Raw genomic sequence first — 263,056 nt, forward strand, 5'->3', positions numbered from 1 at the left:
CTGTGGTGTAGGTTGCAGACTCGACTCGGATCCCGCGTTGCTGTGGCTCTGATGTAGGCTGGCGGCTGCAGCTCAGATTAGACCCCTAGGCTGGGAACCTCCATATGCCATGGGAGCGGCCCTAGAAAAGGCAAAAAAAAAAAAAAAGAATATCTCAGCGTTCCCATCGTGGCTCAGTGGAAACGAATCTGACTAGCATCTATGAGGACGCAAGTTCCGTCCCTGGCCTTGCTCAGTGGGTTAAGGATCTGGCGTTGCTGTGAGCTGTGGTGTAGGCTGGCGGCTACAGCTCTGATTCAACTCCTGGCCTGGGAACCTCTATATGCCTTGGGTGCGGCCTTAAAAAAACAACAACAAAAAAAAAATTTCTCTAAGATTCTGAGATGTAGTAACAGCTCTATAATACAAGAATTAAAAAAAGCACTAGGTTGGACTTTTTTTTTTTTTTTTTTTTTGCCACACCCACAGCATGGGGAAGTTCGCAGGCCAGGAATTGAACCTGTACCACAGCAGCAACCAGAGCTGCAGCAGTGACAATGCTAGATCCTTAAGCTGCTGCGTCACAGAACTCATGGCTTTTTTTTTTTTTAGTCTAAAGTTAAATGCCTGGTTCTAGAACTAATTTCTGCATGACCTTGAGCAAATGACTCAATCTCTTTGAGCCTCAATTCCCTGAAAGGATTAAGCCATCTGATGCAGGTAAAGCACTTAGCCCAGTAGCTGGTGTAAAGAAATAATGCAATAAATTATTGCTATTACTGTCTTTCAGAGTTATTGTTTTAAATAAAATATTAAAGCACCAAGGATAGTGCCTTAATGGAGATTCAGTAAATTTTAATTTCTTCTCTTCCATATTAGAAATGTAAACTAAATGCCCTGCATAAAAAATTTAAACTAAATGCTCTCTGTAAACAGGGCACGAAGAGTTCTCATTGCGGTGCAGAGGAAATGAATCCTACTAGTATCCATGAGGACTTGGGTTCAATCCCTGGCCTTGCTCAGTGGGTCAGGGATCCGGCATTGCTATGAGCTGTGGTGTAGGTCACAGACGGGGCTCAGATCCCGAGCTGCTGTGGCTGTGGTGTAGATTGGCAGCTGGAGCTCTGATTCTACCCCTAGCCTGGGAACTTCTGTATGCCATTGGTGCGGCCTTAAAAAGGCAAATTAAAATAAAATAAAATAATAAAATAACAGAGCATGAGCCACACTGAAAGCTGGGGAGCTCTTAAGACTCTGTTACTGCCCTCACCATCCAGGTGAGAAGACTCACGTAGTAGTCAGGGTTCTCCAGAGAAACAGTCAGCAGCACTGTGTGTGTATGTGTGTGTCTGTGTCTATGTCTGTTTCTGTGTGTCTGTGTGTTATAGGAATAGGCTCACTCGATTGCGGAAACCAAGAAGTCTCATGATCTGCCATCTTCAAGCTGGAGCACGAGGGACGTCCAAATCCAAAGGCCTGAGAACTGATGTCCACGGACGGGAGAAGACTGATCTCCCAACTGAAACAGAGTAAATTCTCCCTTCCAGCTTTTCATTCCCTCCAGACCCTTGGTGGATTGGATGAGCCCACCTGCGCTGGCAGAGGCAATCTTCTTTATCTAATCCACCCATTCAAATGCTAATCTCTTCTGGACACACCCTCACATACTTAGAAAAAGTATTTTCCAGTATCTAGGCAGCCCTCAGCCTAATCAAGTTGACACATAAAATTCACCATCACAGAGTTCCCGCTGCAGCACAATGGGATCAGTGGCTTCTTGGGAGTGCTAGGACACAGGTTCAAACCCCATCCCGACAAAGTGGGTTAAGGATCCAGCATTGTCAGAGCAGCAGCTTAGGTCAGGACTGTGGCTCAGATCTGATCCCTGGCCCAGGAACTCCATATGCTATGGGGCAGCCAACAATCAAACAAAATTCACCATCACAACTCAGGACTTCGAGAGGTCACAGAGGACCCACGTGTTATGATCTAAGTGGTCAACACATAACATGTCCCTTTTCCCCACCTGCCTCTTTTCTTCACCCAAGTTCTGAATCAGCAGAGACAGAAATGAGGCAGATGGCCACACTCCCCCTTATAACTGATCAAGACCAGGCTGGAAGGGACGGCTTAGGTGTGCAGCCACCATGGGCTTCCTAACAGGGAGGCTCAGGATTAGACTGACTGACCACAGCCTCATAATTGTCAATAGAATACCACTGGCCTCGCACTCGTGGGAGTGCGCCTCTGTATAATGTATGAAGGGAGGGGGTCCAGGTTGGGTGATCTCTGCACCTGGGGAGGGGGAGTGAAAGGCCAGAGGAGAGAGGCCTGAAGGGTTAGTAATAGGGCTTCTGCCCTAAGAAAGAAAACTTCCAGAGTTCCCGTCATGGCTCAGTGGTTAACGAATTCGACTAGGAACCATAAGGTTGAAGGTTCAATCCCTGGCCTTGTTCAGTGGGCTAAGGATCCAGCATTGCCATGAGCTGTGGTGTAGGTCAAAGACGCGGCTTGGATCCTGCATTGCTGGGGCTTTGGCGTAGGCTGGCAGCTACAGCTCTGATTAGACCCCTAGCCTGGGAACCTCCATATGCCGAAAGAGCGGCCCTAGAAAAGGCAAAAAGACAAAGAAAAAAGAAAACTTCAGGAATGTGGAGCAATCGTTCTTCCAATACCATGTTCTATTTATTTTTCTTTTTTTGGGGGGGCGGGGACGGGGGAGAAGCTGCACCTGCCAGAACAATGCGGGATCCAAGCCGCATCTGCTTCCAGACACCACTATCCAGGTCATCATATGATGGTCCAGCCTCTCCAGAAACAAATGAAAGGTAGTTTGGAAGTTCCCTGGAGGCTCAGTGGATTGTCACTGCTGTGGCATGGGTTCAGTCCCAGGCCCAGGAACTTGCACACACTGTGGGCATAGCCCAAAAAAAAAAAAAAAAAAAACAAAAAAAAAACAAAAAAAAAAATTCTTTTCTTAAAAAGAAGGATCATTTTACCTGGATATCTTTGGCAGCTGGTTCAGAGAATGATGAGTTGCTTGGCCATTTCCTACAAGTTAGCAACATAACCGGGGAACGTGAAAGAAAATGCCAGGTCCATAGCTCCACCAGAGACTCTTCAGTACCCTGTCTGCAGTGAGTTAGGAGTAACCAATCAGACCACAGCCCCAAGTGAAGCATCAAACAGAGAATGAGAAAAGAGAAAGGAAGATAAGACATTAAGAATTCCAGCCTGGACTTCCCATGGTGCAGTGGATTAAGGATCTGGTGCTGCCATGAGCTGTGGTGTAGGTCACAGGCACGGCTCAGATCTGGCATAGCTGTGGCTGCGGTATAGGCCGGCAGCTGCAGCTGCAATTGCACCCCTAGACTGGGGATCTCCATATTCGGTGGATACAACCCTTAAAAAGCAAAAAAAAAAGAAGTCCAGTCTGGTTGGGGAGATACGACAAGTATGCCTGAAACAAGGAGCCATAAAAGACACGGGCAAGATCTCTAATGGATACAGGGTTTCTTTGAGAAAGGATGAAAATATATTCAAAGTAGATTGTGATAATGTTTGAACCATCCCATGAATTTACCAAAGAACATTGAACTGTATACTTGAAATGGGTAAATGTAGGTATGTGAAGTATACCTCAACAAAGTTGTTTAATTAAAAGTAGAAGACGCTCGGAGTTCCCATCGTGACACGGTGGAAATGAATCCGACGAGGAACCACGAGGTTTCAGGTTGAATCCCTGGCCTCGCCAGCAGGTTAAGGATCCAGCATTCTCGTGAGCATGGTGTAGGTCACAGACACAGCTCGGATCCTGTGTTGCTGTGGCTGTGGTGTAGGCCAGCACCTGTAGCTCCAATTAGACCCCTAGCCTGGGAACCTCTATATGCCGTGGGTGTGGCCCTAAAAAGCAAAAAAAAAAAAAAAAAGAAGAAGAAGACATGGGAGTTCTCTTGAGGCACAGCGGGTTAAGGATCCAGCATTATCACTGCACAGCTTCGACCCCTGGTTCAGGGAGCTTCCACATGCCATAAGTGCAGCAAAAAAAGGAAAGAAGACACAGACAACGTCATAAACTAGGAGAGGAGAGACCAGAATCTCACTCCTTTTTTTATGGTGCCAATAACTCTGTGACCTCGGGCACTTTCTTTTTCATGCCTCAGTTTCCTCACCTATGAGATGAAAGACTTGCCCTGGATGACCTGTAAGGTTCCTGTATTCATTTCCTGAAGCTGCTGTAACAAATTACCACACACTTGGTGGCTTAAAACAACAGAAATCTATTTTCTCTGTTCCAGAGGTCAGAAGGCTGAAATCAAGGTGTTGTCAATACCAGGCTCCCTCCAGAGGCACAAGGGGAGAATCTATTCCGTGTCTTTTCCAGGTTTGTCCCTAGGCTTGTGGCTGCTTCTCTCTTGGCTCCGTCTTCACATCTTCTCTTCCGTGTGTCTGTCTCTCTCAACTCCCTCTTCCTTGCCCTTATAAGGATACAGGTGAGTGTATGTGGACCTGGGATGAGCTCCTCCTCTCAAGATCCTTAATTTAATCCCATCTTTTGCCATCCAAGGTAACATGCACATGTTCCTGGGACTCAACATAGATATCTTGTGGGGAGAGGGGTAATTCATACACAGATCTTTGCAAGTTTTAGCAGAGTTGGGGAGAACCCATTTGAGAATATTTGAACTGCCTTCTATTGTCTAGACACCCCCTCCCCCACTTCTCTTCCCTCCTGGATCGTATTTAAAATAACTTCCATGTGTATGGAATTTTATGGTTGGAGATGTTATGCATTTCTCAGCTCATTCGATCCCATTAAAATCTATCTATTTGGTATTATCACTATAATTTCATTTCTGATGAGCAAATGAAGGCTTAAAGCCATTAAGTGACCTCACCAAGGTCACACACGCTGGAAATTACCAGTGCTGGATTCCAGCCTTCATCCTTGCCCTCCAAATCCTTCAGCACCCACTCTGTCATCACTTGCCTAAATCTTGGTAGAGCATCAAGAGATTCCAGATCAGGATGGAGTAGAACGCCCTGGAGTAAATGCAAGCTCTCTATTCCTCCTGCTAAGAACAGCTGAAAATCCTGGACACTTCATATAAAACCAATATAAGAAAATTCTGAAAGGTGGGAAGAAGAAGGCAAACTGACTAGGGTTCTAAGAACCCAAAGTTCAATTTAATAGTGAGTTTCCTGGGTTTCCTTTTTGTCTCCATATCCTGGACTGGGTGCTAGAGAACCAACCTGGAAGTGCCAATGGGCACAGAAAAAATGAAGTCCCAGGAAAAGCCTGCTTGCTTTCTCTAGCCAAAGGACTAGGAAAAACGCAATCCAGCAAGACTGAAAACCTTTCAGCAATGACTGACTTAGTCCAGCTAAACACCACAGAAAAAATCTTGGCCCCACCTCCAACCTTATAGGGAGGTGGAGATCTAGGCTTTCCACCCTTGTCCAGGTAATGAGCTACTCTTCCCCATTTCCCACCCCTCGCCAGAGTAGTATCAGAGAGGATAGCGCAGGAGCTGGGCTTTCACATCTGCTCAGAGGCAGTGATTTTTCCACCCAGAGGGAACAAGAAGCCCTCCCCACCCCCAGAGTGTCCGAGGAGGCCCCCGGGGAATCTGAAATCCCTTATTCACCTGCAGTGAGGAGTTACCTCCACCCTCTACCCTGGCTGCACAAAGGAGGCAGAGTGGAGAACCTGGACCTTCTCTCCTGCCGGGCATTAGTGAGGTGATGCCCCTTACCCACAACTGGCATGACATCAGAAGCATTCTGCTAAAGCAGGAGATTTAAATAAGATCCAGAGTCTCATTACACCCCAAATGTCCAGCAGCCAGTCAAGATCATAAATCATGTCAAGAACCAAAATAATCTCGTCTTAAATTTTAAAAGATAGGAGTTCCCTGGTGGCCTAGCTGTTAAACATCTGGTTGCTGCTGTGACACAGGTTTGATCCCTGGCCCATGGGAACTTCCACATGCCATGGACGTGGCTAAAAAAGTGAATAAATAAAAAGAGGAAGACAATCAGCAGATGCCAATATCTAGATGATACAGATATTGGAACTATCTGACAAGGACTTCATAAAAAAATCATAAAAATGTCTCAACAATTATGAATAGACTTGAAACAAACTAAAAAATAGAAAATCTCGGTGAAATAACTGAAGATATAAAGAAGAACCACATGGAAATTTTAGAACTGAAAAATACAATTACCAAAAGTAAAAACTCAATGGAGGATTTCCCCGGCAGCTCAGCTGGTTAAGGATCCAGCATTGTCACTGCTGTGGTGCAGGTTCAATCTCTGGCCTGGGAACTTCCACATACTGCAGGCACTGGCCAAAAAAATTTGAAAAAATAAAACTTAATGGATAATGAATAAACTCAATAACAGAATGGAAGGGACAAGAATCAATGAACTTGAATACCAAACAATATAAATGACCTAAGCTGAAAAAGAGTAATTTGGGTAAATACAATAGATACTCCTTCTCTTTTTGTGTTTGACAATTAAAGCAAAAAGAGTAATGTTGACTAAATGCTCATTTCAATGTTTAGAGAAGAAATATTTAATAATATTATAAATAGAGGAAGAAGGTAAAGGGACTTAAAGGGAAGTGAGTTTTCTTTTCTTTTTTTTTTTTTTTTTTTTTTTTTTGTCTTTTTGCCCTTTCTAGGGCCACACCTGCAGGATATGGAAGTTACCAGGCTAGGGGTCTAATCAGAGCTGTAGCTGCCAACCTACACCACAGCCACAGCAACGCAGGATCCAATCTGAGCTGCGTCTGTGACCTACACACAGCTCATGGCAATGCCAGATCCTTAACCCACTGAGAGAAGCCAGGGATCAAACTCGCAACCTCGTATCGTTCCTAGTCAAATTCATTAATTGCTGAGCCACGACGGCGGGAACTCCTGAGAAGTGAGTTTTCTGCAAATCTCCAACTGACAGAATCTGAACACCAATAGATCTCTGTGGTGATGGAATCATTCTGTATCTCGATTTCAGCATAGTTACCAGAATCTATTGCTATGATTCAGCTGTATAACTGCATGCACACATTTGTTTCAATGCCCATTTACTGGTCTGAATTTTGTACTATATTTACACAAGATGACACTGGGTAAAGGGTACATGAAACCTCTCTGTATTATCTTTATAACTTTCTATGTATATCTAGAATAACTTTAATTAAAAAAAAAAATAGGAGTTCCCATCATAGCTCAGCGGTTAACAAATCTGACTAGGAACCATGAGATGGTGGGTTCGATCCCTGGCCTTGCTCAGTGGATTAAGGATCTGGCATTGCTGTGAGCCGTGGTGTAGGTCACAGGCGTGGCTCAGACCCCACATTGCTCTAGCTGTGGCTCTGGCGTAGGCTGGCAGCTACAGCTCTGATCAGACCCCTGGCCTGGGAATCTGCATATGCCGTGAATGTGTGTGGCCATAGAAAAAGACCAAAAAAATAAAATAAGTAAATAAAATAGAATTGAAGGGGCAACTTCACAGACAGTTGGGGAACTCCCTTTTCAATCTGGAGGCCAGACACAAAAGAGGTGATACCCAGAGAGCCAAGTTTTCTGGACTGGAAACTTGCCTTATCCTCAAGTGACATCACAAAGCTTCAGAAGCCCCGCCCACCACTCAGAAGTTTGGCCAATTGAACTATCATCTCAGGATTGTGTTTGCATTGGAAGCAGCTGTTCAACTTTGCTGAGCAAACTACTCTGCCTGCTCAGTTACATCGGAAGGAAAATGGCCCCATACGAACCACAGGATCAATAGCTGCGTGGCCGCAGCAACACCCTCATCCCTAGGCTATAACAAAGAGCAAGCCCAGTGCTCTTGGTGTTTTCTTGGCAGTGTGAGCTATCTGCCTCTACCCCACAACTCACTTCTCTTTGAGAAACCTATGTCTTCCCCACAGCTTCCAGCATTCTTTTGGGACAAGGGGACACTCACCACTGCCATATCTGATTCTGCTTACCTAGTAAAAGTTCTCTTCTTCTTTGCACTCCTGGTAACTCTGGTCACTCTACTCATCTTGGTCTGGAAAGTAACCAAAGACAAAGGCACCAAGAACAGAGAACTGGATGAAAGAAAGGAGGCAACACCACAGGCATGAAGATCTGGGGCTCTTGAAGGAGATGCCATTGAGGTGGAGACCTGGGGGTACAGGAGGCAGGACCATCTTGGCGCTGTCTCAGAGCCAGAGCCTGGGAAGGAAGAGCTGCTTTAGCACCCAACCCCCCAGCCCCCAACGCCAGATGCTCCCCCTCAGACTCATTTCCCTCCTCTACTGCCGCCAAATTCACACTCATCCTGTTGCTCTTTGGCTCATCCAGGCTTCTGCGTTTGAATGTCTTCTCTCTGTGGCTCTTCTAGACTGAAATAATCAGTGGCTCTTGATTTCTGCACTAACAGAGGAAAGAAACCATCCCATGGAGAATTAAACATTGATTCCAAAGCCTAAATTTTTTAAATTGGGTATGTGTTGACTCTGGGATATATGAAATGAATGGGAGCTCACAGCATCTCAAACTCTACAATGAAACTACACTGGAAGCTCAGTTCCAGAAGATCCTTAAAATGGAACAACTCATCCACTCTGAATTCTAGGTAAAATTCTCCCTCCTCCTCCACTAATTCTTGGAATAAAGAGTATTTCTTCTCAAAAAAAAAAAAAATTTGAAGCACCAAGTACTTTTCTCTCTTCTTCTTCATCCTCCAACTTGGTGGGTTGACAAATTTTAAAAATATCATATTCTAAAAGCATAACTTTAAGTTTTTAAATCTTTTCTGATCTTGGAACAAATTAGCTGCTTTTTCAAGGGAAATCGAAATTAAAGAGACAGGACTTCCTATTATGGCTCAGAGGGTTAGGAACACAAATAGTATCCATGAAGATGCAGGTTCGATCCCTGGCCTCACTCAGTGGGTTGAGGATCTGACATTGCCGTAAGATGTGATGTAAGTCGCAGATTGGCTTGGATCCCATGTAGCTGTGGCTGTGCTGTAGGCAGGCAGCTGCACCTCTGATTCAACTCCTAGCCTCGGAACTTCCATATGCCACAGGTGCAGCCTTAAAAAAAAAAAAAAAAAAAAAAAGCAGAAATAAAATAAACAAATTAACAAGACAGTGTTTTGAAAATCCAAACTCTCATCTCATTACCCTAAAGAGCATTTGACATTTGCCTGGAAGGAATGGGTATATTTCTAGGAGAAAAACCTCTATATCCTACCTTACTGTTAACCCTTCCTCCTGGAAACATCCTATCAGGGGGCCCCTTGTCTCCCCCCTCACGTGCACTTGACTCTGGAGCCTTGAGCCAAGAGCCCCTCCCTCAAAAGCTTTTCTCATTGCTTAGAACCATGGGGCTGTGTCCATCTTTCTCTAAAAATAAGTGCCCCCTGGTATCTGGGCCTGTGTATTCTAGATCTCAACCCATGGGTTGTTCATTCCCTTCCTCTCTGACCCACAGAAATTAAGGAGCTTGGTCACTTGGTGCTGAGAAGAGGTGGGTATCGCTACCAAACCCAAGAGGAGCCCCCACCTCCTCTTCCTTGTGCTTGCTCCCTCTAGTGCTTAGTGCTGCTAGTGGTGTTTGTTCTTGTGGTCAACCAGCTTCATCAGAGACTGATCTCAGGTGGCTTGCAAGAAGACCCAAAGCCTCCTGGCCAAGGGAGCCGGGCCCCTATTAGAGAGGACCCCTTTATAAGAGGCTAGCTAGCCTTCCCTGACAGCAGCTGTCACACCCCTTCTCAGTCCAGCACCCCTGCTTGAGGAGCGGGGTCAGGGTGGGGTGGATCACCACAAAAGGTCTATCATGACAGAAAGGGCCTCCCACGCTCAAGGCGCTCCTGAGCTTTCTCTCCTATCCCCAAATGTTGCTCTTCATGCACCAGAGGTCTATGGAAATCTCTCTGTGTATCAGGCTCCAACCTGGGTGCTAGGGAACATGGGAAAAGGACCCCACCTTCACCCCTAGAGATGTTAATGAACTAATCACATGGACTAATGCTTCATTATCAACTGATGATTGCTCTGAAAAGAAGTGGGCTTGGGAGTTCTCATGGCAGCTCAGTAATAAGATACCCGACCAGTATCCATGAGGATCTGGGTTCCATCCCCGGCCTCACTCAGTGGGTTAAGGATCTCGTGTTGCCGTGAGCTGTGGTGTAGTACCCAGCTCAAATCAGCATCGCTGTGGCTCTAGTGTAGGAAGTAGCTCAGCTCCAATTCAACCCCTAGCCTGGGAACTTCCATATGCCACAGATGCAGCCCTAAAAAGACGCCCCCCCCCAAAAAAAAAGAACTGGGCTTCATGAGAGCATATGTCAAAGGAAGTTGACTGGAGAAGACTCACCTGAGGAAGTCCTGCCTGGGCTGAGAGCTAAGGATGAGGGGGCGTTAGACACGGTCAGGGTGGGGACAGGGGTCATGGCCTTCTAGACAGAGATCCACCTGTGCAAAGGCTTGTGATTGTGACGGCAGAGATCTGTTATATTCATGGGCTGGAAAGATGGTGGTTCTAGAGCACAGACAGTGAGCACAAGAATGGAACCCTAAGAAGCTGACAACATCTGTGGGACTGTGGGATCTCACAAAACCTCAGTGAGCAATGCTAATCCTGGACGGCCGTGGGGGACAGGGTGGGCAGTTCTCAAAGATTCGTTAACAATGCAGTGCATGATTACAAGTCTCCTGGGCCAGGAGTTTCCTGGTGGCCTGGTGGTTAAGGAAAAGGTGGCATTGTCACTGCTGTAGAGCAGGATCGATCCTTGGCCTGGGAATTTCCACATGCCTCGAGTGTAGCCAAAAAAAGGACTCCTGGGCCAAGTTGCTCCATGCTTCCCAGGGACTCTTAAGTCATCCTCCTTCCATTGTCTTTTCTTATACCCTGCAGTATCTCCTTGCTCCTCAAACATCTCACGCATCCAAATCTCGATTTTATCCTTATTTGGACTTACTGACCAATCAGCCGGACTGCATTGCTAGTTTATGGCCACCAGATGGCAGCAAAGGGTTAGGAAACCTGGTCACTGTGGCAACCACTTCGCAGAGGGAGCCTCTCTTTCACACTGAGAGCTGGGAAGTTATCCCTAAAAGACTGTAATCTGGTTATCCACGATAATGGGAATAATTTATCCAGAAGATCTCTTAAAATGTAAATTTCATCGTTTTTGACTATCAATTTTATGCTGGCTCTTAAGAGTATCTCTATTTTGCTTCACTACCCTACAAAAGGACCTTATGCCTGCAGGTGTGAAGTGGAGGCTCAGAGACTCAAACAGAGAGGCTGATTTTCCACCCAAAGTCTCACAGCAAAGCCAGATCATCTCTCCTCTCCCCCACTGGCTCTTGTATTCATTGAGGAATAAGATGTCTCCCACTTTGAGGCAATTCTTTCCCTCTCAGAGGTTTCTTTGTTCTACAGTCTTTTTTTTTTTTTTTTTTTTTTTTTCCTGTACTTTTAGGGCCGTGCCATGGCATATGGAAGTTCTCAGGCTAAGGGTAGAATTGGAGCTCTAGCCATCAACCTACACCACAGCCACAACAACGTGGAATCTGAGCCACGTCTGCGACCTACACTACAGCTTATGGCAACACCAGATCCTTAACCCACTGAATGAGGCCAGGGATCGAACGCACGTCCTCATGTATCCTAGTCAGGTGAGCCACGATGGGAGTTCCTCTCTTTACTCTACAATGCCACCAGCATGAGTTAGTATTGTGCCCTGCATTTTCCTCTGTTGTCTCCTCCTCTTGTTTCTCCCTGGCACCTTCAGAGAGATCTGTCTGCAGCCCGGCACCTGTAGGACTGAAGCCAAGAAGTACCAACCACCATTACGCAAACGGTGGGTAAGAGGGACTAGAGGAAAAAGGCAGTGAAAAAGGATAAGATGCTGCTCCCTTTTTCAGGGAGCTTCTGGGCTACATGTGGCTGAGGGCTGCCCGATCACAGTGCCAGGGGTTCCTGAGGAAGGCCAAGGATGGGGTACTGATGGAATGCATTGGGCATTCTGAAGCCTGAAGAGCCCCTATAGACTAGACCAATCAGGGAGGGTCTCCTAAAGCGGGGGCAATGTTAGGAGAATGGACAGCCTGGATTTAGAAGTGGAAGGGAGCTCGTGCAGACATGAGGGACCGTGAGCAAGCCGGGAATCAATGGGAAATCAGGTCAAGAAAAGCGTACCAGCCAGTGGGAAAGAACCCTGAATGCCAGACTGGGTGTTCGATTTCATCTAAGAGGAACCCAGGGAAGGTTTTTGACAAGGGGAGCAACAAATGAAATAAAACATTCAAGATTAGTCTGGCACAGTCAGTGTGTAAGACAAATGGGAGAAGGGAGAGACTGAGTCAAGAAGACCAGCTAGGAGTTCCTTTTGTTGTGCCACGGAAACGAATCCAAGGAATCATGAGGTTGCAGGTTCAATCCCTGGCCTTGCTCAGTGGGTTAAGGATCTGGCATTGCCATGAGCTGTGGTGTAGGCTGCAGATGGGGCTCGGATCCTGCGTTGCTGTGGCTGTAGTGTAGGCCAGCAGCTGTAGCTCTGATTGGACCCCTAGCCTGGGAACCTCCATATGCCATGGGTACAGCCCAAAAAAACAAAAAAAAGAAGAAGACCAGCCAAATGCCAGTTGAGGAGTTCCCATGTGGCTCAGTGGGTTTAGGATCTAGCATTGTCACAGCAGCTCCTGTGGCAAGTGTTCAATCCCTGGCCCGGGAATTTCCCCATGCAGCGGGTGTAGCCCAAAAAAAAAAAAAAAACCAGTTGAATAACAAAAACTTTCTGAAATTCCTGGTACTTTCCCATTTCTGTGACTTCATCCATTCTATTCCTGCCACTTGAAATACCCTTTTTCTGCTCAATTGTTTTGTTTGGTTTTGGTTTTTCCTTTTTAGAGTGGAATTCAGAGGGGGCATCCTCAGAACTTAGCTTAAAAGCAGAGAGCAGGGACCTCCACCCATCCCCATTCTCTGGTCTCTCAGGGCTGAGTGGCTGTGCCAGGGGTTGAAATAAGTGATGCCCCAAGTTGGGGTGGGGTGAGAGATCTATTTCCTTGGAAAGGTTTAGACTCACAGAGCTGACTTCTTAAGAGGATGTGAGGATGGGAAGAGACCCCAGACATTCTTCCTTGGTTCTTTTAGGTGCTCTAACTGTTCCAGCCCACTGAAGCTCAAACACTATTGGTTCCCAAGTGGGCAGCAGTCTGGGATGCAGAGCTGCCATCGTCCAGACAGAATCACAAAATGTCAGTCCCAGAATGGGCTTAGGCCATCCAGAGTCCCACTCTCATTTTACAAAGAAGGCCCCTGATGCCCAGAGGGGAAGGGAGAGAAGTGGCGTGGAATCAGGGCCAGAGGATGTACCATGAGGTCAGACAAGCCTGGTGTGAAATCCTAGCTCCACCACTTCACCCTTAGCTGTGCATCCACAGCCAGTTAGTTAAGCCAGTGCTTCCTGAAGCATTGTCCTGGGATCCCTAGGAGTCCTCCAGGACTCTTTCAGGTATCTGAGAGATTGAAATTATTTTCATAAAACAGTACGTTTTTGGAGTTCCCATTGAGGTGCAGTGGGAAGGAATCCAACTACGAACTATGAGGTTGCAGGTTTGATCCTTGGGCTCACTCAATGGATTAAGGATCCGGCTTTGCCGTGAGCTGTGGTGTAGGTCACAGATGTGGCTTGGATCTGGCATTGCTGTGGCTGTGGCATCGGCCAGCAGCTGCAGCACCTGTTAGACCCCTAGACTGGGAATTTCCATATGCTGCAGGTGCACCCTAAAAAGCAAAAAGTACGTTTTTTGGTGGGGTAGGGCGGTGGGCTGCACCCACAGCATGTGGAAGATTCGGGGCCTGGAATCGAACTTGCACCAGAACAGTGACCCAAATTGCTGCCGTGACAACACTGGATCCTTAGCCCACTGTGCCACAAAGGAACTCCATAAAACAGTAAGTTCTTATTTTCCTCTTTCACCTCAATCCCTTATGACTTTTTGAAAAGTTATGTGATATGTCTTCTAATAAGTCAAGTGTAGAGATTTGCAAAAATATGAAACTATGCTATTCTGCCTTCCCTCTAAATGTGTTATCTATGTTAGCATATGTTTATTATTGTTATTTTTATATGAATTAACAGGTTCTTTTTAAAGTTCAGTATTATTTTCTAATATGGTAAACATAAATTAATATAATCCACATAAACAAAAGCTCCTTGGAGTCCTCCATACTTAAAGAGTGTAACAGGATAATGAAATTAAAAAGGTTGAGAGCCAGTGATTTATTTATTTTTTCTTTTTAAGGCTGCACCTGCAGGATATAGAGATTCCCAGGCTAGGGGTTGAACCGGAGCTGCCGCTGTCAGCCTACGCTTGCAGCAATGCCAGATCCTTAACCCACTGAGTAAGGCCAGGGATCAAACCCACATCCTCAGGGAGACAATGTTGGGTTCTTAACTGGCTAAGCCACAATGGGAACTCCAAGAACCAGTGATTAAAACTCTCTGCCTCAATCTCCTTATCTGCAAAATGGGCATATTACTTATCTATTGCACAGAATAGTTTGCGACTAAAAAATAGAAAAAAGTTACTTTAGATAAAAATCAAATTGCCTACTCAGGGTTTCATGGTATTGTGTTTCTTGAACAATGGCCCTGTCCTGTGTCACTTCAGAACTGTTCCTGACTTTCTTGGGCTCAAAGAGCCAAGCATCTGGAGCCCAGGGAATGAAGCATTGTAGAGTATGAAGATGATTTGCTGCTGGAAGCCACTGTCAACATAAACAAAGTCCCCATCTGTGCGAGAGGCAGATCCCCACATCAAGGTCCCCAAACAATGTGTGACAATTCTACTAGATTGCCTTGTGCCACCATAAGAGCCGGCAAACTTTTGTGCACCTGTAGTTCATGGCTCTCACCACCTGAGGGCAGCATGCCTCCACAAGTAAAACAGCAGGACCGGCTCAGGCCCCAAAATAAGCTTGGTGCTTGCAGACCAGAAAGTCACTTCAGAGAGTGTCTCCCTGAAGCCTGTGTGACATGCCCCAGCACTGAGCGAGCTGATCTGGCAACAAAGGATGTTAAACCAAGAGTATGGGAAACAACCCTAAAGAGTCCCAGCTAACAGTTATCCTTCAAGTAAGGATTTCAAAGTTCTATTACCTCCCCAGACCCTTTTGAATCACGGCTGTCTCCAACCCCTCAGTGAATCTGTCTTAATTCCAAGGGATGCAACTGCTGGAAGGAGTCATAAGACCGGTTCCTTGGGAGTTTCGCTGTGGCTCAGCATATTAAGGATCCGGCATTGTCACTGCTGTGGTTTGGGTCACTGCTGTGCCATATGTTCAGTTCCTGACCTGGGAACTTCCATATGCCATGGGTGTGACCAGGAAAAAAAAAAGAAGGGTAGATAGATTCCTGAACCCACTTGGCCACTAATTCCCTATATAAGTGAGGCCCGGTTTCCTCATCAATAAAGTAAAAATTCAGGAGTTCCCTGAGTGGCGCAGCGGAAACGAATCCAACTAGGAACCATGAGGTTGTGGGTTCGATCCCTGGCCTTGCTCAGTGGGTTAAGGATCCAGTGTTGCCATGAGCTGTGGTGTAGGTCACAGATGTGGCTCGGATCCCACGTTGCTGTGGCTCTGGTGCAGGCCAGTGGCAATAGCTCCGATTAGACCCCTAGCCTGGGAATCTCCATATGCCATGAGTGTGGCCCTAAAAAGACAAAAGCCAAAAAAAATAAAAAATAAAAATAAAGTAAAAATTTATAGGTACCCATCTCATAGGATTGTGAAGCTGCCTCTAAGGAGAGAGATATCAAGGATCTTTGTGAGGTCTGAGGTGCTATAAGCCCTTTAATAATTTCATATCTTAGACAGGAAACACCAAATAAGGAAATCGTGTGTTATAGGTGTGTGTATATATATGTGTGTGTGTGTAAATCTTTTTTTAATGTGTGCCCAAAAATATACATGCCTGACTGGGTTCAGAAAGGCCCCTGTGACTCAACAAGATCAAGTTCCTTAGAGTTTTATGAGTCTTCTGACTTTAATTAAAGCCCAGTCCAAATAAGATGGCTCTAGAAGACACCCCTACAAAATGTGACCTGGGAAGACGCGTACTTTCCTGTTAATAATAATTAACACCCATATCACACTTCAGGCTTACAAAGCAGATTTGCCCACATCCCCCACCCCCCAAACCTACCCCTGACTCCTCCTGAGAAGCGAGAGGAAGGTGCTCTCATTAGTCTTCTTTCACAGTTGAAAAAAAAAAAGGGTTCAAAGAAGTGAAGTAACTTGTTCAAGGTCTCAAAGCAAATCAAGGATGGAGCCAGATCCTCCGGGTCCCAGGTGGGCTTCTTCCTGCTGTGTGGCCCCAGAGGACTGAGGCAGTGGAGGAACCCCTCCATCTCACATCTCAGGGACTAAGGTGTTACTACTGTGGCTCAGTGGTAACAAACCCGACTAGTATCCATGAGGATGTGGGTTCAATCCCTGGTCTTGCTCTGTGGGTTAAGGATCCAGCGTTGGTGTGAGCTGTGGTGTAGGTGGCAGAAGATGTGGCTCGGATCTGGCGTTGCTGTGACTGTGGCGTAGGCCAGCAACTGTAGCTCTGATTTGACCCTTAGCCTGGGAATTTCCATCTGGCCCTAAAAAGGCAAAATAATAATAATAAATTAAATCCCAGAGACTGCATTTGGGCAGTTCCATGGCCAAAGGCTTTCACAGCCCATGTTATCAGCCTGAGGGCTGCTGGACCCACTTTCTCACCCCCATTGAATGCCAGCACTTTTTTCCTTGTCCCACCTGATTGGCCAACTGGCGTTTCTCCTCAGCTTGAAAGAGCTGCCACCATTGCCCTGAGCCCAGCTCCCTCCTGCCACCCAGCCCAGTCCTCCCACCTGGAGCCACATCAGCCACACCAGCCACATGGCAGCTGAGGGCCCAGTGCAGTGTGGAGGAGAGAGGGGAGCCGGGCCCCACAGAGAGTGGTGTGTTCACCTCAACAGCAGAGGGCAGAGGAAATAGGGGCCTAGTGTGGTAGAGACCACCTAGGATCTGAGTCGGGGGCACTCAAGGGTTGGAGAGCTTCCACACTTCATTCTCACTCCTTAGGGCTCTCAGGCTGGTCCCTAAGCCACCCGCCCTCGGTCTCCCCATTCATAGAAACATCTTGTATATTCCAGAAAGTCCTTCTGGGCAGACCCAAGCTAGCGGAAGGCGCAAGTACTGTCAAATTTCTGTGTCTAAAGAAATGACTTATTTGATCTCCCCAATTGTCTACCTCTGAATTGTACTTTTTTTTTTTTTTTTTTTGTCTTTTTGTTGTTGTTATTTCTTGGGCCGCTCCCGCGGCATATGGAGGTTCCCAGGCTAGGGGTCTAGTCGGAGCTGTAGCCACTGGCCTACGCCAGAGCCACAGCAACACGGGATCCGAGCCGCGTCTGCAACCTACACCACAGCTCACGGCAACGCCGGATCGTTAACCCACTGAGCAAGGGCAGGGACCGAACCCGCAACCTCATGGTTCCTAGTCGGATTCGTTAACCACTGCGCCACGACGGGAACTCCCCTGAATTGTACTTTTTAATTCACACTAACTTGTATCTCAGTCAATTGCTTCTACTCCTTTTTTTTTTTTTTTTTTTTAGGGCTGTACCCTTGGCATATGGAAGTTCCCAAGCTAGGGGTCTAATCAGAGCTACAGCTGCCAGCTTACATAACAGCCACAGCAATGCCAGATTGAAGCCACCTCTGCGTGTGCAACCTCCACCACAGCTCATGGCAAATTGGAGCTACAGCTGCCAGCCTACACACCACAGCCATAACAACTCGGGATATGAGCCGTGTCTGGAATTTACGCCACAATTCATGGCAATGCTGGATTCCCGACCACTGAGTGAGGCCAGGGGTTGAACCAGCATCCTCATGGATACTAGTCGGATTTGTTTCCACTGCGCCACAATGGGGACTCCTCTAAGTGATTTTAGTATTCCTCTACTGCCAGCCCCAGTAGGATTAGCCATGCCTGTGCTTCTGGCACTAATAGAAATCAAGATGCTTCCATATTCTAGCAGCTGCTGCAGATGTCTTGAAATATCATTTACACTCATCACAACTTGGAAATTATGGTAGTTATTAGATCTGCTGCTAGATCTGGTTATCGAATGCACTGTTAAAGAAGGTGGTAGATTACTCTGTCACGAAAGTGGTTTTTTGACTCTTTCAAAAACAGTATTTCAGTACAATTGGCTTGCTTTGTAATCCTCTGTAATTCAAGGTATGCCTTTGGGGACATTGTGAGAAGGAGCCCACAGGTTTCCCTGGATCGCCAGAAGGGTTCTGCGCACAGGAAGCATCGGGACCCCTCACCCAAAATGTTCCTCTGAGTTCTCAAGGCATCTGTGTCCATCCAGGCTCCTAGCACTAAGCTCCCTGCATGCTGCATGCTGAGGGATACAGAAGAGAGGGCAGGAGGGCGAGGTACCTCATTTCTCCAACCCCTGCAAATCTTGTTTGTTTAACTCTCAAAATGATTCAGAAAAAAATGACCCTATTATGCATAGTAAAAGTTTTTGGGGGCTGGGCCCCCAGCATGTGGAAGTTCCTGCGCCAGGGATTGAACCAAACTGCTACAGTGACAATGCCAGAATTTTAACCCACTGTACCAGCAGAGAACTCCATTGAAGAAGAAACAAAAGCTCATGCAAGAAATGAACAGCAGCCCACTCCCTGCTCCTCTGCCTTCAATGGCTAGAGCTCCATGGAGCCTCACCCCCATATTAGCGAAGAGCTGCCTTCAGGTCAAGCACCACCAGCTGTGTGACTGAGAGCAGGTTACTTGCCTTCTCTGGTCTCCAAGTCCCCATCTCCACAGTGGGGATAAAAACACCCATTACCCAGGATTTCTTTGTGGGGCTCGATGAAACAACATGTGTAGAGAGCTTAGCATGCTGCCTGGACCTGCCGGCTGTACAGTGGCTCCCACTGCTGTCACAGAGAAGGGACTCAGCCATTTCATCGGGGTTGCCTAACAGTCCAGTTTAGAAATTACACGCAACTCTAAGGCCTTTCTCCCACCTGCAACTCCTCTCGTCAGAAATGGCCAAGAATTTTTTGTCTTTCCTCTTTTTTTTTTTTTTTTTTTTTTTTGCCTTTTCTAGGGCCGCACCCACGGCATACGGAGGTTCCCAGGCCAGGGGTCTAATTGGAACTGTTGCTGCCAAGCCTACACCAGAGCCACGGCAACGCAGGATCCGAGCCGCATCTGCAACCTACACCACAGCTCACGGCAAAGCCGGACCCTTAACCCACTGAGCAAGGCCAGGGATAGAACCCACAACCTCATGGTTCTTAGTCGGATTGGTTAACCACTGAGCCACGACGGGAACTCCAGTGGCCATGAATTTTTTCCTTTTCTTTCTTTCTCAGCATCTCTGACTTCATAGAGGCCAAATGGACCTCCCCCTCTTACCAATGAGGAACTCGGGCTGAAGAGATGAAAGCGTACATGTCAGGGCCAGGAGGAGGGAGGGTGGGTGTCCGGCGGCTGCCATGCAGGCATCAAGCAGTCCTGGGCTCGCCGGGGTAGAGCTTTGCTCCCAGAGCTGAGCCTGCTGGGGCCGGAGGGCAAGATCGTGCCATCCGTGTCTCCGTGTGCATGTGTGCAATTTATTTTCTTGCATGGTTGGGGGGAGGTGGCTGAGGCTTCACAAGCTGTACCTGACAGATAATTACGCAAAGACAAATTGTGCCCTGCCTTACCCTTCTCCCAGTCTGGCAACCTCCGGACTCTGCGGGTGGTGAGGGGAGGGGGTGCAGGGGCGGGGGGCCTGGGACGGCAGGAGGGGGGGAGGTGCTGGGCCCGGCTGACCCATTACTCATCCACAGCTGGGCAGACAGTGGAACCAGGAGGGACTAGGGCGGGCTCTGGCTGAAGCGCCAAGGCTTTTCTGGCCATGTAGCGGCTCTCTTAGATGATGACAGATGCAGGAAGATCCGGCGCCTTCCCGGTGCCTGGTCCAAAGCTAGCCGCTGCGGGAGGCCGGAGCCTCCAGAAGCCAGAGCCTCCCTGGGATTGTGCCCACCAGGCACAGGGGGCTCGGCTGCGCCCCCTGGAGGAGAAGCCGACCAGAGCCTGGAGGGGTTCCAACGGCTGCCCCTGGTTCTGCTCTGAAAGCGGATGGGAATACCAGTTTCTCACGGGGTGGGGGTGGCGGTTGCCTCCCTATCTCCCAGATTCCTGCTTGCCCTCTCCCCACTTCCACCATCTTCCCCTTTTTCCTTCCCTTTCCGATTAAAACCTTTTCTATTGCAGGACAGGATTTTTTTTTTAATGTTCCCAGGAGAAAACATAGAAGATGGTGTAATATAGCCTAGGAACCTCCTACATTTTCTAAAAAAATTAAAATGGTAGTGATTTTCATTGTAATCTTGAATTTATAATTATTTTATGTTGACCAGCATGGAAGCTAATAAAAATAAATCAAACCTATGAACATATTAAGCTTTTTTTTTTTTTTTTAAGAAAGAGAAAAACAGACTGCTCAAGCCCAGGGAAGCTACGAGTCTAGTTTTAAATTCTCCCAAGGCTGAGGGAGAGCCTCGACTCCCTCGTCAATAAAATTGAAAAAATATTGTCTTCCTCAGATGAGTCTTGCTTGGCGCCAGGCAGGCTACTTTGTTCAGTTATTCATTCGTGGAGCATCTGCTGAGCACCAGTGAATGGTCTGGCACTGGGTGTGACATAGTTTGGTCTGTAGCACCCAAGAGCAGAGCAGGATCTGTAAGGGTCCTCTGGGAAGCCCACCAAGGCAGGGTGATTGATGTTCTCCACTGAGGGTCAGGGAAAAGCTTCCGTGAGGAGGCTTCTGTGATCTATAGTTTTCAGAGGTCCCACTGTGGCTCAGCGGGTTAAAAACCCGACTGGTATCCATGAGGATGAAGGTTCGAGCCCCAGCCTTGCTCAGCGAGTTAAAGGATCATCATTGAGCATGAGCTTCGGTGCAGGTCACAGACATGGCTTGGATCCCGAGTTGCTGCACCTGTGGTGTAGGCCGGCAGCTGCTGCTCCGATTCAGCCTCCAGCCTGGGAACTTCCATATGCTGCAACTTTCATATGCTGCAAGTGTAGCCCTAAAAAAGCAAGAAAAAAAAAAGTTTTCTCTTGGGCCACGTTCTTTAACCAGAGCTCAGCCTCCTTGGCCCTGCAGAACAGATCACTATCTGCCACAATCCTCCTCCCGCTGTATCTGTATAGTGTATCTCAGTCTCTTGTTCATTCTTCCCTGCAGCCTTCTCTGAAACCCCAGGGGAGATCAGCAGCCCCTTCATCACCCCATCTCACAGTGAAATTACCTGTCATTGCATCTGCTCCCCCACCCAAGGCCGAGACTGGCTCTTCCTTCCCCAGCCACCGGCCCCACAATGCCCAGAGCAGGCACACGACTATTACTGAGCTGAGCTGGCCTCTCCTTCCGGGATCCACCTCCGTCTGACCCTGATATTCCCCTACCTCTTCCTCCTTCTCCTCCTCCATTTGGCTTCTGCTCGCCCTCCTCTCTCCCTCCCTGCATGGCGCCTCCTCCCCACTCCTTTGTTCTCTTTCCTAAGATCTGTAACTGAGGAAAGGTTCCTCCTCCTTGTCAGGCCCATTCATTCTCCTCCTGCCAGGCTGCCTGGGCCGGCTGGATTTGTTATCACTCCTCTCCCCGGTTCTCTGCCTTCTCTTGGCTCCTCCCTCTTTCTCCAGAGCACTGGCAGGTGCTCCCAACTCCCATGCAGCCCCGGCACCAATCCCATTTGTGCACAGCCTCCCCCCCATATAGACACACCTCAGTCCACAAGCACCTCCCCATCCCCTACACAGACCTTGCACACACCTGCCCCCCCCCCGGCCCCCAAACACTCACGCCCAGGGGGTCGTCTCACATTTCTTTCTTTCCTTTTTTTTTTTTTTTTGGCCTTTTTAGGGCCTCACCCATGGCATATGGCAGTTCCCAGGCTAGGGGTGGAATCAGAGCTACAGCTGCCAGCCTATACCACAGCCACAGCAACATGAGATCTGAGCAGATCCCCTATCTGCGATCTACACCATAGCCCATGGCAACACTGGATCCTTAACCCACTGAATGAGGCCAGGGATTGAACACGAGTCCTTATGGATACTAGTCAGATTCATTACCGCTGAGCCATGACAGGGACTCCTGGTTGCTTTTTTAGGGCTGTGTCCAGCCTAGGCGTTGAATTGGGGCTGCAGCTGCCAGCCTACACCACAGCCACAGCGACTCGGGATCCTTAACCCACTGAGCAAGGCCAGGGATCGAACCTGCGTACTCATGCATCCTGGTCAGGTTCATTACCACTGCTGAGCCACCTTTCAATAAGAAGCCACCTATCCTTTCCTGAGAAGGAGGAGGCCATGTCTTGAGCATAAACCCACCAGTTCTTTGGAGGAGGTGCTCCTGCCCTGTTAGAAAGTCTGGCAAACCTCAGGGGACAGCATCCTCAGATGACAACAGACTTGGAGGAGATTCAGCAAGGAAGGTCCGGGTCCCCCGCACCTTCTGAATCTCTCAGCCACAGATCCATGAGGCTACTGGACCACTGTCCCTGTTCAATTCCTGTCCTGGGCACCTCTCTTGTTCTCGTCCTCCCAGCCTACTGGGGACCTCCTGGCCCCTCCTGCCACTCCCTCCAAGCTCCCGGATTGCCTTTTGACTCCCTCCACACTAAGGGCATCCCCTGAGGTGTCTTGAAGCTCCGGACTCCAACTCTTCCTGCCTTTACTTCCTAATCATCCCCCTCCCCACACTCTCTTCCTGTAGCTGCACTTGCATCCCAGCCCAGCCCCCCTTCCCCTGCTTCTTTCAGACACACATCTGGCCCAAGTTACTCCTGCTCTTCCCTCCCTGCCCTAGCCTACCCTGCTACTCCCTTCCACTCAAGCAGATCAGTCATGGGCTCCCCCTTCTATGGGGAACCCTCCTGAATCCATAAGCACAGGGGCATTCCCCGGCCTGGAATATCCTGGGATAGTCTCTATCCCCAATATAGAGCCACGGATTAGCTGTTTGTAGCTCTCCAAGTGCATCCATTGCAACCTCCATTTTACAGATGAGACAACTGGACTCAGAAGGGAGGGCAGTCACCATGGGCATGCAGCTTGTTCACCTGAATGTGAAGCACACGCACTCACTGTTGGCTCAGCGCTCCCACCCTGCTATGCACACGTCTGCATGGACACAAGTTCCACTGTCGGTGGTGGTGTTGCTGATGGTGAGGTTAGGGGCGTGAAGGCATGAGGGCTGGGAGTAATTCTGCATGAGGGCATGGGGACCCCTGGGACAGACAGCTTCTAGCGTCTTCCTGACCCTGAGACCCTGAGGGAGACTCTTAGAGCTGAGGAGATGGTCAGCTGGCTGATGTAGTCCCCCTTAAAAGGAGGACATCACTCTGGAAGATGGCAGCCTGGAGAGCGCACGCACATGCGCTCTCTCTCTCTCTCTCTCTCCCCACCAAGCATTTGGGAGAGGAAAACACGCCTCTGGTGAATGAGGAGGAAAGGGAAAGCCCTCAGGAGAAAAGAGGGCTCATTCTTGAGATCGGTCTTGAATTTTCTCTCTTTCACTTTTTTATTTTGTTTATTTATTTATATTTTTAGGACCGCACCCACAGCAAATTGAAGTTCCCTGGGGACTAGGGGTGGACTCGGAGCTGCAGCTGCCAGCCTACACCACAGCCACAGCCACAGCCACATAGGATCCAAGCCATGTCTGCAACTGACACCACTGCTTGCAGCAATGCCAGATTCTTAACCCATTTAGAGAGGCCAGGGATTGAACCCCCCTCCTGCTGGATACCAGTCGGTTTGTTACTGCTGAGCCACCACGGGAACACCCAGTGTTGAATTTTCACCACCTTGGACTTGCTGGGCAGGGTGCTGGGGGTGTCTTCCTGTGGGCAAAGAGGCAGAGGTTAGGATCAGCTGAGAAACTGGTGAGGAGTATGCCAAAGAGGAAAAGAGAGAGCGAGATGGCCTAGAATTAGAAGAGGGTGAGCCAAGTTTCCCAGCAAGGCCCCGAGGAGAGATGCGTTTTAATCACCCCGCATCCCTCTTGCCCCTCCCCTCCCCTCCCTTCCCCTCACCCCGTTCCTGTACAATGAAGAGGCCGATGGGGAGGAAACGAGGGAAAGGGAAGGAAACAGGCCCAAAAAACACGAAGCAGGAAGACAGAGGGGAAATGGGAGAAACAAAGAAAATGGCTTAAGAAGCAAAAGGGGCAGCAGAAAGAATGATAGGGAAAAGGAGGCATCGGCCTCCTCCGCGCCAGCCTCGGTTACCGGCGGGCGCTGGGGGGCGCCGGGCGCATCAAGCTCCCCGCTCCCCGGCCGCCCGCCCCGGCCCGCGGCCCCAGGCTCCCCGCTAGCGCCTCGGCCCCGCCACACTCCAGCAGAAGCCATTACAGAGAACAAACTACCTTCTTGTCTCCAAGATGGGTCCCCGGGGCGGAAGGCAAATTGCCTGCCTCGTGCATAATAAACCAGGCGTGGAGAGCCGCGCGGAGGAGGCCCCGGCTGACAGCGCGCAGAGGCAGCCCCAACGAGGCCGCCAGGGCCACCGCGCGGTCCGCTCCCGCCGCCCAGGCTCCTGGAGCCCCTGCTGAGGCGTGGGTGGCTGTACCCACTGCCCCAGGGGTCAAGGTCTCAGGGCGGGGAATAGCTCTGGGACAAGCTCCAGAAGCTTTAAACACTGGGTTGATCCCAGTACGCCCATCCTGGAACCCAGTGCACACACAGGTTTGTGGCTGTTGGCTTATCCCAGGAAAGCCACACCAAGCACTCCGTGTCTTTGTTGGGCCAGCTGCCATCACCAGGGATGCCTTTCTTCCTGTGAGAAAGTGGGTTGCCCGCTCATCCTTGAAATCCCTGCCCAGATGTTACATTCTTCTCACTTTGAACCCTCAACAGCTGGAAGCAATGGCTTTCTCTTTCTGCTAAGGTGGCACTGTGTTCAGGGTCTTCCTATTTAGAGGTTATGTCACCTATTACTTTTATTTGCACACGGGTAGGTCTCTGCTATTGGACTGCATATTTCTGAAGGACAGAGACCATTATTTACTCATCTCCAGACCCCAGAGACTTAGCACAATGTCCAGTACTGAGTGACTGATTGGAAGAATGAATGAGTTTAAAAGATGAAACAAAACAAACCAAAAAAAAAGTGAAACTGGGAGTTGCCTCATGGCTCAGCAGGTTAGGGATCTGGCGTGATCACTGCTGTGGCTCTGGTTACAGATGTGGTGTGGGTTCCATCCCTGGCAGGGGAATTTCTGCATGCCTCAGACACAGCCAAAAAATAAAAATAAAAGAGAGAGAGAGAGAGAGATGGAACTAGAGGCCCAGATCAATTCATCACAGGTTCTTCTCCACTTACTGGCTTCCTTCAATTCATCTTCTTGCCTATCTGAGATGCTATCTAGGGATGAGGGGCTATATACAGGTGCTATGTATTCAGGGGACAGGGGAGATGAGCCACTCTCAGGAATTGTGAATAGTGTAGGAAGAATACAATTTGGGTGGGAAAGGGGTGTGTATGGAGCCCAGTGCCTGCCTGCAGGGAGCTCCCAGTCTCATGAGGAAGCCATGCAAATACACAGTGACAACCCAGTGTGTCAAGTGCATAGAAAGAGAAAAGCAAGGGAGCCACGTTTGTGCCTGAGATAAGCCAACATTCACAAACTTGTCTGTGACCCTGGGTCCAGGGCTAGGGGCACAGACTCCTAAGATAGGAGCCTGTAATCCAGACAGGAGGCAAAGCCCAGTATAGGTTGTGTAGGATGACCAGGAGTTAACTAGGAAAAGGTAAACGGGGGTGGAAAAATGTTTCAAGAAGAAAACCATCCATTCCAAGGAGGCAGGAAAAGGCACAGCCCACATCATGGAGACATCTGTGCAGACTCACAGATGGGCATCCTAAAACCCAAAAGAGGGACGCGACAAGAGGTGAGGCTGCACAGAGGGGGTCAGTTCGTGGAAGCCCTCAACAGACTTGTTAATGAGCTTAATTTTGTCCTGACCTCAACAGGCAGCCATGGAATGACTTCAGGGATGAGAGTATCACATCAGATTTGCATTTTAGAAGGATTATTTCAGCAGCAGTCAAATATGGATTAGATGGGGTCAGGCTGGAGACAGAAAGATCAGATAGGAAGCTCTCATATTAATCCAGACAAGAAGCGAAGGAAGCCTGAACCGAGGCAGGCATAATGGAAATGGAGAGGAGCAGCAAGGCTGGAGCACGAGCGAGGAGGCAAGAAAGCAGAATCAGGAGGTTTTGGTGACCGATTGGATATGAGGGGTGAGGCAGGGGACAAAGATAAGCCTGGTTCCTAAGGCTTTAGGCTAAGCAGCTGGATAAAAGATGACCGCGCAAGGAAGACAAGGTGGGTTTTGTAGGTAGAGCATGTTATATTGGAGGGGCTGGGAGGATATTTTTTTAAATGTAGGTGGCACAGTGGTTAACAAACTCAACTTGTATCCATGAGGACTCATGTTCAATCCCTGGCCTCGCTCAGTGGTGTTGCCATGAGCCATGGTGTAAGTCACCCTTGTGGCTTGGATCTGGCATTGCTGTGACTGTGGTGTAGGTCGGGAGGTGTAGCTCCAATTGGACCACTAGCCTGGGAACTTCCATATGCCACACATGTGGCCCTGAAAAGAAAAAAAAGAAAAAGGAAAAAAAAAAAGTAGGTCTAGAGTTGCTGCTGTGGTGCAATGGGATCAGCAGTGTCTCTGGAGCGCTGGCTGGAACAAAGATCCCCTATCTGGCACAGTGGGTTAAGGATCAGGCATTGCTGCAGGCGAGGCAGTGGATGCAACTGTGGCCCCGATCTGCTCTGTGGCCCAGGAACTCCATATGCTACAGGTGCCCAAAAAGAAAAAAGGAAGGAAGGAAGGAAGAAACAAAGAAAGAAACAAAGAAACATGTAGGTCTGCAACTCTGAAGGAAGCTATGTTGGAGCTTCTCCTTTATGCTGGTGATAGAGGTTTGAGAGGCATCAGTGTAATGTTGGTGATTTCAAGACAAAATAATAGATGAGATCACCCTCAAAAGTGTGGGTAGAGGGACGACTTGCATTTAAGGGACAGATAGAGGACAAAGAGCCCACTTCTGTTGAGAAGGAGTAGTCAGAGAGGTGAGGGGAAGTTTGAGGTGACACCACAGAGCCAAAGGGAGAGTTTTAGGAATGGTCATTAGCGTAAAATGCTGCAGACAGGTCAAGGAAGTGTCAGGAAAGACTTTAAAAGGGACAAAAAAGGTTATTAGGTGTCCCGTGTAACTTCTCCATCAACATTATCACTGCCTTTCATTGTCTATCTGCTATTGTACAACCCTTAATGTTGTAGAAAACTGATAATGCAAATGATGCTTGTCCATAGAAATGCAAATCAGTTGTGTATGGTAGAGTGCAAGTGATTTGTGCCCTGTGGACAGAAAATTCATTTCAGAATTCCTGGTTGACCTATATGTGGTATTTTGAATTTTCCTTTGAATTAGTTGAAATATCTTACTGGATGTCTCATTAAATAGTGAATTAAATACAGTGTTTGTCACACATTCATTTTATATTTATATGAAAATCGTGATTCCACCTTTGTTTTTTTAAAAAAATAATCCTGTGACATAGAGTTCCCGTCGTGGCTCAGTGGTTAACAAATCCGACTAGGAACCGTGAGGTTGCGGGTTTGATCCCTGCCCTTGCTCAGTGGGTTAACGATCTGGCATTGCTGTGAGCTGTGGTATAGGTTGCAGACACAGCTTGGATCCTGCGTTGCTGTGGCGTAGGCTGGCAGCTACAGCTCCGATTAGACCCCTAGCCTGGGAATCTCCATATGCCGCGGGAACGGCCCAAGAAATAGCAAAAAGACAAAAATAATAATAATAATAATCCTGTAATAGAAGAAAATAACTCAAAGCGACCATTGGCTTTGGTGACTAGAGCAAGATCTGTTTGGGAGGTTTGGCAGGATCAGAATATAGACTGTAGTGTGTTCAGGTGGGGAAGTGATAAAAGTGAGGAAGTGTAGATGGTGGATTTCCAGAAAGTTGGCTGGGAATGGATGGAGAGAGATTGGGTATTAGCTAGAGGGCACCATATTGTGGAAAGAAAGGGCTATATCTTTTACAGCTGGCACCCCAATTCCTCTTTAAAGTGTCAGCACCTTGGTAAGCTGTGGTGGGTATGAAAACAATGATAGTAGTTCTGGTTGTGGCTCAGTGGTAACGAAGTAGACTAGTATCCATGAGCTTGCCAGTTCAATCTCTGGCCTCGCTCAGTGGGTTAAGGATCTGGCATTGCCGTGAGCTGTGGTGTAGGTCACAGACGTGGCTCAGGCCCTGCATTGCTGTGGCTGTGGTATAGGCTGACAGCTGCAGCTCCAATTGGATCCCTAGCCTGGGAACATCCATGTGCCACAGGTACGGCCCCCCCAAAAAAAAGTGACAGAAGCGAAAATGGAGGAGTCTAGAAGCAGATGCTATGGGAAGACAAACAAGGGTCACCCTCTGGGAGTAGAGGTCTTCCCTGAAGAGGTAAGTCGTGGTTTGAGTCTTTGAATAGGAGTGAGTTGAGTCTTTTTCTTTTTCTTTGCTGTGATGATGGAGGCCTGATGGAAACTCTGAGGGAGTCAGCCATGTTGCACTGAGTCCATACCAAATGTGAAGGAAATAAGTTGGGGTTGGAAAGCCTTAGGGTCAAATTTCCTTGATCCTTGCTCTTGCCACAGGTTTGCCATAAACATGATTCAGAAGCCAAGCGTCCTCAATAGAAAATTGGCGGCGAGCATTTAGACGTGTCCTGTCTTGAAGATCTGGATTGGTTCCTTGCCACCCGTTTGGCATCCCTGAAAGACATCAGAATCATGGACCCCTAGGTGTTAGTGCTTAGAAGGAACACAGAGATAGGTGGTCCATTCCCCTGCCTTGTAAAAATATCAGTCTAGTTATATAAGTTCCCTGATATATATATATATATATATATATATATATATATATATATTTTTTTTTTTTTTTTTTGCTTTTTAATGCTGCACTTGTGGCATATGGAGGTTCCCAGGCTAGGGGTCCAATTGGAGCTGCAGCTGCCAGCCACAGCCACAGCCACAGCAATGCAGGATCCGAGCCATGTCTGCAACCTACGCCACAGCTCATGGCACACCAGATCCTTAACCCACTGACAGAGGCCAGGGATCAAACCTGCAACTTCATGGCTCCTAGTCAGATTAGTTTCGCTGTGCCATGACGGGAGTTCCAGTTCCCTGATTTTTGACAGATGAAAAATGTGAAGGCGTTCGCCTGCCCTCATGGCGTTCAGCATCACTGATCGATCCCTTGTTCCCCGACTCGGATCCCAACAACCAGCCCACAGGCCTGAACTCAAATATCAGGATTTTGCCTTCCATCTACCAGAATCCCAAGGTTTCCACATTTGTCTTGAGGTTCTTCTACCCCCTGGAGTTTCTAAGTCCAGGAGGAACCTGTGCCCAGTGCCAGAGGGCTGTGTCCTCCTACAAGAGAGGGGCCATTCTTGATCCATGATGTCTGCTTCTCTTTTCCTAACCTGGTGAGGGGCTGCTCTTTCAAAGGCAGATCTGGGATTCCAGCTCCTTTCTGTGGCTTGTAGCTGGGACCAAGGGGACAGACATCCAAAAAAATTGTTTTAATAAGTGAAGAGATTGTTAATAGCCTTTTAGGTTATAGAAGGAAAAAAGCTGAAGCCCCAGGGGTTCCGAGGCCAGAAGCTTCTAATGTTTATTTGCTGAGATTTCTTCTGAGCTGGCTCACTGGGTGTTGGGATGGAGGATAGAAGTCCCTTTAAGGTCCAGCTTCAGAGGCCCATTCTTTTGAACCTTGCATAGAATCATATTTATGAAAGTGCCTGACATATTTAGTTTTTTTTGTTTTATTCTTTTTAGGGCCACACCCGTGGCATATGGAAGGTCCAGGCTAAGGGTTGAATCGGAGCTGCAGCTGCCAGTCTACACCACAGCCTCAGCACCATGGGATGTGAGCTGCGTCTACGACCTACACCACAGTTTACAGATCCTTAACACGCTGAGCGAGGCCAGGAGTCAAACCTGTACCCTCATGGATATGAGTCGGTTCATTTCAGCTGAACCACAATGGGAACTCCTGATGTTTACTTAATAAATGTTAACTTCTCCCCTTCCTCTCTTCTAAGCATTCCCCAAATTTTATGTAGTTTCACTGAAGGTGGCGGTCCAGAGAGCAAGAGGGCAAGGTCAGTGGAACCAGAGTGGTAAGCGACAAAGTCAGGGTGGAGGTCTGAGGATGCACCTGGGCAGGTGTCAGCTAAGGTAGGGCCTGTAGGAAATGAGTGCGGATTTTATTCTAAGTGGAATAGGAAGCCCTATAGATCTGGAGCAAAGGAGTGATAGGATGTGACCTACATTTTATTATCTATTTGTTTATTTATTTCCTTACTATGGCCACACCCACAGCACATGGAAGTTAGTGGGCCAGGGATTGAATCCAAGCCAGAACTGTGATCTATGGTGCAGTTGCAATAACACCAGGTCCTTTAACCCATTGCTGCAGGCTGGGGATTGAACCCAGACTCCGAAGAGACCAGTGCTGTTGTTTTTTTGTTTTTGTTTTTTTTTTATTACTCAAATGAATTTATCATATCTGTAGTTGTATAGTGATCATAACAATCTGATTTCACAGGATTTCCATCCCACAGCACAGACACATCCCCCCACCCCCCAAACTGTCTCCTCCGGAGACCATAAGTTTTTCAATGTCTGTGAGTCAGCATCTGTTCTGCAAAGTTCAGTCTGTCCTTTTTTCAGATTCCACATGTCAATGAAAGCATTTGATGTTGGTGTCTCATTGTATGGCTGACTTCACTTAGCATGATAGTTTCTAGGTCCATCCATGTTGCAAAAAATTCTGGTATTTCGTTCTTTTTAATGGCTGAGTAATATTCCATTGTGTATATGTACCACATCTTCATGATCCACTCCTCTGTTGATGGACATTTAGGTTGTTTCCATGTCTTGGCTATTGTAAATAGTGCTGCAATGAACATTGGAGTACATGTGTCTTTTCGAGTCGTGGTTTTCTCTGGGTAGATGCCCAGGAGTGGGATTGCTGGATCAAATGGTAGTTCTATGTTTAGTTTTCTGAGGAATCTCCATACTGCTTTCCAGAGACCAATGCTGTTGCAGTCGGATTCTTAACCCACTGAACCGTAGTGGGAGCTCCAATTTACTTATTGTTTGTTTGTTTTCTTTTTTTCTTTTTTTTTTTTTTTTTTGTCTTTTTGCCATTTCTTGGGTTGCTCCCGTGGTATATGGAGGTTCCCAGGCTAGGGGTCAAATCGGAGCTGTAGCCACTAGCCTATGCCAGAGCCACAGCAACTCGGGATCCGAGCCGCATCTGCAACCTACACCACAGCTCACGGCAACGCCGGATCGTTAACCCGCTGAGCAAGGGCAGGGACCGAACCCGCAACCTCATGGTTCCTAGTCGGATTTGTTAACCACTGCGCCATGACGGGAACTCCCTGTTTGCTTTTTTATGTTGGCCACTCCTGAGGCATGCAAAAATTCCTAAGCCAGGGATTGAACCCATGCTGAGCAAGTGACCTGAGCCACAGCAGTGATGCCAGATCTTTAACCCACTAGGCTACCAAGGAACTCCTGTGATTTACACTTTAAAAGGATTACTCTGGTTGTGTTATTTTAGTTAATGCCTAATTTTCTGCATTGATATTGAACCTAAGAACAGATAATTTTTTTCCCAGGTAGGTTAATAGTTCCTTAGGGAATCACCAGCAGTGCCTGCCTGTGGAGAAAAGACTCTAGAGGAACAAGGAATGGAAGCAGAGAGACCACTTAGCCACTGCTGGAGTCTGGGCAGTGCTGAAGGACCACTGGACTAGGGGATAGCTGTGGAGGCAATGCAGAGTGTGGGGTTTGGGATACATGCTCATTTAATAACCATTTGTGCTAGTTCTTCCCTAGGCTAATGAAGTAAAATCACTATCCCTACTTTATGGATAAGAAAACGGAGTTCCTACTGTGGGTCAATGGGTTAAGAACCCAACACAGTGTCTGTGAGGATGTGAGTTTGATCCCTGACCTCACTCAGTGTGTTAAGGATCTCGCATTGCCACAAGCTGCAGCTCAGGTCACAGATGCAGCTTGAATCTGGCATTGCTGTGGCTGTGCAGTAGGCCAGCAGCTGCAACTGCTATTCCACCCCTAGCCTGGGAACTTCCATAAGCCACAGGTGTGATTCTAAAAAGAAAAAAGAAAACTGAGACTCAGAATGTTTCACTAACTTTTCCAAGGTCACATAGTTAATAAATGAAGAGTGGGAGTTCCCATCGTGGTTCAGTGGTTAACGAATCCAACTAGGAACCATGAGGTTGCAGGTTCAATCCTTGACCTTTCTCAGTGGGTTAAGGATTCGGCATTGCCATGAGCTGTGGTGTGGGTCGAAGATGTGGCTCAGACCTCACATTGCTGTGGCTGTGGCTCTGGCATAGGCCGGCAGCTACAGCTCTGATTAGACCCCTAGCTAGCCTGGGAATCTCCATATGCTGCAGGTGTGGCCCTAGAAAAGACAAAAAGAAAAAAAGAAAAAAGAAATGAAGCGTGGACTAGAACCCATATCTCTTGATTCTCAAAAGGAGAGACTTATTGGATCTAGAAGATCTTGGAAGGCAAGCCTGGGACATGGTGATGCCAGCCATGCTATTAAAAAATTCCAAGTAGGGCCAGCACTCTGAGAGCTCCAAGTCTTGGGACAGCCCGAAGATCCCAGGTCGTGGTGCCAAGCATGCTGTGGCTGAGCCGCTGCACCTGAGGACCCCTTTTATTCCATCTTGTGGGATTTTGCCTGAGAATCTGGCTCTCCCTCCCACTGCAGTGGAGGGGATGTTCTCAGGTCCGTTGAAAGGTTAAAGGGCCACCGCTTCCTCTTGGGGAACAGGCAGAAGACAGTGTCCGTACTTATTGAAGATTCGGAGGTAAAGGAATACAGAGAACATTTGTGAGTTGAGGGGGGACCCCTCCCTCAGGCTAATGGGGTGCAGTGGGAAAATTGTTTCCTACCAGTTGTTTAAACCTCACTCAAGGAGTTCCCATCATGGTGCAGCGGCAACAAATCTGACTAGGAACCATGAGGTTGTGGGTTCGATCCCTGGCCTCGCTCAGTGGGTTAAGGATCCGGCATTGCCGTGAGCTGTGGTGTAGGTTGCAGATGCAGCTTGAATCCTGTGTTGCTGTGGCTGTGGCGCAGGCCTGCAACTACAGCTCTGATTGGACCCCTAGCCTGGGAACCTCCATATGCCGTGGGTGTTGCCCTAAAAAGACAAAAGGCAAAAAAACCCAACTCACTCAGAAGGCAAGATGAGGAAGAGTCAGGAAACCCTAAAAGAAATGATTTGAAGCATCAGAAATATTTAACTCTGGGAGTTCCTGTCATGGCACAGCAGGAACGAATCCAACTAGTATCCATGAAGATGCAGGTTCGATCCCTGGCCTCGCTCAGTGAGTCCGGGGACTCGGCATTGCTGTGAGCTTGGTGTAGATCACAGCTCGGATCCTGCATTGCTGTGGCTGGGGTGTAGGCCAGCAGCTGTAGCTCTGATTTGACCCCTAGCCTGGGCACCTCCATATGACCCAGGTGTGGCCCTAAAAAGCAAAAAAAAAAAAAAAAAAAAAAAAAAAAAAATTAACTGGGAAGAGACAAGATGACAAATACTTTTCAATATCAAAATGGTTGTTTGGGAAAGAGGGGGCTGCCGACCGCAGACAGACAGCATTGCCCTGAAGGCAGAATTATAGCCGTTGGGAGAAAATTGCAAGAAGGCAGATTCATGCTCAATAGAAGGGAGAAATGTCTTCCAATTAATCCTGCCAAAATAATAGAAAAGCCTCGGTTTTTTTTTAAATAGCAATAATAAATTAACAATACTGCATGTTTACATCTATTAGGTTGAACCATGTAAAACTGCTGATGTTCAACCATTTTTGACCTACAAAAAACAGCAGTTTCCTATGGCTCGACTTACTACATTTTCCATCTCAGAATAATTTCCAAAGTCCTTTTAATGGCTTACAAGTCCTCACAGGATCTGTCAGACCCTGTCTTTCTCCCTTCCTTCCTTCTTTTTTAAAATGGGAGTTCCTGTTGTGGTTCGGCAGGTTACATACCTGACTAGCATCCATGAGGATGTGGGTTCGATCCCTGGCCTTGCTCAGTGGGTTAAGGATCTGGTGTTGCGATGAGCTGTGGTATAGGTTGCAGACATGGCTTGGATCCTGTGTTGCTGTGGCTGTGGCTGTGTCTGTGGCGTAGGTTGGCAGCTGCAGCTCCGATTTGACCCCTAGCCTGAGAACTTCCATATGCCACAAGTGCAGCCCTAAAAAAAGCAAAAAAAAAAGAATAAATGTGGAGCACTTCACAAATTTGCAGATCACCCTTTTTTACAGGGGCCATGCTAATCTCTAGATTGTTCCAATTTTAGTATATCTGCTACCAAAGCAAGCACCTATCCTTTCTTTTTTGGCTGCAGGTGCAGCATGTGGAAGTTCCCCAGCCAGGGATCGAACCCACTCCACAGCAGCAACCCAAGTCACCGCAGTGACAATGCAGATCCTTAACTGCACCACAAGAGGACTCCCCTATCTTTCTTTCCAAGAGGATTTCCTACCACCGCTCTTTAACTCTCCCTGGACAAACACTTCGCTGGGCCTTGAACCCGCCTGCATGATCAGGACACTCAACATGGCGGTCAAGATGGCGGTTTGCTTGCTCTCTCTCCATCCCCTGATTGACCAGGGCCTGCCTCACCTACACCCCACTCAAATGATCAACCTTCCCCCTTAATCACAGACCCTAATCAGTAAATTCCTACATGCTTGCCCACATCCCAGCTAGTGCTTGTCTTAATCTTTAGATCAGAATGGCTTCCTTCAATTGTCTAACAAAGGGAAGAGCTCAAACTTGACCCATAAAGGCACTTGGCCTGAGGGGCTAGGAGGGCTGTGCCCCTTTGCTGGTGTCCCTGATAATCAATGAGCCATCCTAATACCCCTGTTAAGTGACAATCTCCCCCCCACCCCGACCCCCGCTCCTCGAGAGAAACTGCTTCTATACCTGGGTGTCACTCCAGGACCCTTTTGCTCCAGACCTCCCATGTATTAAACCATTGATGTCTCTGTCGTGGACTCCAGGCTCTTTCTTCCTTCTTGAGTCTAGGCAAGAACAGGGCTTGCAGACCTGAGTTGCAGCCCAACACCTCTAATCTCATTTCTTGCCTCAGGGTCTTTGCAGCTGCTGTTCCCTCTTCCTAGAATATTCCAAGTTTACCTGTCCCCTTGTCTTAGAGGCTTTTTCTCACCACCCACCATAAAGTCCATCAGACTCCTCTTCCTGCCGTCCCTCGGTGTCCCTCATCCCCTGCTGTGTTGTCAGAGCCTGTACCCTTTCTGTCATACACCTATTCCTCTATTAGCCATTTCCCACCATTATAATATAAGTGCCATGGGAACAGAGACTTCACCTTGTCCCCTGCCTTATCCCCAGGGTTTGGAATATTGCAAGACACATGGTTAGTATTCAATAAATATTTTTTACATGAATGAAGGAATGATTTTTATCAATGAGGAAACCGAGGCCCAAAGAGGTCAAACGATTTTCCCAAAGGTACAGAGCTGGTGCCTGGAAAAGCTGGAGGGAAGGCCAGACAATCAGATCCCAAAGTCCAGACTCCATAAAAAGCCACCTGCTTTCATGTTCCCTGATGGTCCTGACACAGAGCGCACTTATCTCTGAGGCTCCTCCTTTGGGTCAGCTGTTGGACCAGACGGCCGCGGAGATTTTCAATTTTTTGAGATTCTGTTCTCCACAGGTAGGCATCTATTTTAGTGAGGGCTCTGAGAAGAGCAAGGTTTTGGTCATCCCTCAGGCTGCAGCATCACTGAGGAGCCAGGCTAGCCCTGCTGACACAATAACTGTTTGCAAAGTCCCAACCAGTGTCTCTTTGGGGGAGAGAGAACATTCATCTGAACTTCAAAATATGAAATATTCCCCAGTTTGCAAATGAATGCAGGATGTGTTTGCCTAGCGACCACCAAGAGAGCAGTATTATGTGGAGAGGAACAAAAAGACAAAGCTCCCCCGTTCAATTCTGGGAGCTGATGGCTCTGCTCTCCCCGGGAGGTCGCCTCTGTGTAGCTAATTACAATGAGTAAAGGAAATGGGAAAGTGAGTGCCGAGGAAGTGATCTTTCTCCTCCCCCAGGTTCCTGCTTTGCAAAGAGCTGGTCTTCTGCTTTTAGAACCCTGGGGGCCTTGAAGATGGGCTGTATGGTCCCAGCCAGGGTGGGCATAATCTCCCAATATCGGGTCACTGTTAGGTCTGCCAGGATGTGGTGTGCCAGTGTAGGGCTGGGGCGGGGTGCTTGCAGGAACAAGGTGTGTGGCGTGGGATGCTGCACGGAGTGGGGATGGGGTGGGGGTGGGATGCTACAGAGCGTTAATAGACCCAGGTAATCAACTCACATTTGAATTGCGTTTAGCAATTTACAAAGGGCTTTTGTGTACCCCCTCTCTTTGAGTGTTCGGAACATTTTACAGATAAAGCAAAGGCAGCTCAGAAAGACAGGCTAACCTGCCCTGAATCAAAGGAGACACAAATTCTTATCCTAGATTCCATGCTCTTTTCGTACCCCCCACCTGGTGGGGGGGAGGGGCAGCTGTTGACATCTTTTGTGCTGTCTTTATGGAGAGGTGCAAAAGGGAAGGGGGCACATGCTCACTGCACCCCTCTCTCCTGGCTGCCACAAGCTAACATTTACTGTTGCTGCATACTCACGGGGTAGGAGCTCTGCTAAGTGCTTCCTATGGGATAGGAACTATTAGTCCGTTTCACAGGGAGAAAAAGTGAGATGCAGAAAGGTTGAGTAACTGACTGTAGGAGAGCAGAATTTGCCACACTAAAATTTCTTTCCTTCTTTCTGGCATGCTGGTAGAATGCAGAAGTTCCTGGGACAGGGATCGAGCCATGCCACAGCAGCGACCTGAGACCCTGCAGTGACAACACCAGATCCTTAACTTGCTGTGCTACAAGGGAACTCCTAAAATATGTTTTTAGCCTTTTTTTTTCTTTTCTTTTTATGGCCTATTCACATGAAGGTTTGGCAGATGAAGTTCCCAGGCCAGGGATCAGATCCGAGCTGCAGTTGCAACCTACACCACAGCAACACCAAATCCTTAACCCACTGTGCCTGGCTAGGGATCGAACATGCATCCCAGTGCTCCAGAGGCACTGCCAGTCCAGTTGCGCCACAGTGGGAACTCCCACATGTCGTTTTAATTGGGTTATGTGCTGTGAAACAGTAGACATGGGCAGAGCTCTGAAAATCTGGTGGGAGTTGCCCCTTTGTAAGAAACATTTAAATTTGTAAAAGAAATCTCCATTTGATGAAGATGATATTTAAGGGAAGGGCTTTGGCCATTTTGGTGAGTTATTCAGTTTTCCGCAGTCTACAGGCTACTAAACTTTTGTTTGATTTTCTCCCATTACTCTGCCTCATGTCAGTTTCATTCTTAGACCAGACAGAAAAACCTGGGAGGGCAGAAGAAAATTTCTGCCTCCCCAACATTATCCAAGGTTGAGCAGGAGCCAACAGCAAAGCTGTGTGTTAATCGCGACAGGACACACTCTGTTGTAGCAACAAACAACTCCAAAATGTCAATATCTTTACAAAACACTGATTCCCTTCTCCCTCAAACTACATGTTCATCAGGAGTGGGCCAAGGCGCTCTGCTGCACAGCATCACTCAGGGACCCAGGCCAAGAGGGACTCCACTGTTACGAAGCTGCGCCATCTGGAATAAATGAGCTCCTGTCGCTATGGCAGGCGAAGAAAGAGCTGGAGGGTCTCAGACTAGCAATTAAATGCTTGGGTCTGGAAGTGACATGTCACTTCTGTTTCTAGAACACTGGCCAAATCTAGTCAGGCTGGCCTCGCCCAATAGCCAGGGGACTGGAAGAGAGAACTCAATATTAGTGAGTACTGGTCACGTCCATCAGCCTGGCAGTTTGACTTGAGAGCCCGAGTTTTAGTCCCCATGCTGTCCCACTTCATCAAGGATGGACTCCGATAGCTTAGAGTCCCATCGTGCGTAACATTTATGGGTTTGGTTCCCTCCCCTCCATCCCTGCATTCCTTTAGCACATATTGAGCATCTAAATGCCAGGGGCTCTGTTGGGTGATGAGCATACTAAAAAAAAAAAAAAAAAAAAAAAAAAAAAAAAAAAAAAAAAAAAAACCTACAGGATCTCTGCCTTCAAATGCCCTATTTTAAGTGGAAAGTACTTATGAGTTATACACGAAACCCTGTGATCGAAGCAAACAGGTACAAATGAGATCAGTGAGCCGCAGTTCACCTGAGGCTTCCCAGGAAGGAAGGTGAGTACAGAATGAATCAGGCAAGGCTTCCTGGAAGAGGTGGCCTTTGAGCTGGGCCCTAAAGATAAGTGAAATTTGCAAACAGAAAGGCAAAGGGACATGGGCATTCTGGGTGGAGGGAAAAGCTTTGGACAAAAGCACAGAGGCAGCCCAGTGCAGAGGTACTGTAACCTGGAGTTCCTGTCATGGCTCAGTGGAAATGAATCTGACCAGCATCCATGAGGATGCAGGTTCAATCCCTGCCTCACTGGGCTAAGGATCCAGTGTTGCCGTGAGCTGCCGTGTAGTTTGCTGATGAGGCTTGGATTCTGCATTGATGTGGCTGTGGCTGTGGCTGTGGCTGTGGCCTAGGCTGGCAGCAGCAGCTCCAATTTGACCCCTAGCCTGGGAACTTCCATATGCCACACATATGGTCCTAAAAAGCAAAAAAAGCAAAAAAAAAAAAAAAAAAAAAAAGAGGGGGTTCACCCTAAAACAATCCCCTTGCTGAGTTTATGAATAATCTCTCCATCTGAAGCTTTGTTCTCTTTCTTGCCCCGTCTCTGTTTTGCTCAGAATTGAGGAATACCAAAGAAAAGAGGGAATTGAAACTGAAGAGCAGGACCCTGCAGGACCCTCCTGGGTACATAAGCCTTCACCTGTCCCATTTCTTGTTGTTGTTTGTTGCACCTCGGCATGTGGAATTTCCCGGGCCAGGGACCGAACCCTGGCCTCAGCAGTGACCCAAGCTGCTGCAGTCACAATGCCAGATCCTTAACCTGCTGCACTATAAGAGAACATCCCCCAGTTTCTTATTTGTAGAAAAAAGCTTTCATTGTCTAGGCCTTCTCTGAGTTCCAAAGAACAGACTCAAGAAGTTACTAATTAGGGATGTGAGGGAATCTAGAAGCAAGGAAAAGTAGTCAAGAAAAAAGAGCTCAGTGATAAAACAGAGTCCTAGTTCCTCCTCGAGAGATATACTGACAATGTGATGCCTACCTTTCAGCTGTTCTGCAGGAACTAAGACCCCCATCCAGGTGGAGGATGGTGACTACATGTTTGACTACAAGCAAGTAGACCCAGATTGTTTGGGACCAGAGGCTGATGATTAAGATTCCTGAAGCATCACCCTCTTACCTCACCACCAACCAATCAGAAGAAAGTCATGCCTCCTGAACCCCTCAGCCCAAATGTTGCCTTTAAAAAACCTTATACCTCGGAGTTCTCTTTGTAGCTCAGCTCCATAATGAACCCGACTAGCATCTATGAGGATGCTGGCTTGATCCCTGGCCTCACTCAGGGGGTTAAGGATCTGGCGTTGCAGTGAGCTGTGGTATAGGTCACAGATGCAGTTTGGATCCCACACTGCTATGGCTGTGGGATAGGCCAGCAGCAGCAGCTCTGATTCAACCCCTAGCCGGGGAACTTCCATATGGCGAGAGTGTGGCCCTAAAAACAAACAAACAGGAGTTCCCGTTGAGGCTCAGTGGTTAACGAATCCAACTAGGAACCATGAGGTTGCGGGTTCGATCCCTGGCCTCGCTCAGTGGGTTAAAGATCCGGCGTTGCCATGAGCTGTGGTGTAGGTTGCAGACGTGGCTCAGACCCTGCATTGCTGTGGCTGTGGTCTAGGCCGGTGGCTACAGCTCCAATTAGACCCCTAGTCTGGGAACCTCCATATGCTGCGGGTGTGGCCCTAGAAAAGGCAAAAAGACAAAACAAAAACAAACAAACAAACAAAAACACCTTATACCTCAGCCAGTCAGGAAGATGGATTTGAGACAAAACTATGTCTCCCATCTTCTTGGTTGGCACCCTCTTGATCAAAAAACCTTTCTCTGCTCCAACCCCAGTGTTTTGGTTCGTTGGCTTCCCTGCACTTTGGGCACACAAACTTGGGTTCAACAAGTGTCATATGGTGCCCTATACAGGTCACACACTTGTCCCAAATGTCTGCTGACACTGGGCTGGGCTCTGGGGAGGCCGAGAGGGATAAAATGCATCCAAGCAGATTCCCAGCCCAGGAGACACGCCAGTTAACATGGCTAGGCCTAATAGAATTCACCTGGGCCTTCATGTTTTCACAAACTTGCTTCTTATTTATTTACGTATTTATTTATTTTGCTTTTCCAGGGCCACACGTGTGGCATATGGAAGTTCCCAGGCTAGTGATCAAATCAGAGCTGTAGCTGCTGGCCTACGCCACAGCCATAGCAATGCCAGATCTGAGCCATGTCTGTAACCTATACCGCTGCTCTTGGCAACTCCGGATCCTTAACCCAGTGAGCAAGGCCAGGGATGGATCCGCAGCCTCATGGGTACTAGTCAGATTTGTTACCACTGAATCGCAATGGGGGCTCCTCCTTTATTTTATTTTATGTATATATGTATGTACGTATTTTTTCTGTGTGTGTCTTTTTATGGCCATACCTGTGGCATATGGTGGTTCCCAGGCTAGGGGTTGAACTTGAGCTCTAGCTGCTGGCCTACACCTCAGCCACAGCAACAGCAGATCCAACTGTGTCTGTGACCCACACCACAGCTCATGGCAATGCTTGATCCCTAATCCACTGAGACAGGCCAGGAATCGAACCTGCATCCTGTTGGATACTAGTCAGATTAGTTTCTGCTGAGCCACGATGGCAACCCCCTTTATGTATGTATTTTAATGAGAGTTGCAATGTTTATTTCAGGTTGTCTCTCTTTCTTTTTTTTTTTTTTTTTGCCACACCCATAGAATGTGTAAGTTCCCGGGCCAGGGACTGAACTTGCCCCGCACCAGCTACCTAGGCCAGCAGAGAACTTCCTTATTTATTTATTTTAAAAAAAATTCTTGGAGTTCCTGTCGTGGCTCAGTGGTCAACAACTCTTGACTAGCATCCCTGAGGTTGCAGGTTCAATCCCTGGCCTCACTCAGTGGATTAAGGATCTGGCATTGCTGTGGTGTAGGTTGAGTTGCTGTGGCTGTAGTGCAGGCCAGCAGCTACAGCTCTGATTCAAGCCCTAACCTGGGAACCTCCATATGCCTCGGGTGAGGCCCTAAAAAGAAAAACAAACAAACAAACAAAAAACTCTTCAGTTTGCTTCTGGATCCCAGCTATCATGTCATGTTTTACCTGTACCCATTCAAATGTCCTGGCTGTATCCTCGAGGATCGAGGCTCACCTTCTCCGGGAGCTTCTCACTCCCATCCAGGTTGGATTCTCCTTGGGCTCCCTAAAGGATCTTGGTACAGGACATACTCCCAACTGCAGTCCCCTCTGTGTCCTGCCTCTCCCTCCGTGGTTGCTCTAGGCTGTGACCTCCAAACTTCTTGGAAATGGGTTGCATTATCTCTCAAGTATTTTTTTCAGCTCTCACATCCCTCTGTCAGTCTTTGTGTCCTGTGTCCCTTGTGTGCAAAAAGTCTACTGTGGACCGTTTTTAGTTTGTTAATTGACTGAGGGAAACAATAAACCCTTGTATTTCCCTAGTGATTGATAGCTTTTTAAAACATTATCTGAAAACATTTTTCCCCCTTAGTTATCCTCAAACACTCTTGTGAAAAGAGCAAAGTAAAATCCTTGCAAATTCTACCAAACTCGGAGAATTTAGAATTTCTCAGTAGGATGGCCTTTGTGAGTACGTATGGCTGTATATCTGTTTTCTCAACATATTTCACTATAAATTCAGAAGGTTGGCAACCTGGGAACTTTGCTTTGTATCTAAGCCACTGCATTTTATTTTAGGCCATGCTCATGGCATGCAGAAGTTCCCTGTACCAGGGATCCAACCCACGCCACAGCAGTGGCAATGACAAAGCTGGATCCTTAAGCTGATGAGCCACCAGGGAACTCCTAAACCACTGCATTTTAAATAAATGAAATCAGGAGTTCCCATGATGGCACAGCAGAAACGAATCCGACTAGGAACCATGAGGTTGCAGGTTCGATCCCTGGCCTCGTTCAGTGGGTTAAGGATCCGGTGCTGCCACGAACTGTGGTGTAGTCCACAGACGTGGCTCAGATCTGGCATTGCTGTGGCTGTGGTGTAGGCCAGCAGCTACAGGCTCTGATTTGACCCCTAGCCTGGGAATCTCCATATGCTGTGGGTGCGGCCCTCAAAGACAAAATTAAAATTAAAAAAATACATATATATATATATAAATAAATGAAATCAGCCCTGTTCGCCATCATCCTCCCCAACCTTTTGGGATCTGGATCCCAGATTCAGTCTCCCCCTTTCTTATCCCTATAATCAGATTTGGCACAGAACACTTGGATGCTGTGTTCCAAAAGCATGGAGCCTCTGGCTATTTGTCCCTGAACTGCCATGATTGGCCTCAGGCTCCTGCAACAGTCACAAACTGATGAATAAAATGTGTTTGCCCCATGGCCTGCAGGTGACACGCATATAGAGACTCTGCAATCTCAATCCAAAAATCTAGCTTTTCCTTCAGTCTAGATCATTTCACCCCAAAACAGGCAAGCTTGTAACTTGCACTGCTCACGCATTAAATAACACAAACCACGGTACTTTTTAAAACATTTATATTTATATATATAAAAAAATTAAATATATATAATATATAGTGTGTTTGAGACTAAAAATATAGTACATAATATTTAAAAAAAAGGAAAATGAAAAAAGGCAGAATAGGAAAAGGTGTGAGGGACACACAGATACACATTGCTAAAAATCTACGATGGTCTGTCCTAACAAAAATAATATTTTTTTTCTCTTCTCTTAATTATCATCCATGGATCCGTTTATTATTGGGATCTGGGTGGAGAAAAGTCAGCTGGAGCCAGAAATGAAGGTTGTAATCCCAAGAGCAGTGTGATAGCATAGGTGACCGTGGGATGCCCTGGGCTGCTTTCTGGGGTGACTGGAGGCAGCCATATCTTCCGGGTCACCATTGCTGGTTAAGACGGTGTCAGGAGTTTGACTGTATTGGCAACCTGGCCGCTCTCTCCCAAGTTAGGGGTACTCCCAGGGGGCAGCCTCTGAAGATCTCCAGAAGTGACTAGAAGAACCCATGCCTGCCAACAGTTGCAAAGGCCAGTGGTTCGGGCCATCCCAAAGCTCGGGTTAGGAGACACGAGGTTGGCAGGAATGAGTGATAGCTCTATGCAAGTGGAGTTATTATTATCATCATTATTATTATTTTCAAGGGCAGGCTTGTACCAGAACTGCCCAGTATGGCCTGTGACTTCTGCGCAGCAATGATCTCTCCAGGGACAGGGCCTGGAGCTCCCTCACAGTGATGTAAAAAGAATGGGATTCTGTCCCCCTCCCCCTCCCCCGCCTCCCGAATTCAGAAGCCTCCCAACCACATCTTTCCATCCTCTCCACCAGCCCAGAGATGGAACGTCAGGCCCCAGCTGATGGAAGTGAGGCCAATGCCTTTCAGAAAGAGGCTGGCCTCCAGGAAAGGAGGAAGTACCATGGGGGGTTAAGGGGAAGCAGGGAGAAGGGAAGGGGATATTTAAATGCTAATTTTATAGCTTCATCACAAAAATAGATGCCTTCCCAATTACATCCCTTGGTCTGTGCACTTCAGGGTTCCGTTACTGTTTTATCACCTCCTCGCTGGTCCCACCAGGGTTGGAAGCCTTTTGGATGCCTTTCAGGGGACTCCATCGACATGCTGAAGGGCCTGTGGAGGCACAGAGCAGCGAACCTGGCCCAGGACACACAGCCCTACACGGGTGGAGAAGCCAGGGTTTCCGAGGCAGTGGGGACAGAACTGCCCTCACAGCGAAGTGTAAGGCAGTGATGGAGCCACTCACTTCAGTCCAACGGGGGTTTTGGCTGTCACGTGGTTTTCTCCAAACCCAAGAGGCCCAATATTGTTATGAACATGGGTCAAGTACAGTGAGAGATCATCTGATTCCATTTGAAGGAGCCCAGGGCTTGTGGCTCCTGACAGCGCACTGCCCAGTTAATGAGAGGGCACCAGGGCAAGAGAGACTCCAGGGCAGTATGCTCCACCCTGGTAAAGCAGAAAAGGCCACCCTCGAAATTAGGAGGAAAGCACCTGCGGGGACAGGATGACAGCACAATGCCTGGAGACAGGGGGATCAAACTGACCTCTTTCATCCCCAGCAAGACATCTGTGAGCGTCTACTACTGCTCCCATCCCTGTCCGCTTTCCTTTCTGATCCACTGGAGTTTTGCTTCATGCAAACTCAGTGGTCAGACATGGACAGATCTGGGATTTATGATGCGGGCTGGGCCCTCCTAACGGAAGACTGTGGGTTACCCAGAATCACAAGAACCTCTTCAAGATCCTGCCCTTATATCAAAACCTGCTGGACCCTCTCTTCCCTCTTCCGACCTGCTCTGGAAGAGGAAGGTCAGCTGTGCACATGCCTTGCCCTCTGGCTCAAGACACCTCAGCCTGCAGCCTTGCTCAGTAAGTGCGGTCTGCTATCCTTGGTCACGGGAATGTTTCTGGGGGTTGGGGTGGAGGGTGGCTGCCTATTTCTCACCAGAGAAGATTGCCGGAACCCTGGGTGTACAGTGAAGGAAAGCATGCTTTGCCCTGGCCAGAGGCATCTTGCAACACCGTCAGGGTTCTGAGTGGTCACAATGACCAAAGGACAACGCTGCATCCATTTCAGTGAGGTTTAGGGCATGCTTTTTGTTGCTGTTTAGAAGCAAGGGATTTTCTAGTGGAAATTCATTCGTAACCCCTCTAACAAGCCCACAGTGAAATTTCAAGACAAAAACCTTTCGACTCCTTCACCTGCTCAGTCACTGTTCCCAAACTCTTGCCAGGAATGGCAGGCCCCTCCGCCTCATCAAATGAAAACAGCAAGAGCAATGTAGCTGGGGGTTTATGCAAGCCCTCCCCCTCATCTTAAAGACCAGAACATAGCGGGCAATCAATGTAAAGAGCTTAGGCCAAGGTCACTCAGTAAATGGCAGCTTCAGAGCTGGGTCCCTCGTCTCCTGGCCCCGTGCTCTTCCCACCAGGACTAGAATGTCCAAGGCGGTCAGGATCAAATTGACCACAGCAAGTGCTGAGGCACCATGCTGGAGGACTCCAGCCTTAGATCACAACCCTCCATGCTCACTTCCACTCTCCAGAAAAGCAATTCCATCCACTGGCTTCACAGGTTGGTCCCAATTCAGATTCTGATCAACCCAGACTGCGGTGTGTTGCCGAGGACACAGACGGCCTTGATTGCTAATGTCTCCTTGTAGGCTTGATACCCAGGACACCCCAGGTAATGTGTTAAGCAACAGAGAACAGGGAGGTAGCCCAGTATCAGGCTTCTGAAACCAGCCCTCCCTGCAGTATCGGCTGAGTTACCTCATGACCTCAGGGCCTCCTCCTCTCCAACATCTTGACAGCATGGACCCAGCACTAAAACCAAAAAGGAGGAAACAAGAGGATATGGCCAAACCCCAAGCAAAAATAAAGGTTTTTCTGGAATATTCCTGTTTAAAAAGCCAACATCTTTAGACTTTAATGGTTTAGATTACCCATGGCTTCTATGAAAATCAAAATATGCATGAATTTGCACAGGAACCTGCATCTCGCACAGACCTTGTCACTGAGCTCACAGAAAAGAACTCCGCAAGGAGTCAGCTTCCAGGGGTAGGGATGGATGAGGGCCAGGAGTCTGTATGATGCCTCCAGAAGGGGTAGTCCACGGCACCTGCCCCTGCTGAAATGCTCGAGGACGCAGACAGCCTGAGAGGCTGGAAACCGGAGCTACTTACTTCCTGGCTATTAGCTGGTCCTTATCAGAGTGGGGATGGAAGAAACGTCACCCCACAGACCCATCCGCAAAGGTGGTGATAACCCGTGGCTGATGAGCATGTAACTCATTAAAGCAAACATGACTAATGGATGGTGACCACGAGAAAGGGCAAAGAGCATTCTGGGAATTGCAACGGTGGCAGCGCCACGCTTGGGGAACGGCAAATCCTGCTTTTTGGGGCGGGGAGGCTGGGGCTGGGGAGTGACTTTTCTTTGGAGCGCCGGTTCTCTTTGGTCAGGTGGCTGCTGAGGATGTGGAATGCGCATGCGGGCGTGGGTGTGTGGGGCGGGGACGACGGTGGGCGTGGGGGCTGCGCCTGCTTGCAATGCCCTTCCACATTATCTTTCCCCATCACCTTTTCCTCTTACCAGGTTCCTTTCCTCTCCAAGCCCCCTCACCCTTCTGTCCCTTAAACTTTGCAAACTTGACAGTGATTTGGGGCTCACAGTACCGGCTCCCTGTACAGCCACCCACACAGGGCCGGTCGGCCAAAGCTGGACACTCAAGGCACTGAAAGTGGAAGAAGGAATCTGATTGGTCCATGAGAAAAAAAAAGAAAAAAAGACACTTAACAAACCAAAACCTGTCTAAGAGAACACCTCCCTTGCCCCTGGAAAGTGGCCTCTCGAACCAGCTGTTGGGCCCGAGGGTAGGAGAGGGGAGCTGGACAGCCAGGCCCCCTCCCTGTCCTATCAGAGCCCATTGGGTGACAGGTCTCACCACCTGAATGTTTAAAAATGGATTCAAAGTGCTTACAGATTGAAAGAGTCATGGAAGGTACTGGGAATCTGGTGAAGGGGTGCCCCCTTTCCTTTCCACTGGGACTTAGATTTGGGTAGGGGATGCCCTACAATTTCTTCCTCTTTTCCCCCCACAATGAGGTTTTTATTGTTTTCTGTTGTCTTTGAAAAATAGCCTATAGCACCTCCATCCTCACCACCCCCACTCCCCAGGTAGGCTCAAGAGTTAAAGCCAGGAAGTGGGGCAGACTGGGGAGGGGGGTGCCTGGGTGGGCTCCCTCTAGCCTGGGCTCTGGAAACTGCTATGTAGCACACAGCCGTGCTGCTGGTGAATCGGGACATGGTTCCTGATCTTTCTTTCTCCACCATGACCCCCTGACTCATCTGGCTGGCCCAGCACAGAGAAGGAAAGGGGACAGCACTATGGGAGGTACCTGGATCTTTCTGCAGGTGGACAGACAGGTGTCCACAGTGGGCCACCAGGATGACTGGCATTTAATCCCAGCTGAATGAGAGCCAGATCTGAACTCGGGGTCAGGGCCACAATCAGTCCAAGGCCCCTCCTGCAGTCCCGAGGAGGGAGAGATGCACCCCATGCAGAAGACAGGAGGACTGGCCAGGCTGCCCCGTTTCCATCTCTCTGTGCCAGAGCCACCCACCCTCCTTCATGTCCCCTGGGTCAAAGTCCGCTCATCCCCACATGACCCCACCCTGTCCACTCACAGGAGACCAGAGGGGTGGGATAGAAAGGGAATGCTGCAAGTGCCCCCTCTGCTCTAGGCACCCTCCACTCTCCCTGTCCCCATGCTGGGTCCAGGCGAGAGTGCAGGTCCGAAGAGACACATCCTCCCGAAGAAGAGGGAAGGGCAGGCCCGGGAGGCTGGGGCATGCACAGAGCACCATCCTCGGGGATGGGGTGTTTCCGGGAGACCTGCTCCCCGTCTGCCATGGTGGGAGGAGGAAGGCCGGTCCAGGACGGGGAGCAACAACAAGCGATGCCCCTGAATATCAGGGAACAGCTGTGAGAGCCTTCTCCTCTGCCCCGCAGAGACGCCCCGGCCAGGCTCTGGCCCTACACGTGAGTCTGCATGCGCTGCTGGAACCTCTGGCCGTAGTCCGAGTGCTGGGAGGTGTAGGAGAAGCGCGTGGCTGTGGCGTACTTGCCAATGGGGTCATAGGCCTCATACGGGGTCCGCTCCAGGCCGGAGGGCGGGGCCTGGGGGTAGCCCAGTCGGTAGGTGGGGTACCCTGCTGCCCCGGGGAAGGGGTGGGAATTGAACTTCTCATAGTTCTCGTAGGACAGCTGGCTGGTGGTGTCGGTGCCAGCTGGGGCAGCAGGACCAGGGGGTGTGGGCTCGGGGCCGTAGTCAGAGGCGGGGGCCCGGCTGTAGGTGTTGAGCTGGGCATAGCCGCTGGAGTGGGAGAGGCGGGAGGAGGGGCGGCCGTCGAAGCGGGCAGGGCCGGGGGCACGATAGTCGGCATAGAGCACTGCCCTGGAAGACGGGCGGTCTTCGTGGGCACGCACGTTGTAGTAGCCGTTGGTAGGGTCCTGAAGGACAACGAGAGAAGAGGATGGGGGTGGGGTGGCACGCTCAAGTCTTATCATGGTCCCCTGGGCCACCTTCTCTGGCTCTGCCCTGGATTCTCAGCCAATAGCATTCCACCTCCTCGGTTCCCTCAATATACCTGCTGACCCTTCCTCCTGGAACCTGCTGGCACCTCCGCCCTGCCAGCTCTCAGAGCCCCCATTCCCACGGGCTTCATGTGTCGGCCCCTCCCAGCTTTCTCACCTTCATCTCGTACTCCTCCCGGGTGTCGATGGTGTCACAGCGCAGGTCCTGCTTCAGGTCCACGTCATCCTTGAAGGACTGCGGAGCAGCAGGATGGAGCAGCAGGAATCAGACATCCTGCTCTCGCTCCCCCTTGTCCACCCCATCCCCATCCCCAGAGGCCACCTGCTAAGGGAAGGGTCTGGGGTCACGGGCCGACTTGAATTCTGTGTCCTTTCCTAGCAGAGGCTCTAGGGTGTGATGAGAAGAGGCTAGGGACCTGGGTTCTAGCACCAACCGTGTCACTAACAAAGACAGTGAGTGAGAGCCTGTGGGGTGGGGTGGGAGAGCAGGACCAAGATAGGTGGACTAAAAGAGCACAGAGTGACAGTGGTTATTGGAGAGCTGGGGTGGGACCAGACCCAAGAGTGTGAAGAGGCGGGTGGGCCAGGGAGGGAAGGACCCTCACCGAGTAGATGGCCTTCATGACTCGGGTTGCCGTGGAGACGCTGGCAGTATCGTCCTCCCGGTCAGAATGCATGGTGAGCGGCTCCCGGTTCACTGTCTCCACCTTGATGTCCAGCTTCCTCAAGGTCACATCCTTGCGACCTAGGACAGGGGGAGAGCCTGAATATTTCCTGCCAGCCTTTGCTTCTGGACCCACCTGGCCTGGGAAGCACAGTGCCCAACCCCCTCACCCCTCCCAGGCACTGCCTGTTGGACGCCGCTGGGCAGGGGATGGAGCGGGGGCTGTGGCCTGCGCTGGACCCATACTTACTGCCTTTGCGGCGCCGGTAAAGGAAGAAGACCAAGGCGATGAAGAAGAAGATGAGCAGGATGCCCGCGCCAATGGTGGCCCCGGCGATGATGCCCACAGGTAACACCTCTTCACATGAGGGAAGGAAAAGGGGAGGGGTGAGGATGGGGTCACTCAGGGCATCACTTCGGGGCAACCCCAGCCACACTCCAAGCATCCCTGGATTGTACAGGGTTAGACTTCAGCTGAGCTGTGTTCAATTTAAGTCAAGGTGGGATGTGAGAGGAAGTCTGCGTCGTGTTTGGGTTTAGACCTGAGCTTCACCTTCCTCAGAGTTGGAATCATCTTGACCGTGGCTTTGATGGTCCATCTGTCTCTCTCTTGCAGCCCACCTGCCTGTGAGGCTCGTCTCTCCTTTCTTTCCTGGGCTGGGCTCTCGTCTGAGGTTGGCTGTCCCCAAACTCTCCCATCTACCATCTGTGTTGCAACCTCTTTCACCACCTTCCCCACCCCTGTCATTGTGTCCACTCCACCTGCACTACCCTCCCAGGGCTCAACAGTTCTGGTTAGTTCCACGCCCCAGAGAGGAGAACGATCCAGGAATCCTGCCTCCAGCTTTCTTTCCCATTCCTGGCTGTCCTGGATGGACCAGATCCTTGTGTAAGGTTCTCCCCCTCCAGAAAGCCTTCCTGCAGAGCCTGCCTTACTCTTGTCTACTCTGTTCTCCCCCGTCACCCCCTTGCTCTTGCTGGTACCCTCAACTAAGACAGAGGGGGTCCCCCATCTTACATCAAATGGCTAGTTCTGAAAACACAACAAACCAAAAAAACCCAACAAGCTCTTTTATCCTCCTCATCAGACTTGGGAACTTCCAAAAAAAGTCAGAGGAATGCCTTGAAGAGCCCCCTTTTTTGGGAGGGGGGCACAACCATGGCATGCAGAAGTTCCTGGGCAAGTGCCACAACAGTAGCCAGAGCCACAGCAGTGACAATGCTGGATCTTTAACTGCTAGGCCACCAGGGAACTCCTTGAAGAGCCTTAAGGGAGGGCATGTGTGTCTCCTATCACACTAAGGGTTTGTGAAGAGGTGGGGGAACCAAAACTTACTGGGTACCTATTATATGCCAGGTGTGCAACGAATACCCTCTCGTTTAATCCTCACCCCGACCCACTGAGGTAGGGGAGTGTTCCTCCCCATTCAGAGATCACTTCTTTCTTCTCCATCTGAGGCGATCTGCTACCACTGTCATTCCTCCACTAGACTAAAATTCTTGGAGGGCAGGGACCATGTCTCATTCACCTCTTTCACTGCAGCCCCTAGCAGGGGACCTGGCACCAATTAGCAGATGCCGAAGAATTGTTTCAAAAAAAAAGCAAGTGGGTTTCCCAGCTGAGCACCAAGGCCAGGCGAGCTCTGGATGCGGGGAGGTGGGGGGTGACCCAAGATGGAGCTGTCCCTCCAGAGAGAAGAGGGAGCAGAGTCCCCAGGTTTCCCTGTGCCCTGGCTACAGGCCAGCACTGCTGTCACCTCGCTCTTCCAGCTGGATGATGGCCGTGCCCGGGCCGAAGCTGTTCCAGGCAGTGCAGTTGTAGTGGGTCTGGAAGTCGGCCTCCATGACGTTGTTGATGGTGAGTGTGGACAGGACCCCGCTGCCTGAGTTGGTCCTCTCCACCGTGTAGCGTTCCAGGGTCCCCACCTCCAGGAAGTTCTCCTTCCAGGCCCATGCCTGGGGTGGGGAGGGAGGAAGGGATGAGGAAGAGGCAGGTGGTGGAAACAGCAGACCCACCCTTAAGGCATCATTGCATCCTCACCCCGCCTGCCCTGGGTGCCCTTAAGCCCAGCCCCACACTCACCCTCAACAAGCCACACCCACTGCCTCAAACCCAGACATCAAACCCTCAGTTTAGGAAAAGCAGTAGCTTTTTCCACACATGCCTGAGACATGTGCCAGGACCATTCAGATATGCCTAGGGACACTCTTCACATGCAGATTCCTATGTCTTATCTCCTAAATATGACTCTGCAGGGCAGAGGCCCAGGAATCTCTATTCTTTGTTGTTGGGCTTGCTATTCCTTGGAATAGCGACTTTATTTGGAAAGCCAGCAGACTGGTAAGATGGTAGACTCGTGTCCCAAAGAACCATCTTTCCGCAGTTAGAATTCAAGCTTCCTTGGGAGTTCTTATCGTGGTGTAGTGGTAATGAACTCGACTAGTATACACGAGGATTTGGGTTCAATCCCTAGCCTCACTCAGTGGGCTAAGGATTCAGTGTTGCCATGAGCTATGGTATAGGTCACAGGCTTGACTCGGATTTGCTGTTGCTGTGGCTGTGGTGTAGGCCAGCAGCTACAGCTCCAATTCGACCCCTAGCCTGGGAACTTCCATATGCCACAGGTGTGGCCAGGAAAAAAAAAAAAAAAAAAAAAAAAGAATTCAGGCTTCCTTTATTGAGAATCCCAATTTTTGTAACAACCCCCTGATCCAAGGAACTAACATGTAGGAACCCCTGATTTTACAAATTAAGTCCTGGATGGAGAGCCAAGAACGCTGAGCTCTTGGCCTGGCTCTCCCCTCGGCTCTGTGTGGCCTCCCATCCCCTCTCTAGGCCGTGCCTGTGAAAGGAAAGGACCGGCTTGGAGTTAGATATCGCTCCAGCTTTTCTCCAGCTCTGACAGTCTGTGATTCTAACTAAACATAACTCAGAATTCAACCTAACCTTTCACCGCCCCATAGCCGGCCCCACACAAACCCACCCGCTGGCTCTGGAGACCCATCCAGACACTTATAATGAATGGGGGTTGACATGGGAGAGGTGTCTCGCCCAGGCTCTGCCATCCCCGCCCCCGCCCCCAGCTGGGGCATCTCCCCTTTTCTCTCCCCTCCCTCAGATTAGAGCCTGAGGGAGGGGGAGCCACTGAGAACTGGCTTCTTTCCAGGGATTGGTCCTCCCGGCTCTACAAGGAAAGCCCCCAGGGAGCCGAGCTGCCCGCTGCCCAGGCGGCCGTGGTAATGAAGTGTCCCTGGGCAGCCCTGGAGTTAGCCAAATGGTCATTAAATGTGATGAGGGGTTTGACGGTTAATGGTCACGGAAGGAATTAATGGCTCATGGTGTGGAGGAGGTGGGGGAGAGTGGGAGGGGTGGTGGTGGCTGGTAGGAGGAGGAAGGCGGGAGAAGGGAGAGGAGCAGAGCATGGGGTGGGATGAAACTGATGGTCAGGGGTGAGGGGCCGAAGGCCGAGGACAGAGGAGGGACCCAGGAAGAGGTGGGGAGGCTGAAGAAAGGGGAGGAGAAGAGAGAGCCAGAGTGAGAGCCCAGGGGACCTAATAGGTGTCCTGCGAGGGCTCCTCCACCTGGCCTTTCACACCTGTTGCCACTGTCACTTCTCACAGCAACCCTGTTCAGTAGGGATCCCACCCCCATTTTATAGATGAGGAAACTGAGGTTCCAAGCACTATGTAACGGGCTCAAGGTTACATAACAAGTAAGAGAGGAGGTGGTATTTGAGCAGGGAGAGGAACAGAGGGACAGAAAGTCAGAGGATGAAAAGGACAGGTCAGGCTTAGGGAGACGGAAGGAGCAAAGGCCGAGAAAGCAGGAGGAAGCTGAGCCGCAGCAGAGAAAGCAGGTGGCCGGCCCGAGGCCAGTGCCAGTACTCACAATGCGGTCTGGGGGTGGCGTGCTCCCGATGAAACACTCCACCTTGCCGCCATCCCCTCTGACAGCGTACTGCACGGCCTCGCTGGAGATAATGGGGGGCCCTGCACGCAAAGAGGCGAGGTCAGGGCCGCTGGAACCTCAGGCCGCCTGCCCTCCCCCCCAGGCTCCTGCCCCCCTCCGGCCTCTCACCATTCACGTAAAGCGGCACCTCCCGCTCGGCCACTCCGATCCGAGGCACGATGGCCCGGCAGGTGTAGGTGCCGGCATCTGCCTGGGTCACGGACTTCAGCAGCAGCTGGTTGCTGTTACTCAGGACCTGGGCAGAGAGAGCAGCCTCGGGTGGGGAGCCAGGAGGCCTGGGCCCCTAGGTCCATGTGGGCCCCCCGCACAGGAGGCGTTGGAAAGAAAGCAGGAAGGGCCACAAGTGAATTCCCAGAAGGGAGAGAGGGTCCCGAGTCGATCCGGCCCATCCCCTGACTCTAAACAGATTGGCATTTAGACCCATCGTCTCTGTAAGAATGGGCAGACGTGGGCGGGGCCACAAAAGGCGGGGAAGGCGGGAGGCTGCGTAGGACACAGCCTCTTCTGGTGATGGTTCTAACGCCTTTCTTGCCCAGTGAGGTAGGCAGTGTCACTCTGAAATCCCTTTCTGCAATTTTGACCCGAACTGTCCAATGTAGGTTTGTTGTGAGGCTGCAGCATCCAGCCTTCCCTTCTCTAGAGAATCATCTCAGCTGCGCCAGCCTCCTGGGCAGCATCATTTGCCAGACCTCTTGTGACCACGGCAGCTCCGCTCAGGCCCCCTTCCCTCCTCCCACCGCCCCTGTCTGCTCAGAACAGTGGGGTTGATGGCAAGCACCATCCTTCTCCAAATCCCAAGACCTTGGAAATATCCCAAGTTCAACTTGAAAAATAATGCCACGCCTCCTTTGCGCCCTCCCTCTGTCCCACATGGCTAGGCTCCTTCCTCCCTGGGTTCAGGAGAGGCAGCAAGCGCCTTACCATGTTTGAGTCCTTTTTGGTCCAGGTGAGGGTGAGGGGAGGATTCCCAACCCAGACACAGGTGAGGGTCACATCAGAGCCAATGTCCGTGGTTGTGGGTTTGGGGTCGACTACAATCCGGGGGGCAACTGAGGTAGAAAAGAACGGCCTGTTAGACTCTTAATCTCTTCAGGGGTCGGTTCCAACAGTTGTCCTCTTCTTTCTCTTGCCCGTCACCTCAGCATGTCCATTCCTGTCTCCTTGGCCTCCTGGAGCCTCCCCCGCCACTCCACCCCAGCCCTTTAAAGCCCCCGCCCTCTGTCCCCATCCCTGCTCCACAGCTACTCACAGTGGACATCGACTAAAGTGCTGACATTGGTGCTGCCCACTTTGTTGTGAACCTCACAGGACACAGGCTCCGTGAAGAAGGAATAATCGACATTTGTCTCGTAGCGACTCTCATGAGCATCTTCGATCACGAAGCCCCCCTTGGCCCACCTGGGAGAGCAGGCAACACAGAGCGGGCTCAGGCCTTGGAGCCCTTCCACCCACATCCAGTGGCCTGCCCTCCCCAGCACTGCCCCCAAATCCTGGCCTCAAGGGCCTCCCGGGATCTCCCCCCACCCCTCCCACCTGTAGCCCAGGATCTCGGGGTTGGCTGTGGCCTGACACGTAAAGACGACACGCTCGCCCTCCTGCACCGTCTGTGGCTCAATGGACAGGGTCACCGTAGGAGGGTCTGCAAAGCAGAGGACTGGAAGTCAGGGTCTTTTCTGTCCCTCAAATTTCCTTTTTTCTCCCTAGCACAAACACTCAGACCTCACCCGTGCAGTGGTCTGGGAATCTGAGTTTTCAGTGTACCAGCAACTTTAGTCCAGAAGCCTCTAGGGGGTCAGGTAGGGTGACACTCAAGGGTGACCGATTAGTCAATGAGTGTAATGATCAACTGTGACCACTAGGCGTCAGTGTGGGCTTGCTAGGCTCACTAAAAGAGATGGGGGTGGGGCACCTCTCCAGTGGCTGCCCACACTACCAACCTTCCCAGGGCAGTGGGAATTTATTGAGCACTTACCTAATAGCATACTCCATGCTAGATGCTCTAACACTATATCTCACTTAATGCTCATCACCCTGAGAAGCAGGTACAGGTCCCTTATCTGAATCCCTTGGAACTAGAAGTGTTTCAGGATTTGGGATTTTTCAAATATTAGAAAGGTACTAGTATACATAGGCTATGTAAGACTCCCAGCAGAGTCTGGGCAACACCCCACAGTCACACGCATTAATACATCTGCAGTGAAACACGGCTACTCCGATTAAGTGGGTTAAGTGAAAGACTATGAAGAGCCTCTGTTCAGGTTTTGCCACCAATTCACTTTTGGTTTGGAATTTCCGATAAGGGATTGTGGGCTTGCATTTTATTTTCTGCACGTATACAGAATTAGAAACTGAGGCTCAGAGAGATTACATCATCGCTTAAAGTCACATGCTGCTTTAAACCTGGGAACTGCCTGGCTTATAGCTAATGCCTCTTCTACCAGCCCTCAGTGGTTCCCGTTCAAACCAGGGAATCCAAAAGGGTGAAGAAATGGAGCATCTATCCTGGGGCCCCTGGGGAATTCTCCTGTGCTTCTCCAAGGTGCCCACGATCCCCGACTCCTCCCCAGGACCCTGCTTACGGTGCACGTCCAGCTCGATAGACGTCTCCTTGCCACTGGGGATGGCCTCGTTCACGCTGCGACAGGTGAAGACACGCCCAATGTCCAGGTCTGTGGGATTGATGAGCAGCTGGCTGATGGTTGTCTCCCTCTTCCCATCCTTCAGCAGTTCCTGGGTGGGAGGGGCACGGGGTGGGGCGAGGGGAGATACAGTCAAAGCCCCTCCCCTGCTCTTGGGGTGAAAAACTCAGAGCTGGGCTTGTTGGGAACCTGAAGCTAAGCCCCTACCTCTTCCCCAGGTTTGAGTTTTTTGGTTTGTTTTTGTCCTTGTAACCCCGGACCCCGGCATTCCCAAGCTAGGGGTCGAGTTGGAGCTGTAGCTGCCAGCCTACACCTCAGCCACAGCAACGCAGGATCCAAGCCTCGTCTGCGACCTACATACACCACAGCTCATGGCAATGCCCAATCCTTAACCCACTGAGTGAGGCCAGGGATCAAACTTGCGTCCTCATGGTTACTAGTCAGATTTGTTTCCACTGAGCCACGACAGGAACTCCAGTTTGGTTTGTTTTTTAATTAATAGACTTATTTTTTTAGAGAAGTTTTTAAGTTTCAGAAAATTGAATAGAAAATACAGAGTTCCCATATACCCTCCTCCCAGACCCCACGACCACCCCACTTTTTTCTCTTTGGCTGTTCCCCACAGCATGCAGAAATTCCCAGGCCTTGAATTGAACCTGACCAGAGCCACAGCAGTGATAACGCTGGATCCTTAGCCTGCTGTGCCACCAGGGAACCCCTCCCTTATTATTAACATGATGCGCTTGTGTGATATGTGTTACAACTGATGAACCAATATCGATCAATTACTACTAAAGGCCACAGTTTCTGTTAAAGTTCAGTCTGGGTGTTGTAGTTAGCATGGTTTTGAGCCTCATTCCTGGATTTCTCTGAGTCCAGCCCAAATCCCTCCTCTTCTGGAAAGTCTTCCTCTGCTGTCCCAGCCCTTAGGATGCTCTCAGCCTGAACTTGTGCCTCCTGCACACGGCTCTAGGCACATCTGGTCTTGCTGCTTAGATACCTGAGTGTGTTTTCAGCACTGGGTCTCTCCCATTAGACCATAAACTTGAGGGCAGGGAAGGGACCCAGAAGTTCAAAGTCTCCTTTTTTTTTTTTTTTTTTTTTTTTTTTTGGTCTTTTGGGGCCGCATCTGCGGCATATGGAAGTTCCCAGGCTAGGGCCTGAAGTGGAGCTGCAACTGCCAGCTTACACCAAGGCTCACGGCAATGCCGGATCCTTAACCCACTGAGCGAGGCCAGGGATTGGACCTGCATCCTCATGGATACTGGTTGGGTTCGTTACTGCTGAGCCACGATGGGAACGCCTCAAGGTCTCATACTGGCTCAGTGACAGCCAACTTGAGGTCCCTGGACATGATCGTAGGACCCCTTGGGTTGTTTTCTGCATTGCACACAGCCTGTGGGAGGCCCCAGAGCTCGACACCTACACATGCATCCTTAACCCACTGAGTGAGTCCAGGGATCAAACCCGCATAGACAACATTGGGTCCTGAACCCGCTGAGCCACAACAGGGACTCCTCCATCTCTGTGTGGGTTGGAAATAACACCTAATCTACAAATCTCCTGCGAGGACTAAGAGAGACTGTCCATAAAGAGTTCAGCATGCATAATGCTTCATCAATGTAGCTATCATCGCTATTATTCTGCTAACTACTGAATGGCCTGCCAACCTAGGCACCCACTTCTCTTCTCCAGACCTCAGTTTTCCCAACTACTTAATGGGAAGATTGAGCCAGATGGTCTCTAAGGCCTCTTTTTATATCAGTAGCCCCCTGAGTCTGTGGTCAGATCCATGTGGGACTGGAAAGGTGACCTGGGATGAACCCTATGAGTTGCTGGGGGAGCAGGCCATCTCACCGTGCTGGCGACAGCGCCCTCCTGCTGTGTCCCATCCCGGAACCAGATGATGGTGGCGGCGGGCTTGGCATTAAAGGCTCGGCACGTGAGGTTGTGGGGGGTGCCCGCCTGCAGCAGAATCACAGGACCGCCGTCAATCTTGGTGTCCTCTGGGGGGACTGCGGAGAAGAGCAGAGCACAGTGGGTCCAGGGTGTGGCCAACACTGCCCAGACACCCCTCTGTCTGTAGGTCCACCCCTTGCCCTCTCACTTGCGGTCACTGTCTCTGTTGCTCCTGTGGCCTTGAGGAGCCTGGCACAGAGAGATGGCTCCCTCCATGGACCTTCTCATATTCATGGCCTCCTGTCCGCTCCTCTACCCTGGGGCAGCTGGATGAGCGGGTCTATTACAGCAACCTCCCCAGTGGACTCCCTAGCTCCAATGCCTGCTGACCCCAACCTATCCATCACTGCTAGCAGGCTATTTTCTCTACAGCGCAGCTAAGACGGTGCCACTTCCCGGCTCAAACCACTTCCATGTCTACCAGCTGCACGGCATGGGTTGCAACCACCTCTGCCTTCTGTCCAGGGTTCCCCAGGCCAAGTCCTAAACTTTCCCACCTCTTTGTCTTTTTTTTGTGCCTGTGTGTCTTTTTAGGGCCGCACCTGTGGCATATGGAGATTCCTAGGCTAGGGGTCCAATCAGAGCTACAGCCACGAAACAGCCACAGCAATGCTGGATCCGAACCTTGTCTGCGACCCACACCACAGCTTACAGCAACATCGGATCCTTAACCAACTGAGGGAGGCCAGGGATGGAACCCACGTCCTCATGGATCTTAGTCCACTTCATTAAGCACTGAGCCATGATGGGAACTCTTCCCACTTCCTCATCTTGATTCTGCTCTTCTTCCCCTCAGAGTGCCTGTGGAATGGCTGTCCATCCTGTTCACATCCCAGCTGCTGTACGGGGCCTTCTGTGCCACGTCCCCCTCCATCCCCACCTCGGCGGCTCCCAGCCAGTCACTCCTAGGGCTACCTACCTTGTCTTTGGGTTACTCGCCATCATCATCCAAGTCCCCCACCCCACCAAAACTGCTGGAAAAGTAGGAACCCAATTCACTAATATGTATAGTCCTCAGTGCCTCGGACATGACCAAAGCTGGCACTTGCTAAATGCTGAATGAACTGAATCAACCAGATGTCTGATACTAGGAAATAAGTGGTCTTTCCCTGGTCTATCCCCATAGGTTTCTAAATGCTCAAGCGGGAGTTCCCATCGTGGCGAAGGGGAAACAAATCTTTTTTTTTTTTTTTTTTTTTGTCTTTTGTCTTTTTTTTTGTTGTTGTTGTTGTTGCTATTTCTTGGGCCGCTCCCGCGGCATATGGAGGTTCCCAGGCTAGGGGTTGAATCAGAGCTGTAGCCACCGGCCTACGCCAGAGCCACAGCAACGCGGGATCCGAGCCGCGTCTGCAACCTACACCACAGCTCACGGCAACGCCAGATCCTTAACCCACTGAGCAAGGCTGGGGATCGAACCCGCAACCTCATGGTTCCTAGTCGGATTCGTTAACCACTGCGCCACGACGGGAACTCCGGGAAACAAATCTGACTAGGAACCATGAGGTTGCCAGTTCAATCCCTGGCCTTGCTCAGTGGGTTAAGGATCCAGCATTACTATGAGCTGTGGTGTAGGTCACAGACAAGGCTCGGATCTTGTGTTGCGGTGGCTGTGGTATAGGACGGCAGCTGTAGTTCCAATTGGACCCCTAGCCTGGAAATCTCCATATGCCGTGGGTGTGGCCCTAAATTTTTTTGGTCTTTTTTGGAGCTGCAGCTACTGGCTTACACCACAGCCACAGCGATGCTGGATCTGAGCCGCATTAGAAACCTATGCGGCCGGCAACGTCGGATCCTTTAATCCACTGAGGGAGGACAGGGATTGAATCTGCATCGTCATGGATTCTACTCAGGTTCTTAACCTGCTGAGCCACCATAGGAACTCCAGGGGCTGCTTCTTATTTTCCCTTAAAGTCTAGGGCAGAGGTTGAGAGCATGTCCTGGGGGATATTAGCTTAATGAGTAAGTGATTGAGAAAATAAAGGCAGAAGGAGGTTGATTATAATTTTGATTTTTGGTCCACTTCGTGTTCAGCAGACCAGTAATGTGAAAGGGTTTGGAAAGGTTTTTGCTGGGAAAGATCAGGAGGACGTAGAGGTGCTCTCTGAGGGGACCCTTGAGAGGAGACCCTGGGAGGCCCACGAGTCCAGTAGAGGGCTGGACTGACTTAGAGTGTGTAAGATGATGGCCTTCCAGGGTGGGGTTTCCAGGAGAAAGGACCACTTGGAGTTTCTGTTGTGGCTCAGTGGTAATGAACCCGACTAGTATCCATGAAGATGCAGGTTAAATCCTTGGCTTCACTCAGTGGGTTAAGGATCTGGCATTGCTGTGAGCTGTGGTGTAGGTTGCAGACATGGCTCAGATCCCATGTTGCCGTGGCTATAGCTTAGGCTGGCAGCTGCAGCTCTCATTTGACCCCTAGCCTGGGAACTTCCATATGCCGCAGGTGTGGCCCTAAAAAGCAAAAAAAGAAAAAAAAAAAAGAAAGCAGCCCTGAGCAGCCCGTCCCAGCACTCTGCTTGACTTGTGCAAACAGCATGGAGAGTGGAAAAAAGTACGGGGTTTAGAATCAAGTTGCCCTGGTTTTAAATCCTGGCACCTTTATGTATGTCATGTGATCTTGGGTGAGGCCCTGAAGTCAGTTTCTTTCCTTCTTTCTTTCCTTCCTTCCTTCCTCTTTCTTTTTTCCACACATGTGGCACAGGCTAGGGGTTGAATTGGAACTGTAGCTGCCGGCCTACACCACAGCCACAGCAACGCCAGATCCGAGACACATCTGCGACCTACATCACAGCTCACCGGGACGCCAGATCCTTAACCCACTGAGCAAGGCCAGGGATCGAACCCACAACCTCATGGATCCTAGTTGGATTGGTTTCCGGTGAGCCACAATGGGAACTCCTATGAACACATTTTTAAGCTTTGTGATTTTAATCTGTATCAATATGTGCCTGCAGCCTCAGTTTCCTTGTCTGTAAAATTTCAGAAAGCACACTGACATCTGTTCCCCAGAGCTGTGATGGTGGGGGCGACACCAGATCAAGGCTGTGAAGCCAACTGTAAACTGTAAGGTGATCGACAGACACTATCTCCACCATTCGCTGAGTGCTCACCATGTGTCAGCTCTGGCGCCTCGTGTACGATTTCATTTAATCCTCACCACAAAGTATATTTCATTAATCCTTTCACGGTAAATACCATTAACCCCCATTTACAGATAAGATACCGAGGCTCGGGAAGGTTAGGCCAATGTGCTCAGGGCCAGGAGTGGGCTGAACCGCAGGGCTGGGAGGTGGACCAGGCCCGCTGGCCCCAAGCCACACTCATCACCACTGCACTCGGGTGGCTACTGCAGTGAATAATGAGGGAGCTGTAGGTCTCTAGATCTATGTTATGTCTGCATCTGCGTCTGCGAGGGAGTGGGAGACAGCTTCTCAGAGTCCTGTGGCAGGAAGAGTGAAAGGCTATTCTGTGGCCTGGGCTGCTCTGGGGTGGGGGTTCGACCACGGAGGGATGTGGCTCCAGGCGGGCCGTGTGCAGGGAGACTGATTCCAGGCACTGAACGAAGCCCACTCTCGACTGGGCCCTGCGAGGTCTCTGGGCCCCGGGCTGCCGTGAACAAAGGCTGGGCAAGCAGGTCAGCAGAGGAGGGTGCAGAAAGTGGGCTGCCTTCTCATTGCCTCCATGTGGCTACAGGATGCAGGGAGTTTGAGGCTTCCGGGGAGACAAGGAGGGGGGAAAGTAGCCAGATTAATCTTTCTTCTCTTTCACTCTTGGGGCCTCCTCCTGTCCCCCCTCATCCACCCAAATCACCCTGACAGGTTACAAGCCCACACCCTCAACACCAGCCGTGCCCTCCAAACAAGCCAGTCAGCTCCCCACCATGTGATCCTCCCTCACTCTTACGTGGAAGCTCTTTTTAAACAAATATCCCTCCATCGAGGGTTCCTATTGATATCCTCCTCTGCCAGGAAGACTTCCTTGATTTAATCAAGCCACTGGACACCATATTAAGTTCCTGTAGTATCTAGGGGTGTGGCTGGCCTTTTATTCATCTCTCTCTATTTCTCTGTGCTGGGGTAGGAGAGGGGAGGAAGAGTATCAAGACCCCCTCATTGCGATGGAAGTTCTCTAGTCTAGAAGAAGCACCTTCTAGGACCCAAGTCAAGGGAGTTAGGGAGGGAAAAAGAAGAGAGTTCTCCTAAGAATCTCATTCTGGAGTTCCCATCATGGCTCAGCGGAAACGAATCTGACTAGTATCCATGAGGATGCAGGTTCGATCCCTGGCCTTGTTCAGTGGGATAAGGATCCAGCGTTGCCATGAGCTGTGATATAGGTCACAGATGAGGCTTGGATCTGGCATTGCTGTGGCTGTGGGGTAGGTTGGCGGCTAGAGCTCTGATTTGACTTCTAGCCTGGGACCTTCCATATGCTGCAGGTGCAGCCCTAAAAAAGACAAAAAAAAAAAAAAAAAAAAAGGCATCTCAAATTCCCTTGGAATGCCTCATCCAGAGCGGGGCTCGGACACTCTTGAATGAGGGATGGAAGTGAAGTCTTGGCTTCCCACGCTGACCCCTGGCGGTCAACTAACTCCTGCTCCCTCCGCTCCCTCCGGCCCCTTGCTGATTCTTCCCATTTTCTTCTCACCAGAGAGGAAACCTGAGCCATCCACCAGCTTTCAGTCTTAGTCCTTTCAGGGCCTTTACATGCAGAGAAACTGGCTGTCGGGTCCCTCAAGTCCTCACTTATTCTGACACCTCACATCTGCCGAGATCCTCACAGTTTACAGCTCCCCGCTCAGGGAGCAGCAAAGCAGCCGTTGCTAAGAAAAGGCTGTCATCATTATGCCACATTACTGATGAGAAAACTGCTGTCCAGAGTCTCGTGACCTCTTCGGGGTCACAGTGGCCCAGGTCTCCCGCCTCCCAGTCCAGGCCTCTTCCCACTGTACTCAGAAGGCTGGTCATGGTCTCACCCTTCTCCCCCAAATAAAAACCTTCTGTGTGTCCAAACTCACTCATCTTGGCCCCCCTCCCCTTCCTCCCATTCCTCCTGGAGGTCTCCCCCACGTCAGTGATTTCAGGGTGAAGGGAGAAAAGAGAAGAAGCAGGACAGATCAAACGGAGGCAGGAAAAGAAAGGGACAGAGGTGATGACAAAAGGGAAGAAAGGGTCACAGGCAGACAGAGCTAAGCCGGGGACAGAAGCAGAGCAGAGGCCCAGCCAGGGGACCAGAGCTGGAGGGAGACAGAAAGACTGATGGAGCTGGAGGTACCGCCAGGGAGGCCCAGAGAGGGGGGTAGAGGGCATGTGGGACTGGCCTCATTCTGGCACCACCACTGCGTGCAGGAGAGAATCCCCTCATTATGCAAATGGCCCCGGGTGTTACCACAGAGGGACATCTGCTCTGTGCCTGGTGGGCGGTCGCCAGGAGCACGGCTTCTGAGACAAGCCCTTCTCCAGCGGCCCATACAGACTCATCCAGGACCCCCGCCCCAGTTCTCAGCCCTCAAGACCCATTCCTTCTAGTCCTGCTCCCCTGTTCCCCGAGGTGAAGCCAAGAGACGGGTGAGGGCTACAGGGGATGAGGTGGGGAGAGAGGAGGCAGCGAGGAGGAGGGCTGAGTGAGGAGGAGAAGGAGCAAAGGGGGCAGTGTCTGGGGCTCCCGGGCAGCAGAGGGAGAGGAAGAAGAAGCTTCCTCACCAACATGCCCAGCTGCCAGGAGAGGCCGGGCCTCTGATCCCCAGCATGCCTCCACTCTCATGGGGAGAGTCCTATGTCCAGAAGGTGGAGCCTGGTGGTCGCTCTTTCTGGACACAAGCTGGGGTGAGAGGATGCCAGAGCTCACACAGCCCATGTGCCCACCAGTGGGTGCCCACGTGCCCGTCTTGCTCTCTCCTCTCTGCACTTGGCTTTGGAAGAAGTTTAAAGGATCTGGGGGAGGGAAAGCTAGGGAGATAGTGGGGACAGATGTGAGACCAGGAGCACAGAGGGAAAAGCTGGGCTAGACAAGAGGAGATTGGAGAAGGGGAGAGACAGTCAGGATGCCAGGAGAAAGAGCCAGGAGGAGGCTGGAGGCCCTGAAAGATGCTTGGGGTTATTACTGAGCACGGTGAGTTTCGCTCGCCGGGAGCGCAGGGCGGCCTCGGTGGCCTGGCACTCGTAAGAGGCGTCGTCAGAGAGCTCGGCGTCCGTGATCTCCAGGTTGTACTGCCCGGCGTCCGCAGAGCCCACAACCCGGTACCGCGGCCAGGCTGCAGGAACAGAAAGGGTGAGCCCAGGTGAGCCCAGCCACAACCTGGGGACCGGCCTGGACTGCCCTGCCCCCACATCGGGTCCGCATTCCGTTCCAGGCCAGCACCTTCCCTCTGCCCTCTCCTGGGACCCCGTTGGCAGCTGTGGAGGATGAGGTCCCCATGCAGACACTGCGATGTCACAGCCTCCTACGGTGAGGCTGGGAGCCATAAAGCAGGAGGAGCGATGGGGGGAGCAGAAGGGGGAGCCGAGCAGGAGCAGATGAAATCTCTGAAGCTGTTTGCAGACAAATGTCTCTCATAATAATAGGAAGCGGGGGGGGGGGGGGGGGCGGAAAGGCAAACAGCAGGGAGGAAAGGAGAGGGACGGGGGAGGGTGTGTGGGCGCTAAGAAATATAGGCCATTGCAGAGCAGACATGAGCTCACTGGGGCCAGAGGGAAGCCCAAGGCAGGCGAAGATCTGACCCTCACTGGCCATGGTCAGGATGCACGAGGCAGGGTCCTGCCAGCTCCCTGAAGGATCCCCTACACCAGAGCATCCTGTCCCCCGCAGAAGCCTCAGCTGTGGCAGGTGCGCCTCCGAGCCTCTGGCCTCTCCTGTTCAGTGTCCCTCACCCTCCTCCCTCTAGGCTCTTGCCCACCCCCTCCCCGCCCTCCTCTCTCGGGGTCCCCCCTTAGCTCCCTCCCACTATCGCCCTCTGTCCAGAAGCCATTGATTCTTCTCATTCCATATCTATCGATCTCTCTCTCCCAGCTTCCTTCTCTTTCTGTCATCAGTAGATCCACCAGCCCCATCTCCTTCCTTCACACGGATTGCTTTACACAGATAGATTTCCCTTGCCTGTTCTAATACATGGAACCCACAGCAAATAATCTCAAGCCCTGGAGATTAAGAAAAAACATACACAACGCCTCCCATGCTTTTGTCATTACACTGCTTTACAGGGAACATCGTGTTTTCACAAAACATATTCCCTCATTTGGGGTCAAAACTCACAAACACATTTATAAGGCAGGGCAGAAGACCTGCGACCAGTATGTGTATTTTACCTGGTAGTAAATGAAGGCCTAGAGAGTGAAGTGGCTTTCCTAGGGTCACCCAGCTAGGAGGTGGCAGAGGCAGGACTAGCATCCAGGTGTCTTAAGTCCCCATCCATGCTGCCACTGCCTGGGCTGGGGCAGGACAGAGGCTGGAGAAGAACCATCTTGGCATGAAACACTTGTAGGACATGGAGGTGGCATGTGTTCCCCTTCCACCCCTTCTGGCTCTTTCAGGGGGCTCTTCTCTGGGGTCTCCTAGCACCTCCTGCTTTGCCTGTCTGCCTGCACCTCCTCTTGCACTGTCTGTCTCGTCTGTCTGAAGCTCTCTTACCTAAAAGTCTCCTGGTTTCCCTTGATCTCTCAGGCTTCCCATTGGCCTTTTGTGAGCCAGTCCACAGCCAGGAGGAAAGGCGGAGCTGGAGGTGGTTTGCAAAGCAGTGGAGACAGACCAGGCTCCGGAGGAGGAGGAGAGAGGGGAGGCTGGAGCCCAGAGAAGGAACGTGGTGAGGGCAGAAGGGATGTTGAGTTGGTGGGGGAGGGATGCAAAGCTGGTGCAGTCTGGATGCCGGACTGGCTGCACGGCCGCACTCACCTTTGAGGCCCTGGCCCATGCCCAGCGCCAGCCCATCCTTGGTCCATTGCACGATGCCCGAGTAGTTGAGCAGCACACAGGGGAGCACGGCCCGCTGTCCGGCCACCACAGTCTGGTCGGCTGGCTCCTGGCTGAAGCGGGTCTGGGTCCCTGGCAAAGCCAAAGCCAGTATTGGTTAAGAAGATGCGTAAGAAGAGGGCACCCCCAAGAGGTCACGCCTCCCAGGCTCCCGCTCTCACCCATCGATGGCTCAAGACAGCAGAGGCTGGGAAGGCAGACCCTCCAGTCCCTGCCCTACTTCAGCCTAACTCCTTCCCTCCAAGTTTTGACGCACTCCCCCTTATTCCTTCCTCCGTCTGTGGCCCGTGGGAATGGGTTTCAGGAGCTAAAGTGCTTGGCAATCTTTGAAAGTGGTGCAGTGTTAAGTAAAGTCCGCAGAGAGCAAGCTAGTCCAACCCTCTCATTTCATAGACAGGACACTGAGGCCCAGAGAGGAGAGTCACTTTCCCAAGGGCAAGCTGGTATTGGTTAAGAACATGAGTAAGAAGAGGACACCACCAAGAGGTCACAGAGCTGGGATGCAAAGCTGAGGCTTCTGGCCCCCGGCTCCTCCTCAGCCCCCTCTACCAGCGCTCCCCTGCCCCGATACCCATACCAACGAGTGACGCATCCATAACACGTGCTGCTGGTCCTGCCAAGGTCCCCTGTGGTCCCAGAGACATGAATATGCTACCACACCCTAACTCAGGTGAGGTGACACATGTGCAACTAGGTACAGAGCCCCGTGAACACACCCAGCAGGTGCACGAGGGCGAGTCTATGGGACAGGCACGTCCACATATGAATATAGCTTCCCGGGAGGTGGCGTATCCCGAACAAAGTAGCTCTGAATTCACTTCTTGCACACTTTTCCCGTTGCATGTGTTTACCCCTTTGCTCCAAAGCCCTGGGGCCATGAGCGCTTATATACCGACACACCTGCTCACACCCAGCCTCCCGCACTGTGGGAGCTGAGGGGCCACGTGACTTTGTTCCACTCTCCCTCAGGCTGCAGGAGCTACACATGGCTGCCCGACTGGCAGCTCGGCCGGGAGCATTTGATTAGAGAACTGCAGAGTAATTGCCTTTAATTGTGGAGTCTAAATGGAGCAGGGAATTGGACTGCGGGTTGCTTCGCATCCCCCCCACCCCCCCCCCCGCCCGCCACCGCTCCCACCCACCCACTCCAACCAGTGCTGGGTGGCCCAGGGGTGGGGGCCATCCTGGGCATGGTGCTGTGACCACTGGCTTCCTGTGCTGGGCCCCAGGAGATGGAGGGGCTGCAGGACAGCACAGGGAGAGGTCTGGGGCTTCCCACGCACGTCCCCAATCTGTCGCACACTCTAACCCAAATCAGTTTTCCCCTGGAACTCAGGGGATTCCTCCCCCTTCTGTCCCTCCTCAGCTTCCAAACCTCTGCGGAGACCGCAGTACCCAGATCCAACTCTTCCAAACCCAGCTTTCCAAAATCTGATTCCCTGTCACTCCACATATAAGCAAAGAGAATTGCCCTTCCCCAATCCAAGACTTCCTTCTAAGTCACCAGAAACAAGACCTTCTTTGTCTCATCCCTTCCTTTCTTCTTTTGCCTTCTCTGGCTCCATTTCTCCCCTCTTTTTCCAAACCTGCCTCTGCTTCCCCTCTCCCAGGAAGTCCTCCTAGACTGATTTTTGTAGCTTCTCAGGCAAACACAGCTTGGCCTATCTTTCAGCCCTGCTGCCACAGCTCTATCCAGAGGATTTCCTGTCCCTTGCTATCAAGAGCCTATGACCATAGTTCCTTTGTGGCTCAGGGGGTTGGGGATCCAAGATGGTCCCTGCAGTGGCTTGGGTTGCTGCTTCGGCACGGGTTCGATCTCTGGCCTGGGAACTTCCTCATGTGTGGCTACGCACACACACACACACACAAAATGCTTTTATTTGCGATGGGGTAGAGGGCAGCTGGTGGGTGGCAGTGTTTGTCCTGTCCTCTCCACCAGACTCCACCAGAGAGAAAACTTCTACTCAAGGCCAGGAGCTATGCTGTCTCCTCCCTCTGAGTCCCCCTGGGGATCTGACATCCACAGTGGTTGCTACACATGAAGAGGACCAAAGGAGAGGGGGCAGGGCTAGAGTAGACTGACAGCCAGCATATGATTTAGTACACGAGGCAGCCTCTTTTGGTTAAGTGTGCAAATCTGGCTCTTTGGGTCAGCAGGGGGTCAGGAAGTTAGAAACAGCACCCCCAACACTCTGTGAGCAGCTCCCCCACCCTGCTGACCTGACATCCCATCCATGTCTTCTAAAGAAGGAAAGGATAAGGCTTACCCATATTTCCTGGGCTTAGGGTAGCAGGTGCTGAGATTCTGGGGGAGGGTTCGGGTCAGGTGAGCAGCCAGCATTATTAATTCAGGCATCACCCTCATTATTATTCAAATTTATTCATATCATTGCGCATTTCTCTAGTGCAGCTACATGCTGCAAACTTCCACCCTCAACGATTCTCCTTCCCACGGCCCCTGGAGCCCAAGTCAAGGGCTTGGGAGTCAGGTGGCCTGTGAGCCCGGGCTCAGAGATATTCACACCTTTCCTGGGCAGGACCTGGACACCCCGGTCTTCTGTTGAAGTCTCCCGAGGACAGTGAGAGGTTGGCTCCCTGTCCAATGGGAGCACGGTGGCAGCTCACAGCAGGACAGAGGTGGGAAACCCTGGGAGTCAGAGACGGGCATCTCAACAGAGGGAGGAGTGGTGTGACCTTGGGCATGTCACTGCCCCATACCAGCCTCCTCCATGTGCTCGCCTGTACAATGACAAATTTGGACTAAGGACTGCAAAGGTCTTTTTTTCTTTTTTTTTTCTTTTTAGGGCTGTACCTGCGGTTCCCAGGAAGTTCCCAGGCTAGGAGTCCAATCGGAGCTGCAGCTGTCGGCCTACACCACAACCACAGCAATGCCAAATCCGAGCTGCATTACAACAAATATCACAGCTCATGGCAACACCGGATTCACGGAGCAAAGCCAGGTATCGAACCCTCGTCCTCATGGATACTAGTCAGGTTCGTTACCACTGAGCCACAATAGGACACTGATCCCTCCCTCCACTCTTGGGATTGGGATTCAAACAGTCACCTCCTCTGTGAAGTCCACCATGCTTGCCTCTCTCAGAGCCCTCTGCGTACTCACTTCCTACCTCTGCTATAGTAAGTTCATGCTGCACTGCCCACCCTGCCCTGGCCCAGGGAGAGCTTCTGGCAACTGGACTGGGTCACTCAGAGCACCAACGCCATCACCCAGGCCAGGGCCTGGCTGCCAGGCACACAGCAGGATTTCCAAATAAGTCTGTTGATTGATGGAGTGAGAGTGAGCAAAAGTCTGAGTAAGCAGCCCTGTGTGTACAACCCTGTGGAGGAAAAAAATGGCAGAACATCCCGTCCCCTGGGTCAGGTTCACAGACTCCGGCAAAGGCAGACAGGCGTCCCCTGCAGGCAGAGGAGGAACAGTGCCGGGGCAGTCCTAGGAGGCTCCCTGAAGGAAGGAGTGTAGAGGAAACAGACCTCTGATGGGGATGGGTGAAGACGAGATAGGGGGATTGCTGAGAAAAAAAAGCCTAGAAAGTGAGCCACGAGGTGCAGGAATCAGACAGGGCACAACAGGAAAGGCAGAAGTGGCGTTACAACCAAGAAGGAGGTACTGAAGAAGGCACCAAGGAGTTCCCATCGTGGCTCAGCGGAAATGGATCTGACTAGCATCCATGAGGATGCAGTTTCGATCCCCTGGCCTCCCTCAGTAGGTTAAGGATCCAGTGTAGCCGTGAGTTGTGGGATAGTTAACAGATGCAGCTGGGATCCCACATTGCTGTGGCTGTGGTGTAGATCTTCAGCTGTAGCTCTGATTCAACCCCCAGCCTGGGAACCTCCATATGCTGCGGGAGCGGCCCTAAAAAGACAAAAAAAGGAAAAAAAGGCACCAAGTCATGCTGCAGGTGTGGCCACCCCCCGAAAAAAAAACCCCAAAAGCCAGTACCAGCCTGCATCGGAACAGGGTGTGTGTGTATGTGTGTGTGTGTGTGTGTGTGTGTGTGTGTGTGTGTGTGTGTGTGTGTGTGTGTGTGTACGTACTTTCAACCCCATCCCTGTGCCCACACCCCACTTCCAGGAAATAAAACTAGGGCAAACTGAAATGCAGGGGAATGGCTTGCTGTAGGATGGGGAGCCAGGTGGGAAGGGACACAGGAAGGGCCTGACCACAGACAGAACAGTGACAAAAGACCAGCCTCTGGAGAAGCAGTGGCGTCAAGTAAGCAGCCTGCCTGGCACTCCAGTCTGGGTGAGCGCAAATCTGCACGTGTGTGTTTCTAAGTGAATTTCCACCTGCTTTCATCCAGCCACCTCCCATCTTCAGACCCCATCACAGGTGTGGTGAGCTCTCAAGCAGCCATCCATTGTGAAACAGGCAGGGAAGGAGTGTTGTGTGTACACAGGCACGGAGCTCACACACTCACAGACCAGCTCACACATTCCCAGACCGACGGGGATGCTGGTGGAGGTGCCGAGGACACTGGGAAGCCGAGACAAAGACAGACACCCACCAGGCAGAGACAGAGCGAAGAAGAGAAGGGAGGCTGGATGAGAGCAGGAAGGGAAGAGGAGATCTGGGTTAGAAAGAGGCCAGGGGAGGAAAGGACGCAGGCCCAGGGCAGAGACGCAGAGAGAAGCATGGGAAAGGCTTGGAGACACCAAGATGCCTGCGGGCCACAGAGATCCAGGCAGGGGCAGAAAAGCAGGCAGGCTGTAGGTCACCAGGAGATGGAGGGGAGGGCAGAGGGTGATGGTGAGTGCTATCAAGGGGGCCAGGGCCCCACCTCCAGCTGGGTACCATCTCTCAGGCACGTTGCATGAGGCTGAGAAGGGGGATCCCCAGGCTGCAGGTGCCCTCTCCCCAGTGTTGCCACCAGAACAGGAGATTCCTAGGAAGCTCAGGGAGGGACTGCAGACAGGCGAAGGGCTGAACAGGATGGGGAGGGCAAGGGGAGCACAGCCAGATGCTGGGAAGAAAAGGGGAGCATAGCAGGGATGCAGTGGGGCGGGACCTTTGGGCTCCTCCCTGATTTCCCACCAGCTTCCCCAGCCCTCCTGCCTTTCAGGTTAACCCCGGCCTCACCCCACCCCATAACTTAAAGCTCCTCTGGCCTCCACCTTGGCATGGTTCCCTCCCCCTTTCTTCCTCTGCATTGTTTGGGTTTCTGCTTATAGCACTTATCACAGCCTGCCTTGGATTAAAAGTTAACACTCATGTGCTTGTGTTTCTGTTTCTACCACTCCCCTGGGAGCCCCTGGAGAACAGAGATGCTTGGATGTCCCTTTCTTGTTCCTTCAATCAATCCCAGCAATGTTCCTTTTTTTTTTCCCTAGGGCCACACCTGCAGCATATGGAAGTTCCCAGGCAAGGGGTCCAATCAGAACTGCAGCTACACGTATACACCACAGCCACAGCAACGCCAGATCCAAGCTGCATTTGTGACCTACATCAAAGCTTGCAGCAGCGCCAGATCCTTAACCCACTGAGTGAGGCCAAGATCGAACCCGCATCCTCATGGATACCAGTTGGGTTCTTAACCCGCTGAGCCACAACGAGAGCTCCCCAGCAACGTTCCTTCGTAACGCTAACTCCCAACCAGAAGATGCTGACTATGTGCAGAACACTGTTCCTAGCACTGCAATCCAGTGCGCAGTGGCAGCTGTGATCTCCATGTTATATAAAGGGAAATAAGGCTGAGACAGGAAGCGACAGAGATCGGAATGAACTCTGGACTTTGAGGCTGCAAAGTTCCCACTCTTGGCACCAAGCTATGCTACAGGAATATCCAAGTATTTCCTGAATGGACTCATGGCCCCACCCCAGAAAACTTCTGGTGCCCCCAGCTCTGTTCCCATCTATACACCTGATCCCCACTCTACCCTCAGACTTGATTTTCTTTTTTTTTTGGCTTTTTTGGTCTTTTTGCCTTTCCTAGGGCCGCTCCCGCAGCATATGGAGGTTCCCAGGCTAGGGGTCTAATTGAAGCTGTAGCTGCTGGCCTACACCGCAGCCACAGCAACTCAGGATCCGAGCAGAGTCTGCAACCTACACCACAGCTCATGGCAATGCTGGATCCTTAACCCACTGAGCAAGGCCAGGGATCGAACCCACAACCTCATGGTTCCTAGTCGGGTTTATCACCGCTGAACGACAATGGGAACTCCTTTTTTTAGCTTTTTTAAGGGCCGCATCTGTGGCATATGGAAGTTCCCAGGCTAGGGGTCCAATTTGAGCTGCAGCTGCCAGCCTATGCCACAGCCACAGCAACATGGCATGTGAGCCATATCTGCGACCTACAGCACAGCTCACGGTAATGCCAGATCCTTAACCCACTGACTGAGGCCAAGGATCAAACCTGAAACTTCATAGTTACTAGTCGGATTCATTTCCACTGAACCACAACGGGAACTTCCCTAGTCAGATTCTTAACTGGCTGAGACACAGCAGGAACTCCCAGACTTGCATTTTAACCATGTTTAATCCACACCCCCTCAAAGCAGGGGCTGGTCTGTAGCCTATACCCAAGCAGGCCTCACCCCACATGCTACCACCAACACTTGGAGAAGGCTTAATGTAAATATTCCTACATGAGGGGGCAGTGGTTCCAAAGGCCAGAAGGCCCATCCACAGCACGTAGAGAGGCTTCAGTCAATTGCAAAACACCACCCTTTGAGCCACCAAGGCGCACCAGTTCGAGCAGTAATAATAATAAAGAGCCCCAGCTGATGAAGTGCCAGGCAGCGTACCAAGTACCTCACTTAGACTAGTCACTTTATGTTTACAACAACCCAGTGAGGAGGTACCCCTGTTACCCCAACAAGGATCTAAGACACACCCCATTTGCCCATCCCTCTGGGTCTTCCCAGGCTGGCCCTGTGGCTGTTGGGGGTGGGGGTGGGGGCGGAGTGTGGGTATCCCAGGGTGCTTGCCGTTTTGTGCTGCAACCCTCATAGCTGTCCCAACTGGTCTAGGGTGCCTGGGCATTGAGGGCGCTCTGAGGTGTGTCTGCTGGCTGTCCAGAACACTGCTCAGGGCATCTTCTGCTCAGGATGGGACTAATAAGCAAGATGGATTTTCTTTTGATTAAAGAGTCCGATGCCTGAAAGAAAAACCATTTCCTTGCTTGTGTAAGGAATTCGCTATATGCATATTTGAGAATAAAGCTTGCTTCAATGCTTTAAAAAAAAAAAAAAAAAAAAAAAAAGGATCTAAGGTTCAGAGAGATAAGCACCTTCCTCCCAGGCTCGCAGCTGGTAAGTGTCGGAGCCGGTATAGCCAAGCCAGGGGCCAGAACACCTGGCTCTCCTGAAACGCCGTCTCGCCAGCCTGGTTCCTGCTGCCTTCCACCCCTCCCCGTCCCTCAGGGCCTCCTGGCCGAGACTCTGGCCATTGTGCAAACTGGTCCTCTCTTGCCTTTCCATCTCCCCCGATACGTCCCCTCACTGGGACACCCTCTCCTTGTCTCTCAGGACGATTCCACCTCTCCTTCCCAGCCCTGACCCTCCTAGGGCAACATGGCCTTCCCGCTCTGCTTGCTCTCCAAGTCCCTCCTCCCTCCTCAGCACAGCGCAGAGAGGCCACCTGGCCCAGTCTCTGTGTGTGAACATACCTCCTGTTCCCGCTGGGCCTGTCCCCAGGGTTGGGGACCAGCCTCCCAAAAAGGTATGGTGAGGACAGAGAGGTCAGATCCCATTTGCGACTGAGAATCGGAAGATAACCTTGGAATCTTAGAGGCTGGAATGCTTACTGATGTGTACTTTGTGGACACACGTGTGCCATGGCACATAAACACACATGTCCACTGGTACACACACACACACCTCTCTTGCACCTTTGCATTCAAGTACAAGTTTCTTCACCCCATGAGCACTTTTTTTTTTTTTTTTTTTTTGCTCTTTAGGGTTGCACCTGTGGCATATGGAAGTTCCCAGGCTAGGGGTAGAATCAGAGCTGCAGCTGCCGGCTTACACCACAGCCACAGCCATGCCAGACCTGAGCCGCACCTGCAACCTACACCACAGCTCACGGCAATGCCAGATCCTTAACCCACTAAGTGAGGCCAGTCATCGAACCCGCGTCCTCATGGATACTAGTCAGGTTGGTTACCACTGAGCCACGACAGGAACTCCCATGAGCACCTTTCTGCACCTGTGTCTTGGCACATAGATCTGGGTGGTTATGTTCCCAGAGCTTTGCCTGCCAAGCCAGCCGGGAACCAGAGAGAGATTGGAGCCAAGCACAGGGGATGCCAAGGAAGCCAGGCTGCAGGAGAGGGGCTGGTGGAGGCCGAGCCCTGTCTCCCCGGATTTATCAAACGAGCAGTAATGAACCCCCTGGGCCGGAGCAGTCCCCACGCTCTCCACTCCGGATCGCTGCTGGTTCAAAGGGAAGCCTTTGATTCGCACCGACAGCTTTCAGATGGAACTAAATCTCTCACACTCCACTCTTCCTCCTGCCACCCTCCCTCCCTCCCTCCCCTCGCTCTCACATCTTGGCTCTCCCCCCCCCCCCCGCCCCCGCCCCCTGGACTTTTCTCCCCCACCCCAACCATCCCCTTCCTGCTCTGTGAAAAATACAACAGCCAGAGCAGACCCCTCCTGTTGGATTCTCTCACGGAGAAAAGAGGATTGCAATTCTCTGGGCTGGGCTAGCAGAGGGGAAAGGAAAGAAGAAAAGGAGATTTGCACTTTTGATAGAGGAGAAGAGGCAGGGGAGAAGGGTGGGGGGAGGAGGGAGGGAGAGAGAGCACAGCTCGCTTGAGCTGGCTAGGGCAGGCAGAATGAGGACAGATAGGAGACAAAGACAGAGACCTCGGCTGCCTGCAGAGGCAGAGAGAGAACCAGGTTTAAGATCCTTAGACCGGGAGTCCCCGTCATGGCTCAGTGGTTAGTGAATCTGACTAGGAACCATGAGGTTTCGGGTTCGATCCCTGGCCTCGCTCAGTGGGTCAGGGATCCGGCATTGCCCTGAGCTGTGGTATAGGTCACAGACGTGTCTCAGATCCCGTGCTGCTGTGGCTGTGGCGTAGGCTGGCAGCTTCAGCTCCGATTGGACCTCTAGCCTGGGAACCTCCATATGCCACGGGTGTGGCCCTGGAAAAAGACCAAAAAAAAAACAAGATCCTTAGACTGGAAACTGCCAAGAGGGAAGTGCTGCACCTGACCACTGGGTACGAGGGGTGTGGCTCTGCTGATTCCGCCTTATATCAGAGCCCAGCCCAGAATCCAAAGGGGTACAAAGGTGGGGCATTCCCACTGTGGTGCAATGAGTTGAGAACCTGAGTAGTATTCATGAGGTTGTAGGTTCAAGCCCTGGCCTCGATCAGTGGGTTAAGGATCTGGCGCACACGCGGCTTAGATCACAATTTGCTGTGGCTGTGATGTAGGCTGGCAGCTGCAGCTTCAACACCCCTAGCCTATGAACCTCCATATGCCATGGGTGCAGCCCTATAAAAGCAAAATAACAATAAAAAAGTATGCAAAGGTGATGTGACTTTAGAGACTGTAAGCCCTACTTTGACAGGTGAGGGGCCAGGGGTCAGGGGTCAGGATGCTGCCCTGACCCACTCCCAACAGGTAATCCCAGGCTTAGCTGTGAGAAGAGGTTGGGTGATACAGATATCAGATGAATACCCCAAAGACAAGCTGCTAAAGACTAGTATCACCCCACCTTGCTGCCCACCAGCACAGACACCATATCAAAGCACTTGGCCTTTATCTCACAGTTTGAAGTGAAAAAGACACAGTGAGCAGCAGGAGCTTCGGAAGCAGATGCCTCAAATCCACTGGTCCACCTGCCTTCCCCCTCTTCCCACTTTTGGTCCTTTCTCATCCCAGGAGGCCAAAGCCAGAGGCAGAAGAACCAGCCTCTCCTCCCTCTGCCCAACGTCCTTGGCCAAGCCATGCTGATGTCTGTCTCCAAGGCTGGAGGATGGTAGGGACAGCTGAAGGGGACTCTTTCCAGGGACCAGATGGGCTTTTACAAGTGGCCACAATCTGGCCTGGTTCCCTTGCACCAAACAGACCACAGAAGCGGGCTGCAGAGGCTGGCCACAGGGCTGGTATTCTTTTTTTTTTTTTTTTTTTTCCTGTCTTTTGTCTTTTTAGGGCCGCAACACAGCATATGGAGGTTCCCAGGCTAGGGCTGTAATCGGAGCTACAGCTGCCAGCCTACGCCAGAGTCACAGCAATGCCAGATCCAAGCCACGTGTGCGACCTCCACCACAGCTCACGGCAACACCGGATCCTTAACCCACTGAGTGAGGCCAGGGATCGAACCCGCAACCCCATGGTTCCTAGTTGGATTCGATTCTGCTGCACCAGGATGGGAACTCCAGGGCTGGTATTCTTAGTGACAGAGACACATGAGTTTATTGGTCTGGATATTCGTCACCAAAAGGGGCAGGAACAGAACCCTGAAAGAGGCCAGGGTTCTGCCTGCTAGGGAGGGACAGAAAATTCTGGGCCAGAAGTCGGGAGGCAGGGGCTTGTGTGGTTCTGGTTCTGCCCCATCTTGCTGCATGACTTTGGCGGGGGGTGGTCATCACTTCACTTCTGAGTCTCAGCTTCCTTCCACTGTAATGAGAGGGAGCTGAAGTACTTGGCTCTGATGTTCCTTTTTTTAAGACTTTTTTTTTTTTTTTTTTTGGTCTTTTAGAGCCGCACGCACAGCATATGGAGGCTTCCAGGCTAGGGGTTGAATCAGAGCTGCAGCAGCCAGCCTACGACACAGCCACAGCAACACCAGATCCAAGCTGCATCTGTGACCTACACCAAAGCTCATGGCAATGCCAGACCCTTAACCCACTGAGCGAGGCCAGGGGTCGAACATGCATCCTCATGGATCCTAATTAGATCTGTTTCCATTGAACCACGAGGGGAACTCCTTGGCTCTGATGTTCTAAGATTCTAGTCCACCTCCTGCTCTCCCAGAGCCTGGGCCAGACCTCACTGACACTCCCAAGGACTCAGCCCCGGGCTCCAGACCATGAAAGAGCTGGCCTCCCTGACACTCACTTCCTTCCAGCAGAAAATGAGGAGGGAGGCCCTCAGGTTTATGCCACTAAGACAGCGGCTGAGAGAACCCACATGGTGCCTCCAGCATAGGGAGAAGAAGGCCATTCTTTGCTCTCCCCTGTAAGGAGCTCCCCCATCAGAGGTCTTGCATCCCCTTCTGGTTCGAGGTGGGAAAAAAGAGGATAGAGGGCAGGTGATCCTCAGTCTCTGAGGGGACCTGCCAGTCCAGGCCCACTCACAAGGACACTGAGCTCCTGAACCAAAAAAGACTGGCAGGTGCAGCTGGAAGCACTCCCCGCCCCTGCCCCATTTGGCCCTCCAGCCCCCTCTGCCCTGCCAGTTGGAGGCACCTGGGCCAGACCTGATCTGACAACTTTATGCAAATGTGCCCTGGCAGGGGACCCTGAGAATGTTTTATGGGAAGGACAAAGGCATTGTGAGCCCAAGTCGGGTTGGCTGTAGCAGGTATGACAGGCGGGAGCAGAAAGGGGGGTGGCAGGGATGGTGGGTGGTTCTGCTGAGAAACTGAATTTCAATCTGGTGTCAGTGGGTACAGGAAGGGGGGGGAGAGAGGAGCGAGGAGGCAGGTGGCTGGCAAGGACTTAGCTCAGGTAAGAGGAAAAAGCAAAAGACAGAGCAAGAGGCAAGGAGAAGAGAGGGCAGAAGTGGACAGTCACGAAGCCAGAGAGGGCTGTAAGAGATACAGGCCCTGGGGGCTAGGATGGGGGTCACAGGAAAGGAAGGAGACCCTCTGTCTGCCTCCCACTCCAGGGCCTGCACCTGCCCTCCCCCCATGCGACAGGAGCAAATGGATGAGGTGCCAAAGTGCCTGGGTCTCCAGCAGTCCCCAAGCCTGAGATTCAGGATGCTGAAAGAGGTGACCCAGGAGGTCTCACCGTGGCGGAGCGGAAAAGAATCTGACGAGGAACCACGAAGTTTCGGGTTCAATCCCTGGCCTTGCTCAGTGGATTAAGGATCTAGTGTTGCCATGAGCTGTGGTGTAGGTCGCCGACATGGCTCGGATCTGATGTTGCTGTAGCTCTGGCGTAGACCCCTAGCCTGGGAACCTCAATATGCCCCGGGTGTGTCCCTAAGAAGCGGAGAAAAAAAAAAAAATGAAAGAGGTGACCCAATGCTCAAAGACAAGAGAAAAGGGTGGGAAGAGGGAGCCAGGGACAGAAATAGAGAGTAAAGCAGATGAAGGGGAAGCAGATGAAGAGAAAGCTGGCAACAGGAAGGGTGAGAAAGCAGCTATAAAAGATTGTTTTAAGGAAGGGAGGGAGGAAGGAAGGAAGGAAGGACGGAGAGACAGAAAAAAGAGGGGCTGAGGTGACACTGTGGTGTGAAAGAGATGGAGAAAAAGACAGAGACAGGGAAGGGGAAAAAGAACACTGAATTCGAGAGTCTGAAAGTTGGAGTTGGAAAGGGCCTTGAGCCCTTATTTTGAAGAAACTGGGTGTCAGCAAAGGAGAGAGATATTTGGGGTGGGCTTCTGAGCCAGCCTACCAATTACAGAGGGCACCTGTCTCCGGGGCAGGGCACGGCCCCAAATCTCCTCATCCTGGATGGATGGTGGGGGCAAAATGGGGGGGTGAAGAATCTGACCCTAGAAAACCTCCTTCCCTAAACGAGGGAGCGGGGAGCAGCAAGAGAGAGACTAGGAGAAAGTTGGGAAGATGGATAAAAGTGGGGAGTGAGAGTCAGGAAAAGACGTAATGGGACTGGGAGTTCCCACTGTGGCCCAGTGGAAACGAACCTGATTAGTATCCATGAGGACGCAGGTTCGCTCCCTGGCCTCGCTCAGTGGGTTAAGGATCCGGCGTGGCTGTGAGCTGCAGTGTAGGTCGCAGATGAGGCTCAGATCCCATGAGGCTGTGGCTGCGGTGTAGGCTGGCAGCTGTAGCTCCAATTTGATCCCTGGCCTGGGAACTTCCATATGCCACGGGTGCATATGGACCAAAAAAAAAAAAAAAAAGAAGTAATGGAAAAAAAAGAAGAAGTAATGGGACCACCTGGGAGAGAATGAAGATAAGGACAGGGAGCAGGAGGGAAGAAAATGGAGAAAGGGAGGGGGCAGCAGAGGCCTCTGGGGGCTGAGCAGTTGCCTGGGCGGGAGATCTGGAGCGGATTACTACCCTCTGGCCTCATCCAAAGGTCTTGGGCATTTAGGTCAAAGAAAAGGAGTGAAATCTTTGAGAAATGGAAGGGATTTTTGAAAGGATTAGCTAAGGCGAGGGAGGAGGAGAGTATGAAGCGGGGCTGTAGCCAGAAGTAATTTCTAAGGCAGCCTGGGGCAGGGCCCTGGTCTCTCCCCACAAAGGGCCGCCTCTCGCCTCCCTCCCAAGGGCGTTCCGAGGGGGGCTAGCTTATCCCTGCCCCAGGCAGCAGAGCGCCCCCCAGGAGGGAGACCAATGTGTCACCCCTAACCCCGACCCCAGCTCCTGCCACCCTGAAGTTCCCTGGGCTCCCAAAAAATGCATCCTGGGGGGGTCTGGCCCCATTCCCTTCCCCTGCAGTGAACCCCTCCCCCAGGGCTCCACCCTCAGGCAGAGGTGCAGGTGCCCCTACAAGCTCTGTTCTGGAAGCCTCCCTCGCTGGCTGTAACATTCTTAGTTACCATGTTAGGAATACGGCATCAGAGCACAATCTACAGGTAGCAAGAATGGCACCCCGGAGGTCCCGCAACAGGCTCAAAGCCCAGGAAGAAACGCAGGCTGGTCCCCAGACCTTCTCCATAGAAGACTCTTGGCACTTTTAAGAACCATCTCTAAAATAAGTAGCTGTAACTAAGAAATTCAGAAAGGTGAGGAGGGCATCCTCTCCTTTACCCTGAAACCAAAAGAGCCAGAAGGAAATCTGGGCCTTCTGAGACCAGAGAGGAGCTCTCAGGGACAATTCCCCATTTCTTTTTCTTTTTTCTTTTCTTTTCTTTCCTTTTTTAAGGGCCACACTGTGGAAGTTCCCAGGCTAGGGGTCGAATCAGAGCTACGGCTGCCGGCCTACACCACGGTCACAGCAATGCTGGATCTGAGACGCATCAGTGACCTACACTGCCAGCAATGCTGGATCCTCTTACCCACTGAGTGAGGCCAGGGATGGAACCCGCGTCCTCATGGGTATAGTTGGGTTCTTAACCCCCTAAGCCGAAATGAGAACTCCCCATGTCTCCATTTCTAAATTGAACAAGCTTTATTATATTTCTGTACCCCCTCATACCCAACTCCTCTCAAAATTAACAGAACAACAAAACAAAAGAGCAGATCCAGGGTAGACCTTTATCTCCCTCCAGAGTCAGGAACCCTTTATCACAGATGACTTCGCAGATTTCTCGAGCACTTCCAGATGGACTACCTGATTATCTGACTCTATGGGCCAGGTGAGCAGCTAATCCAGGAAGGCATGGGGCTCTGACGAGTGCTCTCCACCTCGGCTGGCACTAGTGCCTCTGAGAAAGGCTGCCTTAGGCATGCTCCACACTCATGTCCCAAGGACACCCCCAGGCCCCATCACCAAACCTTCATTATAAACTCCCAGACCAGATGTTAATGAGAGTGGCTCCCAGAGGAGTAGATTTTTTTAATTCATACAATAACTCTTTTTTGCTTTGTTTTTTGCTTTTTTTGCTTCTTAGGGCCGCACGAAAAAGGAGGTTCCCAGGCTAGAGGTCGAATCAGAGCCGCATCTGTGACCTATACCACAGCTCACGACAACGGCAGATCCTTAACCCACTGATTGAACCCACAACCTCCTGGGTCCTAGTAGGATTTGTTTCCACTGCACCACAACAGGAACTCCCCATATAAGAACTTTCTAACATCACCTGGCAGTAAGCTCCCTGTCGTTAGAAGAGCTCAAGCTAAGGGTGGATGACCACCAGATAGCAATGTTCCAGGGGGCCCTGGGGAATACTTAAGATCCCTTTCAATCCTGGCACTTTATCATTCTATTCACACACCTCACATATTTTCTTCTTACTTTGGACACACACCTATCAAATAATCAATTTGTAACAGTTCGATCAAGGGAACTGAAACAGTTTGCAGTACAGAAGTTTAAAGGAAGGAGTTCTGAACAGAGCCCTCTGCAGGGAAAAGAACAGTTCAAAAAACAGTCTAGGAAGGAAGTCAAGGATGTAAGACTTTGGTCCCATGGCAATTCATCATGAAACTTCAACATTTCATGTAGTTTTACACCTGCAGTTAAGTCCGTAGCTACAATGTATTTCGTTTTGGATCCTTTTTCACAGGAAGAGACTGTAAACTCCTTGAGGCGACAGATGTAATCTTATTTGTGCATCTCCCAAAGTGACCAGCATAGGCATGCTTTGCACACAGTAGGTGCTCAATAAATGGCTGTCTTTTGATTATCTGAACTAATGGATAATCACCTACACCCTGAGAAAGTCAACTCAGTACAATATTCATTCATTTACATAACCAAATTTTTTTTTTTGGTTTGAGTGTCTGCTACATACCAGGCACTGTCCTGGGCTCTGGGATGCAAAGAGAACAAGACAGACCTGGTCCTGCCACCACTCAGCTTCCAGTCTAGTGAACACACCAGGGTATCTGGGCAATAAGGCAGAACTTCGAGCCCTGATGGAGCAACTTCAAAGTGCATTATATCAATGAAGAGACCACACTGCTTCACAGGTAGTCTGACTTCCACACCATCTTCCCTTGGGCTGAGATCCCTATCTGTTTTTGCTGTTGTTGTCTTTTTTTTTTTTGGTCTATTTAGGGCTGCACCTGGGGCATATGGAGGTTTCCAGGCTAGGGTTGAATCAGAGCTATAGCTGCCGGCCTACACCACAGCCACAGCAACTTGGGATCTGAGCTGCGTCTGCGACCTACACCACAGCTCACAGCAACACCGGGTCCTTAATCCACTAAGTGAGGCCAGGGATCGAACCTTCATCCTCATGGATGCTAGTCAGATTCGTTTCTGCTGAGTCAAGACAGGAACTCCTGAGATCCCTATCTTGTTGGCTTTTGTCAACCATTAGTCCTTGCTTCATCATACAGGTTAAACATTGGAGACCTTGTGTGGCACACAGTAGGCATTCAATAAATACACATTAGCTGACTAGAACTGCATTAGGTTGTAAAGGCCAGGATTTCAGCAGCCAGAGAGCTGGGGGGAGGGCATTCCAGACAAAGGGAACAGCGTGAGCCAAGACGTGGAGACATAAAAGACCCATGAGCCGTTGGAAGTGGCTAGAATTCAGGCACATAAAGCGATGGGAACCAAGACCATATTTCTTTAAAAATTAACACTTTCTCCTTCTGGGCTTTCCATAATCTCTGCCCTCTAGAAACTTCTAGGCTGTTGAGAGAGACTGGACGTAGACATGGACAGAGATTCAGAGAGACAAAGTAGAAGTTGGGGCTCATCCGAGCTGCACAGAGCCACCACATGTCAACCTGGTAAGGTTCAGGGATGGACTTAGAAGAATAAGAAGGACTTCGGTGGCTGTTTGGTGGTGTGAGGGTATGTCTATGACTGTGTTGGGGGGGGGGGGCAGATTATGTCCTTGTTTGCATTCATGTGGCTGGTTAACTTCTGTGTGTTACAGCACGTCTACCTACAAGTGTGGGTAGGTAGCCACCAAGAAAAGGGAGAATGGGGCACTTTCTGCCTACAACTAGGACATTCCAGGCTTTTCCAATTAATCTCCATTAAAAAGATTTCCCGCAAATGCGCTTCTAGAGGCCCCAAGTTGGGGTCATCTGGATCAATCCTGCATAAAGTAAAAAGCAGCTCCAACCGGCTGCTCAATCGATCCGTCTAACTTGGTTCACTCTACACGTGCAAGGGGCATGGAATGTTAATTTGCTGCAGGGAGCTGAGGAAGCCTGGCAGTGGAGGCTCTGTAATTAACAGCTGGAGGAGCAGGGTCTCAATATATGGCGGCATTCAATTGGCAGCTGTGGGGAGAGTGGAGGGGGTGGCCAGAGGCGGGTCTTCGGGGTTGATGGACGCTGGTCTCTGCTCCTGATCTGGCCTGTTCTGCCTGACTCAGTTTGCTTGTCAGATGAAACCCAAGGGGCCTCAAGAACACAAGGAAGTCCAGGGAGACTTAGCTCATTCCTCGAACCACTGTTGGAAATTTATGGTACATTGATGGGGAGCATGGCGATGGTGACCCATTGAGAGTCCATGGCAACAAGCATCCATGGAGAGACCTTCCCTTCAAGGCCAAGCAGACTGATGATGGTTCCTAGGACCCCAAAGCATGGGAAAGCCCTATGGCCTTATGTCCATGAATACTGGTAGAAAGAGGAGAGTACCTTACATGTATACATGTCCACCGTTTCCTAGCAGGTCTGCACTTACATCCATCCAGTGTCTGTTACACATGCTCCAAATCCCCCTCCTCCCGGCAGTCCTCCCAGAGGGTTAATAAAGAATATATCGATTTTTCTCTCCCATCCCTTCCAAACCGGTCACTTTGGTCTGTGCCCTCACCAGCTTCTCCCATGTGCCCTTTTCAACTTTTCTACTCACCAAAAATTTCACTGACCTGGGGACACCCAACCCTGCTCACCTGTCTCCTTGTCCTGTGTCAGCCTCAGGACAGCCCAGATGCCAGAAGCTAGAGCAGGTCACCGATGAAGGTGACATCTGGGGATAGGAGGAGAAACCTTGGAGAAAGCAGTCTTCGTCTCTCTCCACATTCTCTCTCTGCATCTCTGAGTCTTTTCTTCCCTTTTTGATCTCCCTGTGTTGTCCCCCCAGGGAAACGGGGTGGGGTTCCCGCTCCTTCCTCCACCTCTGTTGTCCCCGGTCTCTGCAATAACCTAATGATTTCTCATTTAGCTGCCCAGCCCTCGATGGGGAGAGGCTCCCTTTGATTGCTTGTGACACCAATCTCACAACAAATTTAGCACCTCGTTTCCTGGACGAGCCAATATTCCTCCTCGATTATCTCCCTGTGAGGGGAACAGGGCGCCCTGCATGCCAACAAGCAGCTTTTGCCTCCCCTGGATATCAGAGTCAATCAGGCTCACAGGTCCTTGGAAGGAAGGATGCAAGGGTGGGGTGGGAGAAGGTTCTCGCGGGAGCACAGGGGGACTCCAAGAGCAAGAAAAAGACAGGAGGATGGTGGGGAACAGAGAGACCCCTTCAGAAACGCAGCCCTTAGAAGGTTTCTGTGCAGATTCTCTGAAATGGAAGGTGGGGATTGGGAGCAGGGTGACCTTTGCTCAGATAATTCTGGAATTCCTTCCCAAGCCACTCCTGAGATCCTGGCATTTCATCCAGACACCCCCTAAATCACGGCACGGGGCTGAGGGAGGGGGGAGGGGGTTGGCCCTGGAGTCCCGCTATGTCACCCTAGAAGGAAGAAAGGGACAAAGAGCCACTTTCCTTCCTACTCCCTGCCCCCACTCCAGTAGTCCTCAACCCTCTGCATCCCATGGAAGCAAGTTTTCCTAACGAAATCACCTGCGCCTGCCTGGTGGGGCTGCCAGAAGGGGCAGGTGTCCAGTGAGGGATCTGCCCCACATGACTGATGAGGGGAGATGAAAAGAAATTTCTCCAGCCCAAGAGGCAGTGCGTTAGAGGGACAGGGCGGGAGGTTCTCGGAAGGGAATTAACGGAGAAGGAAGGGCAGACAGAACTAAGAGCCGCAGGGGACTCCAGGCGGGACCCTGGAAAACCGATCAAAGGAGAAGGAGGGAGGGTGTCATGAGGAAATGATGCTTAGAGGCAAGGGGGGAACATTGGGGCGGGATGGGGGCAGAGAACAAGAACTCCGCTGGAGACAGAGAGGCCCAAATACGTGAGCATGGAAGGGTCAGGCCAGGTGGGCAGCGTGCAGGGAAGGAGGGTGGGGTGGGTGTGTATGGTCCCTCTGTGGTCTCCACGGGCAGGGAGATGGAGATGGAGAAGGAGGGGTGAGGGTCAGAGACTCCCAGGACAGAAGCCCTGAGAAAGGCCAGGAGGACCACCCCTCCCTGCTCCGGGAAGACCAAACCCAGGACACCTGCCAGGAAAGGCAGAAGGAGGAAAGGGGAGGGGGCTGATCATCAGGACGGGGAGCAGATGGTTGCTGTCATTAAACGGATTCCAGTAAGTCCAGGACGCCTTAGACAGCAGAGACAGGCTTGGGTAAGCAGTGGGAGGGGGGAGTGAAGGAGCAGAGCCTTGGAGGAAGGAATGTCCCCAGAAGCCTTGCGACGATCTGTAGGATTACACATCATCCAAGTCTTGGTCCTCCTTCAACACTATTCCCAAGCAGGAAGCCCTCACCCAGCCTCAGCCCCCACACTAACTCCAATCCACACCTGTCCTAACACTCATTCAAACCCTAAATCCGAACTAGAACGTGAGCTTTTTGAAAGCAACACACCTCAAATTCCCTCAGGGCCTGGTCAGTGGACGTGATCAATACATGCTTATTGAATCAATGAACACAGAACCAAACCTTAACCCCTGTGCTTAACAGTCACCCGTTTCCAGCTTGAGCCTTCCTGCCTACCCCTGTGCCCTTACTGAGCACTGGGTCAATCCCAAGTCCCAGCTCTCACTACATCCCACCCCAGTCCTGTTCCTTTTATTATATTTTTTTTGGACCCGCACCCACAGCATATGGAAGTTCCCAGGCAAGGGGTCCAATTGGAGCTGTAGCTGCCAGCCTATGCCACAGCCACAGCCACGCCAGATCCCAGCCGCATCTGCAACCTACCCCATGGCTCACAGCAACACCAGATCCTTAACCCACTAAGTGAGGCCAGAGATCAAACCTTTATCCTCTTGGATACTAGGCAGGTTTGTTACCCCTGAGCCACAATGGGAACTCTCAGTCCTGTTCTTAACTAGTTTCACTTCCTTAACTCTAATCTTTGTTTTTAATTTTCCTGCCTCCACACCTCTGGATACATGGTTCAATCAAAGAGACAAACAAAAGACATCAACTCAAGCTGGAGCCTGAACGCAGTGGGAACATAGCCCCTGAATTCTCAGGCTAATCATGGATGCTGATTCTCATCTCTGGCCCAGCTTCCTAGAGCTTTCTGCCCCAGGGGCTGGGTCCTAGAAAGTGGGATGCATGGGGCTGTGAGGGTGGGGACAAAAGGAATCTGAGGCTTGAAGCCCCAGGAAGAGTGAGTCACATCTGAGAAGGCAAGTGTGAACAGAGAGTAATGCAACAGAGAGTAAGTGAATGGGGTTCCCTGGTGGCTCAGCAGGTTAAGGATCTGGCGTTGTCACTGCTGTGGCTCTGGTTACTGCTGGGAAATGGGTTCGATCCCTGGCCCAGGAACTTCCACATGCCGTGGATGTGGCCAAAAAAAGGGGGGAGGGAGAGAATAAGAGAATAAGGGAATGGACTCCAGTTCAGGGCCAGAGACCCAACTTCTATTTTCTCACTTACAGCTCGGATCACTTGGCCAGGCACAGGGTGCAGGAACACTTCAGAAGCTGCCCTGGGAAGCCCAGCAGCAGGAGGGTGCTGTGAGGGCGCCGAGCTGTTCCGGAGACTCTGCCTATCTGGCAGCTGACTCTGGAACAGGGACCGCTCCCTCTGGGCCCTCCCTCCCTTGTCCAAGGAGCAAGCCTCTACCCATCTCTCAGGACCTGTCGCCACAGAGCTTGGGAGAGGAGCCGAGTATTCTGTTCTGTTCTTGCTGCAGCCAAATCTGATTATTGGGACGTGTGATGGATGAGCTGGGTTTGGACCCCCAGCTCAGGGAGTGGGATGATGGAGTTAGCCTGTCACTCTCTCCCCAGGGGATGAAGCCGTCCAGGGCCCCGATGTCATCCGGAATGTGCACACCTCTAAGACGTCTCCCCTAACCAAGATCCCTGGCAGACGACAAATCCCTCTCCAACCATTTCTTGATATAAAGACCTCTGAGCACTGACATGTCTGCACAAGCTCCCGAAAGCAGGATCGGGAACCCCGGTGTGAGACTCCCAGCCCTGGTGAGAACCAGCGCCTCCGGCCAGCGGTGACATCTGCGGGGGGCCACTTTGCGGGAGGGAACGGAAAAGCCTGCCTCTGCTGCTGGGGCCTCCAGGCATCTCTCAGCGACAGCCACGGGCCTTGGAAGCCTGGGGCAGGGCAGGGAAGGGGGAGGGAGAGCGACAGTGCAGAATAATAATGAAGGATTTTTAATAACTCGTCAGCTATGGTGTCAGCTGAACAGCAGCGGCTGCGCAACCCGTTGGGAAAACTTTGTGAGGAACTGTCTTCCTGGGAAGTGAGAGGAGTCAGAAGGGCTGGAAGCATCCTCCTCAACCCTGGCCCCACAAAGCTCTGAGTGAGCCTCCAGCCGGGGGGTGCAGGACAAAGTGCAAACAGAATCACAAAGCCCCAGGCCTGGCCCTCTGGGAGCATCCACTCCAGGCCCACGGACCAGAGCCAGGGCTGGGGACAGGCAGTCACTACAGAGCACAAGCAAGCTGCCCTCCAGGAAACACCCCCACCCTCCCAACTTGCTCTCTGAAGTCAATCAGCTGGAAGGCAATTACATACTTATCAAAAGGCTCCTTCTCTTTACCTAATAATTCACCAAGGAATTGTCTGCAGTAGGAATGTCATCAAAGACACAGAGAGAAAGCCCTGGTGACCACCTTTCCAGTGGCCTCGTTTTTCAGATGAGGACACAGAGGTCCAAAGACATTGCAAAGACAGTGGGTGGCAGAGCCTGACTCTGAGAAACCAGAGATCCCAGCCTTGGAAAAAATGAACATAGTTTATAAAAATAGAATTTCCATATGCTTGGCAGGCGCCGACTGCTACAAAGACCGGGATAACCCAGGTCTCCAGCGTGTTGAGGGCAGCTGTCTTTTGGGCAGAAGCCATGGGGGGACCGTCATAACCATTATATGCCTTCTCTTTTCCTCAGATCACTCTAGGAGGGCTTCCTGGAGGCAGTGGACTGGGAAATGGAGAAATTTCCCAAGCCCTTGGAGTAACTGGGGCCAGAGGACAGAGGGGAATATCCTGGGTCTATGAAATGCCTTGGAAAGGAATGAAAAGGGGAGGGTACTTATCAAAATCATGGGTTAAAGGCACAGGGGGGCTGTAGTGTGAAGACTCAGAAAGATTCCAGTTTTCAGGAGGTGAAAGACCCTAAACGCTTAGTGGCTCTGAGCAGACCACCAAGGACAAGGCAGGGTTTCCCCTCCAAGTCCACAGCGGTGAGTTGGTTGGGTTCCCCTGGAAGCCTTAGTGCCTGCAGAGAACATCCCATCTCCACCAGAAAGCAGAGGGGAGGCAGGGCGCCAATCCTTTAGTTACCTTCATTTTAGGCCACGTTGGGGTGGGGGGGGGCAGGCATGCGGGAGACTCGTACCCCTGGCTCATCCAACCCCAAGAGCCCCCATGGACAGTAACGTCTCTGCCTCCCCAGGCCTGGCACCCAAGAGTCACTTCACAGCGCTTGACAAATGAAAAAAGAAATGCAGGAGGAGATGATAAATGAAGAAGAAATGCAGGTCTGGAAGCGGGGTGGGGGGGTATGGCAAGGAGCGGCACCTCCATCCTCTGGCAGAAGGTGAGACCCAATGATTCCTGTTTCTGAAAGAGAAACTAAGGCAGCAAGCAGTAGGCACTTTGTGGCAGATGAGAAGTCCTGAAATGAAACTGGGCAGCCAACCCCCCAGCCCCAAGCCCGGGCTGCCAGCCCCCCTGCCCAGCCAGCCGTTCTGCAAGATGTAAAGTGCTATCTAAACGTGATGCATTATTAACACTTTAGAAATCATATTTCACAGCCGCCTGGCTGAAGCTGGGAAATGAATTCTTCCTCCTGCTCTCCGGCAGGGGAATGATTGTTGGAGCCAAACGTGACAGCAGTGACATGTGACCGGGGGCTAAGAGAGGGCAGTTGAGGGTGGAGGCCACGGGCACCCACCCTGGGCAGGTTCCTCCTCTGCCTGGGGCCCTGAATCCAACACTCTGGCCCCACCCAGGGGGTCAGCAAAGCTGACCCCCGCCTCTCCCACTTCGAGGTGATTAACCTTCAGGAGCCCCTGGCAAAAGGCAGATAGAGCCTGTGACCCAGCCCTTCACCCCAGGACGCTGCTGAGCATCTGAGGAGTTTAGAGGGTGCAGACTGCTCTAGTCGGAAGGGCAAGGCAAGTTCTCCGGTTGGGTACACAAGGGCAGATCTCAAAGACCCCATTGCAGAGGCTTTAGAGAAGAGGATGGCACAGAGCAGACTGGGGACGGGGTGCGATGAGCAGCTGGGGACACGCGTCCTGGGTGGGGTGCCTGGCCTCTAGCAGGTGGGAAAGAGAAAAAATAGGGAGAGGTTGTAGCCCAAGTTAAAGGAGTGGATGGGGGTGGGAGTAGGGGGCGTGTGTCCTCGCAGAAGGGAGGAAGCAGGCGGTGAGCTGCATCCTGTCCTCACTGGAGAACCACCAGCCATGAAATGGGGAGGGAGGAGGGAGTGAGGGTGAGTGCTGCCTGCAAAGACCAGTGCCTACTTGTCAGTAAGAAACCAGAGGACCTCGCATGGTGGATGCGAAAGAGGAGACGCTGCCAAAGCCATCTCCATCCCAGGACGCAGCCCGGTTTTCCTTGAGGGTGCCGGGCTCCTGTCTGGGGGCTCCGTTGGCAATGCAGGCAGCTTGTAATTAGGCAGAGGGAACAGACGAGCCAGTTTTTCAATTAAAACCTTATCTACAGGGTGCATAGATATAAAGGCGGGTGGGGTTTGATTTTTTTCTGAGCCAGCCTTCAATATTTGCAGTGCCTGGAAGGAGACTAAGGGAGGGCGCCCAGGCAGCCCTGGCGACATATAAATTCTGCTCATAATTACATGACTTTCAACACCAGGAGATGCCAATAAAGTACTTGCAGGGCACACAAATGAATGGCATGTTGGCATTCCCCAGACGGTGCTTGGACAGCCGGGGCACCGGGAGGGGCTGCAGCTTCTGCCTATGAGGTTGGAGGAGCTGCAGTTGCTGATACAGACGCCTCCTCACTCTTCATCAAAGACAGCTGCTCTTCAGGTCCCCCAGACCTGTCAGTTTCACTCTCTTGGACCCCAGGCTCTGTTAGGGTGGCAAAGTCAGGGACTTCAGTTGTGTTCCTTCCAGAAGGAAGCGGAAGAGGGCCTGAGGGGAGCAAGGCGATTGGGGCCGCAGGGCTGCCAGCAGCTGCTGGGGTTGACAGCACATGCCAGGCCCTCAGAGCTCAGGAGAGGCTCTCCTCCTTGCGTGGGGTCCCTTGCCTCACTCCCACCTCCTTCAGGTGGGTCAGCAGTAGGCGAGGCAGCCCCAAGCTCCCTCCTTATCCATCCAGAGGGGAAGGCGGGTGGCGTGCTAGCAAGGTTCCAGCTCTGCCTCTCAAAGCCCCAGTTTGACCAGTAGTAGTGGAACAGGGATAGTGGATGGCCCGGGAAAGAAGACAGCAAAAGACCCCAAAGAAATGGGTCTGGGAAGTTCCTGCTGTGGCTCGGCAGTAACAAGCCTGACTAGTTTCCGTGAGGATGTGGGTTCGATCCCTGGCCTCATTCAGCAGGTTAAGGATCCGGCGTTAAATAGCTCTAGTTAAATATAAGGCTCAGGAGGAGTTCCCTTTAGGGCTCAATGGAAACGAATCCAACTAGTATCCATTGAGGACTCAGGATCCCTGGTCTCCCTCCATGGATTAAGGATCTGGTGTTGCTGTGGTGTGGGTCGCAGCTGTTGTGCCGATGGCAGATGTAGCTCAGATCCTGCGTTGCTTGCTGTGGCTGTGGCTGGCAGCTAGGGCTCCGATCCGACCCTTAGCCTGGGACTTTCTGTATGCAGTGAGTGCAGCCCTAAAAATCAAAAAAGAGCCTGACCATGCATGCGCCACCGCCATTGCACCCCACCTCCACCTCCAGCTTAGGCAGTAAACTTGTCAGGATGAGTCACTTCATCTTCCCATCTCTCTCTCTTGTTTCAATATTCCCCGGCACAGGTTGCTCTGCAGGAGAAGACACTCAATAAAGTAAATATTTGTGGAATTGAACAGAATGGAGGAAGACAGACCATGAGGCCCTCTCACAGCTACTTGGTGGGGGCAGGTGCTAGGAGGGAGTAGTAAAAAGCACACCCACTGGAAATGGGAAGAACTGGCTTGAACACCAGCTCTGCCATTTGTGACCGGGGAGACCACGGTCGAGTCACCCCTCCTCTCCAGGCCCCCGATTCTTCATCCATAAAGGGCACAGGCTGGACACAAGATCTGTAAGAAGCCTTCCGGGAGGATGGGAAGTGGGCGCCAAGAACCACCATGAGAAAATGTCACGAGGAGTCCCTGGCACGGGCTTCCGTTGGCCATTGGTATGTTGTTCAGGCACTCGGCATGCCGTTCAGGATAAGCAAAAATTAAATAACAGTAATAACGAGGCTTCCATAAACATCCACAGGCAACTTGTTGGCGAGAATGCTTGTTTACAACTTCTGAGTTAGTTTCTGTCAAGCTGAAGCATACTGGCAGAAACTCTTCCACACCCCACCCTCACTCACTCTCAGCTCTCGACCCATTCCCCTCACTTGGATTCTCCGCTGCCTGAGGTGCCAGCAAAAACTGGAAGAACTCTGAAACCTAAGCAGCAGATCCAGTTCAATTCTATTTTAGTCAGCACAAGTATTGAGGACCTACTATGCACCAAAGTTTATGATAAGTACCATAGAGATAAGGAGTTTAAGAATGCATCGCCTTGCTCTTGAGGCATTTATAATAGCGCTAGTTAAATATAAGGCTCAGGAGTTCCCTTCGTGGCTCAGTGGAAACCAATCCAACTAGTATCCATGAGGACTCAGGTTCAATCCCTGGCATCCCTCCGTGGGTTAAGGATCTGGCGTTGCTGTGAGCTGTGGTGTAGGTCACAGATATGAATCAGATCCCACATAGCTGTGGCTGTGGCCTAGGCCAGCAGCTGCAGCTCTGATTTGACCCCCAGCCTGGGAACTTCCATATGCCTCCCTATATACATATAGGGCCAATCAGCAGCTTTGGCATTTAGGAGAGAAACATTCATTCCAACAGCAGGCGAGGAGGAGGGAGTGAATCTGAGAAGGGACTGTGCCCTGAGCCAGCAGGTATGGAAGTAAAGACATTCTGGGCACAAAGAACACTGAGGGCAAAGGCAGGGACTTGCGCGGTGTGTCTGGGGAATAGTCTGGCATGGCTGGAGCGCTGGGTATTTGTAGAAGGACAGGGTTGTGAGGATTAAAAGTGATAATCCCCTTAAATGCACTTGCAAACTCCATGTGCATGGCAGTTATAAAGGGCGAGGCTTTACTGTTTATGGAATAGAGAAAAGGACAGGTAGGCTAGGATCAGATTGTGGCAGTTCTTGAAATTTTTTGGGGGGGAGGGACTGCATCTATGGCATATGGAAATATCCAGGCTAGGGGTCGAATCATAGCTGCAGGTGCCAGCCTACACCACTGCCATAGAACGCCGGATCGGAGCCATGTCTGCAACCTACACCACAGCTCGAGCGAGCGGTCCTTAACCCACTGAGCGAGACCAGGGATCGAACCAGCATCCTCATGGATATTAGTCGGGTTTGTTACCACTGAAGCCAGGATGGGAACTCCCTGAATGTAATCCCCTCAATCTTTTTCCTGCTATACCTGTCAGGCACTGTGCTGGAGCATGGAGATAGAAAGCAGAATCCCACAGGAGTCAGACTTGAATGCAATGCAACACATGAATGCAACTTGGGATTTTAGGTGCAATGATGAAAGAATAGACGTATATAACAGATGCATAAAGAGTCAGTTTGAGAGTTCCCATCACGGTGCAGCTGAAACGAATACAACTAGGAACCATGAGGTTTCAGGTTCCATCCCCGGCCTCGCTCAGTGGGTTAAGGATCCAGCATTGCTGTGAGCTGTGGTGAAGGCCGGCAGCTGTAGCTCCAATTTGACCCCTAGCCTGGGATCCTCCATATGCCGTAGGTACAGCCCTACAAAGCAAAAGCAAACGCAAAAACAAAACAAAACAAAACAAAACAAACAAAAGAGTCAATTTGGCCTGGGCAAGGGGGATAGGGTTGGTGACCAGGAAGGCTCTATAGAGGTGGATATCACTTAGACTGATTTGAAAAATGGGAAGTGTTCACCAAGCAGATAAGGGGAGCTCTAGATAGGGGTGGAGGAATTCCTCCAGACAGAATGTAAGTGTGAGCAAGGGCTCAGACGCAAGGATTTCTGGTGGACTGGCTTATCTTCAAGTGGTTCAGATGAGAGAGAGAAGAAACAGAAATGGGGCAAAAGAAGTAGTCTGGGGTCAGAACATATAGAGTCATACATGAGGAACAAGGGTTTGGATCACATGGTAGTTCTACCTTTGGTTTTTTAAGGAACCTCCATACACTTCTCCATAGTGGTCGCACCAGCTTACATTCCCACCAACAGTGCAGGAGGGTTCCCTTTTCTCCACCCCCTCTCTAGCATTTATTGTCTGTCGACTTTTTGATGATGGCCATTTTCTTCATCACAAAACTACTGACAACAGTCGAGACACGGAAGCAACCCAAATGACCATCAACAGAGGAATGGATAAAGGAGACGTGGTACATGTATAGAATCAAATACTACTCAGCCATAAAAAAGAATGAAATAATGCCACTTGCAGCCTCATGGATGGATCTAGAAATTATTTTTATTTATTTATTTATTTATTTGCCTTTTGGCCTTTTTCTAGGGCTGCTCCCACGGCATATGGAGGTTCCCAGGTTAGCGGTTGAATCAGAGCTGTAGCTGCCGGCCTATGCCAGAGCCACAGCAACGCGGGATCCGAGCCACATCTGCAACCTACACCACAGCTCAAGGCAATGCCGGATCCTTAACCCACTGAGCAAGGCCAGGGACCAAACCCACAACCTCATGGTTCCTATTGGATTCGTTAACCACTGCGCCACGACGGGAACTCCTGGATCTAGAAATTATTATATTAAATGCAGTAAGTCTGACAGAGAAAGACAAATATCATATGAGATCACTAATACATGGAAGCTATGAAAAATGATACAAAAGAACTTCAGAAACAGATTCAAAGATTTTGAAAACAAATTTAGGATTACCAAGGGGAAATGTAAGGGGAGGGGAAGAATAAATTAGGGGGTTGAGACTGACACATGAACCCTACTATATATAGAAATGGATGGGTAACAAGGACCTACTGTATAGCACAGGGTAATCTACTCAGCACTGTGTAATAACCTATATGGGAAAAGAATATGAAAAGGAATGGCTCTATGTATACCTGATTTACCTTGCTGTATACCTGAAACTAACATGACTTTGCAGGTCAACTATACTCCAATAAAATATATATATGTATTTATATGAGTTTGAATTTTAACACAGTGGTTGAGAGGAGTAAATGAAGAATGAGATAAAAACCTCTGCCAGCAGCTGGGGAGGGTGGGCCCAGCAGGGAGCTGCTGCACTGCTCCTGGAGAGAAATTATAAGGACGTAAAACTAAGACAGTGGATAAAGAGAAATGGAATAGATAGGAAATAGAGAACGGAAGTGAAATCCACAGGATTTAATGGCTGGGAGAATGTGGAAGCTGAGGGGAAGGGCAATGATGTTCAAGTTGGGGAAACAGGCAATTGCGGGTGAAGGCAACTGTGGGAATCCTAGAGGAGGGTGTGGCCGGGGGAGTGATCCGGCATCCAAGGTCATTCTAAGGAGAATGGACTTTATCCTGCTGATGATGGGGAGCCACTGGAGGACAGATGTTGGAAAAATGACTCTTGCACCCATCCCAGGCAAAGAGTAAGCAAGAGGAGAATGAGCCAGGAGAAGGGAGGGAGAAGAGAGTGACCTCCCCTGAGCGTGTCCCTCCAAAGAGGGACTAGAAGTCAAGTGTAGTGACAATTACCCCAGGACTGGCATTGTTGTGGCTCTGATTTGGTTATTGGTAGTATCCAGTTGTGAGGATTAAATGAGGTATATACAGAGTTAAGTACTTTAATATTAGCCATTATTATTATTACTTCAAGAATCATTAGCATCAACCCTGTCATCCACAGGGATCTGTTGTGTGGCCATGAACCAATAATGATAGATGCTTATCACCTAGAAGTGCCGATGAGCAGAGCTGGAAAGAGGAGCTGGGAGTCAGTGTTCTCACACCCCTTGCTTCAGGAAAGGCCAGGGGAAGGAGAGGGAACAGTGTAAACCCAAGAACAGAGGCGGAAAGCGCTGCCTGTTAGTGTGAGTAAACTTTACCACCGCTGTGCTCCCTGCTGTCTGCTCACCAGGACCCTCCCCACATCCACCGTCAGAAAAGATGAGCACACCCTTTAGCCAACGATGAGAGCTCAGAGGAGGGGGTCTTTGTTCTGAGCAATGGTGAACAGATGTTCATTCTGCCCAATTAGGTTTATGCTGAAGCAGGAGAAACGGAGAGTAGACATGAAGAAGAACTTTTCTGCTCTCAAGTGTTCAAGCATCAAGAAAAGCTAAGAGGAGTTCCCGTCATGGTGCAGTGGAAATGAATCTGACAAGCATCCATGAGGACGCAGGTTCCATCCCTGGCCTTGCTCAGTGGGCTAAGGATCCAGCATTGCCAGGAACTCTGGTGTAGGTTGCAGACATGGCTTGGATTGCAGGTTGCTGTGGGCTGTGGCGTAGGCTGGCGGCTATAGCTCCCATTTGACCCCTAGCCTGGGAACTTTCATATGCCTCGAGCGAGGCCCTAAAAAGACCAAAAAAAAAAAAAAAAAAAGTTAAAATTCTGGAAAAGTATAGATGGTGAGACCAGGAAAGGATCAAATGGGCAGCAGTTGTCTGACTGCATTCTTCATAATCACAGAATCGGAGAGCTGGAAGAAACCCATATGAGATGACTTAATCCCATCCTCTTATTTCACAGATGAAAACCCAGAGGCCCAAAGAGGTGAAGTGAATTCTCCAGTCCCAGAGCTGGTCAGCGGCAAAGCCAAGTCATAACTCTGGTCTCTCTGGACGCCATCTCCCCCCCACCCCACTCCCACCCCCGTTCCCTGTCACCATAAAGATTCCTTGAACACTGAACACTCTGTACTACAGGTCTGAATGGCCTCTCAAGATTAAGTGACTCCCCCCCACACACACCAAAAAAAAAAAAAAAAAGATTAAGTGACTCCCTGCTTTTAATAAGCAGTATTCTCCCATATTTCTGTTAGCCACCAAGTCCTCTATCTGATATCTGTGACCTCTTGCAGAACCCTGGGGTGGAGGAAACTGGGACTGATCCTCTATTCTCACCAGGAGGCTATAGGTGCCCTGCGGGGCAGTGCTGCTGCTGAAGTGCAAAAAAAACATTGGAGGTGCAGGAGTCCTTGAAACTCGGGAATTCCTGGCCAAATGTTCTAGATACTCTCTTCAGCCACACACACATGCAATCCTCTACCTCTCCGCCCCCCAACACTCACCTCCAGACACTGCTGATTTTTGGTTTTTGACCTGAAAAGCTGCCAAGCCCTTGGTTTTCATCCAGGGATTTCTAGGAACCAGCACTTGAGACCAGCTCAGTCCACAAAAGCTGTGGACTCCGGCTCTGGTTCCCCAGAGCTTTGTGGCTGCTGTGATCTTGGCATCTTCAACCTCATCTCCTTAGGCCTTCTGCTCACAGGTCTGCTGTTTTTCCACCTTCATCTAAACCAGGCGCTCATTGCAGGCTTTTTCCTCTTCCTCACCTCATACCAGGTACCACTGAACATGCCTCCCACACAGCTCTCAGTGCTCTCCCTCTCTGCTGACTCCCTTGTTGACGTCTTCACCACTGCCCCCTGGACTATTATTATTATTATTATTGTTTTTGGCTTTTTGCCTTTTCTTGAGCCGCTCCCATGGCATATGGAGGTTTCCAGGCTAGGGGTCTAATCGGAGCTGTAGCCACTGGCCTATACCAGAGCCACAGCAACGTGGGATGCAAGCCGCGTCTTCGACCCACACCACGGCTCATGGCAACGCTGGATCTTAACCCACTGAGCAAGGCCAGGGATTGAACCCGCAACCTCATGGTTCCTACTCAGATTCGTTAACCACTGTGCCACAATGGGAACTCTCCCTGGACTATTATACAATAACCTCCTAATTGGTGCCCCTGCCTCCAGCTTGCTCCCCTTAAATCCATTCTCCACACAGTTGCTAGAATAATCTTTCCAAAACACAAATCTGATACCACTGCCCCATGTAAAACCCTTCAGGGGCTCCCCAGTGACTTCAGATGAAGTTCAAATTCTTAGGTCCTGCCCGACCTAGCTGCTGTTTACCTCTTTAGTCTCATCTTCTGCCCTCTCCAATTGCACCTCACATTCTAGAAATCCCAGATGTCAGAGGTTACTGCTCCCTCAGTGCACTTGCCTTAGTTTTCTCCATCCTTCAGGACACAATACTGGCCTAGGGCCAAGGAACCTTCCCTAATCCCCCAGCCTGGGCCAAAGCCCTGCCCCGAGCTCCCATGATACGCATGCATCCTATGACTCTGGCTGTGGTGTAGGCTGGCAGCTACAACTCCAATTGGACCCCTAGCCCAGGAACCTCCATATGTCACAGGTGCAGCCCTAAAAAGACAAAAAACAAAAACAAAAACAAAAAACCACCAAAAAACCTGCGTACAGGGGCTGCAGAGACGCCGCCAATCCCAAGGATGCTATGTTTTCAATTCACCGTTATTCCTATCAAGGGTGTCTGGCTTGGGAGTTCCCTTCTTGGCTCAGTGGTTAATGAACCCGACTAGGATCCTTGAGGATTCGGGTTCGATTTCTGGCCTTGCTCAGTGGGTTAAGAATCCAGCATTGCTGTGAGCGGTGGTGTAGGTCGCAAACATGGCTCGGATCCTGCGCGTTGCTGTGGCTGTGGCGTAGGCCAGCAGCTGCAGCTTGAATTGGACCCAGAGCCTGGGAACTTTCATATGCCACAGGTGTGGCCTTTAAAATGTCTGGCTCTTAGATGCTCAACTAATATTTGTTGAATTGAACTGAACTCCAAAGGTAACTTTCTCCTCCCTTTCCACCTCCCCTACCACCTTGTTCTACAAATATTTTATTCATTCTGCCTCCTCATTTGTTAACCCAAGTTTTTCTTCTGCTCAGAGGCAACCCAAAGACCCCTCCTCCAGGAAGCCCTTCCTGAGAGGCCCCCCCTGGCTGCTTTTCTTGCCATTTCCCAGCTCAGTTTGGGCTACATCCTTTAGCATCTCTGCCTTACCTTTCTCTTCTCTCTTAAAGGTAAGCTTTACTTGGAGTTCCTGTCATGGCTCAGTGGTTAAGGAATCGAATCCGACTAGGAACCATGAGGTTGTGGGTTCGATCCCTGGCCTTGCTCAGTGGGTTAAGGACCCGGTGTTGCCATGAGCTGTGGTGTAGGTTTCAGATGTGGCTCGGATCTCGAATTGCTGTGGCTGTGGTGTGGGCCGGTGGCTACAGCTCCAATTAGACCCCTAGCCTGGGAACATCCATATGCCGCAGGAGCGGCCCTAGAAAAGACAAAATAAATAAATAAATAAATAAAGGAGATCATACTTATTAAAAAAAAAAAAAAAGTAAGCTTTACTCCCACCCAAAGCTCATTCTTTCTCAAAACTTTCTTAAATGCTTTACACTCTCTCAGTCAATGTCATACTGTTTCCTACCCTTGCAATTCCCCTCGGGCTGAGGGTGGGAAGGGCTATGCCTCCCACCTGTGGCAGCACCCAGCACTTGGGTGTCCTACAACAGGTACTTGGTTGCGATTGTGAAAGGCCTGAGTTGAACTGCCGGCTTGTATGTTTTATGTTATTTTTGTACGTGGGCACAGTCGTGTGTTCTCTTTTCCTTCCTAGGTGTTTCTCTTCACCTCCCCGTGTCCCAGTTTGGACATCTCTGAGCTCCTTCCTGCTTTGATGTCCTGTGATGCTGGAGCTGTGAGTTCACTGAGGACAAGAACTGGATCTATTTCTTCCCCCATAGCTTCAGCACAACGAAGACTCGAAAAAAATCCTGTAGAATGAAAGCCTTCCTGAGTCTTTTTTTCCTCCTTTTTCCTCTTAAGGGAGGCAGTAGAGCATACTAGCTAAACATGGTGACTCAGTAACCAGCTCTGCTATTCAACCTGGGGCAGTGGGCTTTACTTCTCGGTGCCTCAGTTTCCCCATTTGTAAAATAGAGATAATATTGGAATTCCCGGGCCAGAGATCAGATCTGAGCTGCAGTTGCAACCTATGCGGCAGCCACAATAAAGCCAGATCCTTAACCCGCTGTGCTGGGCCAGGGATCGAACCTGTGTCCTGGAGTTCCCGTTGTGGCTCAGCGGTTAACAAACCCGAAAGCATCCACAAGGACTCGGGTTTGATCCCTGGCCTTGCTCAGTGGGTTAAGGATCTGGCGTTGCTGTGAGCTGTGGTGTGGGTCATGGCTCGGATTCCACATGGCTGTGGTGTGGGCCGGTGGCTACAACTCCGATGGGACCCTAGACTGGGAACCTCCATATGCCACGGGTGCAGCCCTAAAAAGACAAACAACAACAACAACAACAACAAACCCCTGAGTCCTGGTGCTGCAGAGACACTGCCAATCCCATGTGCCACAGCAGGAACTCCTATTATCATTATTATAATTATTCTTGCCCTATCCTGCTTCCTTCCATCCTTTTTACTTACAATTTTCGAATATCTCACCCTCTTTAATTGTTTGGACTCAATAAGTTTCATCAACATCAGAGGAAACCAAGGGCTTCTGGTCCAGGAAGTCAAAAGAATCCCGTTTGAAGACTCTTGGGGGAGCTCTGGCTGTGGTTCAGTGGGATCTGCGGCGTCTTGGAAGCACTGGGTTCAATCCCCAGCCTGGCACAGTGGGTTAAGGACCCCACGTTGCTGTAGCTGCGGCTTGGGTCATGACTACAGCTGGGACTGATCCCTGACCCAGGAACTCCATATACTTCAGGGAGGCCATAAATAAATAAATAAATAAATAAATAAATAAATGCAAGTCTCTTGGGTTCCAGAAATCTCCTGGAAGTAAGAGAATGATGAAGCAAGATCAAAGGGGAGGAGCAGGAGAAAAAGTCCTGGACAGAGGACAGGAAACTATGTGACCTGATCAGAGCGGATTTTTTTTTTTTTTGTCTTTTTAGGGCTTCACCCACGGCATATGAAGATTCCCAGGTTAGGGGTCGAATCAGAGCTACAGCTGAAGGTCTATACCACAGCCACAGCAATGCCAGATCCGAGCCGCATCTGCGACCTAAAGCACAGCTCACGGCAATGCCGGGTCCTTAACCCACTGAGCGAGGCCAGGGATTGAAGCTGCATGCTTTTGGATGCTAGTTAGATTCGTTTCCACTGAGCCACTACGGGAACTACCAGAGCAGATTATTTTTGTGGGAAGCAGACTGGGGAATGTTCCCAGAAATCAGGAGAGGGGCCATAGGTTATGAAGCATTTCACAAGAGACCCAAGCCCTGGCCCCAAAGTACTTCTGTGCGTGGGTCAGAGCAGATTACAATCAGCGTGGCTGAGTATCTGGCAGCCCTGGGCAGGGTGTGCATGCTGGACTGGGACTTGTGAACTTGGTTCTGGCCCCGGCTCCATCTTTATCATAATCATGTGACCTAAGTCAAGGCTCACTGCTCTGAGCCTCAGTTAGCCCAACTATAAAACAGGGATAACAGGACGATTTTGGCAAGGCTGTTGTGAGGATTAAATGCGCTCTGTAAATGATAAAGCACCACCCATCTATCAGCCATCATTTTTATTAAGGCTGTATCTACATGGCCTAGTCATCCAGAAAATGTACCTGATAACTGAGGCTCAAGTACCTTTTTAAGCCTCATTTCTTTAGGCCAAATAGGTTCTCGGTTTTCAGAAGGTGGAGGAGCCCCGCCGAGCATTTTCGACTCCGCTGCCCAGCCTGACCTTCCTCTGAACCCCCAGCCACCACCCCATGCTCCTCCCTGGTCACACAGAGGGGCCCTGGTCAGCACTTTCTACACTTATGACAACTATTTGCCTGTCTCGTTCTCTTCCACTAGCAGGAGGGGTGGAACCCTTCTCATGACTCCATCGGTGGTGCCTAAGCCAGTGTCTGGTGTGAAGAAGGCATTTAACATTGACTTCCTGAATGAGTAAATAAATGGGTGTGCAGAATTCTTATTTAGGCTGCGCTACCATCCTCCTCTTTGTGGCTTCTAGCCATCCCAGCTCTTCTCTCTGGAGTCACATAAAATGAATCTAATTCTCTTCCATATGACAGTCCTTTAAGCATGTGAAGAGTTATGACATGCCCCCAGAGTCTCCTCTTCTCATGACCAAACATCCTGAGTTTCTTAAACTGCTATTTCCTCTCCACGGGCATCCGCATACAAATGGGCTACATTTTCTCCCCTTTAAAAAAAAACAACAACAAACTCTTTGGATCCCATACCCAGCCCCCTTCGTCTGCTCTCCTGAGTAGCTGTATACACAATTCGTCTCCCATTCTCTCATGAACTTTTCTGGTCAAGGTCACCAGTGACCTCCACATTGCTAAATCCAGCAGTAACCCTTCTTTCCGTCCTTATCTGGCAGGATGGATGGATCGACGGCAATTGCTACCACGGACCAATGCCTCCCTGGGCTTGTAGGACCCTGTGGCTCCTGGTTCTCCTCCTCCCTTGCCCCATCCATGGTCTCCTTGGCTGATTCCTCCTCCTCTTCCAATGGGACCAATTCAAGGCCTCTCTCCATTCACTCCCTTAGTGAATCCATCCAGTTGTAAAGTTTAAAAATACCATCTCTACACTGATGTTCCAGCAGCTCGGCCCAGCTCTGATCTTTCCCTCACACTCCAGCCCCACCTGCCAAACTGCTTATTTAACATCTCCAACTGGATGTCTAATTGGCATCTCAGACTTAATATGTCCAAAACTGAGCTCCCGATTTTCCACTCCCAAACCCGGTCCTCTCAGTAAATGACAACTTCATTCCTCCAGGTCCTCAAGACAAACTTCAGAGTCACCCTCCACGATGCTCTTTCTCTCTCACCCTGCATCCAATCCAGCATTGAATCTTGCCAGTTCTGATGGAGATGGACCACTCCCCATGGCCTCAATGTTATTGCCCAAGCCATCATCTTGCATCTGGGTTACTGCACTAGCTGCCTAAAGGGTCTCTTTGCCACCACCCCTCACACAGTCTATTCTTAACCTAGCAGCCAGAGTGACTCTGTTAAAACAGAAATTATATCATGTCACTTCTGCCCCAAACCTGTCACTAACTTTCCATCTCATTCAAAGTAAAAACCCAAGTCCTTGGGAATCTGTCAAGGTCCTTGACGTGTAATAATCTGTCTCTTCTTAGTCCTGGGCTCCTGGGGCAGGAATTCTAAACCCAGGTAACTACCCAAACAATAGGAGGGTCTTTGTTATTCATGGTGGGCCCTTGGACCCCACCTGGATTTAGGTAAATGAAGTGACTCTGGGTGGGGCTGGTCCTGCTGGAAAGACCCACCCAGAGATTAGAAGGTGGGGGCTTCGGGCCTCTGGTATCAGCCGGACCTGACCTGCTCACCTCCAGGGAGAGGAGGGGGCTGAAAACTGAGTTCAAGCAGACACCCAATGACTCAATAATAAAAAACAACTCTTGGCACTGGAGAGCATCCTGCTAGGGAAAATCTCAATGTGCTGGGAGGGTGAGGGCTTGATTCCACAGGTAAAGGAAACAGAAGTTCTGCATCTGGGACCCTTTCAGAATTTGCCTATGTACCTCTTCACTTGGTTGCTCCTAATTTGTATCCTTTATTTATTTATTTATTTATTTATTTATTTATTTTTAGGGCCACACCTGCGTATACGGACTTTCCCAGGCTAGGGGTCGAATCAGAGCTGCAGCTGCTACAGCCACACCAGATCCAAGCCACATCTGCAAACTACACCGCAGCTTGTGGTAACACCAGATCCTTAACCCACTGAGTGAGGCCAGGGATTGAACCCGCATCCCTCATGGATCATAGTCAGGTTCTTAACCCGCTGAGCAAGAAGAGGAACTCCCTGTATGCTTTAAAAATAAAACCGTGACTAAGTATGGCACTTTCCTGAATTCTGTAAATTCCATCAGATTACTGAATCTGCAGGAGCTGTGGGAACCCTTGAATTTGTAGCCAGTTGGTCAAAAGTATGGGTGGCCTGGAATGCTTTCCCTCCTGAATAGGTCTGCTCCCCTATCCGCTTTGGTCCTCTCAATTATCACCTAAATGGTAAGTGTTTCCCTAATCACAGCCCCAGCACACTCTGAATTCCCTTTGTCGCTTTATTGTCCCTTAATATCCAACTTACCATATAACATACAGACTACTTTAGTATCTTTCTCCCTGACATGAAGCTTATAAGGTCCAAGAGGATAGGAATATCCACCCCCTGCTTTGTTCACTGCTGTATCCTTGACACTTAGAAAAAGTACCTGGTACTTAAGGCAGGGTCCATGGCCTCTTTGCTCACTTTTATAAACTGAGCATGTAGCACAGTCCCTGGCATCAAACTGGCACCCTGTTCACATCTGCTAAATGAATGAATACTCAAGACATCAAGCTTGTCGTTTTGCATGGATGATCTCCCTGAATCTTCAACACCTACCAATATGACATATTATTTGCCAGGTCTGTGACCTACCCCGCAGCTCACGGCAACGCTGGTTCCTTAATCCACGGAGCGAGGCCAGGGATCGAACCCACAACCTTATGGTTCCTAGTCGGATTCGCTTCTGCTGCGCCACAATGGAACTCAAAGACACATTAGTATCTTAAAGAAATTAAGTAATTTGCTGAACGGCACAAAGCTAGGGATTTGCTATGCTGGGATGGAAAAATAGGATTAAACGCTGGCTCTTTTTGGCATCCAAGAGCATGAGCCTAAACTCAGCGCTGCATTGCCTCCAGGGTAAAGCAACCATGGACAAGTGAAGTAACCCCTCTGAGCCTCAGTTTCTTTTATCTACCAAATAGGACCACAAAGATTAGGGGAACTGAAGTATGTGACGTGCTAAGGCGACTACATGCCTTGGCAATGGGAGCTATTAGTAGCTGTCGAGATGGCAGAGGGACAGGAAGCTGCCTTAGGCCTTTGAGCATCCACACCGTGGCTCTCCACTCACCGAAGCTAGTTCGTCATTGGCACCTTCCCTCCCCTAGGAGGTACCTGGTGTCCTTGCAGGAGCAGCCCCTGGTCAACAGGCAAGGGCTTCCAGAAGCCCCAGTCCCCTAGGAGCCCCCAGAGCTTGTCTTGGGGGGCAGCGCAGGGCAGGGAGGGGAGGGCACTAGCACAGGGGGAGAGGCTTCACCTCCAGACTATGGCTCTCAGCGCCGGGCCCCAACCTTCTCAGTGCCTCTCCGGAAGGCACATTTTCTGCTCTGTTTCCTCCTCTCTCCATAAGCAGGGACGCAGGAAAGCAGAAGCCTCCTCCACAGCCCCTGTAACAGGGTCCCCAGGCTAGGGGAAGAGGATGAGGAGACGTGGTCATGGGTGGAGAGGGAAGGGGTTTACTTGGGGAGCCCCGTCTGACTTCCTAAAGCTACCCTTCGGGCTCCCCAGAACTGTCAGTGTTCCCAGACACAGAGGCCTTTGTGCCCTGAAAGGGAGCAGCCAGGCAGAAAGACAAAGGCCATATCTGATCCCGGGCTGGGGTGGAGGCCACAGGTTGGGGGAAGGGAGGAATGCAGAGGGGCCAGCAAAGGGCAGAGGTAAACAGGAGCAGGGAGCGGGGAGGGGTGGCCTGGAGTCCGCTGTAAGAGGGGAGGTGAGATGCCAGCTGGTCACCAGGATACCCTGCACGAGTGTCACCATTTTTGTTTTTGGGGTTTTCCCCATACACGCTTTCCCCAGGGCGGATCTCAAGGCCCGCTTTGCACACAGCTTCTCCCAGTCTCCCCACCATCCACACCCTCACAGTCCATGTTGGAGGGCCCCCATCAGGAGTAACAATCCTTTACAGGACATGCAATAATATACCACAAAGAGATAGGGCAGCTGGTGGTGAGGGGCACAGGCCAGAGCCAGCCTATGTGGCTGGCTGCACAACCCGTCTGCATTCGTGTTCTCAGTTACACAACTGGGGAGAGTGCCCGCTCCCGCCTGGAGTTGTTGGGAAGGTTTCAGGAGGCAGCGAGCACAGAAGAGCACCTGGCATTTACTAAGAACTCTACAAACACTGGCTATGGTTACAGCCTTGCAGATTATTAAGCACTTTCATTCCTAGTTCCACCTCATCTCAACAGCCCCAAGAGGAAGGGACGAGCCTCCCATATTACACTCGTGGCAACTGAGGCAATGGCATAACCAAGGCTGCAAATGCTTCTGGCCAGTGTCAAAGAACCCTTCTGGGAGTTCCCTGGTGGCCTAGTGGTTAAGGATCTGGTGTTGTCAGTGCTGTGGCTTGGGTCTGATTCTTGGGAAAGTCTGCATGCTGCAGGTGCAGCAAAAAAACAAACAAAATAACCCCTTCTGAAGAGCCTAGCTGCCTCCCAATGAAACACAAAGTGGTTGGAGGGTGCAAAGGTCACACACCCCATGCCCTGGACATCCAGGCTGGGTCCCTCTTACCTGCATGCTCACCTGGAAACCTCGCTTAGTTATCAATTCGCACATTCACACACTCACACACACACACACACACACACATGCACACACACACGCACTCCCTTGGGCAAGGGCCATACCACCACAAATCTGAGCTTAGGATTGCAGGGCAGTGATCGCAGCCCTGGGCCTGCCTCTGGGTCTCTGGTTTCCGAAGGGCTTTATTCCCCTTCTTGGCCCTCATCTCATGCCTCCCCATTGACATCCTGAGCTTAGGAGTGCAGGGCAGTGCAGCAAATTCTCTGATCATCTGTGAAAGCCCTTGAACTCTGCTCTTACCTCCTTCCCAGAAAGAAACTCTGAACCTGACCAACTGCTTAACTGCCCCATCTCCAGCTCTCCAAACACACTCCCTCCCTCTTCTCCAACCAAGTTGCTGCCCACGATGACAGCTCAACTTCTAACACCATACAAAACACACAAAAGTGCTTCCCCATTATCTCCCGGCACAGATGAGAGGTGGACTCGGCCACTGTCCTGCACACGGTAGTGGGTAATGGGGCTGAGGGTGGACTCTGGTTCTTCTGGGAGGGAATTAACGCAAGGGATCTGAAGAGACAGGAGAGGGAGGTGGAGAGAAACCATTCTCTCCCTGGTGGTTAAGCTCCACAATGAAGAGACCTGAGTGTCAACAAGCAAAAGGAAGAGCCCAGTGCCAGCCCTGCCCAAGGCCCGACTCCTCAGATGCTCAGAGCCCACCGCTCCCACCAGGGACTCTACTACCATTCCTGTCCCTTGTATCGGAGCCTCCACCAGTACCTCCTTGAGGGGCTCTTCCCTGGAGGACCTGGACCCCTTCCTCCCCCTCCATCTCACCTCAAATCAATTGTCAATTCCAACTCAATAATACTTTTTCTTGGAGTTCCCGTCATGGCGCAGTGGTTAACGAATCCGACTAGGACCCATGAGGTTGTGGGTTCGGTCCCTGGCCTTGCTCAGTGGGTTAAGGATCTGGCATTGCCGTGAGCTGTGGTGTAGGTTGCAGACATGGCTTGGATCCCGAGTTGCTGTGGCTGTGGCTGTGGCTGTGGCCGGCAGCTACAGCTCCGATTTGACCCCTAGCCTGGGACTCTCCATATGCTGTGGAAGCAGCCCTAGAAAAGGCAAAAAGACAAAAAAAAAAAAACCAAAACACTTTTTCTTTTCTTTTTTAGGGCCACATCCGAGGCACATGGAAGTTCCCAGGCTGGGGGTCCAATAGGAGATACAGCTGTCAGCCTACACCAAGCCACGTGGGTTCCAAGCCATGTCTGTGACCTACACCACAGCTTATGGTAAAGCCGGATTCTTAACCCACTAAGTAAAGCCAGGGATCAAACCCGTGTCCTCATGGATACTAGTCGGGTACGTTACTGCTGAGCCACAGTAGGAACTCTGCTTTTTATGCTTTTTTCATGGCCGCGGATCTGGCACATGGAGGTTCCCAGACTAGGGGTCGAATCAGGGCAACACCTCCGGCCTATGACACCACAGCCACAGCCACACCCAATCTGAGCCGCGTCTGCGACCTACACCACAGCTCACAGCAACACTGGATGCTTAACCCACTAAGCAGCTCCAGGGATGGAACCCGCATCCTCATGGATACTAGCTGGATTCGCTTCTGCTGTGCCACAACGGGAACTCCCTCGAGAATTCCCTCAAGAATACTTTTCGGAGTTAAATGCTTCCTCTCCTGGATTATTGCTCCCTTGGTTCACATTCTCTCTCTCCTGGCCGATTTCAAAGCCAGGACCACCTCACATAGCTGTCTGTGTGCACCATGTCCCTGGGCATGGGCCATGTGTGCACATCAGTGTGGACGGACCAGGGGCCTTGTCCACAGCCTCTTTGATTAGCTGGCCCTCCCTCTGGCCTCCCCAAAGAGCGGGGCCGCTCTCTAGCACAACACTTTTCAGAACTTAGTGTGGCTCTCCGTTTACCTGTCACCCTCAGGAAGCTCTGCAATGCATCTTCACATCCCAATGTTCCGTAGGGTGCCTGGCCCATAAGAGCTGCTCAATAAATGTTTGTTGAATGACTGCCTATGTTCCTGCCCAGGCCCACACTCATCCTGCTGTGTCTCCCCTCCTCCACTCTGACTCCCACACTGCCCCCCCAAAGTTATTACCCTAGATCAAGAAATCAGTGCACACCTCCAACGTCCCTGCCGTTTACGATAAAATTCAAAATCTTTAGCTGGACACCCAAGGCTGTTTCCTGACTAAGGTCGAGTTAGGGAAATGGCTATTCCCACTTTCTGCAATATTTGTCCCCCCTCTGCCCCCCGGACAACTGCTCTCTGTGCTCTGAGATCAAACTCAGCAAACCACCTCCACTGTGAAGCACTCCTAACTTCCCCAGGTGAAGCAAGACACTTCTTTTATATTTTTCCAGACAAGAAGAAGGATCCATAGTTACAGGGTGCTGACTATGCATCATTATCCAGCTTAATTCTCCCTCACAACAATCTTAGAAGATGGACATTATCACTGCACTGAATGTGGACTCAGGTCACAAAACTAGGAAAAGTGGGAGTCAGGATTTGAACCCCAGTCTTCTCCATCTCACTGCCTCTTACCTCTCTTCTGGGGCCTCCTTCTTATGCTTAATGGCATATACTGGTCTCCATTTCTGTTTCTCCTTTTAGATGTGGGTTGACAGGCTAGTCCTTGTATATACCTACACTCCCAGAAGCCAAGCCCAAGGAGTAGGCTCATGGGGAACTCTCAATAAATGGGGTTAATTGGGGAGTTCCCATCATGGCGCAGCAGTAATGAACCCAACTAGTATCCGTGAGGACCTGGGTTTGATCCCTGGCCTTACTCAGTGGGTTAAGGATACAGTGTTGCCGTGAGCTGTGCTGTAGGTTGCAGATGAAGCTCAGATCTGGCATTGCTGTGGCTGTGGCAGAGGCCAGCAGCTGCAGCTCCAATTTGACCCCTAGCCTGGGAACCTCCATATGCTGTGGGTGTGGCCCTAAAAAACTAACCAAGCAAAAAAATGTGGTTAATTGAACAAATAAAGAAGTGAGTGAATGAATGGACTGAGCATGATATCACTCCCTCAGGTATGAGCGGCCATGGAGGAATTGTCCAGAGGAAAAGAAACACAAGGGACTCCCGGTCTCATGCTCTGAGCAGGAGAACCCCTTGTGCATCGACTGTCTCCTCTCTTTGGGGCTCTGCTCTTGCAGCAAATCAACAGCCCTAGAGGAGATTGGCATGGTTGCCAAAAAACAAAACGGCAAACACATCACAACAAACCCCAAAACATGACAACAACACCCAGAGGTGACAAGCGCAGCTCCCTGTAAAGAACAAGACAGACCCATCCCTTGCCTTCCGGGACCTCCCTCTGAGACCAACACACCAACATGGGTAGCAACATCAAGGCCATTTGGAAAGAAGGCCTAGAAATAGAAAATCAATACGTGGCCAGATGGTATTTGCATCATCGGTCTGTTAGGAGATGTGAAGGAGCGGGAAGGCCAGGGGAACACAGAGCTCTGGCACTACGCTGCGAGTCAGGGGCCTCAGGGATGATCTGAGTGGAAGGAGGGAAAGCAGCTTGAGGACTTGGGGTGGGCATGGGACGGAGGGTGCGGGCATATGGCAACGTGAGCGCGCGCTCGTCCTGGTCCTCACCACCCAGCCCTCTCAGCGCTGGCTGCGCTCCTGTCCAGCCTGCGTCTCGGGCCAAGGCCGCTAATTGTTTTCTCCACTGGCCAACTGGTGGGAATGAGGGGCCATAAAGGAAGCAAACAGCACATGCCGGGCATCCAGCAATTTTACTGTTGGCAATTTGATGCAGAAAAATAAAACAGAGACAGAGCTGCCAGGTCAGGGAAGGGAAGTCTAGTTCCAAGTGATTTTCCCTCGTAACTCTGAGCAGTCAGAGCTCCTCTTGGGCAATTCTATTGCAAGCGAGACATGGGCATTGTCAGCAAAGTCTGAGTATTTATGATGCAAGACCAGGCAGGCTGGGCCTGGGGAGAGGTGGTGACGGCACGGCAGAGCCTCAGTGTCAGAAGGGACTGTGCAGGTCACCTTGCCTAATCTCCCCCTCGATCAGAAGTCCCTAGTCCAGGGTGCAAGGAATTCGGTCATCCTGGCTTATCCTGACCCCTCTTGGGCTGCAGGGCTCATTGCCTCCTGAAGCAACCTTTTTTTTTTTGTTTGTTTGCTGGGCAGCTATGGCTATTGAGCATATTATTTGTTCATTTATTTACTTGTCTTTTTAGGGCCACACCCATGGCATATGGAGGTTCCCAGGCTAGGGGTCGAATCAGAGCTGTATCCGCTGGCCTACGCCACAGCCATAGCAATGCCAGATCACACACAGCCACATCTGCAACCTACACAGCTCATGGCAATGCCAGATCCTTAACCCACTGAGCAAGGCCAGGGATCGAACCTGTGTCCTCATGGATCCTAGGCAGATTTGGTTCTGCTGAGCCACGATGGGACCTCCAACCATTTTATTGTTTATAGCCTATGAAGCTCTGCCTCTCAGTAACGTCCTTATCCATTCATCCTAGCTCAGCCCTCTGGAGCCAATCAATATTTACTGAGAACATACTATGTCTTGTTATTCTAGATTCTTTTTTTTTTTTTATAGCCACACCCATGGCATATGGAAGTTTCCAGGCTAGAAGTTGAATAGAAGGTACAGCTGCCAGCCTACACCGTAGCACAGCAATGCCAATTCCAACTTGAATCTGCAACCCGCATCGCAGCTTGCGGCAATGCCGGATCCCTAACTCACTGAGGGAGGCCAGGGATTGAACTCGCATCCTCACCAACACTATGTTGGGTTCTTAACCTCGTCTCTGAGCCACAATGCGAACTCTCCCACTATTCTAGATTCTGAAGTTAAAGCAGAAAAGGGCATTTAAATCCAGTGGGCCAGTCCACTATTTCCTCCACATGACACAGGCTTTCCCCTTCTCTCCAGACCCTTTGGAGCCCTATTTGTGTTCAGCTTTCAGTTTGTAAGCTCTCTGAAGGCCAAGAATGGTTTCTCCTACCACATACCAAGGTGTTTTAAAAAGATTGGAAGATGTCACCTACTTTTATTTTCACAGTAATAACATTTACTCTTAGTTGATATGTTCTTGTTGATTTACTTACTGGACTCCACTCACTCCCACCACCACTAACCAGCTCCCTCCAGCCCTCAATTCAAGCAGAGTTGCTGAGTGGCTGGCTTGCTGGTCCTGCCTGGTATCTGGCTGACACAGAGGCTGGGATGGCTTCCTGGTGAGGAAATGGGAGTGAGTCAAAGGGGTCAATCAGGCAGGCACCCTCAGGCTCAGCCCCGTGCCCTGCGGGCAGGAATGTGTTCTGGGCCTCAGAGGAGAGATGCGAGGAGAAGAGGAGCTGGGCCCTTGCTCTGGAGACCACGTTTCTAGGATGCTCAGGACAACAAGCCAACAGCTACCCGGGAACCCAAAGTGAGGCCATGGGAGCCCAGGCTCAGGATGCACGAGCAAACAGAATTCTATAAGCTTAGAAAGTGCTTCCTGGGAGTTCCCGTTGTGGCTCAGTAGTAATGAATTTGACTAGCATCCATGAGGACACAGGTTCAATCTCTGGTCTCGCTCAGTGGGTTAAGGATCTGGCACTGCTGTGAGCTGTAGTGTAGGTCATAGATGCGTCTCAGATCTGATGTTACTGTGGCTGTGGCAAAGGGCAGCGACTGCTCCAAATCAACCCCTAGCCTGGGAACTACCATAGCAGTCCTAAAAAAAAGAGAGAGAGAGAGAAATAAATAGATAAATAAAGTGCTTCCTGGAGAAAGAAACTGCAAATGAGGTTTGGCGTTCTCTCGTGGCACAGCAGGTTATGGATCTGGCGTTGCCACTGCAGTTGCTTGGGTCGCTGCTGTGACTCAGGTTTGATCCTTAGCCTGGGAACTTCCACATGCCAATGGTGTAGCCAAAAACAAAAACAAAAGCCCACAAAAAAAGAAAATAAGGTTTGGAAGGAGAGAAGGGGCTTGACGGCTAACAATTTAAAATAATGTTCATTTTAACACTTATGTATGCCAGGCAAACTGCTAACCATTTTATAGACATCGATTCATTTAATGCTCACAGCCCCCTGGAAAGAAGATATGATTAACTCCTTTCACAAGAGGAGAAACAGAGCTTAGAGATGAGGTAACATGGCTAAAGTCCAACTGGAATTTGAACCTGAATGTCAAGGACTTCAAATGTAAACTCACTGCTGCGTGTCATCAGTGGGTCCATGTCATCAGTGAGCCCCGTGGTCACATGGTATCAGTGCGCCCCATGGCATCAGTGCGCCCCATGGCATCCTGTGGGGTTTCTCTATCATAGGAAAAAGCCAACCCTCAAGGGCAGAGCAGAAACTATACCTAACCTAGGCCCCGTTGAAGTCCAAAGCTCACAGAGGTTCACTGCTGACCTGCCAAGGTCCCTCAGACCTGTGGCAGGTCAAAGCCACACCACCTAACCCTCAGGTCTCCACAGCCCTCATTCACCCCCAGCATCCTTTTGTTTTATTTTATTTTATTTTATTTATTCTAAGCTGCACCTGAGGCATATGGAAGTTCCCTGGGTAGGAGGTGAATCAGAGCTGTAGCTGCCAGCCTGCCCCACCCACAGCCACAGCAACGTGGGATCTGAGCCAGTCTGCAACCTGGTCTTTTTTGGTCTTTTTATGGCTATACCCATGGCATATGGAAGTTCCCAGGCTAGGGGTCGAATTGGAGCTACAGTTGCTGGCCTACACTGCAGCCACAGCAACACAGGATCTGAGCCACTTCTTGTGACCTACACTACAGCTCATGGCAATGCCAGATCCATAACCCACCGATTGAGACCAGGGATCGAATCCTCGTCTTCATGGATCCTAGTCAGGTTCTCTACTGCTGAGCCATTGCAGGAACTCCTCTCAGTCTTTCTTGTCCAGCCAGTCTGCTCTCCATCTCAAAGGGCCTCCTCTCCTCCTCTTCCAGCCTTAGACCAGGGCATTAGAAAGACATCAGGTGGTCTCAGCATCATAAGCCCAAAGCCCTCACTGTCCAGTGGAGGACAACAGCCCCAGTGGGCGGATCGAGGTGACTCCAGGCTCTATGGTCAGTGGGATGTCTGTCCCCTCCATCAGGCTGCCTCCTTTCCATGAGTGGGAGAACTTACTGTCTTCTGCTCTCCAAGGACCCTCTTGCACATCCAACCTAGGCCCGGAGAGCTCTAGGACCCTCTCTGATTGCCCCGTTCTCTGTGCCCCTCTTCATGGGCTGAACTGTGCTCTCCTCAAATTTTATAAGCTGAGGTCCTAACCCCTAGTACCTTGCAATGTTCCTGTTGTTGAAGACAGAGGTTTTTTTTTTTTTTTTGGTCTTTTTAGGGCCAAACCTGTGGCACATGGAAGTTCCCAGGCTAGCGGGCAAATTGGAGCTACAGCTGTGGGCCTACACCACAGCCACAGCAACACCAGATCCGAGTCGCATCTGCAACTTACACCATAGTTCACGGCAATGCTGGATCCCTGACCCACTGCGTGAGGCCCAGGATTGAACCCACATCATCATGGATACTAATAGGATTCATTTCTGATGCACCACAAGGGGAACTCCTGATTGGGCCTTTAAAGAGGTATTAAGTTCAAACGAGGCCATGTGGGTGGGCTCTAATCAGCCTGATGCGTGTCCCTGTGAGAAGAGGAAATCTGGACACCCAAAAGATATGCCAGGGATGTGTGCCCATAGAGGAAGGACCATGCTGCCAACAGCTTGATCTTGGACTCCCAGCCTCCACAATTGGGAGAAGACAACTTTCTGTTGTTTGAGCCAGCTCGTCTGTGGTATTTTGTTACGGCAACCCTAACACACTATTACACGCCTTCACTATGTGTAAGTACAGGTTCCCCATCAGATGGCCTTGTTACCTGAGCATGAAGCATGTCCCATCGTGCCCCAGTCTGCAAGGGAGCTGTGCATTTCTCATCCTGATATGGCTCCCTAAACCTTCTAAATGATCTGCCATTGACCCAAACGCCTCCAGTTGACATGTATACTCTGCACTGCAAGTTAACACAGTATCTGTCTCAGTGAGTCACACCAGAAAATAAGTCTGCAACAATGATTCACAAATGAATACAGAAACATTTTGAAATTTCACACTCTGTTTCTGTGACCCAGGGGGCGCCCTTTGCATTGCCGGCTAAGTTATGCATGCCCTTTGTCCTTCAATGTCAAGGCTCCAAGGTTCCTTCTCTATTACACATACACACACACACACACACACACACACACACCAGGAGTTCCCACTGTGGCACAACAGGATCAGCGCCATCTTGAGAGCACTGGGACGAAGGTTCGATCCCCGGCCCAGGAGAGTGGGTGGAGGATCTGGCGTTGCCGAGGCTGCAGCTTGGGTTGCAACTGAGTCTCATATTTGATCCCTAGCCCTGAGAACTCCACGTGCTGTGGGGTGGCCAAAAAAGAAAAAACAAACAAACAAAACCCACAGCACTTTTGGATTCTCCCAATATTCCTAGGTTTTCATTGTTGGTTTTCAGGAAGTATCTCTCCATACCTTGGGTCCCTGAAATTGTTTGGAATTGCAGGCTGACAATACCTCTGTCAATGCATAAATCTACCCCCTGGAAACACCAGATCTCCTTGGATCTTCATGATTCTGTAGGACTCTGTAGATTCCTAGGATTTTGGATCAGCAAATAAATGTCTTTTTAAGGGATAAAGGCATGTTCCTCCAAATTATTGGCACTACTGCTATGGACTGTGTGGCCAAAGTCACCCAAACATCCAGTGATGGGTATCAGCCACTCAGTCTCCATCTAGCAGGGGCATGGCCTGTCTTTATCATCAGAATGGTTCTCCGAGGCTCTAAGAGCTAGATTGTGGACGGGTCACAAGAGCTAGGACTCTGGGGTCAGACAGATCTTGTTTGAATCCCAGCCCCACTGTCACCCATTTGGGCCTCTAGACTTCACCCAGAAAATGGTGTTAGTAGCTCCTATTTAACAAGGCTCCATGACAATTAGATGAAATGGGTCAACAACACGTAGAATATGCATTTAGCAGAGTGTCTAGTGCAGAGTAAGTCATTGTTACACATTAATTCTCTCCCCCTGATTTCCCTCCTTCCTCTGCATCTACCCTCCTGGTGTGAAGGACAGGGTCTTCTGGTCTCCCTCCTGGTACCCTTGACCCTCCACTGATGGATGGGGGATGCCAGAGCTGGGGGTGGAAATCTGCAGTCCTTGCTGTCAGCATCTGTAAGTGCAGCCACAACTGTACATCAGCAACACAGCATCTGGACCTCGCTCCACTGTGACACTCACTGCCTGGGGGCCCCAGTCCCAAGGGGGCTGTTCTAAACAGGTTTTCTTCCAAAAGAAGAAAGAAACTGACGGATGGTAAGTAATTGATCCCTGACGAGAGGTAGGGAGAGTGCCTGAACAGCCACATCGCCAGGAGGCAGCGGGAGTGGCTCCCACCAGTCCCACTTCAATTCTCAGATTCCAAGATGTGAGGACACCGATCAAAAGAGGTGGAAGAAAAGGATGTAACAAAAACAGGGGCAAAAATAAATACAAACACACACACACAGTTCCATATAAATGGTTAGTAGGTTGAAAACACAGACTAGACAATCTAATGACGGCTTTCCCTAGCATGCCTCAAATTTCTTCAATGAAACACTAACACTCATTTACATCTAGTGGGATGAGAAACAAATGGGGGATTTGCAGTAATAACTGGATAGCCCCACATTATCTCAAATATGCCTACTCTAGCCACCCAACTTGTGGATTATCCATAAAGGCCTCCTGTCCTTGAACCCCTACTGACTCCATAATGGACAACAGGACTAACATAAAATTAGCAAGAGATAAAAATCCCTTCCATTTGATGAACAATTTTATAAGGTCACACATCATTTCATTTTGCTTTTTGAACCACAAAAACGCAGCTCTAGGAAGCTGAAGCTCAGAGAGGTGACACCCCAATGTCTTACACCCAGTAAGAGGAGACCATGAACTTGCACCCACACCTCCTGACTCCCAGTACATACACTCTTTTCACTAAATCACAAAGGAGGAGCATAATATCTCATGCCTGAGACTTACACACATGTAACATGCACACGCCACAAAGTAAAACACCCAGGAAACTAGATAACAGAGATTTGACGATGGCTCCCTTCTCGTTTAGCTGTTGCTCCGGATCCCCTGAGAGCCTGGGTCTCAGGGACATGAAGAAGGTCCAGCACTTGGCTATGAAACAGAATGGAAACTGGGAGAGGAGAATCTATGGGAATCTGAGGTCCTAGAATCAGAGAGGAGTAGGATGAAGAAAAACTTCATGTTCTGGCTCTGGAGTGTTAGCTCCAGGTGCCCAGTGACCATTTGCCACAGGCCAAACAAGAGAAAATGGACTTGTTCTGCAACAGTAGGCTTTGGGACAGTCATCAACTTTCCGATGGGGGCGGGGGTGGGAACCAGCAATAAAATGAGCTGCAAATCGAGGAAGGGGACTGTGGAGTAACGAGACCAAGAAGCTCACCGTCTGGCTTGGCACTGAGAGGTGGCCTGTGAGGGGGAAGATGGCCCCTCAGGGAAAGCCACGACGTTTCCTATAAAGGGGCGCCCAGGGGTAGTGATGGGGGTACTCATAAGGGAGTAGGACCCCCACCCCCATTCTTGGGTCGGACAATCTGTAAAGAGATTGGGAACAACTAGGGAAAGGGTGTGTGGTGGGGGGTGGCGGTGGGGTCCTTACTTCTAGGGCAGACAGATCCAGAGTTTAAGAAAGAGATGTCCAGGAGTTCCCATCGTGGCTCAGCAGTTAGTGAACCTGACTAGCATCCATGAGGACATGGGTTCAATCCCTAGCCTTGCTCAGCAGGTTAAGGATCCGGCATTGCCCTGAGTTGTGGTGTAGGTCACAGACACAGCTCAGACTAATGTTACTGCGGCCCTGGCGTAGGCCAATGGCTACAGCTCCAATTGAACCCCTAGCCTGGGAACCTCCATATGCCACAAGTATGGCCCTAAGAAGACAAAAAGATCAAAAAAAAAAAAAAAAATGTCCAGAACGCATCTCTCCTCAAACATGCTGGGCAGGTTTTGAATAGACTTCCTTTTCCACACTCCACCCTCTGCATCTCATTCCTTAGGAAAATAATTTTTAAATTTTGTCTTTGGATACCCTTTTGACTCCTACTAATCCCAGAGGCAATGGGTGGGGTCCCCATTCTTTATCAGTCCATCACATCAAATCCACCTTCATACATTCATTCCATCACCTACTGTGTCTCAGACACTGAGGTGCTAGGGGAAAGTCAGGGTGCCTCAAGAGAGCCCCCACAACCAGCCCCCCAGCTACACCAACCTCCTCCCTCCTCTCCCCACTCCTGGTCCACATTTCCTGCTCCAGCCACACGGACCCAGCCTCACCAGCATCTCCAGGGCTCTGTGTAAGTGGTTTCCTTTCCATGGCAAGAAAAACCTCCCCCGATACCCTGACTTCTCCTTCCTGCTTTAGTCTCCCCAGAGGACCCCCCCCCATCCCCCAGCTCCCATCACAAGCCAAATATTTAATGCCTGGGTTTACCATCTTGTTCTCATTTGCTTGTTTTAAAGACTTTCAGGCTTCTGTAATCTCTCCTCCAATCAAACAGGAGCCCTCAAAATGGGACGCTTCCCCCTCTGGTTCTTTCCTGTCTGCCTATAGGGGGCGATCCACAACCAGGAATTCACTGCCTGGCCACAAAGTGTTTCCAGATGTTGCGCAGCCATTTAGACTCAACAGACATCTATTGAGTACCTACTGCGCACCCATGGGACTCAAGTATTATATATTATATCTTCTGACGAGAAAACTAATAGCTCTAAAAGACTCAATGACTCATCCACAATGAAACATGATGAGTGACAGAAAAGGATTGGAATTGGGGTCTTTAGATTAGGTAGAGTCTTTTTGCATCCCCGCCCAGGCTCCAAGCCTAAAGACCAGGAAACCCAGCAAGTATCAAGGCCCAAGGGAGAGAGTCCAGGCCAGCTTCTGTAATAAGAAGGGAATCCTAACTCCCCAAAGCCTCACGGACAGATGTGAGTATGGTGGCGGGGGTGTGTGTGTGTGTGCATGCGACAGAGAAGGAAGGAACAAAGAGAAGGGAATATGAAGGCACGGGAGGCAGGAGGACAAAGGTATCTGTCACCAAAGAAGTGGTGCTAGAACTGAAGGGGCCCTTCCTACTTATTATTCTCTATTAGGGAAGACATCCTACCGTTTGCTTCCCATTACTGCCTTCAATTCCCTTCTCATTCAGGGGTCCTGAAGCACAGAGCTGGCTTGTTGATTGGTTTGAGTTTAATTCATTTGCGTAATATCCCTGTTCAGAACGATGTCTAATTAACACTTTTGTTGGGGGGAATAAAACCTCCCATAATTATTAATGAATGGGGGAGGGGGAGGGGACGCTTTCCCACGCAGAAGCCTCCCGTCTACCAGGCTGTTTGCTGGCTCCATCTTAACAGATGTCTTAATGAGACATGTCTTAATAAGGGGATTATCACTCACTTTGGATCAGGCCAAGCAGATGGAGCTGAGATTTGATGACAGGATGCTCAATGCTACATAAGCCAGCATCACGCCTAGCACTGAGGACCTCTGAGTGCCAACTCCAGAGGGGGCAGCGTGGCTGGATAGCCTCCGCCACACTGGACAGGTGCTCTCCCAGCCAGTGGATGAGATTCCAAGGATGAGTCTACTTTCTGGTTTCTGTACTTCCTCCTGGCTTTGCAAAGAGACATAACACCTTAGATTTGTTTATAATCCCACAGTTTGCAAAACAACTTTATAGATGTTAGTAGATAACTCTTTGGGAGCGGAGGCTACCAACCCCATTTAATAGATGCAGAAAGGGAAGCTCAGGAGTTCCCGTCGTGGCGCAGTGGTTAACGAATCCGACTAGGAACCATGAGGTTGCGGGTTCGGTCCCTGCCCTTGCTCAGTGGGTTAACGATCCGGCGTTGCCGTGAGCTGTGGTGTAGGTTGCAGACGCGGCTCGGATCCTGCGTTGCTGTGCCTCTGGTGTAGGCCGGTGGCTACAGCTCCGATTCAACCCCTAGCCTGGGAACCTCCATATGCCGTGGGAGCGGCCCAAGAAATAGCAACAACAACAACAACAACAACAAAAGACAAAAAAAAAAAAAAAAAGAAAAAGAAAAAAAAGAAAGGGAAGCTCAGCGAAAAATAAGAGATTTGTCTAAGGTCACAAAGCTAAGATGTACATGGCCAGGAGTAGAATCCAGTTCTTCTAAAACCCTGAGCTTCTTGGAGAACAGTGTCTGCAGGTCAATGGGTATGTGCCTTTGTCTCCAGAGTAGTCCCATAAAGCTAAAACCCTGTTGAGGATGGGTAGGGCTTCTAGAGAAACCATAAAAAAACTGTATGTGAGAATCTGAACGGCATGGGGTGGGGTGGGGTTGGGGGGGAGATCAAAGGCTTTTATAAGATTCTCCAAAGAGTCTATGGCCCCCCAAATTACAAGATTCAGCAACTTGGGGTCTGTCTCTGACTATGCCTTCTAGTGTGAAATGTGGAATATGGCAGGCTGGATTATTACTAGGAGGACTTGGGTTCTAAGGCCAGCATTTTCATCTGGATGACCTTCGGTGAACTGTTCAACCTCTCTGGGCTTCAGTTTTCAGTCCTAAAAAATAGGAATCATAAACCCTGTCCTGCCTACTACACAGAAATTTCGAGGATCAACATACATAAGGAGAAGAGAAAGAGTGGTGAGAAGACAACAATGGGAAAGAGACTTTCAGGTGACACTTTTGCATTTAAAAGATGTTGTACCCCATGCATCGCTCACGAAAAACATTTAAAAATGTAACGCAAATATGTTTGGTCATCAGGTTATAGAGTGCTTTATACACACAATCTCACTTAAGTCTCCCCACAGTCCTGCAAGGCAGAGATAATTTTCCCAATTGCACATGAGGCAACTGAGGCTTGGCCAGCTCAGATAAATTGCCCACTGTCATGAATGTGACTAAATATTAGCGGGTCTAGGATTAAAACTCGTATCTCTCTGATTTCAGAGTTGCTTTTTGGTTCTCTCTCACCCCACCCCCCATATTACAGGTGCTCATTCCATCTCATAAAAGCTCAGTGTTAGGAGATAAACTTGATGTACATTGGAGGAGAGTAGATTTTTACTATAGGAGGGCTCCAAGGTTCCCCAGCCTTGTCTAAATACAGGACTCCCGTAACTTCTTGCCTTACAACCAAGCTAACTGTGCACTGACAGCCTGAAGACACACACACACACACACACCCCTTAGTGTAGCAGGAGAGAAAATTAGGATGGGTACGGAAAAGGCACTCCCATGGTCTGGCACTGTGGAGATCTGCCGAGGCAGCTTGGCAAGAGTGGTTCATCCTGTCCCACCTCTAAAACGTACTCATCCTGGCCGTGCAGAGTCTTTAAATACTTGGCTGTCGATTCACGTTAGGTGATTGTTTTCATTCCACTGCCTACATGCCCTGGACAGGCTTGTCCATGTCAGTCCCTGGGCTTAGGTTAGAGCCCCTGGGGACCTGGGGCTGGGCCCTATCTATCTCTTTATACCGCATCCACACCGAGCCAGACACAATTATGTGCTTAATAAAGGTTTGAGCTGATGACCACAGAGATAAAGGTTATTTATTCCAACTTAAAGAGAAACGAAGCCTCCGGGTAGGGTTATTTTTTATGGGGCAGTGCTGTGCAGTGGAACAGGCACGAATACCTAGACAAAGAGCCCAATTTGCATTCTGGCTCTACCTGGCTCTACCCAGCTCCAAGGCAAGGGGCATTACTCTCTCTCACTAACAGTTTGTCCACCTATAAAATGGAGACCTACTTCATGGGTCTGCAGCGAAAATGAAACAAAGGGATTGTAAGATGCTTAGTAAACTGAAAAGTGTTACTGAAATCTATTAGGAAGAAAGAGAGAAAAATAAATGAAAAAGTTACATCTGGAGTTCCCATCATGGCTCAGCAGATTCAGGACCCGAAGCTGTCTCTGAGAGGATGTGGGTTCAATCCCTGGCCTCGCTCAACGGGTTGAGGATCCCGCATTGCCCCAAGTTGAGGTGCAGGTCACAGCTTGGGCTTGGATTCAATCCCTAGCCCAGGAACTTCCATAGGCCACAGGCGCAGCCATTAAAAAGAAAAAAAAAAAAAAAAAAGACATCTGAGCAAACCCCGAGATTTATGAAGGAAAACCTTCTGCGCGTTCTACCCCGCCAGCAATGGAAATGTCTTGTTCCCTGGCTCCCCTTGCCTGGCTTAAGTCTGGCCCATCCCTGGCAAATGGAATGAAGATTCCAGAGATTTTTATGATAGCTGGTTGCTACAATGCAAAGTTGGATTTTCACCCACTTTTGGAAACAGCTAATGAGAGAAGAAATAGCCTCAACTCTCCCTAAATTCCTTTAAGGAGTATTAACCCATTTTCTGGCCATCCTGGATGGGACACACACGACAGCTACACATTCCCCCATTTAGGGAGGAATTGTTCCAGCAACTAGTGCAGATGACCGTGCAGCAGTTGTGAGGGCCCAGGTGCCAGGAGATCCTGAGCGGCAAAAGCAAATCAAGCCACAGTTCCCTCCGGAGCTCTGCAGCTGGTTTTGCAAGGTGAAGGTCAAGGGTAGGCAGTGGAGTGAGAGGCCACTCCAGGGACTGACAGTGGCATGTTCCAAGCCTGGAGGCAAGAGTGAGCTGGCCTTCTGTTAGGGACTTGGCAGTGGTTGAGGGTGGGATGGTGGGGGAGGAAATGTGTAGGGAGTGAGGAGACACTGGCAGGGGGCTGGAGAGGGAGGCAGGGGTGTTGGTTCTTTTTGAAGTGGTCTCTGGATTATCCTTCCTTCCTTGGGGCTGCCCCTGCCCTTTCCCTAAAACTGAACTCTTATGACTTTTCCCAGCCAGTCAAGTTCTCCCAGGGCACCCTCATAAGTGATCTGGTCCAGCAGGTTAAGGATCCTGTGTGGTCACTGCAGCAGCACACAGATTGATGCTACGGCACGGGTTCAATCCCTGGCCCCCAAACTTCCACACGCCTTGGGTGGGGGAACAGCCAAAAAATAAAAATAAGAAATAACAAGATAAAAAGTAAACTAAAGGGAGTTCCCTTCGTGGCTCAGCGGTTAACCCAACTAGGATCCATGAGGTTGCGGGTTCGATCCTTGGCCTTGCTCAGTGGGTAAGGATCCAGCGTGGCCGTGAGCTGTGGTGTAGGTTGCAGACATGGCTTGGGTCCCGCCTTGCTGTGGCTGTGGCATAGCCCAGCAGTGGCAGCTCTGATTCGACCCCTGGCCTGGGAACTTCCATATGCTGCGGGTGTGGCCCCCAAAAGCAAAAATAACTAATTTAAGAAAGAACTGATCTGTCCCCCCTCTGAGCTTCCTGGTGATGTTACAAAGCGACTCCCCTTCTACTGCCTTGCAGTAGACACAAAGGTACTGAGGACCTACTGTGTGCCAAATGCTTGCTCCTGATCTAGCCTCTCCACAGCTTTGTGTTCAGTTACATTATCTCTATTTCACAGAAAGGCCTTAGAGCTGGATAGTTAGTTAGCAGCAGGATTCCCAGACCAGGCTGTCTGCTGTACCCCCAGCTATGCTTGTCACGTCTGAGCCATGAAACTTCAGACAAGTTACTTAACTTCTCTGTGCCTCAGATTCTTCTTCTGTAAAATGGGGATGACAAAATACCCATCTCATAGGACCACCGAAGATTATGAATGCATAATGCATAAATGCAGTAATATCATTTAGAAAGGTGCCTGGCTGCCCCATGGTTAACGCACATGGAAACAGATGCCTGGAAATTTGCTCAGGACTTAATAATAAGCTGTATAGCTGGGATGATAACCAAGTGTGTCTGACTTTAACATCTATGCTCTGTCCACTTTTCTTTTCTTTTCTTTTCCTTTTTTTTGTCTTTTATCTTTTCAGGGCCGCACCATCGGAGGTTCCCAGGTCCAATTGGAGCTGTAGCCACTGGCTTATGCCAGAGCCACAGCAACTCCAGATCCAAGGTGCGTCTGTGACCTACACCATAGCTCACGGCAACGTCGGATCCTTAACCTACTGAGCTCGGCCAGGGATCGAACCTGCAACCTCATGGTTCCTAGTCGGATTTGTTTCCGCTGTGCCAAGATGGGAACTCCTGTCCACTTTTCCATACAGGGCCTTACTCCCTTGGATTTCCCTAAGTATACCATCCCCTGTTGCTCCCACATCCCCATTAGGTTATAAGCCACTCAGGGGACAGTGGTGGTCTCCCCCTTCCCCTCTGTCCTCCATGGCCCTAGTGGGTGCATGGTTAGCATGAGCACAGATACGCAAGTCCGGGGGTTAGTATGTATGAAACCCAGCTCCTATGATACCCAGCGGGACAGGAGCAAGGGGGATGTTGGAGCCACATGAGGCTAGAGTTTCACCCACCTCTAGCTGACCTTCTGTGCCTTTGAGCTTCAAGGTGAAGCATCAGTACCAGGCAGTAATACTGGGCAGTGCAAAATGCCCCATGGAGGGCCTGGGAGAAGAAACCCCTGCCTGCAGCTCCCTCCTCTCCTTCCCCCCCACTTCTCCTGAGGTCTTGAGCTTTCTCAGGATGTCCCCAAGAGGACAGCAGTGCCACAGGGCCAAGAGCAATGGATGCACCTCCTCCCACCACCTCACCAGGGGCTGGCAGTGTGCCCAGTCTGGGGGAGGCCTGGTCAACTGGGGCAAGGGCCTCATCTGCCATCCTGCAGGCTCAGCACTCCTACCTGCCCCCACCCCACACTCCCCTGCCATTTGGCCAAGCCGAGGGCATTTCTTCAGCCCTCCTGACCTCCTCCTGTTGGGAGGATGGAGGCATAATTAGTGCGTTTCTCCTGGGGAGTGGGAGAAGCTGCGTGGCTCATTAAACCAGCCATGCATGCCTCTGCTGCCGCTCCCTCCCCGATTTCTGCCTGTTTTCGCCTGCCCTCTCCTCTCTATCTCCTTCGCTCCCTTTCCCTCTCCCGTCCTCTCCCGCTCTGGCCTCCACTCCTCATCCCCTGGTTCTCCTTTCTCTTTTCTGTATCACTCTTGGCTGCATCTTTCTGTCCTCGTCTCACTCTTTCTCCCCTTCTTTCTCTGGCTATTTTGCTTTTCTCTGGCCTTTCCTTCCTGTTGTCTCCCAAGATGACCTTTTCTTATCTTTTCTTTTCTTTTGCTTTTTAGGGCCACATCCATCGCATATGGAAGCTCCCAGGCTGGGGTTGAATGGGAGCCCCAGCCGCAGCCACGCCAGATCTGAGCCCCGTCTGCGACCTACACCACAACTCATGGCAACGCCAGATCCTTAACCCACCAAGCAAGGCCAAGGATTGAACCCGCCTCCTCATGGATCCTAGTCAGGTTCATTACCGCTGAGCGACAATGGGAACTCCCCATTATCTTTTCTAGATTCCCACCCCCCGCCACAGTTTTCAGACTCAGACCTCTCTCTGGGCCTCCTGCCCTCCCTGCAGCATCTTCAGCCTCAGAATCCTATTTCCTTGCTCCTCTGGTTCTTTGGCTCCATTTCTTTCTTCTGCTTTCTTTATTTTCTAGCTCCCTTTCTTGGTCCACTTCTCCTATTTCTCTCCTTCCCTTTTCTCACTGTGTTCCCTTCATTTCAGGGCTTCCTATCTCCCCCTTTCCCACCTGGTGCCTCCACCACACTGAAAGAAATGTCTGTTTTGAGGAATTTGTATCCGTCTGTCCTTTGCCTGGTGGGAGGAGAGGATGGGGGTCCACTTGGGGGAAGACGCTTGTGACGCTTCTCATCCTGAGCACCCCGCTGCATTCAGAATCCACCAGTTAGTTCCAAGTATGAAACCCAGGAGTTTCCATTATGGCTCAGCGGTAATGAACCTGACTGGTATCCATGAGGACACAGGTTCGATCCCTGGCCTCGCTCAGTGGGTTAAGGATCTGGCATTGCTGTGGCTGTGGTGTAGGCTGGCAGCTGCAGCTCTGATTAGACCCCAAGCCTGGGAACCTCCATATGCTACAGGTGCAGCCCTAAAAAAGACAGAAAACAAATATGAAACTCAGTGACGGGGGATAATAGCTTGTGGAGTCAAGGTCAAGGAGGGGAAATGCAGTGATGCCTCCTCCACATGGAGGAAGCAGTTACAAAGGGACATGCTTTCTGGAGGAGTTACCCTGGGCCGCCTTGGTAAGAGGGTGTCTGCCAGCCACACCTGGGCTGCCCACAACTGCTGGGAGGACCTCTTTTTTTGGTGTAGTTCCCTCAGCTGAGGGCAAGCACTTCCAACCTTTGAACAATTACTATCTTGGTTTTGCCACACCACCCTCTCTCCTAAAAATGGAGCTGGTGGTGAGCTGCCTTTAATTCTGGGGTCAGGGTGGATCCTGCAAAGCCATGGGGGGAACACTCGCCTTAGGGAAAACATCTGGATTCCCTCTGTCAGGTCTCTGTTTCAAGTCCCTCTCTACAAACCTTTATGCTTTTAGATGTGATTTTTGCTTATTTGTTTTTTATGGCCACACAGGGGCATATGGAAGTTCCTGGGCCAGGGATTGAACCAGAGACACAGCTGTGCAATGCCAGATCCTTTAACCTGCTGTGCCAGGCAGGGATCAAACCCGCACCTCTGCAATGACCAAGACGCTGCTGTCGGATTTTTTTTTTTTTTTTTTTTTTTTTCTTTTTAGGGCCACCATAGCAGCCTATGGAAGTTCCCAGGCCAGGGGCCGAATCAGAGCTACAGCTGCCAGCCCACATCACAGCCACAGTAGCACAGGATCCGATCCACGTCTGCGACCAACACCACAGCTCATGGCAACGCCAGATCCTTAACCCACTGAGTGAGGCCAGGGATAGAACTCGAATCCTCATGGATCCTAGTCAGGCTCATTAACCGATGAGCCACGAAGGGAACTCCCTGCTGTGGGATTCTTAATCCACTGCGCTGTGGTGGGAACGCCTAGGTACGATCTTCTAAGCACTGGGTCCAAAGGCCTTTTCACACTCATCCTCCAGGTCTACTAATTCCTACACTACTTGTTCACAATAACTTTTCAAAACCCTTTGTCTCCATTCTCTCCCTCTCTCAACCCTTCCCCAGATTATACTACACAGCAGGGATGCCTTCCCTAGCACAGTAACTTAACGTTTTTACCCCATTTTCCAAACATTGAAATTGTACTTCTTCCAGGAAGCCTTCCTGGATTGATTCCATCTTAAAGATGAAATTATTTAATTGCACCTCGATTTAGAATTAGGATACTGCGTGCCAGAGCAGTGATTTGCCTGGTGCATATTAAGGGCAACGCTGGGAGAAGATCCCCAAGTCTCCCAACTCCTCCTCTTGTTTTCTTTCCATTGTCCTGAAGCTGCCATCTCCTCAGAGAAGGGAGAATAGTTGGCCTGGTCTCCTGGCCGGGGATTTCCATAACTGTCCCTTGCTCACCATTCCAAAATACCCTTCCCGGCAGTCAGTCTCTTTGCTATGTCTGAGACAGGTGGTGTTGGTCTTAAATAAAAGCTCACTTAACTCTGTGACCCTGGAAGGCAAGTCACCCTATTGTCCTCATCTCTGTTTCCCTAGCACCGAGCAGTGCCTCAAACTCAATGGCTTGACGAATGGAAACAAACTGAAAGGAAAACATGCTAGGGACCCTCTGAGACGGCGGTGTCCTCAACCACCAATAAGACGGAGGGATCTCTAGGCAAGGATGATCAAGCAGAGCCCTGCCCGTTTGGACCCAGCTCTGTCCTGCCACCCCCGTCCCTGTGCCCCCACCACTCACCAAGGACAAGAGGGAGGTGAAATGATCCCTTGGAGGCACAACTTGCACTTTTTGCACTTTCTAAGGCCCCAAGGGAAAGGCGTGAGGCCAGGAACTCTACAACTGCTTGATCCACCTTGACTGAAGGCCAAACCTGGGGAAAGGAGATTGCAGGGACTACACAGGGCTCCAGAAAGAACTCCAGGGAGTTCCCATTGTGGCTCAGCAGTAACGAACCCTACCAGTATCCATGAGGATGCGGGTTCGACCCCTGGCCTCGCTCAGTGGGTTAAGGATCTGGAGTTGCTGTGAGCTGTAGTGTAGGTCACAGATGCGGCTTGGGTCTGGCTGCAGCTCCGATTTGACCCCTAGCCTGGGGTCTCGAGTGTGGCCCCAAAAGCAAAAAAAACCTTCAGAAGACACCTGTGGACCCTAACATCATCTAGAGTGGTTACTTCTGGCTCCTTGCTGCTCTCAGACCAGATCCTAGGTCCCTTCCTACTTACAGCAGCACTGGGTCTACGCAGATAAGAGTCCATGGGAGGAAGAAACAGGCTGGAAACAGGGCCGGTGGTGCTTAGGCAGAAGGCCTGCAGATGTTCTCACACTGTTCAAAGGAATACAGATGTGGGCAGGCGAGAGGAGCCCAGCAGAGCTGTGCTTGCCCACACCCTTGGGTTCCCCTCCCTCCCTTCCCATCACATTATTGGGCAATCTTGGCGGGAAGCTGTGGGGGGAGTTAAAGATCTCAGGGCCTGGGACTCTGGCAGCTGGCAGAGGATCTGGGGCAAGTCCTGACTTTTGACCGAAGGGGACAACCCATGGCTAGTAGAGTCCCCGGGGTGCGTTAAGGTCGCTCTACACCCGGGGGAGCTCCTCCCGCACTACATGCAAATGTAATATGGAAACAGAGGTCAAGGAATACTTAGCTGTGTAGCAGAAAGAGCACTGGCATGGGACTCAGGTTTCCAGCGCTGGCCCCATCAGAGTCAGCTGTGTGGCCCTGGACTGGTCCCTTATCTGATCTTCAGCTTCCTAAGTCATGGAATAGGTCACCTTGAAGGTCCCTTCCAGAACTGACACTCCAGAACACAGGAGGTATTTAGCACAAGTTAAATGGCTGAATAGATATAATTCCAGGCCTCCCTTCCTCCAGACGTATTTACAAGGTTTTCCACACTGCTCACCTCCCGCTGATTTCATTTGGATGATAATGGCCCCTTCAGCATCCTCCCTGCCTTCGGCCTTCCCCACTTCCACTCCCAGAAATCTGAAAGCAGCCTCTCAAACTTCGCTATGCTGACCCACTTCTCAAGCACCCACAATAGCTGCCTGCTGAGAACCCAGGTGCCCCGGCCTTTAGTAGCTGCCCAGCGAGCCCCAGCCCCAACCGCACCCGCCCACACCCCTGGTCTGGGTTTCTTTCTCCCCTTGCAATCCCAGCCGGTCCCCTCCTGCGAGCCCTGCTCCAGACTTACCTCTTCAAGGAAGTCCGCCCAAACTAGCACCATCCATAACCACACCCTGCATTATTTCCTGTCCCTTCAGTATTTAACGCCTCAGGTTGCGTTATATTTATCCGTAGTTTCATACACACACACACACACACACACACACACACACACACACACATCCTTCTAAGTATAGGCACAATTTACCCCTGAAACCTGACAAGTGAACAGAAGGAACTAAGGAAAACCCCCTTCAAAAAGCCCACAGCCAGCCTCGGGGCCCAACACCCAAGAGCCCTCCCTCTCGTTCCTCCCCTAAGTAAGGGAAGAAGGTTTAAAAACACATAAAACATATATTTAAAACACAAAGCTACAGCTAAAAAGATCCTCTGCTTTTACCTAGCTCAACTTCCTCATGTTAGGGGAGTCTGAGACCCAGAGAAGTTAAGCAACTTGTTTCAAGTCACACAGCTTTTTTCTTTTGTGTGTGTGTGTGTCTTTGTGTGTGTGCGTCTTTCTCTTAGGGCCACACTTGCGGCACATGGAGGTTCCCAGGCTAGGAGTCGAATTGGAGTTGTAGCTGCCACCCTACACCACAGCCACAGCTACGCCAGATCCAAGCCACATCTGCAACCTACACCACAGCTCACGGCAGCACCGGATCCTAAACCCACTGAACAAGGCCAGGGATCAAACCCACGTACTCACGGATACTAGTCGGGTTCATTAACCACTGAGCCATGACGGGAACTCCACACAGCTTTTTTAGTATTCAGGAAGGAAACCAAGAGGAAGGTAATGCCTTGTGCACTGCGAACATTTTTTCTTTTCTTTCTTTTAAATACAGATATTTTATTTATTTTATTTTTTTGGGGGGTGTCTTTTTGTCTTTTTAGGGCTGCTCTGGCAGCATATGGAGGTTTGCAGGATAGGGGTCTAATTGGAGCTGTAGGATAGGGGTCTGATCGGAGCTGTAGCGGCCAGCCTACGCCACAGCCCCAGCAACGCAGGATCCAAGCTGCACCTGCGACTTACAGCTCATGGCAACACCGGATCCTTAACCCACTGAGCAAGGCCGGGGATTGAACCCATGTCCTCATGGTTCTTAGTGGGATTCGTTTCCGCTGCTCCACGACGGGAACTCCTATGAACATTTCACTAGCTGACTGAATTAGCCAAACCAAGGGGTCATTCTGACACCACGCAGCCCACTGAATTCTGGTTTTTGGTGGAGAACCTGCATTCAAGTGTAGTGAAAAACCTGTGTTTGCACCCCCCCTCCGCTGGAAAAAGAGATCTGATAACAAAAGGGGTCACACGGGCCTGAAGAAGAACTGAAGAGAGTTTAAAACCCTGTCCCAAGAAAGAACTGAACAGCACTAGAATGAAAGCCAGGATCCAGCATTTCTGACTGCAAATTTTTGAGGTTTTGGTGGGGCTGCTTCCTTGATGCCAGCCCACACTGGCCATTTTTAGGTTGCAGCTGAGGGCGGGACCACCAACACTAAGTGCCCTGGGCAAATCCCAGGATGCACAGCAGCCGAGAAGGAAGAATTACAGCAGAGGCCATGGGCCCTGGGCCCCTTCCTCCTCCAACCCAGTGAATCCAACTGCCCTGGATGGTGTCCCCTCGTGACCGATAAGGAACACATTCACATCTCAGTTATTGGTACACGGAGGAAGACTAGTGGTACGGATAATGCAAAAGTCATTTCTTCTTGGCTTTGCAAAGCATGATGATGAATTTTTAGCAGCACCTAATTATGTTCTACCGAAGATAATATTAAACAATCGTTTGCATTCTCTGGGCATGTATTAAGTGATAGTGAGGAACAGAAGTGGTTAGCTGGAAGAGGAACCAGACTCTGAATTAAAATTTCATTATGGGGACCTGCCAATGCCCGGAATATTCACTCAATAAGCATTTGTGTGTTTCTGTGTGTGGATATATTGTGTAGCAGGCACTCCGCTATGCGTGGGGAGAAGAGGAAAGAGAAGGAAGTTACCAATAAGAACAAGACACACTCCCTATCCTTCAGGAGTGTTACAGTCTGGTGACAGAGACAGGGATAAAAAACTTCCTATGATTAAGGCAGAATATAAGTGTCACAACGAAATTAAGCAATTTGCTTTGGAAGTCCCAAGGAAAGAATCGCTTATTCTTTCGGGGGAGTAGAGAAAACTACCTTAAGAGAGGCATTAGGAGTTCCCTTTGTGGCTCAACGGTTACTGAACTCCACTAGGATCCATGAGGACGTGGGTTTGATCCCTGGCCTCACGCAGTGGGTTAAGGATCCGGTGTTGCCATGAGCAGCTGTGACAGACATGGCTCAGATCCCATGTGGCTGTGCCTATGGCGTAGGGTGACAGCTGTGGCTCTGATTCGACCCCCTAGCCTGGGAACTTCCATATGCCCTTAAAAAAAAAAAAAAAAAAGGAAAGAGAGAAAGGGGCATTAAAAGTGCATCTCCAGGCAAATCCAGATTTCAGAAGGCACGGGATGGGAAGAAGGATCAGTGGTCCAAATGAGCGTGGGGGTGAGAAGATGTGTGGGCTGTTCAGGGAACAGTGTGTGGAACAGCATCAGCTCTCCCTCCCGCCCCCATCCAGTGCTGTGGGAGGAGACCTGACTGGCCTCTCCCTCTGAGCAAAAGGAAATTCTGTAAACCCCAGAGACCCCTTTGGATGTGCTCCCTGTTCCGCCATCATTTATTTCAACAAGATAATTCTTGCTCAGGTTCTCCTAAAGCAAGTTCCTTTCCAAAGGTCATTCCTCAGAGCTTCAAAAAAAAAAAAAAAAAAAAAATCACCCTGGGAAAAATTCCTGTCCCTGTCCACAGCAGTCTATTTTCAACCTCAAAGTTACTCAATTCAGAGCCAATTTCTCTGGGATTCCCAGATCTGGAACTTTCCTCGCAAGAGACTGTTATGTTTGGGGCCTTTCTTTTAGCCATCAGCCCCACTAAACCCTTCTAATTTGCTGCTGCTTTAAAACTGCAAAGGAAAAAAAGATGGAGAGGACGCAGCCCTCTCTGCCTCTTTCCCTCGCTCTGCGGTTACGCTCAGCAATGATCCTACAAGCCTGGAATTTGAGGAATTTCCTGCCCTGTGCTCCCTGGAAGAGCTGAGAGAGACCCAGCAATTAGGCCTGGAGTTTCCACTCCTGCCTCCCTCCACCCAGATGAAGTACCCTGAGTGAGCAGCTCACTCTAAGGGGCCACGTGGAGCTCAGCCTGGGATGTGTCTGTGGCCTTAACATTCCACACAAATGTCACCCCCACTGCCACCCACCCACTCCCTCAATCTTTCCCAACCATCCCAAGGGGCTCTGCCAAAACACTCCACATTCTTCCCTTTGCCCACCTTATATTGTAGGGCATGCACAGAGTTAATTCCTTCCTGAATCCATCTTGTTCTTCTGCAGTTGTCTCAGGATAACTCAGTACCTTTTGTTTTTCCCCCTCAGCTCTGTATCCCTTTCCCCTGCAGTCTGCCTCTTGGTTTCTTTCCCTTTGGTTATTTGATTTGTGCTCTTGTTCACTGTCCTTCTCCGGCTGAGGGTCTTAGATCTGCTGCTAGGCAGTATTTCCAGAAGGCAAGGATGGAGGGTCTGGGCCTCGACTTCTTTGTTCAAGTCAGAGACCTGGGGAAGGGAATGGGGAAATGGTCCCAACTCATTTGAATAAAGCTTATGTAACTTCTTTGCTGCAGCAGCCAGAGGAGCAGAAGCAAATTTCTCTTCCTAATTATGTTTTGTTCAAGCTAATATTAAAATTGGTTCATATTCCCTCGTCACACATCAGTCGATGGCTGGGTACCAGGTGCTGGGTCAAAAGCAGCCTGGGATCTTAAACACTTGCCACAAATAGTTCTCAAGCTGGCCCATCCACTGCCATCAGCCTGGCCTCCTGGGAAGGTAGGCATTTATATGGGCTTAATGAGTGATGGGTTCCTGTCCTCTCTTTGCACTTCCCTCTTGTCCAGGTGTCCAGCTTTGTGTTTTTTTCCTCATTCTAGTCTTCCCACTCGACACTCCTTCAGTAATGTCCCATGTTATCCTTTGCTTTCATTCTTTCTTAATTCAAAGGGCATTTCTGAATCTTTGCTGCCAAAAGTCCTACAGAAGTTATGGCCAGTTGGAACTTTTGTTCCCCCACCTCCCATCTCTGTCCACATAACACACACCCTCTCAGATCCCAGGTGGGCAGCCATCACTCTCCATCCTGGTTCCATGACAATGCCGCCATGTGGCTGCCCACCTGCCCACGGGTCTCTGCTAGGGTTTCACAGTACATCAGTTCCCCCAGGGCCTCCCCTCATGCCTCCACTCTGCTTACTCACTTCTTGTTCCCGCTCTCGGAAAGTATTAAGGCTGAGAAGAGTGGTGCAGCCCACTGGGGCCTAAGGTTTCAAGGCCTGCACTTTCTTTGCAATCATCCTGACTCTGACTCTCGACAATTCTGACCCAGCATAAAATTAAAATGGTAGTTTCCTGCTTCCCCTTCTTTCCCACCCCTCAACTCTTCCCAGCATATTCTATGAGCCTCCACAGGAGAAGATTCTCTGGTTAAAAAGGAAATCAAAGCTATTCCAATACTTCAATGGGAATGCTCGCTATCTCCAGATTTCCTTCAACCCTCAAGATATTTGCCTTTTGAGGTTGAGAGTTGCTAGCTGCCAATTCCCTCCTCTCCCTCCCTTCGCATTCCCTTCAAACAAAGCTTTTCTGTCAGGTTTTTGACCCTGATGAAGATTTTTAACTGGAATCTTTTTTTTTTTCTTTTCCCCCTTCCTCTCTAATTCTGAAGGATCTTTTGTCTTCTTCTGAGCAAAAGAACTGAGAGATTGAGAGAGCTGTTTTTTTTTTTCCTTACAAGTAATTGGTAAAGAGTTAAAAAAAAAAAAAAAAAAAAAACCTGAAGGAGAGAGAAAAGAAAATTATATAAAGCTATTTTCTTTCTTAAAAAAAATTATTTGAATAGAAAAAAGAGAAAGACCTTGAACATATGAAAAGAAAGACTCTGAAGAAGAGAGGACTTTGGAGAGGGAACTGAGAAAATGAGAGAGGGCTGGAGATAAAGACCTTGAGGAAATGAGGGAGAAACTAGAGGAAGAGGGACCTTGAGAAATGCATGAGCAGAAGGGGGAAAAGGAGGAATATGACCAGTGCTCAGAGATGCCAGTTCCCCAGGCTGTATATCCACTGGACAGTTTGTCCTACTTATAGGTAAGAGAAAGAACCAGAAGCCTACCCTGAGGCAGTAAAGACAGCTCGCCTCTCCTTGCACACCCAGGGCATGCATATAGGAGTGCCTAGCATTCAGTAAATGCTCAATAAATGTGGGGCTGAACAAAACAAGAGTGCCATGGGTGATGGTTGTTTTCTGGCTTCTGTCTTTTTCTTTCTCCTCCAGGACCCAATGAAAGGTTGGTTGAAAATGAAGAGACAAGAAAGAAACAAAGCCCTGGGGTAAACCTCACCTGATGGAGATCAGGCTGTGCCAGGCTCACAAATACAGACTGTGTTTTGCCAAACTCTCCTCATCGAACCCTCTATCTTCCCTGGGCTTAGTTCTTGCCCTCATTTGATGAGGCAAAATGCATCCAAGGAAAATGCCATCAGCTGGCTACTCCTCTCTATTCCTCACGTGTAGATTTCTCACTTTGGAGATTATCCATGGAAGAATCTTAATCCCAGGCAGGTTGATTCTCTTTGCCACCCAGGATGTCTCGGTTGTCAGTCTTGGTGTGAGCAGGGAATTAGAAATTCATTTAAATAGCAGTCCAAGTCAACTCTAATAAGCAAGGCAAATCTGATTATTATCATCATGATTGCCACCATGATGCATTCGAAAGTTTAAAAAAGAAAGAGATTAAAAAAAAAAAAAATCAGTGGCTGGGTGTTATCCCTGGAAAGGCTCCCCCTCTACTGGGTCAATTGGGAGTTAACTCTATTTACAGATGGCCTTTAATCTGGAGGACTCAAATAGCGCTCCTCAGCCTCTGGACCATCCTTACAGCACCTCTAAAAGGAAGATCACAGACAACTTATATTATTTGTTATTTAAAATAGTAGCTGACATTTTAGTAGCTGCTGGCTAACTGTGTGCCAGGCACTATGCTACATGTTTTACATATCCTAACTCATTTAATAGTTTATTTGCTACAAAAAAGATCTGAGGCAGCATACGTAGGGTCAGTGATCTAAACAATAAATTAAGAGATGACCGTTTTTTAAAAAATAGCAACCCCCCAAAAAAATTTAAAAAATAATAAAAATAAAATGAGATTAAAAAAAAAAGAGAGAGAGATGACCTTAGACACTGGGTGGGGATGGTGCTGATCGAGCAAGAAGGGAAAGAGAACAAGCTCGGGAGAAATAAATTGAGGGTGGGGTCAAGTTATAATACAAAATACATATTGCAAGATCCTGAGTACCTCATCGGAGAGGACCTGCAAGGTTAGCCTTGAGCTACCAAGCAGCACGTGCAAAGAGGAAGAAGTCCAAATCAGCGATGCAATTTACAGTAGCCATAACATAAAAACCAACTGGTGCCTTAGGAAAAGTACCACTATAGAACTTCCTTCTGTGGCTCCTCCTATAAGGTCACTGTGATGTGCTGAACCACATCCCGCACAACATCCCTACCGCACAACATCCCTACCGTAAACACAATAAGGAGTTTCACAGGGCTGCCCCTTAGAACATTCCTCAGGGCAGGCTGATGGCTCAGTGCCAAAGGCTCAGCTCAGTAAAAGCAATTCTTCGAGGGGCCAAAACCGTTCAGTCTCGCTTTGCCACTCTCTGACTGTCTGGCTTAGTCGAAGGATACAATTTCGAGTATCTGGAGGAATGGACTGGGGGTGAGTGATAACAGTAGGAGGGAAAGCTGCAGATATAAAACAGGACTCTTGCGACTTAGCTATTTTGGCCTTCAGTTCAGAACTGCATCCCGAGATGAGAGGAAGAAAAGAACATCACAGCTTCCTCTGATCCAGGATTTCTTGGGAGGCATCTGAAGGTAGGGGAGGCAGAACTCAAAAGATTATTTCCCTGAGGAGATGGGGCAAGAGGCCAGCCAGCTGTTATGATGTCTGGGGTGGGGTGAGGTGACTGAGTGAGACTCATTAAAAAAAAAAAAAAAAAAAAAGTACTCTGGCATTTTTTTTTTATTTCTGCAGAGTATACCTATCCGTCCCCCCTACCCCCACTACCACCACCACCAAATATCAGCTTAGCTTCTGGCCATCTTGAGACTTGGGCAGATTAAGCCTGCTGGAAAAATCCTAAGGAGCATTTTCCAAAGAGGAATTAGAGGTAGAATTGAACACAGTTAAGCAGTCCCAGAAAAGCTCCCAGACTGGACCGTAGCTCCAGCTCTGAAGGAAGAGCCCAGGTACCCCAGCATTTCAGAGACCCAGAGGGCAACAGTTAGCCCGGAGGTCCACCTGCCTGTGACACCTGCATCGCTGAGCCTGGAGATCATCCAAGAAAAGACCAGGGGGAGAAAGGCCACACCTTAAATATCCATCCAGTAATTTCACATCCCCAAGTTCTTCTATCTAGCCAAAGCCCTTTTTGTTGTTTTCCCTACAAAGACGGTATTTGTCCTAATAGGGCAGGAGAGGAAGCTTGTCCAACCCTTGGTTCGAGGGAGCTGGCAGTGGAGTGAGAAGGGCCGTCCCCAGTTAAAGGGAAGAAGACGGGAGGGAGGGCTGGTGCTCTCTGGGTGCTTCTCCTGCAATCCTCCTGGCGAGTGAGGACGAGGAGTAAAGGCGGGGGAGCAGGAGAGGTAGAGCAGGCTGGCATCCCAGGCCAAGTCCCCTGACAATGGGCAGGAGCCTGGAACCTGCAGCCTGTTACTTAATTATCTCTGAATGGTTTTTGTTCCTGGCTTTAAACATTTACCCCTATTGGGTTTTCACGGCTTCACAAGCTCTCTATCTCCTTTTCTTTGCCGTTGCCATGGCAACAACTCCAGGCGTACAACTGCTCTCTGATTTTAAATAAAAGTTGAGGTTTCTCTCTCTCTCTCTCTCTCTCTCTCTCTCTCTCTCCCCTCCCCGCTCCTCCCTCCTTTTCTCTCTTAGGATGGATGAGGTTTCTTCTCTCATTCCCTCCCTCCCTTTCACCTTCCTCTCTGCCCTGCTCTCCCACCGCCAGCTCGGTTTCCTTATTGTCACCTCATTCTCCCATCTCCTCCTTCCACCTGCCTCCTCTCTAAGCCCTCCTCGCAGTTGGGCTCCCTTGCTGGCCCTAATCCCCTGGTTGCCATGACAGCAAGAATGGCCCTTTAGGAGGGATGGGGGCAAGGTTGAAGGAAAAGGGCATGTCTGGGGATGGTGGGGGATCTGCTGGCAATCCCAAGAGCAGTGTCACCCAAGGTTCTCTGGGGAACAGCACCTTCCTCTCTGGGCCTCAATTTCTCTAGCAACTAATGGGCAACGGATTCCTTATCTCACTCCCCTGCCCAAGAAAGAACTTTTTGATTTGTGCAATTGGGAATGGTGGGGGAGGCAGAGAGATGTGTGGAGGTGAAACAGTGGTTTTCCAAACTGCTGGGAGGGTGTGTGTGTGTGTGTGTGTGTGTGTGTGTGTGTGTGTTTGTGTGTGTGTGTGTGTTGGGTGGGGGGGCAGGGCAGGGTGAAGATGGAACTTCGAGTTCTAGAGTCAGCTCTGGGGCAGTGGGTCTCTTACCCTCCTGAGTCTTGGTTTCCATTGGTAACTTTCAGGGGTTGGATTAAATCTGTGATTTTCTATATTCTAAGGAGCCCTATGCCATTAGAGAATTGGGGGGGGTGAGGTCAGAGGAGGGAGGTGCAGCAGATGGATCTGATGGCTGTTTTGAGACCCAAAACAGTTAGTTCTGCTGTCAGGCACCAGGGACGTCTGTGCTTATCTACTTAAGGCAGAGATGGAGTGGCTCTTCCAGGAATCCTCAACACAAACTACATGTTGCTCGAGGAAGTCGGGGCCTCCATCCATTCCCTCCTAATGACTGTTCAGGTGACAGTCTTTGCCACCTGCCTGCTCCTTCCCAAGCCTCACCTTGAAAAGACAGGTAAGTCATGGCTTAGGTGGACACTTAATCATTTCTAAAATGGGCTAGAGCTTGAAATACTCTACCAACAGCAACCTCAACAACATAAACCTCTCTCTCTTAATTTTACCATAGAGGTCAAGGTGAAATAGTTGGGTAAAGGGAGAAATGAACAACAACGTGGCATTTTAGAAAAAGTTATGGGAGTTCCTGTCATGGCGCAGCAGAAACGAATCCGACTAGGAACCATGAGGTTTCGGGTTCGATCCCTGCTCAGTTGGGTTAAGGATCTGGTGTTGCTGTGAGCTGTGGTGTGGGTCACAGATGCAGCTTGGATCTGATGGCGTTGCTATATGGCTGTGGCGTAGGCCGGCAGCTATCGCTCCAATTCGACCTCTGCCTGGGAACCTCCATATGCCGCAAATGAGGCCCTACACAGCAAAAGAAAAAAGCAAAAGCTATGGATTGGGAGTTGAAGGCTCGATTCCGAGGTAGAACCCTTCCTCTGTTAGGTCTGTGGTTCTCAACTAGGGCTATTTTATCCCAGGGGACGTTAGGAAATGTCTGGAGACATTTTTTTATCATCACACCAGTGGGTGCTTGGCGGAGGGCCGGGGGGCTGCTACTGGCTTCTAGTGAGTAGAGACCCGGGTGCTGCTAAATGCCCTACAGGGCACAGAACAGCCCCCACAACAAAGGGTTAGCTGTGTCCGTCTTGAGCAAGTCATTTTCCCATTTGGAGCTTCAATTTCCTTGTTCATAGATTAGTACCTTATAGTTGATCATTCATGTAACATGCATTTCCTGAGTGCCTAGGCCAGGCACTGTTCTAGGCTCGGGTAGTGGGAAGACGCAAGACCAAGAGAGAAGGTCCTTGCCCCCGAAGACTTATATTCACAACTTGAAATGAACCTGTACAAGATCACACAGAGAGGCAGGAAGGAAGCTGAAATCGGAATCCAGATCTGCCTAGAAATCCAAGGCTCTTCTTATTACTCCACACTGTAAAATGTTAGGATTCAATTTGGCAATAGGAGCTAACATATACCACATACTTAAAGCATCTCAGATACTCAGCCAAGCACTTCACACAAGATTTTTTTTTCCTTTTTTTGCTTTTTAGGGCCGCACCCATAGTATATGGAAGTTCCCAGGCTAGGGGTCGAATCGGAGCTGCAGCTGCCAGCCTACACCACAGTCACAGCAATGCAGGATCTGAGCTGCGTCTGCAACCTACACCACAGCTCAAGCAACACCAGATCCTTAACCCACTGATCGAGGCCAGGGATCAAAACCGCATCCTCATGGTTCCTAGCCGGATTCGTTTCCACTGCGCCACGACAGGAACTCCTCCACACAGGTTATTAAATGCAATCTTTATCTCCACCCTCTGAAGCAAATGCCACTATTCTACATGAAGGTGAAGGGACTTGCACAGGGTCATGCTGGCAGGAGGCAGCCAGTCTTGGATCAGAACCATGCAGTCAGAACTCTAGATCTGGGAAGCTGAAGAGTACTTCCGGTGCCTCAAGGCATCATCCAGTGAACTCTTTGTTTTATAGCTGAACAAACCCAGGCCCCAAAAGAAGCAGCACAAGTAGAGTCAAGATGAAAATCCAGGTCACCGGACTCCCAGTCTAAAGTCAGCTCTACTATACCCCAGAGCTCTCGATGTTTGTAATCTTATTGGGGGAAGGAAGTGGGGGGTGCATCATTTGAAACAAAGTGCCAACACCCAAGCATCCAAGTTTGACGGGAAGAGAGTGTGGGAAAGTGGGAGAAAGAGCTGGTGGCCGGGAGAGTGGCAAGAGCTGCCTCCAGATGGAGGAGAAAGAGTGGGAGAAGGGGAGGCTGGGGGAGGGAGCTCAGAAAGAAGGATGCTGAGTTCCTGTCGTGGCTCAGCAGTTAACGAATCCCTCTAGGAACCATGAGGTTGCGGGTTCAATCCCTGGCCTCGCTCAGTGGGTTAAGGATCCAGCGTTGTCACAATAGCTGTGGTGTAGGTCGCAGACACGGCTCGGATCCCGTCTTGCTGTGGCTGTGGTGTAGACTGGCGGCTACAGCTCCGATTAGACCCTTAGCCTGGGAACCTCCATATGCCGCAGGTGTGATCCTGGAAAAGGAAAAAAAAAAAAAAGATGCTGAGCACACAGCGGCGGTGGGGGGGGGGGCCCGCAGGCTAGGAAAAGAGGAGGCTTCTGGGCATGGCAATGTGACAGGGTCTTCCCTGGCTTTCTCCTGCTTCTTTCCTGGCTCACCTCAGGCTCTGTTCCCTCTGCACCTTGCTACTCATCGCCTTGCCAGGCTGCCGAGGATTCCAGGTTGACTCCCTCACCTTAAAACCCACCTTGCCCCCCTGGCTGGGGAAGTGAGAAGAGGCTGGACTCCCTCCCACACCCCAACTCTCATGTGCAGGGGCATGGCCTGCTGCTTTTCCTGACAACCAACCCCAACCCTGACAGAGGGGAGAAGAAGATAGGACAGTCCTAAAGCCCCCATCACCCAACACCGCGCGGAAGAGGCACCCAGGACCCGCCAGCCTCCCTCTGAGCTTCCCAGTTCCTTCTGGAGTCTCTTCCAGGCTCAGCTCAGCTCTTCAAATCCACTTTACAAATGAGGTAAACAGACCCAGAAGCCTCTCTGGGGACCCTGACCCTTACTGAAGAGGCCTAGGCATGACTTATGAAAGAAGCTGGGGCTTGTTGTTTGTTATTTTTGTTTTGTTTTTAACAAAACATAATCCAGGGCCTTGGGGGAACTTGCAATCTAGTAGAAAACCAAAAGGTCAGTGCTTTAAAACTGAGTATAAACTGAGCCTGCGAAATGAGATAAAGGGAGGGTTAGTCAGGAAAGGCCCTTCGAGGAGGCAACCCTTCTGAGCATCGGAGGCGGGAGGTGGAGGGCGAGGATGGAGACGCTTACACAGTGAAGGCTTTAGGACTTTACAGACTGAAATTCCTGGGCACTGGCTCCTAGGAGAGGGCCCTGGTTTTCATTTTTTCCCTTCCTCCCCAGCTCAGCTCTGGTAGGCCTCGGCGATGATTAAAACCAAAAGAATTTTAAATGCCTGGAATTCACTTTTCACCACTGATGCTGTTTGCTTTTTTTTTCCCTCTCTCTCTCTCTCCCCTCCCTTCCTAGCATTTCTTCTCTTGGGAGAGCTATCTGTTTGCCTCGCTTCTCTCTTCTGGCCAGGTTTGCTCTGTGATGACCCCCAGTGCCCACCAGTTGGCTTTGTTTTCATAGGAGGGGGGCGTATCTCAGGCAAAGAGGAGGGAGGAAGGGAGGGTGGAAGGGCCTTGATCTTGCTGGCGAAAGTTCCCAGAAAAAGAAAGGAGAAGAAATAGCTTTCAGGGAAAGAAATCTGCCAAATGTTTATGTTCCCACAAGATTCTGCAAAACCTTTTCATAGACCAAAGCTCAAGTTCAGGGTGAAGCCACAGCATGTTTCTTGAGGGAAAAACCCTTATCAACATGCACACACAGGCATCCACACCTTTGGTCCACGGTCCTCCGCCTTCCCAGAGCAAGCTGCCCATGCCAGGGACAACAGATGCGTGTGTGTGTGTGTGTGTGTGTGTGTGTGTGTGTGTCTCGGGGCGGGGGGGGGGTGGGGGGGGTGAGAGGGGAAATCTTTCTGTCCCTGCTACAAGTTCAGACCAGATCTGAAAAATGCTTTGCTTCCTCCCTGGTTCCTGAGAAAATACTGTTTCTCCTGGGACACCCCAGCTCTGGCCCTCTGACATCAGTACCTTGGCTCAAAAACCAAATCAGAGAGATCCAGGGCCTCCTTCAGGAAGAACCAGTCTTTTTTGTGAACTCTCACAGGACGGCAAAGAGTTGGAAAACGTGCACCAGGAAAGAATCTTGGAGATTAGTAACCTTCTCATTTTACTTTTGTTTTGTTTTGTTTTTGCTTTTTTTAGGGCCACACCTGCAGCATTAGTTCCCAGGCTAGGGGTCTAATGGGAGCTATAGCCACCGGCCTACGCCACAGCCACAGCAACAAAGGATCCAAGCTGCATCTGCAACCTACACCACAGCTCACAGTGATGACAGATTCTTAACCCACTGAGTGAGGCCAAAGATCGAACTCACGTCCTCATGGATACTAGTTGGGTTCATTAACCACTGAGCCATGACGGGAACTCCCCTGCTCATTTTATGATAAGAAAACAGGGCCAGGTCAATGCATAAGGCCACTTCCTGATGGGCACAAATCCACAGCCAGGGAGTTCCCTGGTGGCCTAGTAGTTAAGGATCTGCATTGTCACTGCTGTGGCTCAGGTCACTGCTGTGGCACAGGTTTGATCCTTGTCCTGGGAACTTCCATGTGCCGCAGACACAGCTGAAAAATGAATTTAAAAATAAAATGCACAGCTGGACTCGCAATCCAGTGCTCCTTCCGTATGGCCTCCTGAATGTAGACCTTCCTATTCTAATGCCTGGGAAACCAGAAGCCGAGATGGATGCTGCAAGCCACGTGAGACCGGACACATTTGACCCTTTGGCACACGGGCTCTGCTGCCGGCGGCAGGCACAGTGGACAGACTGAGGCCTGGAGGTCAGCAAAGGGAAGGTCAACCCCGCCTGGAGCTGGATGCCAATAAGCTCTGAGCTGGAAGCAGCTCGGCCAGAACAGACAACTTATTTGTGGAAAGAAAAATTGTACTGGGACAGAGCGGCCTGGGTTGTCAAAGGCCTGGCTCAATAGCACACCCCAGCAGGAGCACAGGATAGAAATTTTGTGTCCTCCCTTACCGAGGAAGTTGAACAAAAGGACTCTCCCTCCTTCACCAGGTTTTTATTTTATTTTATTTTATTTTGCTTTTTAGGCCCATACCTGCGGTATATGGAGGTTCCCAGGCTACGGGTTAAATCGGGGTTGAAGATGCTGGCCTATGCCACAGCCACAGCTACACAGGATCCGAGCCGCATCTGTGACCAACACCACAGCTCATGGAAACTCCAGATCCTTAACCCACTGAGCAAGGCCAGGGATCAAACGCGAATCCTCATGGATACTAGTCAGATTCATTACCGCTGAGCCATGATGGGAACTCCCTCACCAAGTTCTTTAAAAAAATAACTTGTTTTATGTGGTTTCTAAGGGCATAGGCTAGGTGCTTTCATGGGTAACGGTAATAATAATAGCAGTAGTAATAGTTATACCATTTGGTGAGCATCGGTCACATGCCAGGACTTCCGTTTTATATACAATATCCACAGTCTTTTCAAGATTCCCATTTACCAATGACAAAATGGAGCCTTGGGTTATATGATGAGCCCAAAGTCTCACAGCTACTTAATGGCAGGAAGGTTAATAGGGAGAGTTCCCGCTGTGGCACAGTGAGTAAATGATCCTGTGTTGAGGCAGCTGGGGCTTAGATTTGATCCCTGGCCCAGGAACTTCCATATGCCTAAAGTGCAGGTGAAAAAAAGAAGAGAAGAGGAGAAAAAAGAAAAGAAAGGAAAGGAAAGGAAAGAGAAAAGAAAAGAAAAGAGAAAAGAAAAGAAAAAAGAAAAGAGAAGGAGTTCCCGACGTGGCTCAGCAGAAATGAATCCGACTAGGAACCATGAGGTTGCAGGTCTGATCCCTGGTCTCCCTCAGGGGGTTAAGGATCTGGCATCACTGTGAGCTGTGGTGTAGGTCATGGACGCGGCTCGGATCCTGCATTGCTGTGGCTGTGGCTGTGGTGTAGGCTGGCAGCTGCAGGTCCTATTTGACCCCTAGCCTGGGAACCTCCATATGCTGTGGGTGCAGCCCTAAAAAAAAATAAATAATAAATAAATAAAGAAGAAAAGAAAAGAGAATCCCACTAGGATCCATGAGGTTGTGGGTTCGATCCCTGGCCTCGCTCAGTGGGTTAAGGATCTGGTGTTGCTGTGGCTGTGGCGTAGGCCGGCAGCTATAGCTCCAAGTGGACCCCTAGCCTGGGAATCTCCATATGCTGCGGGTGCGGCCCTAAAAAGACAAAACAAAACAAAACAAAACAAAAAACCAAAAAAAAATCGACGAAATGGGGAAGATGAGCATGTCATCAAAAGAAGGACACAGCGCCTACAAGGTGTGAGTGCTAGGTCTCCTCCTCCTCATCCAGTCACATTCCTGAGTGGTCATTCCCTAGTCCTGTCCATGGGTGCGTCCTGCTCTCCTCAAAAAGAAGAATTCCCAAGGCCAGGACCCGGGTCCTAACAGGAGGGTGGTCCTGCCCTTCCTTTCCCAGCGAGCCTCATGTTGCAGCACAAGGTTGAATGACCTTCGCTTGGACTGTCTCTCTTCTCATTAGGCTTTCTGGGCACCAACCTAGGCACATCTCCAGCTGTAACCACCGCACCCACAGGGAGGCCGGGGGAACGGGCCATGTGCGGCTCAGGCTGTGCCAGCACTGGTGGGCCAGATGGGGGCTCCCCCAGGGACCACGGCCATGCTCCCTGCCCTCGAGCAGAGCCTCCCTGGGCCTGTTGGGCAGACCAGGGGTTCCGGTCCCTGTGCTCTGCTCAGCACCTGCTGTATCCCCCGTTGCTGCTGCCCCTGCCTCTCACCGACCTGCTGCCTGTGGCCCCCACCTCCCTCCAGCATCTCTCTCCCCTCCCCCCACCCCCCTCTGCTGCCGGCTTGGAGCAGGAGGTTATGAAAATGAGCTGCGTGCCCAGGAGACTGTAATTATCTGCTAAGTGTGAAAGCCAGAGTGATTAATTAAGAGATAATAAAAAGAAAAGGAGGGCGAGAGGGGGGCCTCACGGCTTTGCTTTGATGATAGAACCTGAGGTGAGCCAAGCAATTAGGGGAATCTTTATCGAGAGTTAGCTATAATCCACAAATTATCAAGCACCAAATGCTCCAGGAGCAGGGCACATTTCACTCCTGCGGAGTGACAGACCGACAGACAGGGAAGGACAGCGGGAGGAAGAGGCCCCGGGGGCAGCCAGCTGGGGGGCAGGGAGAAGCCCGGCGCAGTGGTGCGTATGGCGGTGCTGGTGGACAGATTGTCCCGTGCCAGGCCACCAGGCAGCACTTCCAGGACCCCGGGCCATGGCTACCCTTGAAAAAGGGTAGTGACGCCCCAACAAAGACACGCTGCCCCCCCCACGGGATCCATAGTGGGAGCCCTCGGAACAACCCCACTGTCTCCTCCAGCAGGACCGAGGGCCAAGCACTTCTCTCCCCCCAGACGTGGCAGCTCCTCCTCTTGGAGAATTTACATACCCCGTCCTCAAGGGAGCAGAAGCTGCTTTAACACCATTCCTTTCCCTGCCTGTGCGTGTGGGAGGGTGTCATGTGGCTGGTGTGAATGCTGCAGGGACTACAACTTGACAAGGCGACACCACAGTTCTCAGCTCTCTGCGGCCCCCATGGCCCTAGCTGGGCAGCCCTCCCCTGGGTCCCCCTCTCCTTCTGTCCAGCCCCCCCTGTAAGGGCACTCACTTCTGCCTTCTTTTCTTCACTGGGTCCTGCCCTATCCATCCCTCCCACTGGGTACCATTTTTCCCTCTTGCTCCTTCCTGGAAAACTTTCATAATTGATCTCACAGCTCCAGTATCCCTTTCCATCGTCTCCTGTCCGGATGTATAACAGGATTCAAAATCCCTCTTTATTTAGATGAGCTTTGTGTTTCTTTATTTTTTTTCTTTTTAGGGCCGCACCCACGGCATATAGAAGTTCCCAGGCTAGGGGGTCGAATCAGAGCTGTAGCTGCTGACCTCCACCACAGCCACGGCAATGCAGGATCCAAGCCACATCTGCAATCTACACCACAGCTCAAGGTAACGCCGGATCCTTAGCTCACTGAGCAGGGCCAGGGATCGAACCCATGTCCTCATGGATGCTAGTCGTGTTCATTACTGCTGAGCTGCCATGGAAACTCCTGTGTGTGTTTAGACTCTAAGGAAGATGGGAAACGCATCTCCTCTATTATAATTAGCTGCCCAGAAACTGCTCAGAAACTGAGTCTCGGTCCTCCTCAAGTTCAAGCTTGGACCTAAGAGTTTGCACTGATCTAGCACAGTCTAGTATCCTAGGGAAATGCCCATATCCCATCAGTTTAGCAGATATCCAAAGGCAGACACCCCGTCCCCTCCTTTCTCTGCCCACACTGAAGCCAGTTGGGATCCACCCTCTTAACTAGGCATGGCCCAGTTATGGACATCTCTGTGTGATTCCGGGAGGAAAATATTCCTGCTCTGAAACTATGGCAGGTCCTGACTGCAGAAGGCCTACCCCTGCCATCTCCGCTCTAGGTACCTGGTTCAACAGCAGATGCCAGGGCCTGTCTCAGCCCGGCCCTTGCGGAAGTGGTGGTGGGGGGAGGGCTTAGGCCATCAGTCAGAGACAGTGGCCCAGTGAAGGGCCCCAGAGCCTACCAGTCTCCAGCTGCTCTGCGCTGCTGAGAAGGGGAAACTGGACAAGTAAGGGCATGGTGACTCAGCCAGGCTCCTGGAAACAGCATCCTTCTGGTCCTGACTGGGGCACCGGCAAGACAGCCTTGTCATTTGGAAAGCACATCTGACCCCTAAAGAGACAACCTGCTTTGGCTCAACTGGGACCTCAGAGACAGTCTCACCTATGAGCTGGGCTTGCTTCTCTCTCATAGGGGAACACTGCCTTGAAGTCAGAGAAAAATGAACCTATTTGGGAAAATGTGATTTATCCAGATATAAAGAATACCAGAGCCTTATTCAGTTCCAGCCCCAAATAAGACAGTTTTTTCTTTTTCCCCATGCAGAAGCAGGAAGGGTTCACATTAGACACAAGAAGAACTTCCTGCTGGCCAGGGATTATTAGCTAGGAAAGTGAGTGGGCAGAGAGAGTGAATGAATATCCTTGCTCTTCAGAAAAGGACAAACACTGATGCATCGAGGTTGATTCCAGATAATCCTGCCTAAGGAGAGATATCCTGAGAGTCCAAAAATGTTAGTATTCTAAAAGAATCATCTCTGTATTTTCCTTCCTTCCTAGGTCTTGTGTCCTAGGAAGCCCAATCGATGCCACCTCCTTCATTAGACTCCGAAACCCCTCAGGACAGATGCATATAGTTTGCACACGTCCCCATTTGCACCTGCTGATGGCTGGATGTGAGGAGAGGGTAAGGGGGAGAAATAGCAGTTCCAGTTTCCCCTAGTGAATGGGGTTCCCGAGATGCAAGGACCCAGCTCCCCCAAGGAATCAGGGGAACTCTGAAGGCAGAGGCTCTCTTTTTTCTGGCCTTCCTCTATACCCAAGGCTCTGAACACGGATGAGAGAGGAGGGAGGGCCTGAGTTAGCTCATCACGTTGCCTGAACAACCATTAAATCTATGTGAAGGTGACAACATGACCTGCCCAGGGAAGGTCTCCACCGCCCCCCACCCGCAAATCAGGCCCCCAGCTCAGCCTATGACCCACCTTGCCTCCCAAATCTCAACTTGCTCATGTGACCAAATTTTCCAGCCAAAGCCAACAAGATCCAGGCCCTGGCTAGCATCTCTGTCAAAACGTTTTTCCCCCAAATCACCACTGGATGAAAGCTGGGTTATGAGGACTTTTTTCACCTAAAAAAAAGCAAAAAAAAAAAAAAAAAAAAAAAAAACTGAGTGGAAATGACTGACTGGCTTGGATGTGGAGGCGTGTCCACCAACACACCGGCTAGTTTTTCAACTTTGCAGCTGGCAGCTGTTGGCTTTAAGTGGAGACTTGGTGGGGTGGCATGGGGGGCTGGCAGTTCTTGGGGGGGTGGCAGGAGGCTGGGCAGGTCAGGCTTGCAGCCGAAGATGGGCCCACTGGCACGCACTGCACCCTTTCCTGTTCCACAACCTGCTTCCCTAAAACATATCGATGCTCCTGAATCAATGACCCATCTGGGCTCTGTCACACAACTAAGCTGGCTGAAAAGTGAATTCAGGTAAATGAATTCTATTTTCTCTTGCTTCCCATGAGAAGGCTGAAGCTCTATTTCCTTAGAGGAACACATCCTCTTTAACACTTCAAAGTGTGGTCCTAGGACCAGCAGCATCAGCATCACCTGGGAGCTTGGTGCCAATACAGAGACTCCGCCTGACCCCAGATCCTCTGAGTCGAAATCTACACCTTTAAAAAAACAAAACAAAACAAAACAAAAAACCAGAAACCCAGGTGCTTCCTAAGCATATTAAAGTTTGAGAATCCTTGTTCTAACACGAGTTGCAACCTTGTGGAGAGACAACGGTTAAAACCTTCTGGTCCTGCTTATTCTGCACTGCCTGCAGGAGGAGCAGGAGGGCTTTCCCAGGGCTTAAAGTAGAGGTAGGTGGTGGCTGTCACTCCACTTAACAGAGGAGGGAACTAAAGCCTGCAATGGTGAAGAGACCCCTGAGTCTTCCGAGCCAGGACTCAGACCTAATTCTAAAGCAGGGTGCTCTCTATTAGGCTTTGCAGCCCTCTCAAAGCTCCTACTGCACTGTTCTCAGGAGACCATAAATTCAGGGATTACCAACATCACTGGCACAGTTCGCAGGGACTTATCTTGTATTTGCACCATGATTTGTTCTTCACTCATCCTACTGCCTGCTCTCCTCAGATGTGACTGGGACTATGAGTGGTAAAAAGCAGGTGCTGTGCAATATGATTTACTGAATACTGACTGTGTTCCCATGCTGTTCTTTAACATAGAGTCCTTCATTTTGTCTTCGCAGCAACTCCCTGAGGGAGGTATTATCGTCTCTGTTTTACAGGTGAGAAAACGGAGGCTCCAGTAAAATGACTTGGTCCTGATCACGTGGGTGGCAGCCCCTCTGGGCAAGCCTGCCTTTCCCATAGGCCCTCCGGTAGGGAGGTCCCCAGGGAACCAAGGTTGGGTTGAAACTGACCTGTCTTATGACATGACCCTGGTATGAAACCAAAGGCAACATGCACACACTAAATCCTTCAGATGCAGGCTTACAGGCTCCTCTCTCAATTTTCTGCACAAATGGAGAGCAGCAGCAGTGTAGATAATCCCGAAGTCATTTTCTCTTGGCTTTGCAATACGTTATTATTATTATTATTATTATTCGCCAAGTCAGATTTTCCTTCCCAATTATATTTGGCTCAAACTGACATTAAAATGAATTTGTATTCTCACTTCCCCCACTGCCTGGTGAGGTTAGAACTCCCAGATGTGTGTGCAAGGTGATAGGCACATCAGTCTTGGATCAAAGTTCATCCACGCAGTAGCTGGCTTGGGGTGGAGGCTAGAGAGTTGACAGGGCTGGTAGCCGGTGGGCTATGAGTACGAGATTCGAGGGAGAGGTGGGCAGAGAGGGAGCAGGTGGCAGGGGCCTCTGGGAGCAGCCCCACCCCAGGCCACAGTGAGGGCAGGCTGGTAGATTTCCAGGGAGGCAGGCACAGGACAGCAAGGCAATTGCTCAGGGTTTAGGATTAAAACCTCGAAGTCCACGGGATGACTAGGGAATCAAGAGGAAGGAAAAACCCCAACTTCTCTTCCAGGCTTCACTCTACCAGCCTGCCCACCCCCCCCTCTGCCCCCATCTGCCCATCTCAGCTTCTTTCCTTTTAATAACCTCCCAGTTAAGCGAATCGAATGGGAAGAAGCAGTTAAAAGCACCTCATGGCTTGACAATGCTGGGTAATGGAGCGAGCAGGGCCCCAGGCTGTTCCTGGGAGAATTCAGGAAGGAGGGGGAAAAAAAAGAAAAAAAAGAATAGGGGAAAAAAAAAAAAAAACCTCTCAGCTAAGCTGATTACACGAACAAAGTTAATTTAGAAGCAGCTCGGTTGGGTGGGAGTGGGGGTGGGGATGAGGGCACTGGACACAGGCTGGGAGATTTGGGGAAAGTGCGCTTTATAGAAACTGCCTTTGTTCCTGGAAATCATAATCCTTGGGAGGGACCTCGCTCACTCCTTCGGATTCCTCAGCTCCTTCCATCCGGAGCAGGGGGCACAATCGGGGATTGTCCAGAGCCCGGGATATCTTGAACGGCGGCACTGCATTCCAGAGGCTCCCATCTGCGGCTCTGCCCTCCCCCTGCCAGGCTGCCTCCTTCCACCCCCCTCTCCCGCAGCTAGCCTTCAGCATTTTTCACATACCTCTCTCCCAACGTTTATCTTATAGTATTGTCAATATGTGTTTATACATCCATCTCCCACACCCGCCTGAGAGTGCCTCAAGGACAGGGACCAGATTTCACTTACCTTTGCGTCCCGGGTGCCCAGTTGAGAGCCCTGCCCGGCCCAGCCATTAAAAACACACTTGTTTAGTCAACACAGGCGCTCACCACCCCCCGCCCCCGCGGGAATCTTCTTCCATTTGAAGAAGGTTTCCCTGTGAAAAACCAGAGCTCGCCTCTGGGCAGAGGTTCTGAGAATCACTAGGCTCAGCCCCCAACAGCACACACATCTCTGGACACTGACCCAGGACTGACCCCGCAGGGACTCAATCTGGATTGGCCCCTGGATGGAACCAGGTTGTTCACCTAGACTCCGTGAAGGATACACCCAGCCCAATCTCGGAGAGGTTTACATAGAGCCTAGGTAACCACCATAGGTTCTCTGTTGAACTCTGCCTCTGGGCATCTTTATCTTTTCTTTTCTTTTTTGCTTTTTAGGGCCACACCCATGGCATGTGGAGATTCCCAGGCTAAAGGTCCAATCGGAGCTGTAGCTGCCAGCCTACACCACAGCCACAGCTACACAGGATCTGAGCCACATCTGAGATCTGCACCATAGCTCATGGCAACACCAGATCCTTAACCCACTGAGTGAGGCCAGGGATCGAACTCACAACCTCATGGTTCCTAGTTGGGTTCGCTTCTGCTGTGCCACGTCAGGAACTCCCTGGGCGTCTTTATGTTATACCTGAGGATTCTCAGAGGAAAAGATCTTCTCATTATTCCAAAGCCTCCCCAATTCAGGTCACAGATCTGAGACTTCCCAAGGCAGAACTGATTTTTCTCTAAGGTTTTTGGTGCACTTCTGCCTGGTCAAACCCCAATTATCTGCCTTATCTGCCTATTTCACCTTTTTCTTTTTCTTGTTTTCAATTGAAAGGGTTGCAAACCTCTCCAGCAGCTCCTGCAGATGAGGAACTTAAGAGGGGAGGGTCTGGTGAGAATTGAGGTAGGCATTATGTGGGGGTTTTTTCAGTTTAGGTTTTTTTTTTTTTTTTTTTTTTTTTTTTGCTTTTTAGGGCCACATGTGTGCCATATGGAAGTTCCCAGGCTAGGAGGTGAATTGGAGCTACAGCTGCCGGCCTACACTCCAGCCACAGCAACACAGGATCCAAGCTGCATTTGCGACTTACACCACAACACCCCGCAACGCCAGATCCTTAACCTACTGAGCCAGGCCAGGGATGGAACCGGGATCCTCATGGATGCTGGTCGGGTTCATTAACCACCGAGCCATGAAGGGAACAGTTCATGTTGATTTTTAACACTTCCTTTGCTTCAAAAACAGAAGTCCCTGGCTCCCCACTTCTTACAGGACAGTCTCTGGCCTGGCTTTTCAGGGCCTTCTTGGGTCAGGCCCTGGTCCTCCGTTACGTCCCCCTGGGACCCAAATCCTCAACTGAAAGCAGCCTCAAGGTACCCCACGCATTCCGGCAGCCACACCTCAGCTCCGGAAGTTCAGCCGGTCTGGTAACGCTCTCCCTCTTCCTGCCACATCCACATCCTGTCCATCCTTAGACCCACTCCCTCCATGGAGCCTTTCCTGGCCTCTTCAGCCCACGGCACACTCCTCAACTCTGACCATGCACGCTGCTATCCTGTCACCAATTACACCCAGCCTAGTCGTACCCAGAATCTCTGCAGATATATGTACCTCTTCACTTCTTGGAGGAAAGGGCCCATGTGATGTCATTTTTTTAAAAATTCCCCATAATGCCTACTAGTATGTTTTATGCCTAGTAATGTACATTTGCTGATTAGAAAAAAAAAATAATCCCATTTTATGGAAGAGTATACCGAGACCTACTGAAGGTAAGGAATTTGCAGCTAAAACACAAAGTGAGACCCTTAAAGGCAGAGACAGCATTTGATTCATTTTGCAACACCAGTGCCTGGCATGTAGTATAATCGCACGGCATGTTTCTGCGGGAAAAAGGCACTGAGGCCTTCCTCTCTCCCCACATAGCTGCCAGGGAGGGTGTACTAGTTCTCAGGGCACTTCAGAAGGAAATAAGGGGCAGAGAAGAAAGGCATCAGGGGCCAGTCCAGAAGAGGAAGGTATGATTCCTAACCCGGCCTGGAGTGGGACAGCCTCCTGGGACTGCCCTGCGGGCACAGTGCACTCCAGCCCCTCCTGTCCCCTCCCTGCCTCAAATCCCCGCCCCTGTGGCCTTCCAGGAACTTCTCCCATCACCTTTGCAGAGCCAGGCCCCCAGAGGAATGAAGCAGCAGCATTATCTCCTGGGAAACTGACGGAATTTGCTAGGGAGTGCTAGAGAGTTCCATCCTGGATTTAAGACCCTTAATCCTGAGGAGGCTGGCTGGCTACAAGGCCCATTTATTTCAATATGATCCCAATTTTGTTAAATGGACTCAGGGAGGGCAGAGAGGAATGCGGCTTCAGCTCCCAGAGACTTACAGAGGTTAATACGAGTTGCTGGAGAAATTAAATGTGGAGGGAGAACTTGGGAGCTTGGAGAGAGCTGATGGGAGGGGGAGAGGGGGATGGAAAAAGAAAAAAAATGGGATCTTCAGCAATGTCTGGGAGCTAGAGCAGCTTTCATCCTGGGAGCTCAAAGAACACTATCAGGTTTGTGCTGTCTGTGATTCAGTGGCGGGAAGGGGCTACAGGATGGAGAGAGACCCGAGTCACAGAAGGGTTCCAACTTTCTTAACCTTGTGGTGGGTGCATCTGCAAGACAGGACAAAAAGGAGGCCTTCAAGGATGCTTCAAAGGATGGCTGCCACAGCTGGAAGGGGGATGGTACACAGAAACATGGTGGTGTTGCTCCAGTGAATGGAATGATGGAGGTAAAGGTAGGGTTACCTGCCCATCGGTGCCTGGGGGTGAAAAATGGCTGCATGTGCAAATGTAACTGAGGCTACGTGGGACCCTATGTGCGTGCATGTAGGCACACACACTGTACAATGAGACTTGCACGTAGCGGCAATGGAGAAGCGTAGAAGTGTCCATCTTCAGAGGCTTCCTTCTGGGAATCATTTCTGGTCCCAACTCCAACTTTCCTGCTTGGGATCCTGGCTCGGGCACTTTCTTCTTTTTTCTTTTTGGCCATGCCTGCAGCATGTGGAAGTTCCCAGGCCAGGGATGGAACCCAAACCACACTGCAGCAGTGACAATGCCAGATCCTTAACCCCACAAGGCCACCAGGGAACTCCACTTCTTAGATGTATCATGTTGGCCAATCTGCTTAACTTCTTTTTTTTTTTTTTTTTGCTTTTTTTAGGGCCGCATCTACAGCATGTGGAGGTTCCCAGGCTAGAGGTCAAATCGGAGCTACAACTGCTGGCCTACACCACAGCCACAGCAACACAGGATTTGAGCCACGTCTTCGACCTACACCACAGCTCACGGCAACGCTGGATCCTTAACCCACTGAGCGAGGCCAGGGATAGAACGTGCATCCTCATGGTTCCTAGTTGGATTCATTTCCGCTGTGCCATGGGAACTCCCTGCTTAACTTCTTTGGATCTCTCTTTGTCCACCCACAAAATGGGAATAATAAAGCCTACCTTGAACAGAATACTACTGGTAGTAAATGAGTTACTAATGCACGCAAAAGACAAAGAGCATCCCCCACAAAAGGGACCACCCCCCTCCCCCGCCCCCGGCCCCGGAATGAACTCATTCTCTTTCCTGACTTCTGAGACCGCCTCTCCTTGGCATCACATTTCAGGATCAAGGACATGGCAGCCTCTTTTCTCTTCCACTGCTGCCCCCCACACTCCCAAACCCAGCCTTATTCCAGGTCAAAGTGCCCTCCAGGACATGGTCAGGTAAAGTGGCCTAGAGACCTTGAGAAGAAACCAGGCAGGAGCTGGTAGGTTGGGAAGGAGCACAACCTTCTCAGCTCTGGATGCACAGAGAGGAATGTCCCTACCCTCAGCTGGAAACTGCTCCCCCGAATTGGGGTGACTGAGGAATCTGCTCCTTATCCCCTCCCTCCAGCCCACCCCACACCCCAGCAAGTTATTTCAACTCTCTAGGACTCTGTCTTCTCCTGTATTAAATGGAGAAATAATAATTGCCCTGCCTACATCATAGGACAATTGTAATATCTATGAGATGAGACTGTGCATGTGAAAAAGTTGCTAAAGTTGAAAAGCACTACACAAAGTTAAAAAGACACCACAGGTGGAGTTCCCATCATGGCCCGGTGGAAACAAGTCCAACTAGGGACCATGAGATTGCAGGTTCCATCCCTGACCTCCCTCAGTAGGTTAAGGATCTGGCGTTGACATGAGCTGTGGTGTAGGTCACAGATGCACCTCAGATCCTGTGTTGCTGTGGCTCTGGTGCAGGCCAGCAGCTGTAGCTCCAATTCGACCCCTAACCTGGGAACCTCCCTATGCTGCAGGTGCGGCCCTAAAAAGACAAAATGGGGGTGGGGGGGCGCTGAGGATAAGAGCAGTATTTACAGTTCCCATCCCCAGAGCATAAAAGAGATGATCATCAAAGCAAGGCAGCAATTTGGTTGTGATGATTGTTGTACACCTATAAATGTAACAAAATTTATTTATTTATTTATGTATTTATTTTTGTCTTTTTGCCATTTCTTGGGCCACTCCTGTGGCATATGGAGGTTCCCAGGCTAGGGGTCAAATCGGAGCCATAGCTGCCGGCCTACGCCAAAGCCACAGCAACGCAGGATCCGAGCCGCATCTGCGACCTACACCACAGCCCACGGCAATGCCGGATCCTTAACCCACTAAGCAAGGCCAAGGATTGAACCCTCAACCTCATGGTTCCTAGTCGGATTCGCTAACCACTAAGCCACGACGGGAACTCCTCATTTAGTAATTTTAAAAAAAAAAAAAAAAAAAAAAAAAAGCAAGGCAGCAAGACAGATGCAGGCTAGGTGTCCGGGACGGAGCCCTGGAGAAGAAGGTTGAGTGAGCCACCAGGAGGAGCCTGTCTGTCACTGTGTGGACGAGAAGGAAGAAGGCCTCGTCTCCCCTCCAGAGCTGCCTCAGCTGAAGGCAGGCCCAAGTGGCTCTGTGGTGGAGGCTGCCTGGCAGAGAGTGGGCTTTGTAGTGAGACCATCTGAGATTTAATACCCCAGATGTGGCCTTTAGCAAGGTAACCAAACTCAGCTTTGGTTCCTTCATCTAAAAAATGGGGCTAACATTACCTTTACAAGATCAATGCTCAAAGGAATAAGAATGTGAAGAGCACACAGTAGGAATTAGTAAAAAGTAGTTTGGTTTTGTTTTTGTCTTTTTTTTTAGGGCCACACCTGTAGCATATGGAAGTTCCCAGGCTAGGGGTCAAATCAGAGCTACAGCTGCTGGCCTACACCACAGCCACAGCAACTCGGGATCCGAGCCACATCTGCGACCTACACCACAGCTCACGGCAACGCCGGATCCTTAACTCCTTGAGTGAGGCCAGGAATTGAACCTGCATCCTCATGGATACTAGTCAGGTTCTTAACCGCTGAGCCACTACAGGAACTCCAGTAAAAAGTAGTCCTGATGCTTCAGTCGGGAACCCACCTCCTACAATCTCTTTTCACCACCCTGGGGCAGGCAGGGCCGCCCAAAGTAGATGAGAAGAGGCCACCCAAGACCCCAGCCTCTGTGTCTGCCAGGGACTGGGCTGAATTGGAAGCTGACTCTCCTGGTTTTCTCCCCAAGCCCCTACTCGGTGCCCTACCCCCTTGCCTCTGCGTGATTCTCCTCGAGTCAGCCTTGCATGGTCCAGGAGTAGTCCCCAAGTTTGCTGCTCATGGACCTATAAGGCTGTGTGTAATGTTAGAAACATACAGAAGGTTGATTTGCCAAGTAAAGCGCTTTTCCTTTTTTTTTTTTTTTTAGGGCCGCACTCACAGCCTATGGAAGTTCGTAGGTTAGGGGTCCACAATTGGAGCATGGCAATGCTGGATCCTTAACCCACTGAGTGAGGCCAGGGATTGAACCCACATTCTCGTGGACACTAATTGGGCACTTAACCTGCTGAGCCACAACAGGAACTCCATAAAGTGCTTTTAAAAAGAGTCCTTTATGGGCACTGTCACATCATCAAAGACAAACCATTCAACATCCAAAAATGTAGAAGGACCGACTCTCAAAACAAAGGATGGTTTTAACATTTTGAGTGGGTTTCCCTTTATGAGCACTGCTTCCCTTTTCCCCTTAGTTCTCACTCTGCTCGGGGTTAGAGCCTGACCTAGGCCAGCATCCAGCCCTGCTGGCATGCGGGATCCCAGGCAAAGTGGAGAGATGCAGGATGTGAGGTCTGTTAGCTGCCCCCACTCCCATGGAGATACCTAACCTGTCTCAACCTCGATTTCTCATCCATGAAATGGGGATAATTACAGAGCCGATCTCAAGGGGTTGTTGTACAGATTAAATTAGATAATGCATATAATAGCAGTTAGCACAAGGGCTCAATAAATGATCCGTATTATTTCCAGACTCTGAAATGCTGCCACCTCGGGGCTAGTGTCCCTCATTTCTCCCAAGCGCTCTGGCTCCTTCTCATTTGAACGCCAACCTCTTCCACTTGGTTCTCTCTTTCCCCACACCTTTCCTGGGGTCTCCAACCAGAGGGGGGCTGGTCCGCATCCCCTTTTGGGTCCGCCACAACCCAGTTCTCTCCAGGAGAGTTCAAAGCCGAGCAAGCCCAGGACCAAGAATCTGGGCAGCGAGAACAAGAAAACAAAAAGAGAATCCTAAGGAGAGGCTGGAAGGGAGGCAGACAACCAAGCCACCAATAGCCACCAATGCCTTTATGTCCAGCCACAGAGTCACAGCAGAAGCACTTACCAAGCACTTCGCTCTGTGCCAGACGCTGTTCCATGCACTTTACACGGATGAACATGTCTGCCATTGCCACCCTACGAAATGTTCTTTTTTGCTTTTTTTTTTAGGGCCACACCTGCGGCATATGGAGGCTCCCAGGCTAGGGGTCCAATCAGAGTTGTAGCCGCTGGCCTACACCACAGCCACAGCAACGCCAGATCCGAGCCTTGTCTGCGACCTACACCACAGCTCACGGCAACACCGGATCCTTAACCCACTGAGCGAGGCCAGGGATCGAACACACAGCCTCATGGTTCCTAGTCGAATTCGTTTCCGCTGTGCCACAACAGGAACTCCTGAAATGTTCTTTCTATCCTTCCTTTAAAGATGAGCAAACTGAGGTACAGAGGAGGCACCCATCTTGTTCAAGTCAGTGGCCCAGGGCAGAGGGGGTTTAGCCAGGAAGCCTGGACGGAAGCCTGCGATTTAAGCACCATTTAATATTGCCTGCTTCCAACATCGCAGCACTCTCATCAAATCAATCAATTGATCAGAGATTTAAGGGCACTCACTATGCACGTAGCACTGTGTCAGAAATGGAAAGGATAAAAGAGAAATTAAGATTCAGCCTCTGAGGATCCAAAAACGGTCTAATCAGAGCATGCAATTCTCAAGTCAAGGGGGTGAATGGTGGGGACGAGGCTGGGTTTCTCATCCCCACCCCGCCGGAGAACCAAAGGCAGAGCTAGAGGACCAACCACCAAGCAACCAGGGCAGCCAGCAGGTGGGAAGGCCTGGATGCCTCCTCTGCCTCCTCCTCCTGATCTTGGGTCTTCTGGGGTCCAGGGCTGTGTGTGACCAGAGGTAATACCAGGCACTGAACACTGAGTTCATATTCTCCCTTTAGGTCTGAGCACAAGTCCAATCAAGGTCAAGGAGAGGGACCTAGTATCCTGATTTCTGCCATGGCTCCCCCGGCGGCCCCTCCCCAACCTCAAGCTTCGGGCTACCAGGGTGGGACATCTGAAGTGTGGGGCTTGGGGGTGGGGGGAGCATAGGGAGGACGGAGCCCATGCCCAGCTACTCTTCTTTCCAGACTCCTGTTCTCTGCCAGGATGGAGCTGTACTCTGCCAGGATGGAGCTGTACTTAGGCAGTTCAATCCTAGGAATTTAGGAGGCCCTCGGGCCTCTTCCCTTTACTCCTCACTGCCCTGCCAAGCGGTGGCAGGGTTGCTCAGGGGACCTCTGGGGGCTGGAGGGACAGCTTTTCCTCCCACCCCCACCTCCACCCTCCCCGCGAAGCAGCTCCCGCCCGGAGCCGGCCTGTCATTCCACATTGCTCTGATTAGCTATAATCTTTCTTTTTCAATTTCTCCTCCCTGAGACTGGGGAGCGAGAAAATCTCCCAGAAAATGAATAAATATTTCAATTTTCGGCGCAATCAGTCTGAGGAGCCAGCGCATGATGGAAACGGGGGGAAGGATAATGGTTTTCATTTAGATAAGATACAGAAAATTATTTAGTGAAAAATGAAGATTGATGAAGCCCATTGAAATTCTTTAAAATGCGATTTTTATTTCTCTGCCTGGGCTGAACGGCCCCTCTCCTCTCCGCTCTCCTCAATTCAACTGCCTTCTTCTCCTCCCACCTTCTCCCCACTTCCCCACCACCCCGCCTCAAGCCCCGGGCCATTTCCCCCCCCCCCCCCGCCCCGTTTCCTCCTCTCACTGCCCCAGTCCCAGACCTAGAACTCTCTTTCTAAGGACAGAAACTGAGGAAGGAGGTCCTATCACCTTCCCCTCCGCCGGCCCCCCATGAGTGTCCCAGTCTCCCCAGATCCCCTCTCCTTCCCACCCTGCCTCCTCCCAGTCCTAGCTCAGCTTCCTAGGAACACTCAGGAGTGGCTTCCTCTCCCCTCCGCTCGGTCCCCTTGTTTCCCCCTTTGCTATCCCCTCCCCCCACCCCAAACACGTTTGCACACTTTCATCGGGTCCTGGAGGAGGCGACATGGGGGCTCAGCTAACCTCGACCCCTTCCCCCTCCCCCTCCCTTTTCGGAGGGAGAAAGGCACTCCACACACTTCTCCCAGCCCATTTCTGTCCCGACTCGATCCACATGCCTCTCCCGTTTGCTAACTGCAGCTTTTGTTCCTGGAAGCTTTTCGTATCCATGTTGCTGACACATTAGGGCTGCGGGAAAAGGGGCAGACCAAGGCCTGCCCCCATCACATACCAATACTGACCCAGCCGACCCCTCCCCCACCACCGTGGGCCCTCCCCTCTCCCCCCTTCACCCTCTCCAGCAGCCTGGCTGAACAAAGTCAGAACTTAAGTCATCTTCCCAACTTTCTGCCAAGTGGCTGGCTTGGCCTGCCAACCCCAGGGCCAGACCTCCTCTCCCTCGGCACCACCTCCCACTCCACTCACACCACAGATGCGCGCTCTTCCCAAATTCTGAGTGTGTGTGTGTGTGTGTGTGTCTGTGGGGGGGGGGTTGGGGGGCTCTAAGGGGATGGATGGGGACCCACCTCCACCAGCTCAGCCTGGCTTGGCCTTCAGAGCTGGGGAGGGGCCTGGCCAGGAGGGGAGGGGAGGGGTCCAGCATAACACCCCACCCCTAAACACACACCCACCAGCCCAGGAAGGGGATTGAGAGCAGGGCTAACCTGTCCAAGCTAACTTCCTTCTTCCTGGATTCCCACGGCCCCACCACCCCAAAAAAGGAGACCACCTCCTCCATTTTGTAGTCTGTACATCTCCATAGGTGTCTGCCTATATGAATGTCTCTTCAAGTTTCTTTGTTTGCTGGAGGGTTAGGTATCTGTAGCTGGGTTTCAGTGTGTGTGTGTGTGTGTGTGTGTGTGGTGTCCTTGTAAATGCCTGCCTGCATACATGTACTGTGTCTGTGAGTTTTGATGTGTTTGGGTGCATGAATGTGCACGCATGTGCCGATAAGGGGGAGGAACCTGTCTTCCTCAGATGTGTCAGTGTCTTTGTGTATATGTGTCTGTCTCCGTGTGGGGGATGCTCGCGGGTATGTCTGTCTCCATAGGTGAATAGTCTGTCTCAGTGTCTATGACTGGTTTTGGGTGTTTGTGTGTCAATTTCTGTGTGTCAGCTCCATTTGCGGGGCGGGGAGGGAGAAGGGGGAGCTAGCTCAGCAGGATTAAATCTTCCTTAGAGTCAGCCCCAGGAGACAAAAATCCACTCCCACAGACCCCAGTCTTGGCTGGAGTCTGGGCCCTGGATTTCTTCAGTTCCCCTGGCGGCCGCACGCGTCCCCTCCAGCCCAGCCTCAGGACACACTAACATTCTCATCCCCCTCCACCTCCCAGCCTCTCCCCTGCCAGTCCCAAAAAGAGCCCCGGCCATCCCCACTTTCCTGACCCCAAGTGGGGTGTTAGTTCCCCTGCAGGTGCCCCTTTCCATATCGCGCGGGCCTGAAGCTGCCTTTGGAACTCCGCTCCCGAGCCGGAGCCTCCGCGGGCAGGGGTTCAAATCCCCACCAGAGGCCCGGAGGCAACCCTCCCTTCCCCTGGAGGGGGCAGCCCCAGGCAGTCAGGAGCCGCGGCTCAGGCTCAGAACCCCCACCCCCACCCCGCCCCAGGGGTTCGGCTGGATGGAGGACAGGGATTCCCTCAGCTCCATCTTCCGGAGCAGGGGGTCCTCGGCTTTCCGCGCACCGCGCACCGCGCACCTCCCACCTCCCAGCATCTGAAATCCCACCCTCTCCGCAGCCTTCCCCCGGCCAGGACCCAGGCGTCCGGACTCCTGGCCTCAGAGGGTGGAGGCAGGCAGGGCTGCCAGAGGCTCCGGAAAAGACTTGGAGCCTCCGGATCCCTTTTCCACTCCGACCCCCGGCCCCCGCGGCCCCGATTCTCCGTTCTCCCGCGCAGCCAGAGGAAACAACTTGGGCAAATCAACGGAAAACTCCTCCGCGCCGGGCCCCGTTACTCCGCGCCCCCTCCCCCGGGACTCCGCGCTGGGCCCCAGCCCCCGCCTCGTGGCGTCTCCGACCGCCGGGACCTGCCGCGGGCCGCCCCCCCCCCAGTGCTCCCCACGGCGGGGGCGCAGAGCCCGGCCGGGGGGGTGGGGGTGGGAGCCGAGGGCAGCCGCGGGCGGGGGGCCCTTACCTTGGGAGAAAGTATCGGAGAGAGTGAGGATCCAGACGAGGAGGCTCAGCATGCTGTCCGCCCGCCGTGCGCCCGCCCGCGGCTGGGGCCCGGAGTTGGCGAGGGAGCGAGAGGAGCGGGCTGCGGAGGAGGGGAGCCCGGGAGCCCGCCCCCCACCGCCCGCGCCCGCCCCTACACACTCACACGCACACTCACTCGCGCGCACAAACTCACTTCCCTTCCCTCCGCTTCTCTTTATCTCTCTTTCCTCCCGGTCCCGTCCCTCTCCGTCTCCCCACCTCTCTCTCCCTCTTCTCTCTCTCCGCCCCCCTCTGTCCTTCCCCTCTCCCCTTTATTATTTCTCGCCTCTAGCTTTATCTCTCGGGGTCTCTTTCGGTCTCTGCTCTCCCTTTCTCTCCCCTTCTCTTCCTTCCCTCTCTCCCTCCTCTGTCCCTCCTCCTGACGTCTACTCTCCCTCCGACGGCGCCTCCCTCCACAGCCCTCCCCCCCCGCTCCCCCCACCGTGCGCGCGCGCGTACACACACACACACACACACTCACTCACACCCCTCGCTGGAACTGAGATGGACAGAGACCAAAAGAGAAAGCGGTGGAGGGCAAAAGGGGTAATGAACGTGACAGTCGCGGGCGCTGGGACGGCCGGATCCCTGCCCACCCGCACCTCCCCCCCATTTATATACACAACCTTAGTCCCGGGCTACGGAGCTAGGCATCAGATTGGGGAGGCGGGGCATGGGCTGAGGACGAGCCTTTAGCCCAGGGAATGACTGTGATGGGAAGGGTGTGTGAGTGTTTGTGTGTGTTTGGGTGTGTGTAAGCGTGTATGGGAGAGGAGGGGGTGGGCAGGCGCTGGTTCATGGAATCGAAAAGCATCAAATCTTTTTTTTATTTGTCAATTCCACACCCAGAATCTAACCCCTAGATCCCCCAAATTGGGAATTCTCAAAAGACTCATGAAGGTTAGGGGTGGAGAGGGATACACACTTCTTCCCACCTCCAAACCCCAAAGCTGGAGAATCCTAGAATTCTTGGACCTGCCCAGAGCCCCTGCCTCGGGGCCTCGCCGAGCACACAGTGGGACCAGACTGGGTTGGAGTCCTCAGCTGACTGGGGAGAGGCACAGTGGACTCCTGCCTTTGTTTATCTTGGGCACCTACCCATCCAGAGGAGAAAGGAGCCAACTGGAAGGCTTCAGAGGCCAAGGAGAGGGCAGCCACACGAAGATCTCCAAGCATAGAGTTGGAGATCCTTTGGGGTGGAGAGAGCTGGCTACAGGGAAGGGAGAGAAGTCCTAGTGAGAGGGATGAGGGCTTTCAGGAAGGGTTTCCTCTTTCTTAAAGGGCTCAGCTTAACACACAACCTCTCTCCCAAACTCCTTGATTCTGCATCTCACAGGGTTGGGGATGCTTGACCGCTGGGTCCTAGGGAGTGAGCTGAGGAGAAATAACAGAAATTGTACAGGAATTGCACAACTTTACAGTATTGTATTGGTCTGGAGAGGTCTCCTCTTCTTTCCTCCCAGATTCCTGGGTCCCTAACTCTACCCGCCAAGATTTCTGGATTTCAGCCCCGGAGCAAAGGCGCATGGCTCTCTGGTGCCCCCTGCTGGTTATATGCTGTTACAACACCTTCCACAGATTCTGACGCCAGCCTGAATGGTCCAAGCACATCCACATGTAGAGGACACAGAAACACAGACAGAAAAACACAAAAACTCATATTCAGAAACACACTATGCACAGACCCAGAGAGTCCTCCATATATTCAAAACCACATATGTACAGGCTAACAGACGGTTTAAAAACAAAGAGCATTCCTAACCCAGAGAAATGGGAATATAATCACAAATTCCTACAAACAGCCACACACCAACGTGCAGATACATAAGGGTTTTCCATTTACTCATCCATTAATCATGAATTCCGCAGATATTTCTTCAGTGTCTGCTCATGTTCAATCACAATTCTAGGCCTCGAAGATATAACAGTGAAAATAGATTTTTTCCCCTTTTTTCCTTTTCCTTTTCTTTTTCCTTTTCTTTTTTTTTTTTTTTTTTTTTTTTTTTACTATTTAAACAAAATCCTTTCCTCAGAGTGTTCCATTCTGGAGAGCAGGAAGAGGCAGCAGAAAAATATAAAATACACCAGGTTGTAGTAAATGCCATGAGAGACCAACAAAGCAGGATGCAGTGAGTAGGGAATGAAAGAGTGGGAGAAACTAATACTCTTACAGGTAGTCAGGGAAAACTGTTCTGCTAAAGTAACATTTTAGCAGAGGCCTGAAGGGATTGAGAGATGCAGGTGTTCAGGCATCTGAGGGGAGCATGTAGCAGGTACCCTACAAGTGTCCTGAGGGAGGGGTGTTCTTAGAGTATCAGTGAGACAGCCTTGTCCCTGTTCATTCTGCACAAAGGTGCAGAAGGAGGCCCGTGGGGATATGATTTAGGAAAATGTTTAGAAGAAAAAGTCCAGAGAAATGGAAGAGAATATTCTTAGCATAGTGAGTATTTTTTGCACACTGTCCAGCTTCTGCTATTCAGGTTGGATGGTGATTCTCTGTGTGAGGAGGGACAAGGTTATCCAAGCTTTTCCTTCCCCTTGGCCTCTTATCTCACCTAGAAACCCTAGCAACAGAGAAGCTAAATTTCTCTAGATCCTTGGCAGACAAAGCAGCAATCTCACTTCCCTCTCCTCATCCCTTAATTCTCCTTCCCCCCCTCCCTCCTTTTAATCTCCTATTCTTACCAACTCCATTCATTTGTTCATTCCTAACAAACGCACTTGTCCAGAATCCCCTCCACATCAGCCATTCAACATCCCAGATGCCAGAGCTTAAGACTCCAACTCCAGCTAGGGGGTCCTCAACACCAGCTGTGTATTAGAACCTCCTGAGGGCCTCCCCCACCCTGGGTTCCCCTACCACCCTATCCCTGTGGCCTATGGAAGTTCCCAGGCTAGGAGTTGAAGTTTCCTATAGCACAGCCACAGCAACGCCAGATCCAAGCTGAATCTTCCATCTAGGCTGCAGTTTGTGGCCATACCAGATCCTTAACCCACTGAGCAAGGCTAGGGATTGAACCCATATCTTCATGGACACTATGTTGGTTTCTTAACCCACTGAGCCACAACGGGAACTCCATCCTGAGGGACTTTTAAAAAACACCAGTGCTTTGGCCTTACTCTCAAAGATTAATTGTTCTGGGGCGAAGCCCCAAGCATCAAGATTTTAATACCCCTCACCAGCCAAGTAATTCTGATGGGCAGCCAGGGTTGAGAACCACTAAGCTAAGCAAACCCCTGCTTTCCAGGCATGGCTCCCAGCAAAACCACACATGGCGAGGTGTCCCAAGCCCACTTCCCTCCACCAGCATTTCTGCTTATGGCCAGTCCTGCATTGTGCTCCCCTCCGTCTGGGGAGAACACCAGTTAAGCTCTCCTAACTTTTCCTCCAACCTCATCTCTCTCGCACTAACATTCACCATTCTGTCTAATTGGATTAACAGAGTCTACTGGAGTTGAATCACATAACCCTCATCAAACTGGAGGCATCCTGGGAAGTTCCCCTTGTGGCTCAGAGGAAGTGAATCCGACTAGTACCCGTGAGGATGTAGATTCGATCCCTGGCCTCGCTCAGTGGGTTAAGGATCTCAAATTGCCATGAGCTGTGGTGGTGTAAGTTGCAGACTCAGCTCAGACCCCACTTTGCTGGGGCTGTGGTGTAGGTCAGCAGCTGCAGCTCCAATTCGACCCCTAGCCTGGGAGCTTCCATATGCTGCATGTGCAGCCCTAAAAAGAAAAAAAAACAAAACCAAAACCAAAAAACCCAGAGGCATCCTGGGTCTGACTTCCCAGTATCAGACAGATGCTCCCAGAGGCAACACCTGTGTTTCTTCCATCTGACTAGATATACCTCCCCGGGACAAGATCTCTGCCTCCCCTATCAAACTTGGGGCACCTTCGGGCCAAGGGCTAGGTATGCCCTCTCAGCCTGGAGCTCCCTGAGGGCAAGGAAGAAGCTGGGTACCTCTCTCCCCATTGGGCAGACAGCAGGCAGATTCGTGGTAAAAAGCAAGGCACAAGAGCGCGGAAACCAGCCCAAGGGGATCTTAATCTTGGCTCTGCCCCTTACTTTCATTGTGACCTTGGGCAGCTTATTTCCCTCCCCCTCTCCAATCCTTGGTTTCTTCATCTGAAAACAGAGATAATAATAGTACTCACTTTATGGGGCTGGTTATGAGGATTAAATAGGTCAATATCCATATAGCTCTTAGAACTAGTGCTGGGCTCCCAGGGAGTAGTCAATGGTAGCTGTGATTATTTTCATTTTGGGAGCTTCCCCAAGCAGGGAGTCTTCCAGTCTTCCTCCTGCCCCGATTAGTCTTCATCCCCAGGCACAGGACCCTGTCCGGAGAGAAGCGTGCATGAGGGCACAGAGGCAGGGGGAGTCATCCCTAAGGATGTTATTTCACCCCCTCCCCCAAAAGGAGAGAAGCAGCCAGAAGTTCCATATGGAGTTAGGAGAAATATTAATAATTTTTTGAGCAGAAAAGCTAAGAGATCAAGAGGTCAGGGAGTGAGCAGGAAGGCAATTTATGGCCATCAGCAGAAGAAGCCACCCTGAGAGACGGAAATGAATTCTTTGTCTCAATGAGGGCTAAGAACAGCAGAACAATTCTATAAATTGTCCTCTTTCCCCTAGAGGGGGTGGAGGCTTGTGTTCCCACTGCTTAACCAGAGATTCAAAAGGGAAAGGCCAAGATCCTGATTTTCAGCCTGGAAAATAATTCTGACCATAAAGGAAACTCCAAGACTGAGGAGCAGCCAGAGGTCACCATGTTTGTCCCTCCCCCGGCTGCAGAGGCTGCAGCCCAGGGCAAGGAGAGAGGCACCCCTTCTTCTGAAGTTCTCCCAGCAGACGGGCTTTCCCTCATTCCTCCTCCATTCTTGTGTCTCACAGCCCAGGTGGCTGCGTAAGTCCTTCCGGAGATCAGCCCTTGGGCTTTCCTGCTGCTATACCAGTCTGTTTTCTCTTGTTCTCCTTTTCTTTAGGATGCTCAATTTTTGAGAATCACAGCAGAGACAGAGGACAGCCTTCATGGTGATGGGGAGAGATTCCAATCTGCCCTGTGAGGGGTAGGAGGGGAACAGGAAAAAGAGCAGCAGCAGCTGAAGCGCCCCGATCACTCCTTAGTGGTCCCTTGGGGGAGGGGGGACTGAGGAATCAGTCTCCTGGGACAGGGCGGGGGTGTCAGAGGATAGCGGAGGGAGCGGTGCTGCTCCTGAAGCAAAGGACTAAAGGCTAGGTCCTGGAAGGGACTGTCTACTGAGGAGGTGTGTCCAAAATATCTGGGGAGAGCTTTGGGCAGGCTGATGCTGCTCTGAGGCAGGGGTGTGGAAAGAGTGACCTTGGCAAAGACAGGCTCCCAGGGTGTGTTTACCATGCACCCGCCTTGCCTGTGAGCAACTGTGATCCATCCTTCCCACCCGTTTCGGCCCCCTCTTTCTCAGTGCTTCCCATCCCAGTGCCAACATGGGGAGACAATTTGTGCTAAATGGGCCAGTTATCTCTTATTAGGTTTAATGAGGATTTCATTGCCTCAGCTCACAGGAATTGGAAGATTCCTGCTTCAAATGAGCAGCCCAGTGGAGGAGATCAGCTCAGAGAAAGAGCGAAGCGCATCAGGGCTCAGGGGGCCCCGGGCAGGGGCACAGAGGCGGGGAGAGTGGGGAATAGACTTAATTAGGAAAAACTGGAAAATAATGTCAACTAATGACTCACACAGGAAGCCTCGGACAACAGGAAGTTCATTCCCCCCTTGAGATGGTGACATGATCTGTCAAAGGTCACTAAGTCGGTTATAGTCACAAAGTAGAGATAGCAGGGCTGGGACCAGATCCCAGTGTTCTTCCTCCCAGGCTGGGATTCAGCCGGGTATGCTGCGCCCTCCACCTTTCCCACCCCTGCACCCCAGACCCACTCCAAGTGCTTGTATTAGCCAAGGCCCCCCTTCCGTCTGATCGTTATGTAGCTCTGCTCTCCTGCAGGCATCTGAAAACCAGAGACTCGAGGTAGCAGGAGGTGGGGGTGTGGAGGAGAAAGGGACAGTCTCCATCTTCCTTTGGCCCTCGTCCCGAGCCCACGGGCTTCTGATCCTTACCATTCCCTATGGCTGCTTCAAAGACCTGAAACCACCCACATTAGATCTATTTAGTATCAGGACTGGCTGCGAGAACTGTGGTTTATGTTTGCATCCAAGTTAGACATGAGATCAAGCTGGCAGCTGAGATTACAGCCTGAAGTCATATTAAGGTTCCTGAACATCATAGGAGGTTTAAGGGTGAAGTTGAATAAGGTTCACAGAACTGGAAGTATAAGAGTGAGGCTTGGAGCTCCCATCATGGCTCAGTGGTTGGCGAACCCGACTAACATCCATGAGGATGCGGGTTCGATCCCTGACCTAGCTCGGTGGGTTAAGGATCTGGCATTGCTGTGAGCTGTGGTGTGGGTCGCAGATTCGGCTCAGATCTTGCATGGCTGTGGCTGTGACGTAAGCTGGTGGCTGCAGCTCTGATTCAACCTCTCCCCTGGGAATCTCTATATGCCGTGGGTGTGGCCCTTAAAAAAAAAAAATAAGAGTGAGGCTGACTTAACCCTTATTACAAGAGGGGCCGTTAAGTTCAAGCACCACCCTTAGCAAGGTCACTCCAGCCTTAATAACCCCAATAGAGCATTTGGATTAAGATTAATTCATTAATTTGTTTCTTCACTCATTGATCCGTCTCTTCATCTCATAAACATGTATTCAAAGCTTATTTCAGAGTTCCCATTGTGGCACAGTGGAAACAAATCTGACTAGTATCCATGAGGATAGGGGTTTGATCCCTGGCCTCGATCAGTGGATTAAGAATCTGGCGTTGTTGTGAGCTGCAGTGTAGGTCACCAACTTGGCTGATACCATGTTTCCACAGCTGTGGTGGGAGGCCGGCAGCTGCAGCTCTGATTGGACCCCTAGCCTAGGAACTTCCCTCTGCTTTGGGTGGGGCCCTCAAAAGACAAAAAATAAATAAAATAAAATAAAGATGAATAAAACACCTCGTGTTCTCCTGGAGCCACAGTCTAGTGGGAAAGATGGACAGAGAACTAAAATTTGGTGCAGTTGGGAGATGCAGATAGAAAAATATCCATTTCTTCAAAAGTACAGAGCAGAGTGGCTGAACTTAGCTTGGAGACATAAAGGAAAGTTTCCTGGAGTTATGCGTTAGTCTTCAAAGTCTTGAAATGTGGCCTTAGATAAGAGAGTCGCCCTCTCTGAGGCTCGGTTTCCTCTAGTTTTGGTGGCCCCACGGTACTGTCCCCATGGTACTGTCCTCATGTATTTGTTTCTACTAAGGAGTCAGAGGCCATTTCCTGGAGATGCCTGCTGAGGGGTCCCATCAGGACATACATGGGGGCGTTTTATAAATGCTCTGTATTTGAGAACTGCTTTTTTTTTTTTTTTTTTTAAAGGTTGCATGTGTAGCAGGGGTTCCCAGGCCAGGGGTAAAATCTGAGCTGGAGCGGCAGGCCTACATCACAGCCACAGCAACACCATTTCCAAGCCTCGTCTGCAACCTACACCTCAGCGTGTGGCAATGCCAGATCCTTAACCCGCTGACTGAGGCTGGGGATCAAATCTGCATCCTCATGGACACTATGTTGGGTTCTTAACCCGCTCAGCCATGACAGGAACTCCAAGGACTGCTTCTTAAAACTCTTGAGGCCCATTTCCAGCCGGGATTCTGCCTGAGATCCAGGGTCAGGGACCCATTTCCTAACTCCCCGCCCAGGACGTGGTGGGCCTACATGAGTCAGCGATGCTCCAGGCCAGAGTATTTCTCCCCACTCCCACTGGCTTCCCAGCCTCTGTGCCGGGAAACAGGCCTAGCAGTGGCTGCCAGGCAGGGTCTGGCTGCTGGTTTCGGTGGCATTTCCTGAGTGGACAGATGGAGAATGTTGATTTAATGTCCCTCCAGTGCCTCTATTCCAGCCTCAAAGACACAGCCAGCAATAAGGCCCTGGCACCGAGTCCTCTTCTGTTGGGCACAGAGGTCCCTCCGCCTCCACCAGCCCTCATCCCGAGCCTCCATCTTCCTCCAGTCCCATACCCAAGTCCTCCCCACATAGAACCTGAGTCCAGGCTTTGGGACTAGTTCTAAGGGAAAGTAAATCCAGAGGAAAAAATTGCCCCCAATGAAAACAAAACAAAAAAACCCCAGAAACCTGGTTCCTCTTTCAGTGGTCCTCAAAGAGACCACGTGGGAGTAGGACGGTGTTTGCCAGAGGATGGGAAGGGGGAAAGTAGAGGTATTTGTCAAAAGGCACAAAGTTTCAATTATACAAGAGGAGTCAGTTCTGGAGAGCTGCTTACAGCCTAGTGCCTGTAGTTAACAATGCTGCACTGTACGCTTAAACATTTGCTAAGAGTGAATCTTATGCTAAGTGTTCTTATCACAAAATAAAATAATACGACCTAAAAAGAGGCAGAAAGAAACTTTTGGAGGTGAAGGATAGGTTTATGACATAGGTAGCGGTGATAGTTTCATGGATTATACTTATCTCTAAACTCATCAAGTTGTCTACACTAAATAAGTGCTGTTTTCTGTATGTCAATCCTCCCTCAATAGTGCTATTGAAAAAAAAAAAAAAAAAAAGGAGTTCTTGCTGTGGTTCAGAGGGTTAAGAATTCAACTAGTGTCCATGAGGACGCAGGATTGATCCCTGGTCTCCCTCAGTGGGTTAAGGATCCTGCATTGCCGCAAACTGTGGTGTAGGTCACAGAGGCAGCTCAGATCTGGTGTGGCTGTGGCTGTGGTGTAGGGCAGCAGCTGCAGCTTTGACCACTAGCCTAGGAACTTTCATATGCCACAGGTGCAGCCCTAAAAAGACCAAAAAAAAAGACTGGCCTTGGCCATCCAGCTATTGTTGAAACTGAGGTTCTGCTAGTCTCTTTCTTCCTCCCCATTCATCCCCAGTCAGTCTCCAATTCCTGTTGGTTGCTATGTCCAAGGTAGTTGGTTATTTCCATTTCCTTCCATCTCCACTGCCACCACCTTGGTCCACGCTACGTGCTCTCCTGCCTGGACCACGGGCAACAGCCTCTCGGTGTCTGCTCGGTTCTGTACTCTGCAGTTCCGTGCGTCCAAGGCCCCAGTGGTCTTTCTCAAGCTCAGATCTGAGCACCTCATTCCCCTGTCTAAAACTCCCAGGTGACTCCATTGCCCAGAATCTTCCCCTTAGCTACCAGAGCCTGCCTGGGCTGGCTCTGCCTGGCTCCCAACCTCACTGCTCTCTCACTCCCTCCCGTCCCTCACAACCCCAGCCCTGACAGGCTTCTCTGGGATTTCGGAACTGGCCACATATCTGTCATCACGGGGCCTCCCGATGCCCTGTGCCCTTGCCTGACATGCTCTCTTCCACCCTGGGCCCGATCCCTACCTCATCCCCTAGATTAAGTCCTGCTCAACCCTCAGACCTCACACTCAACGTCACTTCTCCACGGAAGCCTCTCTAATTCTTCTAAACAGGTTAGATCACCCTGTTATTGCCCTCGAGCACCCTCTCTTTTCACTGGCAGCATTAGTAACACTTGTAGCTTGGTATTCAGTGTCTGTTTCCCCTGCTGCATCATAAGCCCTGCACACAGAAACCACCAGTACTGTTTACTGCTTTCACCACAATGCTGGTGCATAGTAGGCTCTTAGGACTGAGAAGAAGAGAGATATGTTATCTATTCTGTTATTGTTTGTTTGTTTTTTGCTTTTTCAGGCCACGCCTGCAGCATATGGAGATTACCAGGCTAGGGGTTGAATTGGAGCTACAGCCGTTGGCTTACGCCACAGCCATAGCAGCAGCAATTCAGGATCTGAGCTGCAACTGCAACCTACACACAGCTCACGGCAATGCCAGATCCTTAACCCACTGAGCGAGGCCAGGGATCGAACCCTTGTCCTCATGGATTCTTAACCTGATGAGCCACAACAGGAACAGAAACTCTAATGTTCCCTATTCTTTTTTTTTTTTTTTTTTTTTTTTGCTTTTTAGGGCCACACCCACGGCATATGGAAGTTCCCAGGCTAGAGGTCGAAATGGAGCTGCAGCTGCCGACCTACAACACAGCCACAGCAACTCAGGATCCGAGCCACGTTTGCGACCTGTGCCACAACTCATGGCAACGCTAGATCCTTAAACCACTGAGTGAGGCCGGGGATCGAACCTTCATCCTCATGGATACTAGTCGGATTCATTTCTGCTGTGCCACCACCTGAACTCCCATGTTCCCTATGCTCAATTCTACAAAGACTTTTCCAGAGTGGAGAGGGGGTTAGGTTCCATTTAACAAAGTGCAGAATCAGAGGGCTAGCAGTTAGACTACAGGAGGAACTTCCCTGCTAAGTAAGAACTTAGCAAGTTCCAGGAGATCCTCCCTCCAAGGCGCCAGAAGAAGAGCAGAAATGGCCTGGAAGTTTATCTTCTGTTCTGAGCGAATGTCTGTGTGTGTGTGTGTGTGTGTGTGTGTGTGTGTGTGTGTGTGTGTGGTGGGGAAACACATATTACCTCGAATGTGCAAAAAAAAAAAAAAAAAAAAAATTCCCAAGGAAGAGTGAGCAAAGCTATAAATACAGCCGAGCGTCGGGTGACATCACCTGAGCACAGTACGGCGATTTATGGCCAAGTCACACGGTCCTAAAGTGTATTTATAACGGTGTAACTCACTAGTGCTCCTTATCCCTGCCTGCCTGCCCTCCCTCGCTCTCCTGTCTGATGGTGGCCACAGTCCTGCTCTTTTGATGAAATAGGATGGTTGGGCCAAACCCCTGTTTTGAGGATCCTAGGACCCTCTGAGGAGTGGGGCTGTCTCTCCAAAAATATGCATCTGGAAACCTGCCCAAGTTCTCCATTTCCTAGTAAGTGGTGAACACAAGCCATGCAAAGCCTCTCTGGCCTTCACTTACCTTTGGGCTCTATGGACAGCTTTATCAGCTTCCAGCTTTATTCACACAGGCCACGTGCTTCCTAATCACCATTAAATTCCCCCAGTAGGTGCCCCCCATCCCCACCTTTGCTCCAGCTTTCCCCTCCACGTGGTGCATTTTTCTACAGTAAACCTCCAGTCAAAACTTCTCCTTCAGGAGTTCTGTTGTGGCTCAGTGGTAACGAACCCGGCTAGTATCCATGAGGACACAGGTTTGATCCCTGGCCTCGCTTAGTGGGTTAGGGATCTGGCATTGCTGTGAGCTGTAGCGTAGGCTGAAGACGTGGCTCAGATCTTACATTGCTGTGGGTGTGGTGTAGGTGGGCAGCTATAGCTCTGATTCGACCCCTAGCCTTCCAATCTCCATATGCTGGGGGGTGTGCCCCTATAAAGGCAAAAAAAAAAAAAAAAAAAAATCCAAATAATGAACAAAAAACCCCCTTCTCAAAAAAAAAAAAAAAAAACCTTCTCTTTCCAGGCCCAACCCAGAAACCGCACTTTCACTGAGCTGCCCAGTGGGATAATGAAGCTTTAGGTTCTCTTGTCCCAACACCACCGACTCTGCACCTTGCACCCCTGAGGCCACCTGTGTACTGCTATAAACTTGCACGCAGACATGTCTTGTTGCCATCTTGAACGGCAAGCGCCGTCCCCACACATCTTAGTTCCTCCCTCAGGGTCCATTCAGGACCTGCCACACGGTGGAAGCTCAGAGAATGTTTGTTCACATATCTGTTCCTTCCGTGAAACGAATTCCTCTTGAGCATCTACAACATGCCTGGTATGGCGTTAGAAGCTGAACTGGTCCGGTTTTCCATCCTCACTGTGACACGAAGGGCAGCACTATCCATTTCTGTGCTGGGGGACTGAGGCAGACAGGGGTTAAGCAGCTCGCCTAAAGGCACAGGGCAAGTAAACGCAACCACAGGATTCTCAACAGGTATGTCTACCATGCTTTTTTTTTTTTTTTTTGTCTTTTTAGGGCTGCACTCATGGCATATGGAGATTCCCAGGCTAGGGGTCTAATCAGAGCTACAGCTGCCGGCCTACACCACAGCCACAGCAATGCCAGATCCGAGCCACGTCTGCGACCTACGCCACAGCTCACAGTAATGCCAGATCCTTAACCCACTGAGCGAGGCCAGGGATCGAATCTGTAATCTTACGGTTCCTAATAGGATTTGTTTCTGCTGCGCCATGATGGGATCCCCCTTTTTTTTAAAATTTATAATGATTTTTATTTTTCCCATTATAGCTGATTTACAGTGTTCTGTCAATTTTCTACTGCACAGCAAGGTGACCCAGTTACACATACATGTATACATTCATTTTTACCATGCTTCTATATATGGACAAAACCTTCATTGAAAAATGTACATGCACCCCTCTGTTCATTGCAGCACTATTCACAATAGCCAAGACATGGAAACAGCCTAAATAGCCCTTGACAGATGAATGGGTTAGGAAGATGTGGTACAGGAATTCTCGTCGTGGCACAGGGGAAACAACACCAACTAGGAACCATGAGGTTGAGGGTTAGATCCCTGGTCTCACTCTGTGGGTTAAGGATCTGGCATTGCCATGAGCTGTGGTGTAGGCTGGCAGCTGTAGCTCTGATTTGATCCCTAGCCTGGGAACCTCCATATGCCACGAGTGTGGCCCTAAAAAGCAAAAACAAACAAAAAAAAAAGATGTGGTACATATACACAACGGAATACTACTCAGCCATAAAAAAGAACAAAATATTGCAGCAAGGTGGATGGAACTAGAGACTCTCATACTAAGTGAAGTAAGTTGGAAAGAGAAAGACAAATACCATATGCTATCACTTATATTTGGAATCTAATATATGGCACAAGTGAACCTGTTTACAGAAAAAAAACAAACTCATGAACCCGGAGAACAGACTTGCTGCTAAGGGGGAGGGGGAAGGAGTGGGAGGGACTGGGAGTTTGGGGTTAGTAGATGCAAACTATTGCATTTGGAGTGGACAGGCAATGAGGTCCTGCTGTGTAGCACAGGAAACTATAATCATTTGTGATGGAACATGATGAAGGATAATGTGAGAAAAAGAATGTGTGTATATGTATGTATGATTGGGACACTTTGCTGTACAGCAGAAATTGACAAAACATTATAAATCGACTATAATAAAAAGAATTAAGGAGTTCCCATTGTGGCTCAGTGGTTAACGAACCCGACTGGTATCCATGAGGACTCGGGTTTGATCCCTGGCCTTGAACAGTGGGTTAAGGATCCGGTGTTACCGTGAGCTGTGGTGTAGGTTGCAGACATGGCACAGATCTGGTGTTGCTGTGGCTGTGGTGTAGGCCGGCAGCTACAGCTCCAATTTGACCCCTAGCCTGGGAACCTCCATATGCTGCGGGTGTGGCCCTAAAAAGACAAAAGACAAAAATAAATAAATAATTAACAAAAGAAAAATAATTAAAAAAAAAATCTGCCAGGCTTCTTCTATTTCTGGAGACCTTAGGCTGTGTGTTCTAGAGCCTGGTTTCTATCTCACATCCCAAGATTTGCATTCTCTTCTCAAAGACTTTGCACACAGCCCGCTGACGGCCTCCCTCTTCACAGTTGGTTCCAGGGTGGCTTGCCCAGGTGCTGGGGGTGTCAAAGTGGAGTTTTCCGAGGAGGCTTCTCAGAGAATCACTGCTTGGACAGAAAAAGGCCCAGGCCCTTTCTGTGTTCTGGGGGCCTACCCCTCCCCTGCCTCGTTTACATGGAGGAAAGTCTCTTTTTTTTTTGGCTTTTCTAGGGCCACACCCACGGAATATGGAGGTTCCCAGGCTCGGGGTCTAATCAGAGCTGTAGCTGCCGGCCTGCGCCACAGCCACAGCAATGCCAGATCCAAGCCACGTTGCAATCTACACTACAGCTCACGGCAACGCAGGATCCCTAACCCACTGAGTGAGGCCAGGTATCGAACCAGCAACCTCATGGATACTAGTCGGGTTCATTAACCACTGAGCCACGATGGGAACTCCTACATGGAGGAAATGAAAGCTCAGAGCCAGCGAGAGAGACTGTGAGATACATAGTCATCTGGCGGCCGCCCACTGCTCAGGACAAGGCTCTCCTCACCACTCTCCCCTCCTCTGCTTCTGGATTTTCTTGGGTGGTTTTTTATCACGGCCACCTCTATTTAAAGTCTAAATGGAATGAGACGTGAAAGTGAAGATTCTCCCTCTCACAAACAAACCTTCAAATGCTTACCTCGGGGGAAGTGGGAACTAGGCAGGTGGGGAGTGGGGTGTCGGTGGCGTAGTTTGGCTGGGCTGGGGCCTGAGTCATGGTATCAATATGATGAATAATTTTTATCTCTTCCTTTACTGCTCAGAATGGAAAAATGACTAAAAATGATGCCAAGTTCCTCTAGGTGTTTCCCCTCAACGTCACCTTCTCACATGGGCTGCCTGCAACCCCAAATCTGGCTGCACAATCCAAACACATTCATTTCCCATGCAAAGTGTAAATCTAAAGAAGTTTGCCTTTGGTGAGCCAGGCTCTTTCTTGAGGCTTTATTCCACAATCCTGAGAGCTCTCCTACTGCTCTAAACGTTCCCTGATGAATGAGTTTATACTAAAAGGTGAAAGACTGGAGTTCCCGCTGTGGCTCAGTGGGTTAAGAACCCGACATAAGTCTGAGAGCTGAGGTGGAACCAGCAGGGCTGCTCACATCACTTGGTGCCCTGCGGGGCGAGGGCTGCCCATGGCCCCTGCGCAGTCTTCCCTGCAAAGGACCTCAGAGATGCGTGACCACACCGCCAGCCAGGGCTTGCCTCCACAGGCACGGAAATTTGTTTCACTTCTTGGAGTTTGTTTGTTCGATTTTTTCCTCTGATTTATTTATTTATTTATTTATTTTCATTATTTTGGACAAAATGTCGGTCCATGATGTAATAATTGAGCAAGGAACCTTGATGGCATGGGGAGCTTTGCAGAAGTTCTCCAAGAAATAACTTCACCCAGATGTCCAGTGATCCACAAAGATCCGATGACGACAGCCCCAGCACCGGCAGTGGTAGGTCAGATGCAGATCAGCGAGACCCAGCCCCTCCCGAGCCAGAAGAACAAGAAGAAAGAAAACCTTCTGCCACCAAACAGCAGAAGACAAACACCAAATTTTCTAGCAAAACCACTGCGAAGTTATCCACCAGTGCTAAAAGAATTCAGAAGGATCTGGCTGAAATAACCCTTGAGCCTCCTCCTAACTGCAGTGCTGGGCCTACAGGATTTAACATTTATGAATGGAGATCTTGGTCCACCAGGTTCTGTATATGAAGGTGATGTGTTTTTTTCTGGATATCACATTTTCATCTGATCATCCATTTAAGCCCCCAAAGGTTACTTTCTGTACCAGAATCTATCACTGCAACATCAACAGTCAGGGAGTCATCTGCCTGGACGTCCTTAAAGACAACTGGAGTCCTGCTTTGACTATTTCAAAAGTTTTCCTGTCGATTTGTTCTCTTTTGACAGGCTGCAACCCTGTGGATCCTCTGGTTGGAAGCATAGCCACTCAGTATTTGACCAACAGAGCAGAACATGACAGGATAGCCAGACAGTGGACCAAGAAATATGCAACATAATTCACATAATTTGTATGCAGTGTGAAGAAGCAGAAGGCATCTTCTTACTGTGCTGCAAATCTTTATAGCTATTATAACATGAACTTCTGTGTATATGTTATACTGATTCTACTCTCTGCTTTTATCCTTTGGAGATTGGCAGACTCTCCAAAAAGGTAAATGCTATCAAGATTAGAACTTTGTAACTGTAGATTAGTTATGTTTAAAACACCTACTTACAAGTCTTGCTTCGTTGGGATAGCATTTTTTTTTTTTTTTTGGTAGGGCCACACCCATGGCATGCGGGGGTTCCCAGGCTAGGGGCCTAATCGCAGCTGCAGCTATCAGCCTACACCACAGACACAGTCACACCAGATCCGAGCCGTGTCTGCGACCTACATCACAGCTCATGGCACCGTCAGATCCTCAACCCCCTGAGCAAGGCCAGGGAAGGAACTCGAAACCTCATGGTTCCTAGTCAGATTCATTTTTGCCGCGCCACTACAGGAACTCCTCAAAATGTATTTTGTGATGTAGTGAGAATACTGGTCCTGAAATCTATCAAATATTACAGTGCGTTTTAGCCTAATTCATTATCTGTATGACGCTATAAAACCAGCTTCAGATGACTAGAAATTATGTCATTTGTATTAAACCCAGATCTATTTCTGAGAATGTGGTTAATACTGTTGTGAAAAATGTTTTACCTTTTACCTTTGTCAGTTTGTAATGGGAGGATTTCCTTTTACCCTTTGCAGCTCAGAAAGCACCTGATGTATCATCTCGAACACAATAAACATGCTCCTGAAGGGGAAAAAAAAAAACCCTTCATAGTGTCTGTGAGGATGCGGGTTTGATCCCTGGCCTCACTCGGTGGGTTAGGGATCGGGCATTGCTGCAAGCTGTGGTGTAGGTCACAGATGTGGTTCAGATCTGGCGTTGCTGTAGCTGTGGGGTAGGCAGGTGGCTACGGCTCTGATTTGACCCCTAGCCTGGGAACCTCCATATGCTGCAGGTGTGGCCACAAAAAGAAAAAAGAAAAAAATGTGAAAGACTCCATACACTGCCCCCATCCTCCACCCCCAGGCCCTGCCCCACATATAATTTAAAGGAGAACTAACACGGGGGCAATGTTTTAACTAAAGAAGTCTGACAGTGTAGTTATATCTTTATACTTGATAAGGAGGCATTTGGGGGGTACTTTAGAGAGACCTTCTAGAGCCCATAAAATTATAGCCCAAGAGTCTACAGCCAGAGCCAGACTTACCATGAAGTTAATGAAGCTCACTTGCTCAGGGCCCTTCTAAGGCGCTGGGTGGCACTCTACCAGTGCATTCATGCGGTTCGGCATTAAAAAGGGGAGAGAGTAAGATATTGTGATTGCCATTGATTAAGTTTGTTTCTTTTCATTCTAGCCTCCCCTCCACCCCACCTCCCCTCGTGTCAGAAGGTGGAGAAGCCAGGGGCATTCTGGGGGTCTGGCAAAGAGGAAATGGAGCTGGGAGTACATTTGGGGTGGATTCAAGCGTTCTGTGATCTGGCTCACAATCACCTCCAGATATGGCTGTGCTAACTCTCCTGGTGCAAAAATGACTTCCAGGAATGCTCCTATGGTCACCAAGCTGACTTATGCAGTGATAGGACATGTAGATGCAGAACCAGAGGGTTGTGGTGGCAAGCATATGTCCTTTAACATCTAGACCTGAAGGCATGGAAAGTAGAAGCTGGTCTGTGGAAAATTCTTCTAACCACCTGACATGTAACATTGCAAATGATGGGTTTGGTTCTCACTGATGCTTTGTCAAAAGGAAGCTCTTTCCTGTCAGGAATATGCCTAATGATGTAGGGTATAAATTATAAATATACCATACAAAATTATTTCCTGTGGTTTTCTTGTTTTTGGGTCATGGCATGCAGCAGCTTGATGTGGGATCTCAGTTACCAGACCAGGGATTGAACCCTGGCTGTAGTAGTGAAAGCATTGAATCCTAACCACTAGACTGCCAGGGAACACCCTTCCTTTGTCTTTTTATATGAAATGATTAGATAGAAATTATTCTGACATTAAGTAAGGAACTGTAACACAAAATTCAGATTATTCCCAGAGATTTTTTTTTTTTTTTTTTTTTTGCTTTTTAGGGCTGCATCTGAAGCGTATGGAGGTTCCCAGGCTAGGGGTCCAATCAGAGCTGTAGCCGCTGGCCTACGCCACAGCCACATCAGATTTGAGCCACATCTGCGACCTACACCACAGCTCACGGCAATGCCCTATCCTTAACCCACTGAGCGAGGCCAGGGATCGAACTTGCAACCTCATGGGTCCTAGTCAGGTTCGTTTCCACTGCACCACGAGGAGAACTCCCCAAAGAGATATTGTGTGAAGAAGAAGAGATAGATTTCTAACAGGTTCTTGGATTTTAATAATCTAATTAGTGAAGAGTAACTCATGTGATTACTTTGGAAAAAGTTTTAAGCTTCTTGGCTGTCTGATAAAGATAACATAAAACTCATAATAGGTCATTATAATGAGGACAAACTGGTTAATAATGACTGGTGTCCTTTATAACATGTATTTAAGATTAGCTACAATCTAGGAAAACTTGAACTGTCCTAACATCTTACAGCTCAATTATTTTTTTAAAAAGTGTAGAGTTCCCCCCCAAATGACAACAATTATAAAATTATATATGGTATCACCAATGGCAATTTTAAAGTCGAAAGGCATTTTTAAAGACTGTCAATAATAAAAAGATAAATTTTGATCAACCATGCTAGAGGAGCACTGAATTATCCTTCTGCTCTTTCTGTAAAATGTATTACAAAATCATTATGAAGAATCAATCAAAGGGTATGCAGCCAAATAAGGAGAAGAAATATTATATGGGTATGTCAGGCAGTTACTAAAAATGGTTATATTATTTTTTCTGAATTTTTAATGATTTTTGATTTGCCACCTTTTCAAAGTTTGTAACTTCTTATGAATCCTTTTTTTCATTTTAAAAATAAATATTCAGGAGTTCCTGTTGTGGCCCAGAGTCTCTGTGAGGATGCGGGTTCGATCCCTGGCCTCAATCAGTGGGTTGAGGATCCAGCATTGCCACGAGCTGGGGTGAAGGTCAAAGACACTACTCAGATCCAGTATTTCTGTGGCCTGTGGTGTAGGCCTCAGCTGCAACTCCCATTCGACCCTTAATTTGGGAACTTCCGTATGCCACAGGTGCAGCTGTAAAAAGAAAAATATAAATAAATGTTCACTTTTTATCTACTTTTGCATTTATAAATAGGATTCATTTCTGTCCACAGCATTGGTGTTTTATTAAGATAACGCAGAGGAGTTCCTGTCGTGGTGCAGTGGAAATGAATCTGACTAGCAACCATGAGGTTGTGGGTTCGATCCCTGGCCTCACTCAGTGGTTAAGGCATTGCTGTGAGCTGTGGTGTAGGTCGAAGATGTGGCTCTAATCCTGTGTTGTTGTGGCTGTGGGGTAGGCCAGCAGCTGTAGCTCTGATTTGACCCCTAGCCTGGGAACCTCCATATGTCATGGGTGTGGCCCTAAAAAGCAAAAAAAAAAAAAAAAAGATAATGCAGAATAATAATGATAATAATAATGGCGGCACTTTTCCTGATGTTTACTATGTGCCCCCATTATTCTAAGTGGTTTACTGTGAATTATCTCATTTACTCTTCTTAATAACTACTTGTTTCCTCCATTGGAAACTATTTGTTTTCCCCATTTTACAGATGAAGGATCTAAACTCCCAGAGATTTTAGGTAACCTGCCCAGGGTTGCACAGCTAGGAGGCTGCAGAGCCCGGAGACAGCACAGAAGCTTGTTTCCTCTGTTTCTCATGATCTAAGTCCTATTTCCCTCACCTCCCCGGACTCCAGAGGGAAGAGCTAAGTTCCCGGACTCTACCACTTGTCCACTCAGAGAGGATGAGTGACTTACAGGAAGACACACAGCTGGCAAACAGCAGAAGGAGAGTTCAATCTCCACTGCAGGGAAAATTTCCTTTCCCTCCGACATTCTCTGACGCCGGCTTTGATCTTGGCCCTGTGCAGGCGGGGTGAGGAGGCCGGGGTCTGCTGCCGCCGACGCTCGGCAGGTGGGACCCACAGGCGGGGCGAGGTTAGGGGGGTGTCGCAGGCTGGAGCCTCCTAGAGGAGATGCCTTCAGAACGCCAGCGTCTCCAGGGGCAGCAGCCAGGGCGCTGCCTCTCCCCCACTTCATCAACTGGAAAATAAACTGGAAGCACAAAGCCCTGGAGGACGGAGAGGGCGCGGGCCCAGCTGCCGCCGGGCGGAGGGGCAGAGGTGGCAGGAGGAGACTCCGCCAACTGAGGCCACCGTAAATCCCTGGCTGCCCAGCCCCCACCGGCAGCCCCCCTCCCCCCCCCCTCCGCCCCGAGCCTGCGAGCCGACCCCCTCTGCTGCCCACTGCACCAGGAAGCCCCGGGAGCCAAAGAACTTCCTGACGACGGAGCCCATGCGATGTTCCCCTCAGAGTCACCCCCTCCGATCTCTGTGGGCACAATGGGTCAGATGGTGGGAAGGGGCGGGGACAGCTCTGCCCAGTCCCTTTCTCTGAGCCAAACCTTCTGCTCTTCCAGCAGAACAGAGAGACATTGAGAGCGTGGCCCAGGGGAGGGGATGGCTCTGGGGAAAAAGGGATTTTAAGAGAGAAAGGAGGGATTTGCTGCCTTCTGCTCACAGCCCCTTCCCCGCCCCGGCACTTCCTGGCTTCCTTTTCTCCCAGGATCCCCCAAAGCTGTAACTGCCTCAGTGGTCCCCAGCCCCACCTTGCCGCTGTTTCTCTCCTGAGCTCATTCCCTTCTTGCTCTTAGCAAAACTGTCTCCCTTGCCCTCAGGTCCTGTCTGTACTAGTTTGCTGTGGCTGCCATGACAAAGTACCACAAACTGGGTGGTGTAAATGTTTTCTCATAGTTCTGGAGGCTCAAGTCCCAGGTCAATGTGTCAGCAAGATGGGTTTCTTCTGAGGCTTCATCCCTTGGCTTGCAAAGGGCCGTCTTCTCCCAAGCTTTCCCTTAGTGCATGTGTGTGTCCTAATTTCTTCTCTCTTATAAGGACATCAGTCATATTGGATTAGAACCAACCTTAATGACCTTATTTTAACCTTATTTAGGAAAGGACCCTATTTATGAATTTTTTTTTCATTTTTAAAGTTTTATTGAAGTATAGCTGATTGATGTTGTGACAATTTCTGCTGTACGACAAAGTGATTCAGGTATACCTGTACACACATCCTCTCTCTCTCAGATTCTTTTCCCACATAGATTATCACAGGATATTGGGTAGAGTTCTCAGAGCTATACAGCAAGTCACCATTGGCCAGTCATTCTGTTGGGGAAAGTGACTCTGGCTCGGATCGTCAGTGTTGGAGAGTAAGACACAAGAACATGGGGAGATCTCAACAAAGCTCTTTTTTTTTTTTTTTGTCTTTTTTTGTCTTTTTTTTTTTTTTGTCTTTTGGCCTTTTCTAGGGCTGCTTCCACGGCATATGGAGGTTCCCAGGCTAGGGGTCTAATTGGAGCAGTAGCCACTGGCCTATGCCAGAGCCACAGCAACACAGGAACCGGGCCGCATCTGCGGCCCACAACACAGCTCATGGGCAACGCCGGATCCTTAACCCACTGAGCAAGGCCAGGGATCGAACTCGCATTCTCATGGTTCCTAGTCAGGTTTGTTAACCACTGAGCCACGAAGGGAACTCTCTCAATAAGGCTCTTTACTTCTACCCAAAAAGTGGGCTCTTGCAAGAGGAAAGACGGCCCCCCCCCATTTATTCCTAATGCAGTTGGTATGTCTGTCCCCTTCCTATGGGTCAGGTCAGGGCACACATTCTTCTTGGTTGGCTAATTTGAAACAAATTGTTACTGGGAGAAGAGGGAAAGAGGGGGTGGAGGAGGGTGTCTCAGATGAAGCAGGAACAAAACGGAGTAACCAAGACTTCCTTTGATAGAAAAGACATATGTTAATGCTCACAATTCCATATACCTCCGTGTGCATATGCCAATCCCAAACCTCCAGTCCACCCCTCCCCCCACCTGTCCTCTTCGGTAACCATAAGTTAACGTCTGTGATTCTGTTTCTGTTCTGCAGATAAGTTCATTCATACCATTTTTTAGATTCCACAGCCCCCCCCCCCTTTTTTTAACTTAATTACCTCTTTAAAGAAGCAGTTTCCATATACACGCACATTCTGAGGTAGTGGAGTTAGGACTTCAGTGTATGAATTGGGGGAATGCAACTCAGCCCTCAACACCTTCCATGTCTAGAACGGTCCATCACCAAATCCTGCAGATAACAGCGTTATTCGGTTGCCCTAGACTGGATAATGTGACATCCACACACCCAGTACCATGAACCTATCCTAACACCGCCCTCCGTTTATGCTCCCCCAGACCCTCTCAGAAGTACCAGGTCACACAGGGCAAATGTAGTGGAGCACACCGGGGTATCACCCTCCTGGTTGCAAAATCAAATGTGGCCTCTCTCTGCTTTCTCTGCGATTTGCAGGCTGCCTGGAGCAGAACCACAGCACTTCAGTTCCTTTGGTCCTTTAGGAATCTCTTCCCCTCAAAGTGTTTCAGTCGCTTTATTTATTTATTTCACAGCTTTAGCGAGATGGAATTGACATACAGCACTGTGTGAGTTTAAGGTGTACAGCATAATGGTTTGACTTACATTCATCATGACATGATTACCACAAAAGGTTTAGTGAACATCCGTCATCTCATAGAGGCATGACACTAAAGAAGCAGAAAAAAATATTTTTTCCTTGCTCAGTACCTTTAAATAATTTATTTTGAATAGAATCACTGGTTTTTAAAAAGTGGCATAAAAAAGACTATATTGAGGAGTCTCGTTTTTACCGTCTTCATTCACCCTGTTCCGCAGCCCCCTTCCACCTCTTATAGGGAACTGGATTAGTTAGCTTTTGCTCTATCTTTCTAGTGTTCCCATAAGCCCATACAAATGCATGTGTTTATAGTCTTTTTTATTTGTTTATTTGAAACTTCATTTTATTTTTTGGCTAGGTCCACAGCATGCAGCAGTTCTGGGGCCAGAGATGGAACCCGCTCCATAGCTGTAACTGGAACCCCAGCAGTGACAACCCCAGATCCTTAACCTGCGAGGCCACCTGGGAACTCTTCTTTTTTAGACAAAAGGTAGTATGTTCATTGTTTTACCCCCTTGCTTTTTTCACCTAATAATATATCCATGAGATTTTCCCCATAGCTCTACAGATGGCTTCCCTTTTTACTTTAGCAGCTGCATAGTACTTCACTATGTGCAGTAACATGATTCTTTCTTTCTTTTTTCTTTTCTTTTCTTTTCTTTTCTTTTCTTTTCTTTTCTTTTCTTTTCTTTTCTTTTCTTTTCTTGTCCCTTTAAGGCTGCACCTGTGGCATATGGATGTTCCCAGGCTAGAGGTTGAACTGGAGCTGTAGCTGCCGGCCTATGCCACAGCCACAGCAATGTCGGATCCGAGCCACATCCGCGACCTACACCACAGCTCACGGCAACACCCCATCCTTAACCCACTGAGCGAGGCCAGGGATTGAACTTGCGTCCTCATGGATGCTAGTCAGATTGGTTTCTGCTGAGCCATGATGGGAACTCCTAACACAATTTCTTTAACAAATCCCCTAAATAGGGGCCTTTGGGTTATTTCCAGTGTCTGTTCTCTTGAGAGGAGAACCTTAAAAACTTTAATCAACTAAGGTTTCCTAGTACCTGAGAAATGTGAGGGCCTGGAGGGAAGGCTGGAAGGTGGACAGGAAGGACCCACAGGTGGTGGGAGATATGGTCTCTGGTCTTGGGGATGTTTTGAATTAATGTGGCAGGGGCAGTGGCCGTGGCTATTCTACTCTATGGAGTCTTCTCTATGAAAAAGACCCTACAGAAGCTCTCACTTTTTTTTTTTTCCTTTTTTTTTTTTAAAGCTGTACCTGTGGCACATAGAAGGTGTTTCCTGGGCTAGGGGTCAAATCAGAGCTGCAGCTGCCAGCCTACACCAGAGCCACAGCAACGCCGGATCCGAGCCATGTCTGCAAACCTACAGCACAGCTCACAATGCCAAATCCTTGACTCAGTGAGCAACGCCACAGATTGAACCCTCATCCTCATGGATGCTAGTCGGGTTCATTACTACTGAACCACAACGGGAACTCCAAATTCAGCAGTTTTAAACAACCCAATGTATTTGCTCACAGTTCTGTAGGTCAGAAGTCTGGGTAGAAAGAAGTGGTTATGGGGAGAGGCAGGCAATGACCAGCCCAGTGGGCTGAGAGCCCAGGATGTAGGGGAAGTGGGCTGGGAAGTCTGTAGGGCTATGCCATGGAGGCTGTGACAGGGTTCTCAGCTCAGTTTCTTGCGGTTGTGGGACTGAGGCCTCGGCTCCTAGAAACCAACCCTCTCTCTCGGCTGCTCACACTCAGTGTTCGCTTCTTCTAGGCCAGCATCAGACTGCTTCTCCTGCTTTGAGTCTCTTCTTTCAGTGAGGGCCCGGTTCCTCTTTAAAGAGCTTTCATCTGCTTATAGGCTCACCCAGGATAATCTCCCTCTTAATTCCCTCAAACTCAACTGATTTGGGACCTTAATTACATCTGCAAAATCTCTTCACTGAGTTTGTGTCTGACCTGCCCTCATCACTGCCATATTGACTCCTACCCAGTACCGGCTTAGTCTCTTCTCCAGATACCCTTTCCAAACACAGGCTAGGCACCAGGTCCACCCCTTCCCTCCTTGGATTCAGTGTCTGAGAGCACTGCTGCCTCCTCAGACCCGCATGACACTGTCTCCTCTGGGATCAGGTCCGGCGTTCATCCACAGCCCCTGTGACTGGCCCTACCCAGGCTCCCAGTCCCACTTCCTAGTCACCCCACACAGCGGGGGCTTTGGGCCCACATGCCTGTGCATTATTCATCCATCCTGCCCCTTCACCCCATTCCAGCTTCCATGTCTTTATTTCTTCTGACTGCGTTGCCTGGGATGCCTTGTTTCATGTTTTCTCCACTGTTCTGCTCTCTTCTGTTGCTTCTATTTTCATTTAGCAATTTTTTTTTTCTTTTCAGGGCTGCACCTGTGGCATATAGACATTCCCAGGCTAGGGGTTGAATCGGAGTTAGAGCTGCTGGCCTATGCCACAGCCATGGCAATACCAGATCCAAGCTGCATCTGCGACCTATGACGCAGCTTGCAGCAACGCCAGATCCTTAACCACTGTGCCAGGCCAGGGATTGAACCTACATCCCAGGACTTCCAAGACACTGCCAATTCTCTTGCACCATAGTAGGAACTCCACTAGTTGGGTTCTTAACCCACTGAGCCACAACGGGAACTCCAGCAATTTTTTTTTTTTTTGGTCTTTTTTGTAGGGCATATGGAGGTTCCCAGGCTAGGGGTCTAATCGGAGCTGTAGCTGCCAGCCTATGCCAGGGCCACAGCAACACGGGATCTGAGCCGCGTCTGCGACCTACACCACAACTCACCAGAACACTGGATCCTTAATCCACTGAGCAAGGCCAGGGATGGAACCCACAACCTCATGGTTCCTAGTCAGATTCGTTAACCACTGCTCCACGACGGGAACTCCCAGCAATTATTGTTTTGAAAGACTCCCTGTGCTCTGGGGATGCAGAGGAGGACTTCCCAAGTTTTCCAGAAGTTTACAGGCTGGAGGAACAGATGAGCAAGCAATAGCAATGCACCAAGGTAAGTGCTGAGCTAGAGGCAGTCTAGGGCACAGTGGGATAACAGAGAGGGAGCAAGAAACCCAACTTAGGGGTCAGGGAAGGCTTCCTGGAGGAGGTGGCTCTTGAGCCATGTCTTAAAGATTGACTAGATGTGAGGTAGGTGAATAGAGGAGTTGGCTGGGCTTCATCTGAAGAGAAGAGCACAGGCAGACCTAGATGCCTGAGCACGGGGAAGCTTGGGAAAGTCAGCGTGGCTAGAATGGGAGGCGGAAGGACGGCCTCAGCAGGAACGCAGGTTGGAAAGGATTTCCTGGCACCACGAAAGTCAGAAGACGTGTTTGGATTTTATCTTGAAGGTGAAGGGGAGTTCGAAGGCTAGAGTCAAGGGAGTGATCTGTGTTGTAATGAGGATATTCAACAGCAGACTTGTGCTAGAGAGCTCACAGGCTGTGCTGGGCAGAGGTCAGGCTGTAGGTAGAAACAGGTAGGATGAGATGCAACAGCTCTGGCTTCAGCTTCTCCCTCCTCCGGGAAGCCTTCCTGGGGAGCCCATGTTGGCCTCTGTCTTCCCAGAATGATGCTTGTGTCTGGCCGCAACAGTGGTTGTACTAGAAGCAAGAGCAATTTAAATAATGACACATTCATTCTTGTAAATGATAGCCCTGTGAAGTAGGCAGGAGAGTTACTATTATTTCTCTTTTACGGATGAGGAGAACAAGGAAACGTATCAGTAGCATAGAAGCAGCAGGGATGGACCATGAACCCGGGTTGTCTGAATCTTGATGACGTGTTACTACCACTACAGCTAACTGCCTTTTGGCTTGCTTTGCACCTAAAGCCTTTTCTTAGTCTTCAATCTGGGGTTTTTTTGGGGGGGGGTATATTATAAAGAATATATTTAATAAATGTATTCTGTATATTTCCACATTTTATACATTAATTTTTTACAGCATTCTTTTCCTTTATGGTTTATTATCATAGGGTATTGAATATAGTTCCCTGTGTTACATGGTAGTTTTGTATATGTAATAGCTTACATCCGCTGACCGCAAACACTCACGCTACACTTCCCCCAATCCCCTCCCCCCTTAACAACCACAAGTCTGTTCTCTCTATCTGTGGGTCTGATTCTGTTTCATGGTTAAATTCTGTTACACACACACACACACACACACACACATTGTGTTTGCTGACTTGTACACAGTGCTTGGTTCAATCCCTGCACTCAATCAGTGTGAGTTAATAAAAAAATATGAGGGAGGGATCCTATGATATATCTTCTCCAGTCCATTTTTTTTTTTTTTTATTTAGGGCCATGCCCATGGCATATGGAGATTCTCAGGCTATTGGTTGAATCAGAGCTACAGCTGCCATCCTATGCCATAGCCACAGCAACACAGGAGTGACCTACGCCACAGCTCATGGCAACGCCAGATCCTTAACCCACAGAGCAAGGCCAGGGATTGAACCCACTTCCTCGTGGATCCTAGTTGGGTTCATTAACAGCTGAGCCATGCAGGGAACTCCCTCTCCGTTTCGAATGAATGAAATGATGGAACATTTGTTCTGTTTTTACACCCTCTCCCAGTACCTGGTACAGTGCAGGATAAAAAATAGTTAATTCTGTGGAAAGTAAATGGCTGATGAGGAGCACCAACCACTTAAAAGAGAAGTCAGGAACATGTGTAGGGATTCTGGAAGGGAGGAGGGTTAGGGAGCCAGGCTGGGCCTAGGGGATGGGCTAGTGGGACAGAGCAACCCGCCACAAGTCCCCCAGCCTGAGCAGACTTGGCAGCCAAGTTGAGTCTAAGTAGCACTTTTCTGCTAAGGGCTCTGTGGGGAGGTGTAATGTGTCTCTATTTAAAATTAATTTTTCAGAATTGGAAGCCCCACTCTGAAAGGCAGTGCTCCCTTGGTGGCTTCTGGCAGGATTGGAAAGCCATAACTTTGGAGAGAAACACAATAAACCAGAAATTTCCTCCCAGGTGAGCAAGAAACTGCCTCTCTCCTTTTGAAGAGAGCATTTTCCAGAACTTTGCTCATCAAATAGCTGGTTTTCAAGTCATTTCTTCTATTTGTAAGTGAACTACACTCCAGTCAACTGTCTGTTCTCCTCTCTGATAGATGGGACCGAGGCACAGGCAACCCACACATGTAGGAGAACAAAAGTAATTTCTCTTTGGCTTGGGGCTCTGTTTCTGTATTTACATGTGCATGGAGTGGCAGCTAATGCTTTGAAAATGTGCAGTGCTTGCTGCTAATGGAGAAACACCACTGCGCAGTGGATTTCGGAGGACTTGTTCAGTTCAACCAGTGCTTGTCTGGGTGCTAGGGTTACAAAGCATTCATTCATTCATCCTGTATTTATTGGGTGCCTACTATGTGCTAAGTATTGTACTAGGCACTGGAGAGACAGCAGTGATTAAAGCAAAACAACCAAACAAAAAACCAAAAGCTCTGCCTTTATAGAGGGGAGATAGAAAATATTATAAATAAGTTATGTATAATAGCAACTTATATAACTCATTATATCTATGTGTGTATGTCATGAGAGATAACTAGGAGACAAATAAAGCAGAAAGAGGGAATGGAAAATGTTAGGAGAGGGTTGCCAGGGCAAGATTCATTGAAAAGGTGACATTTAATGAAGAACTATAGGAGGCGAGGGAGTTAGACATGTAGACATCTGGGAGAGCATTCTGGAGAGGGCACAGCAGGTGCAAAGGCCAGAAGCTGGGAGCGTGTCTGATGTGTTTGAGGAACAGCAAAGACAGGAGAGTGTACCTTGAGCAGGGAGGGTAAGGAGAATAGTAAAGGGACAGAAAGGTAGAGGTCAGAAAGGCCTTAGGGATCACTGCAAAGATGCTGAGACTTTAATATCTAGATGATGCGCTGTGCTGCCCGTGGAAGGTTTTGAGCAGAGGAATGATAATGATACAGCTGACATGTTTTCACAGAAACATTTGGCAGCCATGGGAAACAGGCAGAAGCAGGCAGGCTGGGGTGGGGGTGAAGGTGGGGACTCAATAATCAAATAAGGGTGACTTGGACCGAGGTGAGAGCTGAGAGAGGAATGAGAAGGGGATGGAGCCTGGATTTACTTAGAAGGTAAAATGGTCGGGATTCATTGCCAGAGTCCATGTGAGGTGTGAGAGGAACCGAAGAGCCAAGGATGACTCTCATTACCATTGTGGCTCAGTGGTAATGAACCTGACTAGTATCCATGAGGATGGGGTTTAATCCCTGGCTTGCTCTGTGGGTAAGGATCCAGCATTGCTGTGAGCTGTGGTGTCCATCGAAGGTGCACCTCAGATCCTGAGTTGCTGTGGCTGTGGCGTAGGCTGATAACTGCAGCTCAGATTCGACTCCGAGCCTGAGAACCTCCATATGCCAAAAAAAAAAAAAAAAAAAAAAAAAAAAATGACTTTCAGGATCTGAGCGGCTGGCAGGAGGAAGCACAGTCATTCCCTGAGACAGAGAGGCATGCAGAAGGGGCAGGTCTTGGTGGGGGAGGGTGGAGGACAGGAGGGAAGCAGGAGCTTGGTTTTGGACATGCTAAGTCTGAGAGGTATAGCAGACACCCAAGCGGAGATAGCTGGTAAATAGTGGGGTAATGGAATCTAGAATTCAGGAGAGAATATTCTGAGCAGAAGATATAAATTTGGGCATCATTAGCATATAGATGGTCTTTAAAGCCACGAGACTGGATGAGATCACCCAAGATGTGAGTGAGCGTAGATAAGAAAAGAAAAGAGTTCCAAGGACAGAAATTGGGGACAGTCCAATGTTTAGAGGTCAGGATGATGAGCGGGAACCAGCAAAGGAGGCTTGGTAGGAGAGTCACAGAGAAACATGGGAAAGGGCGCTGTCCCGGAAGCAAGGGAAGAGGGAATTTCTAGCAGGGACAAGTGGCCAGCTGTGTCAGAGGCTGCTGGTAGGTCCAGATAACAGTGAAAATGAGGACATCATGGGTGACCTGGATGTAAACCTTCTTGGTGGAGTGATGGGGACTTAGGCCTGGCTGAAGTGGGTTCCAGAAAGAAACACATTAGAAATAGTGGCCAACTAGTACCTATGAAGATGCCAGTTAAATCCCTGGCCTTGCTCAGTGGGCTAAGGATCCAGCGTTGCCATGAGCTGTGGTGTAGGTCTCAGACGCAGCTGGGATTTGGTGTTGCTGTGGCTGTGGTGTAGGCTGGTGGCTGCAACTCCAATTTCACCCCTAGCCTGGGAACTGCCATATGACATGGGTTTGGCCCTAAAAAGCAAAAAAAAAAAAAAAAAAAAAGAAAGAAAGAAAGAAAAGAAAAAAGAAATAGTGGGTATAGATAACTGAGAAGTTTTGCTATAAAGAGAAGGAAAAATGTAGTGGTATCTGGAAGGGGATGTAGGGTTGAGCTTTTTTCTTCTCATTGGTGAAATAAGGTGAATACGGCATAATCTGTCCTCAAGTTGCTTTTTTTTTTTTTTTTTTTTTTGTCTTTTGTTGTTGTTGTTGTTGCTATATCTTGGGCCGCTCCTGCGGCACATGGAGGTTCCCAGGCTAGGGGTTGAATCGGAGCTGTAGCCACCGGCCTACGCCAGAGCCACAGCAACACGTGATCCGAGCCGCGTCTGCAACCTACACCACAGCTCATGGCAACGCCGGATCGTTAACCCACTGAGCAAGGGCAGGGACCGAACCCGCAACCTCATGGTTCCTAGTCGGATTCGTTAACCACTGTGCCACGACGGGAACTCCTCAAGTTGCTTTTGATCTAAAAGGAAAGACAGGAGTTCCCATCGTGGCTCATTGGTTAGTAAACCCGACTAGGATCCATGAGGATGCGGGTTCAATCCCTGGCCTCACTCAGTGGGTTAAGGATCTGGCAGTGCCATGAGCTCTGGTGTAGGATGCAGACGTGGCTCGGATGCTGCGTTGCTGTGACTGTGGCGTAGGCCGGCGGCTACAGTTCTGATTGGATCCCTATCCGAGGAAACTCTATATGCTGCGGGTGCAGCCCTAAAAGACAAAAGACCAAAATAAATAAATAAATGGGAAAACAGACAAAAGTCATAATCCAGAGATGTTTACTAAATACCATAGCAATATACCCTAGGAAAATCTAAACACTCTAAGCTAATTTAGGAAAAAGAAATGCTTTGAAAAGTCCTAAACCAGGTCTTAAAGGATAAGTAATCTTGGAGTTCCTGCTGTGGCACAGTTGGTTAAGGATGCAGCGTTGCCACAGCTGTGTCATAGGTTGCTGCTATGGCTTGGATTCTGTCCCCGGCCTGGGAACCTCCGTATGTTGTTGAGTGTAGCAATAATAATAATAATAATAATAATAATGATAATAACCTTTATCCAGGGGAAGAAAGAAGGACATGCTATTTCGGATAAAAGGAAGAATATAAGTCAAATCACAAAAGACTGAAACAGCTTGTTGGGTGGGAGGAATCCCAAAGAGATCAGCATTTGTGTTCTAGAAGTGGACTGCCTGCCTGTGACTTGCACTCTGCAAGATATGTGACCTTGGGCAAATTGCTAAGCCTTCTGGGAATCTGTTTCCTTACCGATAAAGTGGGGATACAATAGTATCTGCCTTGGAGGGTTGTCATGAGGCTGAAACAAACAATAACAGTGAAGTGCTTTGTAACAGTGTCTGCTACATAGTAGATGCTCAGTAAACACTAGGCTTCCAATTACAAACATTGCTACAGGGATTTATAGGGTATGAAATTGAAGATATCGCTAGTCAGACATAGAGGAACTTATACGTCACACTAAAGGTTTTGATTTCATTCTGGGGATAAGGAACCATTGAAAGATTTTAGGCTGAGGAACAACACAATCTGACGAGTGTTTTAAGAGGTCTGCCTACGGAGGATGGTTGTCAGAGGCAGCGCAAAACCCTGGAAGCAGGATTATGAAGACCTGATTGTGTATCCGGGCTCCACGCTCATCAGCGTGTGAGCCATCTCCTTCTTTGAGGCTCGTTGTGTTCCTCAGGAAAGCAGGGTTTACCAAATACATCCAAAGGGCTGCTGTAACGAGTAAATTAAATCATACAATGAAAGTATCTCACCCAGTGCATGACACATAGTAGATATGCAACAAAAATGTGTTTCGATTTTTACTACAAGAAGAGTTACATGTGAGAAGCAAAACGCTTTCAGTTTCTCCATCTCCTTTTTTTTTCTTTCTGTCTTTTGTCTTTTTAGGGTCGCACACCCGGCATATGGAGGTTGTGAGGCTAGCGGTCCAATCAGAGCTACAGCTGCCCACCTACGCCACAGCCACAGCAATGCGGGATCCGAGCCACGTCTGCCACCTATACCACAGCTCACTGCAATGCCTGATCCTTAACCCCCTGAGTGAGGCCAGGGATCAAACCTGCAACCTCATGGTTCCTAGTCGGATTTGTTTCTGCTGTGCCACAAGGGGAACTCCCAATTTCCCCATCTTGATGTCCAGTTCCACCAGGCCCAGCTCTCCCTTGCTTCTGTAAACACGCAGAGGTATGTAGCCCAGCCCCTGCCCTATACGGCATCATTCTCCCTCTCTCCTGTCCTGCTCTTCTTACCTCCATCACTGTCTGGTTCACCTCTGCTCAGGGGTCACTTTCCATCATGCTGCCTTTTCCAAGGCCAGGACCAGGTTCACAGGGCTGGAAAGGGGGTAAGAAAAGCGTCTGAGGTCACCCCCTTTCCTTTACCTGCCGTTTGTTATCAGAGGACTGGTGTTCTTCCGCTGAATCTTGACGCCTGTAACATCTGCTTTACAGCATCATTTCCCAACACCCACATCTCATCTCCCCCAACAGTGGGCACATCACCAGGAGGCCCAGGCTACCCTGCAGAGACGTCTGAGCTCCCACTTCTCCCAGCACAGGACTCACTGCGGAATGAACCAAACAAAGGGTTGACTGATGCTTCTGTGGTGTCAAAACCTGCCAGGCTACTTTTTCTACTGCTACTGATAATGAAAATGGTAATAACAATAGCCAACCAAGCTACTGAGCACCTATCATGTCTCAGACACTGTGCTGAGTGAATAACCTGAGTGAGCTCATTTAATTCTCCACAAATATAGTAGTTATTATTATCGTTCCCATTTCACAGCTGAAGAAATGAAAAGGTAAAGAAGTTAGGGCGTTCCTGTTGTGACTCAGTGGTAGCGAACCCAACTAGTATCCATGACGACGGGTTCTATCCCTGGCCCCACTCAGTGGGTTAAAGGATCCGTCATTGCTGTGAGCTGTGGTGTAGGTCTCGGACTTGGCTCGGATCCTGCATTGCTGTGGCTGTGGCATAGGCTGGCGGCTGCAGCTCCGATTAGACCCCTAACCTGGGAACCTCCATATGCCACGGATGAGGCCCTAAAAAGACAAAAGACAAAACAATAAATTAATTAATTAAAGTGTAGTTGATTTGCAATGCTGTGCCAATTTCTGCTGTACAGTAAAGTGACTCAGTCATGCATATATGTATATATGTATGTATGTATACATTCTTTTTTTTTTTTTAATTACTTTCCATTATGGTCTATCCCAGGAGATTGGATATAGTTCCCTGTGCTATACTTTAAGACCATGTCTATCCATTTTAAATGTAATAGTTTGAATCTATTAACCCCAAACTCCCCGTCCATCCCACTCCCTCCCTCCTCCCCCTTGGCAACCACAAATCTGTTCTCTATGTGTCTGTGAGTCTGCTTCTGTTCTATAGATAGGTTCGTGTGTGCCATATTTAGATTCCACATATAAGTGATATCACATGGTATTTGTCTTTTTCTCTCAGACTTATTCACTTAGTATGAGAATCTCTAGTTGCATCCTGCGATGAGTCTGCGTGGTTGTACGACACTGAGATTGTAGGGCTGTTTGTAATCACAGCCACATGGCACAGCCCATCTCAACCGAGTTGAAATCAGGCTCTTCTAGCACAGGGAATACTGTTAATCCCTGCACTCAGGTGCCTTCCCCAGTTTTTCCAGCTGAGTTAGTTATTTCCCCAGGGGGCTCCAGTAACAGTCTAGCATGGCATTGATAACACTGGATGTCCATTCTTGCCTCCATCATTAGACTCTCAGGGCACACTTCTGTGTTTTTGCTTTCCTGGCACAGAGCCTGGGACATGGGAGGTGTTAAGAGCATGCTTGCTAGGCGAATGTCTGTAGGAAGAGAACCCGGGGCACTGCAGCTACTCCACAGGACAAATGTGCAGGTGGTCGAGAAGGCAAGTCCACCTCTGACCCTACATTCTTATGAGGTGACACAGGGAGAAAAGCTTATTCCAGGTACCTCATCCCTGGGGACTCTGCCAGGTGGCCTGGCACCTGGGGAGCTACCCAGCTGGCTAGCAGAATTTGTCCCATCCTGACCAGACCACAGCTGTAAATCTGCAGGTGGGAAGAATTTACCCCAGAGAGTGAGGCGGTAATGGCACGAATGAGTAATTTACAAAGCCCATTAAGGCGGCACGGAATCACTTATTTATGAGAACTTTTTGACGGATCTGCGCCTTAATCATTCATCCCTCTGAACATTTAGCCAGGGTCATTGGTAAATAATTCACTTATTACACACTCTGGAATGGTTTATGATACTGTGACTTATGATCTCATGTGAGCACACAGCCAGGGGAGCTGGGATGTGCGGGCTGGGGAAGGGAGGGGGAACTGGGTCCTCCTCCTGGATCCAGGAGGAAGGGGTCCAGACTCCAGCAATTTGCTCTAAGTCAAACCGATGTTATAGTGCAGGAGGATATGTGTGCATCTCTAGTCTAATCTTTGGGGAGACAGTGAAGAGCAGAAACATGTGTGGAGAGACTAGTTTAAAAAATGCTAAATCTCAGAGTTCCCACTGTGGTGCAATGGGATCGGCCGTGTCTCTGGAGCGCTGGGACGCAAGTTGGATCCCAGCTTGGCACAGTGGGTTAAGGATCTGGTGTTGCTGCTGCTGGGGCATAGGTCGAAACTGTGCCTTGGATCTGATCCCTGGCCAGGGAACTCCATATGCCATGTGGCGGCTGAAAATGGGGGCGGAAAAAAAAGCGAAGTCTTAGCTCCAGGCAGAGGAGGGACAAACCCCAGCTTCAGGAGCTCTCTAGGGCCTCATGGGGAAATCTAAGTGCCCCCACCTGACAGTTAAGGCCCTCGCAAAAACAAATAAATAAATAAATAAAATAAATCAGAGTTCCCATCGTGGCTCAGTGGTTAATGAATCTGACTAGGAACCATGAGGTTGTGGGTTTGATCCCGGGCCTCGATCAGTGGGTTAAGGATCCGGTGTTGCCATGAACCATGGTGTAGGTTGCAGATATGGCTCAGATCCTGAGTTGCTGTGGCTGTGGTGTAGGCTGGTGGCTATAGCTCTGATTAGACTCCTAGCCCGGGAACCTCCACGTGCCACAGGTATGGCCCTAAAAAGACTAGAAAAAAAAAAAAGCCCTTGCCAGTTTCTTCCCAGTCTTATCACCCTTTCCTCCCCTTCTTATCTCCACACCAGCCACTGGCCCCCACCAAGCAAGGCTTCTCTTGTCCTTTCCCTCTGCATTTGCTTGCAGCATCCCTTCTGCCTGCATTGCCCTTCTATTCTCTCATCTAACTGCTAGTTTTCATTCAGTTTTCAGCTCAAAGCCACCTCCTACATGAAGCCTTCCCAGACAATCTGAGCCACACTTAACACCTCATGAAATTTTTAAAACCTATGAAGTACCAGGTGTGCATTAAGGACATTATACTTGCCATTGATTGGTCTGTCTCCCCAGCTATACCAGGACTCAGGCTAACTGAACATGACCCCTGCTATAGCTAACCCAGAGCCTGCCTTCCAGGGAGTTAAAAAACTTGGGCTGTTATTGGAGTTCCAATTGTGGCTCAGCAGGTTAAGAACCCAGCTAGTATCCATGAGGATGCAAGTTCGATCCCTGGCCTCGCTCAGTGGATTAAGGATCCAGCATTGTCCTGAGCTTTGGTGTAGGTCGCAGTCGTGGCTCATATCTGGTGCTGCTGTGGCTGTGGTGTGGGCCGGCAGCTGCAGCTCCAATTCGACCCCTAGACTGGGAACCTCCATGTGCTGTAGCAGGTGCAGGCCTAGGGAAAAAAAGGCAACAACAAAAAACTCACAAACAAGTAGGCTGTTGTTGATGATGATAATAAAGAGGATAATAAAAATGATTGTCATGTTGACTTCCTCTGCATTCTACCACTGCTCCCCTCCTCTCTCACGTCTTCCCCAGTCCCCAAAGGCCGTGGAAGCACATGGCCAACCTTTAAAGCTGAGTTTCTAACTGGCACCACCAGTGGAGAGAGGAGCTCCTGTTGGGATGGAGAAGTATGTTTGGGTGGACTCAGTGGGGCGGAATCCAAGTGCAAGGGCGGTGCTATACCCACCTAAGAAAAATCCTTCCCAAGCCACATCTATCCCACCTGTCACCTTCCAGCAAGACCCTACCGCTTCCAAAGGTGTTTCCAGTGTCCTGACTGAGGCCACTGGAATGAGGTCTCTCCCTTTGTGTGGCTACCATCTGACCCAGTGGACCACAAAGGCTTTGGCAAGACAGTTTTCTCTATTTATATATGTCCGGTGGGAAGAGAAAGGAGATAACTTACCCTCCCCCACCTTCTGCTAATGCCTCTTGCCCACTAGGAAGTCCCTCCTAAAGTCTAGTCTTAGGCAATCTCACTGGGCTGTTCAAGAAGGATGCATATGCAACAGCTCATCTTTCAGGAAGGGAGAGCCTGGGCCTGCTTGGGATGAGTTAGGAAGGCAGTAAGGACATCTTCATTCCTAAACATAGGGTCCTCTTCCTTCTTGAAGCCCCTCTGGACTTTAGAGAATTTTAAGCAGGTTTCTAGTCACTTTTTTGGGGGTTTTTTTTGGCCTTTTTAGGGCGGCACCCACAGCCTATGGAGATTCCCAGGCTAGGGCTCAAATTGGAGCCTTAGCTGCTGGCCCACACCACAGCCACAGCAATGCAGGATCTGAGCCATGTCTGCAACCTATACCACAGCTCTTGGCTATGCCGGATCCTTAACTCACTGATGGAGGCCAGGATTGAACCTGCATCCTCATGGTTACTAGTCACATGAGCCACAACGGGAACTCCTCTAGTCACTACCTTGAATAGAATCATACGGTTTGTTATCTATTTATTTTTACGGATTTCCTTAATAACCATGTCAAGTATGAATTCTTGTTAGCTTCTCTTACATTCTCCCCACACCTGTATGTTGGAACCCTCACCTCCAATGTGACTGTATTTGGAGAGAGGGCCATTAAGGAAGTAGTTGAAGTTAAATGAGGTCATAAGGGTAGGGATTCTCATCTGATAAAGACTGTTGTCCTTGGAGTTCCCTTTGGCTCAGCAGGTTAAGAACCTGACTAGTATCCATGAGGATGTGGGTTTGATCCCTGGCCTCACTCAGTGGGTTAAGGACCAGGCATTGCTGAGAGCTGTGGTGTAGGTCGCAGACTCTGCTCAGATCCTGTGTTGCTGTGGCTGTGGTGTAGGCTGGCGGCTGCAGCACCGATTCAGCCCCAGTCTGGGAACTTCCATATGCTGCAGGTGTAGCCCTAAAAAGAAATTAAAAAAAAAAAAAAAAAAAAAAAAGACTGGTGTCCTCATAAGAGCAGGAGATAAGAGAGATCTCCCCTCTTTCTCTGGCCAGGCTCCCTGACCCCAAATGTGCACAGAGGACACAGCAAAAAGGCATCATCTTCCAGCCAGGAAGAGAGGTCTCATCAGAAACCAACTCTGAGGGCACCTTGATCTTGGACTTCCAGACTTTGGGACGCTGAGGAAATAAATGTCTGCTATTTAAGCCATGCAGCCCCTGGATATTGTTATGGCATCCTGGGCTATCACAGCTTCCTTTTACAGGCTCAGAGAAGTGAAGGCTTGCCTAAAGTCACTCAAATAGTAAATGACAGACTGAGTTTGGGAAATTAAGACTAGATCTGATTGGATGTACGGGATCCTGCTGACTCCCATTCTGGTAGTGAAACTCTGGAGCCCAGGCTCTGCATCTAGCAGTCTCCCTACTGACCCTCCTGCTGTGGTTTCCTGTGGCACCTTCCCTCTCTGTTCTCTACTCCCTATTCCAAACCCAAACCCATCGTGTTGTTCCTTCTGTCTTCTGGGACCCTTTGGTTTTCGCTTAGTAGGTTCGCATAAGATTCTGTGGTGCAGTGCTGCCACCTGCTGGTCAGAGCCAGCAGCCAATCCAGTTGCCAGGGTGGTAGTTTTTCCTCTGTTGTTGTTTCGGCAAGAACACAGCATGATTTCTTCTGTCTTAAAAAAAAAAAAAAACAAAAAAAAACAAACTTTAATTCCTGCCATGGCTCAGTGGAAACGAACCCAACCAGTATCCATAAAGATGCAGGTTCGATCCCTGGCCTCACCCAGTGGGTTAAGGATCCCACGTTGCCCAGAGCTGTGGTGTATTGCAGACGTGGCTCGGATCTGATGTTGCTGTGGCTGTGGTGAAGGCCAGCGGCTACAGCTCTGATTCAGTCCCTAGCCTAGGAACTTCCATATACTGCACCTTCAGCACTAAAAAGACAAAAAACAAAACAAAAACAAAATGAAACAAAATTTTAGGTGCACAATACAGCGTTGTTAACGGTAGATACTCTGTTTTACAGCAGCTCTCTAGAACTTTCCATGTGTACCTGAAACTTTCTTTGCTACTCTGTATCTCTCTTACCTCCAGACCCCCCCTACCTCTCCCTCCTAGTTCCAATCCTAATTTTCTCCTACAGGCATGAAACTAACACCATAGATCTCTTTTCAAAAAGAAAAAGAAAAGGAAAAGACAGACACAGAAAGCTGTCCTCTAGGGTCTGAAGAGAAAACTGACTGCAAACGGGAAAAAACAATTCCCAAGGGTGAGGTCCCCCACAGTGACAAGCGAGCCTCTCCAAGTCCAGGCCAGGAAGCTGGGGAAGCCTGAGGCTGTGGGGCTTGGTGCCCCTGACAGGAGCCCTGAAGACCTCCTGAGGATGTGTTTGTGTGTTGGGGGGGCAGAGGGGGGAGGGGAGAGAGGATGGGAGAGGGGGAAGGGAGGCAGGGGAAGCTGGGGAGGGGGGTGCTTTTGGAAAGGCTTAATTAATTATGAACTTAATTAGCAGGGAATGAGGAGTAACCTGCTGGCTGGTTTCTCTTGGGCGCCCTTCCATGTCGACCTGTATGTTGAGTAATCCCACCTTCCTTTGACAGATGAGGGAACTGAGGCTCGGAGAGTTGCTAACCCATAGACTAGTGTGGATGAATGATGTCAAACTTATCCTAGTGTGGGTGTTGGGCCTGGGATGTAGTTCAGGGTATCAGTGTCCCATCTGTCCACGAGTGCGAGGTGTTAACATCAGTGTTTAGGGAGATTGCCCACCGTCTCTTCTCTGCAAAACCTGCAGCGTGGGCATCACTCAGTGAGCTTGCCCAGAGTCTACTTTAGATGCATAATTGGGGCACACTACAGCTGGTGCTGCTTCCCTGTGTCCCTGAGGCTCAAGAGGGGCAAGTGTGGGTTCAGAGAATGGCCAGAGAGGAGGAATGGCCAGAGAGAGGCAGAGCAGAGAGAAGAGGGAGGGAGGAGGGGCACAGAGGAAAACAGCACCGGGGCAGAATACAAAGATCCGTGGACTTGGAGCCTGCAGTGATCCAGCTGGGTCCTTGGAGAAATCTTTTCATCTACGAAGTGAAGATCATACAGTCACACCTCTCTCACAGGACGACTTTGAAAATTAAGCGAAATAACGAGGTGAAACCGCTAGCCCCTGTGTTCAACTCACAGCCAGCCCCCAATAAGGGTTTGTTGAATGTGAAACCAGGGGGAGTAGAGGACTGATTCAGCCCCACCATCTCCCGTGACTATGAACTTAATTAACATCGATTCTCCCATCTCCACGCACCTCTCGACACTTCAGAGACTCTGCGCCTGCCCCAGCCCATTCCAGGAGCGGGAGGTGGCCTTGCTCCCTCCAACTTTGCTCTCGTGACCTTCACAGTGGCAGGCTTTGCCTCATTCCCTTCACTTCATCAGCATTCACAACAGACACTATGTCTCATTCACTAGACTCAAGCAAGTCCTAAGGTATTTTTTGTAATTTTTTTTTCTCTTTAGGGCTGCACCTGCGGCATATGGAGGTTCCCAGGCTAGGGGTCCAATCGGAGCTGTAGCTGCTGGCCTGCGTCACAGCCACAGCAACGCTAGATCCGAGCCTCTGCTGCAACCTATGCTAAAGCTTGTGGCAAAGCTAGATCCTTAATCCACAGTGCAAGGTCAGGGATCAAACCTGCAGCCGCATGGATTCTAGTCCGGTTCTTAACTCGCTGAGCCACAACAGGAACTCCTACTTCTGGTCTTTTTTTTTGTGGCTTTTTAGGGCCACACCCACAGCATATGGAGGTTCCCAGGCTAGGGGTCGAATTGGACCTGGCCTATACCACAGCCACAGCAACGTCAGATCCAAGCCGAAACTGAGACCAACATCACAGCTCACGGCAACACCAGAACCTTAACCCACTGAATGAGGCCAGCGATAGAACCTGTGTCCTCATGGATGCTAGTCTAAATTCGTTTCCGCTGAGCCACGATGGAAGCTCCACTTTTGGTAATTCTGATTCTTGGGAAGAATGACACATCTATGTAGACTTGCTACATGACTAACGAGATTTCAGTGTAGAGTCGGGAATATGGATTCTGGTCCAGGCTTGGCCATGTCCTGTGTTTATCCTGGGCACACCTCTCTCTTCCTTAGGTCCTTGGATTTTTGTCTATGAACGGTGAGTATGTCTAGGTAGGATGATCAGCCATTCTTGTTTACCTTACACTGAAGGAGTTCCAGGCATGGGGCTTTCTGTGCCCAAACCAGGAAAGTGCAAACCAGGACGACTTGGTCACCCTATCACCAAGTCCTGCCTTCTCTAATACTCCCTGTTTCAATCACTGGCTTCCTTGATTTTACCTGTTGGAAATGCTTTTGTTCACAAGAAATACTCAACAAATATTGGTTTTTTTTTGTTTTTCTTTTTAGGGCTGCACCTGTGGCATATGCAAGTTCCCAGGCTAGGGGTTGAATTGGAGCTGCAGTGGCTAGCCTATGCCACAGCCATGCTGGACCTGAGCCGCATCTGTGACACACATCACAGCTTGTGGCAATGCCAGATCCTTAACCCCCTGAGCCACCAGGACACTCCTATCAGGTAGACTGTTTCTTCATCAGCAGCATGGCTATCATTTATTGAGGGTCTACTTTGTGCCTGGGGCTGGACCAAACTATCTACATAGCCTAAATCAATTTTATCCTGGAAAATTTTTTTTGTCCTGGGAAGGGAATCTGGCATTATCCCTGATTTAAAGACCAGTAAACAGAGTTTGGAGGCAGCCTCCCCAGCATCATGCACTTAATTAACACAGGTCAGTCTGACTCCAGGGGCCCTCCCCTTCTTGGAACAATCTGAGTTCTGAGTGGGTTCCCCAGACCTTGTGAACTATCTGGCATTCTGAGGGCACCCAGTACATGTATGTGTGGAATTGCTAATTTCCGTAACCACTTCTGCTTTTGGAAGACCTTATGTCGTGTAAGAAAGGAACATATCCTCACTGTCTTTCAGAACACTGCCTGACGCATACTAATACGTATTTGTGGAATGACTGTTACATAAAGCAGACACTCATTTCCCCAGGCTTCCTGGTATTTGTACTGATAGAGAAAATGGGTCTGTCAACAAGGGTTTGTCATTCTTGGAGATTATGTGATTCAATTCGCTCCTTTTCTAAGTGACAGATTGAGGCTAGGAGAGATGAAATGACAGGGTCAAAGCTCATGTAGCCACATTGGAAATTCCTGGACTCTACCCTACCCCAAGCAGCAGCTGCGGCCAGATCGAGCATCCGTGTCCTGAGGCGGGGCAGGGAGGTGGCAATCAGATCTGGCCACTTTCAGGTCAGATTCCAACATCTGCTAGAGGATCCTGGTTTACCGTGTGTTGGGGGGTCGGGGTAGAGGGGGTTTCTGATTCACTCTGAGATGAGGCTTAATGCAGCTGTGCAGAAATCTAGTCTTCCTTTGGAATAAAATGTCAGGGTTTTTTTAGGGCTGCACCCGCGGCATTTGGAAGTTCCCAGGCTAGGGTCCAATCAGAGCTATAATTGCTGGCCACAGCCACAGCCACATCAGATCCCAGCTGTGTCTGCAACCTACCCCACAGCTCACGGCAGCGCCAGAGCCTGACCCCAATGAGCAAGGCCAGGGATCGAACCCGCAACCTTGTGGTTCCTAGTCAGATTCATCTTTGCTGCACCATGACAGGAACTCCAAAATGTCAGGTTTTGTTTGCTTGTTTGTTTTTTGCCACACTCACATCATGTTTCCGGGCCAGGGATCCAACCAGCGCCGCAGCAGCGAACCGAGCTGCTGCGGTGACAACAGTGGATACTTAACCCACCACACGGTCAGAGAACTTCTAAAGTCAGTCTGAATCTCACTTTTACCCATAACAACTTTGAGGGTCTTGGATACTTTGCTTAACTCAGTTAAGGAGTTTCCCGTCCTGTAAGGTGGAAATAATAACAGTTCCTATCTTGCCTAATGGCTGTGAGGAGTAAATGAAGGGGTCCACATATAGCGTTTTAGCACATAAATAAACACATAACACAGTGTGAGCTTTCGATTCTCATTGTTAGAGTCACTGTTACTACCCTTCTTAGGCAGCACCATGTTGGAGTGGAATATTCAACTTCGTGGCTTTGCAACATTCTTCTCATCCTTGCTCTGGAGGAGCTCCCTGGCTGCAGAGGGTCACTGATGACAGATTTTGCACTGCTCTTCCGTCTCTTCAGATACACACTCTGCCTGTAAATGCCCTCCCAGCTCTCCTAGAATCTTCTACTTGGCTCAAATGAGCTGCCTGTTGGGGTCAAGGAACCGGCCTGCTGGAATGCCCTGACATAATGCTCTTGAAACTAAAGAGCTTTCATCTCTTCTGGGCAGAGGCTGGCCTGCCAGTTTGCTGGTAGTTAACAGAGCCTAGAGGTGAACTGCCTGTGGCCAGAGAAAGAGCAGCAGCCACTGCCTCTCAGGCAGCGCTCCTCTAGTTTGCTGGAGCTGAATTGGGCTGCTGGTTAAATAGCCAGGGATTTGGTAAGTGAGTGGTTAAACTGTTGGTCGTTCAAAATTGATTGCTGCTGGAGTGTTTACACCATGGACATTGGCAAACACTACAAATCACGAAATTGTTTTCTCCTGTGACCACTGGTTTACCAGTGCATTGCTGAACAAATCCTTCTCTTCCTAAAACTCACGAGCTGAGGGGAGACTACAGGAGTGTGGGCTAGACATGGTTAGCATATCCACATTTTTAGAAAATTAATTCTCTAAATTATAGAAGTAATGCAAAGTTGTTATGAAGCATTCAAATAACATAGGACAAGTGCAAACTGAAGAGTCAAGGTCTCACTCCATTTATTCCTTCTGGCTGCAGAGATATCCACTTTTGTTTTCTTTTGTGTTTCTCTAGAGCTGTTTTGTGGATATAGGAAAAAAAACATTTTTGTTTTGAATGGGCTGAACTTGAAGAAACAGCTTCATTTTTCTCTTACCTCTGCTACTACTATCTATCACTTTATATAGAACTCTCTGACTTGCCCCTGAAGACTGGCTTGAGCAGACACAATAGCTTTCTGACCACTTTCAGGCATTGAAAAAAATAGTCTCGTTTAGTTCAATTTAAAACTTAAGTGTCACATCCAGTTCGAAGCTTTTCTTTCCCCCCAATCATTGGTCTGACATGTGGCTCAGAAACCTGTAGTGGGTAAGGGGGTCATTCATTCTCTTTCTGTTGCTTCCTCCTTGAGCTAGAGGAAGAGGATGCAATTCATTTTATTTGGTGGCTCTTTGTAGTTCTCTCTTGGCTGATATTGTTGCTACCCATCCTCTAGTATGGTGGCAAGCTGGTGGGAGGTCTGTCCTGGAGTGTATGTTGGAGAGGGGGGCGGAAATCTCCTCCCTGTCTGGTTTCCTGCTGGCTGACCTCTTGTGAGCCTCATCTGGATCCTACCCCTACAGGTACAATCCCTAGCCACTTACTGGTGGAGTCCCTTCACCCCAGTGGGCAGCCTTCTTGGGCGGGATCTCATCAAAGTGGTTCTAGTAGAGCTCCTTTTCATAGTGTCCCTTAGGCACATAGGAAATGCATAGGAAATTGATCAGAAACCGCTTTGACCCACTGAAGGGGAGAAGTGCAGCTCGTCCAACCGCTAACTCCTTTTCTCTTGCCCTCTGTCATGTCCAGCTCCAACCAGTGGTACCGAGGCAGCAGCGGTCTGCCCCAAATGCTCACTGTTTATATCCTGGGGCACCTAGATAAGCCTATGAGATGCTACAGTTCAGCAAGTACTTAGCTAAGGAGTGATTCACCAGTCTTCCTTTCCTGTGGGCACCTCCTATCTTGTGAATTATTCCCTCAGGACTTTTATTTGTTGGTTTGTTTTGGGGGAAAAGAAAAAAATATCACTAGACTCTATTCATATGGGTAACCTAAACTTCCCTTTATTTTTATTTATTTATTTTTTTTTGTCTTTTTGCCTATTCTAGGGCCGCTCCTGTGGCATATGGAGGTTCCCAGGCTAGGGGTCTAGTCAGAGCTGCAGCTGCCACCACGCCACAGCTGCAGCAACGTGGGATCCGAGCCACGTCTGTGACCTACACCACAGCTCACGGCAACGCCGGATCCTTAATCCACTGAGCAAGGCCAGGGATGGAACCTGCAACCTCATGGTTCCTGGTTGGATTCTATAACCACTGAGCCACGATGGGAACTCTCTAAACTTCCCTTTAAGTTTCTAGTCTCCTCTAGGGGTTGGTGACTACTGGGTGAGGGCTACAGGGTGGAGTTTTGCCATCTATTCACAAGCGAATTGTGTTTGGCATTTCCCTTTAGAATGCAGGGGTCTCTAATACCTAATGTTTTCAGCTTTGGGGCTTCAGCTGAAATTTAAAGGTAGTTCATATATATAATTTAAGCATGTGAGATTATTCTACTTCTGGCTTTTCTTGCTAAGCTAAATACTATACCTTGGGCATATTTTCTGTCATTACATGTAGATCTACTTTTTTTTTCTTTTACATGTATTTTATTTTTCCTCATGCATTTCTCTTCTTTCCTATGTGTGTTACCATTTCATAAACAAGTATTTTTAGAACTGCCTAGTATAGCAACTAATGCTTCTTCCTCCTCTTGAAGATTTTGCATTTTTAAATTGCTACTGAGTGTCTTAAGACAGGTTGGAGAACTTGAATAATGCCTGGGTTCCTTAGCAGTGGGATAAACTGCATTACCTCAAGCAGCCCAAATCTTTAGAAATAGAAGTTCTCTTGTGGTGCAGCAGGCTAAGGATCCGGCATCACTGCAGTGGCTCAGGTCACTGCTGTGGCATGGGCTTGATCCCCATTCTGGGAACTTCTACATGTCATGGGCACAGCTAAAGGGAAAAAAAAAATCTTTAGGAGTTTCCATCATGGCTCAGTAGAACAAATACAACTAGGAACCATGAGGTTTTTGGTTCAATCCCTGGCCTCACTCAGTGGGTTAAGGATCTGGCGTTTCTGTGAGCTGTGGTGTAGGTCACAATTGCAGCTCAGATCCTGCATTGCTGTGGCTGTGGCATAGGTTGGCATCTGTAGCTCTGATTCAACCCCTAGCCTGGGAAACTCCATATGCTGTGGGTGCAGGCCTAAAAAGAAAAAAAAAATCTTTAGAAATACTTTCATATGTCATTGTATTGATGTATGGTGATATATGTAATCAGTCTGCTATTAGTGGACATTTAACTGTTTTTGTTTCTTCTCTATTATAGACAATATTACAATGAACATCCATGTACAAACTCATTGGTTTTAAGTAAGCAAAACATCATAATATCACACTCTTTTCCACAGGACACTTTTAAAGAATTAATTAAAATTGAAGTACAGTTAATTCACGATGCTGTGTTAACTTCAGGTCACAGCAAAGTGACTCTGTAATATGTACATATACATACATACTATACATATATTTGTTCCTTTTCAGATTCTTTTCCCTTATAAGTTATTACAAAATATTGAGTATAGTTGGAGTTCCCTCGTGGCTCAGTGGTTAACAAATCCGACTAGGAACGATGAGGTTGCGGGTTTGATCCCTGGCCTTGCTCAGTGGGTAAAGGATCCAGTATTGCTGTGAGCTGTGGTGTAGGTTGCAGACGTGGCTCGGATCCCGCATTGCTGTGGCTGTGGTGGAGGCCGGTGGCTACTGCTCCGATTCGACCCCTAGCTTGGGAACCTTCATATGCCACGCCAGTGGCCCAAGAAATAGCAAAAAGACAAAAAGACAAAAAAAAGAAAAAAAAAAAAAAAAAAAAAGAAAAAATTGGGTATAGTTCCCTGTGCTATAAATATGTCCTTGTTGGCATATATAGTAGTGTGTATATATTAATCCCAAGCTCCTGATTTATACCCCCTTCTCCTTTGATATCTGTTAAGTTTGTTTCCTATGTCTGTCCCACGGAAGACTTTTTCAGAAACCACTTTGTAATGAGAAGGCAGACAGAAAGGCTAGGATCAGGACAGGATGAAAGAACCCTTGAATGATGTCAATCCTGTTCACTTTCTTGTTTTCAGCAAGAATTCAGCAAGAGTGGCACCCGGTGTGCTCTGAATCCAGGCCACGGGCCGTTGATCTGAGACTTAAATGAGAAAGGCACCATTGAGCACCCAGTGTCCAGCATTCAGTAGAAGCTCAATAAATGTTTGTTTTCCCTGAAGCACGTGAACCATCCCTATATGATGACAGGTAGCCAGGAAGAGCTGTGCACATAACTACAACTCAGACAGATGGACTTAATTTTTCCTTGTACAGCAGGCTTAGTTTCAGCATCATACCGTTTCCTGAGTTAGGTCCTCGCAGCTCAGCACCCCCGCTATTGTCCTGGGACCTCATGAGGGATGCTTGGCCAAGAGTATAAATTTTCAGGGCACAAAAGAGGAAGTCCAACACAAAATGGCACTAGACTATTACTTTCTTTTTCTTTTATTTTTTAAATGGCTGCACCTCTGGCACATGGACATTTTCAGGCTAGGGGTTGAATCAAAGCTGCGACTGCAGGCCTATGACACAGCCATGGCAACACCAGACCTGAGCTGCATCTGCGACCTGCACCACAGCTTGTGGCAACTCCAGATCCTTAATCCAGTGAGTGAGGCCAGGGATGGAACCTGCATCCTCATGGATACTATGTCAGGTTCTTAGCCTGCTGAGCCACAATGGGAGCTCCAGACTATTACTTTTTGAGCCAATCCCTGGATGAAGTCATATTTAAAGAAATAGCACCTGATAGAAAAATTCAATTGAAAGTATTTCAAATGTTAATCAGGAGGCATATGTTCGTATAGTGCAGTCTTCTTCTTCTTCTTTTTTTTTTTTTTTTTGCCCATGCCTGTGACATGTGGAAGTTCTCAGGCCAGGAATCAAATCTGCATCACATCAAATCTGCATCACATCAAATCTGTGACCTGAGCCACAGCAGTGACAATGCTGGATCCTTAACTGCTAGGCCATCAGGGAACTCCAGTGCAGTCCTCTTTAGACACCCCTCTTAGCTTCAGTCTCTCTCCTTTTCCAGGCAATAGATCTAGAACCAACCCTTTTCTCTCTTCTCTCTTTTTCACAAGTTTCCTTTCTCCCTGAGTCCACTGGGCTCTCCTGTGCACTTCTCTGCCCTCCTAGGCATCTCCCTATTGCAGAGTTCTCCCTTGCTGATCATAAACACACACACACACTCACACTCACACACACACACTCCCCTCCAGACCTGTGAAATTTTTTTGCAGCGCCCTATTCCCTGGGAAGTAGAATTCACTCTGCTCATGCTCACAATGTAGCTTTTCTCAATCATCAGCACCTCTGGGAATTCCAGGGAACACAATTTCACTGCTTTACACAGTGGAGTATACATAGTAAGGGTACCTTCCCCTGGCTGTCATACATCCTCATCTCACATCTTCCTCCATCTCTGTGGCAGACACTCTTATAAGCCCCTTCTTCCAAATCCTGTTATACAAGGATCAGAGACAAAACCAAGGCAATATTTTTGAGCATCCTAAAGTCTAGCACAGGTGCCATGATTTCTGGGTGTTTGGGAATGTGCATTAGTGTTTCCCTTCCAGAATCAACAGCAGCCCTGCTCTGCTCACTGGCTGGAGCCACCTGGGAGAGTTTAGCATTGGGTCAAATGCTGCAGTGGATCCTGAAGGTGCAGGGCTCCTAGCAACACTCTCCAGGAGGGCCAGGAATACTGTCCATCCTATAAACACATGATGCCTAAAACACCTTAGTTCCCGTGGCTGGATGCAAACTGAACAGGTCCATTCATAGAAGACCCTGGCAACTTCTCTCTGGCAGAACTGAGTGGGCAACTCTGAGAAGGTCCTTTCTAGGGGCAATGACATTCAACTTCGAATGATCTGATATATGTGCTTAGATGGGCTCCCAAAGAAGCCCAGAGCCCAGAGAAGGACCTTTTTTTTTTTTTTGTCTTTTGTATTTGTCTTTTTAGGGATGTACCCATGGCTTATGGAGGTTCCCAGGCTAGGGGCTGAATCAGAGCATAGCTGCTGGCCTATGCCAGAGCCACAGCAACGCCAGGTCTGAGGTGTATCTGCAACCTACGCCACAGCTCATGGCAACGCCAGATCCTTAACCCGCTGAGAGAGGCCAGGGATCAAACCCACGACCTCATGTTTCCTAGTCGGATTCATTTCTGCTGCGCCACGACAGGAAATCCATGTATGTGATTTTTCAACGTGGACCCTGTAGTCGGGGAGGAGCAGGAAGCTGAAGATGCCAAGGGGCACCCCAGCAGGAGGACCAGACAGGCAGCCAGACACAGGGTGAGGTATGCTCATTATTCAGTAAACTCAGTTGTCCATCTGGCTTGGTCCCAAAATTACTCTATGCAACAGCAGGAGGTGACGAGGAAACAAGAGGACTCACACTGTAGCACTGAAGGGACAGAGGCAGCAAGAGCTTGTCCGTGTCAGCAGAGGGCGCGCTTTCCTAACAGACGAGACTTTGAAAGCCTGGGCTGAGGGAGGAAGGAGGCTCAACCAGAATGAATATAAGACCCCAAATAGCCCTTCAGCTCAGCCAGAGAGGATCAGGGTGCCCCATTCAGAGCTGGGACAATGGGTACCTATTCGGCACAACCAGGGGACAACCTGATGCTGGAAGAGTCATAGGCTTGGGCTCTTGTCTGTTGATATGGCATTTATTCTATAAATATGGAATGAGTGCTGTCCATTGTGAGAGCTCTTTGAAGGGCTGGGTGTATAGAAGAGATGGATGAAGAAGCAATATTTTATGGTGAAGAAGAGAGTAGGGGCTGAAATACAATGCCTGGGTTAGAGACCCAGGTCGGCCTCTTCCTATGTGATCCTGTGTAATTTGCTGAATCTCTCTGGGCTGTGTGGTCTTGTTCTCTTAAGATGGCAAAGATGATAAGAGCACTGACTCAGGGTTGTTCTGAGGGATAAATAAATGAACACAAATAAATTCTTTGAACGTTGCCTGGCACACATAAGCTCTCATTTAATGCTGGCTATTAGTCTTGTTCTCATGAAGCTCACACTCTAGTGAGGCTGTCAAAAAATATTTATTAAGCTTCTGCTATATTCCAAGGATTTTGTCACACTCTGGGGATGGTGTGGTGAAGACAAATGTGATAGAACCTGTATGGAGCTTACCATCTAGATGGTAAACAAACAAAACAAACAAACAAAAACAACCTTATACATACATTAAATAGTTGGAAGTCTTGTAAATGCTAGAAAGATGTATGGGACGTTACGAGAGCTAGTGCCAGCTCTGCTTCCACCAAGCATGGCAGGCTTGGGCAATTACTTCATCTTTCTAGCCCTCAGTTCTCTTCATCTGGGGGGATGGGTGGCCAGCTTGATTAAGGGTCCTGGATGGCACTATTGCAGACTGGTTGGCATCATGATGATAGCATCCTCAGGTCCACCTAACAATTCAAAGAGTCCATCGTGGAAGTTCCTATTATGGCGCAGCAAGTGAAGAATCCAATTGCAGCAGCTTGGGTTGCTGTGGAGGTGAGGTTCGATCCCCAGCCCAGCACAGTGGGTTAAAATGGTCTGGCATTGCCACAGCTGTGGCATAGGTTGCAGCTGTGGCTCGGATTCAACCTTTGGTCCAGGAATTTCTAGGTGTTGCAGGTGCAGCCATAAAAAAAAAAAAAAAAAAAAAGACAACTGTGAGAAGGGTTCACTGACTCTGAAGCCCCTCCTCCCCAACCCCTGGCCCAGTACATCTTTTTGTCGCATCTTTGTATATATCAGCAGCCCCTAGGGTCTCCCATGATGGTTTTAGGTGAGCATTAACTTTCTACCCACAAAGGTGAGGATACTTAATCAAGCTGATCTCTAAGATTCTTTGCAGCTTCCATAGTCAGATTCCATTAAAGCTTCTTCCCTTTGGACCTACTAGTAGGTCTGGAATTCCCTTGTTATTTCTTTGTCAAAGTGCCATCATTACTTGCATGGGGTATTATTTTTGGCTGTATCTTCAGCTGATCAGATGTGAGTTTCTAGGTCTTGTGGCCATGGGAACCCTCAATGGTGAGGACCTAGAGGAGGACAGGATCATAACGGAGGGCCTCTGGGTCCTGGTTGTTAGCACCCAGCTGAGGGTGACCCTGGCAGTCTGCTTCTGAATGACAGCTGAACAATCAGCTCCCACAGAAAGCCTTGAATGGGCAACGGCAGCTCTGGCTGTGGTTTTCAGAGTTTCTGGTTGATTTGCCCCCTTGTCTGACTTGAAAATCAAATTGTTGCCTGAATTGTCCGCATGAAGCAGCCTTAGCTCTGCGGTGACATCTATGTGAACAAAAATCCGGTAGGATGATGGTCTTTTTGGAATGCTAGCACTTACAGAAAAGGCACCTGGTGTCTCCCTTTCACTCAAAGGGTGTATATGGACTTCTCCGAGGGGTCAGTTCTCTCTAAGAGGTCTCCTACATCTGATAGGTCGGTTGCTTTGAGCACAAGATGCACAAGTGAAATCTGCTGGCAGAGTCCTTGTTGTTCCGAGTTGTGAAAAAGAGACTACGGGGTCCACTGTTTGCTGACCCATCCCAGACTTGCCCTGAGCTTCCAATTAGATGCCTAGCATGCCCTGAGCTTCCAATTAGATGCCTAGCAAATCAGTGACTCTGCTGAATGCACCGGCAGGTGCCCTCCTCCCAGGAAGACACGTGGGTTGAGGTACAATGACTGAGATCAGGGCTGATGAGCTCTGCAGTGCTGGCTGGGGCTTGGCAAGTGTGACTTCCGTGTTCCTCACCAGTCTGTCTATCTTCACACTTTCCATACCCTCACCAATAGGGTATTAGTAAAATAGGACAAACAGTGTTTCTTCTCTTTTTCTCTACCTTCAGAGGTTTCCTGTCACCCACAAAGTTAAAAGCTCCAGCCTGGGGCCTTCAAGGCCCATTACAGTCAAGTTCCAACTTGCCTGTTCAATGTCTCTGTATCATTTTCCTCGTTGACCTCTATGTTTGTCAGCTCAGGATGCCATGAGAATATCACAGACTGGCTTAAATGACAGGCATTGATTTTCTCACAGTTCTGGAGGCTGGAAGCCCAAGATCAAGGTGCCAGCAGGGCTGGTTTCAGGTGAGGCTTCTCCTCCTGGTTTGTGGATGGCCACCTTCTCACATGTCCTGTGTGGCCTCTCCTCTGTACAAGCACACTCCTGGCTCCTGTTCTTCTTCTAAGGACACCAGTCATGTTAGATTCCGGTCTCACCTTTATGGCCTCATTTATCCTCAATTACCTTGTTAAAGATCCAGTCTCCAAACCCAATCACATTGGGAGTTAGGGCTTCAACATATGAATTAGTGGGCCACAATTTTGTCCATAACAACTTCGAAACAAATTGGGACTTCTCATATTTCTGTGGCTTTTTGAAACCTGCCAATCCAAAGTGGTCCTATCCTGTTCCTTATTTCCCATCTACTGAAAACTTTTACTGACTCTGCCCAGTTAAAATGTACCTTTTGAGGAGGTCATCAAAAGCAGTGGTTACCAGCTGGGGAGACAGACTTTATAATTATTTTTTGCTTTTTTAAGGCCGCATCTGCGGCATATGGAAGTTCTCAGGCTAGGGGTCGAATCAGAGCCGCAGCTGCTGGCCTATGCCACAGCCATAGCAATACCAGATCTGAGCAGTGTCTGCAACCTATACCACAGCTCACTGGAACGCCAGATCCTTAACACACTGAGCAGGGCCAGGGATCAAACCCACATCCTCATGGATACTAGTTGGGTTTGTTGCCATTGAGCCACAACAGGAACTCCTGGGGAGAGACAGACTTTAGTGTGAACCCTAGCCCACCGTCTCTAGTCAGGAGACTCTGAACAGGTTACCTCAATCTCTCTCTCTTTTTTTATTTTTTAGGGCCACACCCATGGCATATGGAGATTCCCAGGCTAGGGGTTGAATCGGACCTAGAGCTGCTGGCCTTCACCATAGCCACAGCAATGCGGGATCCGAGCCTCATCTGTGACCTACACCACAGCTCATAGCAGTGACAGATCCTTAATCCACTAAGCGAGGCCTGGGATCAAACCCACAATCTCATGGTCTCTAACCAGAATCGTTTCTGCTGTGCCACGGTGGGAATTCCTATCTCTTATTTTATAAGATGGAAAGGACATAAGCTTCCCTAGAGGGCTGTTCTGATGGTCAAAAGTAACAAAGCTGGTAAAGTTGCTCATCTCAGTGTGGGCACACAGTAAGCCTCTAAGATAACTACTCAGTAATTTTATAGAAACTTAATAAAATTCAAAATGAATAATGAGATATTCTACTTCTGTCAGAACACTGGATTTATTTTATTTTTTTATGAATTTTTATTAAAGTATAGTTGATTTACAACGTTGTCCCCATTTCTGCTGTACAGCATAGTGACCCAGTCATACACATATACGTATATATATTCCTTTTACATTCCTGTATACATTCCTTTTTTTATATTATCTTTCATCATGTTCTATCCCAAGAGGCTGGATATAGTTCCCTCTGCTCTACAGTAGGCCCTCATTGCTTATCCATTCTAAATGTAATTGTTTGCATCTCCTAACCCGAAACTCCTGTCCATCCCACTCTCTCCACCAGCACACTGGATTTAAAGAGGTCTTTACATACATGTGTCTTATGCTAGATTGTGAAATTCCCTCAGAGTGAAGCACTGTATGACTCATCTTTCTCACTCTGTACCTCAGGCCATGCATGTTATATAATTAGAAGTTTAATAACAACACCTCTGAAGCATTAGCAGTTGATATATCAGTTCTGAACATTCCAGCAGAAATTTAGCACTGAAAGCATCACTTTCCTTTTGCGTGTCAATTCAGCTCAGTTTGCTCGCAGAGTAATGAGGACAAGGATCTGGTGAAGAATGCCTAGTCTCTCCTTTTGCATGGGCGAAAGGCACGTCTGTTCAGATCAGCTCCAGGATCTAAGAACAGAAGCTGCTGGTAGTTACGGTCAGCCCGACACAAAAGGGCAGCTTAACTTCAGGCCACCTCTTCAAAAAACTGAGTAACAGGATACCTTGGCAGGACAAGTTTCCTCTATTCATATCTGGCTGCTTATTTTATCATCTAGTGTTAGGAAAAGGAGAAGAGAGGTGTTTTTAAAAAAAATTTTTTCTTTTTAGTGATTTTTATTTTTTCCATTATAGTTGGTTTATAGCGTTCTGTTAAGTTCTACTGTACAGCAAAGTGACCCAGTCACACATATAGATACATTCTTTTTCTCACATTATTCTCCAGCGTGTTCCATCATAAGTGACTAGATATATAGTTCCCTGTGCTACACAGCAGGATCTCATTGCTTAACCATTCCAAATGCAAGTTTGCGTCTATTAACCTTAAAACCCCAGTCCATCCCATTCCCTTCCTTCCCCATCCCCCAGAAACCACAAGTCTGTTCTCCAAGTCTATGAGTTTCTTTTCTGTGGAAAGATTCATTTGTGCTGTGTATTAGATTCCAGACATAAGTGACATCATATAGTATTTGTCTTTCTCTTTCTGATGTATCTCACTTGGTGTGAGAGTCTCTAGTTCCATCCATGTTGCTGCAAATGGCATTACTTTGTTCTTTTTTATGGCTGAATAATATTCCATTGTGTATATATACCACATCTTTTTAATCTATTCATTTGTTGATGGACTTTTAGGTTGTTTCCAAGTCTTGGCTACTGTGAATAATGCCGCAATCAACATACAGGTGCACATATTTTTTCAAGGAAAGTTTTGTCCAGATATATGCCCAGGAGTGGGATTGCTGGATCACATGGTAGTTCTACATTTAGTTTCCTAAGGTACCTCCATACTGTTTTCCATAGTGGTTGTACCAATTTACATTCCCACCAACAGTGTAGGAGGGTACCCTTTTCTCCACACCCAGGAGAGGTGTTTTGATTGATTTTTCTGCCTTGCTCGCTGAAACCAACTCTGTGAGAGAGTGGAAGTTCTCAAGGAGGTGGTGGGATATGAGTTAGAGATCTGATTGCTCGGAAAACAGTTTCAATCAGCTCCCACCTCAACACACAGGAGTGCCTGCTCTCATGCAGAGTGAAAGTGTCTGTGTGTGAGTCAAGGGTGGAGATTCACTCACCCTAAGGGACTGTTCTCTGTGCATGAGAAGGTTTCAGTAGCCCGTCTGCATGTCCCACAGGGCTCAGAGGTCACAGATTTGAAATGGAATGGATCACAGACTCCCTGACCTCCTGAGAGAGAATCTTAGCTTCCAGACTGATAGGAATGCTTCTCTGAGAGTGACAGTGATATACGAAAGAGGGGAGGGTTATGATGAAGGAATATTTACAAGAATCTAGAATAAAAGGTAGTGACAAAGGGTGTCTTTATTGATTGGAGACAAGGAAAGGGGAAGAATAGCAGTGACTCAGAGATGGTGGCTGGGGAAAGTGAGAGAATGTTGAAATTTATGACAGAAATAGGACAAGAGGAAGGGAACTAGTTCTATGGAAGAAGGGGGTTTTGATTTTGGATGGGTTAAGTTGAGAAGACTGAAATGCATGGACAAATTTCAAATAGTGAGATAATCCTTTAAAACATGGAGATCAGGAGAGACGTTAGGGTACATAATTTTTCTTTTTTTGCTTTTTAGGGCCACACCCCAAGCATCTGGAAGCTCCAGGCTAGCGGTTGAGTCAGAGCTAGAGCTGCTGGCCTACACCACAGCCACAGCAATGCCAGATCTCTGACCCAATGAGCAAGGCCAGGGGTCAAACCCACATCCTCATGGATACTAGTCAGATTCGTTTCCACTGTGCCACAGTGGGAAATCCCTAGAGGATACAGATTTTTATATTATTTGCATAGAAGCCATAGTTATGCTCTGATAGAGATGGGATTCTTTTTTTTTTTTTTCTTTCTTGTCTTTTTGTCTTTTCTAGGGCTGCTCCTGCGGCATATGGAGGTTCCCAGGCTAGGGGTCCACCGGCCTACACCACAGCCACAGCAACAACAGATCTGAGCCATGCTTGAGACCTAGACCACAGCTTATGGCCACACCGGATCTTTAACCCACCGAGCGAGGTCAAGGATCGAACCCTCAACTTCATGGTTCCTAGTTGGATTCATTAACGGCTGAGCCACGGCGGGAACTGCAATGGGATGCTTGAGAGTAGGAAGGCTAGAGGGAAGAACCAGTTCCTGAGAAACAATTCATCCAAAGGATAAAGAAATCCACAAAGGAGAGAGCAAATGTGAGGTTGGAGTAGGCTTGAGCCCTGAGAGATTTGTGGGAACTGGGGAGAGATTTGCCAGAAATATAAGGTTGCAGACTACGTCTAATGCTGCAGAGGAGGAAAGAATGGGGAGTTATACCAGGCTACTGCAATTAGATGTTAGGCGGTCATAAGTAAGCTTTATTTTTTTTCTCTTTTACAATCACACCTGTGGCATATAGAAGTTCAAAGGCTAGGGCTCCAATTGGAGCTGAAGCTGCCGGCCTATGCCACAGCCACAGCAATGCAGGATCTGAGCCACATCTGCAACCTATGCTATAGCTTGTGGCAACACCAGATTCTTAACCCACTGAGCGAGGCCAAGGATCAACTCCCATCCTCATGGATACTAGTCAAGTTTTTAACTCACTGAACCACAACAGGAACTCTGACTAAGCTTTCTTTTCTTTTCTTTTTGTCTTTTTGCTATTTCTTGGGCTGCTCCCGCGGCATATGGAGGTTCCCAGGCTAGGGGTCGAATCGGAGCTGCAGCCACCAGCCTATGCCAGAGCCACAGCAACGCTGGATCCGAGCTGTGTCTGCAACCCACACCACAGCTCATGGCAACGCCGGATCGTTAACCCACTGAGCAAGGGGCAGGGACCGAACCCAAAACCTCATGGTTCCTAGTCGGATTCGTTAACCACTGCGCCACAATGAGAACTCCTGACTAAGCTTTAAATTGATCAAATATGAGATAACAGAGGAAGCTTACTATGGGCTGAGTCGTATATTCTCAAAATTCATTTTTTGAAGTCCTAACCCCTAGGACGTCAGAATGTGTAGAGAGAGGATCTTTAAAGAGGCAATTAAGTTAAAGGGAGAGTACTAGGGTGGGCTATAATCCCCATATGACCAATGTCCTTGTAAGATGCACACAGACACATACAGACAGAAGACCATGGGAAGACACAGGAAGACCATGGCCTTCTGCAAGCCCAGGAGAGAGGCCTCACTAGAAACCAACCCTGCTGACACCTTACAAGACCAAGCGAAGACATATCGAGGCAAAAAGCACTGAATGAAAGTGGAAAAGGCTAAAATCTAGGAGAGAGCTCTAAGCCTCATAAATCTTTGTAATTAAATATCAGGCCATCAAAATACTTGGCACACAGACTGCAGGAAATGGAAGGAGAAATAAACTTAATCACAATGACATTAACAAATGATGCCTGTAGACCCACAGCAGAGCAAGTAGATAAAATATAAGGATGCATGAGATTCCAATGATATGATTAATAAGGAGTTCCTAATGAATATACATTGAATTTTTGATTGTAGTAACAGAGAATTCACATTCTTTTAAATACTCACAGATGCTCTACCAGACTGACACAAAGAAAACTTAAAAAAAAAATGATAAGTGTGATCAAAGTATTTTAAAAATCACACAATTATGGGAAAAGTCCTTTCACCAGATATTTTAAAAAATCCCTCTTGGGAGTCTTGGGCATTTTTCACTGATGTGATTCCTGTTACTGCTGTGGCGAGGGTTCAGTCCCTGGCCTGGGAACTTCAGCATGCCAAGGGTGTGGCCAAAAAAAAAAAAAAATCCCTTTTTCAATCATTTTGAGGTCAAAGAAGAAAACAAAATTGATATTACAGACTTGAAAATAATGATAGTCTAAATACAACCTATCAAAACTTAAGGGCTATGATTAAAACTGGTATTTAGGCAATTGGAAAGAGTACCAACAAGAAAAATGCAAATAAATGAACTAAGTATTGAAATTAAGAACTTAGGAAAATATCAACAAAACTAATTAAGATAAAACAGACATTAATGAATAAAACCAACAGAAAAACCCCAACAGAATATATGAATAAACTCAAAAGCTTTTCTATGAAAAACTGATACGCCACTGAATAGACTAATCAAGAAAGAAGCAACAATGAATAAACATACAACTTTTGAAAACCTACATTGAATGGATGACTTTCTAGGAAAATATGAATTGCCTATTTTTTTTTCAAGAAGAGGCAGCTAAATAAACAGAATAATAATGATGAAAAAAAATGGAATATTATTAGGGAGCCACACCTCCAAACATATCAAATCAGATTGTTTCATATGCTAATATTTTTCAATCTACATGGAAAAACTAAATTTAGTAATATTTACATTTTTTGAGCAATCATAGAGAAAGAAAGCTTCCAAAATAATAAGAAAGCAACTGAGTGTTGATCAAAGCTTTTCAAAGAAAGCATAAAAAGCTAAAGACAAATCCTCATTATGAATATCTCTGTGAAAGTCTTACAAAGGAGACTATCAAATGGGATTTAGCAGGATATTAACATATATCACAACCAGGTAGGGTTGTGATAGTTATTCATTATTAAGAGAACTGTTAGTAAAGAAATATATATTTTCAGTTTTCTTCTCCCCCTAGCCACTCAGATTCAAAACTTAGTTACTAATTTCTAAAAGAAACCACCCACTCAAATATTTTTTGAGACTCAGCCACTACTGAAGTTTTGGGGGCTCTTGGGGTGGGTTATATCACGAAGCATGGGGCTTTTTTCCTTGTCCTCAGTTTGCACACCCAAACCCAATCAAGACACTCAGCAGAACAAAGGGCCTTATGAATCAAGATTCTCTTGAGAGATCAGTTTTTGTGAAAACACACACATACATATACATACATATATATGTGTATGTGTGTGCGAATTTTCTATACCTATGGGATGTTATGTTGAATTTAATAAACAGTACAAAAGAATATGTAGTTTATAGTACAATAAACTAAAAATATGTTTATTCATATATATTCATATGAATACACATTTTATTTATTTATTTATTTATTTATTTATTTATTTATTTTTGCTTTTTAGGGCCACACCCGCAGAGTATGGAGGTTCCCAGGTTAGGGGTTGAACTGGAGCTGCAGCTGCCAGCCTATACCACAGACACAGCTATGCAGGATCTGAGCCGAGTCTGCAACCTACACCACAGCTCATGGCAATGCCGGATCCTTAACCCACTGAGCGAGGCCAGGGATCAAACCCACAACCTCATGGTTCCTAGTCGGAATCGTCTCTGCTGTGCCACAATGCAAACTCCGGAATATACATTTTAGAATGATCAGAATATTAACAGTAGTTACTTCTGAGTGTGAAAATTTTGACTGATTTTTATTTTCTTTTTTGTATACGTTTCTTTTTATAATGCACTTTATATATGTAATTTAAGAAAATACTGGAGTTCCCGTCGTGGCGCAGTGGTTAACGAATCCGACTAGGAACCATGAGGTTTTGGGTTCGGTCCCTGCCCTTGCTCAGTGGGTTAACGATCCGGCGTTGCTGTGAGCTGTGGTGTAGGTTGCAGACGCGGCTCGGATCCCGCGTTGCTGTGGCTCTGGTGTAGGCCAGTGGCTACAGCTCCGATTCAACCCCTAGCCTGGGAACCTCCATATGCCACGGAAGCGGCCCAAGAAATAACAAATAGACAAAAAAAAAAAAAAAAGATAAAATCAAGAGAGTGAATAGCACCAAAACTATCACTTCAAATATTCGGCAAAATAAAAAAAAAAAAAAAAAAAAAAAAGAAAATACTTTAAAAAGAAATTATTTAAAAGCTAGTTTCTTCCCAAATCACTTGGAAATGAAATTAAATAGGTATACTTTCTTTTTTTTGGTCTGTTTTGTATGTGCCTATTTTCTGCCAGATGTAGGGCCCACCTCAATCAATTTCTTGCTTGTTTCCCCTCAGGAGCTCCTACATCTGCCCAGAGAGATGGTATTTGGATTCCCAGGTAGTTCTGGAAGAGACTGGAAAAGCCAGGACCGGGGCCCAAGGTGTCAGTATGGAGGAAGAATTTCACAAGCTTGGTTTTATTTGGGAGCTGGGTTCTGCCCCAAATGCAAGGGACAGTTGAAGTGTCAGCTCAGAAGAGCAGTTTAGAGTCCTATGGACAAGGGAGCCCTACGGACAGGTGAAGCATTAAGGTCCAGCCAGAGCCATCGGACCAACCACACCTGGGAGGCCAAAAAGGAGATAATCTGAGGCTTGTTGGTCTCCAGTCTCCATATCTTCAAAAAGAACTTGGTAAGAATGCTGCAGAGGAAAGGGGGAAGGGTGGTAAGAAGAGGGAGATTCAAGAAGAGATTGTCCGGGAGTTCCTGTTGTGATTCAGCAGGTTAAGAACCCAAATAGTATCTATGAGGATGCGGGTATGATCCCTGGCCTCACTCAGTAGGTTAAGGATCTGACATCGCTGTGAGCTGTGGTGTAGGTTGCAGATGCAGCTTGGATCCTGAGTTTCTGTGACTGTGCTGTAGGCCGGCAGCTGCAGCTCCAATTAAACCCTAGTCTGGGAACTTCCATATGCCACAGGTACGGCCCTAAAAAAAAAAAAAAAAAAAAAAAAAAAAAAAAGAAGAAGAAGAAGATAAACTCGCGGGATCTCCCCGGAAAGGTGAGGCTCAGGATAAGGAATAAGCCAACCCTGAACCCAGAGAGCATCCCACAACAGCAACCCAGAGCAGGCCCTGGAGACTTCCTCCCAGACTCTGCTCTTCACCAAAGGTGTTTATGAGTTCGGTCAGGTATTACCCCACTTTTCTGACAGAGAGAATGCTCTTCAGAGAAGGTTGCCGCTTTTATGGGTGGTCAGTGAGAGAAACGGGCCTCCAGCACTGTATAGTTGACTCCAGATCCTGGATCCTCTCCAGTTTCCAAAGCTGATTCCATTTCCCTGAGTGAGCCACAGCCTTTAGATGCTCCTAAAGCTGGGCACTGGCTCAATAGTTCTAAAACTCTTCTTCTTACTGCCTCTGCAAGGCTGATCCTGCTCCCTCAGGCCCAACCTGTGCCCTGGGGTTAGGGTGCTCCACCAGCGACGGGGTGCAGGTTAGGCCTGAGGGAGCAGTCTCGCTGGCTTCTGCTCCTGTCCCAAGTGCTGCAGAGGCTTTGTGATCTGCCTCGGGCTTTGTTTTATTTCTACCCCCAGTGCATGGCCTGGTTTACCTCACAGACCAGAGTCTTTCCAACATCCCTCCCCGACCCCACCCCCTGTCCCTTTAGAATCTAAGGAAGGAAAAAGTATCTGGATCTTCCCCAGCCTGCACTCATCCTATTTTGGGATTTGTTTTGATGAGTAGAGCTGTTTAGGGTAGAGAACCAGAAGAGCTGATGGGATTAGAGAATATAAACAGGGCAACCTGGATTAAAATCACTCAAACTAGGAGTTCCCATTGTGGCACAGTGGAAATGAATCTGACTAGGATCCATGAGGACACAGGTTTGATCCCTGGCCTCACTCAGTGGGTTAAGGATCTGGCATTGCCATGAGCTGTGGTGTAGGTCGCAGACGCAGCTCGGATCTGGCATTGCTGTAGTCGAGGTGTAGGACATCGGCTGCAGCGCCAATTCAACCCCTAGCTTGGGAACCTCCATATGACATGGGTGCAGAACTAAAAAGAAAAAAAAAAAAAAAAAAAAAAAAAAAAGTCAGGAGTTTCCGTCATGGCGCAGGGGTTAACTGGCGCAGTGGTTAACGAATCCAACTAGGAACCATATGAGGTTGTGGGTTCGATCCCTGCCCTTGCTCAGTGGGTTAAGGATCCAGCGTTGTGGTGAGCTGTGGTGTAGGTCTCAGACGTGTCTCGGGTCCTGTGTTGCTGTGGCTCTGGCATAGGCTGGCAGCTACAGCTCTGATTGGACCCCTAGCCTGGGAATCTCCATATGCCTCAGGAGCGGACTAAGAAATGGCAAAAAGACAAAAAAAAAAAAAAAAAAAAAATCACTCAAACTGTGTAATGCTGCAGTTTCATAATTATTTCCCTGGCATTATGACCAAACTCATGGCCATGAAAATGTCAACGTCTTATCTATAAGATACAGGAGAGACCCTTTATCACTCTGGGCTAATATGAACTAATGGTATTGTCCTGACCACATTCTAATGTCCAATGACTGAGTGGTTCTGAAGGAGGCAGGGGCCATGGTGAGTAGCAAGGTGGATTGGAGGCAGCACAGAGAAGGGAGCAGGGTGGGCCACTTCCCACCCACCAGGCCCTGCCATTACCCATCTCACACACTGCCCCTGAATCTTCCTCATGTCCATAGTCAAAGGTCTCAAACCTGCTCACATTCAGCCAGGGCCTCTTCTGCCCCATTGCACAGGCCTACCTGGATAAATACAGGCTGGTCCTCTTCTGCTACTGGCAGATACACCACGGTGTGTGTGCCCGGCTGCTCCACAGCCCAGTTCCTGGCACACGAGAGCCACATCCTTCATGTCCCAGCCATCATCACACATGGTGCCCCAGTGACCTTCCTTTTCCACCTCCACCCGCCCTTCACAGCGGTGGGGACCATTTATAAAGTGGATTTTGGGTGCATACAGAAATGTCCTCTTAGGGCAGCTCCCGAGGTTGAGAGGTTGTTTGAGAGTGATAGTGGTGTGTGGTTGGGGGGCAGAGGGCAAGTCTCGTATCACAGAGCTTGCTCTATCCTATGTCATTAGCATCTCTTAAAAGCATCCCACCCCACCTAAGACCCCACTTAGACACCTGAGAAATTCCTCGCTTTCTGAAAACAAAGGAATATGGGCACAGAGAGACTTATGGTTTGATTCTTACTAGCTCAAAAAGAGCTGAGAAAAAGAGGAGGCTAGAACTCAGTCTTTCCTAGAAAAGGGCACTGAAGCTTAGAATAGGGAAAGGCCTAGAATAGGTCAACTGAGTTACTGTTTCCTTGTGCTCCACCTTGTTGCCAACTTCACCAATCACAGGCTCATATTCTCTGCAGAGGGAAAGGGGTGAATACATCACACAGACTGGTGAATCTCTAATCTCTGCCTACTTAGTTGTGGCTTCTTTTTTTGTTTCGTTTTTTGCTTTTTAAACAGGAGTCATGTGTAAGAGGCTTTTCTCTAGGATACTGAGCAGAAAGGAGGGATAGACGCCTGGAGATGTTAGTGGCCAGCTTTGCCTGTTTGAGAATTAAGCTAATGGAGAAACGCAGGGGAAAGAGGGGAGGCAAAGACAGAAGTATTGGGCAGGTGCAAATTAAGCCATGTCCATTCCTGACCCCTCCAAGCAACTTCACTTCCCCTCCCCTCCCCCAGGCCCATTTGTATAGGATTTCTGTCATTTGCAACCAAAATGCCCCATCTTACACAGTCAATTACCAAGTTCATGGCAAAGCCCCTGTAAAAAGCTAAATGTAGAAGAATCACAGGTAGCAACATGACAGTGATTCTCCAAAATCAATAAATTAAAAAGAGCAAGCATATGGAAGACTACAGAAACTGAATAAACCAAGCAACTAGCTTAATTTAATAGAAAAATACTGAACTTTGTATAACCTAAGTAGAAAATTCGCATTCTTTTCAAATTCCGTTTACAGCATTTAGAAAAATATTGACTGTTAGGCCATAAAGAAAATTCTCAGTAAATCCCCCAAAAGTATGCAGGCCATATTCTTTGATAAAATTTAAAACAAGGATAAAAAGATCTATAATAAAAATTTTTAAAAAGAAATCTATAAGAAACTAATAAAATAAGGGATAAAAATCTATTCATGAGAAATTGTAAGTCTCCAGTTTGAAATGAAACACGTATTTCACACATACTTTGGAATTAAAGAAATGAAAATAATATACATCAAAATTTGTGGGATGAGATGAATGTTGTGTTTAGAAGAAACACCCATACAGTTTTAAATGCGTTTATTAGGAAACAAAGATGAAAAATGAATAAGCCTTTGCTTGAGAAATTAAAGAACCACATAAAATAAATTTAAAATAAAAAGGAAGAAAGATAGGCTGAAGATAAAGAAAAAATAAATGAATTAGAAAACCAAAAACCAAGTAATTTGAATAAAAAAAGCTAAATCAGGCTCTTTAAAAAGAGCAATAAAATAGACAAACCTCTGGCAAAATATGATTAAGAAAGGGATCATACAAAAACTAGAAATGAGAAGACATCACGATCACATATGTGAAGGCTATTTGAAAATTAGATGAGAATACTACAAATAACATTCTATGATAAATTTGGGTAAAAGTATCCACATTATTTTAACAAAGGATAGAAAATTTGAAGACTAATAAAAAAGAAGATTTGACAATAGGGGTAAAAATCTAACAACTTCAGAAAGTTGCTTGTGCTACTTACAAAGACTTTTCAGGTAGCAGATAATTCCAATATTGGTTTTTGTTTTTGTGTTTGTTTTTGCCAAGCTTATGGCATGTGGATGTTCCCAGGCCAAGGATTGAACCCATACCACAGCAGTGACAATGCCAGATCCTTAACACGATGACTCACCAGGGAACACCCTCAATATTGTTTTAAACGCTGCAGAGCACAGAAAATATGGAAAACCTCTGAAATTATTCTGATGCGGTTAACCTATCCCTGAAACCAAAACTAGTTCAAAAAAGAAAACTCACTATAAATAAGGATGTAAACATCTAAAATAGATGTTAACAAGTTGTAGCTGCTACCTATGATGATATGACTAGGAAGGGTTTATAGCAAGAATTCAAAGATTGTTCCATATTAGGAAAGCTATTAATATACTTCTCCACAATAGTAAATCAAAGGAAAAAAATATCATATGACTATCATGACATATTCAAATAGCTGTAAAGAGCAAACTCTTTTGTTTAGTTTTGTTTTTGGCCACACCTGTGGTGAATGGAAATTACCAGGCCTGGGATGGAATCCAAGCCACATTTGCAACAATCTATGCCACAGCTTTGGCAATGCCAGATCCTTTAACCCACTGCCTGAGGCAGGGATGGAACCTGGGTCCGGGCACTGCAGAGCCATTGCCAATCCTCTTGTGCCACAGCAGAAACTCCATGTTTTGTTTGTTGTTTTGCTTTTTAGGGCTGCACCTGCAGCATATGGAAGTTCCCAAGCTAGGGGTCAAATCAGAGCTTCAGCTGTCAGCCTACACCACAGCCACAGCAATGCCAGATTGAGCCATGTCTGCAACCTATATCACAACTCAACACTGGACCTTAACCCATTGATCAAAGCCGGGGATCAAACACAAAGCCTCGTGGATATTAGTCAGGCTCGTTAGTGTTGAGCCACAATGGAAACTTCTTATTTTGTTTTTTTAAGAGTAAAGTTTTTTGATTCTGTACCCTAACCTAAAGTTCTATCTTTGCATCTATTAGCTGTGTGCCCTTGGGCAAGTTACTTAATCTAAATTTCATTTCCTTATGAGTAAAATGAGAATGAATGGCTAAATGAGATAATCCCAGTAAAGTCCTGAATCCTGGAGTCAGAGATTTCTACTGAAGTCGGTAGAAATCACGGTTTCTACTTTTTTCTTAAGTATTTACAAGGCTTGGTTGTACCTCCTCGCTCATTGAGAGCGCTGAGTGTGCAACCACCTTATTTTCCTCTTCTCTCTATGCCTCACTTACCGCAGTTTCCATGCCAACTTGGTTCTCGCACAGTATCTATTTCACACCTATCCCATGACGTAATTGAAAGGGAGACAGGCCGGTGGGGCTGTTGTTCAGACCAATAGCGAGGAGCGGCTGGAAGGGCTGATGGTCTCTCTAGTTGAACTCCGACTCCCCCGAGGGAGAAGAAAATCCGCAGAAAGTCCGTACCAGCCATTGCTTGGCATCATGGCAACCAGCACTCTGAAAGGAGACTTTGGGTTTGTCCTGCCTGTGACTTTGAGCGCCACCATCTCGTTGCGCTGGACACCCAGGCCGTTTTCAGTCTCGCAGGTGTAGTTCCCAGAATGCCCTGCGGTCAGAGAGAGGGTGAAGAACGATCCTTCTCCGAAAGGTGCAGAGGTGCTCCCCAGGGTGACATTTTCGTGATAAAACCTGTACGGAATGGGGGGAGATGCCCTCTTGTCCTCACAGCGAAGCTCCACCATGTCCCCAGGGAAGCCCAGGGCTCCGGGAGCCCTGAAGGTGAGGACGGGATGGGAGACCGGAACTGATAAAGGCAGGACGGCCCATCAGAGAGGGTGTCTCCTGCTGGCACGGATTTATAATCCACTCTGTCCTCCTGGAAGGGCCCACACAGTATCCCTTCAGCTCTGTGGATTCTTTTCCACTGTTGAACCTCCTGATGGAACACTGCAGAGACAGTTTCCAGTGGAGCTTTGACCCTTTCTAGGAAGGAGTTCTGGAGAGCATGCCTCTAGGGGCACCACTTAGCCTGCCTCCTGCCTCCAGCCTCCCCTTGTCATCCTCCTTTAGTCCCTCTGCCATTATTGCCACTGCCACCATCATTGCAACAATCTTCCCATGTTCAAATGGCTTCTTAACGTCTTCACACACTGCTTTGTGAGTCAGCCCTGCAGACTTGGGCTTTTTTGGGGAAAAATTTTTGGTTGGCAACTGAGATAGAAATTCAGGTTTCAAAATCACTTTGGAATTGTAGTACATTGGAATGAATTGCAGGGACATTGTTTGTTGTTCTGATAAAAACTTGAATCCCAGATCTGAACTTGGGACCCTTCACCTTCCAGGTAAGGAGAGGCAATGCTAGACTTGAAGGAACAGAACAGAGAAAGAGGCTGGGCGGGAGAGGTTGGTTTGCTTGTCTGCCCAGGTCATTTCCCCCAACCACCATCCGTGAGTTTATGATGGGGGGGAAGGAGTGCCAGCTCTCAGGGTCTTGTCTCAGAAGAAAACCAATCCTCTCATGGGGTCGAGACCCAGTCTCCAATGCGGGATCCATAAGGAGGTGGAAGAAAGCATTTAGAACTTTTATATTATATTAAACCTCTCAGCTTTAAAATTTTGTTTTCGTATATATTTTACAACATTCAATAATTCAATAAACATAAGGGTATATAAAACATTGAAGGTATATGCCAAGATTTTTTTTTTTCTTTTTATGGTTGCATCTGAATCATATGGAAGCTTCTGGGCTGGGGTTAAATCAGAGCTGCAGCTGCTACAGCCACAGCAACACCAGATCTGAGCCTTGTCTGTGACCTACACCACAGCTCACTGCAACACTGGATCTTTAACCTACTGAGCAAGGCCAGGGATTTATTTTTCATCCTTACAGAGGCTATATCAGGTTCTTAACCCACTGAGCCACCATGAGAACTCCGGAATTTTTTTTCTTTTCTTTCTTTCTTTCTTTTTTTTTTTTTGCTTTTTTTTCTTTTTAGGGCTGCCCTCGTGGCATATGGAAGTTTCCAGGCCAGGGGGCAAATTGGAGCTGTAGCCACCGGCCTACACTACAGCCACTGCAACGTCAGATCCGAGCGGCATCTGTGATTTACACCACAGCTCACGGCAGCGCCAGATCCTTAACCCACTGACAGAGGCCAGGGATTGAACCTGTGTCCTCATGGATGCCAATCAGATTCATTTCCGCTGAGCCATGATAGGAACTCTGGATTTTTTTTTTTTCCTGATAGAGCAAAGTGATCAAATAAGTTCAGAGACAATTACTGTATCCTTTGCAGCCTCTTTGAAAATCCTATCATTAGACTAGGAGGTGGGGGTGGATGGTGGGGGATGTAAGTATTGACAGAGAATAAGAAGGCTGAAGCCCTCTGGGAGGCCAAATGTTTTTTTCCTCCCCATTGAGTCTGGGCAAGGTTTTCAGTGAAGATTAGAGAGATGAAATCAATTTGATTAAAGAAATATTTGAGAAACAAGATTTATGTGCCCAAGTTGGTAATAATGACAGGGCTAGGAATAGATAAGAAATGATGCCTCCAGATTACACTGAGTCTTGTACACTTGACCTTAAGTGGCTTTTAACATTGACATTTTACTTACAGACCCAGTTCCTAGAGGAAGGTACAACTGTACACATGCATACATTTTACCATAATCTCAAGGAGTTCACCAGACTGTTTGAAGATCCTGTGACTGGGAAATCCTCTAATGTCTTATGAACACTCTTACTTGGAGTTCCTGCTGTGGTGCATTGGGTTAAGGATCTGGCATTATCTCTTTGGCAGTGTGAGTTTGATCCTTGGCCTGGCTTGGTGGGTTAAGTATCCCCCGCTGCTGCAGCTGCTGCTCAGATTTGATCCCTGGCCTGGGAACTTCCATATGCCGCATGTACAACCAAAAAAGGAAAGAAAGAAAAGAAAAAGAACACTTGCTTAAAATTACATCAGATGTAATGTAATTTTACATCATCAGATATAAGTACTAGATTTATAAGTATCACTTCCCTTCCTTATAATATAATGAATATTTTCTCAAAGGAATGACTAAAGAAGAAAATGTAACTTTCCAGTCAAATATGAAACCAAGCTTTCCTCTTTATTTCATTGCATTAGAATTCTAATACAAAAAGAATAAGGAAGGAAAATAAGTTAGGCATGGGTGGTTTGCCATCCAAATAAAAGATTGAGGAAAGTTCTTGTTTTATGCTAAGCATCTCCCTAGTCCTCTGATTTTCTCTCTATAATAAATATTTTCACATCATTGCCTCCAGCACTGCTGGGGGAGGCAGTTGAGCTTCTGTGGCCAGAACAAGAACATTTTCCCAACACTACATTGCATGGTTTCCTTACCCTTCACAGTTAACTTCTTTCCCGTCCCAGGGCTTAAATAGTAAAGAGAAAAGGATTCTTTGCTTTGGGGGGTCAGGGTAGGCTCTATTGCCCATCAGAGATGAATGTGACATTGGAGCATTCTTGCTATAGCTGGGACCAGGAGGAGGCACTGGGCCTCCTACTCTCTTTGCCCCAGTCCACGCCCTCATCCTGGAAATCCTCAGCTAAGAGGATTTCCTCTTGCCTGGAAGAGTAAGTCTGATTCCCAGAGACCCAGGTGAACAAAGAAAAGAGAATTCACCTGGCTGCAGAGTGACAGGAGCTGTGAGGGAGCAGAGTCAGAGCGATTACCCCAGAGCCAGAATATTTACATTAAAAAAAAAAATTACCCTCTCCTTCTATCCCTTCTTCCCTCTACCCCCATCTTCTCTTCCCTTCTATCCTTCCTCCCTCCCTCAATTCCACTATTTATTTTCCCCTCCATCTTTCCTTCCTTTCCTCACTCACAAACAACACTCCTCATAGAATTGATTTTCTAAGACACGAACACTATATAAACCTAGACCATCCCCCTTCCTGCAAGTTGGTTGTTTTGCAGATAAATTCTCAGGAGTTTCATGATTTAATTTCTCCTCCCCCACCTTCTCTTTTTCAGACTATTTTATTGGAGACATATGGACTGCCTGGTGGCAACTCACAAGCCAGGAAGGGCTACGAAGGAAATGGAAGTGTCTTATCTCTCACTGACACATCCTCCCCTTTCCCCATTTAGATCTAGCACTATATTTGCATCCACATATGAGAGTCACATTTATCAGCAAAAGCCACTGTCTCATCTCTGGTTAGCAGGACTTGAAGCATCTCCAAAATCTAAGTCTAGGAAAGACAGAGCTGAGCCACAAATGTGGTGGCTTGAGATGGAAATGGGGTTGAGGGCAGAGGATTTATTTATTTATTTTTGTCTTTTGTCTTTTCAGGGCCGCACCCACGGCATATGGAGATTCCCAGGCTAGGGGTGGAATTGGAGCTGTAGCCTTTGGTCGATGCCACAGCCACAGTAACGTGGGATCCTAGCTGCATCTGTGAACTACACCACAGCTCCGGGCAACGCTGGATCCTTAACCCACTGAGCAATGCCAGGGATCGAACCTGCATCCTCATGGATGCTAGTTAGATTTGTTTCCGCCGACCTGCAATGGGAACTCCCAGAGAAGGACTTAAATGGGCTAGAAATAGAATTTACTCTAACAGAAAAATTTTTTGATGTTATTTTAAGAAGTTTTCCAATTTCCCTAGAAATGGAAGCAGAAATGGTTATTAAACAAAAGGAGAAGTTAGCAGTATTTGGAAAGGAGACTCGTAGTCCCTTGTTTGTCCTGGGAACCTTGCTCAACTCTGTACCCATTAGTATATTACCTATTAGTCCTCAGTTAGAAGCCGAAGCCCATCCCTCATCCCAGCAGAGAGACTTGCTCTCAAAAAGAGGTTCTGGGATGCTTAGGCAGAGGTGGTTCTGCCCTGGCTGCACCCAAGTCCTACCCACTAAGGACCCAAAGCAATGGCCACAGCAGCATAAGGTTGAAGGTGATGTCTCCCAGTGGCAGGTTGCAGCTCAGGTCCTGGAGCAGAATCCATAGTCTGTCCCCATGTTCTGTGATGCTGGGATTGAGTGCTGGGGTTCAGCAGGGATTTTACAGAAATAGAAAAAAGGAAGTAGGAAAGCTCTCTGACAATCAGTGATGTCTTTACCCCCAGGCCCACACATGCTGAGAAAATAAGTGTCCTTTTTTATGGAGTTGCTCAGATATGTGTGCATTGATTAGAAATGCTCCTTGAGGGAGTTCCCATCATGGCTCAGTGGAAATGAGTCTGACTAGCATCCATGAGGACACAGGTTTGATCCCTGGCCTTGATCAGTGGGTTAAGGATCCAGTATTGCCATGAGCTGTGGTGTAGGTCGAAGACACGGCTGAGATCCTGTGTTGCTGTGGCTGTGGTGTAGACAAGCGGCTACAGCTCTAATTTGACCCCTAGTCTGGGAACCTCCATAAGCTATGGGCGCAGCCCTAAAAAGACAAAAAAAGAAAAGAAAAGAGAGAAAGAAAGAAAGAAAAAGAAAGAAAGAAAGAGAGAAAGAAAGAAAGAAAGAAAAAATGCTTCATAAAATGTAAGGTGTCTTCACCCTATAACCAAGGTCCCTCTAGGGAAGCTTTCTAACTTGTTTTGACTTTGCAGATAATGTTGATTTTGTTCTGTACCTGCTAAAATTCAAATCACCTGCCTGGTCTCTTTCAAATGGAAGTCCCAGGTTTCCATCGTGGCTCAGCAGGTAATGAACCCGACTAGTATCCATGAGGATATGGGTTTGGTCCCTGGCTTCGCCCAGTGGGTTAAGGATCTTGCACTGCTGTGAGCTGTGGTGTAGGCCGGCAGCTGCAGCTCTGATTCAGCCTCTAGCCTGGGGACTTCCGTATGCCATAGGTGCAGCCCTAAAAAGAAAAAAAAATTTAATTAAAAAAACAAACAAAAGGAAATCCCCTTTATCACTCAGAATGCATGGTCTGTTAGGTAATACTTACTACTGTACACCATGCCAACACTGCATGGGTGCTGCTCTATGGAGATCTGTCCAGACCACAAGAAACACACAAGCATTTGTTAGAAATAATGGTGAGTTAGAATGATATTAGGTGGTATTATGTAGTCCAAGGACCCAGGGGGATACAGATTCTGTCCAATACAAGTCTTCCCTGCCCAGATGTTCCGGACAGATGTACTCAGAGTAGAAGAAGCAATACAAACCCTCTATGGAATTAACTTTGAGACATTTGCTCCAAATTACTGTACAGTGGCCTGAAGGACCTCCTTACACACAGGACAGGTCACATCTGTCTCCCACACATTCCAAAAGTTCGAGAATAAATTTTGGAAGAGAGCTCTTGTATTAGGAAATACAATCAACCCAGTGTTTAAGAAGGGGCTTAATGAAAGGCCTGACTATAGAGAGGTGGACAGGGTTAAAATGGCAAACCAGCCACAGTGGGGGGCTGTTACAGCCCCCAGAGCTAAAGAAGCAAGGGGAGGAATGCCTGTTATAAAAGCCCAGTGGGAACTAGAGCAATCAAGGAGGGGTTGCCAGGTGGAGCTGTGACTGTGGAAGTGAAAGTGACAGCACTAATAGCCTGAACCCAGCCAGAACTCAGATTGGGACTTGAACCCACGTGCTGGGACTCAAACCCAGCTAGAACCCACAGAACTGTGTGGAACTTAAACGCACAGTTTCAAATTAGAATCACTCACCAGGTGTCTGGGCTTACTGAAGTTCAGGTTCTTCATGCTTCCATGCAGATGGAATTCAGTGAGAGACAGTGATAGGCAAGAAATAGATTTATTAAGATAGGATGCTTGTGAGAGATGCAAGTGGGCAGGCACGGAAGCTCTACCCCCAGGTTCTGGTGGGCTACAGTTTTACCATCTAGGAGGAGTGGGGTCGGAAAAGATCACCTCTTCCTTTTTGGGAGTAGTAGCTCCTCCTTGGTATCTGGTATTCAAATCAGCAGAAGGGTGGTCCTTAAACTCCTGCTCTGGGTCTGAACCTGAATGCAGGCCTCATCCCATCCCTTGCCCAATGACCCGAGGCCAATCTTGTACCTCCACTTGTCAAGCAAGCCTGCCTTGTTCTGATGGCTTTCTCGAGCAATTATTAACTTACAGTGGTCTCCCAAGGTTCCCTAGGTTTCCCTCTCTATCTCTGGTCCCTTATTGGGACTTCTGCAACTACCTGTGTCTACTCCATCCCTATCAGAAGGATGGCAGCTCCTGCCAGAGGTAAGGCACTGAGACTGAGACCTCTCCCAGCTGTTTTATCCCCCCTTCAGCACCTTCTACTGATGGAGCCCAACTGTAAGCCAGAGAAGCTGGGTGGTGCAGTCTGCAGGAGTCAGCGTCCTAGGGCACAGAGCAGCAGAGAAAGGCAGAGAATGGATCTGGGGTGTGGTGGGGTAGCTCAAATGGAGAGTAACTGGTACAGATCTCAACATGAAGAAGGTCACAACAGCATGAGTTGTGTCCCAGCAAAAAATCTCTTTTCTGGGAACTCCCTTGTGGAACAGCAGGTTAAGTATACAGCCTTGTCACTACAGCAGCCCAGGGGCATGACTATGGCATGATTGTGTCACGACTTCAACCCCTAGCCTGAAAACTTCCACTCGTGCGGCCCCTCCCAAAAGAGAGATCTTATTCATGACTTCAATGAAATGCCACCCATCTGATGCTGTCAATGTGTGGGTTGTTGAGATGAGACTAAAGATATTTAGGTGAGGCAAAACAGAATACTTTGGGAATTCCTGCTGTGGCACTGTGGATTAAGAACCTGACTACCTCATTGTAGGTGTTTTTTTTGCCTTTTTTTTTTTTTCATGACTGCACCAACAGCATATGGAAATTCCTGGGCTAGGGGTGGAATCAGAGCTGCAGCTGCCAGCCTGCACCACAGCCACAGCAACGTGGGATCTGAGCTGCATCTGTGACCTACATCACAGCTCGTGGCAACCCTGGATCCTTAATCCACTGAGTGAAGCCAGGGATTGAACCCACATCCTCATGGATACTAGTTGGGTTCTTAACCCACTGAGCTGAAATGGGAACTCCTCAACTACACATTTTAACCTTATCTATTCCTGTACTTTCTTGCAGAAAATTTGCATGCATTTCTTTCCCCTCACGGAAGCACTCACTCTCTATCCTGGACAGCTGCCTTGGAGCCACCTGCTGCTGATCAAAGTAGTTTGACAATTTCTGGATATTGTGAGTCATCATGAGACAAACTCTCCCTTTTGTTATAAAAGCAACTCTCCCCTCCTACTCAGGGAGGTGGCACTTTTTCCTCACCTTCTCCATTGTGCACAAGCCACCCCTTTTCCTAAAAAGCTTTGTTTGCCTAAGAGTCTTGTGCAGGCAATATTTGTTTCTATGAGATGCTGTCCAAGAATCTGGAAAGGGCCCAGTAACAGGATGTACCATTGAAAATTCCAGTAGATGTTTCCTTACCCAGGTGAGATGGGCTTGATGTTTTCAGCAGCATAGCTCATTGATCCAATGACTATTTCCTGTGATTTCCATAGTTTTTCGGTATTTGGTACCTCAGGGGGTCCCAAAGGCAACAGGCCCTGTTGATTGATCATTCAAATGTGTAAAGCCTGGACCATGACTTTAATCCACCTGGCCAAGATGATTTTACCTGTTTGTAATTTAACCTACTGTTTCAATATTCTATTTTTCTTTCTTTCTTTCTTTCTTTTTTTTTATTAACTTGCTGCTTGCTGGTTATAGGGGAGCTAGAATCTCTATTTAATGTCATGTTCTTTCCCCCCATCCTGCATATCAGGACTTTTGAAATGTGACTTTAAATAATGCCTATTTGACAAGGGTACCTGTACACAGTAGTCAGCTGCTTTAATCCTCTGATGGAGGTGCTTGGCAACAAGGAAAATTTTGAGTTAAGCCAGACAGTGCACACAAACCAAGGCATGTTTAGAAGTCTCACTCAGAGGGAGGGGAGAGTGTAATCAATCTGTCAATCCCTCACCAGTTGGGAACCTGGTGGATGGCTCCAGGCTACTTTGGCAATGGCCTTGGATGTTGTTTAGAATACATAAAACATGCTATTGCTGTATTAACCAAGACACTGTATTTTCTTTTCTTTTTCTTTTTTGTTAGGTGTGCAAGGGCCTCGACCAACCATGTACCCACAGACCACCTCCCAAGACACTGTATTTTAAAGGCAACCTCAGAGCAGTTTCTCAGGAATACCTGAGATGCTGTCTCATGGGCTTAAGTCTTAATTTTGCCCCAAATAAAACTTAAATCTCAAATTTCAGGTTGTGCATTTGCTCCGCATTGCTCAAGGCATAGGGTTAATCCCTTTAGAATAGCCCAACCTCACTCAGAAAGAAGGGTTCCTGGCCAGGGTTGCGGGTGCTCACACACACAAACCACTTGATGCTAGCCCCATGGTTGCTGTGGTTTGTTTCTGTTTCCAAGCACCTGAATACCAGGCACAGTGGGGATTTCTTTTCAATCTCTCTTTATTGGCTTCAGGGGCTACTACAGGAATAGAGGTGTGGGGTTTGGAGACTGTGTACCAGCCCTGGTAGCACCACAATTTTAGAGACAGTGGGCTGGCAGACAGAGTGCTACTCTGCTGCAAAGCGGCCACTGCTTAGTCAAGGTAGGGGTTTGAGTTGTGGCAGATGGATCGTATTTTTAATCCAGCCCTTGATAATGTGAACTGAAGTTTGGCACTTGCCATCAGACTCCACATGAATTAAATTATGAGCCACTCCATCTGCCGACCTGCAACACCCCCAGAGCAGAGCTCAGGCTGAACACCAGGAGTGAGGCACTCTGTGCTCTGGGAAAACTGGAAGAACATGTCTTCAGATAGATATTTTTAGGAGAAGATTTGATGTACCCAATCCTTTTTTTTTGGTCTTTTTAGGGACACACCCGAAACATATGGAAGTTCCCAAGCTGGGGGTCAAATCTGAGCTGCAGCTGCCAGCCTACACCATAGCCACAGCAGATCCTTAACCCACTGAGCGAAGCCAGGGATCAGACCTGTGTCCTCATGGGTACTAGTTGGGCTCGTTGCCACTGAGCCACAACCAGAGTTCCCTGGATCCACTATGTACCCAATTCTTGCATCTCCTCATATCTAGAAAAACGCTAAAATCCTTCATGGTGATGTCTACTCCTTGTGACTGGTAGTAACCTTCAGGAGATCAGCAACAAGCTTTTATAAATGTGCGCATGGCTGCATGCACCTCCCCTCCCCTTTATCATATCGTGATATTTCCTCTTTTCCTTGTTGGGGTGGTAAATACTGCAGCCTGGTGTGTAGTTAAGGATGAAACAAAGGTTGCAATGGTCATCTGTAAATGCAGTCACCTCCAAGGGTGAGAGCGGGTGAGTCCTGCAGGCTGTGAAAACTCAGGATACTGGCCCTAACAGCGGAGGTGCATATCAAAGGAAGGATTTCTGTGAGCCCAGGCCTCTTTTGTTCCTGCTCCCTGCCCTTTGTTGCAAAAAAACGCTTATATATCCTAGCTCCTCCCTCACCGCCTTGGAGCAGTTTCTCAGGGCTACCTGAGATGCTGTCTCCCCAGCTTAAGTCCTAGTTTTTGCCCCAAATAAAACTTGACTCTCACCTTTCAGGTTGTGCATTTTTTTTAATGTCGACAATAGGAAGGGAAGTTCTTACCATGAGAAGATGTGAGATTTGTGAGATGCCGTACCTGGAGGAGTGCTGTATCCACTGCTGGCAGCTGTTGCCCTGTGGAGGTTGATCAGATTTTTCTCCCTTCCAGGATCTCTTCTGTTGTTTCTGCCACAGTGCCTAACCCACCTTTCAGAGTCACAGATACAGCTAACTCAACTGGTAGCCCTGCTTGGGAGACGCCCAGAACTTGAATTCATTTCTTTTTCTTTTTCTTTTTCTTTTCTTTTCTTTTTTTCTTTCTTTCTTTTTTTTTTTTTTTTTTTTGGCTGTCCCATGGCATATGGAGTTCTCCATCCAGCCAGGGATCGCAGTTGTGACCTAGGCTGCACCTGCGATAATGCTGGATCCTTAACCCACTGTGCTTGGACCGGGCTTGAACCTGTGTCCCAGTGCACCAGAGATGCCAGTAATCTCGTTGCGCCACATCAGGAATTGCGTGAATTCATTTCACTCTCATTTTTGCCTTCCCCAAAGCAACTTGCTGCTCTGATCCCAGTGCCAATAGTGCCTTCTCTCTTCTAGGCAGCGTAAGGGACAGAGGCACCATACCAGGTGGGAAATAAAAGCCTTCCAAACCCCCAAATCCCTGCAAAGATTTGCACCTCTTTTACATTCTTAGGGGGCCAAGAGGTTTGCATCTTATCAATGTCAGCTTCTGGGGCCATGCACGTCTTACCTGACCAAACAACTCCCCTAAACTTCATGGTAGCATTCTGGGTCGTGACTTTTTTGCAGGTTCACTGCTTAGCCTCTGTCTTGCTGATGTTTCAGCAAAGCCTGTAGAGAGTCCTGCAGCAGAGGCAAACCATCACCTATCAACATTATATCATTAATGTAACCGGCCCATTTTACTGATGTGAGCAAGATAAAGGACAGATCTAGGATTACCATCCTGTGACATACTCTGTGGCTGTGCAGGAAACTTGGAGAAGCACTTGAAAAATCCATTGTTATCCCTTCCACATGAAGGCAAACTGATCTTAGTTATCAGAAACCTATAATTTTCAGTGTTCCCCATGAATCTCCTTGAAGATGAAGCACCTTGTGTGTGTGTGTGTGTGTGTTTGCCATTTCTTGGGCGGCTCCCGCGGCATATGGAAGTTCCCAGGCTAAGGATCAGATCGGAGCCATAGTCACCAGCCTATGCCAGAGCCACAGAAACGCAGGATCCGAGCCGAGTCAGCAACCTACACCACAGCTCACGGCAACACTGGATCCTTAACCCACTGAGCAAAGCCAGGGATCGAACCTGCAACCTCATGGTTCCTGGTCGAATTTGTTAACCAATGCACCATGACGGGAACTCCAAGATGAAACACTTTTATAAGAACATTTATATTAATAATGTGTGTTTATATAAAATAACCTAAAGTTTAACATCACTTTTTTTTTTTTTAAGGACCACACCCATGGCATATGTAAGTTCCCAGGCTAGGGGTCGAATCAGAGCTGCAGCTGCCAGACTACATTACAGCCACAGCAACGTAGGATCTGAGCCTCATCTGCAACCTATACCACAGCTCAGGCAACACCTCATCCTTAACCCACTGAATGAGGCCAGGGATCGAACCTGCATCCTCATGGATACTAATTGGATTCATTAATGCTGAGCCACGATGGGAACCCCCAGTATCACCTTTTATTTGACAGTGCTTCCCATGTAATTTAAAGTATAAAATAATTCTAATGATTTAGTATCTCTCTCTTATAAGGAGAGAAAACACTTTTTTAGGCTTTTCTAGGGGTCTCTAGAAAATCCCATAGTTAGTGTAAGATTTCATTTAGCACTTGATTTGAGGAAAGTTTGTCAAAAATATTCAAAGGCTTAAAATAATTGATTAAAGGATCTTAGGTCACTGTGAAATAAATAGTTACCCATTTAGCCAAAGTGACAGGTACAGAAAGTTACATAGTTGAGGAAAGAAAGAAAAATACTTGGCTCTTTTAATAGAGAAGGCTCAGTTTTCTTACATAACTGACTATATAATAAAGACAACATGAAACAAAGGAAATTATTCTGATAAAACACAAAACCAGAATCTTTGTTTTTTAGGCAGATTACATGAAAGGTATAGAAAAATCTTCCATAGTCTTTTTAAGAACAGACAAATAATACAAGAAAATTTTGTCCTTTTAATAGATGATAGAAAATGAAGTTTCAGTTTTATATAAGTACATTATTGATATTAAAGTTCCTTTTTCTTTTTTCTTTTTTTTTTTTTTTTGTCTTTAGTCTTTTTGTTGTTGTTGTTGTTGCTATCTCTTGGGCTGCTTCCACGGCATATGGAGGTTCCCAGGCTAGGGGTTGAATCGGAGCTGTAGCCACCGGCCTACGCCAGAGCCACATCAACGCGGGATCCGAGCCGTGTCTGCAACCTACACCACAGCTCACGGCAACGCCGGATCATTAACCCACTGAGCAAGGGCAGGGACCGAACCCGCGACCTCACGGTTCCTAGTCGGATTCGTTAACCACTGTGCCGCGACGGGAACTCCTAAAGTTCCTTTTTCTTTATGCCAATTAAATAGAAATTTTCAAAATGTTTTGGCAATACACTTCAGAGGTAGAAAAACATCACGTATTCATATTTCCATACAAATAAACATACACAGAAATGTAAACATAGACCCCACAGCTTTTATTCAAAAACTTTAGCCATGAATCAGCTACCCATTTCCATGGCAAAAGCTTTTTATTAGTATCTTGGGGGAACACTTTTTTTTTTTTTTTCTGCAGGCACCTGCAGTATGTGGAAGTTCCTTGGCCAGGGACCGGACCTGCAGCACGACAGTAACCCGAGGTACAGCTGTGACAATGCCAGATCCTTAACCCACTGAGCCATCAGAAAACTCCTGGGGAAGACTTTTAAGATTTGTTTTTGCCCTTGATAAATAACTGCATGGAGGCTGTGGATTAGAATTTGGGCAAAGGTGCTTCTATAGCAATCTATACTTTAAGAATCCCCTGCCTCCCTTTTTTTCCCTCCCAGTCTTTGAACTGTATTGGACAGTGTTTTAGTTATCTCCATGAGTGTTTATATATTAGAGATGTGATAAGATTTATAATTTCAAGGAACAGAGAAAGGAGACAACTTTTCTCCTCGATGTTTTGGAGTGTATTTCTCTATCATCAGAAGTCTAGAATAATTGTCATTTAAAAATTTCCTTTGTATTAGGGCTCAGATGGCATGGGGAGTGCCATCTGTTTTCTTGTCATTCATCATTACACCTTCCCCTTTGTTCTGTTATTTTCCCAGGGATTTTACCTCTTAGCATCCTAATCAGGCTTTGTCACAAGCACTTGGGCCTTAATCCATGGCAGCTTGTGGCCTCCTAGCTTTGCAAAACACTGTACTAAAGTTTCCAACTTATTATTCTGCTCTCCCTCCTTGTCTGCCAACCCTGAGCTAGCAGAGTAGAAGACAACTTCATATCCTTCTCTAACTTCAGCCCTTGTTCTAACTTTCCACCTCCAGCTTCAGCCTCTAGGTGGGCATTGAGGGCCAGCCTAATTGCCCACAGTAGAGGCGAGCACACTGAAGTAGCCATTCATTTCTCACCTGTGCCACAGTACACTCACTATGTGTACTTTCTCAAACAAATGCACTAAAGCAGCTGGCATTTTTAGGGCATCCCAGTACTCACTTGGCAGTCGACACACATCTAACAGAAGAGCCGCTTCTCCACACATAGACATCAGTGACCAACTCAGGATCTCCCCCTTGGATGTCTCTTTCCCAAGGCCCATGACTTTGGTCTCCTGGCTGACTCACCAATTGTTGGTTCACAAGCTAGCCCTCATACATGGAAGCCCAGGAGTGATGGAAGAAAGAGGCAGATCACTCTAGATTGGTAGGCAGCAGGTTTAACAAGCAAGGGAACTTACATATGAGGCTTGTCTTGGGTGGCTATAAGATGAGTTTCTACACTCTTTTGCCACATCTTGCCTTTTGGCCTCTTTTGCCAGTTCTTCTAGATGCCTTAACTGGGTTTAGTCATGTATGCTATCCAGGTACTCTGAACGACTCATTTTTCTGTCTGAAAATAGCTCCCACCATGGGGACAGTGGAGAGAACATACATTTTAAACACAGAGGAGGACACAAAGAGCTTCTGATTGCCCAGGTCCAGGTGTTGGGTCAGCTGGTGGTCACATCCTCCTAATTATCTCCTCCAACACAATTTCAGATCCGGATTCCAAAAGGTAACTCTTTTAAGCCTAAGCGTAGACATTTTTGACTTTGTCTTTTCCCTGAGTCAGGCTACCCTTGGGAATGCAGATGTGTGCATAGGAGGTGAAGCAAGTTAGAGCTTGTCTAAGCTACCAGGTACAGGCTAAATTTGTTGATTTGTTTATGTTTGGTTATCAGTGGGGATGAGGAGGCCGGAGAGGGCAGCATCAGAGGCCACAGACTCCAGGCCTGCCTTGTTGTCTACATGGGAGAAAAGAGGCTAACAACAAAGAAAGTCCATTCGTATAAATACATATGCATTTTATTTATAATACCCTTGACATTTCACCCTCCAGAAGAGTGGCAAGTAAGTGTTCTGGGCAAACGTTCATTCAGGGGAAGATATATGAAAGTGGTTTAAATCAAAGCAATGTTTGAGAAAGATCAAGATTTTGTGGCAAAGATAGGAATGAATGACAGAACCAGAGGCAGAGAAGAAATGGTGCCACTGGAACATTCCAGCCATGAATCAAGGATTTAATGTAAGACATAACAGTTAAGCAGCAGATGAACTGAAAACTTGATGGATATTCATTATTACATGCTCTTTTGAGATCTTGTTATAATATATGGGCGCTGTATCCTCTCAACTATACAAAGACGCAAAGGAGGAAGTTTTTTTTTTTTTTTCCCCCAGACAATTTGGGAGATTCAAAACTTTCACAAATGATCCAGGAACATGAGATTAAGAGCCATTAGCCTACTGCTGTGTAGTACAAAGGCTAGGCAAGATAGATATGGATGACTATCCAAAGGATAAATTTCTGAAAAAGATAACTTTCTTACTGGATGGTAAAAGTTGGCTCTTCTCTCTTTTTTTTTTTTAATTTTTAAAAACTAAAGTACAGTTGATTTACAATGTTATTAACTTCATTGTACAGCAAAATGTCCCAGTCATACATGTGTATACATTTTTTTCTTCTCTTTGTTAATTAGAATTTTAAACATGTAGCTCTGATTCGACCCCTAGCCTGGGAACTTCCATATGCCACAGTTTCGGCCCTAAAAAAATGGCAAAAAAAAAAAAAAAGAAATGCATCACCTTCCCTCTCCCATCCTAACGCCACATCCAGGTAGTAGATGGTAAGACAAAGAATGGATTAAAATCTTTCTGAATGATAAAATAAAAAGACATTAGCAATATGGAAAATAATTAAAAAAAATATTACACTGGAGTTCCCGTGGTGGCGCAGTGGAAACGAATCCAACTAGGAACGATGAGGTTGCAGGTTCGATCCCTGGCCTCGCTCAGTGGGTTAAGGATCTGGCATTGCCGTGAGCTGTAGTGTAGGTTGCAGATGCAGCTTGGATCTGTGGTGTAGGCTGGCAGCTACAGCTCCGATTAGACCCCTGGCCTGGGAACCTCCATATGCCGCGAGTGCAGCCCTAAAAGGACAAAAGACAAAAGACAAAAAAAAAAAAAAGTATATATATATATATATATATATTACACAGTTGCTTTCTTATTGCAGGAATAGAGAATCAGAGATTATTCTTTCAGGCTAGAACTTCCTTAAGTGATGTCTGTCTTTTGCAGTCATGCTTTTGACAAACACAAACATGCTTACCCAGCACTTCACAGTTTAAAGAGCAGTCACAGCATTTGAAGTACAGGTTCCTCAAAATTGCTCATAAGATGGGCAGAGGAAAACACTCTTATTATCATTTAGTAAATGAAAAGATCAGATCCAAGAGTTTCAATGAAAAACCCTAAATCTCAGAGCTGGAAACTGACTACTAGAGACTATTTGTGTATGTTCTAGATTTAGTAACTCCAATTTATTAGTATCATAACTGAATATGTACAGTGTAATTAATTCTCATTGGCCAGACTCACAGAAGACACATTAACAAACCCAAAGATCAAATTTTAAAAGTCCTGTGTACTGAATATGTCATTAGAACACTTGGTTGAATGATTATAACTTAGGCCCAAGGTAATTAAAAGATAGAATTCATTCATTCATTCATTCAATCATTCAAAAATTTGAATATTTATTGATTGCCTACTTTATGCTGGATTCTGTGGTAATATTGACTCTTTAATATACAGAAAATATATGATCCTTATTCTCATGATGCCTAAAGTCTAATGCAGAAAGACAGATGATAAAAATTGTGATAAAATGATCAAAGAAACTTTGTAGGGTGCTAGGAACAAATCCAATGATGTAAACATTTGTATTGGGGTCACAGTGGTCAGGGTTCTTGATTGCAAGAGACAAAATCCAACTCAAGTTAGCTTAGGAAATAGAAAGAAAACATGAGGGAGAATGTGATGGCTGTTTTAGCCTGAGTTTTCCAGAAATCACAACCTGAGGCAAGAATTAAATTGACACTTTATGTGGACAGTGAGAACTCAGGGGTAGAAGGCTTGAAAGGAGGACATGAGACCAGCAGAGATGTGAGGCTATGAAGTGGTGTGTTGTCATGCTGGTCTTGCTCATAAAAAGCCATGAAGAAAGACAGCAAGGTCATAAGACAGGTACAGCCTCTTGGCTGGTAAGACTTTTCTGGAGAGGCTGCAATGAAACATTATGCCACCGAGTGATCCAAACAAATCTACACTTGATTCTTTTGGATGGTTCATGCCTGTTGGGAAGAGCTGGGCCATAGCATATTCTTCCTATTATATGTTGAATCTTGTTTGCCTATATTGCACAGTATAAGAGTACTTTATTTTTATTCATATTCAGGGCTGCATCCTATATAAGCAGCGTCTATTACTATCCTGACTGTAAATCAGGTATCATTTATGACACCCTCTGTTACTTCACTTCATCATGCACAGCTTCAAACATCTTTGTACGTTGCGACATTTATTTTCTTCTTGGAGGCATATTTCTGAAATGGAATTACTGAATCAGAAAGGATTTGCTCAGATCCTTTCACATATCGTGAAATTATTTTTCTGAAAAACTAGCATTTTCCAGTGCCACTAGCAAAATACTTGTTTCCAAACAATCTACTATCGTTGCAATGTATCTTTCACATTTATTTTTGTTAATTTAACTGCATTGTGCCTAGGAAGATAATGAAATATAAATATACATGCCTTGCCTCTTTTTTTGTTTTTTTGTCTTTTGTCTTTTTAGGACTGCACCCGCTGCACATGGTGTTTGCCAAGCTAAGGGTCGAATCAGAGCTGCAGCTGCCCACCTACGCCACAGCCACAGCAATGTGGGATCTGAGCCAAGTCTGCTATCTACACCACAACTTACGGCAACACCGGGTCCTTGACCCCCTGAGCAAGGCCAGGGATCGAACCCGCATCCTCATGGATACTAGTTGGGTTTATTAACTACTGAGCCACGAGGGGGAACTCCTGGTTCCTCTTTCTAAGGAGAATTCATTGCTGGCTTTGTTCAGTGTCCAGGTCTGACTGAGGTAATAGGAACTAAGAGAAGCTGAGAGTGGCCTGACAGATTTCCAGAGGAAGAACACAGCACACACAAAAAAAATTCTGAACAAAAGAGAGAAAGAGGTTAGAAGCAGAAGAGGTTATGAAGGAGGAGAGCTGGGAAAAATAGCATTGGAAGAGATTTTTGAAAAGTTTTGGAAGGGATAGCTGTTATGCGAGTGCAATTTTGAGAGAGAAAGATACAGATGAAAAGATAATGAGGAGGGAGTTCCTGTTGTGGCACAGGGGAAACAAATCCTACTAGTATCATGAGAATGTGGGTTCGATCCCTGGCCTTGCTTGGTGGGACAGGACTCTGGCATTGCCATGAGCTGTGGTATAGGTTGCCGATGCAGCTTGGATCCCATATTGCTGTGGCTGTGGTGTAGGCCAAGCAACTGGAGCTCTGATTCAACCCCTAGCCTGGGAACTTTCATATGCTGTGGGTTCAGCCCTAAAAAACAAACAAACAAAAAAAAACAGACAAAAAAAGATATTGAGGAAATACTGACGTTGTGTTTTGTGATGAAATATCTTTTGAAATATAGTTAGAAAAAAGATAACCTTCACCATGACTCCCACACTCTTTGGCTGATACTTATTTGTATATAAATAGAAATATATCCCCATCAAGTTATAATGGTTTTCAAAATATACTGTAGATAAAAATTGTAAATATATTGTAGATAAAATTGTAATATACTAATAATGCCCATTGAGGGAATAATGCAGTAAGATCTGCCCATTTTAGGTGGAAAACCAGAATTATGGTGGTCAGTGAGTTCTTTCACATGAAGTCTCAAAAACTCCCTTTACAGGTCAGGCTTTTAACCTCCTCTATTGACATTCAATTTCCTAACAGAGTCTTTCCTAGGAGAAAGGTTTTGGGTAGCCCTTTGCCCTTCTCCACCAAGTAAGATAAGGCCTTCTGGGGACTGAATGGCTTTGTGTGCACCATTAAACAGATATTGGAACCACAGTTAGAGGCCTTGTGCTACCAAAAACAAGAGAAACCTGTGGGGGAAGATAGTAGAGGTAGGCACTGAATTGTGATAAAAGCATGTCCCTTAAGTTTAGGTATTAGCCATCCTGGGAAGTAAAGAAATATCACAAATTAAGTGAGATTCTTCAATGCCCAGTCGATGCCTGCAAGGCCTTCCATGGCGGGCATAGACTTGGTAACAAATCCAGCACTTGCTAGGATTTGAGAAGCTAAGGGTACCCAATAGCATTGATCTTAGTTTTGGAGAAGAGTGACACCTGGTGGCACAAAAGAAAAAGTGAACACATCGTCACCAAGAAGCACAACACAGTAAGAGCAGAGAGATATTCCTGTTAATGTGTTGGCATCAGGACTGTCACAAATTTCCAAAACGTAAAATTTTCTAAAGCAAATGCTGGCAGACAAAGCTTGGCTGAGACAGAAAACCCCTCCCCCCACCACCAAAGACAGCAGAGAGAAGCTGTGAGAGCCCAGTAAGCGCAAGATAATATCAAGGATGAGGATGAACTTTGAAGTTGAAGGCATTCTAAGACAACCAGTTAGATTCCTGAAACCTCTTTAAAAAGATCACAATAATTTCCCTGGGTAGAAAACTGATAGGGACAAAAACTAAAGTGTTAAGTTTTCAGCATTTCCCTTATCCTTGCCTTTTGTGAAAAATTCCTTGTTTGCTCCGCTCTGTTGGGTAGATCAATATAATCTAAGGTGAGTGTCAATGTGAATTTTGGAACGTATTGATGTTTTCTTGAGGAGGCATAAAATACTTTACAGATACTTATGGTTATATATTTTTAATGTATTAGGTAACACCATCAACAACAACAAAACAGAAAAACAACCGAAAAACAAAAAAACAATACTTTACAGAACTTTGTTAATTTAACAAGTATTTTTAAGGGGGGTTTTATAGCTTAATTAAATTTCTAAGATCTTTTCAACTGCATTTATAAATTTAGTGCTCGGTATTCTCTTTTCTTTCCCAGTAAATTGTCAGTCTCGCACATCTTTTCATGACTGAAGTAATCACAAATCAAATAAATTGCTCTTAAATGTATGGTGATCAGGATGTTCTCCTCATTGATGTTGATCAGCAGTAAAATTCTCTTATAACTTTCAACTTAAAAACAACAATTCTATTAGACAAGTTTCCCCTCAACCATCTAGTGATCTGGCTTATTGGTCCCCCAGGAGGTCTGATCAAGAAAATAGATGATTGTGTTATGATTCCTCTAAATCCAGAGCCTCATCAAGCTGGGTTGGTCAGATCCCATGCTGCCACTTACCATATGTGCCCTGTGTTTACCTAAAGAATCTTTTTTTATCAGAGGTTTGGTGCTCTGACACACTTAATTATGAAAGCTGGTTCTTTAAAGTTGCCCTGGCTCCCCTGCATTTAATACGTCTGACAAGTTGGTTGCTGATTGCATTCCACTGGGTGTTCTTATAAATTCAGAGATAAAGTTCATGCTCTTATTGAATTTGGCTATTCTATGGATTCTATTCTTTATGATGTAAAACAGAAAGATGACAGCTTATATAAACAAATTGAAGAGAAAGAGGAGAACCAAAATGAAGAGAAAAATAACATACACAAGTCATCACTTCAAGATAATAAAATTTAACCCATGGAATATTAGAAAAAAGTGCTCTCTTCAAGAAAGTATGCCAGTTATTTAGAGTATCTGGATCTCTTAGAGTATAATGAAAATTCTTTCTTAATTGGAAAAACTTTAGAGAATTATGTGCGAAACACACATTAGCTCTCAAATATTTTTCTCACTCCCCCAATTCTAAATCATTTACTTATTAAATGTTTTAAAAACTGAAATCTCATAGTTAATTCATTAAGTATTTCAGTATCTATATTATCTTAAATAGTACAAATATTTTAAACACTAGATATTAAAAGATTATTTTTCAACAGAGTAGAGAAATATTAATGATTAAAAAAAACTTTATCATACCAATTCTTCCTTCTCTCTCTATTGGAATAAAGCCCCTTAACCATTAAAGAAATAATTTTAGCATTTTGATATAATTTAGTGTTACTAAATATCAGGAATTTGATTAATTGCTAGTTACAGAAACCTAATTTCTGTAGCTTAAAAATGTTATGAATTTGTTTTTCTTTCACTTAAAAGATTCCTATCCCTGCAAAAATTGAATGTTTGCAAACAGGTTCACAAAATTTGTTTGGGTCAGGCAGGATCCCTGCCGCTTCAAGTTCTACTTTTCACTCATAATATTATCTTCCTCCTACTGAATCTGACATTTAAATTTTTTTTCAGTGTTCTGGATTCCTTCTAGCTTTCTTTTCCATCACACTTAGCACATGGATTCCATTCTAAAGGTTATTTCAGTGTTGTAGCAACAACATTCCCATTTGAGGTAGGAAGAAAGAAGAACAAAAAGCCTTAAATGTTGGGTCAGACCCATCCTCTCCTTTGAAGAGTTTCCCCAGAAGTCCCACCCAACAACTTCTGCCTGCTTACCATTGCTCAAAATGCAGCCACAGGACTACTCCTATCTGCCAAGGGAATGGGTGGGAAATCTGGATGTTCATCTGGTCACATTACTGCCCCCTGCTGTTACTTAATAAGAAGGAGATAGTGGATGTTTGGCAGGCAACCAGTAGTCACTGCCATACCTTGTCAAGCACCTTGTCTTTAGGGTGTAGGTGAACTGATATTGCATATAGAACAGAAATTTTGGCTGAGGCATGAGGTCTTGAGTTGCATATCTTTAGGGTCAATTTTCTCAAAACTGTGAAAAATGACTCAAACCTTGTTTTATACTCCCCATGGTAATAAAGACTTTAAGTCCATACCCTATAAATGGGATAGTTTGCAGCTTCTTATCCCTGAATTCATCCTGATGATACTTCAAGCCTGACTTGAGCTTGTGAGCATCTCCAAACAACTGGTCCCCCATCAGGTCTCTTTGCCATTAGATTGGATTCAACTAATTTCATCCCAAATTCTCTTCATACTTTTAGTTGGCAGGAGTACAATTCTCATAGATACCTGGGTAGCATATGATTGTAATCAGCATATTTTACATGTTACCTTCTGGATCTGAAGTCATAGCTTCTAGAGTCTTTCTAAGGAAAGAGGAGATTAGAAGGTACATGTAGGTAAGATATAGAAAAATACTCTAGAAGGTAGTATGAGGGGCAAGCAAAGTAAGGAGCTTGGGATAGGCAGTCAAAAGTGAGATCAGGAAACTGGAGATTTGGGAAAAATCAAGTGTGGGGTGAGCAGAGGCTATGATTAATGCACTTTGTTTAGAGAAATCTCTAAGGGGAAATTTTGGAATATTATAAACCAACTATAATAGAAAACATAATTTTTTTTTTTTTTTTTTTTTTTGCTAGGGGTCAAATCAGAGCTACAGCTGCTGGCCTATGTCACAGCCACAACACCAGATCCTTAACCCAACTGATGGAGGCCAGGAACCACACCCACAACCTCATTGTTCCTAGTTGCATTCGTGTTTCTGCTGCACCATGACCGGAATGCCAAGTTTTTTGTTTTTTGTTTTTTGTTTTTTTTTGCTTTTTAGGAAAAACCTTTTAAAAAACATTCAATAAAGGGAAATTTTGGAAAGTTTAACTGTGTGCTGTATGTTGCAATAACCATTACATTTTACCGCTCTCTACTCTTGCCATATCTTCAAGAGACAGTCTGCAAAGTCTTGTGTTACTGTGGAATATGTTGGGGAATTAAATTTCTGTATTTTTGAAAACGCCAAATTGCCAAAATATCAGCTATTGAGAGATGGTAGAGACCCAATTTATTTGGGTTCACTAGTGACATGACTTGTACCCAATATCTCTTGTAGGGAAATTCAGTGAGGGCACAATTATGTGGGTTTGACTCCATAAACCTCCAGATAAGTTGTGGGAAATCCAACACTCATGGCTGCTTCATGGCCAGAGATCTAGGCATCAGTAAGGTGATAGAAATTCTCTATCCTACCTAAGTGACGAAGTAGGTTAGAGAGGCCTGTGCGCGGACACCAAGGGAAGGAATCCCTTCATCAGCAAACATTTATTGAGCATGTATTATATCTGAGAACAATGGTGTTGTGAGCCACATGGGAAGTCCTGTACACTGAGAACAATGATGAACAAAATAGATGGCATACCTTCCCCTAAGGAGCTTATACTTAGTGGCTCTAGGGCAGTATACGAGTCTCCTGCTGGGGCTCTATTTGAGTCAAGGAAGCAAATTGCATGGGATGGTGATCTGGGACCTATAGAAGTGCAGACACCTTAAGAGAGGCCAACATGGAGGGATGATCTTGTCTGAAGGCCATACCTTTCTGACTATCTCCTTGCACGTACCTGATTCTGGAATCATTCTCAGAGATCAGTGGGAGGGGGAGAAATTGGATTGACTGGGAAAACTCTGATATAGCTGAAAATTAACCTGAATGGGCAAGATTAAAATCTATTTATTTATTTGGCAGGAGGCAGAATGGAAATTACAGCTAGAAGTCAGACTAAATTATAAAAATTGGGAAAAAATTATCATTGCTAAACATTTATGGCTTATTACATTTTTATTCTGGATACCTGGTTAGAAATCTAACTGAACAGGAATCATCCAGAAATCACTTTGGTGTCAGTACATTGCATGGTAATTAAGATTAGCACTTGGATTGGCTTGAAAATGTATTCTAGAAGATATTGATGACTAGGAGTATTAGAAAGTTCTCCATATGATTCTGGATTGAGTAAATCTAGTATTAAAGTACACTCACTTTTATGTTGCTGAAAACTTAAGGATCACTGCAGTTACATGTAAGAATGGAGTTTTAATTTTTCAGTGAGATGCAGGTACTGTGAGGGTTACATTTTTGGGAGTTTTAAGGGTAGAGGAAATGGCAATGATATCACCATGACTAATGTCATGATGCCATGAAGATTTTCCCCTGTGTTTTTCCTTTTTTTTGTCATTTTTGTTTTTAGGGCCACGCCTACAGAATATGGATGTTCCCAGGCTAGGGGTAGAATTGGAGCTGCAGCTGCTGGCTTACACCATAGCCACAGCGATGTGGGATCCGAGTTTCATCTTCAACCTACACCACAGCTCATGGCAACGTGGGAGCCTTAACCCACCCATCGAGGCTAGGGATTGAACCTGGATCCTCTTGGATACTAGTTGTGTTCTTAACCCCCTGAGCCACAATGGGAACTCCTGTCATTTTTTTTTTTTTAATTTTTGAGAAAACTAAAGTCCAAAGACATTATCTAACTTGTTCAAGATCATTCGTATCAACCCAGTAGGTGTGAAAACTTGGTATGTCCTTAGAAGTAGTCTGAAAGCAAGACTGTAACACACACAGGGAAGCTAGTCAACAGTGGGCCTTTGTGGTCAGTGGCCAACAAATCTACAACAGTACTCCCTGACCTAGGAACCCACCCTCCCACCCCTGCCCCTGCCCTTAAGAATCATGTCATTGGCCAGTTAAAGCAAATCTGGGGAAGGCCCACAGACAGTTGTGTGCAGTATAACAGCGAATGGTGAAAAGGTACCACAGTGTGCTGGGAGAAATCGGGATTCAAGGCTCTAGAGGCAACTCTGCCCCTGCTGCACTGTGTGACTCTTGCCAAGTCACTGCCCCTCTCTGGCCTTGAGTTTCCAGTTGAAGAGAAAGGACTTGAACTATACCAAGAATCCTTAATGGATGGTGTATAGGCTAAAAGCACCTTGGAAGCGTGTACAGTACCCGTCAAAGAAGGGAAACACAGTAATGTAGAAGCCATGAGGAGGGTGCTCTGACTCAACAGTCTCTCCAGTTCTTCCCTCTTTCTTCTTTCCTCCACTCTAAAATATCAACAACACCTTCTTTCCTAGAGGGCTGACCCTGGTCCTTCTTTGTATGGTGGGAGAAAGCCCCAGACCAGCTGGTTTAGGAGTTTCCTTCCACCTCCAATATTCTGAAAATGTGGGAGGATCCTCTCTTTGTTCCTGAGGAGGCCTGAAATTCTTTCGTCTAATTAATGTCTGTTAGTCACTACATCAAGTTTGCATATCACAGGGTAATAAAATTACTTTGAATCATGGGAATGTTGTGAAGGTTACTTTTTTTTTGATCTTTTTAGGGCCACACGCATTGCATATGGAGGTTCCCAGGCTAGGGGTCAAATCTGAGCTGTAGCTGCCGGCCTACACCATGGCCACAGCAACGCAGGATTGGAGCCACGACTGCAACCTACACCGCGGCAACGCTGGACCCTTAACCCACTGAGCAAGGCCAGGGATTGAACCTGCATCCTCACAGACGCTAGTCAGATTTGTTTCCACAGAGTCAAGCCAGGAACTCCGGTTTACATAAGTTAATTCACATAGAGGTCTCAGAACAGTGTCTGGACTTTGTTAAGGCATCTATAAATATGAGCTGTCTCCACGAATATTTCTTTCTCAGTGAGAGAAATTTATTAGGCTAGTGTCAAAGGGTTGCACAACTTCTGAGGAAAAGGCTCCCAAGAAGGAAGTCTGCAGTGGGTGGGGACAAGGTCAGTTCTTAGAAACAGTCTTCTGGATCGGAGCCTTCACTGCTAGATCCTGCCCTGAGTGTTGTTCTCCCAACGGTGTGCTTCACTTTGAATTCGACTTGGACCTTAAATGGATCTTGGCCGCTCCAGTAGTTAATATTACACCCTCCAGGCTTGGACAGAACTTTTTCAGATCCAAAGTTCACATCACTTGTTGAATTACCTCGGGTCAGGCAGCATAGGGCCTTGGCAATGTTTTCCATATAAATGAGGTAAAAGGACTACCCATTTGCTACCAGATGCCCCCAAAACACTCCCATTATCTCTCTTGGATCTGCTATTCATATCATGCTCTAATGGGGTAAAAATGTTTAGAATTTCTTTAGGCAGAAACTTTTCCCAAGATTTCCCCTAGTAACCAACTGCTTTGTTTAAATTTCAAAGACATGTAAATCTTGTTGCTATTTTCAGTTACCCAATAGAAAAGACAGTGTCCACTGTTTGGTTGTTCTCACCAAAACCACACTGACTTTCAGATCAGACATCTGTGGGCCTGTAGAGATATTGTATCTTCTGAGATGAATCAGGTAAATACCATTTCTTCTTTGAATAAGTGGTGTGTAGAATGCCAACTGCTAGCTCCTACCTGGGAAAAAAGTAGACAGTCTGACAATTAAACAACTCACCTCCAGAGCCCCACTGTTAGGATTTGAGTTGTGTCTTTCCAAAAAGCTCCCTTGAAGTTCTAACCCATAATTACCTGAGAATGTGACCTTGTTTGGAAATAGGGTCTTTTCAAATATAGTTAATTTAAGATGAGGTCCCTAGAGTGCACCCAATAGGAACGGTGTCCTTATAAAAAAGGGAGATTTCAAAGTTCCTGTTGTGGCTCAGCAGGTTAAGTGTCTGACTGGTTTTTAACATGAAGATCTGGGTATGATCCTTGGCCTTGCTCAGTGGGTTAAGGATCTGGAGTTGCCACAAGTCGTAGCCTAGGTCTAAGATGTGGCTCTGATCTGGTGTGGCTGTGGCTGCGGTGTAGGCTGGCAGTTGCAGCTCTGATTTGACTCCTAGCCTGGGAACTTACATATGCTGCTGGTGTGGCCCTAAAAAGACAAAAATAAAAAATAAAAATAAATAAATAAATAAATAAAAATGTGAGATTTGGGCATAGACAGACAAAGGGAATGCCATGCGAAGATGGAGGCAGATGGAATTCCTATGTGGCTCAGGAGGCTAAGGATCACTGCTGTGGCAGGGGTTCAATCCCTAGCCTGGGAACTTACACATACTGTGAGCGTGCCAAAAAAAAAAAAAAAAAAAGATGGAGGTAGAGATTGGATTGATGCTTCTATATGCAGAGGAATGCCTGGAGCTAGAGGATACTGGAAGTGTCAGAAAAAATTGTGCCCTGGAGGCTTTAGAGAGAACACTGGTCCTACCAACACCCTGATTTTGGACATTTAGAATTTATTGCCAGTGAGGTTAAATTTCCACTTTTTTTTTTTTTTCTATCTTTTTAGGGTTGCACTCATGGCATATGGATGTTCCCTGGCTGGGGGTCAAATCAGAGCTGTAGCCGCTGGCCTATACCACAGCCACAGCAATGCAGGATCTGAGCAGTGTCTGTGACCTACACCATAGCCCAGGGCAATGCCAGATCCTTAATCCACTGAACGAGGCCAGGGGTTGAATCTTTGTCCTCATGGATGCTGGTCTGATGAGTTTCCACTGAGCCATGATGGGAACTCTAAATTTCTATTGTTTTAAGCTACCCTGTTAGTGGTGATTCTTGGTATCCCTGGGAAATTAGTACACCCTCCCTCCTCAGCAGGTTTTCTTTGGTCTGTACTCACCAAGCTTCACTGTGACTCCATTAGATACTATCAAGTCTGTGGTAGGAAAACTATGAAAAGCCGGGTGACAGCTTCTACTGTCCTGACAGCTGTAACAGTTGGGACACTAGAAGTAAGAGTTTGGTTTTGCTGTTGGAATGAGTGAAGGGGAGGTGGTGGGAGGCACTCCTACCATGTGTTTAGGTTCCTAGAAGGATCCCAGTTAGATACCTTATGCAGGCTGATCATAAGCTAGAATCTCAGCATCTGGGATAATATGCAATTAAATCCCTTCTGGGAAGAAACTGGGGGATGGGAGCTTTTTTCTGCTCCTTCTGCCCTGAGCCAGCAGTGGAGGATGACAGCCATGGAAAATGCTGCTCACCCACTTAGTCCCATGGGTCTTGTAAAGGCAGCTGCCATTGGCTTTCAGATATAGGTGACGTGGGGGCCCACCCCTTGGTTGGAGGCAATAAGATCTGGAGTGCTGTATTTGTGGTCCAAATCCTTCACTCCTCAGCGAGAAGATGGGATTTGGAGGTTTCCTCCTGAGCGTAAAGTGCTGTGCTGGGGCTGAGGTTTCTGGTGAGAGTGTGTCTTAGCCTTGCCTACCCATTTTGATGTGTAGATTTTCTTAGTTTCCCAATGTGTAGGAATCACTCACCTCGTTTCTGGATTTCTCCAGAGAGAATTGATCTGTGCATAGCTATATAGTCAGTGCATCCATGGGAAGAGGAAAATTTAGGAGCCTTCTGTGTCACCATCTTGGTGACATCCCAAAGGGGTTCTAACGCAAGTTGGCTTGCCGTACTTCAGGTCTGATGATAAACTTCAGTCCCTTGAGTCACAGTCTTTGAATATGTCCTGCACAAATGGTCTAGCACTTCTTTTTCCAGACCTTAAGGCCTCTGTGCCAACTATGACCATGAAAAATTATATTTATGAGCAAAAGAGATGCTACTGATTTTATAGGGGAGATATGAGAGTATTTAAAGAATTCACATTATTATCTCAGAAGAAAAAACAAAAAACAAAAAAGATCCCATTAGATTTTTTTTTTTTTCATGGCAATCCTGGATGAGCAAGGGCAGGGATTGAAACTGTATCCTGGTTAGATTCATTTCCACTGAGCCAATATGGAACTCTATTAGATTTTTGTTGTTGTTGTCTTTTTGTCTTTTTAGCACCTCACCTGCAGCATATGGAGGTTCCCAGGTGAGGGGTCTAATCAGAGCTGTAGCTGCTGGCCTACGCCACAGCTACAGGCACAGCCACAGCAATGCCAGATCTGAGCTGCATTTGCGACCCACACCACAACTCACAGCAATGCCGGATCCTTAACCCACTAAGCGAGGCCAGGGATCGAACCCTCAACCTCATGGCTCCTAGTTGGATTCGTTAACCACTGAACCATGACGGGAACTCCAGATGTTAATTCTTCTCTGTATGTCTCTTCTCGGCCTCACAGAAATTGACCCTTGATTCTACCCTTGAAGATATAAGAGATCTGTGTCTAGGTCTATGTTTATATGTCTATCTACATCTATATTAGTATATATCTGTGTAGAATTTTCTCTTCTTATCTCCATTTGTACATGGAAGTTATTTTACCCAACTTACTTATTATTTACAACTTATTGATATATTCAAGTGTCGAAGGTTACTATTACTTAAAATATTAAGTCAATTATAATTTACATTTCTATAATGGTTAATTATCAATATTATCACAAATAATAATTAATTAGTAAAAATATTAATGTTAATTGAATATAAAGGATGGATACTCTAATACTTATAAGAACACAACAGGAACTATAAATTTAAAATGGTGTTCTTTTTGTTTTTTTTTTTGTCTTTTTAGGGCTGTACCCACAGGATATGGAGATTCCCAGACTAGGGGTCTAATTAGAGCTATAGCTGCCAGCCTACATCACAGCCATAGCAACATGGGATCCGAGCCATGTTTGCGACCTACACCACAGCACGGGGCAACACCAGATCCTTAACCCACTGAGAGAGGCAGGGATGGAACCTGTGTCCTCAAGGGTGCTAGTCAAATTCTTTTCCACTGAGCCATGTAGGGAACTCCTAAAATGGTATTCTGTATTCTAAAAGTGTTAAGAGTTATACTGTAGCATTCAAAGTATACTGCCTTTTAAAAAAATTATAGTTGATTTACAATGTTTTGCCAATTTCTGCTGTATAGCAGAATGACTCAGTCATACATATCTATACATTCATTTTTTTTGTCTTTTTAGGGCCACACCCACGGCATATGGAATTTCCCAGACTAGGGTTCAAATCAGAGATGTAGCTGCCGGCCTACACCACAGCCACAGCAATGGTAGATCCTTAACCTGCTGCACATGGCCAGGAATGGATCCGTGTCCTCATGGATACTAGTTGCTCTCATTACCACTGAGCCATGATGAGAACTCCTATATATTCTTTTTTTTTTTTTTTTTTGGTCTTTTTGTCTTTTCTAGGGCCGCACCCGTGGCATATGGAGGTTCCCAGGCTAGGGGTCTAATCGGAGCTGTAGCCGCCAGCCTATGCCAGAGCCACAGCAACGTGGGATCTGAGCTGAGTCTGTGACCTACACCATAGCTCACAGCAACGCCGGATCATTAACCTACTGAGCAAGGGCAGGGATCGAATCCAAAACCTCATGGTTCCTGAGCCACAGTGGAAACTCCTATATATCCTTTTTTTAATATTATTTTCTGTCATGTTCTATCCCAGGAGATTGCATATAGTTCTCTGTGTTATTCAGTAGGACCTTATTGTCTATCTATTCTAAATGTAATAGTTTGCATCTATCAAGCCCAAATTCCCAATCCATCCCACTTCCTTCCTCCTTCCCCTTGGCAACTACACATCTGTTCTCCATGTCTGTGAGTCTGTTTCTCTTTTGTAGATAGGTTCATTTTGCCATATTTTAGATTCCATATATAAGTGACATCATATGGTATTTGTCCTTCACTGACGTCACTTAATATGGTAATCTCTAGTTGCATCCATGTTGCTGTGAATGGCATTATTTTGTTCTTTTTCATGACAGAGTAGTATTCCATTGTATAAATGTACTACATCTTCCTAATCCATTCTTCTGTCGATGGATGATTAAGTTGTTTCCATGTCTTGGCTATGTGAATAGTGCTGCAACGAACATAGGGGTGCATGTATCTTTTTGAATTATGGTTTTGTATGGATATATGCCCAGGAGTGGGATTGCTGGATCATCGAAGTATACTGCCTTTTAATATAGCACTTATATCTTGATAGAAAAGATAGTCTTTAACCCAGCACTAACTCTCATCTTCCTCCTTCTAAGGCCTCAAACAAGAGATAATAAGTGACTATTTCTAGTTAGATTAATAAGATTTGCTTATATTTAATTACCATTTTTAAAGAGCACTGAGGGGAGGGGAGGTGGCAGAGTATATCCTCAGTCTGCTCTTCCTTTCCTCCCTTTCTTCTCCTACATGCTCTTAGCCCTCTGCTCAGATTACTGTCATCTCTCTGTTCCCTTTCCAGCATCTTTTGGGGAACAGGTGACAAGCTCTAGTAAATAACAGAGAAGTAAGGAACTGGAAAGGGAAACCGACACTCCCCCCAAGACCACATGAAGTGAGAATGGTGTGAACACTCATCAGAGGATCTGTAGATCCTGGAGGAGAGAAATCTGGGCTGACCAGACCAGAAATGCTTCTCTTGATCACACAAATTAAGCAAAATCATTCTCTCCTTGTTGGAGGAAGGAGGACGGATTGAGGAAGAATGGGAACTTGACAGTACAATACATCTGTGGTTAAGTAGGAAGAGTGCATGAGTGAATTGTGCATGTGACTTCTTAAGAGCTCTTGTTTCAGCATTAGGATAATGTGTTCTGTGATGAGGCAGCATAGTGCAGTGATGTCTAGTGACCCCTGGAACACTTGCCAGTCTGGGCCTGGTTCATCAGACTGTTCTGCTTGCTCGCTTCTCATGGGCTCCATACTTATTCTTTTCTTTCTTTCTTTTAAAATTTATTTTAGTGATGTATGGTTGATTTATAATGTTGTGTTTGTTTCTGCTGTACAGAAAAGTGTTTCAGTATATATAGATATACTGTACAGCAAAGTGATTCACATTCTTTTTCATAATGGTTTATTACAAGGCATTGAATATAGTTCCCTGTGCTCTACAGTAGGACTTTGTCATTTATCCATCCTACATATGTTAATTTGCATTTGCTAATCTCAGACTCCCAAACTATCCCTCCCCCACCCCTACCTCTTTGGCAGCCACGGGTCTCTGTGTCTGTGAATCTGTTTCTGTTTCCCAAAGTTCATTTTTGTCATAGTTTAGATTCAACATATAAGTAGTATCATACAGTATCTGTCTTTCTCTTTCTGACTTTCTTCACTTAGTATGATAATCTTTAGGTCCATCCATATTGCTGCAAATGGCATAATTACATACATCTCATCTTCTTTATCCATTCATCTGTCAATGGACATTTAGTCTGAACTATTTATTTTTACTTTACCAGAATGTGTTTGTTTTTTTCGTTTGTTTTTAAACTTGGGAATATCTGTGTTTCAGAGGGACTAGGTTTAGGATCAGCAATGTCTAGAGAACAAGCTTTGGGGCACAGAAAAACTAATTCAGGCTAATTAGCATTAGGAAGTAATCAGAACTCTTGTACTTAGTGCTTATTTGAGGAGTCACCTATAAGCTACTTGCTTGGCTGTCACTTTTAATTTCCCATTTAAAAAAGGAACATGAAAGTGGATTAAGCAAGATTAAATTAGTTAAATATTTAGTCAATAAAAGGCAGAAATGAAAACTGATCATTCTAGCAAAAAATGTATATATCCTCTTTAACAGAAGTAGCCCAAAGGGTCACAGTGACTTGCACAAGGCCACATGGCTATTTTATGACTGAGCTGGAATTGTCATTAGGTCTGCCTGCCTATAAATCACATGCTCTTTTTTTTTTTCCCGTCTTTTGTCTTTTTTAGGGCTGCACCCATGGCATATGGAGGTTCCCAGGCTAGGAGTTGAATCAGAGCTGTAGCTGCCAGCCTACACCAGAGCCACAGCAACTCGGCACCTACCTACACCACAGCTGATGGTACCTCCAGATCCTTAACCTACTGAGCGAGGCCAGGGATTGAACCTGAGTCCTCATGGATACTAGTCATGTTTGTTAACCACTGAGACACGACGAGAACTTCAAATCACATGCTCTTACCCTCTGCTCCGAATGCCTCTTTGTAAGGACGGTTTCAGGAAAGTCCAGAAAAGCACAGGTTGAAGTTCCCTGGACAGAGCCCACCAAGGACATAAGGACAGTCAGGGCCAGTTTTACTGCCAGAAGAATATTGACAGTCATTAACACAGATGCAGAAAAAATTTCAGGATCTCCTTCCTGTGGGCTCTAATCTTTTGGCTGCCATCATCTGTCCTGTATCTAGGATTTCTCATTTCAGGTATCTGAAGAATGAGAGGTCATTAAGGCTTTGTCATGTCCTGGGAGACCACAGCCTGGGTGTCCTGCCTGTTCCTCAGCGTGCACAAGAGCCCCCAATGTGACAGGGTCCGTGCTGGTTTTTGTTTTGTTTTGCTTTTTAGGGTCACGCCTGTGGCATATGGAAGTTCCCAGCTTAGGGGTCAAATTGGAGCCATAGCCTCCAGCCTAGGCCACAGCCACAGCAATGTGGGATCCAAGCCACATCTGCGACCCACACCACAGCTCACAGCAATGCCGGATCCCCGACTCACTGAACAAGGCCAGGGATCAAACCCACATCCTCACGGACACTAGTTGGATTTGTTTCCACTGTGCAACAGTGGGAACTCCCCATGCTGGCATTTTAAGAAGGCTTCAAAATCTTTTTTCCTGACCATGTTTAGAATGTTTTTGCAATTTTGAAACTCGGTGACCAAAGAATAGTAACAATCAACCAATGATAAATAATGGAATCTATGCATAGGTCATATGACTAAACACCTGTGGTTATAGATCATGGCTTCTGGGACAATCTATTTTTTTCTTTCTTTCTTTCTTATTTATTTATTTATTTACTTATTTCCCCTGTACAGCATGGGGATCAAGTTACACATACATGTATACATGCTTTTTCCTCCCATTGTTGTGTTGCGATGTAGGTATCTCGACATAGTTCTCAATGCCTATTTTTTTCTTTAGATTTTTTTCTCATGATGAGTTGAGAAAAAAAAATGTTTTCCTGAAGTGTCCACATGTAAGTCTTGTTATTGCCTCAGGAATACACAGAGCAATTTTGTTTTAAATGCCTGAGAACTGCTTCTGCTCCCTCAATCCCAAGGCGTGGTCCATTTCTTATTTTGCGGTCCTTCTCCATCCTGATCGCTGTGGGGGAGGGAGGTAGATAAACAGATGATAGCAACTAAAGGGAATCAATGGTGTTATTTGCAGATGTTTACAGGTGTACACAGGAAAGAGCAGCCAAGCACACCAGAATCCTTGTTTCTAGATCAATTATGATAGAAAGGCAGACCAAGAGAGCCCTAGTCATTCTGGCAACCATCTCAGAATGTCAGTTTTGACCTTCTCCCAACTAGGACATGCACTTCAGTGACTCTCACCTATGGGCTCAGTCCCATCCAGCTCCACTGTCCATCTGGCATAAGATAGGTGTGCAGAAGAACCAAGTTCCACCAAGAGTGATGGGAATGAATCTTCCTGGGAAAATAATCTTGTCCCATTGTTATGGACATCTGATGGACTTAGTATCCTATTAGCTCTTCAGATCGTCCTTTGATTATGCAAATCCCAGATTAACAGAATCCTTATCTTCTGTACCTTTTTCTTCTTGAAGACTCTTCAATCTCTATCCCCCAGTCAGTACAAGACAATGTGGACATGGTGGACAACAGATGATATTTCTTATGGTTCTAGAGAATCAGTGGTGTTCTTTGGCAGCCAATAAAATCATTTATTCATTCACAGAGTCAACAATTGTGTGTTGCACATTAAACGCTGGGAATACAAGGGGAACAACTCAGATGATTTCCTATTTTCATAGAGACCACTACGAATTGACCTACTCAATTATTTGTCAGAGGGATTTTGCCTTGATGCTAAACCAGCAGAACCTGGAGCTCATCCTTTCCTACAGTGCCGCAGAGAAGGTCTTCTATGCTCTAATGTGTGTTCATATCAGGGTCGTCCGGACAACCCTCTCCTTTCGCAGAGCTTTTGGCTCCCCTATCCCACCCTGTCTTCCTCACCTGGATAAGCCTCATATGAATAACCCTTCCTCAATTCCTTAAATCCCTTGCCTTCTGAAACTTCCACTTCACTCTCTTTCCGTCTTCTGACTTGACACTTGTCATGGCCCAGAACTGCTTCTAAACCCCAATCGCTCTTCCCCAAGTCTCCAAACAACTTTCCATCTCTTGAACTTTCTCACATTTGCCTTCGCCTCCCACCCGCCCTTCCTCAGTGAGATCCTCTTTTCTACAATTTATTTCTGTTTTCACTTTTTATCAGGCCATTTCCTGATCTCTCAGTCTTAAGAGGCCACTTGAGTTGCTCTCTCTCATATCAAACCCCCAGATTCCATGAGACTCTCAACATACTTTTCTTACCAAGTTCCAATCTGAATCGGTCAGGCTGATAACCTTGCCCTGCCCACCCCCTCTCTCTCCCACCACCCTGGAGCTCGAGGGGAACCCACAATGGGGCACACTGGTGCCACTTAGCAAATTCAGGTTTTCAACCCAATGCTCCACTGTATCCAGGGTCCCTTTTCCTCTCAGTGATTATTTCAGACCCTTCCTGCTTTTCATTTTTATTTATTTATTTATTTATTTATTTATTTATTTATTTATTTATTTTTACTTCTTAGGGTCACACTAGTGGCACATGGAGGTTCCCAAGCTAGAGGTCGAATTGGAGCTACAGCTGCCAGCCTACGCCACAGCCAGCAATGCAGTGCAGCGAGCCACGTCTGCGACCTACACCACAGCTCACAGCAACACCGGATCCTTAACCTGCTGAGCGAGGTCAGGGATTGAACCTGCAACCTCATGGTTCCTAGTCAGATTCGTTTCCACTTCGCCATGATGGCAACTCCCCTTCCTGCTTTTCAGAAGCTCCCTGTCCAATCCAGCCTCCCTGGCTCCTGTTAAGCACCTTATCTTCCATTTTACCCCTAAACATTGTGACTAAGAAGTGCATTCTCAGAGTTCCCATTGTGGCCCAGTGGAATGGAATCCAACTAGGAACCATGAGGTTGCGAGTTTGATCCCTGACCTTGATCAGTGGGTTAAGAATCCGGCGTTGCCATGAGCTGCAGTGTAGGTCACAGACGAGGTTCAGATCTGGCGTTGCTGTGGCTGTGGTGTAGGCCAGAGGCTACGGCTCCGATTTAACCCCTAGCCTCGGAACTTCCATATGCCACAGGTATGGCCCTAAAAAGACAAAAAATAATAATAATAAAATAAAAAAATAAAGGTATAACACTTTAAAAAAAGGAAAGAAGTGCATTCTCTTATGTGTAATCTACCATTGCTGACATTTATCTTTATTATCACTCTTTGTCATATTTTTTCCTTCCAGAAATCTGGGAATCATCTTAAAACACTAATTACTCCTCATGATCATACCCAAAGAGTAAAATCTTCTTATAGATCAAACAGTTAACTCTCTCTCACATCCATCCACTTCCCTGAAACACCCCTCCTCACCCTGTCAAGTTTAGATTCTCTTCTGCTCTCTCTGGACTGGTGCAGTGCTCTGTTCATGAGCCTTCCTGGCTCCAAACTTCCCGCATTCCAATGCCTCTTCCACACAGCAGTCAGAACACATGCTCTAAAATGCATTTCATCCTTCGGTGGCTTTTTGTTTCTTGGCATAATGCTCCTTTCTGACCAAAAACCTTCCTTTTCTTTTCTTCATGTTTTTAACTCTATTAATAAAATACTATAGTAGGGATAAAGCTTCTGTCTTTACTTTTTTCTCTCCTTTGCTTTCACTTAATTTTGTACATGAGGTGGGGGAGAAATACATCTGAATCTTTTTTTTTTTTTTAGGGCCTCACTGGTGGCTTATGGACATTCCCAGGTTAGGGGTTCAGTCGGAGCTGCAGCTGCCAGCCTACCCCACAGCCACAGCAACATGGGATCCAAGCCTCTTCTGCAACCTACACTACAGCTCACAGAAACACTGGATCCTTAACCCACTGAGTGAGGCCAGGGATCAGACCTGCATCCTCATGGATACTAGTCAGGTTCATTACTGTTGAGCCACAACAGGAACTCCTATAACTGAATCTTGAAGCCTGAGCTCTCTGATGGATTTGTCTGTCCACAGGCCACATGAAGTCTTTTCTCCTCCAGTGTAAACTCAGAAGGGTAGGTCTGACTCTGAAGGCTGAAGATAAATGCATAGGCTCTTGGATCCTACTTGCAACATAATCTAGATTCATCAACAGTAAAGCTGAGGTTTTGAGCTTTTTCTGAATTCATTTTTTTTTGTCTTTTTTTTTTTTTTTTTGCCATTTCTTGGGCCACTCCCACGGCATATGGAGGTTCCCAGGCTAGGGGTCTAATTGGAGCTGTAGCCACCGGCCTATGCCAGAGCCACAGCAATGCAGGATCCGAGCCCCGCCTTCGATCTACACCACAACTCACGGCAACGCCGGATCGTTAACCCACCGAGCAAGGGCAGGGATCGAACCCGCAACCTCATGGTTCCTAGTTGGATTCGTTAACCACTGTGCCATGACAGGAACTCCATTTTTCTGAATTCTGTGTCTATTACTGCATCTTTCAGAATCTGGACAAGGAAGGATGTGAGTAATTAGCACTTAGAAAACCATTTATGATAGACCCACCATCACCTAGGTCCTATTGATACCTTCACATCATCTAGTGTCTTTACATTTCAACACAAATATCCCTGACATCTCACCACCAAGCCAGAGGTGGTTCAACCATTCCAAAGTACCTGTCTTGGCTTCAATAGGTAATAACCTTTCATTTGTCTATATATGCATAGCAAAGTATTTGCCTATTATGATTCTCCATTCTACTCATCCTTTAATTCCTGTTCAAGTATCATCATCTCTCTGAAGTCTATTATTTGTCCCAAGCAAAGGCAAACATTTCCTCCATTGTGTTCCAAAAGTTTCGTATACTTTCCTCTCTTACAGCTGTTTTTACATGCTATTGCAATTACTAGCCCATATCATTTTGGAGCATCAAACTATGCCTTATTCATCAATATTCTGCCTCCACACATCACATTCACCTGGCACTCATGGTAGCTAAAAACTGTACTGAATATAATTAGTTACTTGTAAGAAGAAAGGCAGGATTAAAAATGACTGCCTATAATGAACCAAATTTTGTGCAGAGTGACTTAAATATTACAGAAAAGCTAAGATGCTTCATTGTAAAGGAAAAGTACCCTGCTTGAAAGAGTATGGAGTGATGTTAGCATATGTAGCTGGAGGCTTGAGCTGTCTAGAGCTGAACAGTTCTTGAAGCACAGATGTAACTTAATCACAAGGCAGGGGGACCTGGGGATGCTGAAGATCTTGCTACTCAATTCCTGTCCAGTGTATTTCAGTTCTGAGAATGACTTGATTTCATTACCACAAGGCCTGTTTCCTTCCAACTTCCAAAGATGGCATAAACCAGGACAAGCATAGAAGAGCAGATTCATGTACTAGGTCCTCCCCTTAGCACTAGAAAGGCTGGATTGAAGGAAATAAAGCCGGCCCAATTTGCTGAGATTGACACCTTGCCTCTGAGTTACCATTTTGACTCTAGATTATGGTGCCTGCAAGGACAACTTTGGAGTTGTTCTATGAGCTCTCCCTTCTGTCTTGTCTTTGTTTGTTGTTTTTTTCTTTGTTTGCATGTTTGTTTTGTTTGTTTTTTGGCCATGCTCACGGCATGCTGAAGTTCCCGGGCCAGGGATCAAACTTGTGCCACAGTAGTAACCGCAGCAGTGATGACCCCAGAGCTTTAGGCCCTCAGAGCCACCAGGGAGTTCCCAGGCTTCTAGCTGTCTTTCTTTCTTTTTTCTTCAGTCTTTAGAGTTTTCCTGAAATATGGTTGATTTACAAAGTTGTGATGATTTCTGCCGTACAACAAAGTGATTCAGTTATACATGTTCACACATCCATTCTCCTTCAGGTTGTTTCCCCACATAGATTATCATGGAATATGGGGTAGAGTTCCTTATGCTCTACAGCAGGTCCCTGTTGGCTGCTCATTCCATATATCTCAGTGTGCACATGCCAGTAGCAAAGCCCCAGTCCATCCCTCCCTCCCATCCAACCAAGGAACTCCCTGGCTTCTATCTTTTCGAGTCACTTTGACCTGGAATGGAGGAACTGAAACAGGCCTATTGCCCCATGAGCCATACCTGGGGGTCAAGCATTACTTAAACTTCTTTTTTAAAAATTTATTTATTTTTTTGTATTTTTCGTATTTCCCC

General features: G+C 48.4%; 1 protein-coding gene, 1 long non-coding RNA gene and 1 pseudogene across 5 annotated transcripts; 1 reads left to right on the forward strand and 2 right to left on the reverse strand.

Moving 5' to 3' along the window:
- Positions 43,081–160,071, reverse strand: KIRREL (kin of IRRE like (Drosophila)). 2 transcript variants are annotated; one of them, XM_003125691.5, is made up of 15 exons: positions 159,682–160,071; positions 65,738–65,887; positions 63,954–64,103; positions 57,752–57,909; positions 55,835–55,985; positions 54,789–54,894; positions 54,505–54,653; positions 54,177–54,304; positions 53,364–53,490; positions 53,175–53,275; positions 51,043–51,241; positions 49,536–49,643; positions 49,227–49,366; positions 48,779–48,856; positions 43,081–48,537 (listed from the first exon to the last, which is right to left on the reverse strand). In XM_003125691.5, the coding sequence occupies exons 1-15, from the start codon at positions 159,731–159,733 to the stop codon at positions 48,061–48,063; spliced, it is 2,274 nt and encodes a 757-aa protein (XP_003125739.2). In that variant the 5' UTR covers positions 159,734–160,071; the 3' UTR covers positions 43,081–48,060. The 2 variants fall into 2 exon arrangements, with proteins under 2 accessions (XP_003125739.2, XP_013852368.1); XM_013996914.2 differs by having other exon boundaries at positions 53,364–53,538.
- Positions 160,504–179,657, reverse strand: LOC106510123. Of its 3 annotated transcripts, none has more exons than XR_002343388.1 (5): positions 179,229–179,657; positions 176,546–176,601; positions 175,986–176,079; positions 163,899–164,081; positions 160,504–161,332 (listed from the first exon to the last, which is right to left on the reverse strand). It is a non-coding gene; the product is annotated as an uncharacterized LOC106510123 (long non-coding RNA). The 3 variants fall into 3 exon arrangements; XR_001308322.2 differs by having other exon boundaries at positions 175,986–176,082; XR_002343387.1 differs by lacking the exon at positions 175,986–176,079 and having other exon boundaries at positions 160,505–161,332.
- On the forward strand, positions 174,257–175,585 carry LOC100155264 (annotated as a pseudogene).

The sequence above is a fragment of the Sus scrofa genome, chromosome 4, assembly GCF_000003025.6.
Source record: "Sus scrofa isolate TJ Tabasco breed Duroc chromosome 4, Sscrofa11.1, whole genome shotgun sequence".
Taxonomy (NCBI): Eukaryota; Metazoa; Chordata; class Mammalia; order Artiodactyla; family Suidae; genus Sus; species Sus scrofa.

Coding starts and splice junctions, on each gene's coding strand:
- KIRREL (XM_013996914.2), bottom strand. CDS start 159,733: ATGCTGAGCCTCCTCGTCTGGATCCTCACTCTCTCCGATACTTTCTCC. Junction 57,910..63,953: donor AGCGAAACTCACCGTGCTCA/GTAATAACCCCA, acceptor TCTTCTCCGCAG/TCCCCCCAGAGGACACCAAG. Junction 54,305..54,504: donor CACTTTAGTCGATGTCCACT/GTGAGTAGCTGT, acceptor TTTCTACCTCAG/TTGCCCCCCGGATTGTAGTC.